General features: G+C 38.8%; 7 protein-coding genes across 18 annotated transcripts; 3 read left to right on the top strand and 4 right to left on the bottom strand.

Moving 5' to 3' along the window:
- Nucleotides 1–7843: 7843 nt before the first annotated feature.
- HERC1 (HECT and RLD domain containing E3 ubiquitin protein ligase family member 1) lies at nt 7844–107197 on the top strand. 5 transcript variants are annotated; one of them, XM_063345792.1, is made up of 78 exons: nt 7844–7983; nt 24538–25493; nt 26748–26843; nt 27149–27343; nt 28973–29284; nt 29990–30086; nt 30462–30605; nt 32053–32180; nt 33070–33214; nt 33309–33480; nt 34608–34742; nt 36458–36623; nt 37157–37282; nt 38519–38740; nt 39961–40113; nt 40294–40426; nt 40887–41078; nt 41915–42136; nt 43033–43206; nt 45580–45694; nt 45791–45911; nt 48023–48194; nt 49724–50030; nt 51391–51511; nt 51768–51819; nt 59541–59812; nt 60188–60403; nt 60489–60609; nt 61570–61807; nt 62792–62985; nt 64469–64624; nt 64859–64965; nt 65207–65317; nt 65399–65575; nt 66550–66789; nt 66993–67076; nt 68180–68700; nt 70189–70964; nt 72075–72273; nt 73234–73394; nt 74915–75031; nt 75212–75443; nt 76626–76750; nt 77014–77234; nt 78431–78699; nt 79234–79286; nt 79819–80019; nt 80616–80790; nt 81503–81773; nt 83090–83303; nt 84065–84321; nt 84873–85000; nt 86528–86655; nt 87871–88071; nt 88968–89098; nt 90162–90361; nt 90855–90969; nt 91515–91661; nt 92213–92314; nt 92780–92953; nt 93269–93562; nt 94323–94388; nt 94502–94627; nt 95253–95391; nt 95908–96089; nt 96862–97017; nt 97515–97637; nt 98236–98338; nt 98838–99007; nt 100388–100526; nt 100812–100981; nt 101366–101535; nt 101715–101880; nt 103217–103293; nt 103722–103974; nt 104213–104365; nt 105349–105654; nt 106541–107197. In XM_063345792.1, the coding sequence occupies exons 2-78, from the start codon at nt 24564–24566 to the stop codon at nt 106724–106726; spliced, it is 14643 nt and encodes a 4880-aa protein (XP_063201862.1). In that variant the 5' UTR covers nt 7844–7983; nt 24538–24563; the 3' UTR covers nt 106727–107197. The 5 variants fall into 5 exon arrangements, with proteins under 5 accessions (XP_063201862.1, XP_063201864.1, XP_063201866.1 ...); XM_063345794.1 differs by lacking the exon at nt 7844–7983 and having other exon boundaries at nt 24539–25493; nt 77014–77213; XM_063345796.1 differs by lacking the exon at nt 7844–7983 and having other exon boundaries at nt 24539–25493; nt 70213–70964.
- A 3221-nt stretch (nt 107198–110418) lies between these two features.
- Nucleotides 110419–122543, bottom strand: FBXL22 (F-box and leucine rich repeat protein 22). The gene is made up of 2 exons (XM_063345800.1): nt 117882–122543; nt 110419–115042 (listed from the first exon to the last, which is right to left on the bottom strand). The coding sequence occupies exons 1-2, from the start codon at nt 118214–118216 to the stop codon at nt 114697–114699; spliced, it is 681 nt and encodes a 226-aa protein (XP_063201870.1). The 5' UTR covers nt 118217–122543; the 3' UTR covers nt 110419–114696.
- A 139-nt stretch (nt 122544–122682) lies between these two features.
- USP3 (ubiquitin specific peptidase 3) lies at nt 122683–165558 on the bottom strand. Of its 2 annotated transcripts, none has more exons than XM_063345798.1 (15): nt 164684–165558; nt 147881–147941; nt 145578–145709; nt 139028–139111; nt 137205–137286; nt 134619–134701; nt 133621–133734; nt 132739–132852; nt 129621–129767; nt 127555–127661; nt 127323–127403; nt 126250–126368; nt 125968–126081; nt 125788–125855; nt 122683–124126 (listed from the first exon to the last, which is right to left on the bottom strand). In XM_063345798.1, the coding sequence occupies exons 1-15, from the start codon at nt 164772–164774 to the stop codon at nt 123961–123963; spliced, it is 1563 nt and encodes a 520-aa protein (XP_063201868.1). In that variant the 5' UTR covers nt 164775–165558; the 3' UTR covers nt 122683–123960. The 2 variants fall into 2 exon arrangements, with proteins under 2 accessions (XP_063201868.1, XP_063201869.1); XM_063345799.1 differs by lacking the exon at nt 164684–165558 and adding an exon at nt 161966–162113.
- Nucleotides 165559–186953: 21395 nt separating this feature from the next.
- CA12 (carbonic anhydrase 12) lies at nt 186954–213705 on the top strand. 2 transcript variants are annotated; one of them, XM_063346322.1, is made up of 10 exons: nt 186954–187176; nt 190379–190399; nt 196956–197135; nt 199659–199801; nt 200697–200792; nt 202510–202573; nt 203037–203194; nt 204260–204386; nt 210214–210298; nt 211306–213705. In XM_063346322.1, the coding sequence occupies exons 1-10, from the start codon at nt 187086–187088 to the stop codon at nt 211388–211390; spliced, it is 1050 nt and encodes a 349-aa protein (XP_063202392.1). In that variant the 5' UTR covers nt 186954–187085; the 3' UTR covers nt 211391–213705. The 2 variants fall into 2 exon arrangements, with proteins under 2 accessions (XP_063202392.1, XP_063202393.1); XM_063346323.1 differs by lacking the exon at nt 211306–213705 and adding an exon at nt 210913–211003.
- A 9739-nt stretch (nt 213706–223444) lies between these two features.
- Nucleotides 223445–254442, bottom strand: RAB8B (RAB8B, member RAS oncogene family). Of its 4 annotated transcripts, none has more exons than XR_010072465.1 (10): nt 254238–254442; nt 237542–237602; nt 236322–236382; nt 234862–234939; nt 233665–233754; nt 232818–232883; nt 230746–230796; nt 230224–230248; nt 227727–230094; nt 223445–223636 (listed from the first exon to the last, which is right to left on the bottom strand). XR_010072465.1 is itself a non-coding variant. In XM_063346075.1 (10 exons), the coding sequence occupies exons 1-9, from the start codon at nt 254359–254361 to the stop codon at nt 227750–227752; spliced, it is 606 nt and encodes a 201-aa protein (XP_063202145.1). In that variant the 5' UTR covers nt 254362–254442; the 3' UTR covers nt 223445–223636; nt 227727–227749. The 4 variants fall into 4 exon arrangements, 3 of the variants coding, with proteins under 3 accessions (XP_063202145.1, XP_063202144.1, XP_063202143.1); XM_063346075.1 differs by having other exon boundaries at nt 227727–227799; XM_063346074.1 differs by lacking the exon at nt 223445–223636 and having other exon boundaries at nt 226070–227799.
- A 7118-nt stretch (nt 254443–261560) lies between these two features.
- On the top strand, nt 261561–266269 carry RPS27L (ribosomal protein S27 like; the record flags this gene model as incomplete). Its single annotated transcript, XM_063346830.1, has 4 exons — nt 261561–261728; nt 262027–262135; nt 264499–264609; nt 265754–266269. Coding segments are annotated over 4 exons (417 nt in total), but the record flags the coding sequence as incomplete, so codon positions are not given.
- On the bottom strand, nt 265284–278627 carry LACTB (lactamase beta). Of its 3 annotated transcripts, none has more exons than XM_063345390.1 (6): nt 277863–278627; nt 276936–277002; nt 273713–273903; nt 273002–273351; nt 271220–271381; nt 265284–270137 (listed from the first exon to the last, which is right to left on the bottom strand). In XM_063345390.1, exons 1-6 carry the CDS (start codon nt 278190–278192, stop codon nt 269594–269596), a joined length of 1644 nt encoding a protein of 547 aa, XP_063201460.1. In that variant the 5' UTR covers nt 278193–278627; the 3' UTR covers nt 265284–269593. The 3 variants fall into 3 exon arrangements, with proteins under 3 accessions (XP_063201460.1, XP_063201462.1, XP_063201459.1); XM_063345392.1 differs by having other exon boundaries at nt 271220–271385; nt 273006–273351; nt 277878–278624; XM_063345389.1 differs by having other exon boundaries at nt 271220–271385; nt 273006–273351; nt 277863–278622.
- Between the last annotated feature and the right edge of the window lie 9731 nt (nt 278628–288358).

Raw genomic sequence — 288358 nt, forward strand, 5'->3', positions numbered from 1 at the left:
ACGAGATAATTATCCTATTTATACCTTGTGTTTTCCCCATCTAAGGGAAAGTCAATTTCTTTTGAAAAACATTTTGAGATCTCAAAGTGAAAGGTGCGGGAGGGTATTATTTGTGTTGTGGTGCTTGCTGGAAAAAATTGAATGCAAGAACAAATGGAATGAGAGGAAATGTGGAAACAATGGGAAGAGAAAAACTGCTTTTAGCCTTACAGAGTAGTCATTGATTCATGAAAGCAGGAGGATAATTCCTCATTGTACAGCTTTCAGACAACAGTTAGAATATTCACTTCCAGTTAAAGACTAGAAAAATATCAATGAACTGACAAGACAAAGAAAAGTCGCTACAAAAAAAAAAAGTTAGGGACGTGGGGGAATAACTAATAGTTAAAGAGGAAAAAAAATATAGATTAATGAAGTGGTGGAATGGAGCATGAGAAAGGAAGTGAGATAGCTGTAAGGGTTGGAAAGACAATAAACTTTAATTAATATGATAAAATTGATAAACTGATAATTAATGGCTTTTGTAGCTCAAGTTCAGAAAGAGGAATTCTGGGATGAAAATTGAGGTGGGTTGTTTCTTTCCCAAAAATATTTTTTTGGGAAAATAATTTTATCTGAGGAATGATCTCATAGAGAAAATGGAAGATGTCATCATTTTTAAGAATGCTAAACAATGCATTAGAACATGCTGTACAGACATGATGTTTTACAATATCTTTCAGGCCTTCAGGCTTCATGTGGTGCAGTTACCTGGGTATTGTGTGTAACGGTGGTGTTTCAATGTTGTTAGTTTTGAGGATAGCTTTAACATTTTTGTGCATCTGTGTTCTGCAAAGAAAAATAAACCAATCGCAACTATAAAGAAGTGCTTCTTTTCCTAGGCTTAATATTTATTAATGACTCTTATAAAATTAATGCTGTATTCTGGCTTACAAAACTAAATGCTGCTTGCTGAAAGAAATCATGCGTGGAATCTTGCATGGAACAATTTTGTTAAAATATAGTAATATTTTGCGTTTGTGCAAAAAGATTAGAGTAATTTGAAAGCAAGTTATACATCTAACTAGTGGCATTATGCCCATTTCAGAGAAGAATAAATAGGAAGGGGACTTACTCAAGGTCAGATGGCCTCAATGGAAGCTTTCTGCTTAACCAAAGCCCTCCGGATAAACTAATTGAAGTATTACTTTTTTTCTCCTAATGAAAACGGAGACTGGATCAGTGCTGCATAAACTTTAATTTTAATCTTTATCCCTTAAATTTTTCACGTCTCTGGAATTTCCTTGAAGCAAAACAGAATACTAGTGCTTGCTAGAAACAGCTTGAGCGTTATTTTGCTACTGAGTTCAGTTTCATATGATGCAACTCTTTGTAAATATTAACTCGTGGAATACTGTGGCTACTCATTTTTTGGAACAGCAGTGAGTTTACTGTGCATTAAGTTAATGTGTACAGGCACGCATCTCTTGCGTACTACATTTGGCAGTCCTCCAGTACATCCCCCTGTGTCCTGCCAAGACTAACCAGTCTGTTTGCTTCTGTTGCTCCAGGGCCATGGTAGCTGGATAACCTCTCCATTTTAAATGTAAAGGGACAACTAGTCTCAGTCTGTTTGCATCTGCGTGCTCCAGTAGTAAGCACAAAGGTGATGTTAGAGCTCCATGTTGTCTCTTTTCCATCTTTGCATCCAGTGGTCTTGGTTTGCCTTACTCACTGAGTAGGAAAGACTGTGGCGGTGGGGTGGGTGAAGTAATTGTGACAAGTACTTTTCTTTTCCTAACTGTATTGCTAAAAGAATATGAAGAGGGGACACAACTCCAGGATTGTACAACAGTAGTTCTTAAAAGAAAGCAGAGGATCAAAACTCACTTGTAAGGCCCTAAAGGTATTGTGAACAACTGGTAAGAATACAGCTGGGGAGTGGCAATCCTATGAATGGTACTTTGACCATTGGCCATTTATTGTTTAACTCTTTCTAGTATCTTTATGCATATAGTTATTATTATGACACAATATTTAAGCAGTGCACTTTTGCTGTGCACGGCATGCTGTCATGTTGAGCTAATGTGAATTACTAATCCTTTTGAAGTTCGGTTAACCTTCTTGCTACATATGCTCAAAACATTTTGTACCCATGCATAGATTAGTTCAGAATTAGTCTTGTGTATGAATTTTAATATTACTTAGTTCATGTATAATACTTTTATTCTCCCCTTTATAGTATCATTCATTGTCTTCCAGTACAACCCCTCCTGTTTTCCATGTGTTTTTCCCATTTGTTTTTCCCATTTGTTCTCTGGTGTGTTTCCTGTTTTGGTCTGGCCAAGGGCATTTCTGAGGTGCAGAACACTGTTTCACCCAGACTAGCTTTTAACAGTGTGACAAAGTTACCAGCTAGCTAAAGAGAGAGAGACAGGGTGGTGGACTGAATCAGATCTTAAATTTGAGGTTACTTCAGATTGGTTCCTACTCTGCATTTCACAGTGTGTTGGGATCCAACGGTAGGGAGGGGGAAGTGACAGAGCCACCTGCAATCCTGAGCTCTGAAAGTGCTGATTATGTAGCAGTGATGATTTGTACTGGGGTAAGAGCCAGCTGGCCGTGTGGATGTGGCTTTAGATTGCTTTCTAATAAATAACAGTTAGTATGGCTCAGCTTGGTATGGACGGGAAGTGCTGTGCAGAAAAACTGTCACTCCAGAACATGAGTCAGAAGATTAGTGACTGACACAGATGCATATATTTCAATGCCTCCACATTTGGCATCCCTGCATAGGCAAAATGTTCTAATAACAGCTCCCTTCATCTACCTTGGATCCACAGGAAAAGCGAAAGTGTTGTGATAAGTAACGTAAAGAAGACAAAGGTGAATAGTATTTTTAGCCTAGCAGTCAATTTTTCCATAGATTGGTGTAGGCTGGCTTTAGTCATTTTTCTTAGTGTTTGCAACTGTTTCTTCCACACCTGATCAGTGACTGACACAAGCTCCTTTCCTTATCGTTTAATTGGTGAACTTGCCATTCTAAAATATTTTTTTCTTCATTTTGCCTCATGTAAATTGTGAACTCATTGGCCAAGAGAAGTATCTTGGCTTTGAACGTGCCTTCGCAGAGAAACAATTGTTTCAAGACCTTTATTGGGATGAGTATGCAATAGAAGACTCTTCTCATGTATTTCTGAACATTAAGAGCAGCATTTATTTGGGCAAATCCAGGTCCTGGTCTAGTTAAGTAACTGCACAGGCAGATCATTGTGATTTTAATAATGCTTGAGAGTGGCAAAGCTTTAGCCACCTAATTACAATATAGGATCACAAGCAGCAATTTTGTGTCTTGTATCCAATCAAGGAGCTTAAGTTCAGTGTCTTTTGTTGCTGGTTTGGGCTCTTTCTTTTTTTCCTGTTGACCATTTATTAACTGGTGGCACAGAAACATCCAGTGTCCATTATTGTAATTGTTGTCTCATTTCTGCATAAAATGATTTCTGAGTCATATCCAAAAACATATAGACTCCTTTTATTGCCATGACAACAGTAAGGCATGCCAATGTTAGCAATGTCTGTTGGAAAAAAACGTCAGTAAAAGCAAACACAGTTAATTGAGGTATTTCATATATAAATCCGATTCTCTGTAGTGATCCAAAATTATCCTGCATTGTGGAGAGGCAGTTAAGAACATGCCCCAGATAAACAGCGTAGTCCAATGCTGATTGTTGGGTCCTGTCCTAGGCACTGCATTACAAAAAAAGATCTGACAAAAATAGTGAGAGTAGAATTGGTTATGGTCCTGGTATAATGTCTGGATCAGAAGAGAATAAAGAGTTAAATGGAGTTACTAAAAATAAAGGATAATTGCTAATAGTTTTAGAAAAAGTAAGACTTGATGTTAAAGCGCACATTGTTCTTTTATTATCATACCTTTCTCATCATTGCCTAAGATTAAAAGTACATTTGATGGGATTACATAAACAATACATTTAATACTAATAAATAATGCAGCAACTCATATAAAATAATACGAAATCATTGTTGTAAAACAGGTCTTGTAGACCTGAATGCTAGAAGAAATCTGCCCTAGTTCAACTGAAGGAGGAGAGCCGGGGGGTGGAATTTGAGAGATCTGCAGTCATCAGGAGGGATTATTGCTGTTTTAAAAAAAGAGGTGGGAGCACAGAGCTAATGGAGGTAGTATCTACAGCCTCCTGTCCCTTGAAACCTGCATGATCGTATGGGCTTTCTCCTGGCCATCCCTCGGAACCTAAGATGGAGACTGTCTTGGAAATAGAAATGGAGCACGAATATCTTGCAGTCAGGGCATTACCTGTTGAACTCCAGAGATTTTTAAGTTTTGAAGACTACTACTTATTCTTGCTGTGAAGGAGGGGGAGAGGATGAATGATGTTGCTCACTGGGGAGCTGTGGTTCAGGTTTTCCTGGCCTGTCCGGGGCTCTCCCATAAAACTCTTCTCAACTTTTTTTTGTTGTTGTTGTTGTTATTTTCACCCTGTTAGTACATAGCTGCAGATGGCTGGAGGGCTGATTTTTCCTCTGATGTGTCCTCAGGGTGCCCAAAAGAGTTTCAGGAACCTCTGCAATTTCCAGACGATAGAAGTGCTACGTTTTCATTTAATGATAGTTTGACTCTCAGATGAGGTGGCTGATTTCTAGTGACAGCCTTAGGCGATGCCAGAGCAAACATAGATCTTGTTCCCCTTATTTGTAGCCTTACTTTTAGACCTACTGGTACCACTGTAGACTAGGATGTGGTTGGCTTCATTTGGGTTCTCAGGAGTTTTTAGAATACTTGCCTGCTTAGTAAGAAGGAGATGGAATAGGCTTCCTCATCCTGCATCACTTGCCATCCGGGGTTTTCTTTGAGTGGGAGAGGTCCTGAGTGCCAGCTGGCTGTAAGTGCAGACAGAAGGTAGGCAGTGTAGCCCCCAGGGAGTGGGGGCTCCAGCTCTAAAAGATTCCACCTGGACTCCCAGAGAAACTGGGGAAGTCGCTTGACTTCTAGATGCTGTTTGAGACTCATCGAAGATTGCCATTAATATGAAATATGAACAGTTGCTGTCTAATAAACAAGCTTCCCTGCGAAAATTGAAAAAGATAAATTGCAGTGGTCCTTTGGGGGACGTTGGCAGCTCTCTATGGGCTGAAAACCTTATGAAGGCTGGATGTGCCAAGCTGGATTTTCCTTTTTTTTGGATGCCTGTCTTACCCCCAGCCTTTAGTTGGCAGCATGCTGTTTTGCAACAGTAATGATTGGAAATTACATGGCAAAGATTTTCAAGGCGTCTTAGAGAATTAGGTACTTTGATTACAGCAGTCTATATTATAGTCATCATGTAAGTTTAAAAAGATATATATTTGAAAGTGATAGGAAGATTTTTCATTTAGAACACTACTATTAATTTGCTTCCTTGATTCTTCTCATGTTCTTAGTCCCTTGGGTCCCAGTCTCGAGAATGGCTGCATAATGTCTCCAGTGTAACTTAAATTCTGAAATCAACGAGCCTTTGTGGAAATGGAGAGATACATCTGCATACAGCCAAATTGCAAGAAAAAAGTCCCAGACTCTCGGTATTGCAAGGCGATTCATAGGCTGTGTCAAGACTTGATGAACAAAACAAGAAAACCTTGCAGCTTTAGGAACTTAATATCTAAGCGTGCATAACTTAAAAACATTAAACATTTGCAAACCTAAGAAATTCCTTGAGAACTGTACAACACTTGGTTGCTGGTGGAGCCTGCAAGCCATAAAAACCTGCAGTTAATGATAAGGTTTGTCTTCATGCTGTGGTTAACATAAGTCTGTGGGTGTGGGACATGTTGAAGAGTGCGTAGTGTGTCTGTTTATTCTGCTTTCTGTTCTGTGGAATGGCAGATCTGCTGGACTTTTCTGAATTTAATGTATTTTGATGCATCTGTTAAAATTTTAAAGTTTATTTCTTACGCAGCATCCTTTAGCTGGCATGTTCTAAATACTTAGAGTGCTTTTAAAATGTTTTTGTAACTTACCCTATTTTCAGTGATTCTTGATCTGTGTGTTTTAGCTTGGGTGGGTCAAAGACTATTTTCAAAGCAAGGCATTTGGGTTTTATTCTGCTGCAAAGAATTATGAATCCATAAGTAGCCTTTTAGGGGGACAGAATTAAAAAGCTGTGGATATCTGGAATCTGCCTCCAAAGCTGCCAGTGTTATTTGATTTTTTGCTTGGAACTTGTGTCATGAAGTGCAACAGCCCCTCCGTGGAGCTGAGCCTCTACCCTTAGTAAATCCCCCAATGGCTTTATACCTCAGAATAAACTGTTAAGGATACGTGCTTTGGGCTGAGAGGGGGCTTATACTGAGGAGAGATGCAGTAAAGATGGGCTGTAGGACAAGGACGTAAGGATGGGAACACTGGTCCATTGATACCACGTGTCTGAGGAGAGCCATCAGCAGGTGCCTATGGAAGAAAAGGCAAGAGTGAGCGCATAATAATGTGTCCCCAAATACTCTATGTCCGTCAGCGGTCTGTGGGGCAGGGCGTTTTGGTAATCTGTGATGGATTTTTTTCTTTCTTGTTTTTCTCCAGTCCCTTTTTGATCCCAGGTAAACTTTGCTACTTGGTGTCCTGCAGCAAAGTGTTCTGCAGTGTAATTATGTGTGTATGAGGAAATAATCTCTCTTTCGCTTCCTCTGAATTTGACATCTACTAGTTCCACTCCTTAGCCTCTAGATCTTCTGTGGGAAGAGATGTAAACAATTGTTCCCTGTTCACCTGCTGCATGTCACCAATCTCTGTAAATTCCCATTATATTCCTACCTTAGGCTGATGGAACTAAACGTGTGCAAGTGCTCCTTGCACAGAAGTTTTTCCCTTGGTTCTCTTGTCAGTTTTTCCATTTATTTAATGGAAGTCATTAACAATGTATACTCATTCAGTCATGACGTCCCTACCATTGTATGGACCATAACCAGTTGGTGGTTATAGCGGGGTATAACTGAAATTTGTCATTGCTTTGTTTCTTGTCAGCGTGGCCTCACTGATCTGATTTGGTATGTTATTGTTGCTGCCACCATCTTAACCTCTAATTCAGTTTTGATGGTGTATTTTTCCTATTTTAGACCCAGAATTTCAATCCTCAGTGACACTTTTACTTCTCACCCTGTTCACTTTATTTGAGCCAAAGCTTTCTTTTTCAATATACTCCTGCTCACCCACCAATGTGGCCTGTTTTGCCTTTTCTGCACTTTCTATCCCTGCATACCTCATCCATTTCTCTTCCTTTCACTGACTTTCCAATACATCTATTCAGTCAGTATCCTCATCTAAATTCGATATTTCATTCCTCTAACCTGTTTGCAAAAGCAAACAACGTTTTTGGTGGTGTTTTCATTCCCGCTGCTAGCAGCCTGCTTCCATTTTGACTAAGGAAAAGCCCTCCCTGCTGCTCAAGCTGCCCCTGTGCCAGCCCTGCCCTGGGCCGGGGGTTCGGGCCCCTCTCCTGCCCACCCATGGCGGGTTTCCCGGCTCCTCCGTGGCTCTGGCCACAGAGTCCCTCATGGGGCCGGCGGGAGCAGACTCAGCACCAGCCCCGTGCCGCTCTGGCCGCGTGAGGTACTGGGTTCCCCGTCCCCTGCCCGGGGGTCGCTTTGCCACTCGTCCAGCGGGGGCAAGGCGCCCCTACCCGGCGGGCTGAGCCCCGAGCGCGCTCCCGCAGCCCCTCCAGGCCGCGGCGGCGCGGAGCGGGCGGCCGGCGGCGGCCGTGCACGGGGAGGCGGGGAGCGGCGGGCGTCTCGCGAGAGCCGCGCCGTAGCCCCGCGAGATCTGGACGCCTCCCTCCCCCTCCCCGCCCGCGTCATGTTTTCTCTTTGACAAGCCGCCGTCGCCGCTGGTGCCGCAGGAAAGGACGCGGCTCCCGGCGGGGACTCGCCGCTTGCCCCGGCCTCGCGGAAGACCCGGACTAAGGTCCGCCGCCTCCCCCCCCGCGCTGCCCGGTGAGCGCTCGGCTGCGGGGGGCTGGCGAGCCCGGGCCCCGGTGGGGAGAGGGGTGGGAGGCCTGGGCGAGCCCGAGGCGGGCGGGGGAGGGAGCTCTCCTCGGCGCCGCTCCCCGCCGAAACAAACCGACGCTCGCAGGGGGGCGGCAGCTGCAGCCCCGCTGCACCCCGGGACGGCGCCCCCCGCTTTGTCATGCGGGAGCGGGCTGCACCCCCTGTGCTGCCGAGGGGTGGCTAGGGGGCGCGCAGGGAGGCGAGGCCACAGCTGTGGCCACGGGCGGCTGGGAAGGGGGGAAGCTGCAGGCGGGGATGGAGAAAAGGGGGAGGCAGGTGGGGCCGGTCAGATGGCAGTGCCCTGTTGCTGCGGATGAGGGGTCGACAGGCGTCCAGCAGCTCTTCTTCCGTTGCAGGGAGGGGAGGAGGGGGCTTTTTGCGCCTTTTCAAAGCAATATGAACTATGCAAAATCTGCATTGAGCTTCGGCTGAGATCCTCGGAGCCTGTGCTTTTCCCCTTGAGCCTCATGAATGCCGTTGTAGTGTGGTTGTGCATTCTTCCCCTGTGTTAAATGCGTCTCTGGCGGTGTGCATCCTAGGTGGATCTGGCTGGTGTCACAAAATTCCATCTGAAATTTGTCATGTTGGCCTTTATCAGCTATGTATGACTGTAGGTGTTCCATGTATTTCCAGACCTGTCATCTGAATCACATTGTCTCTCCGTGGCTTATTTGCTGCCTCTTATTTGCAGTACTGGAAAATTATGTGTGTGCTTTTACTTAGAGATGATTTATTTTGTATTCTAAAGTGATATCCTAGCAGGTCGTTGTTCGTGTTTTGTGGTTTGGCTTTTTTTTTTTGTTTTAACTGTATACAGTTAATTTCTTTTAGAAGTTACTGTATACAAGCTGCTTTTCACGTTTTTTAGGGACAGAACCCTATTGTTGTGCTTTCTCTCTTAAACAGCGTACATAGGAGACGTTTATGTGCACCTGGTAAAAAATCTTTATCTTCTGATGTTTTAGACCAGTTCTTCATGTCACGTATCTAAGCTGACTGTTGCCTCATGGGCTGCTTAGTTTGCTGTAGCTGGGACCACATTCTCTCTGTATATACGTACATATGACATACATACATGTATTGTATATGTACATGCGTACATATTGTGTCAAGAACTTGATCAGGTTTGTACTTCAGCAAAGTGTTGCATGATGTTACTTTATAACAAAACCTCAAAGCTATAGATTCACACATACTGAATTTAATGATTCTTGTTAGAGGCCCCATATAAACCACATCTTCTCCATTGCATGGGGATGTGGGACTGCGGAGGACTTGGATCTCAGGATTGGGTCTCACATAATTATGGGGAAAATATAAGAGGCACTTAATCTGGAAAGGTAGTTTGTATACCTGGTCAGCCTGTTACTGCTTCCCAATATTCTAAGAGGAATCTATTAATTTTGTATGAAAGATTAAAAGCTGTACAATGTAGCACATTATGTGCTACAGGACAGAAGAAAGGGATTGACAGTCTTCTGTATCGTTGCACTTACAGGGAATTTGTTAGGTGGCTTTATACACAGTAGTTGTCTCTCAGAATGAAACATCTTAGGGCTCTGAGTATAAACAAACCTGTATATGTTTGAGGCTTTCCTCTCAGCACCTATATTCTTATTTAAATGTCTTGTGTATGCTTTGTTTATTGTCTTAAGGGTAACATGTTAACATGTTTTTGTAGCTGGAAGTATGTAAGTTGAAGGGGACATGGGGGTGTTGACATTTTTTCCTGCAAGCTGTGTAAAGGAGGTATTGATATCTAATTGTTAATTAACAATAATAGGGGTATAAAGTCTTTGACTTATTTTTGCTGAAAGACTGCTTGGCATAGTAAAAATATAACACAACATTTTTTTATTCATTTAATCCTCGAACTGAAGAGAGTTCTGAAAAGAACCAGAAAGTTTACCAGCGAAAGCTTTTTCTTCTGTTATTTGAGAACTGAATTAAATGGATATTAGTTGATTCAGAAAGGGTTTAAGGGGCCTGACTAAAAATCTAGGTTATTTTTGTCTTTAATTTACCAATTTCAGAGAGCCATGGTCTTCCTTTTTTGAAGAAAACAGTGCAGAAGTGCTCTGTGTGTTTAAAGGTATCAGTGATGACTGGAGTGGGACCATTTTACAGATGGGAAAAACTACAAGTGAAATTAGTCTTTGTATTTTGGTAGTAAAATTAAAAGTATATACATTTAAATACTTTTGTTTAAGACTCACTCCAAGTATTCCAATCTTTCTTTCCCTTTCTAATGTAATTATTCTTGTAATTATCATGGGGTAGAGAAGCACTTTTATCCCCATTTTAGAAATAAGTAATGGAGACAAAAAATCTATGTATTCCAGGAAGACTTGGTGGAGCAGGTATTTGAGTTCTGGTTAGAGGTTGGTACAAAGTCATTATCCTCTCAATACAACAGTCTTCATTTAGATACTGTACAGATACTCAATATTCCTCTATTTATATAACTTGAAAAATTTTTATCTTGCACAGTAAGTTTTAGTTAAAGGTAGGGTGCATTTGTCAATGGCTGATTTGACTTCCTGGTGTCAAAGTCATCTTAGTGAATTGTGAGTACTGTGTTGGTTATGTTTCTTTCTCATGATTGGTTCTCAGAAGTACTCAAACTCTGAAACTGCTGTCAGGTTTTCTTTTTTTTTCTGTCTCCCTGTCGTGGTTGACAGTCATATGGAACATTCAAAACTAGTACGTGTTTTCTCTTTGAAAACGTCTAAAGTAGCCCTCAGAAAATGAAGCTTTACTTTCCTAGGGCTGAAGTAACTGTCAGTGTCTTGCAGCTGCTTACTGTGCATCATAGCAATGTCATAGTAACCCTTGTAACTTCTCAAGATGAAAAAAAACCAACCCAAACCAGCCTGGAACCCAGTGGCTACGGAATTTGCCAATCAACGGCAAGAGTAATTGTGGCCTGGGAACTGGCCAGGTATATTCTCTGGCCTTGGTTGTTCGTTGTGATGGACCTGATGTCATCAAGCTACTTGGGAGTATGTTCAGGTGTCTCAAGCAATCATGTTCTCTGCTGGAAACTGGAATTAATTTACTGGTTAAAGAAGAGACTACAGTTTAAGTCCTTCTTACTAGTAATAATTTTTTTGGCTGTCAGCACTGCATAATACAGAAATTTCATCCTCAGATATTTCCCTAAAAATGCACGAATTTTACAACAAAAGTTTCTTTTTCAGTTAGTTATACTGGGAATACTCTGAGTCAAGAAATGGAAATGTTAACACAAAGTGTATACTTTGCCTATTTTGCGTTTAAGTTGCAGTCTAGCTCTTGAGTACTTTTTTTTACTCTCTGAAATAAGAAAATGCATATTAAAGCAAAAATGGGATCAATTATATTTTAAAGTAGAATTATCTATGCCTTATTCAGTTTATTCCAGAGAGAGAAGTGATGAAATAATCAAATCATCAAATAATTAGGTTGTAAGTCACCCCTGGAGGTCATAGAGTCATAGAATGATAGAATGGTTTGGGTTGGTAGGGTTCTTTAAAGATCATCTCGTCCAACCCCCTGCCATGGGCAGGGACATCATCTTTCACTAGATCAGGTCGCTCACAGCCGCATCCAACCTGATGTTGAATGCTTCCAATGATGGGGCATCTACCGCCTTTCTAGGCAACCTGTTCCAGTGTCTCACCACCCTCATAAGAAATTTCTTCTTAATATCCAATCTAAACCTACCCTTTTTCAGTTTAAAACCATTGTCCCTTGTCCCGTCACTATGGGCCTGGTCACTCTCCATCTTTCTTATATGTTCTCTTTATATATATATAGAGAGAGAGAGAGAGAGAGAATGGCTGCAGTCCACCTCTCTGCTTATATCAGAGCTAACTTGAAAGTTAAATGATGTGGTTGAATTTTGAATATCTAAACATATGCAGATTTTGCAGTCTCCTATCCTTTGCTGACTTTCTCAATTTAAAATCATGATTTTAAATAAATAAGTAAATACATCTTAATAATTCATCTTTTTTACAAGAAAATGCCTGTTCCTGTGTCTTGTGGTGGTTAGAAATATTACGACTATGTGATTATTAGAAGTACAAGTGATCATACCTTTGGGGGAGAGTGGTAGTAGTAAAACCTCACCAGAGTTTTCAGCCCTTTCCCAATGCAAGGTCAGGCACGTTTCTTCCCTCAAATTGTTGGAACGTATTTGATGCGTGGGGATGTCTGCTTCTCAGCTCTTCTTTTTACTGACTGCTTTTGATGATTATATATGTGGACTGTCTTCTACATTCTCAGCTTTTGTTTCACTGTGCTTTTATGCATCTGAAGAAGTAATGGATTAAATTGATGTCTTTTAAGTTTCCCTGAGGAATAGTAATAATAAACTTTTACCTCTCTTCTGCTTGGGTAGGTTTTCTGTAGCACTGGAGAGTGTAAGAGTTTACATTCACAAACCGTGGTTTGGTTTTTGTACCATTTTCTTTATAACAGTAAGGGCAAGAGAGCAAATACATTTAATTTATTATCAACTTAAAAATAACTTTGTCCTCCTTTTGTCTGTCTCCCAAAAGATTTTGGGAGTGACCAGTTATGACCAGCTGAAAGCATAGGGTTATATTGGTTTCAATAGTAGACGTGATAATGAATAAATAATCCTAAAGGAAACTAAAATCATATAGAATGGCTAAATTTGTAAGAATATCAGTAGAACCTCATCATGGCTTGCCTGGCAAATATTATGAAGCTACGTAGAATTTAATGTTTGGAAAGAAATGTTGATAGTTGGCCGCGGAATTAATCTGAATTAGGATATCAGTAATTTGGTTTCTGTAGGCTGAGCAGGAGGCTAATACAAGGAGGAAGGATAGTGGATGTTGTGACCAATAGAGACAGATGTTCACATAAATCAATTAATGTTAGTGTGTATTTCATTGGAACATTTTTCTTATGAGTGAAGAACAATCTGCTGTAGCTGCAGTTCTGGCTTGCTCTTTCTGGTTTAGTTCCTTTTGCTTGTTGTTTTACTGTTCCAGATTTGTAGGAGACCATGGCTTATTTTCACTCCATTGCTTTACTGTCCGTCTCCTGTTATCTAGCACCTCTCCCTTTTCCCCTTTTTTTTTTTCTACTTCTAATGTCTCTTTTTATCTCTTTAGTTTCAGTTCTCTGTTTGGAGTAATTTCTCTGCAGTGTCAGTATTTTCTAATTTATCATTTTCTTTTTTTCTTTCCTGTGGCTGTTTTGTTAGATTCCCATTTACCTCGCATCTGTCACGACACTGCGTATAGACTAAATGTCTTGGCCAAAAAGAACATTTGAGGAACGTTACCTTGCACAGTGATCTACAGCGCTTTTTGGCATGAGTAAAATATTGAACAAGTAACTACTTAGGCAACATTATGTCTTGTTACTGTTGGTTTCAACTGTTATAGTCTGCCCGGGCCATGAATAATATGGAATATTGTTCGGGTTTTGCATTGCTTGTAGGTTTTACAATGTTGGCCTATGACAAGGAAGGATTTTAATTAATTTTATATATTCCTGGTTTCTAAATTAACCTTTCAAGAAAACGGTTGCAAATGTTGTTTGGAGGCCTGATATCTGTTGCTAAGTCACATAGACAACCCTTTATTTATGTAAAAAGGAAAGCAAATCAAACAGTTTGCTTTTCTTTTAGTTGTACTTTCAGATTGTAAAATTTTAAGAAGGATTGCCCAAATTGTTGCACTCTAACAGTTGGTAGCATGTGAAGTGTGATTCTTACTGGGACTTTGCTCCTTCTTTTTACAAAGTATGAAAGACTGGAATAGTAAAAAGTTCAGGTAATAAGTCGTTTTGTGGAATGTTAGGGCTGGAATTTAGCACAATCAGAAAACAGTCGTTCTGTTGCACAAATTGAAGTTCCATGTCTATCTTGAATTCTGCATTCAGTTCTGGAGTCATACAGATGAAAATACAGATCTACATACTGATGCTACAGGTATGTCATTATATCAATACAGACAATCAGATAGCAGTAAAGGAACTAGGAAACAGGCAAAGGAATATATGGTAGGGTGGTTGGAGGTAGGCAATGCTTCTGTGGAAAGAGAGTCTGATTTCAGTTGATACTGCATAGGAGAAATAAAATAACATTTTTTTGTGTCATAGTTGTATTAGGAGTTGGACAGAATATTGAGATAATAATTTAGTAGAATTAGATACAGAATAAAGACTTTGGTTTACTGGTAAGAATGTTACATTTATGTGGATTAACAAAATAATTTATAAGGGCTCTAAGTGCTCATGCTGTAAAATGTTGAAGAGATTCAGCTTGTATAATGGAATTGTAGTATTATCGTCAAGGTGAGGCAGTGAATAGAAACATGTTGCATCAGGTTTTCAGTCATGTTTCAAATAAACCAGCTGTTCCAGAGCTGTGATCAGCTATGTGTACAGAACTTCTGCTTTCTTGAGAACCTGTTTAAGAAACATCCCAGGAAAAAGAAGTTTTTGAATAGTCAATTCCACCTGCAGTGAATGAGTTGAATTATATTCTTAATGAGCTGGGAGAATTACCTGATTATTCTGATTGTGAAGTCTTTCCTGAGTTTTGTGTAAGCCGCAAAAAGCTTGATTTTTCTGGCCCAGCTGCAGAAATGATTTCTTACTGTTGCAAGCAAAGATTTAACTACTCTTAGCAATATTGAAGAGCTGTAGTGCGCCCTGGCTGCCATCTGTTTAAATATTAAATTTTCTAATCCTTTTCAGAAACTGCCCAGGTGACATCATGCTTAAAGTATCTCCAGCACAGTTTACTCTAGGACCACTCATGTTGAAAATAGTAAACGAAACTGCTGTGAACTTGAGAAAGATCACTGTCAATGAACACACGTTGGCGAGCTCTGTCCTTTAGAAATACACAGATCTCCTTATTTGTCTTGCTTGTTTGTTAAAGTGTTGTTGGGGTTTTTGTGTTTTGTTTTTTTTTTCTTTTTTTTTTTCTTCTTGCTCTCTGTTGGGAAAATATCTTTACCCATCCATTGGGGAAAGGTGGTATAACATTACTGTGAGGCAGTAAATAGAACTTGAGCGTGCGAATTTCACAACCCGTTCTTTGCGTGTTCTTTAGTTTTGCTGTTTCCTGCCTTTGATTTGACTGTACAGACATCCAGCTGCTTGTGTTACAAGCTTTTGTAATTATGTTCCCATAAAATGAAGTTAAATGTAGTCAGCGTCTTACAAAGGTGCTGAAATTGCTAATTGTGGAGAGGAGAGAGTGACTGAGTGTGTGCTTGTGAGGTTTATTTTTCCTCTGAGAAAACTTCAGATTTTTAAGACATGTAATGTTTGCAGCTTTATAGGTGCAGTTTTTCAAGAGCTTTGCAGAAAATAAAACTTTCAGCTGCTTTCGTAGCAGTTCTAAGAGTCTGAGCACTTAGCTTCTGTCAGAATAATTGTTTTTGCCTGTGCTTGATTTCTGCTGTAGTCAAACTAAGTTTAAGAAAAAAATGTGGTAATATGTAGCTTCCTTAAATTCTGACCTTGTTAATATCGTCAGTGTGTGTGCTAGAGTCATGGATTTAAGAAAATGTATTTTCTTCATACTGATTGAAAATACTGTATCTCATTTTATGCATATTGATTCTCAGATTGTGGTTCATCAAGTGCTGCTTTCCTCATGTTTCCAGAATTCAGAAGCTTCTGGATCATACTTAAATGTTTTTTTCATTACCTTTCTAATATATATTTTCACTTTCCAGAAATTAATCCTGGTTTTGCTACAGGATATTATAACTTAACCCTTTATAAGTACTAAAGTAATTTTCTAGCTTTTCCCACATGTCTTCTAGCTTTTGGGGTAGACTGTTGAAGCTGTTTTTAGTTGCTTTATACCTAATACGTTATTTATATGGGGAATGAATAATCCTACGTTTTACACAGTTGACACTGTAAGAACAAATAAAATTAGCTAAAGTAGAATTTGGATAGAATGTTAAATTTCATTCTTTTACTATTCTAAGAGTTGCTCAAATCTTTTTATAATTACAAGTGATAATATCTATGTTTTTTCTGTCCAGAAACATTCTACTTAACCTACTGTTGAGTCATAATATTGCTTCCTACAACAAGTGTTTCTCTCCTCTTATTTCTCTGGCTGGCATGTGCTTTTTCTGAGCAAAAGAATATGACAGCATTTTCCAAATCTTCAAGTAAGAGGCTTTTGTGTTTTGTATACATTTATAATTGTAGGAGTTTGTGGCGATGACCTGATAGTCCAGCGTTCCCCAGTTGTACAACTCGTGATGAGATACTTGTGTTAAAGTGACGGACCTTGTACAAGATGCAATGTTTCTAGTATTTTTGATTGTCCTAAACAAATATTTGCAAGATCTCTTAATCTGGTTTTTATTTTGAAACAACGACAAAAGTAAAGGGAAGATTTGTGCTCTGCTTTCTGTTTGAGTGTCAGACTGCAAAAATGCAATCAGGTATGCTTACCAGGAAGTAGTAGTATTATTATTTAAGAGAAAAGTAGCAGAGAAATAGACTTTTCATGAGACATAGAAAACTTTGAAACTTATAATTGTGTTAGTTGAAGAATGATTTGTGTAAGTTTGAAAATCTCCATGGGCTGTGACAAGTAATACCTAGAGACTAGGTTAAAATACATTCCCCTTGTCTACTTTGTCCATTTGACAACACTTAGTGTAAGAGCAGTTTTGCTTTTTATTCCTGTATTACAGTGTGTACTTGTTTGGATCTTCTACACAGGCAGGAAAGCACAAAGTTGTAAAATAACAATTAAGCAGGAAGATTCAGGTATATACAGGCAATGGGAAATCCCTGTACTTTAAGGCTCAGCTACATTTCTGAGTTGATTGTTCAATTTTTCCTTCTAGCAGTGTGGGCAGCAGTTATATCTTCTTCCTTCTTATCTGTGAACTTTTATTATTACTGGAATTCTTGATGGAATACTGATAATTACCCGCATTTGGCAATGAGGTAGAACCGCTGTGTTTGGAGATCATGATACTTAAAAAAAGAAACCAAAAAAATCGCCCTAAAATCAGGTCCTTCCTTCCACACTTTTAGGTGGTTTCTGTCTGTTGATAAGCTGAATGTGTGTGCTAAGGACTGAAAAAACAAAACATGTTTTGTGGGGAAACGGTGTTGTTACATTCTGTACTTTTTGAAATAGTAAGATAATAGCCCTGTCTTGTAATTTTTAATGATCATTTGGAGTTATCTCTTTCGAGTTCCCTAGAGCTGTTCCTCCCTCAAAAAGACGTGACAGTGTGTGCTCTAATCACTTTATAGAGCTTCTGTCCCATCTCCACCTTTCTTTGATTTATCACAGCAATCTTTTTCTTAGATCTACACACCGTACCTTCTCAATATTTTTGTTTTTTTTATTTAAATCTAAACCCTAGAAGGGAGCTTCCTCTTTACTTATATTAGGATAATTTGTCATCTGGGTGGAGGCATCTCTTCAGTGACAAATTCAAATATCTCCCATAATTTCCAAGCTGACACGGAAAGGGAAGACTATGGAAATTCCTTCTGGGACGTTGTGTATACATTCTGTCCAGGGCCAATCTTTCCGGCTAAGCTCAGAAAATGGACTTTTATAACCTTATAAACTTTGACCCTCAGCCCCATGCTAAAGTCCTTTTAAAATGGTTGTTATTATTATTCCCACCCCCCTTGGAATATAGGAATATGTGCTTCGCTTTCCAAATTCCGAAGTCCTTTGACTGTACTGAAGTTGAGAACTTCTCTTATTAACCTGTTTTATAATGTTGTTTTCCCCTCTAGTGAGTCATTCTTATACTTGCATTTGAAGTTGATCAAAGCTGTCCCACTTACCTCAAAGTGAGAAGACCTAAATACTTCTTGGTTTCCAGAAGCTGTAGTAAAAATCTGAAAAAAATTAATTCTTGGAGATTTGACAGTCTTCACATCTGAGGCAACCAAATGGATTTATGAGAACTCTCTTAGTGTTTGCTTTACCTTCTAGAAAAATTTGCTTTTTCCATAGATAATTTAGGAGGTGGTGGTAAGTGGCTGGAAAACTTACTGTTACTTTCCAGTCCCATTTTACCTTTTGTATGGCACATTATATAAACAAAAAAATAACATTTTACATAATTTCCCCAGTATTTTTCCTTTGATGTTAACTGTGCCATTTTGAAAGCATTATTCCACTTTTGAAAATAAATAATTGTTATACAGAAGTTACTTGTGCTTTAGACATATATACATGAAATACTGAAGTATTTATAGTATATACTGCAAATACTGAAATATTTTTATATATATAAATAGTGAAACATTTATAGTGAAATGTCTATTTTGTTACATCTCCTAGTCAGTTTTGCATCAGGGTATATTGCTCATGCATCCACACAGTCAGTGTCTTGGTATTGTATATATAAAATAAACAAGATGGGATTAATTGCAAGATCAAGTTCCTCTTTCTGTTTCGGAGTGTTTAAATTGCTGTGGTGACAGAGAGAATAAAGGAGCAGTATTTGTAGTTTATCACTTCATAATTTATTTCTGTTTTATGGAAATAACTTGTAAGCTTAGTCATATGCATCTCCAGGCTCTTCTTTTATTCTTATTTAAGACCTAGGGGTAGTTTTTATTTCCTCAGAAAATATGCGTATTTCCTCAATAAAAGCATTTACTATTTGACCTGTTTTGTTAGTGATATACTCTTAATCTTAATTGAAAGTTTTTTTGTTCAGTATTCTGTTGTACTTAATGATTACTTGCAACAAGGCCTTCACATTTTAATACATGTGATTTATTAGTTATTTTAGGCAAGCTTACATCTCAAAAATGAATGCTTTAAGTGATCTGTAAGAAGTAGGTGGTGGTTTCGGGGTGAACTAATTCCTATTTAAGAAAACCAAACTGTTTAATAACAAGTGAATATTTTAAATTCTTCAGAAATACTTGCTAGGCCGCTGAAGACTGCATTCTCTTCCTGAAATATGACAACTTTCCTCTTTTTCTCTATATTTTAACTGAAAAGGGAAGGTCTTAAATGCATTAGTTATTGGTGTTTACTCTGTCTTGCTAACAAACACTTGTAGGGTCTTGGGTTTGTGTTTTTTTTTTTCCTAGATGCAGCAAACACTGTCTAAACCAAAACCTCTTTAAAATCATCACATAAGTAAATAGATGAACAGAAATATATGGAAAAAGGGGAAAATTGAATTTATTGTAAGCTTTCATTCTCTCTGAGTTCTTGGCCATGTGGAAATGTGTGCCAACCATTCAATTATTATAATTTCATAATGCTTAGAATTGCTTGCAAGTTGATTTATTTGAATTTGAAATGCAGCCTATTATCTTCTTTTTCTGCTTACTAATTATTGCAAGATGCGAAGACTTCATCCCAAGCTTTAGAATTTGAGTGATAATAGCATGAGGTAATTTGTATATTTGGTGTTAGTTTGTTTACATAATGGGGAAACCCATGAGCAGACCAGAAAGAGGTAGCTGCTTTGGACTCTTGTGCTTGAAAACACAGAAGCTGAAATGTAAGGAGATGATCATTCATTATGCAGTGAGATGTAGCTTTGGAAGATGTAGGTTCCTCTTTGGGCACATTTTAAATGGTGGTCTGATAAAAGGAAAAAAGAACCTTTGTCTATGCAGCAGGTAAATTCCATGTTTCTTATAATTTTAGGAGAGAGCTCTCTCAAGCGTGTTTTCTTCCATTATTTAAATGTCCTACTCTCCTCTTAGCTCAGGAAAAAAAGCCCTTGGTTACGTTCCTCTTGTTTCCACAGGTTTCATTTTAAAGTTCTTTTCTTCTTATTCCCTTTCATATGATGTAAGAGGAAAACCAGCAGTTAGTGTCCCAATTGAAGTGAAGGGTAACTAACAGCTTGCTTTGTTCTGCAGCTTGCAAATATTCCAGTAGAATATTTGATGGATCTGAGCCTTTTCTTCAGTTCAGTTGTAAAGTCTGCAGCACTGTCTGTGACTCACAGAGCTATTAAGCGTTATTTTTCCCCCAGCCTTAACAGTAGTTTCTAAGAGGGTGGTGGACAAATGCCTTTTCCTTCATCTCCTGTTCGGCAGCAATTCTTTCTTTTTCAAACTGTCAGTAGTATTGGTAGGTTTCTGAATCTTCCTTCTAGCATTTGTTAATAAAAACTACGTTCTTGGCAGGCATTAAGTTGGATAAGAAATACCCAAAGTCTTTTATCCAGATAATGTTTGTAAGGAATGCAGTTGACCTTTGACCTTGCCTGGGTTTTGCTGAAGGTAGTATCATGCTTGTATCTTTGCTTTACTTTTTTCATGCTTCTTGTTTGCTCCTGGTGTAACAATGTTTCATTGGTTACGCTTGATTAGTGTTTCCTCTTACTTAAATGTGTTCCTGAAATTTATATTTTTTTTTTTCCTCACAGAGTCAACTCTTAAGCGGAGATTTTCCAGATTGGTTTCTAACTTTATAACAAAGAACTTGGAATTCTGAGTTAGCAAAGAAACTCTGAAGGCAGTCTTAGTTAACTTCATGTTTATTCTACTGCAGCTCAAGTTGCTGACGCTTATTTTGAAAACAATTATAGATCTAGGATCCATAGAACTTGTTTTTTAGGGTTTGATATTTTTATTTTGTCCTAACTGTTCTTTAGAGTAAGTGTTTGAAATAGGTGTTAAATTTGGTAAGACTGTCTTGTAATCCTTGTTCAGCTAGGAGTTTTAAGTCCATTTTAGTTGACTTACTGATCAGCTACAGTAAAATATATGTGGGCGTTTACTGCCCCAAAATAGCTATTTGCCCACCAGGAACTGTGGTTCTGAAAGATATGACAAATGGGTTGTGTTGCAAATTCTCACTATTCACTTTTTTTTTTTTTCTGAGGAAGAAGAGAAAACAAGGCATAAGGGAAGGAGAGCTGGGCTTTTGTGGTTCATGTTTTGTTAGTGTGAATAGATTTTTCTTCACCTGGTGCTGGACAGATACATTTTTATATAAAGTAAAATATCAAAACTTTCTCAATTCTAATTTTAAAAGTTTGTTACGTATCTGGAAATTATGCAATAGATAATGTTCAAGGCATCATCTTGGCTAAATCCTAGCTTTTTTGAACCAGTGAGAGCTGTTCAGTTGGAAGATTTGGAGGTTTATTACACATAAAATGTTAGGTAGTGATTTGACAGTAGGAGAAGTTATTTTCAGATTGCTGAAAGGAATATTTTCTCTGACTGGAGTCCCAAAATATGAAAATATAAACACATAAAGATATGTGATAGGGCGGTTTTTAAGAAGGAGCAATTGTTGCCATTTCAAAGATTGGGGTTTTTTTTGTTACAGTAGAAATTGCAGAAAGTTTTGGGAACTTTGAAGTCAAAGTGTTTTAAGTGCTCCAGTCTTGAAATACTTTCATAAAGCTGTTGCTGTACATTTAGACCGTTTTAGGTTCGTGCTGTGCTGAAAGAAAAGTAATTCCTTTCTCCACTTTTTGTCACGTGTTTCTGCCCTCTCCCTTTGTGTTTGCTCTGGGGCTGGGCCACATGATCCGCCTGTTTGGAAGGCTGGTGGGGCTACAGCCTAGCCCACGCTGCAGAATTGGTACCTTCCACGTTCTAAGCTGACCTTGTAGGGTTTAGATGTAGTAAAACATCAGTGAGTATATTGTGTAGTCTTTCCAGGTCAAATGTATTTTCTTTTTGCCTGCACTTAAAAAGAAATGAGACGTCCTTGCCCATGCTCCAAAGCAATTATAAAGCTTGTATTTGTGGTCCTTGGGCAATGAGCTGGAGGAAATAAACCCTACCTATAAACTGTGCTAGCCATTGTTACCTAGTTTCCGGTTAACTACAGTGATACTCCACACAGAGACAGCGATAATTTACATTTGTATTCAGAGGGCGTTTCAGCTTGTTGCCATCAGTGTGCTGGTTAAAGACTGGTACCTGTCACATCAAACCGAGTGTTATTTTCAAGATGGACCAACATATCTCTTTTGTAAGTTGCAGTAGGAGAGTAGATCACTACTAAGAGCTCAGATTCAAGCTTCAGTCTCTATTTTTAGAGATGCATACAAGGAGAAGATAAAAAATCTGTCAGTTTTCAAGAAAAGGAGCAGTATTTGCATGTTTGAGGTACATGAACAACTTTTGAAATTTCTTAATGAAGAATAGCTGGTGTAAGTACAACATAAAGCAAGTGAATTGAGTCTGTATTCGGGGAACTTCTTAATGTAGTAGATCTCCATGTATTGCCTCTTGAGGAGGTGTTACCTTTGTCACTGAAGACCAGAGTTTGGAAGTTTGCATTAATTGGCCTTACAGTTGCAATTCACATCAAACATTAGTTAGCAAATCCTTTCTTCCTGACAAATGAGAAAATGTTGCCTTTTCTTTGCGAACAAGGATGTAATAATACCTATCTGGAGGCTGAGCTGCTGGTGTGTTGTGTACTATGAGTAAACAGAAGGTGTGTCTTCTATGAATTACAAAGAATGCTCACTGCCTCGGAATGGTATTTCGCAGTTGTGGCCCCAGTTTTTGTGTGATAGGCATGCGTAAGGATTTTGTTTGCTGTAATACAACTGAAGGTACGTGGGCTGAGTTGTGAGCCTCACTGAGGCTTGATGAAGGTGCTAGTCTATTTTAGAGAAAATCTGACCGGAATAAAAGCAGGTGTTTAATAGCACACAATGTGCTTTTTTGGTGGGTATATTGGAAGAAGAGCTGTAGTGTAGTTCTGATTTTTTTTTTTTCTTTTTTTCTAAGGGTGAAAAGAGGACAAAGTTGCGTTATGTTACCTGTTGCACTATGAGCATTGGAGCTGCAATAAGCACATCCTCTCACTAGGTGGCAGAGAGATTCCCTCCACCCCCTAGAGATTTAGTTTTAAATCAGATCAAAGGGGGCTCAGACGACCAAAGAACTCAAACTATCTTTCAGAATATTGTATTACTTCTTAGTGAAATTGTTCTGAAAGAAGGACTACATAGAGAAAATAATCTGTTTTTCCAACACTATACTTTCCCTTCTGAAAGTGATCGAAGATGACTTGCTGCCAAGTTCAGTTTGAAAGTTGATGTATTCAGATTAAATTTCAAAAAGGTCTGATATTCTGTAATTTAAGCATAACTTTTCCATCTGTTGATTTATTTTAGGTTTTGAATTTTAAAATGGTGAACAAAATTGCAGTCCCGACTAATTAATTGTAAACCTTGAAACTACTTTTCACTTAAGCCAAGTTATAAGTGGTTTAATATCAAAGCTTTCAAGTTTCACGCATGGATTTTGTAACTGAGATTTTAGACTGGCTGTGTAGAACTTGGACCCTGCTGTGTCTCTCAAGGAAGTAAAAACGGAAAAACAGATCTTTCTGCTCAGCTAAACAAGTTGACTTAAGTTCAGGCAATGCAAAAGTCAGGAGAGAGATGTATTCCAGGGGCTAGTGCTAGCCAAAAAAAGCTTTAAACATAGGATTCCCAGGAATTTTGTAGAAATGTTTCATTGCGTTTGAATCCATGTGAAAGTGTCATGGTTCCTAATGTGTTGGGGTTTTTTCCCTAAAATTATCAGCAAAAAACGATCTCTCAAACTAATTAATGTCTTTGATTTGAAAGAATGTTGTAAGCTGTCAAGTTGGTTTGGCAACCAATTCGAACTTTCCTGGTAATTATTAAATTTTCTCTTTACTTCCATATTGTTAGTGATCCTTCCTTAAAATTACATCCTCAAAGCTTTGAGTGTTTTCAAGGTCATACATTATGCAATACATTAATATAATGTAATACATAATTTTTGATACTGTAAATTTACTTGGAATAGTTGTAAGGTGTATTTGGCTCTGAAGAGCCTATTCACCAAATGAATAGGAGCTACATAATGTGCCACTCTCGCAGTCAAGCCATCTGTCCTGGTTTCCAGTTAACATTCTGACATAGATCACGAGGAAATCTCTGGCTTACCTTAGGAAGGGGAAAGAGTGGCTTGTGACAGCAGGACTTAAAAATATGTTTGACAGGTTGAACACTTAGTTATGGCCTGAAATTAGTAGTCTTGTTTATTGTAAAATGAAGGTTTACACTGGTTCTCCATTCACTTGTACACAGTAGTGTACGAGCTTGTGTATTTTTGAAGTCTTTGTCCTCAGTTTTGCGGTCTGTAAAGAGAATAATGTTTTTTCTAGAGAATATTAGAAGTGTGTTTTCATTTAAGCATAGCAGAATTAAATCTGCTTTGTGTGAATTTTTGTGCATTTGGGTTTAGAAAATGCACTTATACTAAAATCCTTACATCATGTTAAGGAAGTAGCACATACGCATGTACTTATTTATTTAAAATGAAGACAATGTCTTTTTTATACTCTGTTAGTATTTGGTCTGAATTCCAGATTGCAACACTTACATGTGTAAAATGGTGGAATTTGGTAATTCTTGGTGATTAATCTTTGCTACCTGCTTTCTTAAGGCGTTATTAGGGTTTGTCCTACTGTGAGTAATAAGTTCTGTAGATAATATTGCACACCTATTTACAGGTTTTTTTCATCTTTAGGACTAATGGCAAAGGAGTAAACCAACATGGCAGCTATGGTCCCACCTGTGAAGCTGAAATGGCTTGAACATCTAAACAGCTCCTGGATCACAGAAGACAGTGAATCTATTGCAACAAGGGAGGGAGTTTCTATCTTGTACGCTAAGTTAGTCAGCAATAAAGAAGTAGTGCCATTGCCCCAGCAGGTTCTGTGCCTCAAAGGACCTCAGTTACCAGATTTTGAGCGTGAATCTCTGTCTAGTGATGAACAGGACCACTACTTGGATGCCCTTCTTAGCAGCCAGCTGGCACTGGCGAAGATGGTATGCTCAGACTCTCCATTTGCTGGAGCACTTCGAAAACGTCTCCTTGTGTTGCAGCGTGTCTTCTATGCACTTTCTAATAAATATCATGATAAGGGTAAGGTGAAACAACAGCAGCATTCACCAGAAAGCAGTTCTGGATCAACAGATGTGCATTCTGTCAGTGAACGTCCTAGGTCAAGTACAGATGCACTCATAGAAATGGGGGTTCGGACTGGGTTAAGCTTGTTATTTGCACTGCTAAGGCAAAGTTGGATGATGCCCGCGTCAGGACCTGGCCTTAGTCTTTGCAATGATGTTATCCATACTGCTATAGAAGTTGTGAGCTCTTTACCACCTTTATCTTTAGCAAATGAAAGCAAGATTCCACCAATGGGGTTGGACTGTTTATCACAAGTAACAACATTTCTTAAAGGAGTAACAATTCCAAACTCTGGGGCAGACACTTTAGGTCGTAGATTAGCTTCTGAATTGCTTCTTGGTTTGGCTGCCCAACGAGGTTCCTTGCGATATCTTCTTGAATGGATAGAAATGGCTTTAGGTGCTTCAGCTGTAGTAAACACCATGGAGAAAACCAAGTTGCTGCAAAGTCCAGAAGGGATGATCAGCTTTGATTGCTTTATGAGTATATTAACACAGATGCGACGATCATTGGTAGGTATACCAGCTTTGATTTTTCTGCATTGCAAATGTAGTTTCATTCTTAACTTTAAATAGTTTCTCAACACCGAATGCCAGTTTGCTGAATAGTTTGCTTAATATGTTAAAAAGGGGATATTTTTGTGAAATATTTTTTTCAGTATTTCCTTTTTTACCCACCTTCAATTCCTTCCTGCCCACTGATTTCCTCATATGTAAAGGAGATAAACAGCAAAGCAATCCCTGTATTAAAACTTTTGGTGTTATGCTCTATCTTCAGGAAGAGAATCAAGGATGCACTTTACATTTAAGTTCATAGCAAACAAGTTAGAAAGTATGGAACTGTTTTTTAGGCTTGCTTTGCTTTGCTGAATTTGCTTAGAATTCAGAGCTTTCTGTCTTGTGTCCTGTTCAAAGTTATTTTTATTGGACATTCTTGCTCTCCAATTAACCTGGACCTCTGCTTATACATCTTTGGAAAATCAGGAAGATCTGAGACGTTTAGCTTTTTTACTATTGCTCAGAAGTTAATGCAATAAGAAAATGAGCTAAATTCTTTGGAAGTATGGCACACTGCTTTGTATATTGAGTGCTTACTTTTGGTCCTAGATGAATATTCTTTTTAAAGCTATGAAATCATTGTACAATATGCAATTGGAAGCTATGGCAAGCCTCTGCCTCATATGCCTAGACTGAAACAGGGAAGGACTTTTTCCCTGAAGTGGTAATTCTTTTCTCCCCTCTCAGGCTTGTAATGCTTACTAATAAACATAAATTTTAAAAACTTAAAAATTTAAAGAACGGGAACCGTGAGAAGAACAAGGCACTGGATTGAATGTCCTGATGGGCAACTTTATTTGTTGTTGGTTTTGGACTAGATATAAAATTAGAGACAAAAATGTGGAAGATAGTAAAGACAAAAAATAATCATGATTAGTCATTTTTAAATGAAATAATCATAACTTTAAACTAAACATAAGTGACATGCATTTCAGAACAAAACAGTATTAGCAGAAATTAACTCTAAACCTAGATATTTTCACAAAAATGAATAAATTTAAGAATGTTTAACTAGCACTCGTCACGTTTTTGTTGTCCTGAAGTGTATGCAGATATCAGCTCAGGGGAGAAAGGTAGTTTACTTATGCTTATACAAAGAGCTTTTAACTATACTTAACTATAAGAACAAATCCCTAATGTATTTTGTACAGGTGCACTGTTGCTGTATGGAAGTATTTTTCTCTTAATAACAACATTTAAAAATTGTAGGGATCATCTGCTGATCGAAGTCAATGGAGAGAGCCAACTAGAACGTCTGATGGCTTATGTTCTCTTTACGAGGCAGCTCTGTGTTTATTTGAAGAGGTATGTCTTGAAAGAAACCTTGACTTTAAGGTAATTGTAGTTTATTTCCCCCTCACACGTCTCATTGGTGTGTGGCTGTGGTCTAGTCTCTGCTGGACTCTGCTGGAGTAGAAGAGGAAGGCAAAAAGTGAAAAACTAAGATGTAGCGAAACAAAGTAATTTGGGCAAGCTAATGATATGGTGATAGATGATTTGTGTTTTAGGCAGAGAATTGTATTGAGGGGAAATTAAAGTTGCATTAAACGTTGTGACCATATGGAAATAAATGAAAATGCTGCTGTGTAATAAATCTCTCATTTTAATAGGTTTGTCGAATGGCATCAGACTATTCGAGGACATGTGCCAGCCCTGACAGCATTCAAACGGGTGATGCTCCCATTGTTTCTGAGACCTGTGAAGTGTATGTTTGGGGTAGCAACAGCAGTCATCAACTGGTAGAAGGAACACAGGAGAAAATACTTCAACCCAAGCTTGCTCCAAGTTTTTCTGATGCACAGACAGTGAGTGACATTTACAGTGGTACATTATGTAATATTTAACAGCTTGGTAGTTATAGAATGAAATTGGGAAATGGTACTTTATTTCTGAGTGTCAAGTTGTAATGGAGGTATGATGGTCAGAATTGATCATGCAAGTTATTTTACTGAAAGTATCTCACTACTTTTATTGATGCTTGGAAAAAACATTCTGGGTTGTTTTTTTTAATGACACACAGATCAATATGCATGTAACAAGAATGATTGAATTATCTAATTTCCTATGAAGTGCATTTGCAGAGATGAATTTGCTGGCCTGTAGTTATTTTTTTTTATTATTATTGTTTAAAAGGTATCTTAACTACTCAATCTTCTTTACATTGGCGGCTTTTACACCAAGGTTGTCTAGTTTAAAAGTCCAGACTGGACTAACTGCTGGCACAGCAACCTTAATTAGCTTTGTGAAAATCAATGTACTGTATGCTCTTTCTGCTCTCAGTCACAGATTCTGCAGTTGCAACTGAGCACTTCTATTGATGCGTGACACAGAAAAGAATAGTTTGCTTTTCTGTTACCATATTGGCTTTGCAGTGTTGACTTAAGTAAAAGCATTTTTTTTGTCACTAGACAATTTAAGTACATTTTCTGAACTTGTTTCTATTGACATCACTGATGTATTTCATATGTCAGTGGACTGCAGGACCAGGCATCATAAAGCAAGTTTATGCATTCGAAACACTTTGTTTAAACAAAACACTAATACACAAGAGTGGAATGAGGGATCTGAATGAATGAGTTACTCTTTAAATAGTACTGTATACTCCCACACAACATATTTATGTGATTTCCCGCTGGGGTAAAGAACTTTTTTTTTCGCCTTTATTGACAATCTTTGTGGGATTTGTCTATATGAACAAGATAATTCACAGTAAATAGGGCTGTCACCGTGCAGTTACCACCTGCTTTGTGCTGTTTTATGATGTGGACACACAGTGCCTTTATGCTTCAGATTTGAACCTGCTTTGCACTTACAATGTGTTAAGATTTCTAGGAGATTATTACAGGATTAGTTGGTTGGCCATTAGGTCATTCTTCAGCTGTGTGCTGACTTTCTGATAGAGACAAGTTCTTACTTAAAAACTTTTGGTCTTATTTCTTTGGTGTTTATGTAATTAAAATGCATAGTGTCGAATGGTAGTGGATTTTTAGGATTTCACGTATTTCTGTAATGTCACCACTTGGTACTGATTAAAATTAAGTCAAACTTACATTGCTTTATCAAGCTGTTACTTTGTCTTTTTAATCTTAAGAAATTAAGATACCTTCAAAGACTGTCCATGTCCATCCATGAGTCTTGGAGATCTGAAGGCACCCTGACTTCTGTAGCCTGTAGAAGAGATGCAAATAAAGAAAAACGATTAATCACTATTTACATCCTTTACCTCAAGAAAATAGATTTACTCAAACTATTTTTCAAGAATTTGAATTTTACTGCTTGCTGAAGTCCAAATTCTCCTTAATTTTTACATTATGTTATGTGAAAGGATTATGTAAAGAACAGAACATTCTGTTTAAAAATACAGACTTCTAGACCTATATGTGAGTTTTACATCTGTCTAATCTTTTTTATACTTTTAACCTTTTTGTTTACAGATTGAAGCTGGACAATATTGTACTTTTGTTATTTCTACGGATGGTTCTGTTAGAGCCTGTGGTAAAGGCAGCTATGGGAGACTAGGACTGGGTGACTCCAATAATCAGTCCACATTGAAAAAATTGACTTTTGAGCCTCATAGGTCTATTAAAAAAGTGTCATCTTCAAAAGGATCCGATGGTCACACTTTAGCATTTACAACAGAAGGGGAAGTCTTCAGCTGGGGTGACGGTGACTATGGAAAACTGGGACATGGAAATAGTTCAACTCAGAAATATCCCAAACTTATTCAGGGTCCTCTGCAAGGAAAGGTATGTTTTGTATAATAGAACAGCTATTTCTGTTCTGTTCAGTTGTGATGTTGCGTAAAACTTGAAATATATAAAATCTTAAGAAAAAGTTCTATGTTTTATCTAAGCTTTTCTTTTAAGCTGGGTCTGCTTTCAGCAAAGCGCTAAATCTTATGGTTGCCTTTAGGCGTGTGATTTAGACTGTCAGTATTGGATTGTCAGTAAACCTTCTCAAGTCTTGAGAGTGAAACTTGCTCACGTGCTTTTGCTGAACTGCAGTGACATTCCAGGAGATGGTTGCTTTTGTTACCTGTTACATGAGCGCTTTTCATATACAACTTTTTAGTGGCTTCATTTGAAAAGTGGCTTTTATTGTCCTTCAACACCTTCTCTTCCCTATCTGTCTATGTTTTGGCCAGTGTTTTAAACATCCTCTAATGCTTTTTTTGTTTGCTGCTCTAGGACTAGGATATCATTATGTTAAATTTGGTTGATAAAGAAATCATGACCAATTTTATATATAAACTTGTGTCTTTGTGCACTGGTTTCCACTTATCAAATACTAAATAGAAATGATTGCAGAGATTAATTTATGTGTGTACTTGCCTCACACAAGTGAACAAGTCACTTCACATAGACTGCTTCTGAAACTTGACTTTCATAAACTTTCAAACCTCCTACTCAATTTGTGTAAAAACCTGATTTTTATTTTTGCATGTAATATAGGTTGTTGTATGTGTATCGGCTGGATACAGACATAGCGCTGCTGTTACAGAAGATGGAGAACTATATACGTGGGGAGAAGGAGACTTTGGAAGATTAGGTAATTTTAAAATTTCATTACATGCTTTTGGAAGAATTCCTGTGTCTGGTAATGATACTATACGTCTATTTGCCTTGTTCTCTTATTGTCCTCTCTAAATACACATACACACACATGTGAAATAGTCCTATGATTTAGTGGCAGAAAGGTATGAACAAGTGTTCTGGAGTATGTCTTAAAAAAATTAAATTTTTGTTAACCTTACTACAGTTCTTTTCCAAACCTTACTGCAAATCTTTCCCAAAAGTAGGCAGAAATTATAATTTATGGTAATTACAATGTATATGTGTTTTGCAAAATCTTAGTGAAATTACAAACCGTGAATAGAACTTCAGTCTTCACAAGAAGAAAATATATTTTTTTTTTTTTCCTTAGGTCATGGTGACAGCAACAGCCGCAACATTCCAACTTTAGTAAAAGATATTAGCAATGTAGGAGAGGTTTCCTGTGGTAGTTCACACACAATAGCTCTGTCCAAAGATGGGAGAACTGTATGGTCATTTGGAGGAGGAGATAATGGTAGGTATAACTAACATTTTGGTAGTAATTTTCATTTTATTCCATCTACCTCATAGCCTCAGTATTCCTTGCAGTTTGGTTGGTTTTGGTTTTTTTTGTCATTTGGTAGCTGTTCAAGAAAATCTAAATACGTTATTTGAAGTTGAACTGCAAAATTGTAGATTTTTAAAACCGATTATCAGAAGGATGAGGGGTTTCACAGAGAAGAAAGCTCAATGAGTGCATAAGCAAATCTGGAAAAAATGCTTTTCTGATAACTTTCAAATAAACTCACTTGATATGGCAATAACTGTACTCATTCTAGAAACTTCCATTTAAACTGCCTCTTGAAGAAACATCTCCCATCTCGGAAATGAGGGGCTTCTAAGCTTCGTTGACAGTAGATGCTTCGTCAGATACAGAATCGTTCCTTTTCTACTATTACTGTATTTAGCTAAATTTAGTTATGGTGCTAGATAAAAATTAAAACTCAGATTAAAATTGCTGTATTATTGCTTCCTAGCAATAATACAAGCGTGAGAAGAGAGGAAAATGCAAACTACAGAAATCTCATAATCAAATTGGTGCTTTATAGAACTGGATAGGAATTTGAATGTCATCTGAATGCTAGCTCTGACGCGCATATAGAATTGTTCCCACTCCTCTGTCTCCCTCTTCCTGTAATTTCAATTGAAAAATTAGTTTGTAACAGGGCAGCTGTCTTAACCTTCACAAAGTATTGGCGTCTGCTCTTCTGTTTCAGTAAATTATAAACAGTATGGCTTTTGGATATTAATAATGTGGTACTAAAATATTGCTGTAGGAAAGGTAAAACAACATGAATCAAAGCATAAGCTTTGTAGAAATTATCAATCTTTGTAATATATTTCACATTTGATTTTGTTTTTTCCTTCCTTTTGAGGAATGTTTTTCTGTCAAGACACTAACGTGGTCTAGTGATAGTCCTTGTTTTGAGGTCACTGATTGAAAATGGTGACAACGGAGACATGTAGCTGTTTTCAAGAGAAACATATACAAGGAACAAGGGAATAAATATACTAATGTTTACACAAATGCACACGGCTGTTAGGAAAAAAAATGTAGAAAAGGTTTTTTTTCAAGTCACTTTATGAAGTTGGAGAGAGAAATTTTTTAATTTTTTTTTGCCAAATATGAAAAGGTTTAGTGCTTTGAAGGCTTTAGTAATTAATCAGCAGGCAATGAATAGTGTAGATATATGGAATTAATATTACAATTTTTAAATATACTATAATAAATATGCATTTCTTGAAGTCTGTAATAACTGCAATTGAAAAAGACGAGGTTTTATAAAAATTGTAATATGTTTTAATTTTAAAAATACGCTCTGACATTTTTGGAAATCCAAAAAGAATACTTTTTGGGTATTTCTAATTGTTGTAGTTTATGTATTGAAAATGCCTTCTGCCTGTTTTTCCTCCTTTTGTAGGCAAACTTGGTCATGGTGATACAAATAGAGTATATAAACCTAAAGTTATAGAAGCCTTGCAAGGAATGTTTATTCGAAAAGTTTGTGCTGGGAGCCAGTCTTCGCTTGCCTTGACATCAACAGGGCAGGTAGGCAAAAACAAGTTTTCACTCAAATGATGAAAGTTGATGAAGATGGTGTGGATTCGTTATTTCAGCATTTAGTATTTTGACCGTTGAAAAATATTCAACTAGTACTTAAATATTAGTGAAGTTTTGATGAGAGATTGACTAAAGTACTGAGATCCTAACGCATTAGTGTAATTCAAAGTGTGCTGAAGAGTCATGTAAAAGTACACTTTTTTCCAAGAGTCTTGCTTAGCTGCAGAAAATGAATTATTTTTAGGTTAATAAATGTAACTATGCAAAACCAAATTGGATTTGGGAAGCAAAGTGGGTTCTGGAAACAAAAAGCAGTGAAATGCTTGTAATTTTTAATGCATTAACGAACTCTGGTGGTGAAGTGATTTAGTGTTTTGGTTTTTTTAAATATGTATTTTAGAATATAGATGTTAACTGAAAGTTTTATTTCTAATCTGAAAAATTTTAGAGATTGGAGATAAACATTACAGATTGGAGATTAGAGAGTTTGGAGATAAACATCTAGATGGTAAATGGGGGCCCTTACCCGTATGATGTATATACGGGTAATATAATAAGCATTTCTACACATGCAAGCAAACTGACCCCCACCGTCACCTCACTGTGACTCAAAGGCAGTGGGTATTTAAAGGATGGATTAGGAGTGCTGAAGTTTACTGTAGCAGTTTCTTTTCTTGCAGCAGCCTCCCCATTGGTGTGCTCTGTGCCAGTGAGCTGAGTGGTTGCGGGGAATGAAATGTACATTAGAGTCATGGAAGTATTGTGTGTGTTTTTGAAAGTGTGATTGCGATTAATGTGCAAGTGGTTATCTGGTATTTAGTTTGTTTGTGATCACCAGTAATAAAAATTTGACACGCTGATATTTTGTTTGCTCTAGGTTTATGCATGGGGCTGCGGTGCGTGCCTTGGCTGTGGCTCTTCAGAGGCAACTGCTCTCAGGCCTAAGCTTATTGAAGAACTGGCTGCTACAAGAATAGTTGATATTTCAATTGGTGACAGTCACTGTTTGTCACTTTCTCATGGTAAAAAGAATAAGGTGTAAAAATACACAATCTTCCTCTTCATCAAAAGCAATTGTATCTCAGATTTTGTTTTCTACTTTATTTATGTTTATAGATAATGAAGTTTATGCTTGGGGTAACAATTCAATGGGACAGTGTGGTCAAGGGAATTCTACTGGTCCCATTACTAAACCGAAGAAAGTAAGTGGTTTAGATGGAGTGGCAATTCAACAGATTTCAGCAGGAACATCGCATAGCCTTGCCTGGACAGCTCTTCCAAGGGACAGGTAACAATGACGTTGGGGGACAAGTATAAATTTCTTTTTATACAAGTCCATGTTGGGATCCATGTAACTCTTCACTGAAGGTGTTAACCATGTCATGTGTTTCAAGTATTCTGCTTGTAATGTTTTGGAGAGTCTTTTCTTCTCTCTTCCCCTCTCTCCTTTGCTTTCTCTTCCTCTCTGTCCTCCTTTCTTCTTTTTAAACTGTTACAGATTACAAGTGAAAATATAACACCACCAAGGATTTGGATATTAGTTCTTTGTGTATGAGGATTTCTTACCTGCTGCTAGACAGAAATTGCCTCTGTTTACTAAAAATTGGCATGTTAGGCAGTGGGAGGAGAAACAACTCAGTATTTTGTGCTTCTGACAGGATTTTTTTAATGTCTTAGGCAGTTTCCTTTAGTGTAACAAGGAGTAAACTAAGCACAAGATTTTGGGAAATGGGGAAGTTCATACAAATTACTGACGTGGATATAAACATCTTAACAAATTTCTGCATGGTTACATGTTAACCTAACCTAAAAACAGGTACCTAAATAGTTTGGTTATTAACATACAATAACTGAAATAATACTTCGTTACACCAAAGACTTAAGCAAGTGATTGAAGAGAACCGGTAAACCTCAGGTTTGTATATGGACTACCACAAAGGAATAGAAAAACTTAATATTTGGAAGCTAATTCAGTAATGCCCTGTTTTAAATGGAGCTATATTAGAAAAATCAATTAAGAAAATAGTGAGACTCAAAAAGTACTAAGTGGTACTACCCCTTTTGAATTCTTCCATTGTATCAAAGTCTCTTTATAATACGGCTTTTGTACTAAAACCAGCTTTATGAGTACTGATCAAGTTTTGCATGAATCAGATTAAATACGTATGGCTTTATATTTATGGCATTGTAGGTGGTTTTGTTCATAAATGAAGAGTGTTTGATTTGTAAAGACCTTTACAGAAAAGAGAGCAGCAAATGCCTTCAGCGATCAGGGAGTTGATCTACCTCAGTCATATTAGTTTGTTCTAAGAAAAAAAATTGGTCTGGTCAAGAATCTACTGAACCTACTTAAACTGTTAATTTCTTAAAGCAGAATATTTTCAGTAGTTAACTTATTTTGTTGTTTGATTCCAGGCAAGTTGTGGCGTGGCACAGACCCTATTGTGTAGACCTTGAAGAAAGTACCTTTTCACATCTTCGTTCTTTTCTTGAGCACTACTGTGACAAAATTAACAGTGAAATTCCACCTCTTCCTTTTCCTTCGTCAAGGTATATACAGCATATACATTTTATAGATTTTTTAAAATTATTTTTCTTCAAAACAATGGTGTGTGACTTGATCCTGATTAGTCTTTTCTTTAACAAGTCTCGTTTATTTGCTTTTTCAGGTGCTGTTTGTTTGTTTGTATAACACAGAAGCTTTTCAGTGCCGCAAATGAAGCAGCATCTTTTGTCTGGAATTTATTTTAGTTGTGCACTGAATTGAGTATTTTCTTTCAGAGTTATCCCTTAAAACACATTTTTCTATGTAGTTGAAATGCATTCACTATTCCTATACATTATTTCTGCTTTGGAAGTTCTTCCTCCCATAACCAGTTTAGGTGGCTGCTTACTGACTCTAATCTACGGCTAAGCTTAGGCAAAAATGAATTCTTCAAGTGATAGTTCATCAACCCATACATTCAGTTATTGACTAACACATGTATAATGCTCAGACCAGCAGGTGTATATATGCTCTTGCATTTTGAGTTGGGATCAATGCTCTGATAAAACCCTGTTTTTCTCTAAGGAATTAGGATATTTTTCTACAAGCGTTTTTAGCTAGTGAGGGTGGGCTGTTTCCTTCTCGCAGCTCAAGGTCTCTGATCACATCTGGAGAAACAGAAATCTCTCAGAATGCATGAAAGACTTTTTTAAAGGTCATGGATGGCTCTGTTGCTCCGGTTATGTCAAGTAGAGTAACCGTTTTCCACCTGAATGAACAAAATAGAGAAAGGCAGTTCCCAATTTTTTCAGGAACTGATTTGTCTATGAAACTTTGTAATGAGGCGTAGTATTAAATTTGCAGCAGTTTGCTTCTTAGTAATGGACAATTAAGGATATTTTGTATGTTTCATGATCAGTTCCGTGTGGGTTTTACTTTTTAAATTTTTTTTAAAAAATAAGATATGTCGTTAGATTTGAAAATGCAAGCTGGTTCTCACAAATGTGAGATTCCTAGATGTGAAATGTCACTTAGGTTTGAAATATTTATGTAAGCAGCATTTTCCCTGCTTTGAATTTGGGAAGCCTTTATGCATTTCCACAAATTTGTCTTTTCTGGAAGGTGCTCCAGAAAAAGAAACGCAACAAAACTAAACCTGTCTTGATAGTGCCATGTTGACTAAAACAGCTTCTTGACAAATTGTCAGTAATTGTTATTACAGCTTCCAGATTTTAATCTTTTCACTGAAGGCGACATTTTAAATGTTTTGCTATAAAATATGAAAGTGTGAACGTTTCCTCACTGACGCTTGAAAAAAACACTGTAAATATCAAAGATCTTAAGAATCTTTTGTCCTTGCTACAAAGTTTTTCAAAAGTTTTCTTTTTTAAGATGACTAGAAATTAATATCTTGGCTTTTAATTTTTAATTTGATTGTTGTACGGTTTATTGCTTCCTTTATGTGATGAATATATTTGTCTGTTTGTGTATTTTGGGATGATTTTGCTTCCTAATTCATGGGACTACTTTGCTAAACTGAATGAATGCCTCTTGGAACCATTGTCCACAAAGATACTTTTCTCTATTCTGGCTTTGGTTTTTGTTCTTTTGAGCAGATTGACAAGAGGTTTTCAGAGGAGTTTCTTTAAAGTCCCAGTTGTAATTTACGTATCTTTCTGGTATGCAAAATCAAATGAGTTAAAAGCATAGTGCACAAATAAGTGAAAGGGAGTACGGCTAATAATTGGAGAGGTTAACGGGGATGTATTTCTTTTTACAGGGAACATCACAATTTTCTTAAATTGTGTTTGAAGCTGCTTTCTAATCATCTTGCACTTGCACTGGCCGGAGGTGTAGCTACAAGCATTCTTGGTCGACAAGCTGGTCCTCTTCGAAATTTGTTGTTTCGGCTGATGGACTCTTCTGTCCCTGATGAAATTCAGGAAGTAAGTAATGCTTTTTTGTTTCTATTTGAAAATTCTTTCTTTTCTTTCTTCCTTTGACTGTGTAATTAGAGATTTTTCTGACTTTCTGAACCTGGCACTGCAGAATATGATTCTGACTTACCAGTTTTATTCACTAAAGTTAAAAAATCAAATCAGCATCACTATTTTATGACCTGAAAGTAGATGAGAATGTTTGCGTGAGAATTTAAAAAAGCTGCTTTTATTTTGTAACATTTTAATTATTATTACTTGTAATAAAGAGACAAAAACGTTAATGTTGTGGACTGATTAACTAAGTTACTGTTTTGACAAGATGTTGGTCTTGTTTCACTCCTTCAGTGTACCATATATCTTTGCATTACAGAATAAAAGATTAATGTGCTATTGCGTGATGGAATTCTGGGGGTAAACAAAATTAAGTGGGTGTTCTGGACATATCCTGTGTGATGTACTGTATTTTTTTAAAGACACAGTTGAGTTGATGTTTCCCTCCCCACACCATTAAAAAATATTTTCTGCTACTCTAATTTTAGGTCGTAATTGAAACTCTGTCAGTAGGAGCAACTATGCTACTTCCTCCGTTGCGAGAGAGAATGGAATTGCTACATTCCCTTCTACCCCAAGGTCCTGATAGATGGGAAAGCTTATCAAAAGGACAGGTAAAGTCAAGTAAAACTATGCTGTGCTTTGAGAGCAGTTGTGTATTAATTATTTCTTTGCTAGAACATTTTGAAGAGTGAGGTGAGCCTTACTTGCAGAGTGCAGGCACATTATTGGTGAGATGCAGTGCAAAGCCCAGCTTAACAAAATCTGTAGCCTGCCTAAATCAAAATCTAGCGAGGTTAGGAGCAGTACATGTTCAAGTGAAGCCTGAATACAGAAAGGTTAGGAATTGCTGTGTTAGCGTATCTAGACAAGTTTAAAGATTAGACATTTTTGAATACTAGCCTGATTTAACAAGTCTTCTTAACAGAAGATTAGCTATTTTCGGGGAACTATAATTGTATAATGCTTTTCATACATCGATTTCACCCTGCTTTGCAAAGATGACTGGAATGTTCCTTTTTTTCTTTTTCTTTCTTGGATGTAAAGAACAGGAGTTAATGCAGGATGGGAAACTTGCCCAGTATCCTGGAAAATTATACAAATGGAAAGAAAGAAATTCAAGGAACATCTGTTCCTGCCCTCGAGGGCAATAGGAACTGAAGCTTCAGCAGTAGCGTCAGGTTAAAAAATGAGAGAAACTGTTGTTCAGTTCTGTACAGATGGAATTGTGGTCAAATCTTTTATTTTATAAACTGTGGAATAGACTGGTTTACACTGATACTGAAACTATGAAGAAGAATCTTCTGATTCTAATCTTCTGAAGATTTCTGAAGATTAGTACCTGTACAAACTAAAACCCCTGACAATTAGTAGGGTAGAGTAAGTTTAGGTTTTTCAGGAATCATTACCAGCAATACTGGAGAATAGTGCTGAAATTGAAGATCATTACCCTGCATCTGCCACCTCCCTTGGTCTAATGTATGCTTGCCCTGCTTTTTATCCTTTTCCTTTTTCCTGTGCACAGATTAGATTTATTCTCTCCCCCAGCAAATAATCAGTTAAGTAGAACAAACTGGAGAAAGCATTTGATCCAATGTCTAATCTCTCTGTCTTAATCTCAGATTTTTACTAGCTATGGTCATATAATATGGTATATTTATCTGTTCTCTAGTACTACAAATCTGCAGAAAAAACTGTTCGGATTTTTTTGGTAAAGTCCTCCAGCTTATTTTCACGTCTCATTAGAATATTTTTATTGCGTAACTATGACTGATGCTTTTTTCTTCCTAGCTCATTATTTTACCTTCGTTAACAAAGAGTGTTTCTCGTGTCTAAACCTTTTCCTTTAGAGAATGCAATTGGATATTATTCTGACAAGCTTACAGGATCACACCCATGTAGCTTCCCTGCTTGGGTATAGCTCACCATCTGATGCCACAGAAACTTCCGCATTATGTATCAGCTACGGAAATCTCTCTGATCAAACGTATGCTGTCCAGAGCAGTCATCCTGATACTCATCTAGCTGAAATCTTAATGAAGACTCTTCTAAGAAATTTGGGATTTTATACAGTATGTATAGGCCATATATTTATTTACTAAATGGTAATGAATTTTGAATACTTAGAAGGGTTGAAAGTTTTTCCTCACTTTCAGAAAATGGTGCTCTTTTTGTGTATCTAAAGTAGCATTGCCATATGTGTTTGTCCTGAAGTGGACTAAAATCAGTTAAATAATCTCTAACATTATGGTTCTAATGTTATTGTTTAACTTGGCTTATGTAAATTTAGATGGTTTCCTATCAGGCTGAAGTATTTTATTGCTTTTACTTTGGCTTCAAAATTTTTTGGAAGATAGAATGTAACACATCAAGTAGACTGTATGGAATCCTTTTTTGTCAGTATCATCTCAGCCACCAGGGAAAGATAGGCAGGCACCAGGAACATCAGTCTCTTTAATTAACTTCACTAGGGTACCTATCTTACAACAGTTCAGAAGGACAGGTCAGCCACCTTATTATACCTAGTGTGTCAAACAGATTGTTGTTCCTAGCTGTATAATGGTAGGGGCTGATGAAGAGTTTAGGGAAGCTTAAAATCAAGTAACTGACTTTTTCACCTTCTTATTTAACTAGCCAGTTAAAAACAAAAGCAAGAAAAAAAATGAGCAGTCTCGAATTCTGTGGTATAGTATCCCTGTCTCCTGAGGATGAGGGTTGGTAGGTTTTTGTTCTTTTCTCTAAACCTCCACTAGCCATCTAGATTGAGCTATCCGCTTTGAATTTTCTACTTGAAACTAACTCAGGTTTTTAAGTAGAATTCACAAAGAAGTCAAGCAGCCATCTACCTTCTGCTTTTCTTAGTGCTAGCCCAGATAACGCAAGGAAGGATTCTAATCTGAAACATTTTATATATCAGTCCACACCTAATAACCTAAATGGTTATTACTTGTTTTAACATATTGTGATGTGGGGGTGAGGGTGGGAAGTGAGTTCTTTCATCCAGTTGTCCTTGGCGAGTTGAACGAAAATATTTCTGCATGTGAAAATACCCTCTTTAGACTAGAAATGTTCACTTGACAGTTATCACCGTCACTACTGTGGCATTCTAAACGATTGTAGTTTCAAGTTTGGTTATCCCGTGATCCACTGGACATTTCCCGATTTCTTTGATAATCACAGGTGCACATGGTAAAGGTAAAAATGCTTCTTTTTAAGGTGATAGTAAAGTATTATAGCATTTGAAGACAGAGTTAATTGCTCTTCCCCCCCACCCCTCTTTTTGTCTTAATAGGACCAAGCCTTTGGAGAACTGGAAAAAAATAGTGATAAATTTTTACTGGGTACATCATCATCAGAAAACAGCCAACCTGCTCATCTTCATGAGCTTTTATGTTCCCTGCAGAAACAGTTGCTGGCTTATTGCCACATCAACAGTGTTAGTGAGGTGTGTGTTCTTATTTTTATAATTTGGTGGGGGGCATGGGGGGATAAATTCAATACACATGAGCACCAGAATGTAAGATTCCTGTTTCTGAGTATGTGAAAGCTAAAGTGATTTAAATAATGAACCCCTTAAATACATTTTTAGAATTATTCTTATATTTGGTTGTTTCTTTCCTTCTAGAATTCCAGCAGTGTGGCGCTGCTTCACAAACACCTTCAGCTTTTATTGCCTCATGCTACAGATATCTATTCCCGTTCTGCAACGCTGCTTAAGGAAAGCTCTTGGAATGGTAGTGTTGGGGAAAAACTGAGAGGTAAATGTTCATGGAAAAATCAGTAATGGTGGCTCTGTAAGCTTAGGGCAGTTCCTGTTTGTTTAGATTTGAATAACAAAATATTTTATTTTCCCTATGTCTGCATAAAGTAGCCATCCCAAGCCTCCCCCAAAGGAGGAGAAGTGTCCACCCAAGGATAGCATCTGGTTCATATTTTTGATTTAACTTGTTGCATACAGGAAAAATATAGAATAGAGAGGATATCGTTTCAGTTTCGTTCTAGATTTCTCTTTTTAAAAGTGCATAAAATGTACTTTGAGATTACTTGATGTATTTGAGATTACTGAAAAGCTCAGAAGTAAAATGTAGAGTGGATTAATAATTATTAAACAAATCCCCAATTCAACAAGTTCAGTTGAGACATGTTGAGACAGCTGATATATTTTTATGCGATTCTTTCTGACTTATTAAATTGTGCTTTTTTTTTTCCTCTCTGTAGATGTAATTTATGTATCGGCTGCTGGTAGTATGCTCTCTCAGATTGTCAACTCGTTATTGTTACTGCCAGTATCAGTAGCTCGACCTTTGTTGAGTTACCTGCTAGATCTCTTGCCACCTTTAGATCGTCTTAATAGGCTGTTACCTGCTGCAGCCCTTTTAGAAGATCAAGAATTACAGTGGCCACTTCATGGTAAGCGTAATAACTAACACAGATTTAATCTGAAAAATAAAGAATGATGTTACCTCTTTATAAGGGAAGTTTAACCTTCCGTTTAAAGATGGTGCTTTTTTTTAAGCAAAGTGTCTTGTTACATCTCCTTTCCAAATTCTTAAATGTATTAACATCCCTTGATGTAAAATATTTTGAGCTGCAGGCAAACTTCTTTATTCTGTCAAACCAGAATGTATATTGACTTGAGTGGGAATCCAAGAGCAATATGGCAACTATATAACTGAAAACACGAAGTCTGTAATACATGAAAATACCATTCTTTACTTGCAAAAGAAACACTGCTTTTAGAATCGTAGAATATCTCAAGTTGGAAGGAACCCATAAGGATGATTGATTCCAGCTCCCTGCCTTCTCACAGGACTGCCTGAAACTAAACTATATGACTTATTTGCCATTCATTGAATTTTTTATTAATGTTTTTGGCAAAGTTTTCTGCTTTTATTAAGTGCTGTTTCCAGTTGTATCATTTATCTATGCATGTTTATCAGAACACAAAGGAATATGTATTGGACCTATTTTGGTGCTTGGGCAGAGTTTGAAAGAGCCTTTACTGGTTTCTGAACAGTTGTACCATGAATGGTGATGGCCTCTGCTGCCACTGAAGGTATAATGTTAACTTATTTGTTTGTCCTAACTGCTGTTTCTTCAGTTTACAGGTTGTTGGCTGAGGGGTAAATCTGCTATTAACTGGGAAATACTAACAAGATCTGTCATTAATTTTACTAATTTTGGAATTGTTTTTAACATCTGGGCAGCAGTGACTAATTTGACAATTCATTGCTAATACTTGTTAGGTGGACCTGAATTAATTGATCCTGCTGGAGTGCCCTTACCACAGCCTGCTCAGTCTTGGGTATGGCTTGTTGATCTGGAGAGAACTGTAGCTTTGCTCATTGGGCGCTGTCTTGGTGGCATGCTTCAAGGACCTCCAGTGTCCCCTGAGGAACAAGATACAGCCTATTGGTTGAAAACTCCACTTTTCAGTGATGGAGTGGAAATGGATATTCCTCATTTAGGTAAGCTGTTAAATGCAAGTGTCTAATTGTCATGATAAATATTTGTGTTCAGTTTGGAAATTTCTGCTGATGTTTGAATAAATCTGTGTGCTTAGGGTTTGTCTTTCAGCATTCTTGTCTATTTATGTAGTAATACAAAAAGTTGTAAAAAGGATATTTAAGTATTTGCTGTAGTTTACAAAGGGTCTTGGAAATGCATGTGGAAGGAAAAAAATCTGCAATTTCTCAGTGAAAGAAGTAACACAGACTTTCCTGAGTTAATTTTACATATTTTACTCTTAGATGCTCGGCATTTAACAGACACGCCAGGGGTTCCATTGTTCATATTTATTATTGAAAAAGATTATCTTAAGTTGTATTCTACTTAAAAAGTGGAATTTTTGTTAATTAGAAATAATACTATTAACAAATTTAAATCCTTCTTATCAACCGGAAGTGTTAACAGGACTCAGCATTAGTATTTTCTAGTCATCCCTTCCTGTCTGAATAATGCACTTACACTTCTCTGTGGCCTGTTCACATCTCCTTCTCATTCTGAGTAGACTACTTCAAGACTTAATTTACTAGACATGGTATTTTGAAATGGGTCCATGTCTGAAGATACAATAATTGCAAGCGTATGGCTATATAGTTCAGGTAGAATTAATGATACAGATTTATGCTATTGAAACAGAGTTGGATAATGCTTCTAAATCTTCCTATGTTTTAGGTAAATTCTAACTCTAAGTCACTTTATTCCTTATTTAACATGGGTTTGTAGTTGAGCAATTGGATGTCTTGATTTTTTTTTTTTAAACAAAGTGGATAGTGAAAGCTGTGTTATACACTTTTAGATAGATGAATGTAATCCTCAAAATCTGCAGAGTTTAACTTCGTAAGTATTTCTCTTCTGTTAGACAAATGCATGAGCTCCTTATTAGAAGTGGCCCTGTCTGGAAATGAGGAACAGAAACCATTTGATTATAAGCTGAGACCTGAGATTTCTGTCTATGTTGATTTGGCCTTGGGTTGTACAAAAGAGCCAGCAAGAAGCCTCTGGATGAGTATGCAAGACTATGCTGTTAGTAAAGGTAAGATGCTAAAAATATATGCGTGTGCTAAAAGCGTATTGCATGCTTCAGTTACATGCCTAGCAGAATCCTATATTTTCTTTGGCAAGGATTTTAATTCTGTGACATGATAAACTTAATTTATTTTCATGTCCCCCTTCTTTTGCTTTTTCTGTTACTTATTTTAGATGTTGATTCCAGTGTTTGGCATACATACGAGTTCAATATTCTTTTCCCCTCCAAACTGGAAAAAAAGAGACTCTTGTTTGCTTCTTTGTTGGTGTTTCTGTTTTCCTGGTAGACCAGGGTGAAACTTGGAATTAAAAAGAAAAATTGATGGGAAATAGATGGGGGAAGGCAAAGTAACTTGCAAAATCTGTTAGGAATGGATGAAGGGGATAAGTCATCTTTTGTGTTTCAAGTCTCTGGGAGGCTGGCCTAGACAGTATTAATGGTTCTTTATGCTTATTGCCTAAAATCTGGGTTCCTGCTCAAGCTTCCCAGGTCTCCTTTTAATGAGATCCGCTAAGCATTGCTGTTGTACTGTGACTCTCTACTGGATCCAGAGATCATTTTTCTGTAGCTCTGGCCAAGCTACGCCAGATCAAGAAGACAACAAATAGTATTGTGTGCCTGTGGAGAGCAACACAGAGGAATCTGTTGCAGAATTCCACCGAAGTAGGAATTCCAGTAAAAAATGCTGGTTGTCTTTTTGCAAAATCGGAGATGAGTAATGTTTTATTATATGTATTATTTTGATTATGGAATTGGGTATTTTAGAAGCTGATGGATTCTGCTCTTTTCACAATGCAAACTGACTGAAAGTTGTATGGTGACAGTTAGCGTAGTATCAAATGCAAAGTAATGGAACTTGCTGAGGAGCAGGTGTTTTAGACTAAACTTTATGTGGCCAGGTAAATTTTTGTGATTTCTACAGCAGTTTACAAGGATTCATGGATAATATTTAATTGAAAAAAATATTATAAGATATTTGAAGGAAGTGGGACAGTAATATTGTTTCTTCCAGGAAAAATTATGGTACCTTGTGGAGGTTTGCTTGGCAGTTCAGTTATTCACAGAATCACAGAATCTTCAGAGTTGGAAGGGACCTCTAGAGATCATCTAGTCCAACTCCCCTGCTAAAGCAGGATTGCCCAGAGCACATTACTCAGGGCTGCATCCAGGCGAGTCTTGAAAGTCTCCAGAGAAGGGGACTCCACAACCTCCCTGGGCAGCCTGTTCCAGTGCTCTGTCACCCTCACTGTAAAGAAGTTTTTCCGTGTATTTGAACGGAACTTCCTATGTTCCAACTTGTGCCCATTGCCCCTCGTCCTGTCACTGGGAACCATTGAAGAGAGTCTGGCTCCATCCTCCTTCAGCCCACCCTTTAGATACTTGTATGCCATAATAAGGTCTCCCCTCAGCCTTCTCTTCTCCAGGCTAGAGAGTCCCAGCTCTCTCAGCCTTTCCTCATAAGGGAGATGCTCCAGTCCCTCAATCATCTTAGTTGCCCTTCGCTGGACTCTCTCCAGCAGTTCCCTGCCCCTCTTGAACTGGGGAGCCCAAAACTGGACGCAGTATTCCAGTTGTGGCCTCACCAGTGCAGAGTAGAAGGGGAGAATGACCTCCTTCGACCTACTGGCCACTCTCTTCCCTGTGCAGCCCAGGATTCCATTGGCCTTTTTGGCAACAAGGGCATGTTGTTGGCTCATGGATAATTTACTGTCTACAACAGTAGACAGTAATTCAAAACAACATTCAGAACAATGTTATTTTCATAGTGGTTTTTTTAAACTGGGGGAAAATTATTTTGACATGAAAAAGTCAGTCTCTGAAAATACTGGACAAACCTTAATTTTGAGACCTGAAAATATCTTTTGTTAATATTAGCAGTGAAGCTTTTGCTTAAGCTTGTGCTTGTGTTAATAGTTGGCTTTCCTGCTGGAGATAAGGCATTTTCCTCATAAGTGAGTCTGTGAAATAATTCTTGAATGTGGTTTCAACCATGGGTAAAAGAGCAGAAAATCTCAAATATGGCATGTTTCTGAACAAGTTCCATGTAAATGAATGTCTCTGTAAAGAGAAGAGCTCCAGTGCAGTATCCTCGCTTGAAGGAGAGGTTGCACCGTGAGTTCAGCTCTTGGAGTCTCTAGTGGCGGTTTGCGTGGAGACCCTTGGCTGGATGTTAAACTGGAGTACCTTGGGTAGACCGGAACACGTTTGTCTGAAGCAGTGTATTTAGGCGTTACTGATGCTAAACTTATTTCTTAAGCGTTGAACTACTTCTAGATTGAAAGTTTTAAATGGGTGGAGATTTTTTTTAATGATGTCATTGAAAATATATTTGTTTGTTGGAAACAGTCACCAGTTTTGATGAATCCTTTCTATTTTCAGATTGGGATACCGCAACATTAAGTAATGAATCACTCCTCGATACTGTGTCCAGATTTGTTCTTGCGGCTCTTCTGAAACATACAAGTTTACTTAGTCAAGCTTGTGGTGAGAGCAGGCAAGTAAATTAAAGCTGCTTTTAAAAATCCAACTTTAAATTTTAAAAGAAAATTTCTATGATTTTTTTTTTCTGGTTTGGGTCTCTCTTTTGTAGGTACCAGCCTGGCAAAGCCTTGGCAGAAGTATACCGTTGTGTATATAAAGTTCGGAGTCGCTTGCTTGCCTGCAAGAACATGGAACTTATTCAGACTAGGTCATCCTCAAGAGACAGATGGGTAAGCCTGGAAATCTCTTTTCGGTTCTTCAGGCTTTACCGTGTATTAAGAAAATATTACATAATTCATAATGCTGCTAGCATTTTTGTTCTCCCTTGTTGAAAAACTTTCAGGAGTTCGCAAATGAAAATGGGCAATGTATAATTAGGAGTCTATTGATCTGTGGTACATGTGGTATTAAATCAATGGAAACAAATGATTGATTGACAGTATTTAACTCAAGCACAGCCTGAAGCCTAGTTTTACCTGTAAACATAGCACTAGTATGCTGCACCATAGAAGCCTACAACTTAGATGTAGATTGCTTAGCTGTGTTGACCAGGCCACAGCTTGGCTGCCATTCCTGAACCCAACTGAGTTATCTGGCCCTCTGGTGTCTGTCCCTCTCTGCACCTCTGTGTTCCCCTTCCCTGCCTTACCTCACCCCTTTTTCCTTCCTCCCCGTCTAGATTCTCTTCTTAGTCCTAACATGAATGTTAGACATGCTAGGATGGGCCTGGAACTAGCACGGTGGTAACTTCTGAATTGTTTTATTAAGCCTGGTCAGAATTGATGATGTAAATGTTCATTGAATTACTCAAGGTTGGGGACTGGTTAGGCATTACAAGATAGTTCTTGAAGTAGGATTAGGGTTTCTCTGATAGGATTTTAAATTGCTGTTTACAATCTACAAGTGGGATTTTTTAATCGAGGAAATTCTTATTTGACATAAGGATTATGAGGCTTTTTGCTATATTATACAGAACAGATGCTTTTTAAAATTGTGTAGGTCTGTTTTCTCCTTTTAATTAATATTAAGGGCATATGTGTCTTTGTCCCTTCCTTTCTCATGGTAGGGGTCTAACATATCTGCAAGAGATTCAGCACTTCTGAAAGCATTGGATGTAGTATGTGTACACAGGACAGTATGCATACATTAAGCTTGGTGGTTCTCTGGCTTACCAAGCATACGCAGGGTGATTGTTTTCTAAACACATAATAAATCTGTTGCTTCATGTTGTAGCTGTTGTGTACGCTCACAGTTAGGTACCGAGTACTGTGTGTGTGCAATAAGGTCCATTACACACGGAAATCCTCAAGTTTATTGTGCAGATGCATCACAGCAAATCTAAATGTATGCAGTGGATCTGTTGCTTCAGGGAGATATCAGGTTTAATACTATTGAGGGAAAAAATAGCTGGTTTGCATTTTCATAGTATACATGGGCTTAACGATAGAATGACGAGAATAAATAAGAGGTGCTAGTGACTATGATCTGCTGCCACCAAGACCTTCTGTTTTTTTGGAGAGGAAAACTGCCAGGAGAGGGCAGATGAATTATGCTGGTGGGATGTGTATGTCCCAAGATTTATAGGATTAATTACCTTCTAAAGTATCTAAAATCTCTGGTGTAACTGTATGTTTTACATTTAAAGCTTTGCCTTCAGATTGTCTAAAGCTGTTTCCTGCGTTGGAAAATTGTCTGTTAGGTAGTAAGTATTATACTGGTCAGCACTTATATCTGCAACTTGAAGGAAAGCATCAACTCGAATATATCCACTCAGTCAAAAAGATTTTTACAATTCAAATTCTAAGACTATTACTCTTCTTGTGAACCTCTGTGAGGTGCTAATCTTTGATCCTTGGGGTGTGCATCTGTTTAATTTCATTGAAATAAAAGGGAGGAAAAGAACGGCAAGTTCATGACTGTTAAGACTAAAAATAGGAACATATTGTGTATCACTTGAAGTAACAAAATCCTGTCCATCAAAGTAAGTTTTATCATATTAATGTCCTTTTTAAAGGGATAAAATTTTAAGAGACAACAGCATGTGTTTGCTAAAGGCTTTGATGCTGAAGTGTCAAAGTTTGACAATCGAGTCTAAGTAAGCATTACATGGAGATGTTTTTCTGCAAATAATCTCCGTAACACTTATTAAAGGAAAATTAAATTCTCCAGTTTATGTATTTAAAGCCTTGAATGTAAACAGCTGTCTGTTGTTTGTATCACACAATATCAAAAGTATCTTTTTGATAGGAAAAAAACATACTAAGTACCTATGTCCTTTTATGTTCATCTTTCATTTTGGTGAGAATTAATTTTGCTGTATATATACATTTTTTTAATCAAGATGTTAGATAACCAAGAATCTGCTGATGTTGATAGTCAAGAACATTCTTTTACTCGGACAATTGATGAAGAAGCGGAAATGGAGGAGCAGGCAGAACGGGACAGAGAAGAAGGACACCCAGAACAAGAAGATGAGGAGGAGGAAAGAGAACATGAAGTTATGACAGCTGGTAGTAAGTACTCGTTATGTGTGTCAATAATGTCATGTGCTTTGGAAGGACAATATATTTTTGTCTCCGAGGTAAAATGGAGAAATTATTTAAAAGATTATGAAAGATTTGTCTGCATAAAGATTATAAGTTTATTTTTATAAAATGTTGTAGTGCCGTTATTGGCTCAGAAAAGTCTTTTGACAGAAGGCTATGTGAATACTTGGCAACTGGTCTGTCTTTGTGGGCCATTCTCAGGGCATCCGCCATATACCAGCACTTCTTATATGCACTATCTACAAGACTAACAGGCTTCATATTGTTTTCTCTAAACTTCTGTTCAGCAGATATCTGAGTTTTCATCAGTATTTATATGTAGAATTTTGGCTTTGTTTGTATGTATTAATCTTGTATGTAATAAGCTTTGAAAGGTAGTGTTATTCTGAAGTTTGGAAACAAAATTGCTGTTGATAACAGTGGGTTGACGGAGTTGGGGTTCACTTGGATCTTTGACTATCTCTTCTTGAATCTATTAAAAGCTTTGAGGTTTTAGTCCAAGTTTGGTATTTGTAAGCTTTCCTGAAAGTGTACGTTGAAGTGCTCATTCATGACGTGATTTATGGTTCTAGAAGGTGTTACACATATGTTACCTGTTCAGTAGCTGTAATATGCTTTGCTGCTTGATAATGCAGTTATCCTGGGCACATGCTCAGTGTTCTCAAATTCTGCCTGGACAGAGTTTCTGTGTACAATAAAGGAAATGTATCCAGAAATATCCAGACAGACAGTAATGTTACGGGCACAAATAAGTAGGAGGATGGTGACTTTTCTGCTGGAGATCCTCAGGGAAGCTGGTCCTGACATGCAGAGTTCAGTTTGTGTCCTTGATGCCTTACTGCTTCTCACTATTGATATCCATGAGGAAGCGTTTGGATTTTCCTTTGCCTTTCCAAATGGGAACTGAATCTTTAAAATGAAAATGATTAAGTCAAGAGAGCTTTAGGTCTTCAGACAGAGATGATGCAGTCTCACACACGGCTTCTTTAGAAGAATCTGACACATAAGACAATAGCAGAAGTAAGCAAAGTGAAGGCTAAGAATGTTAATGGGATCTTCATTGTACTGACCAAAGCTAATAAAACCCTGAAACGGTTTCAGTACTGAATTACAGATATGCTGGTGTCTGGAATACAGATTTACAGAAGCATTACTTTATGTACGTCTGCTAAAAGTCAAACATGAAATAATCTCTTTCTCTTTGATGCTATCCAAACAGGAGTTGGGTTGCAGTAAGACACTGAAAGAGTGTTTAGTGTTCTGTCAAATTGCATTTTCCTCTTCATTTTAAACTTAACATTGTGTAAATGCTTCATTTAACCTGTTTGCATGACTTCTTTTGTAGCTTTGTATTATTAATGTGTTCTTTTACTGTTGGAAAAATATTCATTGTTCTTTGTAGTGGGGCAGTTTTTAGCTTAAGATGTAGATGAATACTTCATTCTGTGTAGCTTTGTCTAGAAGTTAAGACCTTCTTTTTGTGTTGCATGTTACAGAAATATTTCAATGTTTCCTATCAGCCCGTGAAGTAGCTCGCAGTCGGGATCGAGATAGGATGAATACTGGGACTGGGACTAGACTTGATGATCCACCTCCTCAGTCTCAGCAGGAACGAAGAATCAGCACTGATCTGACAGAAGGTCAGGATGTGTATACTGCTGCGTGCAACTCTGTGATCCACAGGTGTGCCTTATTGATCTTAGGAGTAAGCCCTGTTATTGAGGAGCTCCAGAAACGAAGGGAGGATGGACAGTTACAGCAACCTCCCTCTGCTGCTCCTGAGGGGATTGGACTCATGACAAGGTGAGCTTTGCTGACTGCTTAGGATAGTTAACTATTCTCTGCTTCCTTTTTAACTGATTAAATAACCACAGTTTTCCTCTGAGGATTCTTAGAATTTTTTTTAAAAGGAGATTTTTGCCTAGAGCCATGTTATGTTTTTGTTAAGAACAGTGATTTTTCTCAATTTTCTTTGTCCACATTAACTAAACCTCAATAAAAGTATTATTCTGTGCGGACCATATTTACTTTTCAAAGTTGGGCTTAGTGATGAGTAGTAATGAACAATCAGGTGTATTTGAGATGCAGATCATTTGAGGTAATTGGAAAAATTCTTTATTTTTCCTAAAATTTGTTTGTGTCTGGATTTTTTTTTTTACCATATTTGTATTTTCTTGAACTTTACCAAAGTCCTATATAGTAGTGCCCCAAAAAAAATTATAGGATATGTTTGAAAGCAAAGTTTCAAAGCCTATTATGAAAAAAGTGTTGTTCATGATTGATTTTTATAAATATTCCTAGCATATTGGCATGTGTGAGACACTGTTATTAGATACAAGAGAATAACAAAATAAAGCCAGACAGCTCATTGAATTGGAGAAGTGTATAATTTAAATAGTGGAAGTACTACATAGTGCATTTTGATGTTGATAACCTGAGATATTCTTGGTAACACAGTTTTATTCTAAACTTGACCCATTTAAACTTTTATTCTAGATATCTGTGTGTGTATTAGAATATAACAAAGTAATTGTGTAGCGGGTGCTACAGGTGAACTCCTGAGTCTACTTAGGCTTCTAGTATGCAGAAACTCAGCTCTGGTATTTTAAATGAAGGTATTGATGGCAAGTTCAGAGGGAGATTATATATATCCAGTACGATTCATTCTTTTTGCCTCTTTTTGGAAATCTAGTCTCTAAAGTGTGGGTGGCTGCCGCTGTCGTCAAAGTGGCTTTCATCTCCAGCATATCGGCTTTAGGATGCATTTTATGGGTGGGTTTTTAATAAGTTCAGTGCTTTTTCACCCACTTACCCTGTCTCTGTTTTCTTGTCCTCTCAGCTCAGAAGCGTTTCTGTATACTGTGTGTAATACTTACCACGGCACTTGAATGATCAGTCTTTTGAGGTTGCTATTTGTTCAGTTGACCAATAAGGGTGTTATGAAGTAACAAAGTTTACTAATACCCATTATAAGCATAATAATCGAAGCCATCAGACCACTTTTTTCCTCTTTGGTGTGGTCTTGTGACGTTCTGTGGTAGTCTGCTCCCAGATAAAACGGTGGTACCTGCTAAATTTGACTATCAACTCTTACCTTTGCCTAATATCAGTATTTTCTTTCTGTGTGTGCGTGTGTGCACAAATGTGTGTGCACCTGAAGCAGAAGTGAAAGTCTTACTGCAGAAAGTCGCTCAATCCATGCAAACTCAAACTACAGACTGATTAAGTCAAGAAGTGAATCTGATTTATCTCAGCCAGAATCAGATGAGGAAGGTTATTCATTGGTAAGTAAACTAGCATTATGTATTTAGAGTTTGTCAGTAATTATTTAGGTGGGAAGTACATCTGAAACATTTGTTCTCTTCTAATAACCACCATTGTTAAGAGAAAGTAATGGTGCTAAAAGAACCAGTTGAAATTATTATAGTTCTGTTAACTTTCCCACTTTTATGGGTGAGGCATGCATTTTAAGTACTTAAATATTATACACCACATATGTTCACCTAAAGAAATGAGGCTTTTATTAATCTTTCAATCTAGAGCGGAAGGCGAAATGTTGATTTGGATTTGGCATCATCACACAGAAAGAGGGGTGAGTTTTATTTTTTACATAGTGAATATTGAACCTGATAAATATGTTAGTATTTCTTAAGTTAAAGTGTGTTTGCAATTAAATACAGTACATAATGACAGTCAGGATGTTAAAACTGAGTATTTAAAAGCAACATCTAAAATACTTATTACCTACTATTTGTTGTGCTAAGTTCTGTTGCTTTGTGGCATGGTTATAGTATTTCCTAGGTTATAACTATTTATTCTAGTTTCTAGAATTGCGATGTTCTTTTGAAGGAAGTGAAAATTTCTGTGAGGTCAAGTGAATGAGGAACTTTCTTTCTGTTTTCACTTGTGTGACTTCAGGAAGAAAAAATTGGCAGAGAAGTTCAATATCAAATGGAACAGTCTATTCTTGTACTAACAATGAACTTTTATCATAAAATGTGCTTGAACATGGAGAACTCGTATCCAGAAAATACAGATTCAGTTTTTGCATCCTCTCAACACCAGCACACCTATCGAACCAAGCAACCTCTTCTTCGGTTACTCCAATATAAATCCGATTTTTAGCTTTTGTACTGCTTTTTTGTTGCTGCTTCATTCTGAGGAATCTCAATGAGCTGCTTCATAGGAGGTAGTGGAGGGAGCAAAGGATGTTTCTTTACACAGAGACCAAAAAGTCCCACTTCACTTTGGATGATGCAGAATCTCTGCTAGAATCATGACTTATGTCTGTTGTATCTGTAAAAATCTTGGGAAGAGGTTAACAGAAATTAGATTGGGTTATGATATGCTTTAATTACAGAAGTGTTAATACTGTTAGGTAATGTAAAAGTTCTAGTTTAACAGCCTTCATCATTAAGCAGAGTACTGAGAGGTTGCTCACTCCAAAAGTCTTTTGGAATTGTAAAGCAAACTCTCCGTGGCAGCACTCATTACACTTCAATCTGTAAATAATGTGGAAAGGAATTCCTTGTACATGGATAATCAATTGAACCAGTTGAGCAAGTAAAGAGATTTACTAGAGCTGTTCATACTACGACAGCAGGATGTACGCTGGCATTCTCAGTGTTAGATCTGATAGCCTCTGTCAGCACTCTGATCTGCAGCGTAGCCGTTGAAGCCACCATTTTCAGCTTTGCCATTAATCTGACACACAACTCTTCACTCGCTTTCCTTTTAATCCTAAAAAATCATCTTGGGTTAGATCTGAGATACAGTATATCGTATGGATTATGGTTCCTGAACTGTTCTTTAGACTGATGAGGTTGTTTTGGTCACAGGCTCCAGAAAAGAAGCAATAATGCAAGAGTAGACTTTATCAACAAGCCAGTCTATAGAAGCTTTTTATTACAGAAGAAAGTTCTGTGCCAGCTGTGTAGCACTGAGGAGAAACAGGGGTGAATGCAGATGATCTATCTAGAACCTAAAGAAGCTCAGATAGCTCATTTGCAAACTGAACACAGTGACATGTACTGATACATGTTTTCTGGTACCAGAGGACTTACTTGCTGTCCCATGGTACTTACAGATTATTTTTTTTTTGTCTGGTTTTGGCAACTGGGAAGTTAGCATACAATAATGAAAACTTTTCTACTTGTGCTGGATGATGTATATGACAATTTTGGTTGATAACCCAATACCAGACTCATCCAATGAATGCAGGGTGCATTTACAGGGAAACGTTTCGGATACTTATATCAAGGTCAGGGAAAGGTCTACAAAGATGTGTGTGATCAAGTGGATGAGATGTTTAGCTTCATGCTATTTAAGGTCTTTCATTTCTTTTGAAATGTCTGGTTTTATGAATCCTAGTTGATCTTCTAGAACTGAAGCATGCCCCAGTGCTTAGTCAATATGTAACTTGCTGCCATTTTGGATTGTTGTCCACTCTTTGTAAAATAGCCAGCACACTGAAGTGCTAGAGATAGTACGGTGCCTATCGTGGATGTTTTGACTGGTAAAAACCCTTCAGTTTCGTCTTTATTCTTTGTGATATGCCATGACTAATAAAGGGGACATTTATGTTCACTGTTACCTCAGCTTGAAGAATAGGAGAAATATAAATTCTTACAGCTTATTCACACTGCGCTATGCTTCATCCTGAGTTGCTGGGAAAAGAGATTGAGAGTTCCATCAGAATGAGCTATCTGCATTTGAATTTGCTACATTTGTTAAGAGTTGAAGCATCAGAAAAAGCCAAGTTTCCTGTATATGGCAAGTAGACTGCTGTAGAAGAGATGGCCTACAGAAGACTACAGCATTGTTTCTCAAGATGTTCTCCAGCTGGATTTTTAAGTGCCATCAAAGTCAGATTCCCCTGAAGCAACCATTAGACATTTTAGTGAGAAACAAGCAGCATATTTTCATTTTTTAGGGTGTTTTTTTGAGATATTCTTTCCATACACGTGTTTGTACCTTGTGCTCCTAAGTCTTCCACATACCATCTGCTTTTGAGTGGAAGACATCAAAGGTTTTATGCCCCTCTAAAAGAGGAGGAAGGGAAGGAAACATGTATGCTATATAGGTGCTAGAGAAGATCTCTATTTTGAGCGCAGAGGATAGTTGTGCATTACAACAGAAGTACACATGGGAAACACTTCTCCAATTGCAAGTAACAAAGTAAAGCTGCCTGGTTTTTCTTGTCTCCATTTCTACAAAACAGCAGTAACCGTTGTTACTTTAAGGGACTTACAGCTGAATGTTTCAAATTTTTGTTGAGTTGAATGTAGAGTTGGCAGTGTTAGGTGGGAAAGAACAAGTGGAGTCTTAAAGAAGAACCGTAGGAACCACTTCTCATTTCTTTCCATTGAATTTTATTATTCAACAAATTCAATTATGTTTCCTTTTGCATTTGTTTTTTAGAATAATATCTTACTGCAGTTTGCAGCAGTCCCTTGGAAGTATTTGTTCTTGTGTCTCTAAACTGTGTGAAGGAAGTTGACAAGCAGAGCTAATTGGAAAGCAAGGGTTTTCCTGAAGAAATTTCCTTCTGTCACCATTGTTTTTTCCTGTATGCTGTGCTATTTTGGAGACTTAAGAGGGAATTTTCACTAAAAAAAATTTCCTTAATATATGGACATGAGGTTCCTCCCATCTCTTCTTAACAAGTTTACTAAAATTTAACCACACTACTTGTTACAGAACTGTGGCCACACATGATGTTTCCAGCTGAGGTTTTGTAGGGTTAATTTATCCTCAACTATTTTATACAGCGTATTTGATCCTTGTGGAGTTGTCCAAATAATGTAGTGTGTACAGGGTGTCAGGGGGTCGTTCTTTTGTAACAGGCAAGAGAGTAATTCCCTCTGGAGTGGACTGGCTTATTTTAGAACTTCTGTTTATTGAAGGCAGCAACTAATTATTCAAAATTCAGATCACGTTTCCTTAATAATTGAATCTCATTATTGGTTATAGTCTGATTTTTATGGTGTGAAAGCTGTTCTATTCATAAATGGCAATACAGAAAACTAGCAGTAGAAAAACTATTAATACTCTTAAGTTGTTTCTGTGGTCTTGCAGATGAGTATGGAAGGAAATGAGTATGGAATCATTCTCTTTTTACTCAATATCTTAGCCACAGTCCAATCTTTAAACTAATTGCTTTCTTCATTTATTGTATCTATTCAGAATATGACTGCCGTATTCCTACTTCAGCCTGAGGATCTTTTGAGTATCTCGTTCCTTGCTATCATTTAGTTATTTCTCAATTAGTAAACCTTTCCTTCCATTTGTGCAAAAAAAGTCTTTTTCAATACTTTTGTCAAAAGGGGTGATGAGCACGTTAATGTTTTCCCCTCATATCTAACCCCTTTGGGATTTTTTTGTTGCTTAGATTAATCTTATTCAATTTTGTAGATTCAGATTATGCCTCAAAATGTTGTACCTATCCTGTGTAGTATCTGCGGGATACTGTACGCTGCATTAGACACCTACTGTGACACCTAACAGCAAAGAATGCGTATTTAGCAGTGAAATCATTAGCACAGTTGCAGACAGATAAATGAGAGTCCTCCAGTCTTGGGTTTTCTTATTTCACATAAATCTTGGTTCAGTGAATTTCAGTGTGCTTGTGTGTACTGTAGCACTTTACTAACACAATTGGACAGCTCTGAAAAAAGCAGCAACTTAAATGAAATCCAAATTCAATGGGAATAATTTTGTGTACCTGTAATAATATGAGTTCTGCATTTTGAAATTGAAAGATCGTGTTTGAGTAAGGGATGTAAACTTGTCTTGGTGTGTGCATGTAACTGTGTTAAAGGGGATATATTTTTTTTTTCCCTGAAAAGAAGGTGGAGAATTTAGAAAGCCTGTTACCTAGGCTATACTAATTCAAAACAGGAGGAAATACTTTTTGACCAAAACTTTGCTGCTTCGTGTATTGTTGTATTGATTGAGATGAGACTGATCATTTAAGTCTTAAGTCAAAATAATATGAGGAAGAGATTTTATGAACATGTTACCTTCTGTTTCAAATGTCTGCTTTTGTCTTCTGATTCTTGTGTGGTGTAGTGTATTTACTCCTTTTTGGCCAGTTGAGCCCCAGAAAAAAGAAGAGCTTCAAGCAAGTAACTGATGGCATGTTTATTTTTTTTGTCTCTATAGCTTCCCTACATTTTTTATGTTTTATGAAGTGTGTATTGCAGCTGTGCCACATTCATTTAGAAAACTCATTATTACAAGCTGGCTTATAAGGACATGTAAACTTTTTTTTTTTAATTGTAAGCTTAAAGTTTATTCTTATGCGCAACTCTTCATGTGATTGTAGAGGCTGATGGAAGTGCTAAGCTGCAATCAATTCTGTGTAATTGATATTACACAGAATCAAGCTAAGTCCTAATATACAATTATACTTCTGATTCTTCTATTGATATTTAACGTCTTCAAGGAAAACAAAATTACTTTGGTTTAGATTTGTGTGCCTTAATTCTTAAATGTTTTTAATTTTGAAATATACTACTTTGACTTCTGACATCTTTGGTTTTAAAGCCTATACTTCTGTTTATAACTGTTCTTGCTTTACGTTTAGTCTGCATTTCATAATCGTTGTACTTTTCTCCTAATTTGAAACAATGTAAAATTGTTATTTCATTTAAACATTCTTGCATTTAATATTAAAACGATTAGCGAAGAACTCATCTTTTTTTCAAATATTAAATAATTTAGGTTTTTATTAGTATGCGGTGGGGTTTTTCTCTTACCAGATTTGTTGACTGGCAAAACTAGATTTTCTTCTGATGTTCTGTTAATCCTTGAAAGGTCTCCTAAAGCTTATGATTTAAGACAATGGAATTGCTCTTTGTTTCTGTACAAATCCTTTGATTCTGTGCTGTGCTTCATAGTTGGCATAGCGTGGGGTAGGATGGGTAGAGGACAGGGAGCTGATATCTCTTTGGGATGCTTTAAGCTCTCCTGCTGTTGAAAGACCATAGGGCTTAAGGAGGCTTTTGAAATAGTCGTTGCTATGTAGGCAGCGGTTTGTGGACTTCGTAATGATTTAGCTACTCTTCCTGTAGGAAAAATGAGGCTTCATTTATCCTCTCCCTTGGGCTCTGGTCACCATGCATATGCTAGGAAACTCCTTCCTGCATGAAATTGAGAATTTAGGACCCTTTTATTCTGCTCTGTCTTCTGTATCTTATGTTTCTCACCTGCCACTTTAGCGTATAACTTAGTTTTTAATAGAGAGCTTTAAAAGAAGTGTTATAAAGAATTAATATTAAAATTAGGCTAAGGTGGTATCTGTCTTTAGTTTTGTTTTAAATACTGCCACCAGGTATAAATTGTAAAATGGAGTAATAGAATTTCTTTAAATTCTTTCCTAGTAAACATGACAAAATAGATTGTTCTCTGTAAAGCAGCTAATATTGCTGTGTTATATAAACCAGCAGAAATTAGGAAATTAGATTACACTTTGAAAAGTCGTGTTTAAATTCAATCTTTGCATTATCCAAAATAAATTTGTGTGCATATGTTTTTGTCAAAGACATAATAAGACCTAAGTACTGTGATGGTTCTTTCTGAAGCCATTGCAATTTGTTTAGTGGGAACTGTAAGGAATACCATGCAAATGCACATGAACACTATTTACAGAAAAAGGAAATGGAACGTGAACAGGTTTTCATAATTCATAGCCCTGACAATTAAATTTTTTAGCAACTAAGTGGAGTTTAACTACCTTATTTACAACGGAAAAGCAAAATTTCCCAGTATTTTGAATTTGCAAGTTGCATGAAGGTGCCAGTTGTGACCCGCAGGTGCAGATTGCACTTTGCCTTCACCTCAGGAAAAGAATGGTGTAGAATGGTGGTAGGAAAGTCGTCCTAAGTTCAAAAACCCCAATGCGTCTGTCTTTCCTTGTTCTTGTGAACAGGTGCTTACTGAGCCGCTGCGGGTGGGCAGTGTTTAAAGGAGGTCCTGAAACTAGTATCCAGCTGTTACCATTAGAACTCAGCCTCACTGATGAAAGAAAGCTTTCAATAGATGAATTTCTATGAATTTGTGTGACTTTTTCCCGAAAATGGCTGTTTAATAATTGAGGCTGATACCCTGCAGACAGATTTTAAAAACTGAAGTGCTAATGTAAATTTGTATGAGTACTGTGAGTAGGCTTTGATTCTCCAAATTATAGCTGTAGCTCATTGTGCACAAGAGACATCAATATTTAAAAATTCTATGTAGATTATTTAAGATAATTCAAACTAGAATCACAGAATCTCAAAATGAATTTAAACATACGTTAAGTTTCCACATAGATCTCCAGACATTACCTATCTGTAGAGACGGAAAGCTCTTTCGCACAGGGTCTGCCCTCTTGTAATACCTTGCATAGCTCCAAATCAGCTAACAGCATTTACAAAAACTATAAAATGGCAAATTCTGTGTTGATACGTGTATTTGATGGATGATAAAGGTATGACTTCAGTGACATTGCATTTATTTGTGCCAGGGATAAAGTTCTAACAAAAGTCTTTCAGAAATGAGATAAAATACATGGTGATAAATAAGTTCCCGTGCTGCAGATTGATGACTGATGCTTGTTTGAAGAAGTACATTTATTATTGGTGGTAAAGTTTCAGGTAGCATAATGACATGTCAATGTAATAGGAAATACTTAAAAATACTCGTGAAATTGCCAGATGATGAAGGAATAGATCTCATATATGCCGTAGATAGTATTTAATATACATGTATCTATTTCTCTTGAATCATAACAAACTAAACGCTCTGTGTTAAGTCTAAAATAAAATTTTTCTCTTCCTTTCCGCAATCATGAATTCTGCAAATATTTCATTCAAAATAACATTGTGCTTTTTGAAAACTATAAAATATATAGTGGCTTGATTAAAAAAAAAACAAACCCATTCTTGTTTCGTGGTTAGCCCTTAAAAGAAATATCTAAAGTGCACAATTTGTGTTGTAGCAGATCTTTTCTTTACAATTTTGTCATTTAGCTGCACAGCATTTTTATTCAGTGTTGTAGCTTAAAGCTGAGCAGTTTGGCTTCTATCTTTTTGTTTTCTCACTTGGCAGCGTGTTGCAATACTGCTTAACATAATAAAAAGAAATCCAGCCTTTCCTCTAGGGCTGTAAATTTAAATCAAGTGTTTTGCTTGAAGTTGCTTAATGCATGGTATAATTAATGAATATCCATTTTCCACCTGTATGAATAGCAGCTGTTCAGTCTTTACGTACTTTCACAATGTGTTACTTGGTGAATTGGAATTTATGAGACTTCATTATGTATATCTTTAGGAGCAATACACAGTCAAGTGGAACCTTTAAGTGACTCATGGGCTCGATTAAAACACAGCAGAGATTGGTTATACACGTCCTCGTACTCATTTGTCGAGTCCGATTTTGATCTCTCAAGATCCCTTGGAGTTCATACCTTGATTGAAAACGTTGTCAGCTTTGTAAGCGGAGATGTGGGAAACTCGCCAGGATTTAAGGAGCCAGAGGAAAGTATGTCCACCAGCCCACAAGCATCAATAATTGCAATGGAGCAGCAGCAGCTGAGGGCTGAGGTAAGTTGCAGTTTAACACCTTTTCTTATTCTTTGTGCATTATGCTCATTTTATAGATTTTTTTTTTTTTTTAAAAAAAAAACCCAAAACAAAACATTGTCCGAATTCTGTCTGTTAAGGACATTTTTCCTCTCTTTTCTGTTAAAGTATCTTAACTGGAACTGCAAACTTTATGTAAATAAACTCCAGAGCAAAACTTAAAGAATTCCCCTTTTTTTTAAAAAAAAAAAGGCAACAACAAACAAACAAAAAAGCATCAACGAGAAAAACAACTACTTCATTTGTTCTCACTTATGACTGAAGATGATCTAATTCTAATTTCTAAGGATACTTGCAACTTAGTTAATATTGTCCTTTGCCTGCCTTTATTTTTAGCTTCGTCTGGAAGCACTTCATCAGATTTTAGTGCTTTTGTCAGGGATGGAGGAAAAAGGCAGTGTGCCATTAATGGGAAGTCGTCAAGTACCAGGATTTCAGTCGTCTTCATTGCTTACTTCTGTTCGACTGCAATTCCTTGCTGGCTGCTTTGGTTTGGGCACTGTAGGACATGCAGGCACCAAAGGAGAGAGTGTAAGACTGCATCACTACCAGGTAAGTACTTTCATCGTTTCTGCTGTTTCGATAATTGGGTGATAAAAGTATATCAGTCCTTTTAATATTTATTTGTTTGACCCAGGATGGTATCAGAGCAGCTAAGAGAAGTATTCAAATTGAAATCCAAGTGGCTGTGCACAAAATTTACCAGCAATTATCTGCTACGTTAGAAAGAGCTCTGCAAGCTAATAAGCATCACATAGGTAAGTGAAACCAAGATTTACAAAATATGTCCGCTAATATATAGTACAACAGCTTATATGTTTAACAAAACAGGCTTTGATGTTAGTGACCAGAATTCACTGAAGTATCCGTCTGACTTATTTTCCTAAAAGAGAGAAGCTTTTTAACCTTTTTCGGTCTTAATTGTCTTCAAGTGTTAGCCCTTTATATTTTAACACTTTTAAGTATTGTCAGCCTTTCTATTCCACATACCACAGTCTTCCACAGTCAGCCATGTCTTTGGCGCTTCAAAGTGATTTTTAACTTTTTCAGGGACAAGCGGTTTTCTGAAGAGATGAAAAGTCTCCAGTCTTTTTTTTTTTTTTCCTTTCATTCAAGTGAATTTTCTTTAAAGAACAGGGCATCTCACCTGTTTTGGAAGCCCTTTTTCCTGGTCCTTCTATACCCAGATACTGTTGTGTGCTTCTGTCCTTAAGGGATAGCTGGACCTCTGCACCCCCTTTGCCTTTGTACATGCACTGACTGAGAGCTTCAGTACAGAAGAGAGTTATATAATTTAATTTGTTGGTAGAGCCTAATGGGCACTCTTACCTGAATTGTGGTGGTGTTTCACTTAAAATGGAATTGAAAGAAATCTCTTGAGAGTCAACTTGAAGCACAAGTAGAAGATTAGATATTTCAGCAAGTTATCCATACCTTAGAGAGAAAATTCTGGTTTGAGGTTTAGCCTCAGAACATCTACATCATAAACTAGATCTACATGATATTCTTCCTTGGACAATCTTGACATAGAGGTTGCATTGAGTTAAAGGGGGCTATGATGGTAGACTAATTCAGAGAGTCTGACAAAGGCGGCTAACTCTTTACTTGATAATTTAACTCATTAAATTTTATTTAAAAAATAATTTGCTGTTCTTCTGCCTTAGTATTCCTACTCTAAACTGCTTATTAATTAAAAAAAACCTTTATTTTAATCTTAGAAGCACAACAGCGTCTTCTGTTGGTAACAGTCTTTGCTCTAAGTGTGCACTATCAGCCTGTTGATGTCTCCTTGGCCATTTCCACTGGTCTGCTAAATGTGCTATCACAGTTGTGTGGCACAGACACCATGTTAGGACAACCACTGCAGTTGCTGCCCAAAACTGGTATTTCTCAGCTCAGCACAGCTTTGAAAGTAGCCAGTACAAGACTACTTCAGATCCTCGCTATCACCACAGGGTAAGTATGGCATGCTCCCTTGCTCTCAGAAAACTTAGTCATTAAGCTTTTCAGCACCCTTTAAAAATAACTTTTCTTTTGTGTGAGCTTTGTTTAGGACAATAAATGCTGTTCAGAAGCATATAAGTGAAGGGGGGGGGGGGCGAAGAATAGTCACAATATTCATAAGAAAGATGCCCGTAAGGCTGATAAATATTTTTAAATTGTAAGTGAGGAGTTTGGACCCGAACAGTTAGAACTTTATGGTCCATGAACATTGCATTCTAGCATTCCCCATTTTTCTAGTTTGGCTTTGTATCTAGATCTGTTCAGTTGATATGATGAGGCTTTCTGTTGTTGTGTAAAAAGCAATACCAATAATGTGGTAGTAGGAGTTCTTCAGAGCAGTACGCTGTGCATTTTTTCAGAATATAGAGTAATTTTCTGAGGAATACTGGCTTCTGCTAGACCAGGGAACAGCATCCAAAATCCTATCAACACTTAAATATTTAGTTCAACTCAGTAAAGAAAAAAGCAGCGGAGAAGGCATTTTCTATTTGGAGCAAGAGTATTATTTAGTACGTGCATCTTTATTTCAGTGTTCATACAACACGTTGCACCAAATCCAAAAAACCCCAATAAGCCGACACCAAAAAAATCCCCAAACCAACCCACAAAAACAACATCCCATTTTTTGAAATTGCATTGGGATTATGTTTAATTGACTAAATTGTTCTTTTTCCCGTAGAAAGGACTGGAAACATATCCTTTGATTCCAAGATTGGACAGTTTTAAAGTGTCTTAAAAATAGGGTTCAAATAAGAATAATCTGCCAAGCGTATGGTGGAGGATGAGTTCCTGCTGCAATAAAATGAATTAGAATTAGTGCTGTGTTAGGCCAAATTGTTACTTGCACTGAGTTTGTAGTTGTGTCTTTTATGTTATTGTGTTCCTTGGATCAGCTCTCAAATAGACTTACATTTACTTTTTTTTGTGTGTGTATAGAACCTATGCTGACAAATTGAGCCCGAAGGTGGTCCAGTCTTTGCTGGATTTATTATGCAGTCAGCTGAAGAACTTGTTATCACAAGCTGGTGTGATGCTTATGGCCTCCTTTGGAGAAGGGGAAGGTGAGGAAGATGAAGTAGAATCAAAAAAGACAGATTCAGATGGGGATAATGAGAAGAGAGATTTCAGAGGTAATTATCTTGCATCATTTCTGTTACAATTTTGAAATACTGGAGAACTTAATAAAGAAACCACTGAATGCTGAGGCCCTCACCCACTCTACTGTATTGATTATTTTTTTGGGGTCATTCTTGTAAATTAGATTGTCACTCTGTCACTCTTGTCACTCTGTAAATTAGATTAAATAAAGTCATCAAATAATTCTGTGCTCAGTTCAGATTTATATAGGCTTGATACATAAATCAGTTAAAAGGTAGGAGCAGGCTGAGAATAAGAATTACTCCATCTGGTTTGGAATTAGGAGGAGAATACTGTTTTCCTCAAAAAATGAGTGATCGGTAGTAGTGGTTTTCATAAACCACAAGTAGTGGTCTTCTATGCAGTCGTAGAAATTTAATTATCTAAGTTTCAAACTGCAAGTAAGTATAGCTTAATTCAGAAAGTCATTGCATTTGCTTTGTATTGTGCAGTTTTGCAGTCTGGATGGTAAGAGGTTGACCCTACTCTGTCATACTAAAAAAATGTGCAACAAAAGATTTTTCCAAAACATCAATATCTTCATGTAATTTGCAGTCCCTTAATGAGGATTTTGAATAGCTGTGTAAATTGTGTGTCTGAAGAAATTTTTAATTGTAGCTTCATTTTAAGTGTACATATGTTTTTGGTTGTTCTTATAACTCTCTTCTCTTACAAGTAATGCAATGGCTGATGAACTAATAAGATAATTAATTCATTAGAAATTCAGATATGAGGTCTTCTCTTTCCACAAACATTTTCTTGGTAAAACTGCCTTGGAATACAAATACAAATGAGGAAGTATAGTGATTATGGGTGGATATGCCTTGAAGGAAGCTGCAACCCACGGAGAGCTCATGCGGGAACTGGCAGGAACTGTGGCTTGTGGGGGCCCACACTGGAGCAGTCTGTATGCCATGGAAAAGGATCTACAGTGGAGCAGTTCTTGAAGAACTGCTGCCCATGGGAAGGACCCATTATGAAGCAGGAGTAGTAGAGACAAAGTGTTATGAAGTGACCACAGCCCCCTCACATTCCTGATCTCCCTCCTCCCCTCGGGGGTGGGGAGGTAGAAGAGTTAGGAGTGAAGTCGAGCCTTGGAAGAAGGGGTGGGTGGGGGAAGGTGTTTCAATTTTGTCTTTGTTTCTCACTATCCTACTCTCTTTTTGATTGGCAATAAATTAATAAATTAATCTTCCCCAAGTTGAGTCTGTTTTGCCTGTGATGGTAAGTGATCTCACTACCCTTACCTTGACCCACAAACTTTTCATCTTATTTTCTCCCCATCTTGCTGAAGGGCAGAAGTGAGAGAGCAGCTTGGTGGGCATCCATCAACCAGCCAAGGATAACAGCCAGCCATTGTGTAATAACTGATGATTGTATTTTTACTTACAGAACAGTTTGTTGCCAGTAACAAGGACTACTAATAAAGTTGTAATAATAAGGTTGTAAATGAAAACTTTTAATTTAACTTCCTAGCCGCCCTCCGAAAGCAACATGCAGCAGAATTGCATTTGGGAGATTTTCTTGTTTTTCTACGTCGAGTTGTGTCTTCAAAAGCAATTCAGTCAAAAATGGCATCTCCAAAGTGGACAGAAGTACTTCTTAATATTGCTTCTCAGAAGTGTTGCTCAGGTATGATCTTTTCAAAATGTGCGCGGTGGTTACTTGCATTTCTGTAGTGCAGTTCCTAAAAATCGGTCCTGTTAGAACGTGTGTTACGTAGTGAACAACTGGAACTAAGTTCAGTAGAAGTACACAAGTTACACTTCGGAGAATTGTGCACTGGTGGCATGCAGCTGGCATCTTAGGTGCATGCCTGATGCAGAAGTCACTTTCAGATCATTAAACATACTGTTCCATCTTTAGGAGTTCCCTTGGTTGGCAATTTGAGGACTAGACTTCTTGCACTTCATGTACTGGAAGCTGTATTACCTGCTTGTGAATCTGGCGTTGAGGATGATCAAATGGCTCAGGTCTTTATATTTTGCTATAAGCTTTTACACCTGTTTCTTCAAAAAGTCTTATTAAACTTTTAAATGTTTGATAGGTTTGTTGAGAATCCGAATCAAGTGAGGCTCAGTGTAGATATTTGCTTATCTAAGAGCACTAAATATTTTGACATTTATACCTACAAAGCAAAGTAAAACAATACAATATTATTTGTTGTCCTCATCTTGGATTTAAAATGATCTGAATTATATTCTAATAAACCAGGTTGTTGAACGATTATTCTTGCTTCTGTCGGACTGCATGTGGGAGACTCCAATAGCTCAGGCTAAACATGCGATTCAAATAAAGGAGAAAGAACGAGAAATGAAGCTACAGGTAATGATGCTTTTGCTTTCTGTCTTGATTGAATGCATCCGAGTTACATTTACCACAAATATTTTGTCCTATTTCTGATAGAAGCAAGGAGAGTCTGAAGATGAAGATGAGAATCTTCCCATACAGGAAGTGTCCTTTGATCCTGAGAAAGCTCAATGCTGCATCGTGGAGAATGGGCAGATTCTGACTCATGGAAGTGGAGGTAAAGGATATGGTTTAGCATCCACTGGAGTTACTTCTGGGTGTTACCAGTGGAAGGTAGGTTGCATAAAAGTGTATTTCTTAACTTCTCTTACTCTGCTTTGGGAATATACTATGATTTATAAACAACAGCTACCTTATGTTTTTTCCCTGATGGCAACGTTCTTGAGTAAATGACATTTTGGCAGTGTTAGGTTTACAGTTGGACTTGATGATCGTAAGGGTCTTTTCCAACCTAAATGATTCTGTAATCCTCTGTTTTTCAATCCAAAGTGAAGAGTTTGTGGCTGCTTTTTGAGCACTGCCATTTGGGTATTTCAGTACACAGATTGGAGACTGTGAATGTGTTGCGTATTTGTAGAGGTGATGGTACTGATGGTACTTGTCCCTAAGATCCATAGTCAGCACAAATGTGCATTGTCTTGCAAAAGTTACCTACTGCAATGTGTAGATCTTGAATTTTTTCTTTAGAAAAACACTTCACAAAACACTTTTTTTTCTTGCAAAAATATACATCAGTATGTCTGACTGACAAGCTTTTAATACATCGTCTAGAGTGATTTTTCTGGGGAATATACATACACAGTTGTAATCCTTGTTAGTACCATCTTTGAGCGTAACGCTTTTACTTCTTTTTTTAATTTGAATCTGTGTAAGTCACTCACTGTGAACGTGAGGAGTCAAGCTTATTTATTTCTGTAATATCTTTAGCACTTGTAACCCAGCTTCTGGGTGCGTACGTTTTGAGTCCGGAAAAAGCATGACTCTGTGTATTTACATACAGTTTTCTTAATTACTAGTAGGTTAAGTTTAAATGACTTGTTATTGACTGGCCATATACACCAAGATGTCATTTTAGAGGTAGAGCATGATTTTAGCTTATTAGCGTATTATTCGTTATTTATCACAAGCGTCTGAGTGAAACAGTTAGAAGTATACATAAATACGAGTAAGGTAAATTTTCATCGCTTTATTGTGTTAAAATGTATATTCTTGACTTTTTTCCTTGTCTGTTTTGTTTTGCCTGCTAGTTCTACATTGTGAAGGAGAATCGAGGCAATGAAGGCACATGTGTGGGAGTTTCCCGCTGGCCAGTACACGATTTTAACCATCGCACTACCTCAGATATGTGGCTCTACAGAGCCTATAGTGGCAACCTTTATCACAATGGAGAACAAACTCTGACTTTGTCCAGCTTTACCCAAGGAGATTTCATCACGTGTGTATTAGATATGGAAGCAAGAACCATTTCCTTTGGTAAAAATGGAGAGGTAATTAACTTAATTGTTTTTTGGTGGTTTTTGCAACAGTAATTTGGCATAGATATTTTGTATAAAGCTAAGCATGGTAGTTAAGGCACATGACGGTTTCGGTACTTACAAGAATTATAATGCAGGTATAACTTTGTCACACTTCATATTTTTGCTTGTTAAGGTGTTCTAAGTTTGGGGGTTTTTGTTCTGTTTTTAACTAGGAACCAAAACTAGCTTTTGAAGATGTGGATGCAGCAGAGTTATACCCTTGTGTTATGTTCTATAGCAGTAATCCAGGAGAAAAGGTAACTTAAATGTTCATCTGCCTAGGTGTACTGGTTTTGGGTGGGATAAAGTCAGTATTCTTCATAGCAGCCCATATGGTGCTGTTGGATTTATGACCAAGCAGCCTTGTTAATGCACAGTGGTTTAGCTATTGCTGAACAGTATTTACACAGCATCAAGGCTTTCTGGGTTTCTCACTCCACCCCCCCAGCAAGTAGGTTGGGGTTGGACAAGAGGCTGGGAGGGAGTGCGGCCGGTCAGCTCACTTACTGTGACCAAAGGCATGTTCCATACCTTGTAACATCGTGTGCAGCAATGAAACTGCAGGGAAGTTTGACAGCAGGTTCTGGTGCTCGGGGACAGTCTGGGCATCAGTCAGATGGTGGTGAGCAACTGCATTTTGCATTGCTTGGTTTTCTTTGTTTTGTTTTATTTTGTCTTTTTTTTTCCTCTTATTTATGAAACTTGCTTTATCTCAACCCATGAGTATTCTCACTTTTGCCCTTCTGATTCTTTTCCCCATCCTGCTGGGGCGAGTGATCGACTGGCTGTGTGGGGCTTAGCTGCCTTCCTGGGGTTAACCCTCCACAATAGGTCATAAGTTTATCTTTTCCCTTCTCTTATCCTTTGTGTCTGTTAAGGATGTTGGGGTTTTTGAGGGGTGGGGGTGCTAGTTAACAAGTGCTGAGGATGTCACTGATTATTCGTTTTGGTTTATGACATACATAGCACTACATTACTTGCACACTAGCTAGACTTTTCATAAATTCCTATATTGTGCAATCTAGTGTAAATTTAAAATCCATTTTATTATTTAGAATTGATTTACAGACTTAATGTTCTACATACAAAATTGCATTCCCCAGAAACCAGGCAGAATGTAGTATTAAGAATTCCAGATAGTCTTATGTGAGAAACCATGAACTATTTTAATGTCAGCATCCTTGAGTTTGAAGTGATGCAGGTTTTGATCAGTCTTAAGGTAGATTTCCTAGGGATTCCAAGCAAAAATGACAATGCTAGTCATTTTTTCTATTCAGCAGGAGGCTCCTGTGTTTATAAAATGAACTTCTTCAGATACGTTGAGAAGATAACTTTTAAACTGTTCTCTTCAAACACTTAGGTGAAAATCTGTGATATGCAGATGCGTGGTACACCAAGAGATTTGCTACCCGGTGACCCCATCTGTAGTCCTGTTGCTGCAGTACTGGCAGAAGCCACTATCCAACTTATTCGTATCCTTCATCGCACAGACCGTTGGACACACTGCATCAATAAAAAAATGATGGAAAGACTCAATAAAATCAAAACATGTCTTAAAGAAGCAGGCCAAAAGCTGAAGAAAAGTCGCTCAATTCAAAGTCGAGAAGAGAACGAGGTGAGAGAGGAGAAAGAAAATAAAGAGGAGGAGAAAAGCAAACACAGTAGGCATGGTCTGGCTGACCTTTCAGAACTGCAGTTGAAGATGCTCTGTGTGGAAGTATGGCCTGTTCTAGCAGTAATCGGTGGAGTTGATGCTGGTCTTAGAGTTGGAGGTCGATGTGTACATAAGCAAACTGGACGTCATGCCACCTTGCTGGGAGTGGTGAAGGAAGGCAGTACATCTGCCAAGGTCCAGTGGGACGAAGCAGAGATTACTATCAGGTAGAGTATGCTCATTTCCTACATTTTTCACAATCTAGTGGGGTTTTGTGCTTGGAAGTCTTCAGAAGTAACATACGTTTTACATTAGTTAAGCTGATCAATTATTGTAAGCTTAGACTTCAAAATTTGGCTTTTTAAAACAAATAGATATTATCAGTTAAATTTTTATGCTATCTAGTAATAAAATGCCTTGTTTATCAAAAATATATTTGATAGTTTTGAATTGATGAGCATTACAAGAATTCTTAGATTTGGCCTCTAGGTTTCAGAGCTGGGATGTGACCAGCTTGCCTGCTTTTCTAGATTTGAAATGAGCGTTGCTTGTTTTAGAATTAATATGTATTGGCTAACTAAAACATTATTACTGTCTTAATTTACTACAGCTTCTTGGTTATATCTGTGCAGAACACAGATTTTTACTGGGGGTTGGTGTGCGCTTTTGTTGTAAGTGTTGAGCCTGGTTCTGAAGAGACACCTGATCGGGTTTGTCAGAATTGAGAGCAGGTGTCTCTGCTGCGTTGTCATTCGCTTCCTAGTGGACTGGAAATTGCTGTGTGGGGCTTGAGGAGCAGTTAAGGTCAGGAGATAGGATTCTTTGTTCTTAATGGTGGGGTGGATGATGGTATTCAGATTAACGCTCCATCAAGGTAGTGTTTGTTCATTCTCTGACCTGCCTTAGAGAGCTACAAGAATCCCCCTGGATTAGATGTTAACACTCTGGAGTCGTTGCTCTGCAGATGATGGTGAGAACTGGGGAGGAGGCTGGAAGGAGAGACTCCTTTTTCCACCTGTCTTGCAGAAGTACCTTCAAAGGGAAGGAAACTGAAATGAAGCTAGTGGCTTCTCTGGGCTCTCTGGTTCTCTCGCAGGATTTGCCTGTGGTTTTGTGTGGACAAGACCTGATTCACTGAATTTCTTAAACTCCTCTGCCTGTAATTTTTAAAAAGTCACTGTCCTCTCTAGGTAATCTGTCCTGACATAGCCAGAGACAGAATTACCACAAGCCATCAGTAGTGTGCTCCTTGAGATGAATAGTTAAACAGGAATGTGAGGTCAGTCAAAGATTTTCCCTAATGTGAAAAAATTTAGGAGTGTTTTCTTCCTAAGCTTTTTTACCTATTCACAAATTCAGCTCAGGTATGATGGTAAAATTTGGCTTAAGGTAGTTTTTCCTGGAAGTCTGTTACATATTTCTAAATAATATAGCAGAAACCTCTGTCAGCACAGAATTGATAGCTTCTTGATGCTTCTGGGTTTTAATGCTTGTTGTTAAAAACCTGTGCATGCTTTGTTGCCTTTGCTCTGATACCATATCTCCCCTTTTCTGATCATAACCTCATTTCCCCCTGTTTACATTTAATTTTTAGAATTGGTTTGTTTATTTTATTAAATATATTTCACATCTTATTTGCCTACATTATTTCCTGTACTTTCCTCCTGTCTCTCCCTCACTTGCTTTTTCCTGTGTCATTCTGATCTTTATTAAAGCTTCCCAACTTTTTGGTCGCCTAGTGATACTCCGTTGTATAATCTGGAGCCCTGCGAACCACTGCCTTTTGACGTTGCAAGATTTCGTGGGCTGACAGCTACTGTGTTGCTGGACCTTACCTATCTGACTGGTATTCATGAAGATATGGGAAAGCAAAGCACCAAGAGACATGAGAAAAAACACAGACGTGAATCTGAAGATAAAGGGGAAATGGACCAGAAAACGGAGGGTGATGCTGGATCAGACACACGATTAGGACAAAGTGCTGATGATAACAAAGGACATAGTGCTGCGAGCTCTAAGTCGGAAAATGAAATCGCTTCCTTTTCTTTAGAACCATCAACATTAGGTATGGAATCCCAACACCAACCTGCTGAAGGAAGAAAAAAGAATCATGAACACACCCCAAGAAATCATGATATAGTGCAGTCAGAAATCAGAGCAGTACAGCTATCTTACCTTTATCTTGGTGCTATGAAGTCACTTAGCGTTCTTCTTAGTTGTAGTAAATATGCTGAACTGCTGTTAATACCAAAAGTCCTGGCAGAAAATGGTCACAACTCTGATTGTGCCAGTTCTCCAGTTGTTCACGAAGATGTTGAAATGCGTGCTGCCTTGCAGTTCCTGATGCGACACATGGTGAAACGGGCAGTCATGCGTTCACCGATTAAAAGAGCTCTAGGACTGGCAGATTTGGAACGAGCACAAGCCATGATCTACAAATTAGTGGTTCATGGGCTGCTGGAGGATCAGTTTGGTGGCAGGCTTAAACAAGGTATGTTTTAAAATTTATGGAAATACAGTGCTAAATTGTTTTTTATTTCTGTTAAAATTAATAGTAACAATGATGATACAAATAATATAATATTGCAAGTTTGTAGTGGCTCTACTTCCGAGGAAACTTAATTGGACAGAAAAATTTTAGGATGTTTTACTGTTTTGTAGGTATAGTACTGATTTTTTTTTGTCTTTTCCACAATTCCCTATTTTAATAAAAAGTGAATGCATGTCAGTCAATCAGAAAAACAGAAGTTTCTAATTTGTCTTTAGTACATTTTAAAAACGAGCAGTTCTGTATATACTTGTCAGAAGGATTTGTATGTGATGTGAATATCATAAAGTTCACTGTTATTGAGTGTGATTGTATGTGCGTGTATGTTCAGGATGTAAGTTACCTGTGTTTCTATCTGTGAAAATCTCTACATCAGTTGTGAGGTTTTGGGGTTTAATTTTCTGGAGTTTTTTCTGAGATATTTGGCACTGAGCTTAACAGAAGCTGAAGACAAAATGTGCATCATTCCTTTTCTTCTTAAAAATAAGCGTACTACAGTCAGCATCTTCAGAGAAACTATTTAAATCAGCTTAAACATAGTAAAAAATATCTAAAATATTTAAGCTAATTACTGCGCTATCTGATTGAGTACTGTCCTAAGGACAACTTCTAAACCAACCAAAAAACATGCCAAAACTCTTGTTACTTACACAGCTGAGTTAAAAATAGCTTTATAGCTCATCAGCTCAATTTCCGTATCTGAGAATTCTTTCTTTTTTGCCTAAGAGAATAATCCTAGCAGTTACAATCATAAATCTAAATCTAAATGTCCTGAGATCTAACCAAGTAAATGGCTTCTGTTATCATCAGGAAAGACTTGTTTACTATTTACCATGTATCAGTATGACAACAGCAAGAGCTGATAGACTGATTTCTTTACGTAAGTCCATGAGTTATTGGCAGAAGTATTTGCATGGCGTGCATTTCTGCACACCGCTTTCTCTGGGGGAAATTTTAAATAATGATAGTTATTTTTGAAAGATTAGCCACAGCTACTATTTTGCTCTACGCAATTATATTAATGTTCCTGCAACATCCTTTTTTCTGTTGCAGAAGTGGATCAACAAGTAGAAGAAGGTGACCAGTCTCAGCAAGCCCAAACACCAGTTACAACCAGCCCTTCTGCTTCTAGCACGACTTCTTTCATGAGCAGCTCTCTGGAGGATACTACCACTGCTACTACTCCAGTAACTGATACTGAAACAGTTCCAGCTTCAGAATCACCCGGTGTTATGCCTCTCAGTCTTCTTCGGTAAAATATCTTTATTTTCAGCATATATGATTTTGTAGTTGCATGGTTTATATGCAATATATGTCTTTAGCTGTCTAAGCCTTTGAAAATGTTAATGCTTGCGTTTACTGTCAAGAACTGCCTCTGCAGAGGGCAGGGTTTAATTTGTTGCTTTGCCTTGCAGGACTTTGTTACTAGAAATAAAAAGCTGTTAAGCTGTTAATATACAGCGTACCTATATGTAACATCTGACTTCTTCACGACAGCAGAAAATGCCTTCCTTATTTTGTCCTCCAGTTCTCGTGTTTATTTGGTATAGTTTAAATTACAAGTCTCTGAAATTCTGTATTTTTAACGAATAGTTGTTGGTTCTCAAACTATAGTAGGTCTTGGTTTGTAGGTAACATCCTGCAAGCTAAGACCTCCTTTTATCCTACCCTCACATACTGAAATGGAAGTAAGATAAAGCTAGTTAGTCTGCAGAGGCTATTTGTGATGCAGAAGAAAGTCTGCTTTATATTGCATAGAGTCCTGTTCTAAATTTATTAATTCTGTTGATATATCTGACTTCTGCTCTTAGAGGTTTTGCAGATATAATTTGACAAAAGCCAGAACATTGTCCTGTTACCAGGACAGTGGAAGCATAATTGATGGTAGTAGTCAGGCTGAGTTCTGAACAAAGTGGGGGAAATGGGAAGAGTGTTTACTTCTCTTTTATCTCCTAGGACAGCTCTTGGTCTATGAAGGTTTTTTTTAGGTACATGCTTAAATTTTAAGTTTCCAGGCAAAGGTGGTAGGAACGAGCTGTTCCGACAGGGTTTTTCTGCCTGCCCCAATGTATGTATTGTGCCTTACCCTTACAAAACTCAATTGCTGTAAAGTATGACTTGCCAAGTGCACTCTTATTTCATGGGTTTTTTTGTGTCAAACCTTCTTCAGCATAGCTTTGTTAAATATAAATGTATATTGTGCTTTTTAAAGGCAAATGTTCTCCAGTTATCCTACTACAACTGTACTTCCGGCACGACGTGCTCAGACTCCTCCAATATCTTCTTTACCAACATCTCCTTCAGATGAAGTTGGAAGGAGACAAAGTTTGACTTCTCCTGATTCCCAGTCTGCGAGGCCTGCCAATCGTACAGGTAAACATGTAGTCAAAACAGATAGAAAAGTGGGCAAGTTAGTAAATTTGCAGAAGTTCAGCGTAGTTTTTAGGATACTGAAAACTGACAGGATTTCTTTTTAATTCAACCTAACGTGCAAAGCATTGTTGAAAACCTTTTAATGACTTCTGAGGACAAAACATGCTGTAGATTGTCTAGCTGTAGACTTTATCAAGCAAATGAAATCAGTTTTTAAAAGCTGTGTAATGGATTTCAAACTACATATATAAAATAGAAATGCAGTATAATGGGTAGTTACTTCAAAACATTTATACAATTTGGGCTTGTTTCCTTGGTTGTGTGCCACTGTTTACTGCACTAATTTTCTAGCTTTTGTTAGATCCTATACCATGCAGAAAACAAGAATTGGTGTATTTTATGATACATACACCAGTGTAGCTCCTTCCAATTAATCTTATTTAGTGAGACTGAAAGGGCTGTCCAGCCTTCATGGGCTTCCTCATGTCTGGAAACATGTGAAGGTAATCAGAGGCTTCTGTTCACAGAAGTTTTATTACTGCCTGCAATACTCAAAACAGAAACTTGCTCTATTCCAGAGTAGATGCAGAGTGGGATAGCTAGGAGGCTGAGCTTCTAAAGAGCACAAATGAATATGGTGATGCAAAGGAGATAATACTAAAAAGAAAAATACAAGTCCGTGTGTATGTGTTTTGTATTAAATGAATAGAAGAGACTGAGTTAAAGTATATTCTCCAGATTTCATACTCAGTGCTGAGAAAGAAATTCCATGCTTTAAAATTCCTGACTGATACAACTTTTTATTCTTGCTCTTATATCTATGCCATTGACTGGGTCTTTCAGCTGTTTCATTTGTTGCACAGCAACTTGTCTGCTCAGTTTCACTTTTTTTTTTGTTTTGTTTTTTACAAGATGACTTGCTTCTAGTCACCATACAGTCTTTAAAACAGTGTTTGTTAGTACATTGTGGATGCCTTTGATCTTACCTCACTTTTATGGCAATCAATAAGGAAACTGTGGGTTTCGGCAGTAACTAACGCTTTTATAGTCCCTTGAAAGACTTTGCACAGAAATATAGCCATCATCTGCGAAGAGATTTTTCTGATATGTCACCAGCTTAGTTGAGCTTTCTTTCTGTACCTTAAGAGAAATGTTTATTGGTGAGATCTTATAGCATTTGTGAATCTTGACGAATCAGACAGGAATAACTCTATCTAGTCTACAAATACATAATTGATACAGTCTTAAGTGGAAATAAACTTCTTAGAAGTATCTTAAAAGAAATAGGTCTTTGAATATCATGAGCATCCTACTTGATTACACAGAAGCTTACATAATATATATGTTACCAATAAGAATGAACACCCTCTGGTTTCATTACAGAAAGTATCTGACTTTGTGGAAAGTAGTAAAGGGCAATTATTCCCTTATTGAAGCTAATATATCAAAGTAAGTTCTAGTAAAGTTAACACTAAAGAAAGATTTATGCACTCTACATTTAACTTTTTCTGTCTTTTAAGCTTTGTCTGATCCAAGCAGCCGACTTTCAACATCTCCTCCTCCTCCTGCCATTGCTGTTCCGTTGTTAGAAATGGGGTTCTCCCTCAGGCAAATTGCAAAAGCTATGGAAGCTACAGGTAATCTATAATATCACTTTAAACTGAAAAATGAGATAAATATGGAACACTTTTTTCCAATTAAATACTTGACTTTTAAGTTCTATAACCATTTATGGAGGAAAAAAATTGATTTTTTTCACTGTCAGTGGTATAATCATAGAATCATAGAATGGTAAAGTGTGATTTTCCTGCTTTCAGGTGCCAGAGGAGAAGCAGATGCACAGAACATCACAGTGCTGGCCATGTGGATGATAGAGCACCCTGGAAACGAAGATGATGAAGAGCCCCAGTCAGAAGGGACTGCAGATTCACGACATGGCACGATAGTCTCTGGAAGCGGTGGAAAATCTGGTGATCATTGCTATTTGCAGTCACCAGGTGATATCCCTTCTGCTGATGCCACTGAAATGGAGGAAGGCTTTAGTGAAAGGTAAAATGTAGTTTTCTTCTAATTGCTTGTAATCTGTTGCTGAAACGGAAAATCTCACAAGTTTATCGTTGCTGACAGAACGTTACTTTGTACTGCCACTTTTGAATTCTGTTTACATGAGTAAAAACAAAGATGCAATTAAATTAGATGTACATGGTGCGTTTATTTTCCAGTATTGTTTATGCACAGAACTGGGGAATAATGTAACTGAGCATCCTTCCCTCAGAAAAAGAGGAAGGAGAAACAAAAAAAAAATGAGGGCACATGCCTTACATTTTTCCTAAAAGACCTAGTAATAAAGCAAAATTTCATTGGAATATTATTTTTTTTCCCAGCATATTCATGAAGAGGTATTTTTCTACATTCTTCTTTTTAAATGAATTCTTGGTTTATCCAGAGAGGATGAAACTGAGTTGAAGCTTCCATTCTCAGTCACCTTCACAACGTTACATCTAAACTGTGTGTTAAACAGGGATTTTAATGATTGATTTTCTTTTATTTTATTTTTGATCCTAGAAGTAGTGGCTATATTTTTAAGTGACACCTATTAGGAATCATACCAGGTATTTTGTTAATAGGGAGGATGACAACTGCAACGCTTTTGAGAACACTTTTGTTCAGATGCCTTGATCCTATTGAGATAAGTGTTTTTAAGTGTCCTTAGTTACTCTGTCCCTGGTAAACTGTCATTTCACGGAGAACTCACAGATTTCAACTGGGAGAAATAAACTAAGCAACAAGTGTTACTAAGTAACTTAAATTCATGTTTTGCAAAAGATTTTGGGCAAAAGAGGGAATGACTGAGGCAGCAACAAAAGAAACGTTGATTTTATTTCTTTTAAAAAGGAGAAGAAACCTAGTTTGAGCTGTAGTTAAATTTGACAGCATAAAAGGAGTGCTCTCCCAAAATTTCTACAATGCTTGGGCACTAAGAAAGCATCGAATGGGTGTTGACATTGCTGCATCTAATTTGTTTGAGGTAAATCTCACAGTCAAAAAGACAGTAAATATGTGCTGCAGTGGAACTGAAAATCCTTGAATTCCAAATTCCCTTTTTTTTCCCTTTCGTGAAAGGAGAAAAGAAAAGCACCAATAAATATGATCTTAGTGTTTTTTCTTACTTACTGTATGTGGCTGTTTAAAATTTGTTTTGATTTAACTGTAAATTACAAATTCTTGTAGCCCTGATAACATGGATCACGTGGATAATGCAGCTTCTGCAAGTGGACCTCCTTCTAGAAGTCGGTCAGCTGTAACGAGAAGACACAAATTTGATTTAGCTGCCCGAACATTGCTAGCACGTGCTGGTAAGTATACTGAAAGACTTCCAAGGTCTTTGCTTTCCCAGTAAAGGAAGAGGAGGGGATGGGTACTTAGCGTGAATGTTACAAAACTCTCCTTCACATACGTGTATCAGTGTATATTGAACGTAAGTGTTTTATGTGGTAATAAGTAGATTATGTTTAACAAAAGAGTTACAGACAAAGCAAAAGGCAGATGAAAGTACAATCATCTTTATTACAAGTAAAATAAAAGTACTACTTTCCTTTCCTTTCTTTCTTCACTTGAGCGGGATTATACCGCTCTGTACAGGCCCACAGGAATCAGAGTCGAAGAGAAGGGATATCTTTGCAGCAAGATCCTGGAGCGCTTTATGACTTCAACTTGGATGAGGAGTTGGAAATTGACCTTGACGATGAAGCAATGGAAGCTATGTTTGGGCAAGACCTGGCTAGTGATAATGATATTCTGGGAATGTGGATCCCAGAGGTATTGGATTGGCCTACCTGGGTGTGTGTGACTGCAGCGGGGGCTGCTTTAACTTACTGCTTTTTGCATGTTCGTATTTTTAAATTTAAAGTAACATGCATATGCTTATAGCCTGTTTGAAAATATATTCCTAAATGCCAGCAATGCTTAAAATCTTGTATTCTGTAGCTTCACTTTTAGATTAAGGATACTGCTTTCTTGTGGTTTGTGCTCTGCACTTCTACGTAGTTTTTCTTCTCCCTCCCCTGAAAGATGAGAATAGAACTAGTGTAGTTGTTGTTTTGATGATATCACTTAGAAATCAAGTAGGTGTTCCAGATTGCTTAGCTGTGTGGGGTAAGAAAGATGTGAGTGTTTGTTTTATTGAAAAAAAAAAAATCAAATCTTTAGCAACACAATTTTCACTTAAATCAGTTTTTCTTAATTTAGTCATGTCGTGTATTTCATTCTCTGGGGAGGATGTAGTGATAGTCCTCGCTCAGTTGTTGTATAGCCCACTAAAAATGCGCTTCAGGTGGAAAGGAAATATAATAACAGCAGCTTCTTAGTCTTTGGATTATCCATGTGAAATTAGACAAGCAACCCACAAGGCTAAGCTTCCGTCTCCTGATTATGATGTTACCTGACTCTGATATGGAAGCAAGTTTCAGAATACATATTGAATTTTTCAGAGAGCTTGCTTCACTGGAACATCACAATGAAATTACTGACTTAGGACAGAAATGTAATTATAGAAAAATGAACCTTATATTCAGACAAACATTGACACAAATGGTAAATATTGTTGCTCAGTGAATACAAAGTCCGATTGTCTGGAAAAAAAAAAAAGGATTCTTTTTTCTTTGTTGGATCTAGTGTAGTCAAGTTCTGAGGAGAATCAGATAACTTCAAGACAGCATTGAATGTGCGCTAGCAGAGATCTATGTGAAAAGTTACATTGTCAAGAATTTTGAGTCGCGTCTAAAATGAAATAGGAGGATCTCGTCCTCTGAAATTTTACTTACGAATGTTTTTCCTGTTCTGAAATGGTCTGCTCTTCATTATGTCATAAATTGTCTATTTCTGCTTTGCTTTTGGGCAAGTTAACCATATAAATATCATTCTGTGTATCTAACAGAAATGGGCAGGAACATACACCTACGAATATTTGCCTATTTCATATCTAATATGAAGATATTTATTCTATAAAAATAACACATGAAAATTTTACCATGCAGCATGTTTGTGAAACTGAAGACAGAGAAGAAGTAGTGGTTTGTGAACTGTGTGAATCCAGTGTTGTCAGCTTCAATCAACACATGAAGAGAAACCACCCTGGCTGTGGTCGCAGTGCAAATCGCCAGGGCTATCGTAGCAATGGTTCTTACGTAGATGGATGGTTTGGTGGTGAATGTGGAAGCGGAAATCCTTACTACTTATTGTGCGGCGTCTGCAGAGAGAAATATTTAGCCCTGAAGAGTAAATCTAAAACGTCAACTTCTGAAAGGTATAGAAGTAGAAGATGGTGGAATACTCTATGTAAAGAAAGGAAACAATTTAAAAGTGTTTACTAGCATCAGCATTTTAAGAATTTGACTGAAGAAATTAAAATTCCTAGTAGACTTTTTCTTTATTTATTTTAACTGAGGCTTAAAATTATTCTCTGTATTCAACAAATGCATATTTAGAAAAAAGTTTGTCTTGATATTTCTGTTTTTTTAAATTAAAAGAAAGGAATTATTTCTTGAGAGGTTGCCTACTCTTGTTGACTTTTGAAAACTTCCTTTTTCAGTTTTGTCTGACAATTCCACTATTTTTTATGGGTCTTTCTCACATCAGTACTGCAAAATGCTTCCCCCCTCCATAGACACTTTAAGAAGCCCGTTTTATTTATCTCTCTGTTACTAGCCATTTCCAGAAATCATATGTATATTGACATAACACTAAAGTAACTTAATAGTAAACCAAGTTTAAAATTAGTATGCATATATGTAAATTACTAGATCCATTCCGTTATTTTCTTTGTTATTTTTTCATACAGGTACAAAGGCCAGGCTCCTGATTTAATAGGTAAACAAGACAGTGTCTATGAAGGTATGTTTTTAAGTTGCTGAAGATATTAAGTACTTTGCACCTGCATAGTGTTTTATTTTTCCGTATAAATACTTGCATGCAAATAAACCTGTCATGAAACTATATTTGCAGGTATACTTTAAAAGTATTCTTCAGACTAGGTGTAGTATTTCAAATTCTTTTTTTAGTTCAAATGAGAAAAAAATCAGTGACATTTTTTCCCGTCTTTCATCTAAGTAGCTGAAATGTCAAATACTTAACTTTGAGTGATAAGGTATTGTTAAAAAAACCAGCTAGTTTGGTTCTTCAGAGAATCTTCCATGCAACTTCTTTGCAGTAGAAATAAAAGTCAAATGTAGTGGAGGGGGGCAAGAGTGATTTTGTTTCTCTGATTTACTATGTTGTGTCTATGGTCAACATCAAAAGTTTTTAAGACTACTATGTTGCAGATTACAATCCATGTTTTGTGCCCTGTATTGTTTTTTTTATTAGCTGAAATTATTTAATGTTTTAGCTTTTGTAACCAGGTGTAATTATATTTCTCCAATTCTAGAAGACTGGGATATGTTAGACGTAGACGAAGACGAAAAGCTGACAGGAGAAGAGGAGTTCGAATTACTGGCTGGACCTCTTGGGTTAAATGATCGCCGTATTGTACCTGAACCTGTACAGTTCCCCGACAGTGACCCTCTGGGTGCTTCAGTTGCAATGGTGACAGCCACCAACAGTATGGAAGAAACACTGATGCAAATAGGTAAATACCTCCACTTTGGTGTGATTTTATAGGGGCAACGCAGAAATATTTTGACAGTCTTTCCTGCCCCCCACCATGAGGAAGTGAAGACAGGGTTCTAAATTGTCCTTTTATTATAGGGGAGTTAGAGAGAGGAGGGTGAGGCACTCATATTGGCAGAAGGCTTGAGGCTTTGATTTACTAATACAGCTGTGACCGTAGTCCTGCAGTGGATGCCAGTAGCAAGTTTTGCAGAACTCAAAGATGGATTCATGGATTTAAATTGGGACTTACTGATCAGCCTGTTGAAATGCAGGATCAATATGTAAGTTCGTAGGCCCCTCTAATGGAAAAAAGAAACAGAGGAATTAAGGTTAATTTGAGTATTGTGTTAAGTTGTGCTCATCTATCTTTGAAAATAAAGAATAATTAAATTATGGAATGTATTTCAGGAGTGTGTTTTCTCTTGATCATTATCACTATAGTTCTGTATGTATGAAATGTTGAAAAATTATGAGTAATTTGCAAACTTACCCCAACTTGCATCTGCGCTTGTTACTATGTGATAATGGTTTGTTTTTCTTTAAACACTAACGCAAATCATCATTATTTTCAAGGCTGTCATGGCTCTATAGAAAAAAGTTCTTCTGGCAGGATAACCTTAGGAGAGCAAGCAGCTGCCCTAGTAAACCCGCATGACCGTGTTATGGCTCTAAGAAGAGTGACAGCTGCCGCCCAAGTCCTTCTGGCAAGAACTATGGTTATGAGAGCGCTCTCACTTCTGTCTGTCAGGTTTGTGGCATCCTTGGCAACGCTTCTATTTGGAACCAGTTTTCGAGTCATGTTTGATAGGGATGCAGTTTTAAACTACTTGGAAAAGGGATTCTCATTTTATGTACTTACATCGTAGTATTAAGAGAAAAAGCTGTTGATTTTGTTCTTTTGAATCCTATTTTCAAACTTTATGAAAGAAACATCTACCTTTTATATGGAAAGTGGACTCCAGTGGCAGCAGCCATTCAGAAATACAGATGCTGTGTTTGTTAGTGAGTTTTTGTTCAAGGCAAGTATTAGAGATGAATATTAGAGGAAAGAAGATGAAGTGAAGGAGTTGATGGAATATGAGGATTTAAAAACTGACTTTGCACAAGATACCTGGGCAACTATGAAGACATCACAGGTATCTGACATGTGCATGCACATATTGTCATAGCATAACTCTAAACATGAGTTATCCATACAACTTTGTGAGTGATTCCAGATAAACTCAGGGATTTTTTGCTAGGGCAAGTCTAGGATGTGTTTTTATCTTCAGCTTAAAAGAAAAGGAGTGAAGGGGCTGCAGCTTCATTTCTCTTTCTTCGCCTTCCACCTGCATGGTAACAATGTCCAGCTAATCAAAAAGGCAGTATTCACCAATGGGTTGGGAATAGTTAAATCCAAACATAACTTTCTTTTAAAATGTCCTGACAAAACCAAGAGCATTTATATTCTTTTTTGACAGTGGTTCCAGTTGTAGCCTGGCAGCTGGTCTTGAATCGTTGGGATTAACAGATATCAGAACTTTGGTTCGTTTAATGTGCCTCGCTGCGGCTGGCAGAGCAGGCCTCTCCACAAGTCCATCCACTGTGTCAAGTTCCACAGAGCGATCTCGAGGAATACACAGCAAAACAAGCAAACCTATCTCTTGTCTTGCCTACCTGAGTACGGCAGTAGGCTGCTTGGCATCGAACACTCCTAGTGCTGCAAAACTGCTGGTACAGTTATGTACACAGGTAGGACTGTTATTTCAACACGAATATTTATATTAAACTGCTTATACCTGAGATGAAGCAATCCATTTGGTACATATTGATAATTTGTGCTTTTATCTTATGAACTCTGATGAGACTGCCCTCAGTTTGAGGATCTCCTTAGAGTTCTTGTTTATGGCTTTACACAAGGGTAGGTTTTATTGTTGATAAAAATCAAGTAACTATATTTTTTTGCTGAGTACACTTTTTTGAGTGGAGAAAAATGGATGTGCATTTTGTCTTGATAGGGTTTTTCTGTTAAAATTGTGGGTTTTTTTTTAATTGAGACAACTAAGGAGCACAGATTGTTTATATTTAGAAAGAGATGATCTCGTGGACATGCAGCAGGATTTCATATGTATCAGGAAACTTCTAAGCAATCAGAGTAATTGTTTTGTTCTTCTGACTTTGAAATGTAATTGTTGAGAAATACGAGTGTTGGAAGGAATAATGGATTTTATTCTGTGTTACTGCTTTTTATCCTACCACCACATGCATAACTTTGTAAAAAAAGTTATGTAAAAGCTCCCTAGGTCTTGCTGATATTTTTGGTTATTTGATACTTCTTTCTTTCTTTTCCCCAATCCTTGGATCTCTGGATTTGGTTCCATTAAGACCAGGTATTCCCCAGGGCAGAAGACTCATTGAATCATAGAATGGTTTGGGTTGGAAGGGACCTTAAAAGGCCATCTACTCCAACCCCCCTGCAGCGAGCAGGGACATCTTCAACTAGATCAGGTTGCTCAGAGCCCTGTCTGACCTGACTTGAATGTTTCCACAGATGGGGCATCTACCACCTCTCTGGGCAACTGTCTCCAGTGTCTCACCACCCTCAACATAAAAAATGTCTTCCTTATACCTAGTCTAAATCTTTCCTCTCTTTCCTCTTTTAATTTAAAGCCATTACCCCCTGTCCTATCGCAACAGGCCCTACTAAAAAGTTGTCCCCATCTTTCCTGTAGGCCCCTTTAGGTGCTGGAAGAGGCTCTAAAGTCCCCCTGGAGCCTTCTCTTCTTCAGGCTGAACACACCCAACTCTCCCATCCTGTCCTCATAGCAGAGGTGCTCCAGCCCTCTGATCATCTTCGTGGCCTCCTCTGGCCTGCTCCAACAGGTCCATGTCTTTCCTGTGCTAAGGGAAATTCCAGTTGTACATGATCTTAAAGTAAAAGTGGTTGGGAGCTGAGAATTTCTGAAAAAAGTTGAAAATCTGTAAAATTGTGCATGATGACGACAAATGCTTTACAAAAAGGATATTTTTGTTTGTTCCGGGTATTTATTGTCTGTCTTTATTTTTAGAATTTGATTTCTGCAGCAACTGGTGTAAACTTGACAACAGTTGATGATCCGATTCAGCGAAAATTTTTGCCAAGTTTTTTAAGAGGAATTGCAGAAGAAAACAAACTTGTCACATCTCCGAATTTTGTGGTTACTCAAGCACTTGTAGCACTGTTGGCAGACAAAGGGGCCAAACTGAGGCCAAATTACGATAAAGCCGAAATTGAAAAGAAAGGTACGATACAGCTTTGTTTTTAAATGTTAATTATTAAGTCTTTAATTCCTCATTTATATTTAAGGAGATGCTTTCTAGAGTAATGTATACATACATACAAAAGCATACTCTCAAAAATGTACAAAACTTGTTTTAATCAAAGTAATCTTATAGTTTAGTACACAAATTTTACTTAGAAATATGATCTTATGAGTTGCATCTTTTGCCACTTTAAAAAAAAAATGAATGTGTGTGTATTCAAAGCCCCATAGAGCTAAAACTTTCAGCCTTGGTTGTGCCACCTAATATGAAATGAAGGGGAATAATGGTTGAGTGTGGCCACCTAACTACTGTCCTGTCTCTTGAGACAGAAAGTTGTGCTGAGAGAGGGCAGGGAGCCAAAAAGCAGCTGCTGTGCCTCAACGCCAGGGTGTTGCTGTGTTAAAGGGAGGGAGGGGCATAGCAGCCACAGCAGCTTCTCTCTGTCAGAGGAGGCATTTTCCTCTTCCCTGCTCCATGAACAACCATTGTCCATATGGTGGGAATAAGACTATTCATAATTCTGTTCTTTAGGTTTTTTTGTGAAATTTTCAAGGTGGTTGTTTTTCTCTCAGTCTCAACAGAGTTGTTTTTTCCTAGTAGTTAACATGATTGCAACATCCTTGTAAGATGTTTGTTAATCCCTTTCCCTTTTTTCTGGAAATTATGGCTATTGCTGTGTTCATTTGTGTAATTCTGTTTGGTACTCATCTAGGCATCGTCTCATTGTTTTGTTTAAGCAGGTTTAATTGCCCATTTGTATGCCCATCCTTCCTATGATCCTTCTGCTGTAGGCCCTCTGGAGCTGGCTAACGCACTAGCAGCTTGCTGCCTCTCTTCAAGGTTATCTTCCCAACATAGGCAGTGGGCTGCTCAGCAGCTGGTGCGAACTCTTGCAGCACACGATCGAGATAATCAAACTATTCCTCAGACCCTCGCTGATATGGGGGGAGACTTAAGAAAATGTTCCTTCATAAAACTAGAGGCTCATCAGAACAGGGTAAGGATGATTTCTCCCAAAAAGGCATGAATTTTAATACTCTCTTTTGTAGAATACAGCAAAAGTAAAATACTATTATTTTACAAATATACTGGCTGAAATGATTTCCCACAAGAAGTAATTTTTTTGGTGATAAATTAAATTACTGCTTGACGGTAGCTCTGATGCATAAAAATGCTTAGCTGCTTTGAAGCTTCAATTAAAGGGGACATGACAGTACACGTAGTCAGCAGAATCACCCTAAATCTTTTCTGACACTAGATCTTAATTTGCGTTAATTTTTCTGTCTTAGTAGTTAACGTCTTTTTCCAGTATTCTGTGCAATAGTGGCCTGTGGAGTATGGGTCTGAACGAAGCGTAGCAACCTTATAAAGCACGCTTAATTACTGTAAAAGTAGAAAAATGTATCTTGTTTCATTATTACAGTGTATTTCAATAATGTAGACAATACTCTGTCTCATTGGTCAATATTTGCTTAATACCAGTGCACAAACATACGTAAGCTTTAGATTTGAATTTCAGTTTTGCCATGATTATGTTGGTACTTGCAGGTCATGACATGTGTTTGGTGCAATAAAAAGGGACTTTTGGCGACCAGTGGAAATGATGGCACCATAAGGGTGTGGAATGTTACAAAGAAGCAGTATTCATTGCAACAAACCTGTGTGCTCAACAAGCTGTAAGATGATTCTTTATAATAGTCAAGTATTTAATTTAAGCTGTGATTGTGCAGGGTAACGAAAAGAGACAACCCTGCAGTATCTCCTGCGCAGACGTTCTCTCATTTTTTTCTCTGGGATTGTTGCCGTGTTTATGGCATGAAATAGCTTAAAACTGAAAATTGAACTTAAATGTCAAGCTGATAAGAGTAGGTATAAAGGGACTGTCTGTAAGGGACTGTCACACGAAAAAAATGCAAAAATCCCTTCAGTGGGTTGCAGTGGACAGGTACAACATATAACATGATAATTTCGAGTGTGGTGGTTTGAGTCACGTGTGAAAAAAGAATTTGTGACTTCTGGGGTTCAGTAACTGAGTGTGATTCTTCTTCGTGAGGCTGTCGGGGAAGTACTTTTGTAGCATTTGGATGTGTCCCAAAAAGAAAGAAAAATAAAAGATTAAAATCTAATTCTTTAGTACAGCTTAGGTCAGTTTATCTCAGGAGAATGAAGAAACAATAGCGGACTTGAGGGTTGTTTCGTGATGATTTCTTAGTGGTCGTTTTAGTTCTTGTTTGCTTGCTATTCTTTGCTGCTGCCTTAAAAGGAATAAATGGAATGGTGTAATAACTTGACTTCAGAAGAAGGTTTTTGTAGCCCTTAGAGACAAGTAGATGAAAAGGCATTATCCCTTCTTTCTGATAGAATTATGTCCTCCTTCTGTGAGAATACTTTTTGTTTTTCTGAGTTTGGAGGAACATTATTTAAATGCTACTAGATTTCCCTGATACAGTATACTACCTGTTATGTTAACTTTTTTATGTTAATATTGTTACATGTGTTATTAAGTTAATGTTGTCAATAACAGTTACAAGGCCCAATTACCTGCTCTATTCCCAAATTCACTGTCTGCTGCTTAAGCAAGAACACGCCAAAGGCATGCCTTCTGTATCTTCAAAAATACAGGGGTGACACACTACGTGGCCTGCAACATGCGTCCTGGCAGTATTAGAGCCTTCATTTTCCTGTTACTAAAATTGATAAACATTGTGCCTGTCATGTATGACCCTAAGGGGCAATAAAACACACCAGTGGTCCTGGTAAAGGCAAAAAGCAAACTTAAACTAGAATTTTAGAACAGTGTAATAGGAGGAAGAGTTTAAGCTAAAATTGAGAGTAAGATGTACCCTTCAATTTCTTTTGCCTAAGGTATTCTGTTTCATTTCATGACTTCCCAGAAAGTTTTGCCCTCACCAAAGATGTTAAATTTGAGCTATAAATAGGTAAAGTTAAACATAATTAAACTTATTCTTCTAATTGAAACCTAACTTCAAATTTCTTACTGTAGAAATAACGGGTATCTTGTTCTGTAATTTGAAGTGGGTTTAAATAGAAGATAGAACTATGAGCAGAAAAATCTATTACGTAAATCTGCAGTGATGATGGGGGACTCCAGATTTTAACTTGTATGTTCAATTAATTTTATGTTTTCCTGTCTGCTTAAAGGAGATGCCCTTTTTTAACTGCACTATTTTATTCTCTTGTAGAGAAGGTGATTCTGAAGAAAGTCTGGGATCACCCAGTGACCTTAGTTTGTCTCTTGTCTGTTGGAGCATCAGTGGCAAGTACCTGGCTGGAGCTACGGAAAAGATGGTGAACATATGGCAAGTCAATGGTATGCTCTTAGTGACACTTCATGGTACAACGAATTTCTAGGGAAGCTGCTAAGTTACTGAGTATTTGTTTACCCAAGTATTTAACTGTGTAAGCTCTCCAGTTTAAATGCCTACCATCTTCCATAATATCTTGTAAACCTATTTAATAAGAGGAAGAAACTAACCGCAAATGAATGCGTGATGTACAATTCAGTAGAAAACTGAGCAGCCAATGAGTCCTTGTGGGATCAAAAGTATTTAGGTGTGAGGCTTGATTACTTTTAGCAATTTTTGTCTGTAAATACTATCTTCTTGTAGTCCGCAAGTATTACCTTTCTGCATGCAACGGGGAGAATGTGAAAATTGACTGAAGCAGATGGAGGGAATGACTTCTAGAGTGTTCAGCTAGATGGAATGTCTTCTAATGAGAGTAGAATGAGTGAGCTTGGTTTATTTATTTGAACAGAAGAGTCTTGGAGAAGGAAGCTTATAAATAAGTACATTAGGAAGATAAACTGTAGAAGTCCAGGGAGAAAAAGCAGCCATGTAAGCAAATGGATAGTGTGGACACAAGAAGAAATGTAAATAAATTGGCCATGAATAACTTAAAAAAAGTTTCTAATGTTTAAAAGACTGTCATCTCATTTTTTATAATGAGAAATGAAACCTTAGAAGAAACACTATAAAATTAATGAATTTATGATATTGCATTGTGATAGAGAGGACTGAGCCTGCTCCAGGAAAAGCCCTTTCCAATTCCTTGGTTCAGCTTGCGAGCATCTTTAAGTGGATTCTCTTACATTTTTACTGTCATTTGTGCTGCAATTGACTAATCCAGCATTAATACCTTTAGAACTCCTGTGGGAAGACTACTAATCACTTTGTCATTTGTAATCTCTGAAACTTCATTCTGTTGTTTTGTGCTTATGAAAATCACCAGCTACACTGCCCATGTTAATAGACAGTCCACAGAAAAAGTCTAAATTTACTGAGTACTGAAGAATTTAGCTTCCCTAAGAAAACCATGTAACTTGGCTGATAATTGAGATTTATTAGCTAGATTTTGTCTGCATAGATTAGTGGACCACTGCTTCATAGGCTTGTAACTTACATGAATTTGTAGTATGTGCTACATCTAAATAGGATCTCTTGATATTTTCCTATGGAAAGTACTTTTGTTGTTTTCTTTTCTTTATGAAGATGAAGTAGTTTTAAAAGACTTTTTGCGCTCCTAGGAGGAAAGGGATTATTAGATCTTCAGCCTCACTGGGTATCTGCTCTAGCTTGGCCAGAAGAAGGGCCCGCTGCAGCATGGACAGGAGATGCTCCAGAATTATTATTAATTGGGCGTATGGATGGATCTCTTGGTCTTATTGAAGTTGTGGATATTTCAACCATGCACCGGCTAGAACTGGAGCACTGCTACAGAAAGGATGGTAGGTGACCGTATCAGTATTTAAGTAGAAATTAAAATTATGAATTCCCCCCCCCCCCCCCCCCCATTTTTTTTTTAATTAAGCAAGTATATAATCTCAATTTTTTTATTATCGTTCATGGGATCTGACTTCTGGTATCTTACCTGCAAGCATCATTCACTTGTGTTCATGGGAGGAGAAAAGTCTGTGGGATCTCCATCTGCACCCTGATTCCTCTACAGCAGAGGCAAACAGTTGGTAGCAACCTACTCAGATCCTGACATTTCTTGCTGTTGTATAAAATTAATATAGATTCCCTGCAGTGTCTGTTCTGTCTACAGATAGCATGTAGTCAGTGTCATTTGAATTACTTCATTACTGCCATTTTTCCTTTATAGTTCCAGTCTCAGGGAACATCAAGTAGCACGTTTTTGGTAGCACTGTGTGATTTTGCTTATTGCTCCTTCAGGAAATTTGCAGAAATTTTTGGCAGAATCAAGTGAGGCAATATTTGTGTGCAAAGAAAGGCTCAAATTGTTTTCAGCGCTTTTCTTAAAAGCTTCCCGGTCTCAGATACACGTATAGGATTCAGTCTGCTTTTTTTCTCTTCCCTAGCATAGTTCTTTTTACCATGTCAGGAATATAAATTAAATTATTTTAATTAAAAGAAGAAGAATGAAAAAACTATTACAAAGTAATCTCAACAGCTGTCATTATAGTAGCGCTCAGTCTGATCTTTACCATACAAATCCAAGAAAATTTTCAGACCAATAGTATGTTAAATAACCTAGGGCCAGGGTGGTGGTGGTGGGGGGCACAGCACTTCATATTTTAGATAATTGCACTGCAAAAACCTCTTTGGCAGGAGTGAAGTTCGATTTAGTTTAATGAATATTTTGTGTTGTCTGTTTACATAGTGTCTGTCACATGCCTTGCCTGGTTCAGTGAAGACAGACCATTTGCAGTTGGCTATTCAGATGGAAAATTGCTAATAGGAACAAAGGAACCACTTGAAAAAGGAGGAATCGTTCTAGTTGATGCACATAAGGTAGAGTTAGTCTTTTTAAAACTAATGCGTAATTTTTGTGGGCAAAGATCTTTTAACGCTGATTTCTATATTTGAAAGCTATTTATGAAGTCAACAAATAGCTTTTCTGATACACATGTTAAACACAATATTTTTTAAAGGAACAGTCTACCAAATTAGAAAAAAAAAAAAAAAGGAAAAATAAATTTTATAGCCTTTTTTGTTATTAGAGATTGTAAAGTGTATGTACATACAGTGACAGAAGTGTATTAAGGACACAGCTATGCATGTCTGGATTTAAAAGACCATCGTTATTTTATTTGTAAAAGTGCTCATAAGAAATTTTAATTTTGGTTATGTCACATGTTTTTGTAAAGCTTAAGTTCCTGTGCAAAGCAAAAGATGTGTTTCCAATTATGCAGCCGCAAATGTTTAGAACAATGTTTAGAACAATGTTTAGAACCCTTTGCTTGGCTGGTATGTAATAATAAGTGATTAATAGTCCATAAATTATTTGTTAGGTGAAGAGAATTCCCCAAGCTTAGGTGTAGTAAAAGCATCTTGGATGCTTCCATGAACTGGTCTCGGTATTTGAAGCACGGCAGTCACAGAAGTGAGCATGCTGTGACAATAAAGCTATACTTGCCTTTTCCACTGTGGGCTGTTCTCCTTTCATACCTCCGTTAGACTCAAAACTACGTCTGGCCCACTGCCCAATATGTTTATGAACCATGTACCATTAAGGTAATTCATACTACAATTTCATTATATAAAAAAGAAGGAAAAATTGTCTGCTTCTTTTGGGGAAAGAAAAAATCAAGAAAGGTGTGCAATGAAAAGAGAACATTTTTTTCTACGCTTTCCCTGTACCTTCTCTCAGGAAGCTTGGATTTTATTTCAATTTGACAGCTCTGAAAAGTATTTTTATGGTTTTGTAATTGCAACTCACTATCTCTGAAACTATTTAACAATAAAATCTTCTTTGTTATTAATAATTAAACATTACATTATCTCTGAGAGTTAAATTTTCTATGTCCTTACTGTGTTACTTCATACTTATTTTTAATTTTTTTAAATCCAATAGGATATGATTGTTAGTATGAAGTGGGATCCAACTGGGAAGATTCTCCTGACATGTGCCAAGGAAGAAACAGTGAAACTCTGGGGCCATATGGGAGGATGTTGGAGGCGTCTGCATTCACTGTCCCACCCAGCTTTTGTGAATGGCATCGCCTGGTGTGCTCTTCCAGGGAGAGGACCCAAGTTGCAGCTTTTACTGGCTACGTATGTAATTGTTTTTATTGTTTCTATAGCTCTTTTGCAGGACTTGTCTACCAGTCTTTAGTGTCCAGAGCAAAGAAAAGTTTTCTCTTTTTTTTTAAATAACAGTCATTCAGTAAGCCAGTTGCCATGAGGTCCACGAGGCTTCAGAATTCATATGGAAAGAGCAGCTCTGGTCATGTTACCGACTGTTTTCTCCATGCTATGAGACCTCTGTGTGGATGTCCTGCTTGAAATTTTGATGAAGCAAAAAAATTTCATTTCTGAGAGTATGTTGTTAGTAAAACTTGAAAAGCTGCGGGGTTGGAGAGGAACAGGAAAAGATGCATTTATCCATTGGGAATGTTCTTTTCCACTTTAGATTCACTGATTACAATATGGTTTTATAGGAAGGTGGTGAAGACCACTGATATTTTAAGTTAATTACAATACCACTGAATATTTCATTAGTTAATACCTTTACTTTGTTTTTCTGATTTATCCTGACTTCCTTTAGAGGATGCCACAATGGTTTGGTGTGTGTCTGGACTGTTCCCCAGGACATAGTAATGGCGCTGCAGTCCAGCTCAACTTGCTCAGAAGGGTGGTGGGACCAAGAAGCGAGTGCCAAGGTAAAAGGACTAAACTTGGTGTTTAAGAAATTCTCTTTGCTTGTTCCAAAACGGGGGGAGGAGAAGAATGTGAGCGAGTTGCTCAAATCTCAACATTTCCTGAGAGAAGACATTTGCTAAAAAAAAGTTTATATTGCATTTGTATATATGTAGGCATTTTCAGAACAGGAAATGAAAAATCACAGGTGTAAATGATTTTTTTTTTTTTTTTGCTAAAGGTTGTATTATTATCTGTTTTCTTTTTTTTAAAAGCTGATAAATTTATACTAAACTTTTTTCTATATAAAATTAAGTCAAGATTAATTTCACTTTTGTAAATTGTAATGTGGTCTTTAATGTTGATGTCATTTTGTATGGGCAGAAAAGACGATCATGTGGCAAAGATATTTATAAAATGTTATCATAGTATTTATCTTTTTTATTATCTTATGGAAACTACACCATCTTTGTGGATGATCAGTATTTATTGCAGAATACAGAAGCTGTTACGCTATTCTGTTTTCTGTAAATAGTTCAGTGTTTTGTAACTCTGAAATAATTTTCAGGATGGCTTCCGAAAAGCAGTAGAAGTCAAGTGTGTATTTCAACTGAGAGGACATATTACTCCTGTTCGGACTGTTGCATTCAGTCCTGATGGACTGGCATTAGTATCCGGTGGACTTGGTGGTCTCATGAATATTTGGTCTTTACGGGTAAGATCATCTTTGACGTGTCATGATTCTTTTTCACTATGAGTATCTAAAAAGATCAAGGCATCAGACTAGCTAGCTTCTTTTTTTTTCACCAGCATGTTAGAAACATTGTTAGAAACATCAGAGAAAGCATAGTATAAAATAATAGTACGAAATGATAAATAATAAAATATAAGTTGAAATTGTACTTACCATTGAGGTATTTTATATTTTCTCGTTCTCCTATTGCTTCATTCTGTAGGCTTGGTCATGTTAGTTACACTTTGCAGAACCAGCCACTCTATAGTTGGGAACAATAGTCTCTTACTTGGAGAACTTTTCCAACAGTCAGATAATGTTAATAATTAAACACTTCTAAATCCTTAGTTGTGTTATCTCCTTAATGCTATGAAAGTGCTAGATATTTTTTCACTTTTAGTATAAACATTTGAGTTTTAAAATAAATATTGAACAGTTTAGGACAATATTATCCCTTAGGAATGTGGTTGTATGCATTTAAACAGAAAAGTAGCTCAGACACTGACACTGACTCAAAACACTTCTTTCCTTAGGATGGTTCGGTATTGCAGAGTGTTGTGATAGGTTCTGGAGCTATTCAGACTGCAGTATGGATACCTGAAGTGGGAGTAGCTGCTTGCTCTAACAGATCAAAGGTGACACTATGTGTTGATATTCTTTCATATTTTTTACTAAAAGAAAATGCTGTTTGTCTGTCTTTATTTTTCCTTTCTTTTTTTTCACCCTTTTTTTTTTTTTTAAAATATGCAAGGAGAAATACCTGTCTAGTTCTGGTATATTTTCAAAACACATTGTTTTATCTTTCAACTATCACCAGACACTAAAAACACTGGGTTTTTTTAATAGAATCCTATGTTAATTTAGGGGTCAGGGTGGAATCCTTCTGAGCCGGTGGTTATAAAGGATGCTGCATGCTGGTTACATCAGCTTATCTGTTTAATGGAAGCAGATTATTCACCAACAGAGATAAAAATGTCCAAGTTTGTGTGGTTTCTGGACCCTGTGGAAACTAAGATGATTGATGATAAGTCAGTGGAGCTGAATAATCCTGCTTTATGAGTTTTTAATTTCTAATGTGTGTTGTGACTGCTGTTAAACAGGATGTGTTGGTAGTGAACTGTACTTCAGAGTGGATATCTTCCAATCACGTCCTTGCAACATGTAGGACGGCACTGAAGCAGCAAGGAGTTCTAGGATTAAATATGGCTCCTTGCATGCGAGCTTTCTTGGAACGTTTGCCAATAATGCTTCAGGAACAGTACGCTTATGAAAAGGTAAGAAGAGCTAATACAAACATTTAGAATTCCCGTCTGACATAAGGCCACTGTTTGACTCTCAGCTGGTTTCAGTCTTTTGCCACAGAAAACCCAGAAGATTTTCCTACCTCCTATTTGCAAATGTCTTTCAGTATTCCTAAAGCTGGTAGTCTTCTAATTTGAGAATATTTAAAATATTATAAAATCTTTAATTAAACATGTAGAAAAGTATTTTTCTACAGGACTAGACTTGAAGGACACCTATTTCTAAATTGATTAATATATATTTCTAACTTTGCCTGTTCAATATCTCTCCCCCCGCCTCCCCTTTAGCCGCATGTTGTTTGTGGAGACCAGCTTGTTCACAGTCCTTACATGCAGTGCTTGGCATCCCTCGCTGTGGGCCTTCACCTGGACCAGCTCTTGTGCAATCCCCCGGTGCCCCCTCATCACCAGAACTGCCTCCCTGATCCCGCAGCCTGGAATCCTACAGAATGGGCCTGGCTAGAGTGTTTCTCTACTACCATAAAAGCTGCTGAAGCCCTAGCTAAGGGAGCACAATTCCCAGAATCCTTTACTGTTCCGGACCTGGAGCCTGTTCCAGAGGATGAGCTTACTCTCCTAATGGTAAGATGTGCTGTATTGTCTCAGCAGCAAAGCATGTTGTTATTGAGCGTGTGGTGTGATGCACTTACCATATCTGAACTGTAAAGATCTATATTCATTAACATAGCACCAGCATTTAGTGTAAGTTTATTTTTTAATTAACCGATTAGAATATGCTGTAAAGGTTGTGCTCTCTGAGCAACCTCAGAGAGAGATTGCAGCTGCATATTAAAAAACTCAGCTGCGTATTAAAAAATAAAACAAAACAACCCAAAACTGTGACAATAATTTTCATATGTGGTAGAAGCAAGAAACATAGAGCTTTACTGTGCTATTTTTAGAGTAACATTGTGGCACGTTTCTACACCAAATTATTTTCCTAGTGTCAGTTGTCTTTGTGACTTGTTATGGTATATAAACCAAAATAGAAATTTTGGATTAGGAATTTTTTATCAGCAAGCTTATAGCATTTTAAGCCAGTGTTTGCAACTAAAACATCAAAAAGCCCTAAGCATCAGCAAATAGGAAAAGACTACTTTGTCATGAATTTTATTTGTTTTTTTTTTTATTTGGATTGCAAGTCATGGATAACGGTGTCATCACTAGAGAGGTGTAGTAAGGAAATAAACTTGGCCTGTGGATGAAAATAAAGTATTTGAGTCTGCACACATTCATTCTTAGTGCTATACTGTTTAGAACAATTTGAATGTCAACATCGTTCTTAGTTCAAAAGGAAAATATGTATTGCATAACAGACAAATAATGTGCTTTTGTTGTGTAGGATAACAGTAAATGGATCAATGGTATGGATGAACAGATAATGTCTTGGGCAACGTCAAGGCCAGAGGTGAGTAAACTTGATGGATTGGGGATTTTTTTATTTTTTTTTAATTCTTTTTAAACATTGTAAGCTATTGAAAGTACTCATGTTCTAAAGCATTTTTTCCTGCTGTTCTGTAGGATTGGCACTTGGGAGGCAAATGTGACGTGTATCTGTGGGGAGCAGGAAGACACGGACAGTTAGCAGAAGCTGGTAGAAATGTCATGATACCAGTAGCAGCACCGTCATTCTCTCAGGCGCAGCAGGTGGGCACTTGAAAACAGTCCTGATTTAATGGTTTACTATGTATTGTTTGTACTGGTTGTCAAAATCTCTCTCTGAATGTCTTTCCAATTTGTTGTTTGAATTGAGTATAAAGTACTCCCGAAACGTGTGTTTTCACTAAAGAGGAAATCTTTAATTATTTGACAAATTCAAACCAAGAAGCCACTGAAATCTGACACAACAAAATTGTTTGATACGAACATGACTTGAAGATAACATGCACAGCTTTAACATAATGCATGTGCCAATTTTGTTTTCTGAAATAACATTGTCATTCAGGGTGTAAACATCAAAACTAAATCTCAGGTAATGGAATATTGTGATTTTGCTCAGTCGAAGAAGGTTTGCCAAAACTAGTAGCAAGTGTCAGTGAAGTAATTTTTATTATGATGTGATTGGGTAACAAAACTCCATTAAACATGGGGTGAGTGAAGTCTTATGTTAATCGGGTTGTCACAAAGGTATTTGCAGTGTGACAAAAGTCTGCTGTCTTGATATAATTACAAAGAAAAAAAATTAAAAAGAATGCACATTTTAATGCAGGTATGGCAATGTTGCTGCATCTAACTCAAAAACCATTGAAACTCCCTTGTCTTTCTAAACTAGGTTGTTTGTGGCCAGAATTGTACTTTCGTCATTCAAGCCAATGGCACAGTTTTGGCTTGTGGAGAAGGGAGCTATGGACGACTGGGACAAGGAAATTCGGATGATCTTCATGTCTTAACAGTCATTTCAGCGCTGCAAGGTAAAATTGTTGGGTTTGAAACGAGTCAATTGTCAGAGCACAACTAAGGATTAGTTAATATTATATATCTAGTTAATATAATTATTTGTGTGTAATTATTTGATGCTATTATTTGATAGCCATCTGCTATTTTTGCAGATTTACGCATTAAAGTATTGTAGTCTTTAATTAAAAAATCGAACAAATAAACTATATGTTCATTTTTCCTTAAGATTTAAGTAGTAATTTCTTAAAATTTCTTAATTTTAAGGCAACTTCAGGGAAAAGTCTTTGCCCAAGGTAGGATCATTTCACTTCAAAACTAATGGCAGTCTAGAAGCATGGGTTGTGCAGAAGACGACGAAGGTTTTGTCCAAAATAAAAAGTAAATAAGTTGCTGTAACAGGGAGATTGTTGTCATGGTTGGTTCCTTTCCCTAGCCTTAATTGGCTACCACTAGGGGCACTTGGATAAATGTATGTTTAAAATTTTATTATAATTTATTCTAAATTTTATTTTCTCAATTTTCTTTAACAGGCTTTGTTGTAACACAGCTGGTCACTTCTTGTGGATCTGATGGACATTCCATGGCTTTAACAGAAAGTGGGGAAGTCTTTAGCTGGGGAGATGGAGATTATGGCAAACTCGGCCACGGGAACAGTGACAGACAGCGCCGGCCGAGGCAAATAGAGGCTCTGCAAGGAGAAGAAGTTGTGCAGGTTCCAAAATACTTTTTGTCTCCTACAAGCTACAGGCGTGGTAACCTCTAGTGCTAGGAATGTGCCAGAACCATCGGGGGTCTTGACAGTTTGAATTCATATACTGAATGAAAACAGGCAACTTCCTACTTCTCTGAGCATTATGAACCAAGTTGATAATTCCCGATGGAAGGATGTTAATATCGCAGAGCTCATTGTTGATGTGTGATGTTAATTGACAGTTGTTGCTGGAGAAGCCTAAAAATTAGAAAGAGCGTGGAAGAAAGGAATGATCAAAAGATTGTCAAAATACAGACATGATGTAGAAGTTTCCTTTGGTCCTTGTCGGGTGACTTTGACATACAAAATTGGCCCCCAAGACCTCCTCCAAAGTGCCAAGTGTGCATTGTAAAAATGCACAAAACCGTATTTGGTTTTGGTTGGAGGTTTCTTTATAAAAATATATATATTTATGTAGTTATATTTATAAAATATTTGTACAGCAAAAGCAATCTGTTGTGCAGAAAACAGTACTTGGTGAAAATAAATAAACACCTGAGGCCTTTCTTCATGCAAAACCCCACCTGTCCTACCCCTAAATGTTACCATTGCGAAGAATAAGAGATACGTTGTTGGAGAAATCTGTAATACTAAAATATCTGTATTTTAGCTCTTTATAAAGTGATTATAGTTTAGGGGAGAAAAAGGTATTACATATTTATATGGAATAGCTAATATTACTTCCCCTCCAAATTTAAAATGTATGTTAAAATTATGTTTATTTTGCTTCCAGATGTCATGTGGCTTCAAACACTCAGCTGTGGTGACGGCAGATGGCAAACTTTTTACATTTGGAAACGGTGATTATGGTCGGTTAGGACTTGGAAACACTTCCAATAAGAAACTTCCAGAAAGAGTGACGGCGCTGGAAGGTTACCAGATTGGACAGGCATGGTTTATCTAAAACTAGCAATGTATCTTTGTTTAAAGTGGATGTTTTCAACATATTTAAGCATTCTGTTTTTTAACCTTGGCTTTTATTTTGATTATGATGGCAGAATTTGACTATGCATAATTTCTTAAATAATTACTTTCCTGACTCCTTTGATCTTCTTTCTGCAAAACTGCCCTTTTTTTTAAACGTTCCAAGATGTAGGTATTTTGAAGTGTGAATTCATGAGTTATTTTGTATTCTCAAACAATGAGCATGTGTAGCATAATACTGTCCTTTGGTTCCAGGAGCTGAGGGGAAGCAAATACATGAAAAATACTACTGTGGTCCTAAAAGGTCTTTAAAACACTCTAATAAGGAATGGAGTTTTTAATGGTTTCAGAAGGATAATTATTTTTTAATACAGACGTTTTCTTTTTTTAAAGGTAGTTGGGGTGTTTGAGTTAGTAGTAAGGTAGCAAGAACTGTGGTAGTAACGTATTTCTGTCACCCAGGTGGCCTGTGGGCTCAATCATACTGTGGCTGTGTCAGCAGATGGCTCCATGGTTTGGGCTTTCGGAGATGGAGATTATGGTAAACTTGGTCTGGGAAATTCCACTGCAAAATCCTCACCGCAGGTTAGAATTCATAGGGAAATTGTTCTTTGCGTAAATTTTCAGTGTTGTTAAACATGTTACACAGTGTTCAGAGAGAGTGGAATTTGCAGAAGTTAAATTATTCATTCCATCCGCTATGCTGTTTTAATACAATCTAGTATAAATAATTCTGATGGTACATTATGCTGACCCTGATACTTGAAAGGATTTCACATAAATAATAGTCACCTTATCTCTGTGTCAATACAAATAATGAAAATTTTAGGATTAGCTTAAAGATAAGAGCTTTCTTATTTTGGAATTTGGGGGGGAGGTTGTTTACACATTTATCTACTTCCTCCCCTGCCACTCCCTGCTCACTCCTAGTAAATAAAAGGTATTTTGAATCATTGTACGTAGAAAAAAAGTGTTAGTTCCATTAAAGAAAAAGAGAAAAACTGTCTCAGTTTCCTGTATTATTTTACAAGTACTAATTAGCGTAATTCTACAATGTATGCATTGCACAGTGGGAATTATAAAAATTTTTTTTGGAAGCAGGATTTGCAGATTAAATTTATGTTTGCTTTCTGTTTATATCCTCATAATACCATAGCTCTCTTTCCTTTTACTTACCCCTTAGAAAGTGGATATTCTTTGTGGAATTGGAATAAAAAAAGTTGCCTGTGGAACCCAGTTCTCTGTTGCACTGACAAAAGATGGTCACGTGTATACTTTTGGACAAGGTAGGCATTTGGACCTTTCCACCTATAGGTTTGTGTGTATTGCAAGTGAAAAGGAAGACTATTAAGACATATTTATAAGACTGACCTAATGCTACTACTTAGATTTGTGCTGACCTAATCTGAATTTTGGAACTTCAACAATGCAATTTTAACATTGGCCTAAAATCCAGATTTGTAGCTCTATCTAGGCTGATCTCAGGGTAGCCTTTCAATTTACTAATTTACTTTTTGAAGAGTATTTTCGTAAAACTTCATTGAATTACACATGTCCAAAAACTTTGGGTTACTTAAAAGTTTATTTCGTCTGATAAAGCCTGTGCCTATGCAAGTTGTTTAAAAATCTGGACAGGAGAATTTCCACGTGCACTGAATTAAACATGTTTAAACTTCTAAGTCACTTAATTCATATGTGGTTTTTGTCACTCTGTGACTTCTGCCTGCAAGTAAAATTAACTTTTTAATGTTCCTTACATACATAGACATGTGCTTGCAATTTCAGATCGCCTGATAGGTTTGCCAGAAGGTCGAGCTCGAAATCACAACAGACCCCAACAAGTTCCAGTCCTGTCGGGAATCTTCATTGAAGACATAGCGGTGGGAGCAGAGCATACGCTGGCTTTGTCATCGACAGGGGATGTCTATGCCTGGGGTAGCAACTCTGAAGGGCAGGTACGTACTAGTTCCTTTTTATTTCTAACCTTTATAAGGCTGTCATTGTACTTCACAGTTGTGGCTGGAATATCTTTGTTTTGGTGGGAAATAAACCTTTTATTTTTGTTCTCCTCCTTCCTCCCTCAGCCATAATAATGTTTAGGCATTTCCATTATTCTCTTTTATTTCCTATTTTCTTACATGGTAGTAGTTTAGGAAAGCATTGAAAACATTCTACCCAAATTATTGTAATCAATGTTTTTTTTTTAAAATTACAATTTTTTACCTAATTCTTGAGCTGTCACCAATTTTTTCAACATCATAACATTTATGGTTGGTATCAGTCAGATTTTTGAACTCTTTAGGTGGTTTTAATAACGAAAATATAAATTAACTTTTTCAGTGAGTAATTTTTTAAAGTCAGAAAAAAACCCCTAAATAATAAATTGTCTCTTTTCTTTGGAACCCTAAATTTATCCCTATCCTTTAAAGTCCATTTTCCCCCCTTACCCCGTGTATAACTCAAATTTTTGAAAAGACTTCAGCTTTTTGACAGTTCTGCATTCTACAAATATAAGAAAGAGACTCTTGATTTATTGGCTGGTGGTGTTTCAGGAAGCTTGGGCAAAGTTCTCCTCTGGTATTTCAGGATTGAGTTTTTGAGAAGGATTGTTGAGCAAGTTGTCTAGAATAATTTCTGAGAGGAACCTCTTCAGTGTGGTGTTTTGGATTTGGTTTTTTTTTTAATTAGGGTGCTTTGTGTTTCTGGAAGAGAAAAAATTGTTAGGGCAAAAAATTCAGAGAGATGTCATTCTGCCATCCTGTTTTATATGATTTCCCTTGCAGTGCAAAAACTTTATTTTATATGAAGTGGTAAAAAAAAAAAATTATACTCTTATATATGAAATTAGAATATGATATGAGACTATCAGTAAAAAGTCAGAACAGCTTCAGTAAACTTTCTCTTTACACAAATGGTGTTTTCATAAACTGTTGTAGGAATTTCTGTGCCAGAACAAACGTGGTATTTAAATGGCAAAAAGAGACATAGGAGCTCTGTTGACTATGCATGAGACTGCAACAGAGGTGACTTGGCAGCATAGATCAGTTCCTCAGTCTGCAAAAGAGCTTGCAAAAAATCTCTGGCTGTTCTAAGGTCTCTTTGACACTTAGATCTGCTGCTGCCACTGAGTATGGACGCAATATTGTATCAAGAATAAAAGGTAAATGCTAGCATAATAAGACGTGTGCAGTAAATATTTTTTTTATCGCAGTGTAAACTGTAGATTAATACCATTTTTTACCATTTGCTCTGAATTCTTGCTTAGAGAGTTTGAGAAGTATCATCACAGTTGTTGATTCTTCTTTGTCCCTTTTACATCTGTTCTAAATTGGTAGCTTGGACTGGGCCATACCAACCATGTCAGAGAACCAACCCTAGTAACAGTCCTGCAAGGAAAGAATGTTCGACAGATTTCAGCAGGGCGTTGCCACAGCGCTGCCTGGACGGCTCCTCCTGTTCCACCGAGAGCTCCAGGTAAAGAACCGAGACTGTTTGTGTGTGGTCATTGGATCGAGTCAGGCTTTGTGTTTCCTGGGGGATGAGTGCAACAAGAACTTCTGAGCATTTGGGACAGAATTTGTTTTGTTTCGTATGCGTGTAGGTTTTCAAATGATCTTAGTCTCTTAATTTTGCTACTGTCGTGATTTAACTCCAGTGGGCACTGCATGAGCTACTGCAAAGAAAATGAACTCCATCCCATCCAAAAGCAGTACAGCTACCCTGTATGAAATCACACTTTTGTTTCTTTTTCTGCGGTAGGCGTTTCAGTGCCTTTACAGCTTGGTTTACCTGATGCCATTCCACCACAGTATGGGGCACTGAAAGAAGTGAGCATTCATACAGTGAGAGCAAGGCTCAGACTGCTGTACCATTTTTCTGACCTCATGTACTCTTCATGGCGATTGCTTAACCTCAGTCCCAATAACCAGGTAAAATTCCATTTGAAAAACAAACAAAACCAAACAGTTTAGCTGTGTTGTGTTATGCCATGTCGATAGAGAGTTTCTGACCAGATCAAAATCGATCTTAGTAATAGATTCTATAGGTTTTTTTGATAATAAATAAAAGAAAAACACATCTGGATTAAACCAAGCTTTGTCAAAGTATTGTTATATATTTTTGCTTATGCTAACATTGATAAGTCAGTATTTCGGTTCCCAAATGCTTACTAGCCTCAAAGCGAAAACCAAAAAGTGCTAACCTGTTTCCTGAAACACTGAAGTGCTCGTGATTATTATGAAAGTTTCTAGTCTGTAAAGACTGGAATTAATATCCTTTATTAATATGTTTATCCTCATATGGCTTTATTGCAGAACAGTACATCTCATTACAATGCTGGAACATGGGGAATAGTCCAAGGGCAGCTGAGGCCCTTGCTCGCGCCACGAGTGTACACACTTCCCATGGTGCGCTCCATAGGAAAAACTATGGTGCAGGGGAAAAACTATGGGCCACAGATTACTGTGAAAAGGATATCAACCAGGTCAGTATTGTTGTTACAGGCATCAGACCTCAAACAAATACTGATACTCATACGTTTTACATAACTTTTGGCATACTGAGCGCTCTCTGTGCAACTTCGTTAATCAAGTGACTTCAGTAGCCTTTACGTGGTCGTGAGTTACATTGTATGGCTGTCTCTTCTCTTGTTGTTTTTGAAAGAGGTCGGAAATGCAAGCCCATTTTTGTGCAGATAGCAAGACAAGTGGTAAAGCTGAACGCATCAGACCTTCGCCTGCCTTCCCGTGCCTGGAAAGTGAAACTGGTTGGAGAAGGAGCTGATGATGCAGGAGGAGTGTTTGATGACACCATTACAGAAATGTGTCAGGTAGGAAAAATCTATTAGTTCAAAATGCCTCAGTAGAGTTTTTGTTCCCTCTGGTGTCTTTTACTATTTTTCAGATTTCCTTTTTGCAGTTTAGCAAATAGCTTGTTCTTCAGTCCTGAGCCACAACACTAGAGCTGCCTACTTGGGGATGTCTCTGAGGATAAAGAAAGCTTCCTAGATCGTGGCAAGGAGCTGCCATAAGGCCACACTCTAACTAGCATTACAGTAGGCCCCTTGGAATTCTGAGATGGTCCCTAACACCTTGTAGGAGCATTTTCCAGCCATCCATTCTGTCCAGCCAGTACCTGTTAGAAGAGAAGTTGTACTGTATTCCGTGATTACAGTACATTCCGTGCATACAATGCAGAAACAGCGCCAGTAGGTGTTTCTCATACGTGTCACCTCTCAGTTCAGTGCTGGAAAGGAGACCAGTAGCAGAACGTGTACATTTTTGCCTGTCTGCAACCAGAGTGCTGTCTCTATCGTCAACACAGCTGCCTTTTCAGATTCACTTGGAAACTGAAGGCTTCATGTTACCAGGACTAAGATAAAGCTGGTCAATGCTGATACTACTGCTTATAGTTTTAAAGGTGTGTCTCAGCCCGGTGACACAGCTGTGGTTGAAGCCAGCAGGATTCAAGACAATGCTGGCTGGAGAAGTTTGGTTGTTTCTTAAGCTTCTAGGAGCCTCAAAACCCAAAGAATGAGGGTTAGTGGGAATAAAATAGTGTTTCTGCTTAATCTGAGACAAGGCAACAGCTATGGATAGTGCGGGAGCTGGCATTGGAGTTAGACTTAGGATACAGGATGGACGAAACCGAAGAACTCCATTTATTATAACTCCAAATGTTTAGTATAACTCTGAATTTCTGAAGCCTGTAAGACTGGGGTTGATTCAGGTAAGGACCCGAGGCGTAACTTTGGGGTTCTTTACTAGAAGGTTTACATTAGATATGAGGTGTGATGAGGGTTTAGAAGAGAACTCATTGAAAAAATTGCTTCATTTTTGGTTTTAGAAAAAGCTGCACCAAGTAGGGTGTAGAATTTGTGGCTTCTGATTGTTTCTGAAACACAAACAAGAACGTATCACAGAGCAGTCACAGTAAAATAACCATTACAGTCTGATGTAAGAGCAGGTCTTGAAATAAACATGTTTTTATTACTAAAAATCATCCCTTCTGTGTTTACTTTCTCTTCAGTGTTTCACATTAATTTATAAGAAGTAACATCACTATAATAGAATATTCTGTCTTGTAGTGCTATAATGCCATAGTATTTCTGTAATAGGTTTGTTAGCCCTGTGTCTAAGAAGGCTTTTTTGCCGTTGATTTTTAAGGAGCTGGAAACTGGAATAGTAGACCTGCTTATTCCTTCCCCAAATGCTACAGCTGAAGTAGGCTACAATAGGGATAGGTAAGTTGTCTAGGATTTGCTTTTATTGCAGATGTTAATGTGTGAAAATTAAAATCTTCGATTAACTGTGCTATACCAAATGATGAGACTTTATGATTGTCTCTGGTACATTTTTTCCTTCAGGTTGTGAGATTACTTTATTGGGGAGGAGGGGGCGTGGTTTTAATGTGAACTTCCTGGATTGCTGGTGGCAGAATTCAGAGTAACATCAAGAATGCCAGCCTTTTGTGGTCAGGATTAGTTCTGCCCATCTCGGCCTCCATTATTGTAACAGCTAAAGATAACAATAATCTTCTTATTTGGACACCCCTACTGATAATTGTGTTGACAGTTACTATGCTATACTTAGTAGTGTTTTGTCTTTTACGTCTAATGAACTAGCATAGAAATGATCCTAGAGTATTATCACTGATTCCTTGTTCTTTCAGGTTTCTCTTTAACCCTTCAGCATGTTTAGATGAACATCTGATGCAGTTTAAGTTCTTGGGCATTCTCATGGGTGTAGCTATTCGTACAAAAAAGCCATTAGATCTTCATTTGGCTCCAATGGTCTGGAAGCAACTCTGTTGTATCCCACTCATCTTGGAGGATTTGGAGGAGGTAGATCTGCTCTATGTGCAGACCCTCAACAGCATTCTTCACATTGAAGACAGTGGGATTACTGAAGAAAATTTCCATGAGGTAAGAGATGAAAGTTGCAGCTTTCAGGTTTATTTGGAAAGCACTTACTTTATCAGATTGAACTTACCTTCAGTATTTATATCATTCAATGTCTCCATTATTGGGATAACAAGCGCTTCACATGAATTTGGAATAGTTTGTGATTTGTTATAGTTCTGGGTGACTGATAGTAAAATATGAAACTTGGATCGCTAGAGTGACTTAACACTGAACATACTTTTCCTGTTTCACATCACAGATGATTCCTTTAGATTCTTTTGTTGGCCAAAGTGCTGATGGTAAAATGGTTCCCATAATCCCTGGAGGGAACAGTATCCCACTTACCTTTTCAAACAGGAAAGAATATGTGGAGAGGGCAATTGAGTACAGACTCCATGAAATGGACCGCCAGGTAAGAATTTCATTGTGACGCTATCCCCATTGTTAGTGCCAACGGTGGGTTTGATTTATGCAAGTTTCTGTTACAGTTTGCTAGGGAATAAGAAAAGCTTGGCTTTCTGCATCTCACCTGGGCCCCCGGGGCTTTCTTCCCCTCACAGACTGTTTGGGGGATTTGTTTTAAATTAGTCCTGTTTTTCTTAGTAATTGTTTAGTTGACAAAAGAGCATTAGAAATCAGAACTTGTCTTTCATTATAGTAGCCCCACTGCAACTCTCAGCCCCATGTGAGAAAATAACCTCCTCTGCACTGTGGACATTATAGCAACATAAAGACTAGCTAAAGTAAATACTATTGACAAATGTATGTTTAGCTTAAAACTATTTCTCTTCTGCTTTAGCACAGAAACTACAAATATGTCATGATGTCTTTTGAGGGGTGTTAATTACCTGTTTGCATACGTCTATGTATTTTGTCATTTGTATAGTGAAGCTTGTGAAAACTACTAATTACATGCTAGGAAAATTCTTTTCCTTTTTCTCAAGGTGTAGATGCATCGTGATATTATCTGTATTAGGAAAATAACTTCCTTATCAGAGGTGCCAAATCTTAAGTCTTCTGGAACAAGTACAGACTTCTTACAAATACGACTTTGTTTCAGCTCAGATGTATGATATATACACAGGTTTTTGGTTTAGCCATCAGCATTTGTGCTGCTAACTTGCAGTTTTTTAAGTTCTTCTGTTTTGTCTCAAAACATGTTATTTTATGTGCAACTACAATTAAAAATACCTGTAATATTCTCCAGGATTTTGAGAGGGGATACAGCCCTTAGAGGGGAGGCAGGTGTGGGAGGTTGGATTTGGCAAATGTTCTGTAATTGTTTCTCTTTATCCCATTGCTCAGCTGATACGTTGGTTTTGCATTTGGATGGCAGAGTAGGTGGCAGAGGTAAGACAATTGCACTTCAGATGTCTCTTCTTTTTTGGGCAATAGGTGGCTGCTGTAAGAGAAGGAATGTCTTGGATTGTTCCAGTTCCTTTGCTGTCTCTTCTGACTGCCAAGCAGTTGGAGCAAATGGTCTGTGGAATGCCAGAAATATCAGTTGAAGTTCTGAAGAAAGTTGTGCGATACAGAGAAGTTGATGAGCAGCATCAGCTGGTGCAGTGGTTCTGGCACACCCTTGAAGAATTTTCAAATGAGGAGAGAGTCCTTTTCATGAGGTTTGTGTCGGGAAGATCTCGATTGCCAGCCAACACAGCTGATATCTCTCAGCGATTCCAAATAATGAAGGTTGATAGGGTAAGAGGCTGTTTTCATTTCTGTTTGGTTTTTTTTTTTAATTATTCCTGCCTAGTATAATATGTCATTTGGCAATAGGGGACAGGTTTCCGTAATTATAAATTTGCAGAGAAAGTATGGGATGGGATATGCTCTGAGCTATTAAACCCAAACATTTTAATTGCATAGAAGTACATTTACAATAGTTATGTGATTGGAGATCAAGACAAGTTCTTGCACAAGAAACAAACCTCCTTGGATTGTAACTTGTCCAGTCATTTTCTGTTCCAGTTCCTTTTTTCATTTGATAATTTTCACTTTTTTTAAAGTTTTAAATCTGTGTAAATGGCAATATGTGACCACCAGTGGACTCTAATGTCTTAAAACCACTGTAATGAGTTTACAGTGTATTACTTTACATACAGGATGAACTCATTTGGCATTCCTTTTGGGGTTTGTGCAGTGCAAGCACATTCTCCGTGAACTACCTAAATCAAAAACTTGGCAAAATCTAAGATAACAGTGGTTTGACTGTCATCTTTGGTTAGGTGTCTCTCAGATTGCCTCATGTTAAGGCACACTATGGTGTGTAATTTGAGAGGTGCTTGGCATCTTCCAATGGGCTGCTAAAGTGTGATCAACTTTTCAAATAGCTGAATTTCGTTAGTGGGTTGAATTATTTACAGAGCAGCTGATACAGCGGTGGTTTTGCACATACTTAATGATGGAAGAAGTGATGTTAAAACAAGGGAGGCTAGTCTGCTTCTCGAAAGGAATTTTGAGACAGAATGTGAAAATGCTGAATGACAGAGGCAAGGAAGGGAGGGAGCAATGAAATATGGGTATGTTGCATTTTTTTGCTTCATTCACGACTTAACACTGTCCCACCTTTTATCCATTTCCACAGCCTTACGACAGCTTGCCTACCTCACAGACTTGTTTCTTTCAACTGAGGCTCCCACCTTACTCCAGTCAACTAATCATGGCAGAGCGTTTGCGCTATGCAATCAATAATTGCAGGTCTATAGATATGGACAATTATATGCTCTCACGGAATGTGGACAATGCAGAGGGCTCAGACACAGATTATTAACATTCTGTGAACAAAATCATCTTCCTTTTACTACAAATAGTGCCCTAAGTCCAAGTCATTGTTGACATAATTTTACAGTAACCATAGATGTTTTAGGAGCATAAAAACAGACGTTAATAGACAGTGGCCACATTTTAGTTACTATAAATGTAACAAAAAATTAGATGTTTTTATTTTTTTGTGATTGTAAAAAAGAAAACAAGGAAAAAGAAAACAAAAAAGTATGATCAGTAAGTTTTTTCTCCTTTTTTTGGTCACTTTTGGTAAGTTTGCATGGAGACATTTTGGTGCATTTTTGTTGGGAATAGTACATTTGTAAGCCCTCCCAGTGAACATGAAGAGTTGTACATTGTGTATAATTGTTCATTAGCAAGGACAGTTTTACATGAATATTCACATATTTATTTTGTTTTAATTTGAATTGCCTGTGCAGGGTTCTTTATGCAGAGAAAAATAAAGCAAATTGAAGAATTGGTTGCTTGTATGCATTTGTGAACTGTGGTTGGTTTACTCAGTCTTCATACTTTTCTATTTTGTCTCAGGAAATTATAGTTTTACAGTGTTTAGACAGGATGTGACATTTGAAGCATCTTAAAATGTTTCTCTTCAGTGAACCTGATGTGTAGTACTGTGCTCTGCGTTCTTAATGTCTTTGAGGTACTGGCTTTTTCGGGTATACCACTATTTATTCCTCGTACTTCAATACAAGTTAACGTGGTACTTTCTTTCTTCTTGATTTTCATTTAAAGATTTTTCTCCTCCAGAGTAGTTGTTGTTGACAGTAGTAACACATTGCCACCTTGACTCAGAAACCTTTAAATCTTTTGTCAAAAAAAAAAAAAAATCCTTTTAATATACAGGTTGATGTAGTTGATTCCTGATCAGAGTACAAAAAAATGGAAGTGACAGGGCAGTAGGCGAGGCTATGGATTTTGTATACAGTCTTAGTTTATGCCTTTGATTTTAGAAAATGTCATGTGTTTGGTCTCATTTGGTTGCAGCTGTAATTGTATGATGTTCCGCAGGGTGTGGCTTACACTGCCATGGGTGTATTTACTTAGGACAGCAACGGACTGCACAAAGCCGTTTGTGTTCTGTGTCTTAGGCAAGTGCTGAAGAATAGATAATTCCCCAGGGTCTCTGTCAAAAACACGATTTGTGTCAAACTGCAAGGGCTGCTGGGTGTGGAGGAGCAGGATTTAACTGGGCTGAGGCGAAGGGTAGAGTCTGTCCCCAGGTGAGTCACTGCTGCTCTGCCCTGACCCCCCTCACTTGCACCGACGCTGCGGGGCCTGAGGGCTGCCCACAGCATTTGTTAGCTTCATCAAGCCTGGGACAAGGCTGGTCCAGCTACTTCTGGAGAAGAGAGCAGAAATTCCTGTTGTTTTCCCGCATGTGATTGTTGTACGTTAGCAGGTATTGATAGGAAATGTCCTGGTTGTCGGAGACTGAAGTGGTGCATTGCTGCCAGCTCAGAGTGGCCAAAGGGCTGACTTGATAAGCTGGATAAAATTTGCAGATCTGTGAAGTTATTTTGGTTAGGACTAGTTATTGGCTCATGAAAAGGGCAAAAGGTTCTTGAGCTGTGACCAAGAAGCAGACTGCAACGTGAGACACCTGGAGGAGGGCTTTCGGCAGTTTTGGGAGGAGGTGGGACTCGGCTCTGAAATCACACAGACTTAGTTTCCTGCCTCATTATGTATTATGGTTCCAAATTGGACTGAGACTTTGGTGTCCCATCATTATGTTGTGGGGGAGTATGTTCACATCTTGGTCTAAATTTATAGGTGTAATACATAAAAAGTATAAGGTTACAAATAAAAGGGGAAACTGCTATATAAAGTCCTGTGTTATTGCCTACTAGACTTCATTTATGTGTCTGAATTAGTGCTACTAATTTGTCAGTCTGTTGCAATCAGGCACGGAAAACAATAGAACTGTGCCTAAAAATTACAGTTTTGTATGGTATATGCAGTTGGCTTCTTGGGTAATGAGGGTGGTTTTGGAGGCAGTTTACAGTAAAGTGAAAGAGGATGTTGATATTGGTAAATATTGATGTTGATTAAAGGATTGTGCTTGATTGCTTTAATTGAGACTTTTTTATTGATTGTGCTTGTATTTTGAATATTCTGTCTTAGCGTCATTAAAACTATCATGCGCTTAGTCATTTTTATTTTATCCTACTGTTTGCTTTCACCATAATTATATTGTGCATACATTCCCTTTAACCTGCTGATTGACATTTTTGTGTTGCTTGGGCATCTGAGTGAGGCTGGAATCACATTCGAGTTTCTTGCACAAGGCTTCTTATACATAATTGCATACAAAGATAAAGAATGTACAGCGCTGGTTATGTCCTGCTGTTGGAGACCATCTGAGAAATTTCTAACTTTATGTCAGTTTAAGGGTATTTTATGTATGCAAACATCTCCCAATATAGAAAGGGGAATAAATATTACCAGTCTGTGTCTGCATTCTGTAGTATAAGTAGGTCATACGTGCAGTTACTTAAAGAAAAAAATATGTAACTCGATCTTGTAAGAAACCTTCTAGTGGCAGCGTTGTTGCGTGAGGCAGGGTTGGCTGTAGCAAGGTGGGCTGCAAGTGAATCCCAGACGTCCTACCTCGTTTCCCGTCCACCTTTCAGCATTGGGTGGGACGTACGCGTATGACTGAAGCAGGAAGTGTCAGTGGTAACAGATGGGTATCAGAGGCAGGAACAGGCGTGTGACAATGTGTTTATCTAGACCCACTTCAAATTAATATGAGATATGGAGGCACAGTAAGCTTAAAGTGTTAAATTCTAAACATAACTAGAGAAAAACAGCTTGAAAAGCTTTAGCCACGGCAGTAATGTGCTGTAGATGGCATGTAGATGCCAAAAGCCTGTGTCCCTTGTTTAACATGACTACTTGCTGCTGCTTATTTTTTGTTATACGCGAGTAGTACCTAATCTTTTCCTTACACCTCAAATAACTCTCAAGAAGCACTTACTCTCTGGTTTATAAAGCTGTTGTTTCTTGAAGCCCATAATTTACGTTTCTTATCCTGTTTGTACCCTGGGATTAGGTAGTTTCTTCCCTACCACTTCTGGCATTTCCCATCGCTTTTCCCTATTTCTTTTTTTTTTTTTTTCCTTTCCCACCTAGGAAGTACCTCCCTAACCTTTGGGGCTGTCGGGCTGTCAGACAGCGGGTAGCCCTTTGAAGCAGGTAGGCACGCTACAGCAGAGAGAAGACGAACAGCCAGTCCCCAGACTAGAGGTAGACAAGTTACTTTACCTGGTTGAGGCCTCACCCTTTCTGGAGCTTGCGGTTGTAGCGTTGGTTCATCTGGCAGAACTGGAATGTAGCGGTAGGTGGAATTAGAGGGGACTGGTTAGAGCAGAATGCGTTCGTGAAGAGTGTATTCTCCAGAGAAGGGGTGAACAAGTGATCAGGTCAGGAAGTTTGATTTAAATGTGTCGTTGAGCTGTTTTGACTGGGTGATGAAGTTTAACGGCAAAAAAATGCCACTGCATGTAAGCAAGCAATGGTACTGTGCTGTGGGACTTTGTTTAACTGCCTTTTACCTTATTGCCAAGCTGAGCTACAGTATCACAATGGAAATCTGAAGGGCCTTCTGGATGTTGCTGTTCCCTTACTGTGTAGGAAAAGTCTGGTAATCAAGTCTTGTTTGCTACTTGCATCTGATAACTTGATTCATCTTACAAGTAGGCAGCTTGGTTTGTCCCCTTTTTTGAGTACTATCCTAAAGCGATAGATAACAAGCTTTCCTCCCTTCATGCCTGGTAAGTTAGAGTTAGGGTCTGTGAAGAGTAAACAACGTTTCAGTAACGTTAAGAGAACTTTGATGGAACTCAAATGGCGTGGAACTAAAGAAAACTGTTAACATGCTTCCATCCTCACATAATACCTTAAGTAAAATGTAATGGTTATATAGTCAATTTTCAAATTGGATTGCTAAGCAAGAAAATTTATTATTGATGCTGAAAAAATTTATAGACACATCTGTGTTCAAATTTTACCATGTCATGAACAACTGTCCCCATTCAAGGAGGGGGAAGAGCAAAGTAACATTACTTGGAGCCATTTGTACACAAATAGGAAAAGAAACCAAGTGGGAGAGTGTTCCAAGGCCCTTTTTAGCTCTGTAAAGTAAAAAAAAAAAACAGAACCAAAAAAAAGGTAACACCACCGTGTGTGTCCGTGTCTGTTGTCTGTGTGTCCCCCCCACCAAACCAGTCCTGATAGAAAACTGGCAAAAAGGCATAAAAAATATGTAGACATATGCAAACCTGCTTTCATATCTTGTAGTTACTTGAAAATCTGTTAGGTGTTACATCTACAGACGCATCTACAGACGTGCACCTGTCATCACAGCGCTTAGAGAGCTGGCAGCAAGAGAAGGTCTTGAGAAGAGAAGGTTACTAACGTGACTATATAGAATTCCTACCTTGTTTTGGCTTGTCAGCAATATGTGAAACTAGTGTTTTTTCCATGCAAGAATTGTGTATCCAAGGTAAGAATTGTGTCAACATCCCAGTTTCCACATCACAGTAAGTCTGTTCAGTCTAGCAATCTCCTTTCCAAGGTGCAAATGCTGGTTTAGGATTGCTCTTTGTCCTTCCCGTCCGTGCTTCCAGTTTTGTTCCTTCCTTTGCAATGCATAAGGGTCCTACTTACATTTTAGGAATGAGTGCCATTAAATATCTTCAAGTTGTGAAGATGCAATAATTAAATTTTCTTTATTTGTCCTTCTGGGTGAGTGTTTCTTACAGATACTCAGTATGATCAAGTATTTCTCCAGCATTTCAGCTCTGTTTGGCTAAGTTTGTGTAATGCTGCGATTAATTTCTTAGCTCAGCCAAATTAGAGAGTACCAAAGGATATCTCTGGATCAATTAACCAGGATGGAAAGGAGGAGTAAGTATATTCACTTACGTTGAGAGCTGTAAATTCCTCTTTCCATTTTTGATGCACCACATGAAGAATATTTTCAGGAGTTGATAGCTAGCTCATCAGTTCTTGCAGAGGAAAGAATAAGCCATAGGAATGTAGTCTAATATTTCTGCTGAGATTGTTTGAAACTTACCTTCTTAGAGAAACTGATTGGAAATACAATTTTCCAGTACTACTCATGCAGTAAAAATTGGCCTCAAGTGGAATTTTGATAACCTGTTTCCTTTCCTTCTGTTCAAGGACGAACAACAGACAATATATCAGTTGAAATAAATCTTTCTTTCAAGACTACCTGAGGCGTCAGAGCTGAGTTCTCTGTTACGACACCCCAAGCATTTTCTCCATGTAGTTTTGATAACAGGAGCAACAGTATTGTAAAAAGCATACAGGGAGAAATTGGAAAACGAAACCAGTTATTCCTAAGTAATTGAGGCCTAACTTCAGAAGTTGTTTCTACAGTTTAGATGCCAATGAGGGGGGGGAAGGTCTGCTTTACTTCAGCAGTAGCTGTTCATACAGTCTTTTTGGTTTAGAGGTACTACAGTCCCACTGTTCTCTAAATTAAAATAAAAACATGTATCATGTTAGATATTTGTGACAACCTTTAATAATTTGTTAAATAGCAATTTAAGAAGTCACAAGTTCTGTTCCTTAGAGGAAAAGTTAGCTCTTGTAGTCTTCCAGTTATAGAAAAGATTAAAATGCAGACAAGTAGTAAGTCTGTGAAGCTAAAGCTGTAGATACAGCTGTTAAAATGCAAAAAAGCTATCAGATTATTTTAAACCATGATGGTCTGGATGTACTTGAATTCCAGCAATGCAAACTACAGTTCATGTGTGTTTAACCAGATTTCATCAGTGTTGTGTTATCAGTGCAGGAAGATTACTTATCCACAATTGCAGAGCCCCCCATGTAAATGAGGAGCAGGCTTGCGATGGTATTTGCACAGAGACTGCCGTAGTGACGAGGTCTTGAATAATTGCTGTGTAATGGAACAGAAATGTTGACTCTCTTTATTTTTCCCCAAAGCTAGTATTTCTAAATTTGCTTTAATTTTAAGGTCACACACACTCGGTGTTCCTGCTCTGTGTAAGGTTTTAATTTAAACTGCTGTAGGCTTTATTATGATTGAAGCTGGAACTGTTCATGATCCATAGTTTGTCAAACTGCTCTGTATACAGCCTTCTGTTTGACGTCTAAGCTGGGCTGACGTCCGGCCCTCTAGGGGAAACTAAGTTATCGATCGCCAGATTGAACCATCTGCCATTTTTTGTAAGTGTGAAGTTCTTCAGTGGATGGTATTGACTGTGAGGGAGATTAAAGGTAAATACAAGTTCAGCTGCAGAGTCGGCAAGAATGGGCAGGATTATGTATTATGGTGCGCTCTCTAGGAGTCAGAATTCTGAATTCATGTCAGAATTGCTGAACAAAATGGAAAATAAGGGAGACCACAATTTGAGGACACATGCTCCTACATAGAGTAACACAGAGGGTTTGAGACAGGGTGCTTTTTAAAAGAACCTGAATTCAAACTAAATGATCACAGTGATTTTTCTGGGTTGTTATACTGAGACAGACCCAACAAGTAAAACTCGGGACAGGTAACTGCAGTACGGTTGACACAGTAAGGTGGCACTTGGAAACGTTTGCCTTTCCTCAGGCAAAAATCTGTTAAGTGCATAAAGAGTCTGGGAATGTGATGTTACCAGTCCTGAGTACTCAATACCATGACCAAATCCCACTGTGTTGGATCAAGGCAAATTTTATCCAGCAGAATAAAACCGTGGCAACCTTTGGTGTCAAATTTTGTAGACGATGCCATTGCAACCCTTCATTGGAAAAAAAAAAAAGTTTCACTTCCCTGTAGCAGAGTAGCATACAGGAAAGTGACAGCACTGTGGCTTGGGCTGAAAATAGCTATTTGTTTTGTACTTTGCAGTGAGAAACTGGTGCTTATAAAGATCTCTAATGTAGCATGTTCCTAATTTAGCATGTAATGCTCCAGGCTGTAAGTCACTGTTTTTTCCTGTAGAATAGTTCTATAAACTAGCAGTTGTTTATACTGCATTTCCTTTAATGTCAACTTTAAAAAATAACTAGGTATATCTTGTCAAAGTACATTATGTAAAGGGTCAAACTGTGTTTTGTGCAGGTTGCCATGCATCCCTCATTATAAGCCTGACAAATGAGCTACAAATGTTAATCACTGAGGAAGTGACGGTGCTCAGGCACTCTGCTTTTGCTAGGAAGGTTTTACATGGCTTGGGTATCACCTGTAGCGGATGGAATGACAGTATGGATATATCCTTTAACAGAAATGTGTTAATCACTCTTTCCCTGAAATTCGTGTAAATCATACAGTTACTCAGGCTGTATCTACTGCAGGTTTATGCCCTTTCCCATTACACAAGGAGTTCAGAAAGCCAAGGGGTCCACTCCGAACCTCGTGATGCAGCGGGAGGGTCCTCCTTACTCTTTCCATCTCGGGTCTCTGTGTGAATCATTCTAACTCCTTTCTAACTCAGTTTTCCTTCGTATGTTTCTTCCATGCAGTAATTAATAAGGTGAACCTTGCCGTTAATCCACTGTTATACTTTGTTAAATTCCATCAAATTTATTGAACTCTGTCAAATTACTATTCTACCTCAATAAAACACACCGCTGCTTCTCTCTCCTGAGTGAGGTACGTTCCCCTCATCCACGACAACACGGTATCAAAATTGCAATTTTCAGCCTTAATAAGGTCTAGCATTATGTGACGGCAATGCAGGGTTTTCCAGTTTCAAGGAACAACAGAAAGCTAACAGGTTTTTTTCCTTAAGACTGTCCTGGTGGCAACACATGCCTTTTCCCAGTGCAGCCTTCGCAAAACATACCAGCCATCTCTTTGGACTTTTGGACTCTTCCCAGAACGTGGGAAAGTAGCCCCGGTTCACTGAAGCAATGGCACCCAAGAGGAGAGTGGAAGTGAAGCACCCGCACTGCCTGAGTTTATACAGTTTGTTGCACTTAAAGCTGAACCAATTTCCTTGATGCTTTTTCAAACATGAATTTTTTTTCTGGCTTATTGTCTGGAATCATGTTAGCACTTCTCTCTGCTCTCAGCATTATCGAAGGACGCTTTTCCCTAACTCTCTCTAGACCAGTTTGTGTTATGTTCCGGCAGAAATCCACGTGGAGCGTTCGCAGTGATCCCCCATAGAAGGTCACTGCTTCCAGTGTCTGGTCAGTGATCCGCACACAGTTCTCCAGTTTGAGTGTCTCGAGGTTTGGGCAGTTCTTGAGCAGCAGCAAGATGCAATCATCTGTAACATGGCCGCATCCAGAGAGGGTCAGGGAGAGCAGGTTTGGACATCTGAAAACATGATCGTTACAGGTGAGATGAGGGGAAAAATATATAATAGAGCTCAGGAGAAGCTTGTATCATCAAGAATAAATATCAAAGTTAGAAAAATACCTCCTGTTCCATCAGGAGGGATAAGAATGCATGAGTAGGTGGGGGCATATGTAGATTTTAATGCTCAGCTTTGCTAACCGCAAAACTTACCTACTTGCCGTCTTCTGTTGGTAGCAAAATCTATAGCTCAGCTGGCTTAGTGGAGAAGGGGAGGCAGATGCCTATTGAAGCTGCAGCTGCGTTGTTTTTTCTTAAGGAGTTGCATGGTGCTGCGCTTCCCCAAGCGCAGCGAATGAAGACCCAGTAGAGATGGGACTCAAGTCAGGATGAATTTGAGGACAATTGAGTGAAGAGACTGTTGTGTAGACATGCCGAGCATGGGCAAGTAAGACGCTCCCACTCTTGATTTTACAGGGATTAACGGGTGTATTTCAGCTCCTTGGATTTACTGAACAGGTGCCAGCACCTAAGAGTGTTGATGCTTGAACCCCACCCAACTCTTAAACCTTCCTTCAAATCACTGAAACGGGTAGGAACACCACTGTTAAGCAATGATGCAGCAAATGAAAAAAGCTTGCTTTTTTGTTGCTTGGGTAGACTTGGGAAGGTACAGAAAAGGACTATTCCAGGACAGTGTGTTGATGACTGACTGACACTGTGTGCAGAAAACTGGAGCAGACCGGTTAGCAGTAGCTGTTGTGCTGACCAGGCATGTTTGCAAGGACCCTTACGCATGAACCCGCAAAGCCTTTTGTGCAGTGTCTGGCTTACACCTCCCTCCAGGGAGCAGCAGCTCAGCTCCCCATCTCTTCAGCTAACTGCAGCTGAATGCTCCTCTGTTAGCACAGGACTCGTTAGGCTTTGTTATTGCCGGGAAATGATCACAGCAATGCTAACGATCTTGTCAGACCTTTGGCCAGAACTATTAGCCTGCCTCCGTCCCCCAAGAACGGTAAGGTGTCCCTAAGCACTTCCACGTAAAGATCTGTGCGTACAGCCTGTGTCAGGGTTTTAGGTGTGCAGCAGCCGTGGGGGCAAACAAGGGACTCTGCCATCCCTGCAGCATGTTCTTCTGTCCTTACAACCTGGTACGTAGTACATTCTTCTTTTTCTACACCCCCACTCCACCCCCCCGGCTGCTCGACTTCACCTTTTGCGGAGGCAGTAAAGTGAGGTCATCTCAGCTCCATGATCTTCCCCCCCCCCCCTTTTCCTTTATACTTATGAACAGTAAGAAAACCAAATGTTTTAAAGCAGGTAAGGTCAAGAAAGGCTCCCACCTGCCATCTCTTGTGGCTTCATCAACAGAATAAAAGTACTCAGAGGGAAAAGCTGGATATTTGTTTAATTTGCATTTTTCTTTGCACAGAATGCTAGGAATTTTGGATGGAAATGCACTCAAATGGGCTGCTCCAAAAAAAATGCAGGAACTTCTCTTAGGAAGGCTAAAATGGATGAGGTGGGAGGAGGAGCAAGTGGCAACATAAACTCATTTTTAAGAGTTCAGTTTAATTTGTGGAAAAGAATTGGCTGAATTTTCATGGACTTTGAGATTGCTCGCTGCCCAGGCTTTGCTTTGAATTTTGTGCAGCAACCAGTTTGGGGTTACGGATTCTGCAGAGGAAAAAGGCACTTACACTGTTTGTGCAGAGCTGTGGTCTTACGTCCTCTTTCTGAATCCTAATTTGTGATGGCAAAAAAATGGAAATAGTTAAATGTGGCCTCAGGGTAGATACTCCACTGCCAAAAAATCAGAGATTCCTCCTACGCCCTCCTTTGTAGGCACAGATATGGTTCCTCATGATACTTGGCCAATTAATCCATTTTTTTTAACAGTTGTTCTAGAACTGTTACTTCTGAAATTTTGTACTTACAACTTAATGTTCTGGTTTGATCCTACATTCCACTCCTTGGTTTGGGACTGCACTGTTGCTGTTTGGAGACTGTACTGCTGCAGTCAGTACTGTATCCAGTCAGACACTCTGTCCTGTCGGTATCCTGTCATTTGTTGGGGTTTTTTTAATTGTTACTTCCAAATAGAACTTTTTCCCGTGCCCGGTGTGGCACAAAGCCGAAGGCTGGCTGCGGCACAAAGGTGTGCCGTTTCAGGACAGGCACTGGCCTGCCCCTTTCAGCTCCCGTCTGGGACCACAGCCATCCTGCGTGTTAGTAAAACACCAGCATTGGCTCTACCCAGTTTGCTCCCCCTAACGTCATTTAACTTTTTGTGAATTAGAGCTGCTTTGTAGCAGTAAAGCTGTTCTAAGAAAGGGTGTGCACCCAGCGCTGCTTTTCCATAGTGGTATTTCTTTTCCTTTACTGTAGTTTATAAAAAGCTTAGGTAGAGTTGAATTTCAGTATCAAAGCAATACTTAATTCTAGTAACATGTTTAATGAACTTGGTTCTGTTGTGACATATGGTCACTATACGAAATCATGTCTTCCCCCTAGGCTCCCCCCACCCCCCCGGCCAGGACAATGTTTTGTACTGCCAGAATGGCACATTTCAGTTAAGCAGCAGTTTAGTAGGCAGCATGGCACTTTTCCTGTATTAATTATTCATTCTTCAAAAAAAAAAAAAAAAGAAAAAAATAAGCTTAAGGAAAGTCAGTCTGAGTTATACACTATCGCCGCTATAAAACCAACTTAACACTATATTAAGCCTGCAAAGTCAAAGCACTCACGTCCACAGTGCTCCACTTCACATAGGATGTATGGCGTAAATAGCTCTCAATTCTCTCATTGCAAGGCAGTTAAACCTTTACAGTAGATGCAGTTTCACACCCAAAAAACGTACCTGTTGCAAACTTCTAGTAAAAAGTCACTGACTGTGTTCTCATGCCTGTTACAGAAGTCTTTCTGGAAATTGTTTTTCATCCAGTCCTCAACGTTACACACCTTGACTCTCTCTGAATACCAGCAGATGGATAAGTATTTTAAAGCAGGTCCCAGGAGAAAATTATCCTTCTTTAGTTCCGCTGGAGAATGAAAGTTCAACAAAGACCACAGTAAAGGATCCTGAAACACTTCTAGCAACTTGTGACATGTTTTTGCTAAACTTTTCCTGCTATTTTTGTCCAGAAAAGAAAACAGATGTAAAAGGCATTCCCGATTCAGCTGGGTTATATGCATAGCCGTTCAGAGCGTGTTAGAAGGAAGAGAGTCTCCTGGCCTTATGGGATACCAGCAGTGGTGGAGGGGGCTCACAATCACCAGAAAGCTCTTGCACATATATGGTTGTGGAATGGTGTTTATTTTTGGCGAACAACTGGTGCAGAAGCTAAGAACAGGGGAAGGAAAAGAAACGTGTTCATGAAACTCTTGTTCTGTTTCTACAAGGGAATGGAATGGGCATGCAGCACTTGACTGTCATGAAATGCTTCCTTAAAAGGTATTTCTTTCCTTTTAGGCACTCCTGGAGTTTAGCAAAGTTCTTGTGCCGAGTTACTGAACTGGGGGCTGAAGCAGGGGGTGTAGCCACAGCTGCACGGAGTAGCTTTGCCAGCCCCTCAAGTTTGGAGCATTTACCTTTCCAAGCGGAAGTTTGTTTTTTGCAGCGTACAGCAGTCATTTTTCTAAGGTTGCACTTTTGCTTCATGTTCAAGGACTCACAGTAGATGAGGAACTCCCACAAACAGCTTGCAAAATGAGATTAAAAATTCCCTGGGTGCTTTAAAGCGCACACACAAAACCTGCAGCTTCCACTTCCAAGCCTCAGACTAAGGGGCAGTTTCCTGCACACTGTTATTTGAATCAACACCACACGCTGTCTCCCCACCTTTGCGTGAGGAAGGTGATGGTACGCAGGAAGGCGTGCGTGGGAACAGCAAGTCTATCTTTAGCTGCTTGTAGGCTTGTGCTTTTAATAGATGTTTTCTATTAGGCTGAGTTTTACAAGTTTTCTTTTACTGTTTATGTTTTTATAGGTTTAGTTCTGGTTTTGGTGGGAAAGGGATATATAGAATTGGTTTCTAGGAGTAAAAGCATTTGTTTTCCAGTAAAGGCAAAAACAGAAAGTCTCTCCTCAGAAAAAATAAAGCTTGAGCAAATGGCAGGTTAGAATCAAAAGCAACAGCGAGCAGCCCTCTAACTTCCATGTTTGTGAAATAAAAATGCTCAAGATTAAGGTAGTTTATGCCCATCTTCTGTCTTGTGTTAATACAGAAAAATTATACATTCAGCTAATTAGTAGATCTTAACAGAAAAACAGCCCTGCAGGAATTTTTGAAGTGGCTTGCACAGTTTTAGTAGCTTGGAGATTTTATGTACCTATGCATTTTAATTGGGTTTGTTTCAATGTGACAGGGCTGAGTGGGACCAAAGTTCATCTTTTGCTTCTGAAATTCAACTCTGAAAAACAAGATTTGAAATTCTTTGCTACCTGCAACAATTATTTTAGCTTCTAATCTGTGCTTGAGTAACATGTATGCTTATACATAGTGACTCAAAAAAATGGCAATTGTGGATCTATTTAATTCCTTAGAGTTAGTAATTTTCTATTATACACAGTAAACTGTGCTTACCCATTGCCAGTCTTTTTCGTTTCATATCCTTTGTCATTTAATATTTTCCTTGAACTGAGAAGGAGATTCCTGCTCCCCACGAGTATTTTATGAAGCCACAAAAGGGACAAGAAGGGTAGATGATTTCACATACCCAGGAAGCCTCTCCCTGGACAACAGCAGTTTAAATGGGGTGCCAGCAGTTGTTCTTCATTCTCATACTAGCATTTTTCTACTCTCACTCTGTCTCCTTCATCCTTTTCAGAACTTACCTTCGTTTTCAGCCAGGTTTAAGTACTTAATACTGCTCAAAGTTGTAATAAACGCAAGAATATTATTTATAAAAAAAACCACCATCACACGAGCAAACTCAATGACAAGGTTACCGTTGCTAGGAGGATCTCTTTAAACACACAGAGGACACACACCACAATCTGACATAAAAATGAACAGCTGTTGGGTGACGAGGCCCTTGAAAACTGAAGGGCAGGTCTTCTTTGGGTTTAGATGCTAAGTTGTGGTAGAGGTGTTAAACAGTGGGAACACTTCCATTTGCTTTATTTTGTTTTACCCAGAACAAGTTAAAATACTCTGCCATACGCTAGTGATATTCTGCAAGCCTGTAGAAGGACAAGAGGAGTTTCATTTTCTAAGGAAAGGAGACACTTTAATGGCACATTTTCCATAAACACACTGTGTGAATGAGATATAATTCACATTCAACCTGGAAATGCTCCAGAAACACACAAGATGAGCACAGCCAGTAATCCTCACTGAAAATTACACACTAGATTTTAATGGTAAACAATTACAACTATGGCACTACAGTACTTGAGGATATCCTAAAGCACATTGGAATCAATTTTCAAGGTGCTGATTACCTCATCAGTAAGACACAGACACATCAGTAATGAAACATTGTCGGGGAAACTTTTGAACACCACGTGTTATACTTTCCATTCATTTAGCAAAATCCTTGTAAATGGCCTCCTGCTTTCGACACAAGTCCACTGTCCTGGCCTGTCTGAAAGTTTTAACCTCTCCTCAGGCTGACATCTGTTACCACCTGGAAAGCACCTTCGGAGCGTACAAAGAGACAGAGCTCTGCCTGCAAGCACCTTAGAGTTTTGCATAATGCTGCGCTTAACAGCTCACTATACAACACCCTAAAGCAGAAGTATACTGAGAGCAGGACATTTTGCAGTTTTGTTTGACGTAAATCTTGTCTCCAGTTGTATATACGTGGCTAAACAATTACTAACAAAAAGGACAACCTTTGATCAGACAAGTTTTGGTGAAAAAAATGCAAATCTTTGAACTGTAGAGCAGTTGTTGCTTGCAGAACAGTCACACGCAAGAAAAAAATTCTTGCCAGTTAGCATGTACTATCATCAGCAGTAAGTAGAAAAGAAACATTTGGCTTAAATGAAATGAGATATCCCCCCCCCGCCCCACAAGCTAGTAGATAAATATAGGATATACAAGTAAGGTTAAAAATGTAATACTAGGCCAGGTGCAGTATATGTTACTGGTTCAGTGCTCAGTTACTTTTTTTTTTTTTTTTTGACACCACACTGAATAGAATACAGTGGATAAGCAAAGTTCTCCACCAGGAAGAGAAATACTTGTGTTGCCACAACAAACTGTTCATACTGTCCATCTGGGTTTGCAGTGGGAGAAAGTTAAATTAGGAAAGAATTTACAGTGTACTTGTTCCAGCAAAGCATATGGCTGAGTCCTTATCACCACCTGCTGCAAGAACAAGACTGACCTGATTGCATTGTGTTCCCATGGCCGTGTCTCAAATGGACCGTGCTGGATAGATAATATTGCCCAAGACCTTAATGTTACAGAGCGAATGTTACCGAAAGGAAATACTGAAGTGAGAACATAATTCTGACCCAAAAAAAATTAACTGGAGAATTAGAAGCTGCTTAAAATAAGTGAATGTTGCTAAAGATTATAAATTTAAGTTTCTAAAAATACAGAAAGGCACATTTACATCACTGGTTTGCGAGAACGCTGCATACACCTGACTACTGTAAGTTAAACTGCTTCTGGCCCATAGCTAGTTGTGTATTTTAAGCCTTGTATTCTCAAAACTGAAATTCTAAAGCAATCCAATCCAAGTAGCATGCAGACAAAACGCAGCTATAGATGGCATCTACTGAACTGCCCAGCTAACTGTAAGCAGTAAGCATTACCCTGCCCTTCAGGGTAGTAATGTGGTAAGATGCTTCACTTGCCCCACACACCACTCAAGTCTGTCAAATACCTTTTTCTGCCTGTAGAAATGGCAACAGCTACCTATTCCAATTAGGAGAAAGGCTCTGGCTGCAAGAAACAGAGAAATGGTGGGTGACAAACTATCTACAATTTAAAGCAAGGAATAGTTCTATTTATTGTTCAACTTAAGTAAAAGAAGACATTGTCATATAGGTCACAATGTATGAAATAATAACCACAACAGGTTTTAACTAGTGGACAGTTTACATATTCATACACCATTAGCAATGCTGAATGCTTTCTGCAGTTCTATATTAAGCCAATTTCTCTCTTTCCTGGTTTAAGATGCTGTGGAAAAGCTATGAAGAATGACATTTTAAAAAAACATCTGATTGTGATTTCTCTTTATACTTGTCAGTGTACAGCTAGCAGGTAACCCACAGCAGGGAAACTGATGCCTACTCCATGTGCAGCAGCTTGAGCTACGGTACGAGCTGTAGGGAAACTTTTACTGTGTACTACGATGTCTTTCAGAAGCATTAACTAAAAAGGGTAATCACATTTTACTTGAATTCTTGTGTGTTTTCAGACTACTATATTTTACTGTTATCACAAGTAAAGGCGCTATTTGATTGTGCGACTTTACATAAGTAAATTCTACTCTTACTACCACACTTTTGAGATTTTAGGAGTGTCCAGTTCCTCGCTGGGCACACAGGGGCTAGCTATTGGGGGGGGCAGGGAGGGGGCAGACTTTGTCAAATTTCAGGGGACTCCTGTATTGTGCAATGTTGCACAATGTTGCACCTTTTAAAAAAATCTTATTAGCTCACTTCCACTCTCCAGAACAGCAGTACAGCTAAAATTCAGTTTATTTTTTTTTAACAGAAGTCTTTCCCCATTAGATAGCCAAGTTTTAGAAATTGTATCATGCCTCCAGTGTTCACCTAGAGACTGTAAATAAAGATCCCACACTGGGCCAATGCGCAGGTACCACAGCTAGACAACAAGCCGCCTTGGCTTGTCATCTCCCGTCGGGCAGGTAGGTGGACAGGAGACGCTGTGAAACCGAGCATCTTCCCTTTAGTCTGCATTTGAACTGGTAAAACAATCGTCATGTAAAGCATCTGGACCACCATCCGCTTCCTTTCACTTTTAAGGGAAGGGCAGGCATTTAGTGGACAGGTGCTATATTTAGACCTAAGACTGTTCTCACACACTCCAAACTTTGGGGCTGTAGTCACAGTTCCCATCAGGAAGGAGGGTTGGGGTCCTACTCCCAGGAATTCTCCAGGTTTTCAAGCAAGTAAGTGTTCATGATCAAATTTCAGGATGACAGTCTAAACCAAGAGATGTCTAAGGCAGTTCAGGTTCGGATAAAAAAACATAAATCTCAGCACAATTTAGACACGTATATATTTTAAGATTATTTTTTTAAATTTGAAGGGGTCGAGGGGGCAGAGCATATGTGAGGAATAGTTGAATTAAACTGCAGTATAGATACAATTGAACCAACTGTTTATTTACAATGATTCCTGAAAGTCAGCAGCCTGAATACACACCAATATAGCAGCAATTACCTGGTCTATTTAATGATGCCACATCTCCTCTCTTCTGCAGACAAAGAATGATTGTTCAGAGGTCACTGTTTAGTTTCTTGCACGAGGGAAAATAGCACGTGCAAACAACTCTGATTTAAAGAGGGTAAATCATATCTACGCAACAGCTGTGAGAACGGCATGAAGTTGTATTGCTCTTCATAATCAGAAGCACATTTATCTTGCTTGTAAGGAGGACAGAAAGCTTCTCTGATGTAAATGTGCCTTTAGGAAGTGAGAACTGAAAACATTAATATAAAAAAAGTCAAATAACTAAGTATTTCATGAAACTATATATATAAAAATTGAGTTATCACAACTAAAGCAGCAAATCAAAATCTGCTGAGGTTTTCTGGTATAACTAAAAAAAAAAAGTTAGTTTGTGTCCAAATTCAGTAAGTCAAATGCTACCATCGACACAACAAAACTAAAACCCACAAGAGGAAATTGAAAAGTGCACAATGAAATTAATAGTCTTGGATCAAGTATTTATGGAAAAATGGAAATGTTTTGTCCGGTGGACTTGATAAGTGAGAATTAGAAGGAGGTATTAAAGTTTATCTGATCCAGATTTGGCTTGTCGTTCCACGTAGAAGAGGATGTAGGCCTTGGCCTTTACCACAGTCTCCTCGTCGGTCAAAGTTACAGTACTGTCGTTGAAATGGAACCAACGGCCTTCGTGCGCTGCGTATGCGGTGTAATGTCCAGAGCCAACGCTGTCAGCAGGGGGGAGGCGGGGAAAGAAAGCACAATCAGGAGACAGACCACCTCATTCTCTGCTGCATTTGCTGTTAGTGCTAAGAGACTTCCAGGAACCAGAGGAAGAAAGGAACTGACAGCCCTCCACAGCAGCTGGTAAGATGCATCCCTTCTTAATCTGCGGGGCTCAAAAGTTCTCCAAATTCAAGTTTTAAGTAAAATAACCACTTACTGGGATGAGCTGAAAAGGGTTGGTTTTTTTTTTTTATATGAGCTTACTAGCATCCTGTAGTTTTTGTGCAAGCAAGGCTTCCTGCAACACTGAACTTCCATGTTTGCGTACATAAAAATCAAGCCCATTATCTATTATTCAGGCATTAGCTATAAAACTTTCACTATGCTCTATTTTCAGAAATCTTCCCCATTTATGTCTTAAGACTCATATAGCCTAAATGTAATCAAAAGCACTCACAGCTAAACTAATCCCAGAACACCAAGAAGAAAATTGTTCAAGTTGGTCTTAAACAGATCCACGTCTTGGAGCCGTATTTCTTGAATCTAACACACCAGAATGACAAACCCATCAATTTTCATTACCCTGCCACCCCAAGAAAGGCTTCTTGCACTTGCTTATGTGTTGTAACACACACTCAGTGTTTCCAACCATCTAATTCCATTCTAATCACAACCAACTTTCCTTTGCTGTCCATATAGTTTTTCCTACAACTGTGAACTGCCTTTAGTAGTCAAATCTTTAAGAGAGTCCAGACCGCTCCTCTAGAGAAAGCGGGGGGGGAAAAAAAAAAAAAAAAAAAAAAAAAAAAAAGAGACAGGCCTTTCTGGATAGAACTTGTGTTTCATATCTTGGAATTCAATTCAGGTATTGGCAGGGTTTTGATTAATAGGGTTTAGTTTCTTTTCTAAGAAAACTCCTTTCACAACTCACACCTATAGAGTGATCACCTAAATGACAAGAATACATTTCTCTCAGCATAAACAGTTATTTTGTACCTACTACTGTTACTCTCAACAGATCCCTCCAGGGCTGGGAAAAGAAAAACACACAAAAACCAAACAAAACACCCAAACAACCAATAACCCTACCGACACCCAGCAACTTTACTGCAGAATATGAGCACTAGCCAGCCTTGTGGCATGCCTGTTAGCATTCACTTTGAGGTTCACTCCTGTAGGAGAGCCGGTAAATACAGGATAATTGCTCTCACTGTGCCAATCTACAGTCTACAGTTGTTCCAAACATGCTCATGCACTCTTTCGGCATAAGTGCACATGTGCCTTCCAAAGTGAATAAAAGAGTAAAAAGACGCTTCTGCTTCATACTAAGAATTGCAAAATGAGGCCTTAACTTCTGGGAGGCCCCTGGATTCACTCTGTTGGTTCAGGGCTTTCTATTCCTAGAGGAACTAGACTGTTTTCATTCTGTCTTGTGCTTCCTGTCATTACCCCCAAAGACCGCCAGTGGGCATTCACAGAAATAACTGTATAGATCTAGCTGAAGTTAATTCAGCTTAGTTCCACCTAAGTTTATAAATTACTGCTTATTTCCACCAGTCAAAGTACAGATGTTCACTAGGGACAGAAAAACCTTAATTAATTCTGCATGTACTTCAGTAGGAAGGTCTCTGCCAAGAAGCAGAGGCTTACTCCATGTACTCACCCTGAACCATGGTGCACAACAACAGCCGCAAGGTCATAGAGGCAACTTTCTGGGCCGCTGTTCTCGGGCTGTGGTTAAAAAGAAAACTTTTCAGATCTCAATAGCACCTACTATAATTCGTAATAAAGATATATATTGTGGAACAAATTACTACAGAAAGTATTCAGTGAGTCTTCATACCTCTAACAAGTAGCATTTCATGTCTAGGCCTCGTAAGGGAAATTCAACATATGTATCAACCTTGTTTCTCAGATATGCTGTCCAGTGAAATCGTTTCAAGTGTAAGCATAGCACCTACAGGATTTAAAAAGGAAAAAAAAGGATGAATTAGAGGAAGAGGTTGAACTTAGTGCTAGATATCTGCAGTAGCCTGTGGGAGGGTTAGGTGTTGGTCTACTAATGGTTGAGTCCTTATTTCCTTTGATGTACTGTCTTGCTGTTACTTTTCATGCTTATACGAACCTTTGGTAGTTTCTGAATCCAGAATTTTTTGGTGGACTTCTGTTTCTTTTTGCATTTGTGACACATATACAGCTCCGTCTCATCAAGTTCTTCCAGGTCTGTAAAACTGCGAAGACAATCTAAAAACAGAACAAGATACAAAAAACCAAAACACCCACGTAAAGATACCCGATTCAAGATGCCATCAAGTGATGTATGTAACATGAAATACAACAAATACAGCACTATAGAGAAGGTGTGCATAGCCACAGCACTTATTCTAGTTACTACATACATCTGTGCAGCAAAAAGCTGGTAATAACGCGTTTTAATACAGTAACGTGTTGTAACATGCAGCATTCCCTGTTCCTTAAAACATAAAGCAGTTCAAGGGAAAAAAAGGCATTCACAAAATCTCCCATCTTTCAAACAAGATTCCGTCTAACATACAGCACAACTACTCAAAAGTAACTAAATGACTTTCTAACAAAGAACATTCAACTTTTAAAAGGTGATTTGGTTTCAAGGTACCAAGTGAACGGAGAAAATAATGGGGGTTTTATTCTTATTTCACAATCTGCAGCAAGTATATTCAAAAATCTGTAAAAATGATCATCCATTAAAACAAGGTCAATAACAGCACTAGTGCCCAAGTTTGCAGGATTGTATTTCTGTTGTTTAAAAAGCAGAACGCCCCAGAGCCATCCTTGCTGTGCACAAGGGGCACACGCATCTGAGCACAGCACCTTAGCAAATGCCAGCAGGACACAATGCAGATGACTCTAGCTTGGAAAGACTGGAATACATTAGAAATACTCTGATCACAAAGAAAAATCTCTGCTGGAGTCGTCTTTGATATTCAGCTGACCTCCTGAAGCACTTCTGAGCTCCAGTTTATCACAGTAGTGTGTCAATACATGGTGACTGGCGTAAAACCTGTATGGAAGACTATTTTGGCACCATCTTCTACCACAGAATCTCATAAAATAAGACGCCATGTGGCACCCAGTCACACCCTCGGTGAAAGCCTGGCTTCTCTCAAATAGATACTCTGAACAGTATATACTCTTAGTTCATTATCCAAGCACTCTTACCTCGTAGTGTGCACATTGGTCCGTTTTCTTGATTTTTAGTACGTTTATTTCTGAACTGACTTGGAATATCTAGCGAAAGGTCTAGAAAAACAAAGATTTAAAAAAATAAATTAGAGAATAAAACAATGCCTAATCTTTTCAGGCTAAACCAGTCATGTGACATCTTTCAAGCTTCAGATTTATTTTTTCTGCCTTAAGTCACCTAATATTATGAAAGCAAGAGGCACCTTACCTAGGAATGGGTCAAACTTTCTGGATTCAGTCCCACATATTAGGCAGTTGACTTCGTTTTGAAGAATGCCTCCAAAAATTGCTGTGACAACAGTAGACGCTCCATTTCTAGACAAACCACACCATAGAGGTAAAGTCAGTCAGAATGTCTCAGTTTAATTTTCAATACTTGTTACATGTTTGCTGCTCACAGCTCACCACTACTAGGCAGAGTGGTTTTGTCCATGTGTGACAAACAGTGACCAAGTTCATCCACCGGGCATTTCATTCACCCCAGAATTTACAGTGCAAGTATTTACCTGCTATAATACTTTCAGCTTTATCTTGTACCTGAAGGAAGTGTGAACTGCATATGCTCTAAGCAGATGCTCAAAATTTCAGTGTTGAAGGTATTGTGGTTGATTGCATTTCTATAGTGAAGAGCTGATGCTCACAGGGGTACAGTGTTTTAAGCCTGTAACTAAGGCTGTTTCTGAAACAAAAGTTGTTCCCTTTTAGAGAGGTCGAGCATATTTTCGTTTTAATTCTGTACCCTTTGTTACAAGTAATTTTGACTTAAAGCATATTTCTGCATTTCACTGCCAAAACCAGCTTAAATTGCGTTACGATAGAATAAACGTATCTCTCTGCTTCCATATTCTCTGCGCTTTCATTACTCTCAATCTTTTCAGCAGATTACATAATGGACTTACATAGTCACAATTAAAAAAAATCAAAACAAAACATTTTAAAGTTATATTATTATACAACTTCTAAACTTGCTAGTTTGCTTGCAAATCTGACACCACAGCCTGCAGAAACCTGTGTTCCTTATCTGCACTCCACCTACAGCTTTAAAGTTAATTTGAACACTTCTTGTTGAGCAGAAGGAAATGGCTACCCAAATAAACCAGCGCTCAAGAAGAGAGCGTTCGCAGCATATTTATTACTTTACTGTAGGCACTTAAGTGTACGTGACCTTAATTTGCCCTTGACAGAAGGCAGCTTACTCCACCTCACCATGCATTTCAACAGCCATTCTCAAGACAAGTTTACAGTAGATATGTGAACAAAGTTTAAATTCTCCTTGGGTTTTGACACTCGAAACACTGACAAACCAAAGCTGGTTTAGTTTTTAAATACACTTTAATTCTAAGAACATTTTAGGATATTTTTGTGCGATTTCTAAGCATCAGCAAAGCAATACAAATGTGGTAAAAAAGGCACAGTCCAAACTCTAGGCTTTCCCTTATGAAGTATCTATAAAATCCTGCCTCTCTCAGACCTGCTTACCCTGCCCTAGTCTGTATAGGAAGGGAAAACTCACTCAACTCTTACACAGGGAATCCAAGGACTAAGGGATCAAATGCGCAGGTTGAACTGACTTAACATTCCTTTCTGAAGCCAATTAAAGTGTTTTCTCTCTGTGACAGTTTCAATCTGCGAGAAAACACAGCTGGGACAGAGTTCAGAAACAACAGTATTTTGAGAAGTACAGAAAGAGGAGTGAAACACACGGATTACCTCTGTTTCAAGACAGACAGCAACATGAAAATCAAAATTACCAGGAAAAAAACCAAGAGCTTTAACTGTGTGAAGTGACACGCAAATACAGCCAGATCATCTGCAGGGTAGCTGACTTCAAAGTGTAACTGCACTGCTCGCTCCATGATCCAGGAGGTCTGCTGACAATTCAAACCTACAAATACCTGGCCATCTTTTTTTGCTCCTGTATCATTCAGGCCACCTGTCACCCTAAGACAATGAGACTGTCTGAACAAAGAATTCTATATGGGTATATGTATAAAAAGTTCGTTCTTTCTATTTCTGAAAGACTAATAAATTTTAAGTGTTTACAAATCAGGCTGTATGCTCCCTCACACCTATGAAAACTGCTGATCCTTTTCAAAAGCAGCACATCCTATAGTATGCTAATCCTTTATAACCTGCAGCATTGTAATCTGTGACATTATAGAGGCACTAAAGAGAATTTAAACAAGGAACCATGAATTTGAAGTTTCAGATCCACCACACACAGACCCATACAAAGACATTAAGGTTTTGAAGAAATTAAAAACCACTTCTTACATGCAACATTTGTTGCTTGCAGACAGACTAGAATTTTCTTGCAAAATTACTGAACGCGAAACACCATTGAAGCCACCCTGGAGTTCCAGGTGTAGATGGTCCAAAAGGTAACGCATGAACTCGTGGGCATCCTGTTGCTGGTACCCCCTTAAGAGAAAAGGAAACAACAGCGACACAATCACCAAATATACAGGTTGCTTCAGTGCCGACACACAGAGAGCACCAGGGTCACATGAAAGAACCTTTGTTTAATAACATGGAGCAGACTTCACTGAGACATTCATATTTTTTGCAAAAAAAAGCTTTCCAAGTAACCTTTGGAAACATACAGGTATAGCTAGACAAACTAAGCGATTTTGGTCCTTCACAGCTCGCTCGCACTCTGTGTATCTCTTTGAAGATGGAGAAACATTTAAGAATACACATTTTTAGACAGGAAGAGAACTTTTTGAAAACAGGGAGCAGCAAAGACATAACATTTGCTCACATATTTGGTTAACATTAACGCCACCACCCCCCCAAAAGCCAGGAATTTAATCTTTGGGTTTGTTTTCCACAAGCATCATTCAGCAACAATACAAAGTCTGAAATAATTAGCATGGAAGAGAGATTTTTTTTCTTCTTCTAGGGCGAACTCTATAGCCATGCTCAGAATTGCACACCTGCCCTGCATAACCCACACACCGCTTGCTGGGAGAGGGGAGTAATGGTGGGGTATCCAGAGCACCTCTTGAGCATTTGGATTTGGTGGGACAGCGCTCCAGTCTCAGCTGTGTCATGCCATCAGCAGCAATGCTGCTCAAAGAGACACCGTTATTAGTTCACCACTAACAAACATAATCAAAGGGAACAGAGAAGCTATCACAGTAAAATATGCCTTATTCTCCCAAAGTTGCGAAATAATTATACACTACTGTGAAACAAGGTAGTAAACCAGAACTCGGCTTCAAAGCTGCATGTTAACTGAGCACACCATAGGATAATTTTGAAATTGCTGAGATAACACAGGATTTGCTTCATTTACTGAATTCAGATGTCTTCGATTAAACAAACATATAGGTAATCATAATAAACAGCTGAAGATGAAATTTATGCAAAGTCTTTGCTTCAGACACCTTTTCAATATTAAATTCCTCACAGAAGAGCTCTGAAGTACATGGCACCCTTGCTCTGCAACAAATTTGATGAAATAACCTTTGGAATCATTCCACATTGTTGGTTGTGCTCCTGGTGCATGTGTTTATACTTGCATACAAATATGTTAATTATAGATGAAAGATTTTTTGGATTTGTTAAAAAGCATAAGTATAGATACAGATCTTTAAGAACATAATGATATGGACGACGCACTGTTTAAAATAAACTATGACCTAAAAGCCCGTCAGCAAAAAGCATAGTTTCTCTGATAGTCAGCTTGTGTGATAAAGCTGATCTCCATCTACTTGAAGCAACTCAATTCAAGCCCACCTCTGACATTCCTTTTCCTACCAGCAACGAGAAAGGATACAACCAGGAACAGTTACGAGGAGAATAGAAGCATACTATTTATACACCAGTAAATCAGCAAAATACACATCCTGCAACTCAGCCATGGAATGCATCAGTGGCAGTTTTTTCTATAAGCTTCTGTAAGAAGAACAGCACTTGCAGTCCTTGGAAGCAGGCACAACGTGCCTTTAACAATGAAATCTCTTTGGGCTAAAACAATTAAACCAGGTTTCCAACCAGGTTTCCTCCCTCTGCCCCACCACCTCAGGCTTCCTAAGCACAAGCCGAAGTGGCTGGTTTGCTGTTGGCTTTCCTTCATGTGTACGTCCATCCACCTTCTCCCAGTCTCACAAGAAGCACACAAGGTAAAACTAGAATTGCAGCATCGTCAGCTTTTACAAGGCACAATTAACCACTGAACAAATTCAAATTTTCTCCCTGGATCATGTGGGAGTGGGGATCTACTGAGCAGATGACGCTATTCTCCATTTGATTTCATGAGTTCTCTTATCAATGTATCATAGACATGTTCCCCACTAACTGGGAATAAAAAGGGGAGGGGGAGAACCCCAACAAACAGCACCTTTTCTTTTAAAAGCTGTGATAGAACCCACAGTGCTGAAAATTTGCTTGAGGAACTTTAATGAACTGGTTTCTCAGTCTAACAAGAATTATAGCAAAGACTGTAATAGGGGAACTGGTCAAGAACATTATGGATGATGTTCACTTGCCTATAACATTTTGGTCACTGCTTGCAACTACTGGTATTAAACTTCCTTGATTCTCATAAGCCAAATGAAACATATTTGGCAATGTGAAGGACAGAATAAATAGATTTGTGTTATTCGGGTTACTTGTTAAGCAGATATGTTCACAGCATCTTTTCAGCACTGCTGGAGATGTAACAGATAACCGAACATCTTTACTACCTGAGAACACGGAGCAACTTACCTTCATCACAATATATCCTAACAGGTTTCAGTGCTCCTTTGAAAGAGGTTCAGGGGCCAGGACAGGGAGACCTTGGAGAGGAACGATACTTTGATTTACTTGGGTAACCTTCTTTTTCCCTTTCTTTTTCTTGTCTTTTTTGTCAGTATGGGCACAGAATGCCTATTATGCACAAGACTTTTTTCTTATAGCCCTTACTTCATGTTCAGCTGGTGACTACAGTGTTTTGAGAGAATCAAGGAAGTTTCAGCCAGTATGTTTGCATTTAGGCCTGTAGGTGCTGTACCTTTTTTATCTGACTACATCACTTTCTTATCGCAGCCAAGCTTGGGTTCTGTCAACACCATGCACTTGGCACTTACCTACCAGTCATTATCTTGATTGTTCTGCCCTTCGGAGCACTGGCTCAAAGGTGCAACTACTACTATTTTAGTATTTGAGATGTTCGTCGTCTCTGACACTACTACAGGTAGCATGTGGTAGAAAGGTGGCGGGAAAATAAAAAAAGCACTACCAATGAACACAAAACTGTCAAAGTGAAGATCCTTTTCAAAGCATATTTGTGGGCATATAGGAAAGCTGCATAGAGTGCATCCCATGGATTCAGCAAATTTTAGAGTAGGGCACCAGCAATACAAGGTTGCAATCAAGAATATTGTTCTTATTCTACAAAACTTACCTGAAGTTTGGCATGATTTTCCAAACAACGTAAAATAAAGACTCTGGACTAAATGCAGTTTGGCTTCCCTGCCATAAAGCACAGAGCGTCTTTCTGAATTCTTCCACCAATGAACTGGAAAGAAAGTAAAAGCTGGTGATTAATATGGATTTGTGTTATAAAAGTTATAGGTTTACTAGCTCAATGGTACAAATATCAGACATTACTTTGGTTAAGATTATAACAACTGGGTAAATATCCTTTGCAGTACTTCAAAGATTTTATGTCCAAAATCCTACCCATAACTGTGAAGAGAGATGCAGGTTTGGAAAGTTACATTTCAGATGTTGAGGACTCACCTGGAAATCTATCCACCTTTTGCCATTTTACTGTAGGCTCTGCTAACATCATCCCTTTAATACTTGCTCAAACAAGCTACAGATTGTGAATCATTTACACTGGGATTTTTCTGGTTGGGATTTTCATGGTTTTTATGATTTTGGGTTTGGTTTTTATTTATTTATTTTTATTTTGGCTTTTTGTGTACTATGTTCCCTTGCAGACACATCCCCATGACCGTATTAAAGCTGTAATTAAGTAGCGTAATGTCTGGAGTACATATAACTATAACTAGCACTTCTTAACCTTACTTTAAATGCAGTTACACTCCAGTGCTTTCTGATGTATCTGACTGCTTCCCTCTGCAGCACCAGACCTATATAAGCAAACTGAAAGCGATACAAGGTGGGTTTTTTCATATAGTCATCTATTTTTCTATGAATCTGTCCCCCCATGAATCATTTTTCTATGATTCTGCAACACTGAAAGCATATAGCAGCTCTACTACCCAAGCATTTGCTGTTTTCCATAAAGTTCAGTGCTATCAAGGAACATGGAGCTTACACGTTGTTATCCCCCTGGCTCCTGGTATGGTAAGTTCGCCTGCCTGCCGTCTTCCCATTCCTCAGCTCCACAGCAGGCAACTCTTTGAAGTAACAGCAAAACTGTTGAATGTTACTACAGAAAAAGGAAAAATTAATGAAATCCTTAAGGGGCAGAGAACAGATTCTGGAGCCTGTTCTTTGAAATGCACTGTTCTTCATGCAGTGATAGAGGATGGCGATCATGAACAGTTCAAATACAAGAAAGACTGTAGCAAATACTCATCTTCTGTAAATGACTAGGCAGTTCTGTAAATATCATCATCATCCCAACTACCTCAAATAATTACACTTTGTCTCTGTTTGACTAAGAGATACTATGACAGATGGAGGTATCGGAAGGCATTTCCTAACAAACCAGACTGCATCTGCTAGGAGGTTAACTCCGTGTCTACCACTACCTATCAATTCTAACCTCTGCTAACACAGTCCCAGTAATGGAATGTAAGAATCATGTGCCTCAACTCCTGCCAGTGAACCCTGAATAATGGAAAAGAAAATGGAGACCGATTAGTCCTGCTATAGCCTGACTCAGTAGTCTCCCAGTGAAGCAGGCAAATTCAGAAATGCAAAAGGACAATTACAGAGCAGCAGTGGTCTTGGCAGCAACTAAATGAGGTCTAACATCTCAGCACTGCAGAAAACTGTTCTCCTACCCGCTGCCATGAGACCACATCCCTCAAAGCGCTGTCTCTGCTTTTAGAGCTACCATAAGCATCAATATGTTTCAACAGCCTCAGCAATGAAAGGACAGTCTTCTTTTCCGCTGAGGATATGGCAGGCTTCCTCTGCAACACTGCATCACAGGAAGACCCTCACACTGCAAAACACAACTTTATGGTACCTGCACACACCCATTCCTGCAAATCCAAGTACACTTTTGTACACTGGTAATTCCCTTGCCTAATGCTACAGCACACAACCACTCCCACAGAGGTGTGGGGAAAGCTTCAGAGGTACCTGAGTGACTGAAGGATTGCGTTCATGAAACATGTATTCCCCAGGTTCCGAAGGCCTGTGGCACAAAGGGCAGTGGTGCTTCCCTGGAAATGAGAACAGTTAAGTTAAAGAAAGACGTAGCATTGCTCCACCACTTTCTCCCCACAGAGCTGTAACCTTTATATCAGCATATATTTAAACAGTAACTGTTTGAAAAGTGCAGTTTCAAAGCCAAAGTGATCACCTCACCAGCTCAAAATGCCCTGAAGCTCCATCTTGACATGTAACCTGTTTCCTGCCAACAGAAAACTATGCTACGTTTTTCCTGTGCAAATAAATCTAGAATAGGACAACACATAGTTAAGCATGGGCTTTTACTGCAAAGTATTTGTGTGTGTGTATATGTTAAATATTCACACTCCAACAAGGTTCAGTGAGAACTGGACAGCAATTTCCTTGAAGTGCCTTTAAAAATGAAAATAACAATCCTTATCCATTCAGTCTCATGTCTGATATGCACAGTGTAGCAGCCTGCAGGTTGTTTTTACGTCACCAGCGCCAGCCTGCTGTCTTGGTGGGGTTTTGTGGTAGCCAGGAGGGGTTTTGAAAGACAGGCAACAGCACTTATTTAAGTTAGACTGTGGAAAGAAAAAGCAATGTGTTGAATGAAGAGAAGCAAAACCTACACCATTTACAGTCTAGGAGTTTCAACAGGTTAGAGCAATGTTTCCCAGAGATGAGCTCGCTTTTTGCCACATAATCTTCATGGTAGGCTGGGAGGAGAAGGAAGAAAAATGTGGACAGTGTTGCATTTATGATTTCTAGAATCTGCAACACTTGGACACACTGCATTGTCTACAAAATATCACATTGAAAGTTCATCAAATTTTTAGGCATTCTTCATTGTTCTAACAGAATTTAAAAGCTAGACTGTCTTTTAGTAGTAGTATCTCAAAATGAACATATTACTTGACACCAAAGACTGCATGCAAATCCAGGCTACCAAATATGTATTCAAAGTGTTCCAGTAAAACTTTTTGTCCTCCCCAAAATCTACCACAAATACCAGCTCTGGTGAAGAACTAATGACAGCAGGATATTTGTGTATATGTTGTTAAAAAAGAAAAGATAAAATATTATTTACATAAGCAATTTACCAATTCAGTAAGAGTTGTTTCAACAGAGATTCTTTTCTCACTATTGCCCAGGGCAAGACAGCAGGGTATCAATGCAAACAGCAGCGCCCTGTCTTTTCTAGATTAGGATCCAATGTGCCAACAATAAAAAGATCATCTGTTGCCACGGGCAATATTCAAGTATTAATAAATTAATAAAACTGAAAAAACAGCACAGATTAAGAAGAATAAAAGCAGCATTAAGTTAATTCTTTCTAATTCTGTCTTCTCCATACCTAAATGTTGCCTAGAATTTTCCTTCTGGCTTTGAGTTTTCCAGACAACGATGCTGTGTGTTCCCATAGCAAAAAAAAAAAAAACAACAACACACCACTATTTCTCTCAGGCTTCCTCAATCACCCCAAGATTGCGACAGTACAGGAAGCACATACACCACATTCAGAGGATCCTAAATTGACTGCAGGTAGTTCATTTTTAAAGTAACTAAACCCCTACAGGCTTTGCAAAACAACAACACACTGCTTTGCTCCCACTCCACCCTCTTATTTCCCTTCATACTCCCCTCGAGAACAACTTCTCTTTGTAATCAGGTAATTGTTCCTCATAGCTGAAGACAGCTGTTACTTCAGCTCCCTTTGATTACATTGCTATCCTGCAGTCCCAGGGGCCAAGGAGGAATAGCTCTGCTCTGCCACTCCTTCCGGCCAAGGGTGAAAATTAAGCAGTTGCATACAACTGGATCAGCATCTCCCTTCTCCCTCCCTAAAATCTGGGAGAAATGATGAAGATTAGAAACTCCCTCAACCCAAACTGTGGAAAACGGAGACATTAGCTTTGGGTCATTCTTTGACTGGAAGAAACTATGAAGCCCTTCAGCTATCTAGCAAGGGCTGGATCGTCCTCTCCTGGGTGCTATTCTGCAGTTGTGAAGTTAAAATAGCAGGAAGATGACCGATGAGTGAGAAAAGCTTTCAGAATAGTCCACAGTTTCTTCTGAAAGCAAGTTTTACTAAGGTCTTTTAAAAACTTGTTAATTTTTTTTACTTTTTGCTAAGAATTACTCTCTTATTACCCTAGAAAAAGACAGCGCACCTGAGAGACAAAACCCCCATGTCTGCTTGGAATAGAAAAGTCTTACATCTAGCCTTGTTTTTATCCCAATAGGTACTAGCTCCCTCCGAAGTCACTGACCCCACCAAGCTCAAACTGCCCTGAAGCTCCATCTTGATATGAAACCCTTCTTAAGCACAGGGAAGCTCAAAGTCTAGGTCAACAGAAATGCAGCAAAATATCAAACATTGTTTTGTGAGAAAGGCTCTTCTAGGTGTGTGGTCACCAGATGAGAAAGACAAAGTGCACCAAGCAGAATTTGGGTAACCAATTCTAAGTACTGCAAGAGTAGGCCAACTATGAGCCTCAACAGGTTGAAAAAACACCCTTAAACTCACCATGCCGGATCTGTCATACTTACATTTACTTTTAATAACTTGCTGTTCAGAGATGAGTTTTCCAATAGTTTTCTTTTCCTATGTCTGTCTGATGTAAAGGCTGAACTGTTGGAAAGTAATTAAAAGGGGCTGCTTACTATACATCCAAAATATTGTGTGAAATGGACAACAGATAATCATCCTAATGTTTAACACGGTGATTACATCTGCCATCAGTTGCCATTAAGACAGCAAAGAGCTTCCTGATTGCAACACATGCTTTTCGTAGTCTTAAAATAGGCTGCATCTCCCTCAGAGTACAGACGCACATCCTATTTTCAACGCTGATGTCCAAGTTAATTGCATTCAGTTATGCATACTACAGTACGCACCCTGAAAAGTGGACTTATTAGTATGCTACTTTTCATCTAAAAATATTGATCTTTTTCATTAATCAAAGGAATATTTAATACAGAATTTTCCGTAAAATACTTCTATCAGAAAAATTATTTAAGCCTTTAGAAAGAAAACTTCAAAAAAATCAGAACAAAGTAAAGTTATCAAAAATCAAAAATATCTCCAGTGCTAGCACTTATGTATTATAGCTGACTTCTTCCTTAAATAAAAATACACGAGGTTATAACATTTGTGTAATACTAATAAAGTTACAAGAACAATTAGTTATTCTTTTCCACACCACTGGAAATTACTGGCCCCTCAATTCTACCAGTTTATGACTACTCTCTAATCAAATAGCAAAATCATAACTTGTTCCAGATTTTAGGTTTGGGTGTTGGTTTTTTTCATTCTTTTAATTAAAAAGCCCTCCAAACATTCAAAAATTGTCATTACAGACAATGGAAACCTCCACGTATCATTTACCTCCCAAAGAGCTAGAACTTCTGGACACTGTGAAATACTAACGTGCACTTACTGTGCTTAAACATCTTTACATCCCATTACATACCTGAGAAGCCCATCAAAAAGAGAATTGAAAATAATGAAAATGTTAATATTACCAACAGAGTAAGTGACACACTTAACTTGGGGAGGATCCAGAGACTTCCCAAAATTGTAGCAGTTTCTCAGCGGGAGTTCTACTTGAACTCTGGGGCATTCGAATGCATTTGTAAGCACTGTGTGCACAGGTACTTAGTATTATATAAGATTTCTAAGCAAACTGTGAAAAGACTACTTGCTATCTAGCACCGACCACTGCATCTGCATCACAACGATCACAACATCAACTTCTCAGTGGAAAAAACTTTTCAGTTTTGTTTTTGTTTGTTTGTTTTTTGTGTGTGTATGGTTGGACTAGATGATCTCAAAGGTCCTTTCCAAACATGAAGATTCTATGATCATATGAACAGTGCAGGTAAAGGCAGAGGAAAAATGTGTCTCTCCTGTACAATTCCAAGTTCATAAGCCTTCTTAATCTTTTTGTTGGGAAACTAAACTATGCAATTAATATGAAAACTGCTCCCACTTGCATTTTCCCTTCAATTTCTCTGCTCTAGAAACTTATTCTGGTTTTTACAAAACTATGATTCTGTTCTGGAAATTCTCTACTTTTCATATGGAAAAAAACAAGAATTACTGGCTAGGTAGCAAGAAGGTTAATTGATATCCAAATTCCCATATCACCATATACTGCTTCTATGAGATTCACCTTATAAAAAAGAAAACATCAGCCAAATCCATTCATTCTGCACCTCTGCTTCTCAGTGATGAAAAGGATAAACATATACAGTATCACATACACAGAAAGACCAAAATATAGATATTAAATACATATAAAACAGAAATACCACTTAAATGATGCAATATTACAAGTCCATCCAAAGCAGTCTGGATGTAAACTACTTACTTTTCCAAGTTCTGTAGGTGCTCTCTGACCTTCTGTACCAGGCCCAGTTTGGTATCATTCACGACAAAATCATCACAGCGATAACTGCAAGAAAAACATTTATCAGAATGTGCAAAGGATTTCAATGAAGTACTTCAAAACAGTCAGGCAAGCCTACATGTGGGAAGCACTAAAGTGACTCAGTGGAAGATTACGAAGGGAACAGGGGAGCACAACACCTACATGCAGAGCTTGGATCCCTCTGAAAAATACCCTACAGCAAGAGAACGTCCAGGCAGTATCTTATTACACGTTTTTCCTTCTAGACCAGTGAAATCTGACCTCTCATATAGTTTTTATATATACAGAAACTTTATATTATAAAACTTAAGGTAGGATTTTGAGCTTTTTCAGGGTAAGTGCCAAAAGTAATGAGCTGAAAAAGAGATGGCATTACTTCTGCTGCTCTGCTGTATTTTAAATCCCTTGCATTTCTTGCCCTCACAAAAAGGGGGAACAGAGGTCCCAGAGTGATGCAGACCCTCTTATCCATGCTCTTTCTTCCATTTGTGAAGGACAGACAACGCCTGTAAATAGGGGTGGGGCAGCAGAAAGGGGAGGGGAAGGAAGGACAAAAATTCCTTAAAACCAAGAAACAGAAATGCTGCAGTCAGTAAGGAAGGCCAGCCCTGCAGAACGCACACCTGCAGGTCAGTAAACCAAGAATTCTGTGCAGCCTCCTCGAGTCTCTCTCAAAGGAGGCAGTCAGTGGAGCGGCAGCCTTACTGCTGTGCACAGGAGCTGCAGGTGACACGTCACAATACTCTTGCAGGGTTAGCCAGGAGCTAGCTCAAGAACTAGATGACCCATATTCTGGCATGAGAAACAGGAAGGTAAGACTTAACACCACTCGCACCAGCTATTTTGAGAAAAAGGGAGCAGAGACTTGTCACAACTTCCCTTCCCCCACATCCCACAAAGGTAACTCAGCTCTGAGAGCGTTTGTCAGACCTGTGCTTACTGTGAAGCGTCACGTTGCGGCTTCAAATTCTGGCAGGCAACTGAACACTTCCTGTGAAGAAAACTAACTTACTTTGCATATGTTTAATATCAGAACTGCAACTATTTCTCTCCTTTCCATTTGACACAGGACTAACTCAATAGCGAAATATGTCCTCATCTCAGGTCACTCCTCTGCTGGAGCAGATCCGTGCTTCCTAAATTAATGAAGCTATTGTCTTCAGGCCCAACTGGAATTTACAACGTTCTTTGTTGCATAAACATACAATGTAATTTAGAGGCAACATTATTGCCCGTGTTACTTCAAACACTGAATTCTTGAAGAGACTACAGAATTGAGAAAGTAAAGCCCTTACTACCAAAAGGAGCCTGTAATACCAGTCTGTCCAGCATCTCTGTTGATTTTTGCCTGTGAGAAGATAAATTAATACAACTCTCAAGATTTCCAAACGCAGCAGATAAGGATACTTACACAAGATCTAGAAATTATTAAGGTAGCTATTGCCAAGCATTTTTTTTTTAAAAGATTGCCACAGACCTAGTTAGTTTGGGAGGGGGAAGAAATCTGTAAATGTGCTTATTTTTCAGCCACATTTTAATTAGTCCTATTCAGCTTTATCAGGCACCTACAATTACCTAATGAAATGTTCCTGCATTTGCCACTCTCGCAGAACACCACACCTCAAGGACAACCATCAGAGCAAACCGCCCAGGCCAGCTTTGGTGAGAGGTAAATATGGTGCAGGTTGATACAGCACTTAATACCAAGTGTGCCCACAGCCCCAGGTCAGCCAGCATGATTACATTGCTACACTGGTTGTGTAGCTACTTGTGTTTACAAACAGGGAATGAAAGCAGATGCAAGCTCACCAAAGGCCTCTAAGCCAAACTTATTGCAGAGAGACAATTTAATGCTTACTCCCCTGCCCTAAAGATTGTGTTAACCTTATTTTCAGTCTGATCTCACATACCAGTTACATCTTCACATAAAATTGCAAGTTAGCGCTTTCTCCAAGATAAGCGAGGAATACATCATTAAATGTCAGGGTTCTTGCAACAGCAGAAAAGTAATTTTATGATTCACTTAAAATCAAGACAAGCTTCTTGTATTTCTTTTTTTAATGGGCAGGTTTTTTTAAACCACCTCCCTTGCAACACTGAGGACTCACCACTAGTACCAATCTATTTGGAATAAATGAAGTAAACAGCATAGGAAGTGGTTTATGCTTTAATAGTTTAAAATTTGCTAAGCCCACACACCTTAAAGGTAAACTGCCATGAGATCCCTTCCTGTAAGTGAAGCTGACATTCAAAACAGATGTTTAATTTGTGATCTTTAGGATTATCAAAAGTTAACAATATACCTTTTTGCATACAGCAGTTCTACAATATGCTTTTAACAGCAATTGTACAGAACAAATTCAATACTTCGGGGAGGGTCCCTTATATGGATTAGCACAATATTTTCCTCTCTACACACTTTCTATTTTTAGCACCTCTGCTACTGCCAAGGCCTGGTCTTTTCTGGCCTCCTTTGCTGCTAAAATGGCAGCAAGCCAGTGAACGTATGCATGCCCTGGGGAATGCTTATGCTTAGCACTGGCCGTTTCACTAGGTTACAGAACTTCATGCTATGAAGCCCTGATTGGATTTGAAGAATTACAGGAGAAGAAAAATTAAGAAAATCCAAGTTTCCTTAGTTGTGCTAACACCTTGTAGGAGTAAACTAAGAACTCAAGTTTTACTGTCTTGATAAAAGGCTTTTTCACCTTCTTTAATTTCCACTGACTGCAGAATGCAAAATAATGGTCCTGAGCAATCTAATTTTCAGATGCTCATGCGCTAGCACAGGAAGTCCGTTTTTTAAATAAAACTACCATCACAAAAAGAAAGACTAAAACAGAATTTTTTAAAGCCCTTGGTGCTTAGTTATTGTTACATCGGCCCTGGGGAAAGGCAGGAACACATTAGCACGACCATGTCCCTTTAAGAGATAACAAGGAGGCTAATGGGTCAGAAATCTGACCTGCAAATTGTGTCTGGGATTAAATGAACACAGGAAACGTATTATGCAAATACATAAACAGGGCAGCCTTTCTTCTTCTGTGCTAACCAACTCTCTGTGCACTAGCACAGAGAAAACAAGTTTACAAGAGTCCTCTTTCAGGAAACCTATTCCTGAAAACAGCTTCTTACACATATCATTTACTTCTAGTGCACAGAGAAACAACCACTAACACAGCAGGAAAAAGCATCGTATATGGCTCAAAGAACAAAAAAGATCTGTACTTCTTTTAAACTCTTTGTGCTTAGTATTGTAGAACTAACTGAAAGGCTGATTACCTCCAAAAAGTGGAATTTGGGAAATCTGTTTTTCTCAGTGCTTAGGATCTCAAACGTAATTCACTCTGAAGATTTAGTATTACATCTACTGTCTCAAAAGTGACCAAAGAATCAAGAAGAGAGTAACTCTCTCATAATAAATAAAAGATTAACATTCTCTCAAATTTTCCCCTATGAAGACTAAACCAGCAAATAGGACATAGAAGAAAGATCAAAACCCTCTGGAAAACAAATCCCTACTTGCCCAGTACTTAATGATACCCCAAGCACGCCTGTATTTTAACATTTTAAATTCAAAAAATTCATAAATACAACAAAAAACTCATCTCAGATTAAAAAAAACAAAAATTAACCACCAACCCTCCAGAACGGAAACATTTTCCATTTAAAGCTATGTTGAAAGCTTGTGATCATGTAAAAGAAAACATACGCACCTAGACTTCCATGCTGAAATGCAGTTACAGGAGACTGTTTGCTCTAGTTTTGGTTTACAGCAAGATTGCATGTGAACTACAAACAAAATTCAATAAGCCATGGTAGCTTCAACACAACAGTCACACAGAATTTCTTCCCTTTGGATTGACAAGAAAAGCTAAGGCAAACCCTGGACTGTGCTCCTGTGACTGCATGGATGTTAATGACATGGCCAAACACAGTAAATTGGGATAGGATAAAAATGGAACAGGAGTATTCAACACTCCTGCAGTAAACAAAATTGCAAACAAAAGCATGAAAGCCAGCACTGCATCAAAATGTATCCATTATTTTTACAGTAGAAGTAAAATTCTGTTAAGTCTTAGGATGGTATTTTTGTGACTTTCAAATCAGTGAGGTTGCCCACATTGAAATAAATATTAATCTTTAAATATAATATTAATCTTTAAATAAAAGTTCACTTAAAAGAAACATCACTGCATAAACGTAGCACTGTCTATTGGACTCACGTCTACACTGAAGAAGCTAATAAATAACAGTTCAAAATTCAATCTCCAGAGTAGCTAGTTATGACTTAAATTCACTCCAACTATTTGCTTTAACTGGCAGCACTATTTGATAGCAGCCCCTACAGTACTGTCTGAAATAAAGTGTCAGAACTTACTCTGAATGCTTTCTGCTTCATCTTTACACATCTAAGCCCATTTCCACTGCAAAAACTGGGTGCACTAACAAATCCAGGTATCTTTTTCTGATTATCAGGTGGTAAAAACACAAAATATCCTAAATGGAAGCAAATATACACTGCTTTTGAAACTTGTTCAGCTTCACATTAGCACAGGAGTTATAATTTGCTGCTGAATTATACACAACAGGAACTCCCCAAGGCAAAGCTCTCTACAATTAGTTCCAGTTCATCCATAGATGACTCAGCCTTCTACTTCGATTACAGCACAAAAGACATCACATGCTAAACTGCTTCTCATCTGTCCTACCACAAATATGCTGTGAAACACCAGTGAGCTTCCTAAGTACGTGCCTACCCGCTCCACACAAGCATATTTTGTTTCAGTTACAGATCCCATAGTCCTCATAGACACAGTCAGTGTCCTCATAGACACAGCCATGTTGCCATTTTGCAGTGCCCATACTGGGTTTGGGATAAGGTCAGCAGAGTGCTCTGACTTGCTCTTGTAACTCATCAAGCCTCAGCAAGTTGGGCATACTATTTGTCATAGTAAATGTAGATATAATCAAGACTTCAAATACCCCGCTAAAATTCCTCCGCACATTACCACCTTCAGAGTGACTAGAAGACAAGTCATACTTCCAACAAAACAAAAAGCCACAACGTAGACCTCAGCTGTTAACAGCATTAATCAGGCAAGTGGAATTAGCTTCCCACAGCTGTTCCAATGCTGGTAACTTGAGCACTTAGAAAAAATTTATGTTTTCTAATGTTTTCACATAGAAGCAGATACAAATGCTGTCACTTGGATATAATGCAAATAGGAGCAAAATCCCTATACATGACAAAGCTACTCAAACCTTTCTTTTATGCATAACATTCATACAGTTTTTGTCATTGCTGCACGCATCATCTGAATAATTTTTGAGTTGCTCCAAACAAAAATCTCTCCAGGTGAGACCACCTAACAGTTACTTTACTTGCAGGGGATAAAAATATTTGTTACAGAAGTATTCCTCATAAAACTGGATACCCAAACTTCAGCAAAGAGATTGTTCCCTGAAGAAGCACACAAAAGATACCCAATTATTTGAACAAAATACCCATCAGTGGAGCTACGTACTCAGTAATTTTACAAGACCATAACACAGATTTTCCTGAGAAATCCTGTTCAAATCCTGCACTGCCACACCACCCAAGTAATGACATATGTAGAAAACTATGAAGCTAACAGGAAATGGGGAAGCAGATGGCAACAGTTTTACTTAGGGGTGAAGAGGATAAAAGATGCTGAACTCACAAAAGCATTGCTTTCAGTAGCCTTCCAGTCTATGCTCTCTAAGGAACAAGGAAGACAGGGAACCTGACATTACCAGCATAACTATTAAATCTCCCTAACCAGTTCTTGTACCTTACGCTAAGACACTGACAGAATAAATCAGTGCAGGCCATTTTTCTGTTAGAAGAATCACTTCTGTGATTCTGCTACTTAATCTTGCCAGAGGGTTGATGCTGCTTCCCAACCGGATCCACCACTTTCCCAAACTCCTACAGGTTGCACCAAATCTCGAAAAGAAAGAACCCTTTCTTTTGGAGTGAAGAAATAATTTAATATTGGGAAAAAAAACACAAACAAAACACAAACATACACATCTCAAGTTCGTATCTCTTGGGCAGGAACTATAGTGTATTACTTTACTTTCTGACACTCTGACAAATAAATGATATGAAAGACTCACCAATTTTATGGAAGGAGTAACTACAACCAAAAAGCAGCTTTTACAATTAAAAGGTTAAGGTCTCAACATACCCCAAAGCAAAAAGCAACTCCAAACCACAAAAAAAGCATTTATTTGAAAAAAGTTTCTGCTAAGTCATTTGAAATGCAGGAGTTCAGCCACAACCAGTGCTACAATACACAAGCAAAACCAAAAGGTTATTTCATAACTGGTTTTGAACAGCCAGGTCTGGAAATCAAGAGATGAAGTGCTCAAAAATGTGTGTAATATAAAGCTTCACAAGAGTTGAAAGTTTTCACCTTCTAATATGTAAAAAGTTGCCAAATTTCAGTGTTTAAACCCTTACCAGTATGTACTGTAACTACTGCAATCCATACACACAGTATGCTGAACTTTCTCTTGTTTTTCTGTTTTCTTATGATTGGTCAGAGGAATCTGTGCATCTTCATAATGCTTTTTTGCATGGCCATTCACGTATCTAAAAAAATGGAAAACAAAAAAAAAAGTCTTATATTTTTAAACAGCTACTTAACCAACATTCACTGAAAAGAAGAAAAAAGCAGCCTAATGAGCATCCAATATTTATAAAGGCATTAAAATAGGCAATTCACCTGTGTGAAAACATTGGTTAATTTTTTATTTTTTTTTATTTTTTTTTTTTTTATACTTTTTATGCATTTACTCTCCCACGTTGTCCAAATTAATCTCTCCATCTCCTTCATAGCAACCACAAACTGACATCCTTGTACCAAACCCCAGGATCTGGGCCCGGAACAGACTGATGCACCTTCACAACTGAGAAAATCATTAGCTCCCTCTTCCCATACTTCTAATGTGGTTAGTTCTGCATATTGCTTTCCCATATACTTTTCTTACAGCTCTACGTTTTTCTCCACCCAGCACTAATCATGTTTGTGATTACTTTAACAGTGTGCTGACCTCCATATGAAAGCACATCCATTTTACGCTTTCCCATTCTGCAGCATGATTTAATATCAGAGCATACTGCATTTTATAAAGTTCATGAATATAAAAGGCTCTAGATCTTGGGGTCACATAACTGAAAAAGAAATCTAAAATCCTACAGCTCTTTTGCTGATACAATGAGCATTTTCATGCTAAAGTTTATTATCTAGAAAAATAAGCATCTTTAATTAAAATAAGTGCAAGAGCCCTAAGTATCATCTGAAAATCATTAGCACTTAGAAGTGCATGGCCAGACCCCAGGTGAATTCCCTCCTCCCCCACTTCTTGCTTTTTGAACTCAGTAATGCTAACCGATAGGAACTGGACATGCTCTACAGGAAGGTCTTGTATTCTACACTTGTTCTCACATCCAGGTGTAAACAATTCTGCTAACACAGCTGTGCTAATTAAGGCAATGAAGCCACGGAGTGACCAATATTGCTGTGCTGGCTGAATCCTGCAGCAATTATGTCATAACCAGAATGAGACAGTTATGCTTGCAGGAGTTTGTTTGCTGCCTAACAGGGCAAATGACATTTTATAAAGAGATATATACACATTTTATTTTTATATATATATATATATGTATGTATGATTATAAAGCTATGCTCCCACCAGAAATGCTCTGCTGCTCCATCATGGTCAGTAATGTTCCCAATGACTCTAACCTGGAGGATGTACTTCAAGTGAAGATGTGAAAAGTTCTACTTCTCTTCCTTAGATTTCAAGCATTATCTGAACAGAAGAATATGCTGTGTGCTTTCATGATCAAAAGTGCTGACAAGTCTGAATAAGAGACATTGTTAAAATTGTGGCACTTACTGCTACCCAGATCAAAAAAACAATACCTGGAGTTTTTTCAATCCATTTTAAAAGACAAAGACAAGAAGTTTAATGATGCTTTTCCAGAATGAAAGCACACCAGCACCGATGCTACCCTGCAGATGAAAACATTTTCTCATCTTGGATACTGTCTAAATATCAATACTAACTGTGTTCTCATTAATATGTGCATCTCAAACATCTATGTAGCAGCAAATTTGCTACAATTATTCTGACATATAAATAACAGCATTGACTGTATCATTCCCTCTACAAATTATTTTTATGTACTTCAACTACTACAGACAAAAAACAGGTGTGCTCTGACAGAATTCTGATGGTAGCTAGTCCTTACATGTTATGGCAATAACTGTTCCAAAACTACACTACAGTACATTTAAGGTATTTTCTGTCTAAGCTGGACAGTTGCTCTTTTCCTCAAAATAAGCTGTGCCAACTTTCGATTTGCGTTTCCAAGAATTCATATTCGTTTAGTCTTATTGCAATAGAAACACCTTTTACAGAATAGAACGTTACAATAATCAACCGAATTAGCAGTTCTCCAGGCACTTTTTGAGTTGAGCCATCATATTCTCTGTACACCTTCCTTTTGGGGAAAAAAAAAAAAAAAAAAGAAAGAAAAAAAGAAAAGATGTTGAGTATAATCTCTGGACTCTCATAAGGTAGGAAAGAAACATGTTCATTATAAACATACAATGTTAAATGAGACCATGAAGAGTTTATTTCAGGGGATTATAAGGTATTCAGGAAAATTTTGAATGAACTGCCTCAGAGTCAAGCAACAAAGGAAGAAGATAAAGGTCTGATTAAAAGATCTGCACACTAACATTTTATACCCACCTTCCACAATGGACACTTGAGCACGTCAGACAGACCCACGGACTTTTATTTGACCGGCACACTATAAAAAGATTTAAAATAAAAAAAAGAAGTGTCAAATGAAATATCTCTGTTATTACAGTTGTATAACACATCTTGAGCGCTAGCAGTAGCTCTGCTGACTCCATCTTAGCAGCACAGTTATATAAAATAGCCAGTCATGTTCACTAACCTGTATTAGGGACTAAACTAACAGACTGAAGAGCTATTGACGCTAAAGCACAACAGCCTCCTTCTGGCTTGGGTTTTAGTCACAGGCTACACATTTACCTGTCACTTCCCATGGAAAATTTAAACTTTTTTGTTTGTATTACATCTACATGAGATCTACTTGATTTTGAAATACAATAGAGAAATAACAGAAGTACCAGTAGCAAAAACACTGGTAAAGTTTAAAAAAATCTTTCTTTTGGCTTTTAATAGGGCAGCACACAGAACACGGGAAAAAAGCCACAGCACCGCACTTCCGTTTCATAAAGCTAGTTATACAAGAAGCCACTGTAAAGAAAATATTGCAAGAAAGCTGGTCAATCTGATAAGAAGCAACACAGGATAAATTATAGTGCAATGCATGATAATACACACCATTTATACAATATATATTCCTGTGCTGTCATACTAGTAAGGGCTTTATCCATAAAAATTTTACCCTTTCGGTCACACACAAGAAGCTGAAAGGTTAAAACGTAAAACCAGTCCTGTGCTTCACAATCCATCCAAGATACCAGAAGATGCTATCTAATTTTTTAGATGCCTTCTAAGTATAGAAAACTTAAATGAACATGGATGTTTTTAAGCTAAAGGGCTTAAATGGAAAAAAAAGGCAGATGCTAAAAAATGATGAAACACCATCCCAGGGTACAGTCACAGAAATTGATTATTCCAACTCCTACCCCAAGCCAGTAGTAAAGTCTGAACATTCAGATTAGAAACAAAATCTCAACAAATAACCCATGTAGTCAGAACACAGTAAAACAAGCAAGCAGAGCAAAACTTCTGTGACTCAAGTCAAGAAAAATTATGCATCTTTATAAACAATAGCAATTTTGGAACTACAACTAAATTGATATTGAACCCTCAAATTTTGAGCAGAATTACCATTTGGAAGGAGGGATGCTATGATATACAACGCTTAGACTTGAATGAAGTAAACCTGTTAACAACTACCCACTACCACAAAATTTACAGAAATAGCATTATACTTTCAAACTTCCAACTAATATGATGAGAAAAGAAAAATGAAATGCGAAGTGCACTTCAGCAAGGGCAGAAAACAATAAAAACATTACATCAGTTATCCCAAAAATTCAAAAAGGTATGATGCCACCTCATTTTTCTACACGCTATAAGTAACTGCTTCATGGAGCAAGCCAGTCAAAAGAGTCACAGAGGAAAAATAAGACATCAGAAACAAAAGAGTCTGTGAGTGCCGGGGGAAGAAAGGACAAAAAGAGGATGATTAGATCCTAGCACATGCATGTAAATTATTTATATTATTATTTATTGTAGAAAAGCTTGAGAACAGCCTTCCCTGTCTGGAGTCACACCTTAGAGAAAGGAACTGGGGAAACTCAAGCGTGCACAGAAGCTGCTCCAGGGCAGGATCACCTGAGCAGGATAATTCACAACTTCTAGCAAAACCCAAAAATAAGTTCACCAAGCCACAAACCGTGGCACATATCAAACGGTTAAAATCAAAGACTATCAGAGAAAACTAAGCTAACAAAAGTGAAAGAAGTTTCTTTATCAAATTAAATGCTAATTAAAAAGAAAAAGCAAGGAGGGGATCAATTTTTGATCGGGAGAAGCGATTAGCTTAGCTGTTCAAAAGAGCTAATACACTTTTCTACCATTAGATTTCACCTTTTTACTTAAATCAGATGGAAAAATAAACTAGCTAACACTGCTTCTTAAAGAATTGTTTTCTGGATTTGAATTCATTATTACAAATAGTTGTTGTATTTCAACTCACAGGCCCAATCCAAGGAATGTTTAAAACTAAGAATTTTTACTATGTTCACTGGAAAAAAGTACATTCGATAGAAATATTATTTGAAGTAACTTTAAACACTGTAGTAAAGACTCCAGAATTCTTTTCTTCAACTGCTGCACTTTTTACTTTGCTTGAGAAACACATTTTTTCACACATCTCAGTTTTCTGGTTTTGGTTTTCCAGAAACAAATTTTCCTATTTCTAAAGTTGATGGGTTCCCCCAACTGTGATGGTAATCTTGCAACAGATGGAGGACAGCCAGGTAGACCTGTTTTGGCGCACATTTCAAGTCAGAAAAGTAGAACAAGTTTGTCCAATTTGACCAGAACGTTATTGAGAAAACCAACATTTGGCACTAGCAAACAGAAGAGAAATGGGAGGCCTTAAATAGCCATCATGAGTTAAAAAGGGGATAAATGGACCACCAGTCTAACCTGATACTATCTTATTTTCCTGAATTACACAAACTGAAAGGTAAAAAATTAGCCAGAAGGGAACAGAAGCCAAAACTATTCATGCACTTAAACACAGATTAAGTGCTGCATGAACAAACCACTACCCTACATTTTCCTTGCCAGGAACATGAAACAGTCTCCCTAGCATTAAAATCTCAGAAGAAATCTCCCACTTTTAAAATAACATTTTTGCTTTTACCATGTTACCATCTGTGGACAGAACTGGTCCTCAAACAGTAGGTCAAAGGATTACGATGCAAGCTATTATTCTTACTTTCCACCATGTACCAGACAAGTACAATTTCACATTCAGGTATTTTAAATACCAGCACTGCTTGCTTGTCAAGTGTTAAATTATCCTGACGTAGTGCTCACTCTGCAGAGTTCACACCAGGTTTAAGTGTTCTGCTCAAAGCCAGCAAGCAAGTCCACCAACTCTGCACAGTGCCAAAAAATTAGCGTCCACTAAAGTGTTCCATTTTTCATATCAGCAAATAGGAAAAGATAGCTCATTTGTTTGCTTTAACTTTTAGGAAGAACTTTGCTCCAATTGCATCACATTATAAATGTGTAGTTTATCTTCTGCATAAACATCTCCTCCCACAAAGAACTCAAACAACATGGAAGTGACTCCCACAAAGATTAAATGCAGAAGCCAGTATCAAATTTGTGACCTACAGTTGCTCCGTCCTGAGAGGATTACACAACTGATTTTTTTTAAAGGTTGCTGAAGATTGCATTGCGTATTTCTCTGATGTTGGCTCAGTAGATACCAGCATTAAGTTTGTCTCTCTAGGTATTCCTCAATTCAGATCTTGAAGCAGTTACTGTCTGATACTTACTATTAAGAAATTAGATAAGGCTGGGAGCTTCAGGCATCATTAGTCAGGACTCTACCAAGACAGACACCATAGAACAGTGCAGTCACTGCCCTGAACTGCTTATAATCTAAATTAAAGGTAGACAGTTTGGCTTCATCTGTAAAGAAAGTGCACATATTCCTTTCAGACGGGTACTGACATGAAGGCACTAGGCTTAAAAGTAGACCAGAAACAAGAGAGACAGATCCATAGCAGATCCTTTCTCAATTCAAAGCACATTACATCGCCCTGGAACTTTGCCCTTAAAACAGAGTTGGGTGTTCAGGACTTTCAGATCAGACTGTTACACACAGAATGGTGAGGAAAGACTCTCAAACACATTTGTACAGGTACATATGTCTTCCTTCAATAATCAGTATTCCAATAGGGATTTGGGGTTTGTTTGGTTTTTTTAGTGCTATTTGAAAAAAGAGGAGGAGGGGTACACTATGTTAGCATGCCCTACTTTAGAATAAAGTTATGTTCAACAAACATGTTAACCACATTAAAAAAAGCCTTAATTATCTCTGTTTGTTACACCTTATTTAGTGGTACAAAGGTGCTTTCTCAGCTTGAACTAAAGTGGCTACTGCAACAGTTATCAACTGCCTCACTTTGCTATGTTTTTAGAATAGCTTCAAGTGGTTAGGCAAAGGTGATGCTAACATGCCAAAAGAAAAGGGAAAGTAAACCTCCAATGCCACGATGTTGTCTGAAGCAGTAAGTCATTTGCCATTTTACATCAATATCAGCTTCCTCAGAAGCTTAGAAAAATAATTTTTTATCATGCAATCGGAAGGGGAAATACTATCTTTTTCAGAACGATTTCTTTAAGTGAAATCTGAATACTCATTTGTTATACAGTCTACAAAGCCCTCTGTAAATGAAGACAAGTATCAAACCACCCCCAAGATAGTAAACAATCAAACACCACTACAGACAGACTCATACATAACTACAGGAACATTCAGAGATGTCCATCCCCCTCCAGCTTCCACTTTCTGTAACTCATCCTGATAACACTCATCAAGTTATGCCAAGTAGAATGAGTAAGATATGGCTAATCAGTTTGGCATCATCATCGCAGGGCCCCCACCCCATCTTACCCTTAAGATCACTCAAATATGTACTTCTAAATCTTGACCTTTTATTTTTTTTCCTTTTTTGAAAACTGACTCTAAAGTGCAGTCTTGTGAAACATGAACGCTCCTGGCAAACACTGTATTCCTTACAGAACAAAGCTGCAGGTTTCCACTGCAGGAAAGTTACAACTATGTAGAAGTATACAAACAACCTGTGAAACTAATAGTTTTGTTTAAATAGCACACTGCATAATTTAGAAACTGGCACAAGAAAAAAGAAGCAGGAAGAGGAGGAGACAAACAGGAAGCAGTTTCTGTAAAGCAGCCAAGTTAAGAAACCTGCAAGATACCGTGTCCACTGGAGCTCTGTAGTAGTGCAGCCCTGTGATCAGTGCAAATGGGCGACTTCGCCACTCACAGGAGCACAAGTGATCTGAGGCCGTAGCTACTACAGAACTGTGCTTACATCCAAGTTTTAAAATAGTCTTTTGTTACATCACTAAAGAAAAGGCCACAAAATATCAGCACAATAACAGCAATATTTTGGTCCTTCTTTTAAGAGCACATTGAATGGAAACAAGATTAGGGTCATTAAACTACTTCCAATAGTCTCCACAGCCTTTACAAAACGGCCTGGACTTTGTTCTCAAAAGGAGCTGTACCAACATTACTATCTTACTTGTATAATTATAAGGTTAAACTACAATAACATAATGACCTGCATAGACACATCTTTGGACTAAGTGACCTTTTTTCAGTTCAGTTTATGTTGACATAATAGGTCAGCTATACTGATATAAGCTAAACTGAAAAAGGCCACTGTTACTCCCCTCAGTGTCTGCACAAGCAACAATATTTACACAGCTGTGGCTGCACTGGTAGACTCATCCACAAACAGAAGCACCTGGTGACAAACACATATATAAACTACATATGTATAGTATGCTGTATGTGGCTACATGCATGCATGTGTGAATACACACATACATATGTGCATATCTCAAAAAAAACCCAAACCAAGAATACTGTTTAAAGTGTTCTAGAGATAGAGACTTACTTTTCCTTTCCCATACCTTTAAATTGATTTTGCCTAAGATTCCCTCAGTTCCCTGTTTAATTAAGATTTGTTAGCAGGACAATGTAACTCCACGTTTTGCTCCTAAAAGAACCTGACAAATGCAGCAAAAGAGAGCTGGGCAATCTCCATTAACAACATGTGAAGAAAAAAGAAGCAACAATCTGCAAACCAAAATGTGAAACCCCTGCTTTGTGAAACACAATCCTTCTATCTGTGGCACATCAGACCTAAGGAATCAGACTAAAAGCTGCCTCCTACAAAGATCTGGGAGTAAAAGTGAGAGAAACTTACAAGCAAAAAACCCTGGGAAATAATCACAAGTGGTGGGAATACAAAACTCTGCACAAACACTTAAAACAAAATTATGCAAACCCCTTTAGTAATAACATCTCAAATGCAAAGTTTTTCAGTCACAGGATTCCGAGCATTTCTCAGAGAGCCCACTTACTATTTACAGACTGAAAAACAGAGTTAGAGGTTGACTAATTTACCAAAAGAATTTTATCAGCATAGATCAGAACTGAGCCTACTAGCCCTAACACCTAAGTATTTTATGTCATTTTACTTTTAGGCAAGGATAAGACATCTCTAAACTCAGCACTCTATGCAATCCTTTTAAGGTGACTTGCCAAAACAGCTCTGAATTAAACACCTAAAACTACCCACATGCAATACACAAGAAGTATCAGGCATCTGAGAGAGACATCTATGAAAACCAGTATTCTAAGTAGGGAATTGCTGAAGTTATTAGCTTATGAGAAATACCAAGAAGACAAGTGTGTTGAATGTTGTCCCTCATCCGGGCTTACGTGCTGGGGTTGCAAAAAGGCTCTGGAACTGCCTCTGGATGCAGTCTTTTCAAAAACTGAATGAATCAGCTGAGGAGTTTTCTCCAAGCAATACCCCTTCATTCAAGATGAGAATGCCTCAGGTTTAATGCACACACCTCCTGCCCTTGGAAGGCCTTCCTTCCAGACTACTCCTAAGTGCTGAGGGAGGAACTTCTGTTAAAGATGGCACTGCCCATGAGTAAGTAGTTTTTCAGGGGAACAGTGAGACAAAGCAAGAGAGAAAGTGTGACTTCCACCAAGCCTAGCATCTATGGCTTTTACCTAGGTTGCAGTCTCTGCAGCAACGAATATATTCACGCATTCTACATTCAAAATCCACCAGATGAAACATTTGAGTCATTAGAATTGAGACTGGAGCCAAAGATTTTTCCACTTACAATGAACTGCCCAAATCACATTATAGAGCCACATGCACTCTTTCCTTCTCACCCATGAACTCGGTTATAAACCAGCATATACAATAAAACAGCTTCTCGGGGCAAAAATTAGAAGTCTTACTCATCACAGAACATCAGTCAAGACTGCAGGACATCTGGGTATGTACAGAATCGGACACTCTGGCACTGAAAAAATACTTTATTAGCAGAATCAAAGAAGTCTAAAAAACTATAGGTGTCCTCCAAGGTACGTCAGTATTTTTACAGGCAGCATGTAAAAATTCGTAACAGGCAATATAAGTTACTTAGTACTAAGTACGTGTGTATTAACACAACTGATCATGTTCCCAAGTTTTTGACTTTGCACTCTTTTGTGCATTTAAAAAGGCAGTTGCTACAAGCATGCATGCAAGCTTTATTATCTGACTCTATTGTCTGTTTACATTTGGGAGGAATCAAAAATACCGAAATGAGTATCTCAACTAAACATGTTGGTAAAATCATAAAACAGGACAGACATTAACATACATAGAAGCACACTAAGTCCAAGCAGAATGCTAACGTTATTTTATGATCTAAGATAAGTTACAGAACTTAAATACTGAATTAAACATCTATGGCTGTTGACTGGTGGGGTTTTTTTTGTTTGGGGTTGGGGTTTTTTTTTGTTTTGGGGTGTGGGGGTTTTTTTGGGGGGGGGAAGGTGGGGGATGGTGGGTGTGTTTAAACTGTATATACATCTGGTAAAAGTATCTGCTCTACATTTTAAGAACTTAAAGCTAGTCAAATCCAGATGAGTAACTGTAATGAAAACCAGGTGACTGAAAAAGGAAGTAAATGTTACAAGAGAATTTTTTAAACCTTTGAGTAGGCTAAAGGCCCTTTCGAGAAGGAGAATGCAGAAAAAAGGAATGTTATAGGCTTTGAAAACTAGAGACATGTTCTATACCTTATTACAAGCCAGCTGTTTTACTGTTAAGGTTAAAGATTATTCCCATTTGTTTTTAAACTACGTTTCACAAAAAGCCTTCTTTCTATCCTACCTTCAGCCCCATTACAAGAAGTTCATAAATGGACTGAACCTGTTCTAAACTGTGTAATATTAGAAAAATAAATACTCTATTTAACAGTATTTTAAATGTTTCATTTGTTAGACATCTTTATTGCCTATTTTAGAAAAAAAGCATTCTTGTCAAAATGAAAGCAGCCAGAAGGGAGAACATTTTTAAATTATACTATTTAAAATGTTTTGTTTTAAAAATCGGCTAACACCCACATTCTAGAGAAAACGATAAGAAAAAATAAATTACATTTAAATCAAAGCAAGAGAATTTCCAAGGAAGCAAGTTTCCTGGTAAACATTACTAACATACAAAGATGTCAGCCAGTCTCCTTCAGTGTTATCACACCATCATAACAGAGATGCACGATGAATAGAAGTCTCATCAGTATCAAGTCTTAGCCTGACTCAAATCCCATTCAAATGTAAGAGAATTCAAATAGACCCTGAAGAACATTTAAAAGAAAGAAAGAAACAAACTACCCTCACCTTACAGCTATGGAAAAAAATCCAGTTATTTCTTCTGCTATTATCTTTCAGCCAAAACCAGAAAGATTAAGTTTTTAGTGAGAAAACAAATAATAAGCCATTTTGCGATAGTAAGCGAACTTATGAAATTAACTAATATTTTTGCTTATGCATAACAGTACACCTGGTTTCCTCCTCTGTCACTAAATAAAAGCATTGCTCAGTCTCATGTAAGAAATTTCACAGATGGTTACAGTGAACCACTCTATTACAATGGAAAATCAGACATAATTCAGACATACTAAACAACAACTAAGTAAGAATACAAACACAGGCAGGTGAACAACTTCTTCTAGAATAAATAGGTCACTGAAGTCCCCAACACATTCCTACCATTGAAAATCACTTGTCAGAGAACAATGTGATTAGCTTCATCTGCATGTAATTCACCTCCCTGGTTAGGCTCAACCACATTGGCTTACAGTTTGGTATTTTGATTATGCGATCAGAATTCCACATTGAAAAACTTGGAAGTTAAAAAATACATTCTTTTTTATCTGCCTATATTGCTTTTCCACTGCTGGATTAAGAGACAGGTAGGTAAGGAAAACTTCTTTCAACCAGTGCCAGTGTAAACAGACATGTCAGTTCCTGAGGAAGTGGTTAAACAAACTGGCGGTTGAGGGAGGCGGGAAAAAGGAAAGAAAAAAAAAAAAAGGTGCAAACCCAAAGTCAGATCATCTATAGCAGCAATTTAAACACTATACAAAAAGATATAGAGCAGCTATGCTGCTTCTTTTGTTATGGTAAAGAAGTAAGGTCGCTTAGCACTACCAGTTCCAAGAGTAGACACTCAGCTCTCAGGCTACAGTAGTGCCATATTTTTTGGTAATTTAGTCTTTCTACAAGTCAAGTCAAACTTTAGGTCAAGAAATGCCAGCAGCTGATCTTCCTGAAAGCAACAGTGAGAAGACACACATTATTTAAAAAAGAAAAAATAAGAGAAACGAAGAAGTAACACATCGGCAGCGGGCTTATTTTACTGAACAATCATGGCCAAAAGCAGTTTTTTAAGAAGTTATTGCCTCTATTTCTCCTTTATATTCTAAAAAACAATTTCTAGTGGTTTGAGTACTTTGTTAACTAACTAGTATCCACACTTAAATACATACACACATCTATACTTATCTATTTTAAAATTAAATGCTTTCTAGCCTTCACAGATATTGTTCCTCAGTATAGCAGTAGCATGCTAACAACAACAAAAAAAAGTTACTCAACCTTTATGTTAGAGCAAGACATAGAAATACTCATTTTTAGACAGCAGCCAGAAAAAGCACAGCAAAGCCAACAATGTAACATAATTTTTAAATGCTTAAGGAAAGAAATCTTCTTGACTCAGTTAGCAATCCATCATGTCAGGTCAAAACATTCAAGCTGGAAACAGAAGGGAAAAGAGGGGAAAGACAGCAAGAAGGCTTCTTGCTTTCTTTATGTAACCTAGTAATTAATTTACTTATTTGTAGTCCTGACTACTTCATTCCTACTTTCCCAATACTAAGCAAAAGACACATTACTAACCATCCCTGTGAACAAAAAAGAAAGAAATCAAATGCTCAGCAGACAAAAACATCACCAAATTAAAAACTTATGAACCAAAGGTTAAAAAAAAAAAGTTTTAGGGCAGCTCATGGCTATCTTGAGAAAACATACCTATATTTTAGACATGGACAAGTAGATGTTCACATTCACAAAGAATCCTAAATGATGTACCTATGAATTACCTGATTTTTCAATCAGTATCTGCCTGTTTGGTATTGATAAGGACCTCTCACCCCCAAGCCTGATAGTACCATGTCACTTTAAAGTTAAAAAGCTGTCTGCTTGCAATGTGGGGGACGAAGGGGATAACTTCCAGAAGAATTACCTTATTTGCCAGGCTGCCTTTGGGTATTGTGATTAGATTCAAATGGATAATAAAATCTGTCAAAGAAATTTCATAACTGTGTTTACAAGATCCAAAGTTATGCAAGATATTCCAAAGGGGGGAAAAAAACCCCCAAACATCACAGGCTTGCTTTGACATATCAGTTAAGATTGCTGAATGATCAGTGTCATGTAAAGTTTAAAACACTCTCTTATAATCAAGGAAATTAATCATTAAGGGCACAAAATCTTACATTGCTCCCATAACAAGGACACCATAAAGCAATGAATATTTTATCAGATATCATTATAATTCACTCTAGAATAAAAACTGTTTCCTCCAATAATCTCAAAACAAAAACTGGAAAAGCCTTACCTAGTTTTCAGATCTAAACTTCTGATTAAATTGCACTTTCTAACCTCCACGGATTATTTTAATTAATGGCCTTTAACGACTTTTTACCTAGGTAATGAATGTTTGTTAAAACAGAAAGCAAAGCATGAACAAGTCACTAAATGAAGCGAGCAGCAGTGATCAAACGAGAAATGGCTCAAAGCTTAATTTCATTCCAAAAATTGTGTCTGAAACTCTCACTCTGTGAATTCTCAGACATACACATGACAAAAAAAAATTAACTAGTCTAGCTCTATCGGCCTTAGCACCTTGCAATGATCAGAAAAACAGCGTAGGGATAACGCATTGATCCTGTTTAACACCTGCGCGTCTTGAAGGGCTTGAGAAAGGCAGGTGAAAATTATTATCCTGCTTACATTTAAACCAGCTGTAATGAGATCTGCACTAATCTGTGGATAAATCAAAGAGTCTGCCATGCACAGGAGTCTCTTTCCTACACGCTTGTGTGTGCCTCGTATATCCCACTTCCACAATGCCTCAGACTATCCTGTCTCCTTACCACATGGTACACTTCAAAAAGTCATTTCAAAACACTGATTTTTAGTTAGATCATTAAATACTTCAGAACAGTCAGTAGTAAAATTTGTCCTTCAAAATTCATCTTCAAAATCATCATGAAGATTAGATCTAGTTTCTAAACAAAGGCAATGTATTAAATGTCTTACTACTTTCTCCTGAAGCAGTCTCTTTCCTCAGCTGACCTTCAAGTTTTGTGATGGATTGTGATTTTGTTGAGTAGCGAGTATAAACAAATTTTCAAAAAGAAAATGTAGGAAATATTAATCACCATCAATTTCAGTGTATTGACTTCTAAAACATCCCAAGTATTTGAAATCAAAGACTCCCCTTTTTCATAATTAAAAGAAAAATTAAGTCTAGCTTATGAGACTGAAATTGAGACCCTTACCCCACCTCAACAAACACGCATCTTCTAATAAAATCAGTTCCAAAGCACTATGCTCTATCACACAAAGATAACTACTGCCCCCATGGTTAGCTCAAACATCACTAACTGATTCAAATGGCAAAAAAAAAAACAACAACAGTTTTAAGGAAAACAAGACTGAGTCTAAAAAAAACCCCAAATCTAACAAGCTTTACTTAAAAAAACAGCCTGGGAATGAATTTAAGGAGATATAACAACCTATGAAGTCTGCAGAGTTACTAACAAGCATTCCTGCATTGCAGTGACCCAGAGAAACAGATGAAAGATTACCCAACTTTGAAAATAAATTAAAGTGACTGAATAAAAAAAAGGTAAGTTTTTTTACCTACTTATTTTGGCACTTAAATTTCAGAATAAATCTGGTCATTTTCAGGTCAAATTTATTTTCTAGAGGTAAGGTGACAAACAACCCTCACACATACAGACCACTAGGTTCACGCACTGTCCATAAGCTTACCCTCAGTCTACATGCACCTGGCCGAACACAATTTTTCACAGGAAGGTCCCACCTACCCCTCTCCAGTTTCAGTGAGTTCTCTCTCCTCCTCCTGTATTGTAGTAAGAATGGAAGGAAAGAGGAGGCGAGGACCTCTAGTAATAAAAAGCAAAAGGAGAGACAAATACAGAGATGGAGAAGAAACACTAACGAGGAGCTGAGATGAAAAGGAAAGCCAAGACTGTTAAAGTCTGTGTACCTGAGCTTTTACAGTGTATTTTTTTTGGCATTGACTGCAACAGTCCAATGCCAAAAAACACAGCATGGCAGAACGCTGTTACCTACCCCAATGAAAAGAGAACAGTGTAACTGATTTAACTGAGGAGAAAAAAACAAAAACAAACAAAAAACCCTACTGATTTGGGGGGGGAGGGGCGCAAACAACAACAACATAATCAAAATCAGCCTGACCCAGTAGTCATGTTCTTGAAAGTTCAGCTACTCGGCCCAAAACATTTGCTCTCACTTATAAAATAAAAGCATTCAGTGATATTCGAGGTTATTCTGAACTAAATGAATTTATTAAGTAATTTAGTAAATTACTTCAAACACAGAAAAAACGTCATTAATTCAGCATGTGATTTCCACCATAATCATCATTCACTAGGCCTCACCCAACTTCCTTGTGATAGCTCTCCTCTGTACTTCATATGGTCCCAGCATCGTTTTCAAATGCCACAACGTATGTTTCTGACCAACTGCGAAATTACAGCTCTTATTCAACAGAAATTAGAATGCAAGAAACAGATGGCAGGCAAATATATTTAGCTTTTGCAGGAAATAACAGTTTACAGCCAGAATTGCTCTTCAATATCTAACAAAATTATCTTAAGAAAAAAATCTATTAAACTGGCAGCAATCTGAAAACCAACAGTTTTAAGCATATTTCAGAAGCACAATTCCCCTTTAAAATAAAAAAAAAAAAATCACTGAATCTCTGTTTTAGCAGACACAATCCTATCTGTCTGCAGTTGTTCTTCTAAAGAAAGAACTTCAAATTCTACATTGAATGACCGATGAGGCCAGTGAGAACTAATGAATCCTTAACTACGCAGGAAAAAAAAAAAAAAGAAGTTGGAAAAACTCTTCAGACTTGCACAGGTGTGCTTAGAAGATTGCAATCTCTCTTAGGTGAGGCATGGCTCCCTGTGGTTTCATGAGTCTATGAAAAGATGTTGAGAAATACCACATCTGAGCTGTTCCAGAGTACTTTGCATAATTACATGATTTGCACAACAGTGGTGAAGGTGTGGCACATCATACAAATTCAACTGATTCAGTCTGTGACACTCTGCAGTCTTGCCAACGCCTCCAGCTACTCTGCTTCCAACTTCAGCAGAAGTTTCACTGCACTCTAATTGGAATTAGCAGACATCTGAATGCAGTATTTCACATGACAGCACCGATTAAAAGCCATTTTCAGTTTCTGTACAATTTCTACTTTATATATTCATCTCCTCCCCTGTTAAATGCCCAATTACAACAACAAACTGCCTCTGGATCCGCAAAAAGGCATTCTGTGCTCTCTTCTGACCGTCTTAAAGTTCCTCAAAGAAAATGTGTGCTGCTTTCTGCATCGCTTACTGTACAGAGCATGCTTGACCGGATTAAATACTCAGGGGAAAGCATGCCATTTTCTAAACAGGAGTGCTTAAACTCTCAGACTTCCAAACTACACAACAGTAACATAACAGACATTCTAGAGACACGTAAAAATGAACATACACCATTAATCTTTAATTTGGAGCAAAAGCATTCATATTTGGATCAACACACTTGTTGTCAATACTTCCTCTTGCTGCTTTTTTAAGAGTCTTCCCTCATCACAAGACCTCCGTAAAAACTCTTATGAGGTAGCTTCAAGGGGAACTGATTTAGGCCAGAAGATTAATTGACTGATGCATATGCTCCTCTAATCTATCCCCTAACTTCAGTAAAGCCAGCTTCCAAATAACAATCTCAAATGCAACACCCCTCCATTATACGATGACACAATAATCAGTATCAAATAACAATATTCAGAAGTGCCTCCATATTACCTTGTGAAGTTGTTGTTGCAATCAGGAAAGTTTTTGTTGAGAGGTGAGGAAAAAGTAGTTAATCACTACATATCACTCGGTCAGCATGACAATTCCTGCTCTTCAAATCGCAGAAACACAAGATAATAATAGCCACTGGCAGTCAGAACTAAGAACTCACTCTCCAACCTATTCTGCAATGTTTTGCTATCACTAGCAGGTCACGTGGCTGCCAGAAAGCTTCCTGTATCAGTATCTTCACTTACTCTCCTTTTCTGGAAAGGTCAGCCGCAACTCAGAACAGGACTGACGACAAGTTCTGAGTCATTTTGAGACAACGTGCTTGATGAGAGATGCCTTATTATTACAAACTGCAGAAAATTACCTCCTAAGTATTTTTCTCCAACTGAGGCAACACCACCAACAAAAAGAACTAAGCCCAAACCACCTTAGAAAACAGCACCAAAAGCAGATGATGTCGTAAATTTTGACAAGCTATTAATTTATACGTGGCATTTTCTCTATTGGATTTTTATATTGCCAAGTTGCAGCAAAACCAGCAAATAAAAAATGGTATTTAATGTGAATTGACAGAAACCAGTACTACATAACTCTAAACAATTAATCTCACTAAAACAAGCACAAACATGAAAGAGACCATACTCTATATACCATCAGGGAGTTAACGTAACAATAATCACATATTAGTAGCTGGAAATGAAAAGGGAAGCACTACATTTTCTTATACTAGTAAAAATGCAAAATACAGTTTGTAAAAAGAACAATTTTCATTTGCTCACCTATTCAATAGTCACCTATGCAAGTACTGTGTGACTTATCATGTTAATTTTCTTAAAAAGCATAGCAAACAGAGACACTCCCCTAGACATGGTATCGTCATCAATGTATTCCGTTCCCCAAAGTGTCTGGCACCTTCTTCCTGAACCACAGCTGCAATAAATTTGTTGATTGCCCAGCAACTGGTTCTCCCTGTAAGTGCTGGTTTGGGAGAAACACCTTTGAACAACAAAAGAAAAATTTGTTCTAACCGCTGAACTTCTTTGTTGAGAAGCAGCATGCCTAACAGGGTCCTGCAGCTGTAAACTGGTTCATTTTTTAAGTTCGGAAGTTATATTAAAACCTGAGCTTGTATTTTTAGTTTTGGCAATTTTATCATTTTAAAGCTCTCTGAAGGGTGGTTCCCTACTGCCATATGCTTCTGGTTGACAACTTTGCTTATGCTTGATACTCTGAAGATAACAGATGGACCTACAGAGTTAGACTTCTCGTCATTAATATTTTTTTTTCAGTAAAGAAACATTAGGGACAACAGATTTTCCTATACTCCTCCTTTCCTTCTAATCATTCTCCACATTATTGCACTGTAAAGTGTACTCCCTCTAAAAACAAAAGTAAAATAACTGGTTTTGCCAAAGGAAGCAGCAGCACTACCACACCTTGGCTCCAGGAAACTGCAATCAGGGAAGAACTCAAGTAAGCAGCAGCCTTCCCACACGAAAGCACCGATACTGTGAGACAAAGGACAACTACCCCTCCTTTAAAAAAAAGGAACACTTCAAAATATATCTAGCATTTCAGTGCTCCCTGATCGGCCGTTCCCGAGTGAGGCTTTCTCTCTGGTGCCCACAGGCACAACGAGTCACGCTGCTGATCTAAGTGGGGCCTATTCCCTACCTTAGACGTACTTGGTGGCATCTATTTCATACCGAGCAGAAGTAAACACACTGCAGTTACAGTAAACAAGTACCAAAAATGACTGCACTCATCGAGGGTTATCTGTGTAGAAGCGTGCGATGATCTATTATTAAGTTAAATTTAAAACACCTTGGGCAAGGCACCTTTAAAGGGAAAGCCCCTGAACAAACAAGATCACGCGAGGGACAGTACTGAAGACAGGATACATTTCAAAGACGGTAATTTGCATTATTAAATCAGCGAGCAAAGTACTAAAAAAAGATGACCTCCACACTCCTGCCGCCCCACACAGCCGAGCGGGGGAGCGTGACTCCTGGACCCTCCCAGACCACCTTCACCGGGCTGCTCCTCGGGTTGAAGCGGGGGGCCGAGCGTCCCCTTCAGCCTCGGCAGGCCAATTAAAACTACTCTCCAAAGTCCTTTCAAAAATGTATATTTAAAAAAAAAAGTAATCTTAGACTGATTTAAAGAACACGCTGCCCCTGTGGCAGCCACCGGCTCCTCTCCTCGCCCCCCGGCCAGGCTTCCCCCGGGCAGCGCTGAGCACGCAGCTCCTCCGGCAGACAAAAGGAGCCGCGATCTCGCATGCCTCCGCGCCCGGCGGGGCGGGGGGCGCCAGCCCCCGGCGGAGACAAAGTCTGCTGCCCGCCCCGGGCGGGCCGGCCGGCCGGCCGCCAGGCAAGGCCGGGGCAGAGCGGGGACTGCCCCCCCACCCCGCCCCGTCGAGACATGTGGCGGCGGCTCCGGGGCTCCTCCGCGGGCCGCGGAAGCGGTGGAAGAAGCGGCGCCACGGCACCCCCCCGCCACCCCCCAAACATGCCGCGGGGCGGCCCCGGCGGGGTGGGCGGCCGTGCCCCCAGGCCCTCCCGCCGAGGGGCGCCGAGGCTCGCGCCGGCCGCGGGGAACAAAGGAGCGGCCGGCGACGGCGAGAAGCTCCCGCCCGCCTCGCCAGGGCCGCGGGGCGGCCGGGCCACCTCAGGCCGTGAGGGCCGGCGCAGCCTAGGCCGCGGCGGGCGCACTCACCGCTACAGCACCAGGAGGAGGGCGAGCCCTGCGGGAACTTGGCCGAGTCGGGTGCGATGCAGACGCTGGAGCCGAGATGCGGGCACTCCATGGCGGGCGAGGCGGCGGGGCGGGCGGCTCCTCACGGCGCTACAGCAACGGCGCCCCGCGCACAACAGCCATCTTAGGGCCAGCCTCGCGGATCCGCACGCCGGGCTTTGCGGGCAGCCGCCCTCCCGTCCGCGCCCCAGCGGCTCCCTCACCCCGCCTCCCCGCCGGGCTTTCCGAGGAGCCGGCCTCCCGTCCGGCGCTCCGCCCGCCGGGCTTTCCGTGCTGCCGCCGCTTCCCGTTGCGGGGTGCAGGGTGGCCCCGCTCCGGCAGGGGCGGCGCGCGGCTGAGGGGAGCGAGGGGGCGCGCAGGCGGGAAGCGGCCGACGGGCTGTGCGGGGGCTCCCCCCGGCGTCTCTCCTCCTCCCCCCGCGCCCGACTCTCCGCCGCAGGTTTCCGCACCCGAGCGCGGTGCGAGGCCCAAGCTCTGCGAATCACCGCCGGCCGCCTGCACTCCGCTGACAGAAACGCGATAGAATTGTGCATCTGAGGGGAGGCCCTATTAAATTCGTATGTGGTGAGGCAGGCGCTGCATTCAAGGCCTCCATTCAGCGAGATGCACAGCCCCAGTGAGCTCTTGTCTTCAAAAACACCCTGGTTTAACCTCTCCCCACAGACAAGAAGTCATTTTGCATCTCTGCTGATTATTTGCAAATATCTTCCCCTCACACCTTTTTTAAAAGAGTTACCTGGCCTCAGATTTAGCTTGTTACTGAGTTTATCACTCTACGACTGCAGCGTTTAAGTTAAATGTTACAGCTTTTCCAGACAATGCAGAATAACAATTTTATGGCTTAGCAATTTGCATGTTTACACTGGATCAATACAAACGTTCTAATGAAAATACTCACTTCCTTTTTCAAATGTAGCAAATAAAGTCCACCACTGTAATACCTGACGAAGGGGGGGATTTTTTTTAATCTAAGGAACTGGGACTGCTCTTGCATATTATGAGGTTTATACCTTTTCTCTTACCATAACTAATGTGAGAAATAGAATTTTGCTGCTGGTTTTGCCTGTTGTGTGACCTGCATATAGACGCGAATAAAAGCATCTATCTCATTGTATTTCACATGAAACAGCACTATTTCATAGAAGATTATTTCAGAAACTGACAGTTCTGTATGGATTTTCAGATGAGATACTTTAAATACTTGTATCGAAATGTCTTGGTGGTCACAAATCTCCTTGGCAGAACGCTTCTTTACACCCTTTGTTCTCTTTCACCCTGTTTACACGGGGGGAAATTCAGAGCATGAAAGATCCAGTTTTCCACAGCATTAGAAACTACTTTGACTACGCTCAGTGGAGTTAGTATGTATTTCTAGCTGTGTAGTTAGAAGCAGAATTAGTTCATAGATACCAAACTGTGAATTAAATGGCTGCAAATGTTATCTTGACACAAAACCATGGAGCTTCCTCACATATCCACCATCCTTCAAAACTGTCACATTTGATCAATCAGCTAAGTAACATTCCCAACATATATTTTACAGGTTCTGCAGAAAGCGTGTATTTGTATAGTTTTCCAACAAATATTGTATAAATAGAGCAAAAATGAATTGAGAGGACAGAATCGTAAAGATCATTTCATATAATACAACTTTGATATACAGCTAAGAATTACTTGTACAAGTTTAACGAGCAAAAAGGTGGTGATGTTAGCATGTTTATAGATTAGCCAAGGGGTCCTTTTGTTTCTTCTCCACCCTCTGCCACAGTGTATAATGAAGACATACATTAAATTAAAGCAGCAGTTTGACTGCAGTTGCTTTCTGTCTGTTCTAACCAATGCACATGTTGAATTCTCTTGTCATGCCCCACCCATCCTTACACACAAACAATGAGAAAGAAACCTCAATTGGATCTGCCCTTCTCATTTATCCCTCCACAGCAGCTCACTCAGCCTTCTCTCAGTAGTATTTTGCAACCGGAGTTTAACCAAAACAGTCAGTTCTTATCTCACTGTGTAGATTATATTAGCAGTATACTTAGTTTTCCTGAAGAATTGGCTAACAGTGATTAAATATGGTAAAATAAACATGTTTAAATACTTCTAATTATCTACTTTCATTTTAGCACTCCAGTTCATGACTTTACAGTTGGTATAATATACCTGGAGAGGAGAACCAATACATTTCCTAAGTAAACGAAACCTGGGTCTATCTCAAAAGACCAGTATGGCCTTGCACAGTCACTGGAGCTGAGCCCCTGCCAGTATGAACTATTACATCTCCACTACAGTGAGTTACGACACCTTATATTAGATGCAGTTTTATAAGCGTAGCCATGTTAGAAGAATATCTTCTGGCAAGATACTCAGAGATCCAATCCGGCAAGATACTCATAGATCCAAGTATGAGGTAAGAGTCAATAGGAGGTGGTCATCTTGTTTCCCCAAGCCCCTCAGGGACTTACCAGAGTAAGAGTCTGAGGGGTAGCAGATAGGAGTGTTACTGTTTTGAGGGGGATGGTGGTGGTGAGGGGCTGGTAGTATTTTTAAGAGAAGATGAAAAGGCATGATCCATTGCAGCAAAACTGTAATGAACATAGCAGACTATGGAAGAAAGGCATCCTCAAAAGTGTCTAGAGCTATAAGGCCTATGGACTGCTTTCTCTTAGATCTCCTCTTTTCAGTCCAGAAGGCTGCAAACTTAAAGGCTTCTCAAAGAAAAAAGCACATGACTTTGGTTTAATTTAAGAGGCCTTTGACCATCGTCTATTCACTTTATTTTAAGATGCAACTATTCAACTTGCAATATTTCCCACAAATAAAAATGCCCTTTCTCCGCTGCTGTGGAGTTATTAAGATCCCCATAACAAAAGAACAAAAGGTGCCTGGAATTGCAAGGAGTTTGGGAGGGACCACATAATTCTGCCAAGCACAGCACTTCCTAGAACGACAGGCACCAGTTGTAACTCCTCTGGCAGCATTCAGCTGTGAAAAACTACTAAGTAAAATGGCGTCATCTTACCAAGATAGGCCCTTCTTCTTCCATCCCTGACGTTTCCCGTTTAGGAGCCAAAGCCATGCACACTGTGACACCTTGTTTCTTTGCAAGACAATAATGGAGTTTTATTCCTTCTTTCATTTGTGAATTGACAGCCATTCAGTGAAACTCTTTAAACAGTGTAATCTTGCCCAAATATTTGCATGTTTCTTCATTTTAGTTGCCATGCCCACAGCAAATGTGGTAGCCTTTAAATTTTTTATCTCCGGTTGCCAAGATAAATACATACGTAAAGATGATTCAATCTGTTCGGGAGTCATGATGCATAGCAGTTATCACATATGTGGAGATGCATAAGGACAATTTAGAAGAGCAATAGGTATATTTGTAATGCGACTTCTTTGCCTACTGAAAAGTAATAGATCAATAATGCAACTCTATGAGCACTCGGATCTCAGAAGCACTACTACAGTAAGGGTAGTTTTAAGTGGCTTGCAGTGAGACATAGATGTTGAATGCAGAGCAGAACTGGAGTAGAAGCTCTGGGTATAATTTTCCTTTTCAGTTTGCATTTTCAGTAAGATTTCTTGAGTACAAATCACTTCACTTGGAACTGGAGTCCCGTCTCTTGCTCCCATTCTTCCTCAGATCAGAGTAATTTAGATGATAGCTAAGATAAATCCTACAGGCATGCTCATAATGGGTGCAATCAATGCAGAATAGCAGCCTGCGAATTAGCATTATAAATTAGGAATTTTATTTAATATAGCACATCATCATCTCTGCTGCAACAGAGATACTCCACACAACATCCTCTTGTGGGATATATGTAGTATTCATCTATGCTATAGGCTCCATCTGAGAGCCCCAAATTGGTATCTTTCATAGATACTAACAATTTACAGTGGGGAAGTTTGCCTGGAGGGTTCTTTAGTTATGCTGTATCTCTCAGAAATAAAATCTGTGGTCTTAAATATTTGAAAACATTAACTTGCCTCCCCTGTGTATCTATTATGATATGGCCTAATGATGCAGTAGCATAATTTTCCATGTGATCTTGGCTTCCTTCAAAATCCCTAGCTGAACATCACTCAGTGGATCAAGTGAAGCAGATTGTTGCCTTAGATGACTTCCTCATTTGCTGTAGAAATTGGAGAGCGTGGAATGAAGAAGGGATGATGCGAGAGGAGTGGAATGAATGCAAACCTGAAGAACTATAATCTAATTCAGTCTTCGCTGACAATTCTTGCATGCCACCTGGCAAGTTATTTAAATCAATTATTTTACTAAGTAGACCTGTTTACTTAAGTTAGAAGTCTAACCTCCTTCACAACTACAGCTGAGGAAAAGAGGCCAGCTCTGTTCACAGCACACGTGTTGGAATCTTCCTATCTCTATGGCTAAACATCCACCCTCAATTTCTAAATTAAATGCATAAAGATAGAAAGACTATTATCTCCCATGGGATGTTTCTTCTTTTCTAAGTGGTAAACTCAGGATGTGTGGAATAAGACTAGCAGATGCCCTGAACACTCAACTGAAAAGGATATTAGCAAGCCTTTTGCTCTGAACACATAAAGCAGTAAACACTCTGAAAAACTACATGCCAATCCAGAGCTAGTAGAAACTTGAAAGATGAGGCTTTCACCTCTTATTCCCCAAGGGTGTAAAAGCAAAATATTCAGATATGACAGCAATAGCAATGGAGACTATACAGAAACCCACCAGAAGGAAATTAATTCTTTACTCAGCGTGGATGCAACTCTGAGGCAGACAACTGGTGTTGAAAATATCAACAGAAAGCATCAGAATATAGGTAAGTTCTAATATGGGGTCTCAGCTTAATAAAACCTTTGCTAGAGGCTGGCCTAGGAGCTCTGTGAGCTATATGCCATCTCTGCAGCAGACAGAAGCTTAGCTGCACGCATCTGCGTATGAAGGTAAGCTACAGCACATTAAATACCACAAGCACATTTCCGGCAGCATGTTGTCTCATTAACAAATCTATTTCCATTTCCTGCATGTCCTCTGAAAATAAAGGTCACATACTTTTTCCGTGTTTGATCATAACATCACAAGCAACTCCCTTTACAAGTTCAAGATTCTTCCCTTTTTAGATGGGCAAGATGCCCAAGATGAAGGACAAAAATTTAAAACTAGGCAAATGCCGAGAGCAAGCATCTGTGACAGTATTTAGAACACCGAATTAAAGCATGGGTGAGTGGGCGTGACTCCCTTCAAAGCATGTCCGTGACACTTCTGTACACATACCTTGAGGGGGCGGTGTGACACAAAATATTGTGCAAAGGTACTAAGGGCCAGAAGTGATCTTCATTCCCCCTTGCTCACGCCGTCACTGTAAGAAATTACCTGAACTTCTGCTTCCATGGGATTAATGGTTCTCTCCAGCGCTAAGGAGGGATCCCTCATTTCTTAATGAGTTGCTTCTTGGGGGGAATAACGTTGACTATAGCAGTACAACTGTATTCAGCTGATAGAGATTCCATCAGAACAGAAGACTGCCTTTTTTTGTTGTTGTTTTAAGTTTAATTCAAGTATGTATCTAAGGTCTACAGAGCAGCTGTGTTCCCTAAAACACACAGAAAAGAAGGAAACTGGCCAAAAAAATTGCATGCTATGGATAGGCTCCATGTGGGCTGGACTGTTTACAAACACGCACACACAGAGATTTATTTTTTCTTGTATATTTCCCTCTTTGTGTGAGTGTATATATATATACCTTTTTCTGGAAGGATGTTCCTTCACACCATCAGAACTATGGGTCAGATTCCCCAGGTGGTATACACTGGAGTTGTTCTGTTAACTTGAGTTCAGACAAGCTGAGAAGCTGCCTTTGTGTGTGTCTTCCAAATGAAATCAACAGGTTGTTTCACTCTAAGCCCATGAGTCAGAGTGGGCCAAAGGCACAATTTGTTAATGTGCTACTGTCAGAAAAAAACATGCCCTTTTCCAGGGTTTATGTTTGTCCAAAGAGGTGGAGCATTTTTAGGGCCTTGACAGCCACTCAGTATTCCATGAAGTCTGCTGTAACAGATTTATTTTCCCATTGCTAAGCATGCCTGCAAAAACCAGTTCCTAGGAACGGATATTTTGGAAAGGGTACTTTGAGGTGTTGCAGTCCTCTAGACTGGATACTCCTCCACAGAAACAAAACAGTACCTTAGTATTAAAAGGTCTCCAAAATAATTTGTTGATTGCAACACAGTGTTAAGAATGCTAAGCAGGAATGTGAAAAGTGGGAAATCTGCTGCAGCCCAATCTCCCAGATGAGTGGGTTGAAAACCTGAGGACATGGCTCTAGTTCACTGTATTCCAAGAGCTGTAGCTGGGGAAAAGACCACAGTAGTAGAAGGAAGAGAGTAGTGCAACAGAGAAGCAAAGAGCTGTAGTCTTTTAACCAGAATTCCCATTTTCAACAAAAATAACAGGTATGTATATGATCTCCTAGTGCTTTGGTTTCTGAGAGCCTATGCTAATTTTATGTTACTTTTCCAAGGATTCCAGAAGCATCTTATTGAACCAAGGCAACGCTTTATCTCTGATCCAACATTTGCTTTGTCTGCACTATCACAGCTTGGTCACAATGCAAGGTATATATAAGGTGAATGTGACTGTTCTGTGCGGTGGTTTTTTTGAACAAACCAAGACAGATGTGAAAAATAAATGATAGAAATAAACTCAGTGGTTTTAAAATTCTCCACATTGTTTTTTTTAAGTGTTATTTGTACAGATGAAGGGTTATTTTTAATTCATGCTTTAAACAAATGCCTGAAAGTTCTCATATGTCGGCAGCTTTCAACACCAGCTTCATCAATTCTTATGCTTTCCTCCAGATTCTGTTCAATAATGCAAGTGCATCAGGGTGACATCCAGCAGTATTATTTCATGTCACCGGCATTTACCTTTTACTGTAATCACTTATGCAAATCTTATATTATTTCCAAATGCAGTCTTAAAAATATAATAATGATTCTGTACTTGTGCTTAAGCTACTTTTAAGATCAGCAGGCTTTAGTTCATCCTATCTTAATCAAAATAGAACATTTTATAGCCAACATAACTAATTTCCCTTTATCCCAATTGAACAAGGCTTATTCACAAATTTTTGGCAAACAAGGGAACTACAGGCATATTTAAAAAAAAAACAAAGGCAGTTTAGTTTACATACTGTGTCAGATCTCACAAGCACCCTTCTTGAAAGAAAATCCAGTACTACCTATTTGCCTGGAAAATGGGATAGCTGGGACCAGCCTATTCACCTATCTGCTTGATCAAGGAAGGAGAAACTGTTCAAAAGCACTTGAGTAATTTCTGAACCTAAAACTCACTAGTACTATTTCTTATGTCACATGGGGGAAAACCATAGACGTTTCTAAGCCCCAAACCCTGCATGTGTAAATGACAAGCAGGTTTCCAATTTCACTGCTATGATTAGCTGGTTAACAAATCTAAGGAAAATAGACAATATTCCAGTCACAAAAATTAGAAGAATCATAGAATGTGTTGGGTTGGAAGGGACCTTTAAAAGTCATCTAGTCCAACCCCCCTGCAGTAAGCAGGGACATCTTTAACAAAAAAGAAGAATTACTCTGATGATAATCTGGGAGGACTGCATAGACAATGAAATGGTACAGAATTATGCTACTTCAGATAAAACTCAGGAATCAGAATGTGAAATCTATTTGCCTCTGAAAAGAAAGTGTAAAGAAAATATTGTAAAAGAAGTGTCACAGTTAATTTCTAAAGTCCCATTCCAAGCACATAAAAATGGTATGATGAGAAAGCCCCAGGATAACGTGGGTGAACTAACGTGCCTTTTTTCACCTCTAACATCTGTTATTTCCATATTACTACAGTAAAAGTATCATATGTATCTGTGAACTGTAACTGTACACAAACGATATCACTTTTCCCTCTACATTAAACAAGACTGTTGACAGCCAAAATACTCTACAAGATATTTTTGCTTCTGTGTTTGCTGTAAGCTACAAAGGCATCCCACCTCTTTCTCTGCTGCACGTACTTGCTTCTAGTTTTGTACAAAGAATTTTGTACTGTAGTGCACACATATTACACTTGGTTCTACTTTACTGACCACAAAAGATACCAATGTCTCAGAGCATTTTGAATCTGAAGCATTTTGACTCCAAAGCAAAGTATCCCCGGGGAAAAATCTTGCCATTGTACACGGACAGTACATGTACTTCACTGGTAACTGGGTTGAATGAGACTTGCGTTAGCCGACAAATGGCAACATTTCATCCTGTTGGGAGAACAGCTCATTAGACCAGGGTAATAGGGATTCTCTTGCCACATCCCAAGGAATATGTTATTTGTTACTGTGTTATTCTTCAGGCTCAGTTATTCACAATGCTGAGTAGCTATCTGAATTGTGAAAAGGAGACCACTGGTTCAGATTTCTTTTCCTTGCTCCCGTTGCTTGACATCTGCTAATTCAGGCTAATTCAAGGACTGAACAAGGCCTTCTGGATTTTTTTTTTTCTCTAGCTGGAACTTGAAACTGAAATGGTAAAATACAGTAAAAGGGAGAGATTCAGCTTCTTATGAAATAAGAAGCCACTGGGACACCCTATGAGCAGTACTCGACGTTTCAAAGCAGTCCTGCTAAGCTCCAAACACCAAACGGATTTACTCATAGCAAAAGGTGAATGTGCCAATGGCTATCCAGTGCCATAATCAAAGAGCTTCTATGAATTGCTGACACAGATAGCCCTGAACTTTGAAGAACAGAGATGTAGCTGAGTTTTCTGGGATTTTGACTTGCTTCACATTAAAGGTCAACACTCAAATCTATTTTAATCATTTAAATGCCTGGCATTTTGTTGATGGCGAGGATCAGGGAGTTAGTGTGTAGCGTGATACAATTCACATTGAAGAAAACTATCTGAAGACCTTTTATAGAATTTTAAATCTTCAATGCCTATTATTTCCTTCACTCAGCCTTGTACAATCAGACTCAATATAACTATTTAAAAATATCTACCAGTCTACATTACTACTTCCCTACCTGCTAAACTCTAGAATTTACCTATGCTGATTTCTGCAATGTCTGTGTGGCCAGGAATTTATGATGCACCATGAAAAAAGCCACCTCAGGAAGTGCTTAGTAACTCAGCCATGCTCACGTAATGCAACCATCCCCAATTCACTGTGAGACTGTACCACATTAACATGCATTTCTGTCTGCTCTGAGAGCTGGGTCTCTAAAAGAATCACACATAACTGCAGTAGTGTAAAACCTTTCATTACTATGATTCCCTTTTGTTAAAAGTGTGCTTTAATAGCAGGGACCAGAATAGATGTTCCAGTCAGTAAATTAGTAAGCTTGGTAAGAGCTGCTGCATTTTGTGGTCCCTCCTTGCCTCATCACCAGTCACTTAAAGATGGTTAAGCAGCAGCTGCATAACTACATGGTGATGTCTTCACTGATTCACATATCCCTATCAACATCATTCCGTATTTCATCGAACCACTTCCCATGGTTCAAACATAAAAGCAATGTGACAGAGGCTAAAAACAGATGACTCATCACCATCTAGCCCCACTGCATACTAGCACAGTTTTGTGAAGTAGTAAACAGCTGGAAAAATGGTGTTGGGATCTTATCATAGTAATCCTTTCATTAAATTATTATTGTTTCAATGGAAGATAATTTTGAATGTTCCATCATGTCCTAAAAATTACTGAAACCTACGCAATATGAGACTTCATTGCTGTACTGGCTCTATCACAAGCATGGTACTTCAAGTAGAGACTGCCAGCGCTGCATTTAGAGCATACTGAGATTTTACTCTTGTAAACATGACTGACTATCCAAGCCCAAGAAATTATTAAACTTGTGTGGCGTGTAGTGTGGTTTAAAAAAGGGCTTTTAATTCAGGAAATCCAGTTCTCCTTTGTCTTACTTAATACCGCTTCATGCGAGCCCAAGGGAAAATGGCAGGCTCAACATCTTTCAGGTACAAGAGGGCCAAAACTTTGAAGTACAGGTTAACAAAGACATGTTTCCTGAACATAGGATGTTTTTCTTTTGACAGGTAAATGTAACAGCTCTAGTAGGTCGAAAGGCATATCTAAATAGCTAGAGCATTTTGGTCCCTATAAGCATGGCATGTAATCATGAATCTTGCTCCCACATTCAGGGCTTAAGCTATCAGTATTTCTGCATGAAGGTAAAGCTTCTCAGCACAGTCTTTCCCTAAAGACACAGAGGTTAACAAGCCTGACTTCTCATTACAGCTTCTCATCCACACAGATGTTTTGCCATTCCTAAGATAAAAGTCTGGGATGGAGCCACTCCAGCCATGAGGACAGGAAGAAAAAAAAAAACAACCTGAAAACAGCAACTTCAGTTGCTGGGCTGCTGATCATTCTGATTCCAAACTCTGCCATAGTCAGCCTGTCTCCTGCCTGAATACCAGCCACAGCTACAACCAGATTAGTTGTCTGGGGCTGTGGCACAGGCATTTCTGCTGCCAGCAGGCTGCTGTTGCAGGCAGCTATTTTGCTAATGTCTAGAGCCAACCTCAGCTCTTAACTACAGGAAGAGAACTGGTATGTCACCTTGTCATGCGGAAAAATGAGCAGATATTGTTGATAGTGCTGTAAAACCACTAGAAATATGAAACCACAATGTATTTGTGTACAAGGAAGGTAAGACTCAGGACTACCTGCAGACTTTACTTCTACTGCAAGTGTGTGCACTGTGTACTTTTTGTATGTGTTGTTGGGACAAAGTGCTTATATTGTTTGCAAATTATTCTGTTCTGAGAGAGACCTATAAACATTTCAGAATTATAGCAGTTTGAGATTATATTTACTTGGCTGGCTGCAAATTGTCTGGGATTGTGAAGATGCATCACTAAGGGCTGAAATTAAAAGTGAAATTAGAAATCAATCTGACTTACCGTCACCAGATGGACAGATTTGTGCAGCTAATGTGGAAAAACTTCATGTGTGGCCTGTCAGTGAAGAAGTCATTCCCATTCCCAGCGGCACCTCTGCAAGCAAATGGTTTGCAGCAGTCCGTAGCCCTGCAATAAGAGAGGCTATTCAGGAATGCTTACAATCTACAGCACTGGGTTATGCTGGTCCCCTTTTACCCTATTTGCTATGATAATGTGTTTATTGCTATGTATGAAATATCACATGCAGCTCTGGACACAAGACCACTGCAGTAAACAAGCTGGTGGGAGAACTCCAACAGCCCCATGGTCCAGGGGATGCATGAAAAATCCCTTTGTGGGGAGGTTTCAAACCAGCAGCTGCACCACTGGTGCACTGCATTCCCCAAGGGAGTAAGGGCCAGAAGATGTGGACTCCTAACATTCCTGGAGGACAGTTAATATTTTTAAAGATTTTTGGAATGTATTATTAAAATATAAGCAGAATAAATTTAATTTAAAACACACTCATTTTTTGTGCCTTCATGCAAAGATCTGGCCCTCATTTCCCTCTCCCTCTTCCTCCACCTCTAACTCCCTGGCTTTTGCAGTCACTATTAAGAGATTTACATTTCTGGAAAACTACAACACTGACTTCTTTCACGTTGGCTTTTAAAGCCAACATATGACTGGCAAAGTGTTTACCAGCAAGACAAACCAAGCAGGCTTTTTATGTCTCCAAAGCTAATAAAATACTGCTTGGAGCACAGCTTGCCTTGAGTTTCTGCATGAGCAGAGCTCATTCTGCTAGCCCAACATGAAGAGACAGCTATTTTAATCATCCTGTAGTTGCTTAAGCATAGGTTCTCCTGTTGATTTAGAACAGTCTCAACCCAGAACACTAAGCCATAAATACATCTGGAGCTGAGGTTGAAGAAGAGTTAATATTCATCTCCCTAGTTTTATTTTAAAATATACCTTTAGATCTTTTGACGTGTAGCAGACATCAGTGAGTCACTCCAGACAGCTTAAAGATATTTTGGAAAAAGCTGTAAAGTGACTTTTTGGGTTTGTTTTTCTTTTTCTTTTTTTTTTTTTTCCAGTCACAAGCAGACTTGGCTTAGTTACTTGTTTTTGTTTTGTAGTAGAAGGAAAACTAGAGTTGCATAGAAGTTAATGAGCACATAACATGCCTCAGCCACGCAGACACTCCCAGAGAAACGAAAGGACTTCTGGTCTAACTCTAGACAGCCATCCTGTGTTGATGAAGCTAGTGGAGTGGTGACAAGGGGCCTTTGCATTCATCCTCTGTGCAGCAGCATCAACTGCCAATGCTCTATACTCAGAGCAAAGAGCAGAATTGCACCAGTGGAAGGAGGAACCAGAGCAGCAAGGCCATTTTTCCAAACTTCCCCAGTTCACACTGCTTTATAGGTCTGGCTGGCTGCAACGTGGAAAAGTACGCAGCATCTACAGGTATTTACACAGGAGTAGAATCAGAAATTAAGCAGAAGAAAGTCAGTCACACAGTGAGAAACCGAAATCCAGCATGGAGACTCCTGGTACCCTGTCCAGATCACTCCCTTCTACCCTGCCATCTTAGAACCTAGACAAGGCCAGAACCGATGATGTATCTGAATGCCTCTGTCTTCCGTATAGCAAGACTTTTGTCTGGCTCCTCCTTCAGTGTCTCACGTTTAAGCTGTTGAGACAACACCATGACCATGTGTGGTAAACGAAGCAGACAGAGCAGAGACACTGATGGTGAGGCCAGCAACAAAAAATGATCCTGTTATTCTGAGGAGCATTTCTGGCAGGATCCAGGGGTGCTAAGCAATGAGGAGAAAGCTGTGTTCCATCTTTAGCAGAATGCCTCACTCTGCTCTACTCTTCTTCTTGACTTGTTTGCTTGAGCCTTTTTTAACCATACTTTTGGGCTTTCCAGCGTGTGTAGACAGGACAAATATAGTGACTCACAAGTGTATACCTATTATTTAGTTGTTATATAAAGCCCACCTGAGAGCACCATGAATTCACTTTTTAGGTTTGCTGGAAACTTTTGCTGGAAAATTGTTCTGGTCTGTTGCCACCTTGCAGGGATCCTTTCTCAACACCACCCCCCCGCTCCCCAAGTAAAGCCTCAACATTTTTAAATGAGTACAGAGAAACCCTGTTAGTCACAGCAGTGACCACAGAAAAGGTTTTGCCTTTGAGATTATTTTATTATTTCATACAGCTTTACTAGGTAACCTTTCATAACATAGGATACTATTTGTGCTTTTCATGTGGTGGCAGAGGTCACCATCCTGGCAGGTGACAAGGAAATTTCTTGGAGCCTATTTTAGATACCAATTATTCTGGCACATCATTTAGTCATCACCTCACCTCTCCTCCATTCCCCCATTCAATGACTTGGGTCCTCAGCTTCACTCTAATGATGGGGAAAGAGCTGATTCCCTGACAAAGCAGAACCTAGGACAGGCTGATAAATCAAGGATTGTAATGAAAAAAAAAAAAAAAAAAAAAAAGAGGTATCTTTCTCTAGAGGGGTAATGCCATTATTCGGATAACTGCAACAGATAGAGAGAGCTAACATTTAACGCTTCTCCTCTATTTGCCTTACAAACCTCATTTTGATATGCTTCAGAAGACAATCACAGTGAAATATTCTCAACTTTATGCCCCATCACTATCGCTCAGTCAGTACCACAATACAGCATCTCAGAAGAGATAGTGCTCTGAGCCAAAGACCAGAACAAGATGCCTGTGCTTTATGGAGGGCTCTGCAAATTCATGCGTCTCCACGCATCTGTCTGGAAAAGCAGAGGAGAGGTACAGTGGAGTGAGCTCCCCTCCCTTCTGCCCCCAGTGACGAGGTCAAGATGAGTTGCATAATGAAAAAAAGAACATCTCTGCTTTTTTTCCAAAAAGGAAACTAAATGGTCCAGCACAGCCTCTCACTCCTCCCAAAATTTTAATATTATTTTCTGGAAATTCTGCAGAGAATCTGGTATCCTACTGAGGCATGCTGGAGAGGGGGAAAGGGCAGCCTAGAGAACACACTGATGCAGGAAATGGGAAGCAGGAAGGTGGGCACATGGAACCCCAGCCCTTCAGTTACCAACAGTCGGCATTGTAATCCCTGGCTGAAGCTCATTAAAGGAGCTTCTTGTTGAATTAGCAGAGAAGCAGAGAAGGACTCTGCTGTGCAGAGCGCTGATTCCCTGGCCATCTCTTCACAGCCCAGGATCCACACCAGGCTGGCTGCCCTATTAGGGATGGGCTGCATTTGGTTTAAGCTGACCAGTTCTGTCCTCAGTGTTCACACCTACATCTAGGCCTTCAGCAAATCTTGCATCTTCCTGTTACCTTTGCCCAACCCTAAAAAGGCAAACATTGCAACATTGCAGGGATGTAGCACAATATTAAAACACAGATTTCAATAGTAATGACTCAAGTTTAATGGCCTGTCTGCAGAACTCATTTTCCTCCTGCCAGCTCCCTCTACCCCTGTCGTTCACAGTTCCTAGAAGTTGAATGCGTTTAGGAACCAATCAATAGTGTAATTCAAAAAGGAATACTTTCACTACAATTGGCTATTAGAATTATTTCCTATTTTCAAGAAAAAAACATTCCCAAATATTGTTTACTGAAAACAACCAGCCAGCAGTTTTCCACAGTCTTTGTGAAACTTTCCACAGCCACACTGCAGAACACTGCTGTCCTAGGGAACGACACTCCCAGCATCCGTCACTCTCCTGAATGGGCTCTGGGAATCTCCTCGCACAGGAGGTGATCCTCACATCCTAAAACTTACATAGAATAAGGCATGTCCTTGCAGAGCACACAGAAACCGTGGCCAGTCCCTACATCTACAGTTCATTAAAAAGCAGTGTATCTACCTCATTCCTGTGACTGAGAACGTCTATTAATTAATATTATCTATTAGCACCAAAAAGGTTAGTATTTAGCTTTGCATATACTCAGTTTCTTATTTATTGCATATATTTCCTACATGCAACTAAGTAGGTACTTGACAGGTTTTTTTCTCAGAAACCGAATGTAATGCCTTGAAATTAACTGGCAATATATTTGGACTTTTGACTCATGTGTGCCAAGATTAGAAATATTTCTAACTGGTTATAGTTACAGCCACTGTAAATACAGCACTCAGTCTGCTTCTTTTATGGGTGCTGCTTAACCTATTCTGAGCATCCCAGTTTAGTCTACTGTTCAAACACAGGTTGAGTTTTCCCAACAGCTGGGACCTGAGGCCAAGCTGCTTTGCAGTGATGTTTTACTATAATAGGTCAAATTCAACCAAGCAATTCAAGAGAAATGAATCCTTCTGAAAACATACTCTGAACAAACCAACATATACACTCGGAGGGAGTTTTACTTCTGTACCTGATGTGATCTTACATGCTCCTGTGAGCTCCAGTTTGAGAGCTGACTTCAGGGAAGACAGGCTCAAAATCTCACTACTATTTTGAACAGAAAAAATGTCTGGGGAAACTGATTTGAATTTGTGCAAGCGGCCACACACAGTAGTGCCTGGGCTTCTCATACAGGAAATCCTGGAGTGCTGTTCAGCTCCTTCTGCCAGTTCCCAACCCATTTAACTTATACTTCAGAACATGTAAGAACCCTCGACTTTTACTTCACTGGGCTGTTCTACCATAGCAAAAATGTATTCCGTAAGGGCATAATATTTTGGGAGGGCAAAGGGAAAAATCACTAAGATACAGGGAATTTCAGAAAGGTAGAATATAATTTAGAGGGCAGGGCATTAGATTTATGAATTCCTGCTCTAACTCTGTGGCTTTTAATAACCAGTGATCAGTATCTTGGTTTTCTGCATCATTCCCAATATGAATGATTTTTTAAAAAGTATTTCTTACCTTGCAAACTTGCTGATGTAATGAAAATGAGGCAAGAACAAAATGAAAATGCAGCAGAAAAAAAATATCTACCATTATGCATGGTGCCTCAGGATGCATATTCAGTGCCTTTGCCAAGAAAGAGAAGGTTATCTACTGTCCCCACAGTTTATCTGATAATGCAAGGTTCACTTCAAAGCCTAATCTCTGCCAATAAGGAGTTAATATGCACTTATCTTTAATAGCTACCTACTTGATGTAACCCTTAAAAAAAAATTGATGGATATGTCCATCTTCTTCTAGTTGTTTTATTACATATCTATTATGTATTCTTATTCTGAAACACCCAAAATATTATTAACAAGTTGGTTTTTTGAGGGCTTCCTCTCATATAAAAGTTTTCTGCGATCTCTTTGTCCTCATCTAGTGATTCCTAAGGTGCATTTCCTACTTCTGTGGCCAAGAAGACTAAATACTAATTTCCAGACATGAAATTACTGCTATCCCTAGTTCCCAGTTTCCAAATGCCTTATGAAGAGTAACCTGATGCCAGCAAGACCTAAGTTTTGGAACAGAGCAAAACATCTGCTGTTTCTGCAGGCTAATGGTTTGTCACTGGAAAACAAATGCAAGACTCAAAATGAATTTCTGGGACTTCCACTAAAATTCCTTTTTGTTCCCACTGTAGTGCTTCTGGGTTTCATTTTTAAGTAAGAGTCACACTGAATTGCACCCATAGACCTGCCTGTGTAACACTGAGCCATAGGATTCAAGCCACAAAAGCACAAGAGTATCCTGCAACTGACGCAGGACAGTCCTATGGTTTTCACCTTGCCTGTCCACAGCATTGCAAGAAGGCATTCCTAGCACTAAGGTTTGGCTGTGAAAAGCAGAGAGGCAATACCCAGTAGGATTAACTGTTCTCAGCTTCATCTGCTTGTCAAATAACTAACTGAAAGTGTGCGATCTTTCAGTAGGGTAGGTATGATACAAGCAAAGATAAGGAACAACTTCCTGCATTGCATAGTAATTTACAAATGTCATTTTAAGAGAGAAAGGCCTGAAGGAATATCATGTCAAGGAAACAATGAAGTTACCTGAGATAAAATTACCACTCATAAAATCCCATAACCTGGAAACAGACACTTTAACAATAGAGTGACCTTTCTAGGGCCATCAAAATGAAGGCAACAATATTCAATCTCTGAACAACCTGTTTTATCTGCACAACTAGAGCCTCCAAGAGGATGGACTTAATGACAGTGTGCACTAACATTTCAAACATAGACATCAAGGTTTATATTCCAGCATAGCTCAAACATGAAAACAGGACTCAATTTAATGGCTTCTATCTTGGATGACTGATGCAAACCGCCCAACACCCAAGAATCCTCAAGCACTGTTAGGGTTTCTGAGACAACCAGACTACATCTATCTGTCAGTGCTGTGCCTCTGGTCTCCAAAATTCCTCAGACAGTCCTGGGGTTAGACATTTTGCTTGCACACAGCAGATTACCAGTAAACCAGCATGGGTTTGTACCATTTGAGCCTTGCACCTGCCCACTCTCACCCAGCAGTCACCCCAACACACGCCAGCCTCACAAAGCTGGGGGGTGGACGGGCAAGACCCCACTAGATGGCACTACGACCCAGACTGGTTTTAGTCGTTGCAGACTTTGAGTTAATTTCTTATTTTGGATCCAACTGAACTAATAGGCACTAAAAGTTAACTCTTGTATACTTGCTCATCAACTCATGTGTTGAAACTCCTTGAAGAACGTCTGAAAGCCCACATTCCCAATCGGATTTCCTGCTAGAATAGATGACTCTTCATTTGGTTCCTGCATAACTGGGATGATTATGACCCTTTCCCATGCTCTAGCATGGGAGGCACTTTAGGAATTAATTTGCAAAAAAAATCCACAAGATACAAAAAGGTATATACAGTAATGGCTGTACAACATTTATTCCATGGGAAAACCAAAATAGAGCAAAGCATAGTGAAGACAGGAGAAAAAACAAAATAAATTTTGTCTGAGCATATGTTGGATGATGCTGTCAAAACTGTGCAAGCAAGGCCAAAGCAATCATAAAAATACAGGGAATATTTCTAATTTCTTGCAATCTGGAATTGCTGGAAGTGTATTGGCTTCATTTCTTTTTTTGAAAATTCTCGAGTCCACCATTGTGAAATATGTCTGTTTGACAATGGCAGAGTTTGATTTAGCAAATAAATTTGGCAATTTGCATGTCAGAAATACGGCTATTCCTGACAGCCTTGAATCTCAACTGAAGAGCTAATTTAACTTTTTCCATATAGTTTGGAAAAATGGCTACTCTGTCTCATTTATAATATGAACAGCTATCACAAAAAGACCAACACAACCTATTTTGTATATAGTGTAGTCATTAGAGGTCTGTTGACTTACTGAAAGTGGTGACAGCATCACTTGTTATCTACATTTTTCATTTATTTTTCCTGTGTCACGTTCTCATGCCTACTGTGATCACAGTAAAGGGCATTGCCACAATGAAATAATTATTGGAATAACAAATACAAACAGAGTATTTATTAATCCAGAAATGAAGGACGAATTAGAAAACATGAGCTACTAGGAAGTAATTTCCCAATATGAGAGCCTAGTGTCATTGTTGTGTCTGTCAATCCATACTTGGAGTTTGATCTGCGTGTGGTGTGTTATGGGCTGGACAAAATGAATAAATGGGGACGGGCTGATTTTGAGGAGAGAAGCAGTGGGAACTCGAGAAGTCTTTGCTTTTGTAATCAGATTAGCAGAACCCAAAGGTAAGTGAGATAGAGCAGAATTTCCTTTGTTGATGAACCACAGAACATGTGCTGGCCAACTAAATGTGCGTAGCCATTTTCAAAACAAGGCTATTTACACATGAAGCTGTTTACCCATGTCCATCTACTTGCAATACTCAACCTGTGTGTCCACAGCAACTGCTACCATACCGAAAACACAAACATGAGCAAGGAGCTGCTCTTTTTAGCATACTTAAGCCTGAACACTGCAGAAAGCAGCAGTAATAATCTTGGCTGGTGGTCATAGCAGTCTCAGTGTACGACATTCAATAGAGGTCACGTACATATCTCCTGAAGGACAGCACATGTTCAGATGTATGATGGAAACCAACAAAAGAGTAAATTTTCAAACTAAATTAGTATTTTGCTAATCTAAGTTACTCAGGAAGATGGTCTGCAGTGAGATCACTTCGTATGCTCTGAGGCATAGAAGAGACACATAGCTCTTGAACAGACGTAAAAGAGGGCTGACTTGGTTATGGCACTGCCCAGGTCTAATCATAAATGTCTCCATGACAAGCATGTTCTTCTCTAATTTTCCTTACCTAATGTCATTTACCCTATCATTGTCTAATTTCTACAGCACTATGCCCTGGGAAGCAACGTCTCGCCTTTTTTTCTGTTCCCAATTCTACATGCAGATATTGGGAGAAAAAATTGGTACAGAAGAATTTGACTGAAAATAACTGTGCTGATAACAAATGCATCTTCTGCGCTTTGAAATATACTATATAATGAAATAGATAATTCCCTCACCAGAAGGAATTATCTGTTTTTAAAGAAGTTCTGTTCATACACTGTGAGACTGAGGTTGTGTTTAATACTTCATTGTGTCGTGTCTGTCACGTTAAGGTGCCATAGAAGCCAAAATTTCAATGTAATTTCAAGAAAATCAGCTTGTACTGCAAACTCCTGGTTAGCTAGATCACAGTTAGATGGTGATCATATTTTGGTACCATTGCTATAGGGAACTCATGTAGCATAACGCAGCCAAGCTCCACCACCTTCTCAGCTGAGAATGGTCAAGCTGAGAGTTCTGCAATTAACTGCTCTAGAGAAAAACAAGGTAGAAAAACTGAGGATCAGAACTAATGGAGCTACTAAGCAAATCTATATTCAGGTCAGATAGCACCCTGCACTGGATCCTGCTTTTAAAAAGGATTCATGATCTTTAATTGCATGAGGTGGGGAGTGCTGCCTGCTAACTGGGGTGGGGCCTCGAACTCGGGGGACTGTAAGCTCAATTTTTTTTCAACATTGGGACATTAGGCAACCTATCATTCATCCCTTGCACTCCTTTACCCCAGATTTAAAATGGGAAATCACAACTAGGAAGAAACAGGATACGGAATCATCTTATATTACAGTATAATTGCACTTCGGCAGTTCCATTCAACAGGGAATCTCAAAGCAATACTGAGTCTCCTCTGAAGCCCATGGTCCTGTGTTTTGGTTTTTTTGTCCATTATCTACATCATCTTTCCTCCTCCCTGTTCTTAGCTCTACTTATTGCATACTGCATTGTAAACGTATATTTTAATATGGCAAACACCCAAATTCAGGGAAGACATTTTTCAGTATAATGAGTTGCCTTAAAATTGTCCTATGCATTTTCCAGGATGACTATCACATTAGTCTTTATGTTACTAATGCCTTCACAAACACCACTAAAGTTAGGAGATGGTGCAAGTTAAAGATTGATAAACTCACACCACAAAATTTCAACCTGACCTTTCACACTGGAGATCCAAATCTACTGCTCCTCACGAGCCCCACCAATCTATGAAAACCCTGCTCTGTCTTTGCTTGGACTGATGCTAAGATGAAAACCAACTGCCAGCAACCTAAAATTCCTTAAAGATAGAATAAAATGGCAAGCCCTGTGTGGTTTGTGCAGGGAGCTTTTTGGTTGTTTTTCTTTTTTCTTTTTCTGTGGCTTGTATTTTGCAAGCAAAGAGCTTTCTATCCAGCTAGCCTTGAAAGCACAAGCACCGCCTGGAATTCCTCCCGAGGATGTCAAGCCAAACAAGCATACCTCAGCATGGTGAACTCTTGAAGAACAGAAAAGAGGAAGGAAGGAGATATGAAAACACAGTTTCACAGATAGCTCAGTCCACACCCTCCTACACAACAGAGTCTTTTTGTAAAGGAGGTAATTTTCAACTGTAATTGATACCAGCCTTAGCAGCTCGTCAGACAGGTTGCCGGTTATGTGAAGGCTGATGACAAAACAATTTCTTCTACACAAACCTAGAAAATTATATTTCCAAACTTCCAGCAGATTAGGGAAGGTCCTGCATGCAACAACAACTGCATACCAATAGCCCACATGCTTCAACACACTCAGCATGCCCCTCCGTACAAACATGGTAGACAGTGTCCCTCTTTTTTGGACAATGGCACTTAAAAAGCCTCGTTAAAAACATTATCACTATAGCTCACACCCTCTCCCTCTAGATTATATCTGGCTGAACCAAAACAAGCAGAATTACAATCTAGGTTTACAAAATACTGAGGAGAAGTATGAGAGAGAAACTGTACTAATGACAGCTGCTTTCTAACAGTCTACAAGACATTAATTAGTGGCTGCTGTTCTCTGCAGCCTGCCTCTGCCTAGCTGGGGAGAGGGCTAGAGGTGAACAGCAGCAATAGGCCAGAATCATGCTCTACAGCAGGTCCCCACCTGGGATCTAGACAGAAGTGAGCCATCCTCAATCAATTTTTCTTTATCAGCCTCACAAATGGCACTAGGAAAAAACAAGCAACTCTAATAACATTGAGCAACTAAACAGCAGTTGATAAATAGAGATGCTGAAAATAAAGTTTGACCAATCAAAACTAATACATGCTACAAAGCTGTTACTGTGATGTAGTAAGCACTTAATAACAATTATAAATAATAATGCACTCAACTAAAACCAATAGCCTCCCCAATCCCACCTTCCGCTCCTCAGCTATTCATGGTGCACTCAGTTTAAGAGGTTATTCCTCAATCACCTTCAGAGGAGGACACAGAGGGACTCTGTGCCCCTCTTCATACGTGTCCTGAACATAACATCAGACTCTGGGGCTGTTTCTTCAGGCATTTTCACTCCTCTCTGCTTTGTGTCTTCTCCTAGTTTCAAAAGCTTTCCGCTTAAAAAAAGTCCTTTCCTGACAAGTTGGACAGTTTTCGTGGGAAGTGTCCACGGCCCCTCTGAGCTATTAACAGCCCCACACACAGCCTCACTTCTCTTCCCCTCATTCCAGTCCTCACAGTGGCCCATTATACTAAATCACACTGATCCAAAAATGGGAGTTGAGGGAGACACTCTGAAATAGGCTAGAAAACCTCTACTGTGGTAGGGCCCATAAGAGGATAGCTTTTTTAAGCATTTGTGTCTCTGCTGAATAATTTCTAAGTTCCACATTTAAATTCCCTCTCTAAGTGCTACAGCCTGCCCTGTGAGGAGCTCACTAAAACTGTGGCAATGAAGGATATGATCAGTTTTCTGAAGGTGCTGTGACCTAGAGGCAGGTCTGATTACATCATTTGTTTTGGGTTGAGTCTCAGGAGCTTTATAAAAAGCAGTCCTAAAAGGAAGGAGAGAGACAAGGGGAGAGAAGGGCAATAACTCATTAGCAGAAGCTCTGTACATGTGCATTCTGCTATTTGCCACATATCTACAAAAGAGTTTCTTCAGAGCGCAGAGAAACCTGTGAACTGTTGGAATATTATAAGTCTTCCCTTGAGATGTCAGTCAAGAGCTTCAGTACAGTCACAGTCGCTACTGTGCTTATTTTCTTCCTAAAGATACAACTCTCAGTGCAAGCGCCGTTGAATGGTAAAGTCTTTCAGCTTTCTATTTTATTGTCACTTGTAACTTATGGCAGCTAATGTATGAAGAAAACTGGCATCTTTTAATTATTACTATTTCAATAGCATGCTCAAAGTTGTATATTGTTGCAGTCTACAGCTGTTTGTATCCTTAGTATCCTTCAATTTCTCAGAATAAGTATTCTAATATATACAGAAATTTGTCCTCTGATTTAGTTTGTGTTACAGACTTCTTGCATGCTAAGTATGCCTTGCTTTGTGATCTTTTTTGTTTCTCATAGAATGAAGGTGAGACTGGCCCTTCTCAGTTAGTGGAAGCATCACACTTTTCCCTCTGCCCTGTTTATTTTTAAACCAGAGAAAAAGAATGCAATCCCTGTGAAGCACCCCATGTACTAGATAGACCTCACTCTCTTATATTTAAACAGGACCAGTTGTAGGAGGTCAGCACTCCTCACTCTCTTTGTAGGAGTTAATGTTTATCTACTCAAGTTGATTATAATAAATTTTCATCCATTTAAGCTAATTACAATCCACCTGGTGTGATTATAGGATACGAGGGAGAATAATCGTAAAGGGTTGTGTGAGAGGACTTACTCAGCACATATATTCATGGGACACAAATCCTGAAGGCTGAAGCGTAATCCAGAGCAGTCAGCTTCAGACAGAGCTCTGCCAAGACAAGCATTTTACTGGGTTTTTTGCCTGAGCTACATAAGGGATGGAATTCAAACTTTTAAGGTCACCTTCTTATTCTGGGCATATATCCTCCGAAAAATGGCTATATTCTCTAGCAGAATCTCCCACCTGAAGGGCAGAGGCTCCTAGAGCTTGATGTTTCCCAGAATAACAGAATAAAGCTTGGTGCTTTCCAGGTGCTTTCTCTGACAGCACAGAAGGTTTGGAAGTGAAAGGATGTGTGGAAAAGGTATGTCTTACAATACATCCTGAAGGGAATGCTGGAGAATTCCTATCTTAGAATTAGACACCCAGTGCCAAGAAATGGCAAGAGCTACAACATCTGCCTGTCTCTGACATCTTCCCAAGTCGGAGACACAACTGATGTTGATTATCACAACTAAAAGCATTCCCACTTCCCAAGTGACATTGGAAACATATTCATTCCCTGGATATTGATCAGTGCAACACAGATACACTGGCTCTAGGAACCTCCTCTGCTGTACATGGGCATGTAACTGTGCTACTCATCAGCCCTCACCCCAGCAGGACGCGAGGCAGGAGAGTGCTCACAATAAAAAGCTGTTGATAGTTCCCTTCTTAATGTGAATCAGACTCCTATTTTGGGAGGCTGTGTGAGAGTCTGCCTCATCCTCATTTCATTGTCAATCAGAATAAAGGTAATAGCAACCTTGCTCACAGTGAGAGGGGTGGCAGCAAATCACTTTTGCAGCTCTACGTGCTCATTCAGACGAAATCAAGAAGATTCTGCCATTTGGTCATCTATTCATCTCCTGATCTAAGTTAGATGAACCAAGCATTACATATGCCTCAGCCCTACCTGCACTGGCTGCTATTATTGCACTCATCAGTAAAGTCATAATGGTAGTGAATTGCAGATCATCAAAATGCTCACAGGCTAATGAAAATTTCACTTGGCAAAAGACTTTAAGCTTTCATTTATTTTTGTTTCTGTTGGCATAAAGGCCCAAAATACTGAAAATCTTGACTGTTTTAAGGTTGTTCTAGATTATAAAAATACTAGTTTTGACACTTCTTATGAATTTTAATAGGCAGTAAGAGCATGAGGGGAGAGTAGTTATTGTAGTTAAGCCAGTATTTCTTCAAACCCTGCTCAGATGAGGATGTGGCGATTTCTAAAACCTGTTGACAGTTATTGCCTTCAGGCAAGTTTTACCTACAGAAAGTGCTGACCAGAGGACACAAGCACCCCCAAAAAACCTCAGTAAGAAATAATCCCCAGCAGAGAGAAGGGGAGAGGAGAATGAGGTTTCTCATCTTGAAATCTAAGACAGTGCGTGAATTCTTCTACAAAAGGAACCAGGGGACTTCAGCCAGGATGATTACACAGACCTCGTTTTGAAAATTCCAGTAAAAAAGAACAAGACACACTGATCCCAACAAACTGGAAGCAGAGAGCTTAGTGTTCCCAGCACATATCAATACAAAAGGCATAAGTGCAGCTGTTTTGCACATCCTTACAAATTAATCCCAAACATTTCATACAACATTCTTTGGAGAAGAGCTATATCTGTGATCACGCTTTAGAGTGCAAGAAATGTAGCCAAAAATCATGTACTGAGCAGACATGTGCATGTAAGGATAAATATTTGCCTGCACGCACGCACGCACACACAGGCACATGGGGAGCTTGCAAGACTCGTAATTCAGGACTGTTTTCTAAGCAGAAATAAAATTAAATTTGTGGAGAGTAAAGATCTTCATTAGCCTGATATCCAAAACTGTTCAGGTCTGTCAGGACAAGCACCTGTAATTACACAGCTAGCTGAATGACTGTAAGTAGGTTTCGGGACACAAAAAACCATAATTTTAAAAGAACATGCAGTAAGTCAAGAGATTTCCAAAGGCATGCAGAGACACTGTCCCAAGTTCAGTTCCTTAAGCAATGGATGAATATTGATCACTTTAACAATTTAGTACTCACTCAACCCCCCAGGATTCTCTGAGTTACATGGGTTCATGTATCCTACTCCCTTTTTTCAAAGTCCGTCTATTCCTATCTGTTTCAATTGGCAAATCCCAGAGCCGCTGTACAGAAATGACTGTCCATCATTTTCCAGTGCAGCGACTGACAATCCACTGATGTTTTTCAAACTCCTCAACTAGGCATGAGGGGGTTCATTATAACTACACCCTATTTATACATCTTAGTTTCCTAACCAGAAAAAAAGTCAGGGATGTACCTATAAACAGAGTCTGTGGCTATTCCAAAAAAAAACCAAAACCAAAACATGACAAAAGTTTCGCTCCAGGATTTAAGTGACCACAAGAAAGTCAAGCTCTAAGGGCAGGATCACAGGGATAATTATAATTTGGGTGAGAAGGGTTCGTAATCTTTGAAAGTGTCTGTTTTGCTCAACATTTGGGGATAGAAAGACAGATAAAAGTATTGCAAAATTCAGTACATGGGTTTAAGTGGCAATTTGGTTTTTTACAGAGTATGATCAATTCCAAATATTCACAGTAATATTTTCTTTGTCTTTAAACAGGGTCAAAATGGTCTTATATTGGTAAGTACTAACTAATTTGTACATACTAAGTTGTGGCTTTGTTCTGTATTTTAAGGACAACATGCCAAATGTATCCTGGTGACAACCTACTGGGTTCACTATCTTTACCCAGGTTTGCATCTGGCTTATTGTCTTGAAGTGTTATTCATCCATCACGTTTCGTATCTGGCTGAGTAAGAGTCAGTTATTTGGTTCTGAATTGCCTTGCAGAATGACAGGAACTTTAGCAGACTAAGACTGGCCCTACAACTGCAGAGGTTCTCCAAAGCCCTCTGTTTCCTCACCAGTCACAGACCAGCAGCACGTTTCAGCCTAGTTCTGCAAAGGGCATATCTCTCCCTACCCACGTGGGTCTTCATTTTTAAGTAAAGTCAGAGTTCAGCAAGTCACCTGTATCATGTTACTGGAGACTCAGCTCCCTGAAAATCCCAGCACTGACAAGGTAGAATAAATTCTATTCAGGAAAGCAGTGTTATTTTGTACACTAGTCCTTTAAATCAGCTACTAACCAAGAAGGATCTGATGGCTGCTCAGGAAGAATTACCTAGAGATATTTTTTTAATTGATCAAATCCTCTGGCCAGTTTTTTCCTCATTCAGAGTAGTGTTTTATATGCCACGTGCCCACAGAGAGGTAGGCAGTTCTTAAGCCTTTGGTGCGGCTCCAAGACAACACAAAGAACCTCTGAGATTGAATTTACTGCTAATAACTACTCCCTTTGGCTGTGCTCCAGTTTACCTCACTCGCTTCACATAAGCCAAAGGAAAACTGTCAGCTGCATGTCTATAGGTATTAATCTAGCTGCCAGTATGCATACATATACTTCACATTCTCATTAGGAAAAAACCAGCTTGACACAGTTTGAATAACAAAAGCCTGGGTTTCCCACCTTGACAGCAGCCGTCAGATGAACATAACCCTGCGGGGTAGTAAGGAAAGCAAGACTTCTACCATCAAATAGAAGTTTTGCTCACCTTCCCAGGGTAATGCTTGTTTAAATTAGCTACTTCTCCCTTTCTGGGAATTCAGGTACTAGTTTTTATTTCAGAGTATGCTATTCTCAGTGCCCAACTTCATCAGTTCCTGTTAAGCACTTCCATCCTGCAGGCTGATTTCTAACATGTACTGGAGGATAGAGGGAAGGTGCACAAAATAGATTCTTATTTTTTTCCTTCAACCACTGATTTTCAAATATATCTAGAAAAACATATAAAAGCAACTTCAAATAATTAAAGTGGCAACTGAACTTGTACATAATAGTTCTTTTCATATGCCTGGAAAAAAGCAGAGGTAGAACGTTGATCTGCACAGAGAAAAACAGTGATTAGAGAGACTGCAGTCAGCCAGAAAAGAGCCTCTCCATACTCTCCTACTGAACCTGGTTCCTTACGGCAGCCTACACCTTCCACCATTTACCTTTATCCCTGCAGCACTTCGCAATGCCTCCCACTAAAATTAAGTCAACAGGAAGGGAAAGGAAGTCAAGCCATTATAATTACAGTGCAGACTGATGTCAAGATGAGGGTCAAGGTACAAGATTAAGGCTGGAGGACAAACCCGGGTGCTGACTGTCACTGAGAATTCTATTTGATCAGTATGACAATATGTAAAATTGAATGCTGATATAGCATTAGCAGCTCAGGGCATGGTGGCAAAGCAAGATGACACTGAATGTGATCAGGCACTACTTTTCAGCACAAGCTTTACAAAGAAATGACCATTTGCCTTGGTTATAATGGAAACTACTGCATTAGATACAATAAATATGGAAGCTAAACCTCTCCTCTATTTGCTTCTTCCTTAGCCAAACTGCAGCGATGCTATTCGTTCTTCCTAATTTCACTACTTTTGTATAGATCCCAAGAAAAAGTGCCTGGAAGAAACAGCACAGGCCAGTGAGCTAGGGCATGAGCCCTCAGCCCCCTCTGACACAGGCTTACTTTGTGTCTTCTGATGGGATGCTTCACCTTCTGTAAAATGAACAAAGTAGATGAAGTGTATAATGAGAAAAGTGTTCTCAGTTAAAGCACTAAAAAAATTGTTCCGATGCATCATAGCTCAGGACAGCACGTGCATGCAGTTTTTGGCAATGTTGTTGTGTGGATGGAAGGTACAGGACAGAAGTCCTCCACCCCAGAAGAGAGTTGGAGAGCTGGGCTTCAATCCTTTGGATTCTGGCTTCCTGCTTCTGTAATGTAAGAGGGCTGGAAAGAAATCAAAGAACAAGAATCACTCCTCGAGAGGGGACAAGCTACAGTGGAGAAAACTAGCTTTACAGCCAAGTTTAAAGTAATAGTGCCAACAAAATCATTAACGTGTTTCAGCATGTGAGGAAACACAAGAACTGTTGTTAGCAGACATCAGGCTAATTGAACTTGCAAACTCTTTAGTTTTACTGTTGCCAAATACTGTACTTCGATTCAGTGAGGTGCTGAGAACCTGTGCTAAGACCCCTCTGCTTCCCCTTAGGAAATGCCAGCTTTAGTGAACACACTAGAACATGCCCAAAATTTCTCATACAGCACTTGAATGGAGTAGCAGAGACAGCTACAGCCCTTGGCAATTCCTGTCTCACAGTCTTCCCTCTGGACACAATTGTGGAAGATTGGATACGTGTACACAGAACAGTATAACTAAGCTCCACCTGTGCTCTGAGCGAAATGGAAACCGTGTGGTCATGTTACTGTGGCAGGGAGCCTGCAGTCTCAGTCTTCACTACTAACTCAGCCCTGGGCTAACGGCAGCCGTACAGCTTCCAGCTGGCTGAAAACAGGGCAGAGTGCTCTGCCTGGCTGCAAAAATACCACAGACATTCCCTGTGTTACTGGCCTAATGCATCCTACTACATTAGTTTACTTCAGATCAAGAGAACCTGGATACCCTGTGAGAAGCTCGAGCAACATGAATATTAATTCACCATCAGAGCAAAAGTCTGTTGGTAACACTGGTGTCTCATAGGCCTGTTTTCTTCTTTTTTTAAGTCAGCCAATGTACACATCCTGGGAGCAGACACCACTGCTGTTCCTAAAGGAACATCCGTCCTGCATCACCCAGAAACACTAGGGCTGCGGGGCTGGCTGAAGGCTTAGGCGTGGAAAGCTAAAAGCTGTCACTGGAGATGATACAATGGATGCATGCAGCCACGGTGCTGAGGGTATTTTGCTCAGCTCATTGTGCAGCTGGGCAGCAAGACTATCCAAAGAATTATTAGTACTTTATTTACAGACATCTGTTATAAAATAGCCATGAGGGCACAGCCAGGCTCAGGTTTATTTACAGCATGGTAGGGCAACACAGTCCTGGAAATTCAAGTAAAAGAAGGCAGCCCCCAAGCTGGATTTGAGCAACCCGAGTTTCCACTCCCTACAGCAGGGAATGTTCATGGCTGCACTGGGAGCAGTGGTAGCAGGAGAGGTCTCACTTCCACCCATATCAACAGCTCCATACCTTAATTTGCTCACTCCAACAGCTGAATATTAGTGTTGGGTGGGTAGGACAGGCCCATGGCACAATTATTGCTCTGCTGGCACAGTCCTGACAGAATCTTCATAGCAGCAAATGTCATCTGAGATGCCTGGGTCTTTCCCTTTGTCACAGATGTTGTCACAAAAGAAGGAAATTAACAACTAGGATATTTTTGCAATACTTGTTTTGCTAATACCTTTTGGGACTTGTAGTGTAGGCCAATCTTAATACATCTACATGCTATTCTTTATTCAGCAATGATCGGACAGAACCTTTGTAAACACAATGTGATCTCTGCTGAATTTATCTGAATGTGCTGGCACAGAAAAAGGAAAATCTGGTTCACAATCAATCATTCATTTTCAACAGAGCTAGCTGAGAAATGCCTTCCAGCTGTGCAGTTTATCTACCATGGAAATCTTAATTTCACATATGCAAACCCAAGCTGCAGTGAGCTCAGGTCTTTGAGACAGAAGTTTTGAGGCACTGAAATTAGGAAGACTACGTGGCAGAATTTCCAGAAAACCTGGTTTTGTATCAATAAAGGATTTTTGTTTGGTTTGGTTGTTTTTTTTTAATTGAGCAGGAGTGAAAAACAAGCAAAAACTGCTGTAGCTTAGGGGCCTGTGAGTGGAGTTGCAGATTTATATGAAGGAAAGGATAATCTTTAGTAAAGATCAAGGCAAATAAAGAATACAATAACTACAATATTTTATAGAAAAGACAAAAGTTTCCACTCTGAACTGCTGACATAGGTGTGGAAGTTCCCATACTCTGTTGCCAACTCTTAAGGGCCTTCAATTCATCCCAACAGAGTACTGAAAAAGTGAGTGGTACTTCATGATATGGTTTCCACTGGCTGGACTAGACTTCTATTTTATACATCAATTAAAAATTGCCTATTTAATTATCAAGTTTCCAAACCTATCACATGTAATATATTAAAGTCTTTTTGCAAACTCACTATCTTATCAGTACACAGAAACCCCAAACTGTTTAAAATTACTGAATTCTCTTTACAATAAAGGCTTCTCACCATTTTTTTTACACTGCTGTAGTCTTAGCTCCCTGGAAAGTGTTAAATTTCAGTGTTGCCTTGCACATCAAGTTTTGTCCTCAAGAAACTATCATTTCCCGGTATATCCTGATACATATTTTCCTGTGAAATATTACTGAGTGTGTATATCCCAGAGAGTTTATGCTCTTCTGGATGGATCTGTTACTTGCTAAAAAATATGTGGAGGATAGTACAACAGTCTTCTATTATGTCAGCATAACATTTATTAGCTTTTAACAAGAATTTCAATAACTTTAAGATGAAGACCTAAGAGGAGAGCAATTAATGTGATTGGCAGTGGAGTCAAAGATGTAAGTTACAGCAACATCAAGGCCTATCTATACTGAAAAGCACTGATTGAGTCTGAGTATCCACACTGCAAACAATGTCATGTCCTAACCTACGTCTCAAATAATCTTCAAGAGCTTTAACAAGGAAGTAAGTCTGTCTTTGAGCACCAGAACTGAGCTTGCCAATTCTGTCGCATGCAGTATGTTTAAGTCAGATTCACCTCTACTATCCATATCCTTGGAAACTGTCTTTCCCATAAAAAAACGAGCCCCTAATAATATTCTCCTGACTGTTAATTTTCCTTCAGAAAAGATCTGAACTTGCTTTGCCACTGATGACCCAATCTAACATTAGATTCTGGCATTCACAATTCATGGAAGATGTTAACATACTGGAGAGACTTCAAAGAAGCCCCAAGGAATATTATAGGTTTGGAAAAGAAGCCTTCTAACCAAAGACTCAAGGAACTCAATCTATTTAGCTTAAGAGAAGTGAGAAACTATGTCCTCTGTGTTATAAGTACTTCAATGGGGAACAAAAGTATGCTAACAGGAGGCTCTTCCATTTCTAAGCAAAGGATTAAAAGCCATTACTATCCAAACGAAGTCAAAGCTAGACAAACTCACAGTGTTTGATAATTACTTGGCAAGCTGCCAAGGAACGTAATTATCCGTTGGGCACTAATGAAGTATCTTTTACCTGCAATGCTTAAAGGAAGAGTAGACCTTTTTTCCTTTCTGAAAGATAAGGCCTCCTTGAAGTAGAAATTAATCCAGGGAGGCCCCATAGCCTGTGTTATACGGATCAGACTGGGTCATCCTAAAAGACCTTCCTGCCTTAGAAGAATCACGATGAATCTTCAAAGTCAAGGAGAAACACAAGTTGCAAGTACTGCTTTTGGTATTTAAATCCAAGTGGTCTCAGCTTACAGCTTGTGAACAGCTGCTAGCTATTAATGTGTAATTAAATCAAAGACACAATTAAAAATCTCTTGATATTATCTATTCTTTGTAGATCCTGCCTAAGGTAAAAGGCTGGGATGAAGAAAAGTTTCACCAGAGTTTGAGCAAGTTATTGCAGGTCAAATTATCATAACACCTTCCATTTTTGCAAGTTAGCTTTTCACTGTGGGTTATGCAATACTGCTAGATATAGCCAGACAGTTTGTACAATAAGGAAAAGTTTATAAGGGTCTAGCTTTCCATGTACTGAAAAGTATGGAAACTTTCCTCTGCCAACATGAAGTCACTTCTTTCAGCAATTCTCTTCAGAAGGCTGAATAGCTGCGTTACTGTGCATATGCCTGTTACTTCTATAGGGAAAAGTAATTCATGCCAGTAAATAATCCACACGCTGTCACAGATCCAAACTCTACTTGTCACGCTTGTGGGCTCTGCAGAGAGACAATACCATGACGAGAGGGTGAGAGGCACTGAGGTGGGCTGTGGCGCTGCTGCCTGCAAGCCTCACCTGGTGAGCTGCCAGACCTGCAGTTCCCCAAGAGTGTAACAGCAGTTGAGATTGTCAAAAAATCGAGGGGCAGCAAAGTGAGATTTTTGTTGGCATTTGTCCCTTTTCTTTCTAACGGCACACTGGAAAGATGAAATTAAGTTAAAAAAAAAATCTTAAAAATTCAGAAAAGGTTCCTTTTCCAAATTTTGGGTGAAGGTTGAAACAGGGGAGTTTTTATATTAATTGCATATTTAAGGCTTAACAAATGTATCTCTCTTTTAATTTACACAGGTCCCAATGGAGAGAAGGCCTGGCCAAAGAAATACCCATTTTGTGGAGGAGTATTCCAATCGCCAATAGATTTCCACAAAGATATTCTCCAGTATGATTCTAATCTCTTGCCTTTAGAATTCATAGGCTATAATGTGCCCTCCACTGACCAGTTTACATTGACCAATAATGGTCATTCAGGTAAGGGAGCTCAAGGACAGCAAGGTATTGTGAAGGAAAGAGTTGCTGGAGCTCATGATTTTTTTATTTAATGGGTAAACTACTTTGATTATCAGATGAAGCTTTCACATCAGCATACCTACATCTAGAGAACAGGCTTGGGAAACTTGGGAATGTACTAAGTACAAATGGATTCACAGTAAGCCAAATTGACTGTGGTTTTTAAGTAAACTCTAGGCATGTCAAAATTAATTCCTGCGCTTTTCTTATTAGTTTGGTTGGAGTGCTCCGAAACAGAAACAGACTTTGTGATTCTGTTAAAAGAGATAAACTGATAAAATATGGGTCTTTGACATGCCAGACTAATCAAAGCAGCTCAGCTGAATTACATGAGGGAGGGGGAAAAAAAAAAAAAAAGGCTAGGAGCACCATTCTGTTCTTATGGTTTGAGATAGAAACCTCTTTACTGTAAGGTAAGAAAGGCAGATAAAAAGGCAGAAAAATAATTAGAAATAGTATACAAACATGCCCTCCACTATAGAACCAAATCAAAGTGTCACTACAGTAGGTAAAAGCAGAGAAGCCGCAGTCTCATAAAGGTCTAACTATATTGACACAATATACAATACCAGTAAGCTAATCCCACCATTTTTTATTCCTTCCTGAAACATTTGAAGACATAGAAATAAGCACACTTATAAGGCCCTCCTTCTTTGTATCCTCCTGTATTGCATAAGCATCAAAAGAACCTGTGTCATAAAATGGCCTCTGCTTCTGCTCTTCTCTGGCATGCTTGGTTAAAAGATGCCCATCATGCATACATCTTTTTTTCCTCACTCTTTCAGTGGGGTAAAACTGCTCTGTAGAACATCATAGTCCCATTCTTCAGTAAGGGCCAGCCTCTTAGGGCATGGTTCCTGGTTTTCCTCTTCATCAATTTCTCCATCAAGGTTGCTTTAGACTAGGAATGGCTGTAACGCCCTTTCCTTGTGAACCTTCTTTTCCTAAGAGCCCTTCTTGGTCCTGAGTGAAAGATTGTACTGTCACAGTTGAATGTATTAGGCTGATGTAAGTGACAGGCAACAGGCAGAGAAGGAAACATTGTCATTGTGGACTTCAACAGTGCCAGAGAGCAGGTGGAGACAAAAGAACAACACTGAGAGGCTGTCCCTCAATAACAATCATACAGGTAAAAGCAAATTCCTTGTAGACTCTACGTGACTAACATTGCCAGATCTTGCCCCTAAAACAAGAAGTTCAACTACTTTCTAATGAAAGCCAAGATAAAATGTATAGGTCCCTTGGTAAAAACAGGAATTCACTTCTAAGGTCAGAGCCCTCCTAGAAAGCAAGGGACATGTGACCCACTCTAGAAACCTCACTCAGATACAAACCTTAATTGCTCTGAGTAACAAAAAATTAGCCTCTGTTAGAGTGATCATTATACCATCTGCTGCTATCTTCTCTTATGACTAGAGAGGAAATCAGTAGGATGGTTAGTATTACAGTATAAGTCATTCCAACATATAATTAATGTGCTTCACCGGCCATAATTAATGTGCTTCACCGGCCAGCTGATCCAGACACAATTACCTACTTCAGCTAGACTGAAAACAGTAGAGCTCAAAAAAAAGCTTTTCTAGCACTAGCTTAAAAATACATAGGTTTGTAGCTATTATTTCATTAAGGTTTTGAGCTTTGTTTCCCCTGTTTCATGTCTGGGACACTCCAGAAATAAATTGTATTCACACTGGAAAATAATAAAGATAAATTTCAAAGAAATTGATCTATTCTTTACATAAACCGTTGCTTTATGAAGTACCAAACTTCTCAAGTGAACAACTCAGATTCTGCTGTGTTGAGAATTACTACTGTAATTTCTACACAAAAAAAATAACCCAGCCCATCTTCCACGCTGGAGAGCATTAGCGAGCAGAAGGGAGGGTAATGCATACTAAGGTCTCCCTCCGGCACGTCAAGAGAGGAAATGCTAGTTCTTAAGGCCTGTGATTATCATGCTGCCTGACATCAATGCTCTGGGTTTCGGGGGGAGTGAGAAGTTTATTTGGTTTTGCCGTATGCTCCTAAAAGAAGATTAAGAGGCAGAGAAGTTCAACATGAGTTTAAAAATACCATGAAGAATATTAATTTATTAAGCCAGCTTCAACCATTATAAGAGGATGGAAAGAAGGCAAGTGAAACAAAGTTTTGCTTCGACACGTCAATAACTCTCTTCAATAAGACTGAGATAATTTTGCATTCTTCATGGAGAAAAAAGATTTCCATTAGCAACAATTCTCACATTCAATTCCTTTAGATTAAGAAAATAGAAAAAGGGTACATTCTAAATTCTCCTGAATTGCTTACAAAGGGTTAAAGACAACTAAAGTGTTTATCTCCTACCACAGACTAAGATGGATTTGAGTTAAGAATCTGCTTTGCTCATGCTCGATATGTAATATACTTAGACACAGTGTTCTTATTTGCCCTGTGCTTGAGAGCTGTGGTATCATTTGCTCCTATCTGGTTTTGGTCTGCTTACAGTGAAAATGTATCTGTCGCCTACTATGTACATCAGAAACCTCCCGTTTGAATACACGGCATCTCAACTTCACCTACACTGGGGAAACAGAAATAAGTCAGAAGGCTCAGAGCACACAGTCAGTGGGAAGCATTTTGCAGCAGAGGTAAGACAAGCTCAGACCAGGGACAGAAACAAAGAAGGCTGGGCAGGTCCCACTGTTTCAAAGTGGGATCTTTATCTTGGGTATATGACCATAAAAGGCTGCAAGGTTTTAATCCAAGTATTTATGATCTGAGTATATCCTAAAAAAAAATGCATCGTGCACCCCAGAAAGGATGGACTCTGATGTACTGTCATGAATATGCCACAAGTCAGGGAGTTAGAATTTAGGTTCTAAACTCAGGGCTGGCACTGGGTCACTTCAGTAATTTCAAGCAAATTGATAGATATTTGACACCTGGGTTCTCCTCTGTAAACCAGGTATATCTTTTAGCTGCATGGCATCGCTTCTCTGTCCACCCTTGCTCACCTCCTTCTATCCAGTGAAGAACCATTTGCTATCTTTTCTAATCCTAAATTATGGATTTGGGAATAGATTTTGAAAAGCAGTACCAATTGGATATTTACCCCAAAATGTTTAAAAGATAAATCAGTCGGAATAATTTGCTTGCATAGCAGCACTTTAGGAATCTATTTCTTCTCTAGTTACATTTAACACCAATTTTGCATTCTAAAGATCAGAGAGCCCCAAGAGTGCTAAGGTGTTACTTTTTCATAAAAATTTATGAGTACTACAGTCAAGATGCCTTGAAGCTGAAGTGATCGATCCTCTTTCCCCCCTTTATGTAGAGAAGGGGGTAACTCAGCTACAGCAGGGCTGGGAGTGGGAGTTCCAAGGACCTTTCGCTTTTCTCTAAAAAGATCTTACCACTACACCCAGAAAGGATCCCATTTTATTGTCATAGCCTGAGGTGGCTGCACTGGTCTTTTTTAGCTGTGAAGCAGAAATGTCAGCATGCCCCAGACGTTACCATAACATAGTATCTCCTTCTTTGTAGCTGCATATTGTACATTATAACTCTGAGAAATATCCAGATATAACAGCAGCAATGGACAAAGCAGATGGACTGGCGGTTTTGGCTATTCTTCTTGAGGTAGGATGCTGGACCTTTTTTTTTTGTTTAGAATACGCTTTCAATCACTAAGTCATCAGAGACATTTAACGTACAAAATTACCTAGATTATTTAAAGATGGTGTGGCTGAATAAAGGTTCTTCCTTATCTCTTACACAAAAAAGGGCCAGATTCCAGCAGCACATACACAAACAGGAACAAATTTTAAGAAAAGAGGAATTCTGAATATATCCTTACTTTTTTCAGTAAATTAACATCCGCTATGTTAAATCCATTTTTGCATTCATTTTCAAACTAAGTATTAGTAGAGTTTATCAAACAATAGACAACAGTGAATTTCAAGCTCACTTACTCAAAGCTGCCAGTTGTATCATGAAGCAGTTTAAACACAGCAGAGAGGCACAGGCAGACACAACCCTGGCTTTGGCCACTATATGTAATTAGGATTTGACCACAGGCTTCAGGTTGCAAACTTCCCAGATTCTTTGAATCACAGATTACAGTAAACAAGTAAATTCAGTGCCTTTTTAAGATGACAGAAGGACAGCTTTCCAATTTTCCCTCTAAAGCCCCACATACAAGCAATTAAAGATAATGATGATCTGAAAGAAAAATTTTTAGAAGCTTGTACATGTGTAATTCTCCTTTTTCTCAAGGATTAAAACTCCTCAATAAAAATACCTATAAAGATAACTTTTAAATGTGAGGATTTTCTGCAGGATAAAAAACCCCTGAAAACACAGTTTTTCACATTTCCATCACAAAAGTGAAAATGTTCTAGTTAGCAGACAAAGGTTTAATTCTCATTCATATTATCCAAGCTCACTTCCTAGTAGCTCTAAGACTTTGACAATAATTTTGTGTTAAATTTCAGTTCATTTGGAAGTTGCAGCTGTTGAAAATGGACAGAGTATTTTATAGTATGTTAAGTAATAATACTGGGATTCTGGTTACTTTCATGCAATGGTGTTTAAAAATCAAATAAGGGAACAATGAAGATCAGGTCTTTGAAAAACTTTCAGACAGATGGTGGCTATTACAGCTGAGCTAAGGACACCAGTTTACTATGTCTGGTTGTCAAAGGAGTTGCTAAGCACCAACTCTAAAGAATTCATAAAAAAGTCATTGATTATTACACTGAAAGGCTGCTGGTAGCAGTTGAAAAATGTGGTCTTGTTTGATAGTTGAGTTATAGCCCTTGCCAGATAGTTGAGTTATAGCCCTTGCCAGCAGCCCTGCGGTACCCAATAGTGTCATTCTTTATCTTCCTGTACTGTAAGGAGCAGCAGACTAAAAAATGTTTGTGGGTGGAAAAATGTGGCTTTGAGTAGAAACAAGTAGATGATCTGAGAAGCCTGTCAGTTGGGAACTTATGCCTGCAATGTTCTTGGAAGGAATGGTTTCTCTTCATTTGCACAGCATGCTGAACAGGCAAGGGCAATAGGGCCTTTCAAGAGCACACAAGAGGTCTACACTGCAGCTGTTAAGACAGCATTATGACAAAGCAGCTCTAATAGCTCTGGGGCAAGTAAGAATATTATTGGGGTTCTGAGGATAGCATTAATATTTTGCATAAAAAGAGTACTTACACCATTCTAGTATATGAATATCTGGACAGTGGAGACACTTGCCTTATGACAGAGGCCATCAGATACTGCTGTCTGCTGTGCACAGAAGCAAAGACTCATATTCAGACTGCGGTGATTTGCACAGCTGTTAATAATCTGCTCATTACAGATTGGACCCTTCAACCCGTCCTATGAAAAAATCTTCAAGCACTTCCGGAATGTGAAATACAAGGGTGAGTGTCTGTAAGCCTGCAACTGGATTGAGAATGGTTAAGAGTATCAAATGTCACCCTGAGAGGGATTGAACCAGCTGAAGAAACAGTCCAGAAAACCCAGGCAAATCTGTCACAAGCTGCAAAAGACTTAAAAACGCAGTGCCTTTATGTGAAGAGTGTATGGCTAGCATGCACCAAATGTTTCTGACAGAGCCTTATTTCTTGCATAAGATGTTTTTTGGTTAACAGGGCCACAGTTTATCTTACAGAATTCTGATTTAGCAGCTAAGACAAGATTTGTACATAGGAAACCTAAAAAGCTGTATCCCTTCTTAAACTAAGATCATGTCTGTTAAAATTTATTTTTCTTTTCCTAGTGATATGACTAAAAGCATCCTACTTAATGAAAAGCAAATTCATATCACTGGTACACTACCTGTGTAGTAATGACGCAGCATTTAACACGAATCCCCTATTTTAGATCAGACGGTCCAAGTCCCTGGTTTCAATGTTCGAGCACTGCTTCCTGACAGACTGGATGAGTATTACCGCTATGAAGGATCACTGACAACTCCTCCTTGCTACCCTAGTGTTCTCTGGACAGTTTTCCGACACCCCGTTAAAATTTCACAAGAGCAGGCAAGTTTAAATACGGCACGTGTTTTCCTGCTTTGTGTCTGCTAAAGAACAGTAAACACATATTCTCATTTCCTGGATTTCTTTTATGTTCCTGTACGATTGAAAGATGACCATTGCTAAAATCCTTTAAGTGGGAAGAATAGCAAAGAACTGACATAAATCAATACCCTATTCGGTTTGTGGTTAGCACATTTTCAGTTGATCAGAATAAATAAAGGACAGACAACTGCATAGCAATTGGTATAGTATCATCTTAAAAACTCACAGTCAGGTGAGATTAATTTCTGTTTTCACTATGTACTTACTCCCTGCTTTGAGTCTTTCCATGAGTCACTTCATGGTCATTTTTGTTCAGGATTCATGTCTGAACCCTATTAACTAAGTTTTTTAGTGCCACTTTGATCCTATGATAGGTTGGGTAGATTTTAAGTTTCCATAAAGCATGTGATGTGTTATTTGTCAGTCTTGAATCCCCTGGCTTTTCTCTAACTTAATGGTTTTTATGCTCATCTAATTAACTTTTTTTGTTCTTAAGTGGCCACTTACATAGACTATAAACTCTCAATCACTATCTTCTGATTCACCTAATTATAAACACAGGAGAAAAATGTTATTATCAAAATCTCTGATCAAATTACTGCATGCTCCTTGTTATGAAAGTCCATTCTTAACTTCGTCCTCTCTGCCAGATCATGTCTTTACGAAAGTAGAGAGTTCTTTCATAAAATAGCTTTTAGTACTGCTTAGGAGTTAGACTGTGCTAGGGAGAACATGCTGCAAAGGGCCACCATCTTTTCTCCCATCCAGTTTTCCTGGTAGATAGTTACTAAGCAGGATTAATTTTATCAGGATGTAAACAAAATACAGGTATGGGTTTGGCGATGTCACACTGTTTACATATTATGCTGTGTTTGGCTCACAGCAATGTAATACTTAAGTATTACGTAATTACTTAACTCTTCCCTTTGACTGTCCCTTTGATTTCAAAGACACACACTCAGTGATCATACGTTGGCATTGCTTTTTCTGTATTCTGGGAGCTGAACTGGGTGGTTCCCTTTATAGTTACTGGCACTGGAAACAGCCATGTACTGCACAGAGAGTGACGACCCAGAACCGCTGGAAATGGTCGACAACTTCCGAAATGTTCAGGAATTCCATGAAAGACTGGTTTTTACCTCCTTCCGTGAAGGTAAGCTGTATGAATGCTTCTATGCAAAGAAACAGTGTTTTGCGTAAACTTGAAAGTCCTGTTGCACTGTACCACTACAAAAATATAGAAGTCTCACTTTCCCACAGATCACTTTGTTCTGTTTTCTCCTCTTACTGCATTGTTGCATGGGCAACTGTATGAGAATAAGGTATTCAAAGAGTATATAAGAAGGCTTTTTTCCACAATGAGTATCAGGCAAGCCCTGCAACCCTTCTGATCAAGGGCAAGGAGATAAAAGAAGGTAGACATGTTTGGCCTTGTCATGCTTAGCAGAAATATTTGCTGTCACTCCAAACACTAAGCATTTTTCTACAGCTGAGCTGTATCAGTCAGCATAAGCGCTTGAGCTGGCCAGTGACTTTTGCTGGTTCTCAGCAATATCAGGACTGGCTTTATGCAGATCACATATTTAAACGGAATCACAACTTTGCCTTTTAGGGAGACGGTTTTGGGGAAATTACATAGAATCAGAAGAGGTCCTTGAGGAACTCAAACTTGACAAATAAAAATAATTCATAACACTGGATTGTATGATCCAGTGTTACAAATGAAAAAATGTGCCATCTTATGAGGAAGAACTGATTTGAAAGCTTAATTATGCAATCTTACACAACAACAATGCATAGGTTTTGGGAGAGGAGGGAGGTTGCACAAAATCTGCATATGTGGTGAGAAGCTTAGCTGTGCCCCACAGTAGGGCATTTGAGTATATTGTTTATGCAAAATGTATTGTTCCAATTTCTGTGTTGTCTTGCAAATAAATACTTTTAAGCAGTTGTGAAGCTGGCACATGCACTGAAGGCAGATGAATCTAGGCAAGTCACTATACTGTTTGAAATTGAGAGTAAAAGATTTTTGAAAGAAAAAGCAACTTCACAAACAACTTCACAAAAAAGACTGGCCAAGCAGTAAACTTTTAAAATAATAAAACATGTTAGCACATGATTTCAACTTTGCCTGCTAGTTTCTTCACTGGATAGATGAAAGAATGGAAAACACAGGAGTTGTCTATATTGGGAAATTTCACACAATAGCCACTGCGGGGAACAGTTCTCCCTGCAGGCATACTGCAGTAGCTGTTCTTGCCATTTCCCTCTGTAGACAGTCGCTTTCATAGCATATCTTTTCTAAAGCTATAAAGAAGAAAAGTGAAAATCAGAGATCATCCAAAACAAATCCCAGACAAAACATTCCTCTGAAATCAGAGATGATTTAGATTTGTCATCAAAAGTTGGCTGGTCTCTTTGTCAGATTAGCTGCATCAAAACTCCTAACCAGAGCAGTGTGGAGCATTGGCAGCATTTGGCCCTTATTTGAAGCAAATCTCCATCTTTGAGATAAAACCCAGAGACAATTTCAGAAGTTATTCTGTGGCTGGGGAGCATTTCGTTACTCATGGAAAAATTTTAAAATCTTTCTAAAGCTTCCCATAAGAAGAACATAATTCTACCACAAAGTTTCTTTTGAGTGCCTTCTCTGGAATTATTGCACATAACTTAGTAATTATTTAAATAAGTATGTCGATGCTATTGTCCTTGCTACTTAAGCACATTTCTTTCATTGAGTTCTAATGACTTAGACCTTCATTTCCCTGTATTTTTACTGGAGTAAAAAATTTTTAACAGTTCTGAGCTGACTGACTATATGGCTTGAACCACATGCCATGACTTCCTATTCTCCAGCTCTGCATTAAATCTCTACATTTCATAATCTCCAGAGCTCCAATGACAAATGTTACATCTCTTCTAATTTTGAGGTGCATAGAAAAAGCATAATATACAATTTTGTTTAATGTACGATTAAGGAGATGAAGACGTTACATCCAATGAGTAAAGTCATCACTATATGACTTTGTACTTTTTACTGAGCATCTTGAAAGGTGCTCAGGTTCTCAAGGGCCCTCACGTCTGTTAACAGCTTCCAGTTTGTAAATAAAGACCTAGAAAATTGACTTTCCTCAAAATAACTGAGTAGTTTTCATCTCCAATCCTCATTCTGGAAGCTTGGAATGCAGTCATCCCAGATACCTCAAAAAAAAAGTTCCCAAGCCCCTTGAGCCTACAGTGCAAAGGACTGTAAGCATTCACACTAGTCTTTTCCAGTAAACAGCTGGAGCATTTTTCTGGTTTCATTGTCATTTCTCCATTTGCCTCCTCGCTTATTTGCTGCAAATGTATCTTACCATTTTTCCCATTACTAGCAGCATATAGCTAAATATTTAAGTATAAACAAACTACTGAACACCATTGGCTACCAACATTTTACATCAGTCTGCATCAGCCCATGTGTTAACAAAAACCAGGATTTTTCCCCTTCTCAAACATCACAAATATCTTTCTGCTATGCATGATGAAGAGTCTCTGCAATCCCTGCTCATGTGTAGTTCTCTGCAGTAAGCAATAACCTTAATCTTACTGCTTCAGAGCAAAGAATAACTAACAGAACAACCCCCCTATCAATTTATCAGTTAAGAAAACTGATCTGTTTGTATTATGTTGGTAACAAGTGGAAATCTTTTTTCTTGACTGTAATATGAGCCTGCATTAGACAAAAGTTATTTCTGTGACTATATACAACTCACATACAGGGCATACACAAATCACACTTGGGATTTCACTGGTTCTGTTCCTTGATTTCTCATTGTATACTATATAAAGCTATAATCATAATATTCTATTCTATCTTCATGACTCTTATCAACTCCCTATGCCACCGTTTGCAGAGTATAATGGTTGTAGAACAATGCCTCAATTTAATCTCATTTTAAAATGAGAATTACACTAGTTCTCTTGTTGCTAGATTCTAACCAAAATATGTAAGAAAATTACAAGTTTACTAAATCATCAACAATCCTTAATGGCCCCATGATGAATATACAAACTGGTATTAGTTGCACAAATGATATTTTTGAGTAAACTAAAAGATGGCTAAATAGTGAAAAAGGGAAAGAACTAGAGTATGTCAGTCCTTTCTCTGCTTTTGTGGATCAGCCAACTAGAAATATCCCCGTCCTCCATGGCATTCTTATGACCATAAAGAGGGTTAAAACTTTCTTCCCAAACTTCCAATCTTGAACACCGGGTACCAACTAGAGAACTAGTTGAATTACTATTTTAGTAATCCCCTTCAAATCTCTGCTCAAGTCAGATTAAACAGCAGAATCAGGATTTGCAATACGGCTGCCAAGTTTCTGAGACTGTAAGGATTCCTCTGCAGGGTCTTTCTTAAAGCAATCTACTATAGCAATGCCACTGCAGAAACACTTCCTGAAGTAATAGAAGTTCTGGAGTGAGCAGCTACCTTATGTTTAAGACCGGTTCACCGTGGAATCCTAGAGATCCAACTTTTACTTTTTCTACCCTCTCAATTTGTCAGGATTCGATACCTGGTGGAATTGGCAAGGGTATGTTGCTGATTGCAAACCGCATCTATGCTTTTCTGAGTCAGACTGGTCAGTCAGAAATGAGAAACGCAGTTTTCCATCTGTTTCTTAAGCTGACCTTTCAGCACCTGACTACCTTCTCTCTGTAAATCACACTCAATACTCTAAAAGGTAGAGAATTACAATCCATGATCCCAGTAACTGAAAACCAGATACTATGCTTTTCATCCAGGAATCTCTAAACATTTCACAGAAATATTGTAAGCATTATTGTTTCCATCTATGGGGGAAAATTTGACCCAGATGTGACTTTCTCAAAATTGTTGCTGTGAAACAGTGCCAAACCCAAGAATAACATTTGGCTCTCCCTCTGCTAAGCCACATTATTTGGCTCCCATGCAGAGGTGACACCAACTATAAAAGCATTTTCAATGTATCTTTAAAGTTGGCATGATTTACCAGAGTTGAATTGTATGGGTTATTGCCCATACTGCTGTTCTCACCCAAGAACTGGTCACTATGGCTACAAAAGGCATTGCTCAGTGCTACTTTAACAGAAACCCCATTCAGTCTAAGTACATTTACTTACAAAAGCTCATTGACTCCATCAGTGAACCATAGAAAATTGTGCTACCCATTTCAAAAAAGGTATTAATCAATCACCCCTGTAATCTCACATTCCACCTACTGTGGTCACAAAGGCTCCCTCACAGGTGCAGCCCCTCACCTCAAGGAAAAAAAAAAAGAAAAAAAAAAAAGAAAAGGTTCCTGTCAAAGCACAATTAAAGTGCACCTGGTTGCTGGCTGCAAGTGCCCAGCCTGATGCAGCCAGCTGTACCACACGTAGGAACAGGGCACACTTATTAAGAAGGGAAGGAAAAGCCATACACAGAATCATGGCTTAGGCCAGGCAACCACAGAAATTTGTGAAAGAAATCCTGTTGTGCACACCCTAGGCCCCTACTAAAGCAGGTTTTCAGATTAACTTTTCTGCCTTTTCAATGACAAGACTGAGGGCTGCCACCTTCACCTGAGCACAGACGCCACAAGATGGGGCCGTTGAGCTGTGTTTTGTATCAAAAATACAAACTGTTCCGTCATCCGCATTTTGATGCCAATAATTGAAATGTAAATTCATGCTCACTATTAACAGATCCTACATTTCAAAATGTTTCTAATCTTAAAGATTATTCAGCAAAACTCAAACATGTTTATAATGTATTTTGCCTGTTATCAATCTATTTCAATAAAATCAGCTTCACATACATGCAGCTGAAATTTATTGCAATGTTCAAACCTTCCACTGCCCACAAGTTAAATGGGAACCGGTGCCTAGTTTTTATTATTAGGACCATGCTGAAATACTATCTAACTAAATTTTGCAAGAAGGTCTTTTCATCAAAACAGAAACATCCCATGCCCTTCCTCTTCAAACTACAATCTCTTTTTCTACAATTCTCTATTTGGTGTTATATTTTGTTGTCCATTTTACACACCTTTACTATAACAAAACTCCCCTTTTAAAGTACAGCTTTTCTTCAACTCCATAGATTGCAAGTTTCTTCTATTCAGTTGGACTTAAAATTAATAAAGCATCTAATGGGTTAAATGGAATAAGGTTAAACTCCACCTTTTACATTTCTGTTTTCTCAACAGCTGATTTAATAAGAGAAAATATCGAGATGGAATACATGAAACCTGTCAGCTTCACTCTGAAAGGGTTCTGATCTGGCTTAGAGAGTCATTTGATAAAATATAAAAAAACAATGTGCAAATGAATTATGAAAATGCAGTTAAGAGTGCTCACCTTTGGGATCTTTGGGAAGGCCAAAATAAATAAAAATACTTTCATTGCCAAAAATGCATACGAAGGTCATTATCAAAGATGGCATTAAAATGATAATGCTTAACATCTCAATGCAAACATGACATCACTTCATACTAATATTCTGAATTCATTCTTACCTTCTTGGATGCCTTTATGCAATGTTCTCAACAACAAAGCACATCACTCTTCAGCTGTCCACATTCAACAGTGTTCTGCCTTGAAAAAAAAAAAGGCATCAAATTTTAACATCCTTAGTTGCCTGGCTTTAGTTCTTCAATTTTGCTTATGCTCTCATACATTATAGCATTGAAATCCAAAGAGTTTCTGATCTGCTGTGCCTGTGCCTGCATGTTGGCTTTGTGACTTCAGCAGGTGCCTGAATTCACATCATTCTGAACTGTTGATACAGTTGTGGGATTAGGACCTTCCAGTATACATCTACACAAAGTCATCCATTCCATAACTGCAAAGTGGTATGAGGAGGCTGCAGGGAAGTTGCAGATGTAGAATGCAAATATTATGACAAATTAGAGACTAACCTTCTCCTCTCAAGTAATTTTAATTCACTGATTTGTATGCTTTCCCTCTTTTCCTAGGTTTTCTTGTTTCTGTTGTAATAGCCTGCGTTCTGGGAGTTCTCATCATTCTTGCAGTAGCCTTCTGGCTACTAAAGAGGAAAAGGTAAGATGTCCGACTGTCACATCACAGAAAAAGAAATCAAACCACATTTTTCTTCTCACACAAAGAACTTGTATGTCTGAAACCTTGTACATTTTTTATAGTGGTAATGTTTGATCCTCTGTAAGATATGATCTCTTCCTACAAGCTTTGATTTGTTTTTATCACTGTAGATGTTATTTCTCCTGTACCATATACTCTAACGTAACTCTATTTTATTGTCAGCAAAATATGATATATGGCTAAAAGGTCTCTACTATCTGTGGCCTTGTGCCACAGTGGCCACCATTCTGCCATGTGGGAATGGTTGTTTTTTTGCAAAAAGCAACTATATAAGATTGTTTTTCCACAAAATAATGATTACTGGAACAGTGCTCAGGTAAACACTGAAAAGATAGAAGGACAGGAAATAGGGAATTGTACATGAGTACTGGGGAGAACACAAAAACACTTTCCACTGTAGGTACTGACTGCTCCCACAAGCAGCTAGGAAATGCAACTCCCTTTCCAGACTAAGCAGGACAAGCAGGCTGGGCTGGTAACAGACTTACCCAGTTTTTCTGTTTCTCCTCTCTGCTGCTCCAAATTGCTTTTTGAATCCTTTCATTTTTTCCTAGAATTGCAAGTAAAACAAGAGAGGAACGGAGTTTTAGAAAAAACCTCTCCCAAAGGTCACATCATTTAAGAAGAAATCTGTACTGACAAGAGATCATTTAAGAAGAAATCTGTACTGACAAGAGATCATTTAGCCAGACTGTTTGCCACCAAAGCCAAATTCTGGAAAAAAGACTAAGATAACAAACTTTCCTACAGCCTGAGCCCTTTGCAATCAGCATTGACTCTGCCACCCAGAATGTGTTCTGAAATACTTGAAACAATAAGCTACTGTGACATTTGCACTGGTACCGAGAAAAATAATCTCATGAATGCATAATGAACCATTTTAAGAAACCAATGGTGCTTTTCCTTCATTGGAATTACAATTATTTAATACATTTGTTTTATTTTAGCTGCAAAAAGGGAGGCAAAGACAACAGAGGAGTCATCTACAAGCCAGGCACGTACAAGGAGGATGAAGACATCTCCAAACTTTGATACCCTGCTCTGTCACAAAAGCCTCTTTTCATTCATTGCACTGATTTATTCTGCATTGGTGGAACACATCTCTTGTTCTTGGCTAATGATAAGCCTCAAGAGCGTTTTAAAAACATACCAGCCAAAAGTTTTCTGTAGCCCTTGTTCCCTTGTTTTCCAGGGAGATATGATCAGTGAATACTCCTGAGCTAAATTCCTCACCACGTTCTTATCATGTTTGCTGCTTACTGAGTCTGGGTCTTTTAATTGATTTTACAGTTAATCCTAAACTCCAATTTTATGGTTTGTTTAGCACAGATTTTCCCACAGGTATTCAAATCTGAAGACACTCATCAGGCTACAAGCACTCTTCCCTGCTAAATCAAGGTATTTGGTTTAACACCACGAATATAAACAAGGTAAAGAGCAAGGTGTATTTGAGATCAGAATTTGAACTAGATTGTCCAGTGGATAGTTTTTAAAATCACAGCAAATGATGCTAATAGATTCAGCAGTGGCTTTGTAACAGAAATATTAGAGGAAAAGACAAGTGTAAATGCAATGAGAGCCATGTGGATTATTAATAGGGTTCAGGCCCAGGAACTCAGTGCTGAAAAAATACTACTGCTAGAGGAACAGCTCACTTTCCAGTTATTACACAGACTCACAAATCTGTTATGGAGGTCAGCCTCTGTCTCTCATTGGAATGAGAGAAGCATCTTGTCTTATTATCCTGCTCTTACTTATAGTGTGTGTATGAATGTTGTAGAGATAATGCAGTTTCTTCAGCTTTTAAGTAGACTTGCTATTTATTCATGAAATCTTGATTGATTTTACAGTATATATTACAACTGCAGTTATACAGTAGATGATTTCGCTGATTTAGTTCTCTGAATTTAGCTGTTCAATTATTAGAAAATAACTAAAATTATTTTTTCAAATCCATAAACTAGATACTTTTGAGTATTATTATGCATTTTTGAAAGTGAGCAGCATAAACCTAACTGTTTCCACTGAAGACAATGTGAAATGTCATCGACTTTAGAAGAACAGTGTTTAGGCAGCCTAGCCCCAGATGTATACAGAACTGCTCTTGAATCTGACATCTTAAGTGAGGGTCTGAAATGCTTCTACTTCAGTATACAGGCAGGAAGTGACTGAGCACAGGTCTATACCTAAAATAATTCCAATCTGAACTTTACACTTAGATTTGTTTTACATTCAGTAGCACCACCACCACATTTGTGATTTTAAATAAATAAATTCTTACTGTATGTGTTTTCCCCTTTAAAGATGGCAGATGCATATTTATATTTTAGATTCTTCCCTTTCCACTCCTAAGAATGTTGTCTGATATGAAAAGCAAGCTTTTGAGTGAAAGGAGAAATAATCTTATTAATACTTACTGTACATGAAATTTAGGAGCGTAATCTTGCAATTAAGTACATTGCATTTGCCAGAATTTTTCTCTCGCATAAAGCAGCACATAAAGATCATCTTGTCAAAATGCTTTAAATTACTTAAAAAGCAGCATTTGTGTGCTATGGGGAACATTACTTACTCTTTGAATACAGGTGTTTAAAGACAAGAACTGATAATAGATTTTTATGATGTTTCTTTTGTTTCTTTTATTTCTTCTAGAAGAATAACATTTTAATTAGTATTTTAATCTTCAGCTGAGCTGATCAGAAACATCAATCAATCAGTCATTCTCTTTTGCACACAACATCCTTGGCATCTGTAAAAAGAAACAGAAAAACCTCAGTCAAGTACTATACACTTACTGTGAGGAAAAGTCTTGCATTACCAGCAAAGAAAACATATTAGACATTAGGCAAAAAATGTCTCCTCCAGAACTATTTCTTAAGCAAAAGAACAAACTGAAGAGGAATTCACACAAATCATATTCCTGCTGCTCCCACTTGTAACACCCTCTAATTGCATGGAGTCCTCCTGCCTTTGAAAACACAAGCACATGGCAATTTTTGTTTTTCCTTAACGTTGTATTATTAGTTTGCACTGCCAGTGGTCCCTAAGCTGAAAGAATCTAAACCTATATGTTTTCTGGGCTCTTTAGCCACTATCTTTTAATAAATCTATTGAAGTATCACATTTTTTTAATACTTTCCAGGACATTTCTTTTGTCATTCTTACATGCACATTTCAGATGCCTGGAAAAATCAAGCATAATCAGAAAGACAGATGTTGTCAACACGCTACCATATTAAATTAAATCAAGTTACGAACATCACCATTCACTCCTTTTTAAATGGAATGACCTATTTTTGAGGCTCCAATAGCAGAAATGAAGCCGAAATAACTCTAGCCAGAAAAGAAGTGAAAGATGCCACAAGGGGTGTAGAGCTCTCCTTCTATTTCCTCATGACATAAGGAAACCTATTCCTTTGTGTTACAATGCACCTACAGCGTCGCTATATAATCTCAAGTCCAAACTCAAGAGTATTCACTTCCTGTAAGCAAATACAAACATCCTCAGAGAGGTGCTTTACTGACTGCCTTACTTCCTGGTTTGGTCAAGAATTTCTCCTGTCAGGAAGAGATTATCAAAATAGCAGCTATCAGGTTTTCTTTTCTTCTTCAGAAAGGAGAACTTACCTCAGGGCATCCTATCATCGTTTATATAACAAAGTTTGAAATCAACTTGGTACAACATTGTCCAAACTGGTTGACCAGTCACAAGACTATTCTGCTAAAAGGTGTGTACAGTGGGATCACAATAAGTAACTTATTTTTACATCTTACACAACTAAATGTATTTCAAAATTTGCTCAGGAAGCGTTGAGTCACAAAAAGTTCTGCATGTATCTTATCTGATGTACAAAAACAACCCCCAAAGGATTACTTTTAATATATACACCTAAAAGCAACAACAGCCCAATTTGCCCAACAAAAGCAAATTTTAAATTCTGAAAAAGTGTATTAAATATAGGAGCTTAAAAAAAAAGGCTTCTTGACTTCAGCTACAACAGTGGAAGAAAATGGAGTTGGTTTGCTATTGCCAGGCTTACTATGTCCAAGTAAAATATTACTTTCATTAATTCTGTAGCAATATCAATACATTAATTCTCATCTAAGTTTAAGACATAGTCCTCAGCTTTAAATCTGTTACCCATAGTCAAACCTATAAATTTAATATTGAATCATTTGCCTGACTATTGCAGAAAGCTACAACTGAACTATTAAGTCCTCAGATGTGGAGGTTTGAATTCCACATTTCAAACAGTTGCCTGACAAAAAAAAAATTATGAAGTAAAGAAATATTGATTTTTTTCCCTCCCCCGAAATTCAAGAAGGCATTGGTTGCTCTAAATATGTAGAGAGAATATAGAGGATATTAGACTCTCTCTGGGATGCTGATGAGCTAAAAGGAAGTCACTGTCCCGCATAACAAGCAGCATTTCAGATTTGGAAGGGAGCCACCTGCAGTGAAGAAAGTCTAAGTCCCCATGAGGACCAGGGTAATAAAGGATGTCACTATGCTACCTTCATAGTGAGGATGCAGGGAAGTCTGCAAATACAAAAATAAAGATAGTTCAAGCAAGTAGCAGGAACATCCAGAGTTCTTCACGGAAGAGATGGTTGGTGTCAAACAGCTGAGGAGGTGAAGTGAAAAGGTGTCATTTTAAAGAAATTAGAGCTTTTGAAAAACAGAGTCCTGCAATATGCAGAGTTTAGCTGCAGCTGTCTGTCACAGAGTTTCATCCATTTCAGGGCTCAGCATCAGCAGACCCAGTAACCCCAAACTGAAGGAACACAGCAAACTGCAAAGACACATGGGAAAATACATGGTATCCCATGGCTGGGTAGCAGGATACCCAGAACTGGACAACCGCTGGGTGGAATATTCCCCTCAACTTTCACACTACAAATAAATCATCAGTTTGTACCTCTGCTCATTTTATACTGGCCTGATAATGTGCCCCACTCTTCACTTCTCCTACTGCCAAGAACATAAGGAAATGAAACTGATTAGTGAGGTCACGAGACCCAATGCCACCAAGTGTCTCAGAACTACCAGCACCACTGCCAACCATTGCTTTATTATTATTTCCAAGTAATCAAATTCTCTGAAATTCTAAAAGGAAACTGTAAATAGTTATTCTTAACGCATTGAGCGTATTTTGAAAAATCAGTTTATGACTTAATTGTGGTGCAGGATTTATTTAACCACAAATACAGCTTGGAACATAAAAAAATCAAAAAGACACTGGGGGGGTTCTATTATTACCTTGCGAGGAATATTTAAATCTTATTCACATTTTAACTTTATTTTATTTCCCTTGGTTTCCTTCTATTTAAAAAAAACCAAACATTTTTCTTCATCATTAGAAAATGTAAACTGGAGCTTAACCTACCCCACAGACCTCTTTAAGAGAAGGCAATATTTATATGTTCTACATTTCAAAAATGCCAGATAACCAGGAACATTACAGAAAAGTAAACTCTGACACCTTGTTTCAGTTTTGGCTGCCTATTCAGTAAGTAAATGTTTACAGACAGAGTTCAAATTCACTGTACTTTAATTAAGCCCAACAAAAACAAACAGAAGACTTTGTAACACACACACGAAATTTCCCACCATGTTCATCTTTCAGAGTCGATGAAAAAACACCAGTGGCTGCTGGATGGCGTTACGTGCCTGTACAACACCTGGAGCGGGTGTATCCAACTGCCAAAAGCACGGGCTGACACAACAAGAGTATCCAGCATCAGCATATGCTGAAGTATCCAATTCTCTACCAAGAACATTTAGTACATGCTTGTCTCTTCACAAAGTAAGAAGTAACAAAGAGATGGTGGCTTGGAAACCTTGAGGAACCAAGCAGCTCACACAACCAGTTAAATGTTTTGGTGGTACCAGTTTTAGATCATTTGATTACAGTAAAAGCCTTTCTTGAGTGTCCTGGAGGCTCTGCAACGCTCTAACCTAGAACCGTACCCCACTTACTGCAGAGCTTTAGACAACTTAAGTATTCACTACTTCTTCTGAACCTTATTAAGTTGTTCTATAACTAACCTAACTCGTTGCACCTTGTCCACTCGTAAGAAGCCTTGTTACCACTGTATGGCAGCTACAGTTTTAGAACATCGTTCCTCACCAAGAAAAGACTGCTGGCCAGCAAATCAAAACCTGATACTAGGATCGTTCAAAATAAGTAATTTTATTAATAAAAAGCATTCCTGGGAATGTTTAGTTCTACTTTGCCATTCTCTTAATTTCAGCTATTACAAAAAAGTGTCAAAGCCACTTTGCACAAATGGTTTTGCAAGCCTTCCTATTTCTGACCAGCTAAACAGAAAAGTAAGCAGTTAAACTTGGAAATAATACCCATCACTTGTACCTAACTCTCAATCAGTGCACAAGTTGTGACAATACACTAAATTACCATGTAGCTTTTCAATGTAAAATTATGAAACAAAAGTTCCCCAGACAACTTTTAGCCTATTACATGAAACCGCACAAAGGTGTTTCTGTGGTACCCAAGGACTACAGTAGGATACTTAATTCTCTTATTTTCAATTCTTAGTACAGTCATAGAGAAATATAGAGCAACTGTCTGTGGATGAAAACAGCTATATCTCAATTGAAGTAATCCCTATCATAATTCACATTAGCTGCAATTACTTACCTGGACCTCAAGAAGAAAAGGAGACCCTCAAACAATTCTACATTTTAAAATGTGCATTTTTATCAAATCAGGTCTCATTATCAAAGTCAGTAAAATATATGTAAACAAATGTAAAACTAAAAGTTTATGGCAATTTAAAAGAACAGAACTTGGAAATTTTGCACATTTTCATTAATACATTAGTTTTATTCCAGCAAAATATATATATATATATATATATTGCATAGTCTCAGAAAAAAGCAATAGTTCCAAAAAAGAACTCAAAAGTCCAATTATTTTGTTTTCTTTTAAAAAAATTAACAACTGTTACTAAAAATAGTATGCAAGACAGTTTCTGATTCCAAAGAAGTGAAACGGCACCATCTAGTGACTTACGGATGAGAATATCAAGTCAGCAAAGGTCACTTCTTTTACTTCCTCACAACACCACACATTCAAGTTTGGAAACAATAGCAAAAGGAAATGTAAAAATAAACATGAATGCTGGAACACTTACTATGGAACAAGGAATTGAAAGTCAAGTGTTATTACTCAAGGATTATTTTTCTACCAAACTAAGTACCTATATAGTCTTTAGTATATTAAAATATTTTTGGAGGCACATACAATATAAAAGTCACATACTAGTGACCCAAGTATCTTCCCAGGAAAGCCAAATGCTTTTTAAGCAATGGCAACAACAGCTTATTAAGGAGTTTTCTATTAATTAATGATAACACACATAGCTGTCAGAATTTATGAATAAAAATCTTGTAACTTTGGATGCATCTAATGCTTCATTGATAAAATCAAGTAAGGCAGTGGCCCCCTCTCATCAATCAATAACAACACATCGTATTTGCACAGGCACCATGATCCTGCATGTACACGTTCACTGATTCACATTTTCAGCAGATTGCCTAAAAGCTGCCAGCATAGAACATTTCTAAGTAATTTTTACAGAACTAAACTTTAACTGCTTCTGTACAGATTGCATACATTTTATAAAATCTTTTAGGAATTCATCCACTAGAAAAATATAAACAAAAGCAGAATGTTTGCTACTTTTATTATTTTTTTCCTCTGTGCTTTTTTTAAAGGAATATATTGGAAAAAAACCCTTTTGTCGCATTTTTCTCAACAAGAAGTCATATGACCTCTGGAGGACTATGAAGGAGGGCTTTTCCTTTAGGAATTGCTATACAAAAAGTTAAAGAGTGAAGAAGGTGGCGCAGTGGAGAGTCTATACTCTTCAGACATTTTTCACCAGTGTTTCCTCTTTTGTTCTTTGCTTTCTGTGCACATTTAATAAATACAAAGAACAGTTTCTTGCCTTGCTAGAACATTGAAGTCTCTAGCAACTCAAAAAGAACCTCACCAAAACCCTCCACTCTAAACTTTTAGGGTGTCCCACCCTAAAAAGTGGGACAGGTTGAAATTATAGCATCAGAGAATTATCTTTTTTTTTTTTACACACTGAGAAACTGAAAATACTTTGTGAAGAACGTTACAGTGATCTGCAGGCTTCTCGCTTATCTATAGCTCAATGGCAGGGCAAAGAATACTACCTATTCCTAATAAAAACAAGATAAATAAGGTTAACTGTTTACTGTAACAGGGTCAAAAGCCGTTAAGAAAAGCAAAAGACAGGAGAGCTGGCATTGCTCCATACTGCTGCAATCTTCAGCAAGAACAAGTTAAAAAAAAACATCATCAGGGAAATCATGGAAGAGCAAGCTACGACAAGCTACTACAGACAGGTATGGACCATATTCCAAGAACACACGGACAAAATCCTTTCTGGGTAGAACAAGCACTGGATCAAACAATTTTATCCCCTAACCTCAATGTCTGCAGCTAGCCCAGATCAAATTATTTCTCTATTTCTATGAACCACTTCACCGCAGATACCTATTTTAGCTTTAGGAGAGCACAGAAACATATATTTGAACAGACTGCCCTTCCTCTTTCAAAACTGAAATGCATTTAAGCTGAAATTTCTGCCTGCAAGAATGATTTTCAGCTGACACACAGCCAATGGGACTCTCGTAATCAGTCTTTTGAGAGCCCCTGCAGAGCTCACTTGAACTTTTACAAAAACCTGTATGATTTTCAAAATGTTATTTTTAAAAAACTTCATTTGCAAATATGTGGGGATATTATATATTTTTACATATTATGTAATATAAAATATGTTACATAATATATAAATATTTTGTATTATATTTTATATATTATATTTGTTATATAATATATAATATATTATATATTTTTATATAATTCATATTATGTATTATATGTAATATATATAGTTTATAATAATTGACACTTGTTTTAACCAACATGGAGACAAACATAATGGAAGTCCACAGAGTCCCATTTGAAATGATGACTTTTCCTACCTCAGCTACAGATACAGTCATGGGACTCGAACAGCTTCCGATCATAAAAAAAAGCAGCAAAATAAGGAAAAAAACATGTTAGAGTATCTTCTGATTCTAAAATTTTGAATGAATACCCTGAAGGAAAATGTATGCAAATAAAGAGAATATATGAACAAATATGCCTTTTTAGGACTAGCTGTTACTGTATTTTGTCTTTAAGTTGGTTGTAATAAACTTTTGATAAAAAAAGAGATACATTAAACAGCTCCCTAAAATTAAAAGGAAAAAAAGATAATTTCTACTGCTTAAAGCCTAATAATAAGGGAATTCACTAACATTTTAGGACGCTGCATATCTCGAAATAAAAGTAGCAGAAAATTTCATAGGAAAACTTGCTTACGCTCTAAACCTTGCTCTTGATGTAGGTGAACCTCTGCAGGGGAGGCTGAACTCACTTGTTGGAAACCACTGCTCTACATCAAGAATGACACTTGCCGTGGAGTTTTTCAAGAAGCACTTAGGCATCTGACGTCTCCTTTAAAAATAGAAGGAGCGTGAACCTTTAGGTCTTGAATTAGTGAAACTAGTGAGTGTGGTAGTATGTAATCAGGGTATGGGGGGTCTTTGGTGACCAACTGAAAATCAGAAGCACAGAGCAATTTTATTAATAGATGGTATCACTTAAAATATTCTAACTATAGTAAAAACACCCAAAGTTGGTCAACATACGGAGGTGTTGACCATCTCAGTCACCTCTATAGCTGAATCTTTGAGTATTAATATAATCTAATAATTGACATAGTTATTATAACACAGTCTTCATCTTAGTCGCAGAGGAAATGCTTAGTGCACTCTGTCTGACTTCATACTTCTTTGCATTCTCTAGACACAATCATGTCTCCACAAGACATGCACATATGTCTGTCAAAAAGCATTCAAAAGTCCAGTGGAATTAGGTATCTAATTCATTGGTATGCAGAAACATACACTAATCAAAATCAGCATTAGTCACCTTTTCCCCAAAGCAAGAAGATTTTTGAAAGATTTTTGGAACACACATCAAAGTTTTTACTTGTTATTTGGAAACTGAAAATAAAAATGAAATCTTCTTCTCTTTTTGGTTTTTTGAAATTTTTGGGTTAACATTGGAAATCAATCTATTGAAAGATAACTGGCAAAACCAACCTCATTATCATTTTGTACATAGTACCTGATTATAAGAAGCTACCCATAAAGGACATTTACTCTTTGAGATATTAAAGATTACATTTCTGTCATAAAATGGTAATTACAGGTAAGTATCGCAGAATGCTATGCATGCAATTCCAGGTCAGTGAAGCAAGCTGTTGCTTTTGCACTCAACTGCAGCCACTCATCTAACATTTTGTATAGCAATCACAAGACAACACCTCATGATATCAAAGGCTACCATATGACACTGTAACCCACTTCTCAGAAAACTTACCTGACTCTATCAACTTTCTGTTCTCATTTAGATGGAATTTAAATAAAGGGGAAAACCACTTTTCAAGGTCAAATTAAGTATTTCATTCTGTATCCTTAAGCAGTTTGGAAAGTTTATTACTGTTTAATCACTTTGGTCTTTACAGAAAGAGCTACAGTGTCATAAGTCATAAGTCATAAGTTGAAGAAAACTGGCAGGCAGTAATAACAATAACTAATGAAAACTTCCAAATATATGGTTGAAAGGGAGATTGCTCTAATATTAACTTTTAATGGAGAGCCATGATAAATGAAATATAAACTACTTTGGTTTAAATTCTCTTTCTTTCCAACAGGTGGCCCTTACTATGGAAGAAAGTCTAAGGGTTAATTAATAGGGTTAACCCTATTAGCTGTGTTTGATCTCCAATTTGCATCCTAGACTCAAGTTTTAAAATTAAAGTTCCTAAGTTTTATTATTTGCTTTAAGGCTGCAATTATTTTATTTTCTACTATTAAACCTAACTTTTGAGAAAGTATGTTGCCACAAGAGAACTGTCAATATTGAATACTGTTAGCTATTTGTCCAATATGCATCCACACTTAAGGAATCTCCAGTAAATGGGAAATATCACATGATTTACTTCAAAAGTCCATTGTCGGTAAATCGGAATAGCTCCTGGAGCAGAACAAGACTCCAAAGATGAGCACATTTTTCCATACTGATGCTTAATGGCTACCACCAATTTGCACAGCAACAAACCATGCAAGGGAAGAAAGCAGCAGGGAGATCAGCCAGACAAAAGCCCTTGAATCAAAGAGAGGGGGGAAAAACCCAAAGAACTGTTATTCATATTGCATTTCCCACTAGCATCTGAAATTTCTAATAAGGATCTCCATGAGGCAAATAAATTGGTTAGAGAGTTGCAGAGTAAATACCACAAAAGAAATACATTCTAAAGAAGAGTGCATTTCCCATGACAATAAACTATTTTTTTATTTTAAGAAAATTTAAACTAGCAATTTCATCTCTGATGTGGAGAGGGTGGTTAGAAAACAGTTAAATAACTCTACCCATTTATGCAAACTACATTACTACTGAAAGAGGAAGGACTAGCGTAATTACACTGTGTGAGAAAATACAGAACAGCAAGGCCGCCATCTAAAAACACTTTTGGTACAGTCTGTTTCCTACCGTAGCTGTGGTTCTTGGGAATACCTGCTAGGCACTGAAAATGGAACAATGACTTGAAATGACTTTAAACGTGCACATGGAAATGGAGGGCCTGTCTAAAAGTGGAAGCTGGAAGGGGCCCCAGCTGGCGAGGATGGGGCTCGGGGCCAGGCCTTCCCCGGGTGGGCCACCCTGGGCTCCTCCGCAGGCCACACCAGCCCTGCGGGGCAGGACGGGGCTGTGCACCCCTGCACCCAGGGCCCTCACTGGCCGTGCCCGCTTACTGGAACGCGGCCTTGAGACCTTCCGCAGGAATGTCCCAGGAGGAACCGAACTCAGTCACCACCACGTAGAGATCCCTTTTTTTACCCCCAAGCACAGCAGTGAAATGTCCCGACGGCACCGCCTGTGCCTAGCATCCCCAGCGCTTGGCCCCAGGAGGGTGGCTGAGGGCCCGGGACGGCCCTGGGGACGTTTATCGCCAAGGGGCGCAGCTGCCGAGGGCCCCTGTGGGGAGTCGGGGCCGCGCTCCAGGACCACTCCAGGGCTGGTTTTCTGAGGGAGGTGGCCCCGTGGGCGCGGGGTACCCCGATTGGGCGGCCTGAAAGAAAGCTCTGAAGAGAGACCGGGGAGGGACGGAGCCGCTGTCGCCATCTCAAAAAAGCGCCCTACTCGAGAGAGGGCCCGGCTGAGCCTGACCGACACCGCGGCTCGGCGGAGCTGAGCTCCCGGGCTGAGGGGAGCGGAGCTCAGACCTAGGCACCTCCTCCCGGCAGGGCGGGCCGGCCCAGCGCCGTCCCCTCCTCCAGCAGTCCCCCTGAGGCGGCCGGTACCCGCCGCCCGGCCCCGCCGGCCTCCCCCCCGCCACCCCGCTTTGCAGGAAGCAGCGCTCGGATCCCGACATTCCGCGTATGCGCGGAAACCACCGGGGTTTGTGCCAGAAAGACGGATGCGCGGTAACAGCCCCCCCTGCGCTGCCCAGCGCTCTCCCCTCAGCCCCTGAAGGCGGGGCCGCCGCTTCCCACCGCCTCCCCCGCTATCCTCACAGCCCGGGACGTTCCCCTCACCCGGGTGTGCGGCCGCCTCTGGCCTGCGAGGAGGAGGAGGGCCGCGGGTCGCCTCAGGCGGCGCTAGGCGGGAAGGGGGTTCTCCCTGAGCGGAGGAGAAACGCCTTCAGTTCGCCTTTGTGCTCCGCTGGCTTTTTTTTTTTCTCCCCTCCCTGGAAACAGCTAAAATATCTGCAGAGTAATGGAGAGGCGCGTGCTTAAATAGGACATGGCGCTCAAAGAACAGTTAATTAATTGAACACTATTTTTAAAGGATTGCCCATCCCCGCACTTGGCACAGGGAGTTCCTTAGCCATTTCCTAATTTCAAGTACACTTACCAGTGCTGTTCTGGAAAATTACTTACAAACAGTATTTAAGAGACACGTGGTTGCCTTTTCCCTGTATTTTATTGGTTCAGAGCATAAACGTGAGTTTTTACAAAGTCATTGCATTTCAGGTGAGGAAGCTCAGAAGCAGTATTTGGCAGTATTAGAGATTAATCTCATGGACAGAACTTGCTCAGGCTTCTTGGAAAAATTCCATCCTTCATCTAGAATACATACCAGAGCTAGTTAGTTGCTATGTTGCCTGGAAAAGAAAAAAAAGAAAAAGTAAAGTAACACTAAGGATTTACAAACAGCCTTGAAAATAAATGAAACATTTGACTTTTTTTTTTTTTTTAAAAAAAGCATTATCGACATAATAATTTGCACCTCAGTTGTAGTTAATTTGGTAAAGACTGCATTTTTCTTTAAGGATAAGCAAATTGCCAGTGGTCCAACAGAAAGTATGTATGCGGATGAAACAGCATTGAAAGTGTCTTGAGAAAGGTGACAGATGGGCAGTTCTGGAGCCTGCCCTTTTCTGTCCCAAGTACTTTCACAGCAGAGTCATGTCTTTATGCTGTTCCACAAAGGTGTTAAACCGAGTCAAAAAGGTTAGCGAGCACAACACTAATGCTCCCCCAAGAAATCAAAACCCATTTTGAAACAAGTCCCTCAGTCTGAGAGCACTGCCCAACACCAGGCCTTGGGAGCACCAGTGGGAGCTGTGAGTCATGGACACTCCTTTGGAGTGGTGGCATCAGCAGAAAAAGTCACAACTGCAATAAGTCATCTCAATCATCTAACTCAAGGAAAGTATCTAAGATAGATAGGGTGATATTCTCAACACTCAGTAAATGTTAACTGACATTTTGTTCAGTTTGAAATCAGCACAATGTATTCAGTAATTGCGTTCAAGTTATACACACTTCGCACAAATCATTAAACATGTTAATTCCTCAGATGAAGAAAATGCTCCTATCCTGCTCAAAACTTGTAACTTTAATTTCACAAATTGAAGGAACAGTATGTACTGAATATGTGCTCAGAGGAATTTATGTAACATTTGTTCACAGCAGAAGCTTAGTGCTGATGTGCTCTGCTGAAGACAGTAAAAAATTTTTGAAGCAACTACAAAACATCCTAGAGCACTAAAAATTCTCTCCGGTATGTTTTGCATTCCATTCCATGCCCTCTCTTTAAATCTCTAGATGGCAAGAGTAACATTATGCAACATAAGATTCATTTGTGTATTTCTTGAAAATTAGAATCTTTTTAAAGAAAAATTATTTTGAAATCTCACATTATACTGATGACTTCATTATAGTTCAAGAATTCTAAAGAGTCATTATTTAATGAAGTTGGAAAAAGACTCATTTAGGAAAACGTCGATTTACCAGATTATAAAAGCTGGATACATTGTACATGTGCACCAACAACTTGCCTCTGGTCTACAAGTGTGCACTACTTGTATAGTAATTGCTAGTCTGCAACTAAAAATAGATACAGGAACTGTAATAAATCACAATATTAAAGCAGTGTATGTATGACTGCTATTTCCTTTTAACAAATGGAGAATGCAAATGTATTTAAAATGTTATTGGGATGCAGATGCATGCCACCAACTTCTGTGACACCTGAAGGACTTGCAGAAGTGATTTTAGGACTGCTGAGCAGCTAGAACTAGTTCAGATCAAGGGGATCTGCAAGGTAATGTTTAAACAGCTGGTCCTAAAGCAGCAAGCTGGTCTGATAGAAGCAGTCTGAAAAAAAAAAAAACCAACCCCAAACTAATCCACAAAAAAACCCACAACAAAACAAACCAAAACCAACAAATAATAAGGTGTAACAAGAATGTAACTCTAGCTTTCTGTTAGTTAAGGTAAAAAGAAAATGCATCCTTCCAGATAAATACAGTTTTAGATGAACACGTAAAAAACATGAACTTTAGAAGCTACTTGTCATCCATTCGTTTCCCATTTATTCCTTAGGATGCCCACTTGGGTGTCTCAACCATTAACCTGCTTTTGTCTTGGGCAGACACAATCATTCTCTCCTTAGGTTCTCTGATTTTCATACCCACTGAGGGTTACTGCCAAACTCCAATAATTTGAAAGTTCAAGGACTATTGCTAATATAATAGCCAACAAATATTTCTGTCAAATTCCTCAATATTCAGTGTTGAAGGCAGCTGGACAAACAATATTTGCTATATTAAGTCATGAGTGCCTAAGTGCCTCAGGTTACTTAGAGTCATACCTTTCACATAACGCTGATTTAAAACAAAAAAGAAAATGTTAACAGCTTGAGTGAGTAGATAATTCTTAATCAATCTGGAGATTGTGTCTCATGTTATCTGTGCCGGCATTGCTCAGAAGTTGCTTTGGAAGGGTACTTCATGTCACTAAATGTCTGAAAAAAAATGGCTCCTTATGAAGCTGAAGGTCACTGAAATAATATACTTTGATTTAAACACTCACTACAGGATAGAGAATATTTCAGGAGAATGCTAAAGAACAGTCAAATTTAGGAACAAGCAGAGGCCTACAAGATCCCTTGTGGTTTGCCACTGAAGTTAAGCAAAACTTTACAGATGCAACTCAGCCAGACACCTTTCCACAGCAGCTGTATCGAAAATAGAGTGGAAATGCCAACTATATAAAAACTACATGGAATATTTCATACAAAATACTCCAAATACTTTTCATTACGTAACTTTTATTTGAGACACACGTTGTTGTAAAAAAGTTCACATGGAATAATAAAACCATTGGAGTGTGAAGGCTTTTTAAGGGATTGGGTTTGGGTTTTTGTCTATACACATCAATACACAGTTATTGATTAGGTTTACAAGTTAACCACGTGACAAGTTCACTTTTATCGGCAGGAGCTTTTCACATTACACCTTTATACCAGAGATAAAATGTGCTTAAACACACACAGTAGAACACTTCTATTTCAAAATTAAGCATTTTCTCAAGGACTATATTTTTTATTCTGAATTTAGTAGCTATATAGCATTAAAATAACTGTAATTGAAGTTTTATTTGCAAAAATGTTCGTAAGGCCATAGGAATGCACTAAAATACTTAAATTCAGCAGAAATAAGAAAAATCAATGGAAATCCTGCTTTTGTGGAAGGAAGGAATACAAGTTTTATTTATAAGAATGAGAATGGCATAAGCAGTTCAGTGAATGGAGGAGAAGAGAGACTGATTATCACCTACAGACCAATCCTTAAGCAAGTTTAACATTACAAAATTTCAGTTACATTAATAGATAACCAAATAACAGATGCATTTTCACAAAAAATACATTTATGCATTTTACATCTTATTCATGTCCTTTCAAATCATTACCCATTCACAATATTTTAATGCAATACGTATATTCAAGACTCCTTTATTCACTTGTGAAAATGATCCACTTGATTCACTTGACTTCAGCAGACTAGTATGGGAAAGGTACTTAAAATGGGAAATACTTTCTGTAAAAAGAACCACAGGTCTGAAAAGTCAATTAGCATTCTTGAGACTGTCCCCCAAGTAGAAAAGTGAGCTGCGTTACGTTTCATGAGTGGTTTAAGCTTTAGCAATAATAGAACTTCCAGTCAGTAAGTAAATCAAATATTCTATATGCACTCAACAAAAATATCTTGTGCATGTTTTGCTGAGCACAGACTGAAAGCTAAAACTGCAAAGCACTGAGACCAGTTTGGTTTTTTAAACCATTTAGAAAAATATTGGTCAAAATACAGTGCACAGACATGGGGCCAAGGGAAAGATTTCATAAAACTTGATAGCATAAATAGCATTTTTGTTTTATCGAAATCGACCAAAAAATGTCTGCCTATCCCAAAAGGTTAATGGCAATTTCTGGAACAAAACAGAAAACACATTTGCTACTTAGTGAGTAATAATTATATGACTTTCACTCTAATGGACATTAGAATACTAACTAGTTGACTGAGGTATAGTTAAGAGTCCTTCAAAACGTAGATTATATAGTCTTGAGCAAAGTAGCAACAGAGACTGCACAAAACAATCATAGTGATATTAGAAAAGCCTGTAGTACCCAGCATCTGAGGCGTAGGCAGAACATACCATTTATCATCACCCGCTCGTCTGAAGGAAATATATAGCTAAAAAAACTCCCAGTAAAACACACAGCTGATTTGCACGCTAAGATACAGCACATTTTTCAATGTCTGAGAAGGCAGACTGTACACAGAAAGAGGTCTACACTGACCACAAGTTAGCACACCCATAAAGTGCAGCCACTCAGCCATTTAATACTGCTGGAGAAGAGGGGTGGGGGCAAAACAACAAAGAAAGAGAGAGAAATCTGCATTTTACCTTATCCATAAGACCACATGAAATTAGAATTCTTCAGTTTCAGCAGGGGACAACAAAATTGCATTAAATTCTTCTACAAATAGAAAAAGATGAACTTTACATGAACATTAAGCAAAGTGAAATATTTACTGCATTATTTTATCATGCATAAAGTGAATTTCCTATGGTCTTACCTCACATTTATGTACAGTTTAGCACAGCTAAATGTAAGAAAATAGCAAGTTTTTCTTCTCCCCGCCCCCCCCACCCCCCACAGAGCAGATACCCCAAATTCGCTGCTGCTTCAAGAAGCACTTCATAGACTCTACTACTTACAGGCTCTTTCAAAGGGAAGTTCATGGAGACTAATATTGAATGAACATTTAACCACACAGCGAAGACAGGAAAAACAATACAAAGCATTCTGTAAACGGTGCCAAACACAGAACATGTCAGTTTTGGTTTGCAGACAACCCCTGAGATAAAAATCAAAGTATTACGACACCAAATAAGTCAGAGGTAAATTACTGAAAATAAACAACATTCATAATTGGTGTCACAACACTTTCTGTATAGAAGCACTTTTTTAAACCATACAGAAAACGTAACTGCTTTAGCCTGTCCGAGAAAAACATCAAGGGTAGACAACAGAGCAGTTAGGGTTGCTTTGTTTTTTCACTAAACCTTGTTGCCATGAAGATTTTTCTGTTTTAGTGCAGCAACAACAGCTTATGAGATTCACCATCTAGTTACAATAACTATTTCTATTCAACTACACGTGGGGACAGGTTGATAACCACATAAAACTTTATGGAACCAGCTACTAACCTCAAACCTTTAAGTCTAACGCTATTGGCCCGTTCACTTTCAAAATATTTACAACAGCCCCAGAGATGACAAATCCAGTACCTGACACCACGAAATGAAGTGGTTATCTGTGGTAACGACCAACTCGCTGTTTACAACTCTAGACAGTGTAGTGAAGCAAACGCAAGGACACCAGACGTTAGCTTTTGACAATGACAGAACGCACCTATCCCCTAACAGCAAACATGCTAGACACAAACTTGTAGTTAAAGCTTACAATGGTCCAAATTTGGCACATCAACAGAACTAAAGCACCTGTTTTAATTGCTCATCGAGGAAATTTTTCAGAAGACAATAAAAAAGTAGTAGAACAAAGACTAGGTTATACAATGCTCAGTTGAGTAAAAAAGGCAACTACGTTTCAACTCTGCTTCTAACAGTCTAGGTCACTGTACCAGTTTTTGATGAAAAAATAACTTAACTGCTTGAGCAGACCAAAGAGGGCTTCACACATTCCGCATTAACTGCTTAACTAATAGTACATTAGAGCCCTAATGTGACTGGTTCCTTAGTGCCGAACTTGACAAACTTTAGCAACTGCACAGGAAGCGCTAGTTTTTGGATACCTCTGTTGTCCAGGGTCGATGCTTGCAGACATGAACAAGCTATACTTAGAATTACAGTGGAAATGGAAGTCACCTTTAGAAGCAGTCATTTCTGAACAAATGAATCCACAAAGAAGTTACTCAAAGCTCATGCATTCAGCTTCCACAAGCCACTTAAGTGATAGTGACGAGGCCAATTTGTAACGATGATTTCAACTCCAGAGTGTAATTCCTCATCAGAAACAAAAAAGGTGCAGACAGTCTGAGCTATCAAAGGGAAGTTAAGTGAGGAAAGACACTGTGTTTATTCAAATAACTGAAAGGTGCATCTGTGAATCAGTGACTGGCAATTCAGAACACAACCTTGCTAAGTCTGGTAAAGAAAGAAAAGCAACACACTACATTCAGAATAGAAGCCATAGCTTCTGCGTGAACAGATTTGTGCATCTAAGAAACAAAAAAACATACAAATTTTTAAATGCCAATTGTTACAGTAATTCTCATCACTAGAGTGTCAACATCCATACTGCAGTCATGGCCACAGGTATACAGCATAGCAAATAATGGAAGCAAGACTTAATTTTTCCCCTGGCTCTTCTGCTTGAAAATAAATTTGCTTAAACAGAGAAAGAAAAACCTGCACAAATCTGTTAAGTATCTTTTTTACAAGTCAAACTGTGCAAATACAAATGTAAGATTGTGCTGTAACAGGCAGTAAGAGGCCAATATGGATGTGCAAAGTTAAAAGAAACATAGCAGCTTTTGCAACAGGCAATAAAACAGAAAGTAAAAAAGGAAAACAAGTTAACTCTTGCATTTGTGTCTCCACTTCATAGCTTCCATATCTGAGAAAGAAGAGCCTGACAGGTCAATAGGCTTAGTGAGCAAAATCCACTTGGTATTTTGTGTATCGCAGTCTACGTTCAATGGAGCTCTCAGCAGCAGCTTGGTGGTATTATTTCTGAGGCTTTGTGACCCTGTGCTTTCAAAGAAGCAGAAAAGGTTCTAAGTGTGCTGCAGTCTATCATTAGAAGTTCATCAAAGTAGCGTGCATCGAAAAAAGCTGCTCTTCTTAGATCGGTTTTCTGTTATTTTTACTGGCCCACCTGCCCCTGATGAACTGTTGTCATTCTGAAAGAGAAAAGAGTATCAACATCACAAAATACAGAAAAAAAATAAGTCTGGCTTTCCTAGTTTCCTTCCCCACTTCCCACCCTTGCAAAGCAATAACCAGAGCAGAGGTCTGTTGCAACCCGAGCTCCTCAATTATCCAGACTCTGTTAATCACTCAATAAAACTGCCTATTTTAAAAAGAAACATTTATCCAACAATCCAGATCTCAAGTATTAGCTGATGACTACGTAATTTGATGTTTAATAAAGCAAGGATCACACTGTTGTATTTCAAAAGAACACATCAGTTTCATGCTGCCCAATGTTAACGTTCGTGCAAAACAAAGAACAGTTACACACTGATGTGTAATGAAGTGTGATAAAGCACTGTTTGCTCAAATTTGATCTAGCATCGACTATAATCCCCAGGAGTTTTCTGGTAGGGCTATTACTCAGCCAATTATTGTAGCAGTCATTTCAATATATCTAGTTTGTATGTCAATTGGAAATACAAACCATTTTTCTGTTGAGCTTTGTCATAATGTCCCGTGCAAGTGTGAAAAATGCCTGGTGAGGAGTGGAAATAAAAAAAAAAGTGTTAGTCACAAGACACATTAAAGACAAGATAGATTTGTAGTAGCCAGACACATTAACACCACAGTATTCTGAAGGCCACTGCTAGCACTTTTAGTTGCAAGGCACTCTATATACAATAGCTCTTTACTTAAAACTGCAATAAGCATGCTTTATAAGAAAAAACTATTTTTAGTCTCCATCTCTCCCATCTTTGAACCAAGTGAACAGACTTTCCCATCACATACCTCTTGGGAAAAAAAAATAAATAAAACAATCTGCTGAAGAGAAGGCTACATACACTAATAGTTGGGTATTTCATTTTCTATTAAAAAAATTATAATAATAAAACCATTTTGGCAAATCTCAGCATCTCAGACTCTAATGAATGAAGGAGCAAAGAAACTTTGGTAGCAGAAAAATTCTGCAATTCTCCAGGAGGGAAAAGCAATATTTTAGTCCATCTGGAGATATCAACAATCCAAGGACAGTTTCATAATGTAAAAAACTGTAAACATTCCCCCTCTCATTGTGTTTGGAATATATCCAAAGACAGACGCTCATTTAATGCAAATAAATCACAACCAATAAAATAAATTAATTCAATTCTGATCACAAGAATATCACAATTGTGTCATTTCCCACAAGTTATGCATTTGGTGGAAAGAAGACTAAACCGTTACTTGCTGAATGCCTATCACAGTTGCATTTTTTTAATGCTTTATTTTTTTCTGAATTATAAAAAAAAATAATTCAGATCGCCTAGTCATTTAGAGTAAACACAAACTAATGTACATTTAATGACCTACAGGAGTTAAAATGAAACTGGCGGGCATGGCATGAAAGAGCAAGTCAACTGTCTGGAGGAACTAATGAAGAAGTTTTTCATCAGGAGACTATTGCTATCCACCATTGGTATCAGCTGCTAATGTTCACACTTCCATTGTCTGCTGTAAGAATCATAGTGACACTGTGAAAATCAGGTCAAGCACTATTCCAGATGTGGCACAATGCAAACAAGTCCATTCTAACTATACTGTATAACAATCATCCTGCGATCAGAAAAAAACGCTTGGCTGACACAGCATCAGCGTTGTTATTTTAAAGTAACAATCTCTCTAGTTTCTAGTTAATTTTTTAGCTGCATGATATGAATTAAGTACGTGTTTGGAGGACTTTTTAAAAGGTAACCCATTGATACACATGGAAAGACTTTTAAATGATTATGTACAGGAACAACATTTAAGAATAAGTCTACCTTATCTGAATGAGTGAATCTTAATATAACTGCCTTTTGATATCATATTATTTTCTTGTCCATGCTTTTCACAGAATTAATATCCTCCCCCCACCCTCCCCGAGATGACAAGAGTGATTCATGGTAAGACAGACTGGAGTTCAGCCATTCTTCCTTCCGACTCTATTTCCTTATGCTCTCATAAATAGGGATCGTGTGTTTTTCTGCAAAAAAATTATTTGTGGGAAAACAGATTGCAAGTCTATACATAGAGTATTATAAACCTTCTTCCTCTTCTAACATCAGGCTTATGACAGTCTATGCTGATGTTTCAGGTTAACATACAAATCTTCAGTCTCATCCGCATAGTACTTATTTAGTAGTAACCTAAAGGCTCCTTGACACAGTAGCATGTTATTCTGAAAGTAAAGAATCTTCAATCCAATTTCCCGCACAAAGCATTGTTCTAAGATTACACCTATTCCCTGTCCAAAAGCACTTGCAATTTAAGTAGAAAGGCACAGAAGTCTAAAGCAACTGTTTGCTACAATAGTAGTGAACCAGTCTGTTAACATCTGTTTAATAAACAATTCCAGACATTACCAGAAAACAAGAAATGCTGGATTTTACAGCAGTTCTCTAAATATAACAAGATTGGTGACCCAGGAGCACAGTGGGGACTTCAGGTCCCGGATCAGGTCAGCAAGCCCAGCGGATCATGAAACATGCTCCCTTAGTAGTTCAAGAAACACACCTAAGCAGAACACCCGTCTCTTACCTCTTCCACATTTATGCTGGATTTTGCACTTGTCTCCAAAAATTTGATTCCATAATCAATCGCTAACTGGAAGAGAGGTTAAAGTTTAGTGTTTTGAAGTTCCTTTGCAAAAGCAATGTTTCACATAGGTTCGCTATAGAACAGATGTTGTATGCTGCAGCAAGCTTTAAATACAAAACCAAACAAGCTTCATTTCTGTTTTTCTCTTGCAAAAACATTAAAGTCTCTGGACAATTAGACAAAAATATTAGAAGGTCATACCCTTATGTAAATTCAAAACCAAAAAGAGATTAATTGCTCACCAAAAGACTTCTTTAGAACCTAAAAGAACACTAAGATAGGATCTTCACTGATATGGATTTATGGACCAGATAACTACACACAATCATCCCGTAAATTCTGGCACTAGCAACTACACTACTGCATCATAGATTATACAGTATTCTTACTTGCTTGTTTGTTCTGCGGAACAACTAATTACCTAAGCTTTAATAACAGTACTTATGACAGAAGTAAGTAAACACCATGGTGGAGTGAGTACAACATGATCAAACTACAACAAAGCTTTATATTAAGATTTAGAATACTTCATGCTACAGCAAAGGTAAACATTCTTTACAGGGTCTTCCCCTCAAGACAACAGTACCATTAAGTTTATTCAAACTTGAAGACAGTCAAGTGCTATTTAAAAACCAAAAAACCCCCCAAACCTGGCATCCTATAAAAGTTTCTGAAACAAGAGGTTTAAGGCCCATTATCTTTCATACGCCTAAACTATACCAAATATCCAGCATCCAAAATCCTAAGAAAAGCAGGCTTTTAAATAAGGTAAGTCACCAAAACTTACCTTCTCCCCTTTTTCTTTTGAGACTTGTCTTTTTTCATTCATATCACACTTGTTACCCAGGATCATTCTTTCTACATCCGAAGAGGCATGCTGAATGAAGAAAAAGTAATTTCTCAGAAACAAAGTGCAACACTATTTAAAAGAAACTTCTGTGACAAACTCATCCACAAATTAATATTTTATTTTTTAAAAGTTATCTAATGTGAAGGCATTACTGAGAGAGAGACTGACGTTTGAAACAGGCAATTTAACATTTAAATATTAAAATAGGCTGGAATACATACTCCTAGATTAAATTTGCCTGAGTATTATTACAGATCAGACACAGTACTATGAGCTCTGTACCAGGTTGCGCACACGCAGAGGCATTTGGCTATTCTGGAAAAGTAATGGCACACGCTTTACTTCGAAGTGGTGCATGGACATCTGGGGTATTTGGTTGGAGCCTCATTATGTGATATATTTGCATTTTAAAAATAGATTATTAATAATAAAAGACTTTTTAAGTAATAACAACTTCAGCAAGAGAACTTTTCCAGCCTCATCGCTATTGGATCAAATTGGTCACTAATACAGGAATTTTGCTGTATTAAAAGAGCCAAAAAGCAATACTGAAGAAAAGCCCATAGAATTTATGTTTAAGGAAAAAAACAGGAAGATTCTGTTACCTAACTACAGCCTCACTAAACTTAAGGTTTCTCCTCTAACTTCACAATGACCTATCCCTACTTGACAGCACGACCCATCAAATAATTTACAATAAGTTAGCAGGAAGGACGCTTATCCAAGATCAAGTGAAAAGGTCAAAATTCTCAAACTCGACAAACACACAACACAATAACAATTGCAATTAGATAGATCTGTCATCATCTCAGTTAAAAGGTAGACACCCTAAGATTTTGCTCCTTCCCATTCTTTAGACACACCCAAAAGCAAAAAAGAACAATAAAAATCATAGAGTAAGAGCAGTTTTGAAACACTTTATGCTTACTTTTTAAACTTAATTTTTCTACCTTCTATCCCCAGATGAACGAGGTACTATTTTCCCCATTAATAACCACTGTCGCATTCACTGCACAGTCTAACTTGGCCATATGTGTTGACTGCTATAAGGAAAGTGAGTAATTACTTGATTATTATTTGTCCCAGGGAAATCATAAGACGGAACAAGTAAGAAGTACTTTCCAAAGCACCTACCTCCTCTATGTTTCTTATCCAGTTTTTTATGTTGTCAAAAGACTTTTCATTTGTGATGTCATACACCAGCATAATTCCCTAAATAAAAATAAGGAAATCTAGTTAGATGAGCTACCGTTATTGGCTGACTTATGATATATCATGTGGGTTTGATTATACTTGCAATAAATTCAACATATGACTTATGCACCTATAATCCTTTCTCAAAGCATTATCCCATTGCTGAGAATTTACACAAAATATTACTATTTAACATCTTTTGTCACTGTTAGAGGTCAGACACACCACCTATATGAAGTTTTAAGTTATTAGCCCATAGTCAGGAGAAGTTTAGAAATTCTACTACAACAGCAACCAGGACTCCACGGTTAAAGGCAAGTTCAGAAGCAGCAGCTTTAAGGAGTCAGAGATGACAAACCTGTGAGATCCAGCCTGCTGGGGCCAGCAGATACTTACAGCAAAGCTGGAACTAGGTACTCTCCCAGAAGCTTTAGCTCTTTCAGACAGTTATGTGTGTATACTAGCGTGGGCTCCCAACAATTAGCCAAGCATGGGAAACCACACAACAGCTGCATTAAAGACACACTGCCAGGTTCACCTCCATTCCTTACTGCCTTTCCTCGCAGGACAAAGGAAAGTCCTTGGCCATGGACTGGGAGGTGGGGAGAAGACCATATCACTGCCAAAAGCTTTTTAAGTACTAGAGAGCTCTAAGAGAGCCACAACCATCACTATTTCTCCCCATCTGTACTCCCTAACAGTGGAGTTATCTGGACCCACAGCCAGCCTATGACTGGAATGATCTGTTCATACAAAGCGATAAGAACGTGTGGTAGCAGCATAGCTCGTAACCAGCAAGTTGAAATTAACAGTGTCCCAACATAAAGTATCTCAAATCATAGCATTAGGAACCATTACAGTACAAGCAGTTGTACCACAAAGAGTGCTGGTTCTATGTCAGTTATTTGACTTTAAGTCATTCTTAATGGAGGAAAAAGCAACGGTAGCTATTGTAGGTGATAGTATTTATAACCCAGCTTTTGCATTCTCCACTGGCTGAAGAAAGAGCAATTCAGTGAAACACACTTTTAATATTAAAATAATTCATTATCTTTTTTTCAAAGATTTCAATTGTTTAAAGTGGTTGATTGCATTAAAAAAGACTTGTCTGATTAAAGCTTGGCAACTTAGCTTCTTATTATAATCTGCAGAAATTTTAATTATATTAAAAAAGACAATAGGGCATGAAGTTTCATCACAAAAACAGGACTAGACAAAGTACCAGCAGGTTCAAAAAACAAAAAACAAAAAAACCCCAATCAAACCACAAAATTTATTCCCCACATCTCAAGCCACAATTATCCAACCCTCCAGTTGAAGACTTACACGATATAACCCTAGGAACAGCAAACCAGTTACACTAGTTATGCCTAATGTTTTTTTGAAGTGAGAGCACTCACCATGGCTCCTCTGTAGTAAGCTGTTGTGATTGTGCGGAATCTCTCCTGGCCTGCTGTATCCCTAAAATTCAGTGAAAACAAGTATTTGTTGGAGGTCACCTTTACACCTTTCTGTACTTAAAGATGTCTTTTTAAACAGAGTAACAATGCACTGATACTTACTCATTAAGAAAGAATACCATTTAGAAGCTGTTTGCACAAGTTTCTTCAGTCCTGAACACCTTTCTTGCGCCCAAGCCACCCTACTTACCTCAGTGGTTATAGCAGCACCATAAATATGGCTAAAAAACATTTAAATTTCGCACAAGCAACAATACTCAGCACTACACAGCCCTCCCTAGAATAATTAAGAAGCAGCTCTGATGCATCCGAGTCCTGCATTAAACAAAAATTAAAACATGCAGCAGTAAAATATTTTAGGATAGTGCATTTTCACCTACTATTTCATGTATTAAAATCAGCCACTATACCTTAGTGTGCTGATATTTTATTCCAGATAACTTCAAAGCAGTATCTGTCTGCGAGTGAACAAGAGGACCAAAGTCTTTGGCTACTAGTCACACCAAGGGGGAGCCGAACCCCAAAGGCCTGACAAACACCAGCTTTTTGACTTAATTACAGACAGAAAGTCTGTACCAACCATTTCTGGCACTTCACTTTCTTAGTCACAAGAATTCTGACTCGCATGCAAGTATCACAACTATCTTTTCTAGACCTTGAGAAATCAGCAAGAGCCAATAGCAGTTACTGGCACGTATAATAATTCTACTCCAAAAATATTCATCTGCTGCTATCAGGAGGCTCAGTCTCTACTAACCCACTGTGCAAGGAATGGGAGCGTTATCACTTACCTCTGCCTCTGTGAGTACAACTCTGTACCAAAGTATCAGAGAAGATTACATTTTATTAGGTTGCATATTTTAGTTTACAGCTATGGAGTTAATCTTTCTCTTCCACACGGAACAGCTAAAAGTGCATTTAAGCTTTTGACAAAATGGGAAGTTGCTGTAACATTCATACATGAACGGGCTATTTCCTGTGCTACTGAAGGAGAATCACTCCAAGAAAACAAGCTAGAAGAAAGCATAAACCTTATGGACAGTCAATGAATAAAAGGTATGAAACTTCTGGTACAGCCAGGCTCAAAAGCTATGAAGCAATCCTGCTCAAAGATTAATTCAACACTCACTGAAAACTTAAAATTACTCTGGAATACTCACCATATTTGTAGCTTGATTTTCTTTCCATCTAATTCTATTGTTCTGATCTTAAAGTCGATTCCTGCCAGAGAAAGAGACAGGCTTAAGCTTTGCAATAAATGAAAAAGAAGTGTTTGCTTCCCTTTTGACTACTTGGTAAGACCAAATGTAGGTAAAAGAATTATTCTGAATCACAGAATGGTTCAGGTTAGAAGGAAGCTGTCATTCGTTCCGAACACTAGGAAGTGCTGAGGATGCACAAAGGTTTTCAGCTGCATACAACACGCCAAGGATAAATTATTCTGTGCAATTTAAGAAGGCCCAGCTCACTCACTACTACAGTTCGTCAAGATTATGAGAGGCAGATTTAATCTCAAAGGTCTTTCATTTCACACTGATAAGGTCACTAGTTCGAATGTGTATTTTTCTCAACTTCTGACGAGCCCCTGCAGTTCATGTCAATTCCCTAGAACCTCTGCTGGCTCTGAGGAAAAAAATACATACTATGTCCCCTTAGTTCCTTTTCACAACTGGCATTTACTTTTGAAAACTAATGTTTAATGCAACTTAACCAGACATTATAGTAAATGGTAAAGCATCACAGGAGATAAAAGCTGTACAGATAGTTACTGAAGGTGGCTGAAGTAGATCACGCATGGGACTTTTTCAACAGCGCTGGTTTAAGAGTAACTTAGATTTTCTAGGAAGCTGCAAAAGACAGCAAGGAAACACTTCTCTCCTTTCCCCCCCTTACACTTCCACACGGGGTACATCAGTTCTGAGACTGATTTTGAAGACATATTTTAAGCCATGGGTAAAAAAAAAAAAAAAATTCATTCAGAAAGGCTTAATAATGTCTTTTAAGGTTTAGAGGGATCAAACAGATCTATGAATCAAAGCCAAGATTTCCAAACAAACCGGCCTTTACCCTGGACTATTTTAACTTCTGTGTATCTAAACCTACACTATAACATAGCTCAAAGTGAGACTGCTCAAGTCGCACTACGTGACAGCCAGATTTTTGAATCCCAGGACAGCCCCCGCCACATACCCCCCCAATTAGTCTGTTTTGAAACTAATGGCCCATTGTTTCTTCACTGCATCTTAAATAGTTACTTGATATTTAGTCATAGTTTGTAAAAGGTGAGGGGAAGGGGTGTAGGTTATTTTATTTATTTAATTTCTTCTTTCCTCAGGTGTAATTTAAGTAACAATTATCAAGAGTATCTTAATTGGAAAAATGCTGTTTCTAGCTTTAAGAATTCATTCATCACTTAAACAGGAAGCTATGGGATTTTTTAATATACTACAGTAGCATCTGAATATGAAATATGGACATTCATTAACTGCTTGACTTTCATTCTTCTTGCATGTGATATTAATATTTTAATATACCGAAAATACCAAGTTTCAGCCACTTAATCTTGATGTGCTATGGATATGTAGTTTAGCCCATTAGTTAGAATACAAATTATGAGCAGAAATATCACATCAGCACTTTTAACAGCATATGAAATTAATTGTGTTAATTTAAAATGCTATGACTACTGCTACAATTGCAGTTTCCCAAGATTCACTAGTAGATTTACAGGGAAAAAGATACTTTCATTAATTCGCATTGTTCTAAAAATGACATAAGAATGACGTGTACTTTAAAAAAGGCTTATTATATGTAACAGAAATTTGGCAAGTGTTTCCATTTTATATTTGATAGGATTTTTGTGTCTCCCTTGTTGTAAAGATTTTTCTCCTAACTAGGTGCAATACCTGCTGAAGTCACAGGTAATTGTATTCAGGTCTGACAACTGACCTTTGCTCTGAATAGATTTTCTGTTGGCCTCGAAGGTTACAAAGCACAAATACAGATCTTCCTGGAAAGGGTATTGTATCATGGACAAAAACGAAATTGGTTTTAAAAAATCCTTTGTGTCTAGGCCTCGAGTCTTAAAATTAAGTATGACAATCATCGGGAAAACTAGGTTCAGAGACTACTGTGGTTAAAAATAATTCTGTATTTACTGTCAACTACATATGCAAAGACACATCAGCATAAACACTGAAAGACTCCTGTAGGGATGGTCTTCTGAGAAAGCAAGCTTATGCTGCAGTTAGGTATCTATGTGCGCTAATCCATGCCTTGCACAGACTGGTTTCGTGTGGTTAGTCATTTCCCTCGCAGCACCAAGAAGATTTATACAACCATTGCTTCAATCATTTTTAGAACTCAGGATTGGCACAAAAAAGATCTTCTTGGAACTTAGTAGGAACTTCACCAAAATAAAGATGAATTTCAAAGCTAAAAGAAGAATACAAAGGGGACGGCCATACATACCTCTGTTATGACACTAAGAAGTTTAACAAATGCAACTGCAACTTTTTAGGGGCTAAAATGAACTAGGAACTGGTGCTTCTTTTGTTCTTTCCCTTCGGTAGCAGGAAGTGGTGAGCTGCAAGCGTTCGCAGAGCGAGCCTGGCGACATGTACTACCACTTCCTGCCAAGTACACTTGCATGGCCAAGTACAAGCAACGCTTTGGTTACAGTTAAATTTAAATTACGCCCTGTAAAACACCCTAATGACTATAGCATTTCAAAAGTAATTCTTGACAGAAAGTTTCCTTTATCCATGAAGATACTCGGATACCAAAGTTAGAAAAGATACTCAGGTCTAATAGAGAAGAGTTACTCATGAAACAGAAAGTTTGATGGCAAAGGATAACACAGCTTTCACAGTTTTAAAATGCAACATGCAGTGCTGGTCTCTCCAGTAGGGAGAAAAAGCCCAGAAACATTTGGATGTCCACCTGAAGTCAAGTTTTAGATGCTTTTAGAAAACACAGACCCAGATTAATTCTTAGAATGCAAAGGCTAACAGGATAATTATTTTTAACTGCTGAAGAGGAGCTGTCACACAAAAGTCTGACACACTGATGTCCACCTAACCACTCAGTACATATTAAATATGGATATGAGAGCATCTGTTGCAGGAATCACAAGCTTGCAGTCTGCAAGGATGACACCCAAATTGAGACCCAAACTGCGCACTGGTTAGGTCTGTAATTGCTTGCATTTCCCTCACAGCATGGGGTAAAAGTAGCAGAGGGCTTATTGTTCTTCAAAATCCTTTTCAGATCCTTAGTAACTATCAGCCAGGGATGCATCCTCTCTCCTCACTTTACTGAGGGTATTTTCTCCCATAGCTTCCAACAAAGCTCTGTCAAAGAATACACTGCGCAGAGAAGTCTGCGCACTAAGAAAAAGTCAGTGTCATTAGTGCCACACAACGACTTACATAAAAAAGAAACAAAAAAAAACCACAAAAAAAACCCCTAAACATGAGAGCTGCACCTTACTGTGTTTAGCTTGTATCACTACACAAAGCTAATAAAATTCAACAGCCAGGATTCAACAGCCGTTGTCCATCACCATGCAGCCATATACTAGGCCAGGGAGAGCAGCCTCACCAAGGCCACCAAGCCAAAAAGTCACGTCCATCCCATACACCCATGCTGCCAACACTCCTCTTCCACCATTCCGTTCCTAGTTACACTGTCAAATGAGGCACATCTCACCCATAATTAAGCTGTAATGCAATCATTTTAAAGAGACATTGGGAAACGTTCCAAAGAGCTGCACTACAATGCTAAATATACAGGACTACCCAGCGGCACATATTGAGGTTCCTTTTACAGCTTCAGTACCAATGGTTTTCTACTATGAACCTTCACAAAACCAGTCTGACACAATTCTTACAAAATTGTAAGGACAAACTGAGCAGAAATGCTGAAACAGCTCATTTTGCTACTTTAGTTTTTAGAACAGTAGCTTACTCTCAAGGCATCACTGTTACTCTTTTGTTCTCCTCTCATCCGTGATTTTAACCCTGTATCACCAGAGCTCGTACTTCAGGTTTTGCAGTGCCACAGAATCCATTTCAGTTAAATAAAATTTCGGTTGCAGAAAACGCTACAGCACAAAGAAACCAAACCAAAGTATTCTGTCTGGAGCAGGCAAACTGTTACAACAGTACCAGCAAATACTTCATGAAGGTAAAGGTTTCTCTGGTCTTCAGTCTGCTTAGAAAGAATGGACTGGAAGGGCCATGTTCTTGAATAATAAAACTAGTGAAAGACAGACAGAAAAGAAACTTACAAATTAATGTAAAAAATAAAATAAATCACTTAATACCCACCAGCAAGCAAGTATTAGAATTATTATTTACCTGTATTACACCATTAACCAGTATTTTAACTTTATTTCTCAGGTGGCTCAACATTAATTTGCAGCAGGTGGACCTTACATGGCAGAGAGCTACATGATCAGATGACAATTCCTGTTGATTTTAACTCAAGTTGATTTAATAGGTTTCCCATTTCACTAAATTCATAGAGTCCGTATATTTAGCAACATTGTTCTGGTGCAGCTGTAGCAAGAAGTCAGACAGGAAATGAACCTCTTTCAGGATGCAAATAAATGTCAATCTCTGATAGCATACACTAGCCTGTATATTTACCATAGCAGAGGTTTTCTCCATCTATGGCAAAGCAATACTTTAAAAAAATGAATTAGTACTCAATGTACTAGCATTTTAAATGGTTTAGTTGGTTTTTGTTTGTTTGGGTTTTTTTGTTTTTTAAATATATAAGCCAAGGGAATTTTAAAGGTGATTAAACACCAAAAACTGGCAAAGGAGCTGTGAAAAAATTAATATCCGATTTGCTTGCTATAAAGAGTCTAATTTTAGACCCACCTATCAACAATGAACCACAGTATCAGATCTTGTTTATTAAACTAAAAATTAAAAGATCTATTTTGCATGACTTGCACATAATAAAAACCCCACCCTCTTAAAGAAGTTATCTTCCTACTTATCTAAATCTTACCTTACTCTTTTGAAGTAAGAACGGAATAAATAAAATTAAATGGAAATAAAACTTTTTCCAGTGGGATTCCCTGATAAACAGAAACTTTGTGGCACTTATCTCTATTGGACATAGATCACAATAAAAAGGAATTCATTACAAGATGGGGAGAGGAGTCAAGGTACAAAGTCTCATTACCCTTTTGAGCAATACAACATCAGAACAACTGGAATTTATGCTTCAGCTTTCAAGCTGGGCTTGCTCCAACTTCACAGCATGGTCCTTCTTATTCTACTGTGTTTATATGTAGAGTTGTGGGAGGGTTGATTTTTTTCAATGCGCAGAGCTGAAGAGGGAGAAAGTTTTGCAACTTTTCTACTGCAGGACACAACACACAACGGTCTTCAAGATATACAAAAGGAAAGGAAAATATTTTCCTGCAGTCACTCAGAGTTAAGGCTGAATTAAAAGCAACTCAGAAATAGGCAGGCAGATTTGTAAGTTACCTTCAAAAAAAGGAAGTGAGAAGAGGCACATGACTGAAAATCAATATGCTTCACCTTCAGGTTGTTGAATTCTGGGAGAGAACTACTTAGAAAACACTTCTCCCTATAGGCTTTGTTCTGGTGAACAGCAAGCGACTAAGTTGCACAGATGAACATCAGGACTATCAAGCAGTATAGTTCTGTAGCATAGCTGTAACAGCTGGTATTGTTCTGATGATTCTCCAAAGCATGGGTTTGAATTTGAGTGCCCCATCCCAAGCCTGTGATCTTCAAGACACCGCCACAGGACATGTTTCAGAATCAACTGCTGCCGGCACATTTGCTTTTCACCGTGCTTTGAAGAGCTGTCAGCAATCGGTGCTGAAGGACACTGAAGCGCTCACGTACACACCTTGTTCACCACGAGATGACAGACACGCAGGTACCAGCACTGATCACACACACGAGCTTTGGGTGGACACACGTGAACAGAGCTAAAGAGTCTCAACATCTTCCATGCAGATTCCAAGCACAGACAGACCAACAGAACAACACTCTTCCAGAAACTTGTTCTTTTCCATGTGCATCCAACAGCTGAGGGACATCAATCTGTTCCCACAGATTTTCCCCACAAGCTTACCCAGGGATTACTTTTTTTTTTTGTTCTCAGCAGTAGGTATTGCATGTTTTGGATTAAATAACACAATTATTTTTTTTAATGGTGTTTTTAAGGGATTATTTTATTGCGCTACATCGGTATACTGTCTCAATCTATAAAGGCAGATAAATGAAGCCTCAGAAATTTGCTTTTATATTAGATCCTTTCTTGAAGGCTTTCAGTAAACATAAGAAATGACCAAATAGGAAACAAGAGCAATGTAAAAGACCGGGTGGGGAACACTTGCAACACGCCAGTGTGTCATACAGCCTCATGCAAAGGAACAAAGTCTAATCATTTTGAACTTGAACATTTGGCTTTAATCCCTAGTAACATCTGCAAGGCATTTTCAGATGATCTCAGCAACGTCTTGTATCACTATGTAGATTAAAGATGCAGTAGTCTTTTATTGCAACCATTCAAAAATACAGCAGATTAACATGAAGCAACACACCAGGGTGAAGGTCAACATTTTTTAAAAGTTCTAAGATAAATTTGTTTTAGAATTATACACAAGTGCAACCAGTTTTATTCATCCTTTCGCAACTTAAAGGGACAAAGCTGTATTCTATTCCTTCTGGACAGCCCTTTAAGAACCCACAAAACACTACTAAATTCAGAGTGGTACGAATAGGCTCCTTCAGGTTAACTGGCCTTTATTTGTCTTACTATTCACCCATACAAAGAATCTAATACCAGTGTCCTACACAGTGATACACAGAGCAGTCTCTTGCTCCTTGGAAGATATTAATACAGGAAGGTTCTTAAAATTTAAACACGTTACGCTGGCAAAATAAATACATACAAATGGCTGAAGTAGGTAAGGCAATAAAGAATGCAGGTGCCATGTGTATATATAACATAAGGCAGTTTCCTGCTCATAAGATCTTGAAACTTGCTACCGAGCTCAGACCAAAGTTCATAATACAGAGCAAACTGCTGCTTCCTTCAGCATGTCTCCTCAGCTACAGTGCAGCAACCACTCTAAGCTTCCTTTCTTAAGCTACTTTCTACTTAAAAGAAAACAAGGGATTCAGAATACAACTTGTAATCATCAGAATTAGACCAACCTATACTTTGAAGCATTCATGGTTTTGACAGCTCGATAACAGTTGGTGTAACCTGATTATCGTACTAAGATTTGAATCCAGTGCTCTTCAGCCACTTGTTCATAATGGTGCTCCTATGAGTTCTGCCACCACAACCATGCATTGCAACCGTGCATTGCAGTGCTTCAATGCAAACACCAGGAGATCCTGCAAAGTGAAAGTCTCTTTCCAGCATTTTGAATTCAGAATTTACAGATTGCTTTGAGCAGCCTTTGACTTGCATGATTCTAAACACCAAAACCACTCGATCTAAATTTAAATACTATAAAACAACACAACAGTAGAAACTTATTACTGCTTGACATGAGTAAAATTACCAACTGCCACAACAGACCAACTTTAAAGGGGCTGGGTTCCTGCAGAATATCTTTTAGAGTTTACAACCGAGGTATTACAGTCATATGAAAGTGCACACAAATTCACCTATGTCTACCTCTCGTTCTATTTTGAATGTAAAATAAGCTACACTTGGTGGTAACTTAGTTTCATCTAAAATAATTTTGAAATAGATTAAAATTGCACTACTGATACAGACAGCAAAGTTTGTTTATTTTAAGGATTATTTATAGACTGAATGTCTCTACGAGGAATGCACTAACTTAGCTGCTCTGAGAACATACTCCTTTCAAGCCAATGTGCAAATGGAGAGCAGCAAACGTTAAAATCGGCCAAGAGGCTTGAGGCTGCAGTTTCACAGCCTCCTGAAACTACGGGAGGTGCTGCCACTAAAGAGTTACAACTGAATCCTCTTCTCTTTCAATCAGGCTAGTTTTCATCTGGGTGAGTTCCATAATTCAGCTTACCATCATATGCAATGACTACTGACGGCGTAACTTTGAGCACAGAGTCACAGCTCTCCTCTGATGAGTAGCAGACCACAGACTCCATTGAACCAATCATTAAAGCCCTAGTTAATATAGGCCAAAAGGTGGCCCACGAGCAGCTTGCAAGCAGCTCCAGCATAGATCCTACACCAGAATATGACCTGACCAGCTGCAGCTCCATGCTAGTAGAGGAATCGCTGTTTATTTCATACTCCAACTATGGCTAGATATGGAACAGAAATGGCTGCAGCGATCTCCCAAGGACCCAGCCCCATACTCACTTAACGTGTGAGCAATGGGACACCTGTGCATCTGTCACCTACTTTGAAGGTCTTCTTTCCCTCAGGTCTCTGGGACATGCAGCACATGGCTTTCTACTGCACACACACAAAAAAAACCCCAACTTTGTCACATGTTTTAATGGGTAAGAACACCAGATCTTCCCATTTAGAAGGTGGCTTAGGAATACAAATATTTGATTATTCTTTCAGAAGCCCAGTGCTTAATATGAGATGACATATGATTAGTCCATATCAAAGGCATCATTTTCCCAGAACAGGAAAAGATGATCCTCAATCTCCTGCTTGTAAATCAGATATGTTTGTAGATGTGGAAAACATAGAAAATGTTGTCTTTAACCAAGACAGCTCCAACTGAATATTGCTGTAAAATAAAAAAAAAGCTTGCTTCATCCAAAAGTTAGCACCTTAAGCACCCAAAGGGTAAAAAAAAATGCCTGATTAAAAAAAAAATCCTACGTAACCAATACTACCTTGCCACCATGACTTCAAGTTCATTGGTCGCTATTCATATACTACACTTCAGTTGTAACGATAAGAACAGGCCCAAAAGGTTAGATTTGGTTCTGTTCAGTAATTTTTGGTCCGGATGAACCTATATGACTGTCCAATAAGAAATGGAGATGCCACTTATTTTTTAAAAAGCCTCTTAAAGATTTAGGGCTCCCAATTGATCTGGATGTCTACACTGAACTGGTTATTCAGAATGAAGAAATAAAAACTTTTTTGGGCCATACTATTGTCTGTTTACAACTGAAGAGCTGCTACATGAAAAGCAAGCATACAGAATGCCCCAGAATGCACAAAACAAAGGAAGAACTGGTAAGTCATGGATCACTTAGACATTAAAACATCCTTGCACGGTACAAACAATGCACTTTGTAGCTTCTGTTCCAGCAGTACCTAAGACAGGTGCTGCATACATACCCCATCAGCTGCAGATTTAAGACAGGTATGGAAGACTTGATTGGAGCAGTCAGAATGTACAGTTAAACACTGCTATAGCCCAACAACTTGCACTGCCAACCACCTCCTTTAGAGATAAACCCTATAAAGATAGGGTCAGAGGCAGAGGGGGAAAAAACCAAAAGTTGAATTGGATTATGTTAGACAGAGGACGTATAAATTATGCATGACCACTACAAAGACATAAGTGATTAAAAAAGATGAGCAGTGATGAAATTTTTGAAAGTTTTATAGGAATGCAGGAACACCCCACTCATGAAACAGATGAGACTTCAGAATGCACAGACCTGCTAAAACTGGAAGGAAATGCACAGAAAATTACCAGCACAGGTATTACCAGCAACGTAAACAAGATAAAAATGGAAAAAAAAAAGCTCACGTCAACAATGGCAGTAAAACAGTTCTTTGCTTTGTAACTGGCCGAAAGGATCTGGGTTATCTGTGAAGATCAAACTGTCTCATCCAGTAAGAATTATCTTTGTTAAGATAAGTCATCTAACCTAGGAATTTCAGTTAGAGTCTGAAATATGGTTGTGTTTTAGAAGCAAGTCTGTGAAGTACCTAGTGAGGGAGCAAAATCAGGCCACAAGTCAAAGCAGAAGGTTTAAAGTTACTGAAGTTATTTTTAAAGATAATACTCTCAACAGACTTCGGGAACATCATTTTTATTGGAGGCTTTTCTAAACCCATGTTTTTATACGGGGATGAAGTATGTGGGGAGATCTTTGGTTGGGAAGCAAAGGACATGCGGGAAGAAGGGCTGCTGTATTTAACTTCTTATATGAATGATGAAATAAGCCTTTATTGAAAGATTTTTACTACATAAATTAAGAGGCAAAACCACATAACTTATTAGCAAAGGCTATACTTGTCTTTCTGGCACATAACGGTTTTGGGGTTTTTTCCTACGTTATGCAAGATGCTTTTAATGGCCACTTATCCCCTTGTCCTGCATTGCATATTCCAGGTTCTCCTCTCTAGTCACTTCTGCTAAACCAGAGAAGTTCTCACAGCCAGCAGTTACTCTGATTTACTGCATCTTCCTCCTTCCTTCCATGCTTGGATTGACACAGATACCTTACTTCATCTTTAACCCCATCAGAAGTCACACCATACAGACAGGATATTTTGTTTCAGTAAAAGAAAGCTATTTCTCTCCAGCAGATGAAAGACAGGAAGATTTTGTTGCAGGGGGAGGCGGGGAGCAGTGTATGTGTTCCCTGGCTGGCAGCCACTTTAGATTTGCCCAATTTCTTAAATTCAAACTGTTCTTCCCAAGTTCCAGATTTGGTGACAGACTTCTGTTAGTAACCTGTCTGGTTTACACGTTCTTAGATGTTGCCATACATATGAAAGAATGCCACTGACATTCAGCATCAGGTTTTTCTCTGGTGCCCAAAGCAATACATTCTGCACAGCAGCAGCAAAATTAACACACATGATCTTAAACTTGGCCAACTGTTTGTTGTCCCTAGCAGAAAAGAATCTTCTGAAACATGCAGTACTTTAGTTGCCTTTAAAACTGCATACAATCTAATCAAAAGTGTCATAGCTTACATTTAAGAGGAAAGCTTACTGTAAACCACAAGATTAAACTGATATTACATGCAATTATTGGCCAAAACCCCCTTAAGAGGCACTAAACTACATCCCACTGCAACCCTGTTGGGACAGCAAGTTGCTGACTTAAGTTCTGAGTTGGAAGTCCAACAACTAAAAGCCTCTCGATCAACTCTGCTTGTGCAAGAGCCTTACGCAGTGCCACTCCATTGAAGTAACTATTATTCATAGTTCATTCACATTGGAAAAAGATCAGATCTATTTTATATATCTACAGTCAGCTTGATATACTGGGCACTTTAGCTATCATAACATCCGATTAAAGATAAAAAGCAACATAATATCCTTTGAATTACAAACACACACCTATTTTCTATCACAAAAAAAAAGAAAGAAAGCATCACTATAAATACTGTTTATGTATTCATCTATTATGAATTTCAGTTAAATTTTGAAATAAGTCAGTTCAAAATCTATTTCTACTAAAAGACGCCCTATTGCACAAGGAGTAGAAAAGCCTTCCAAAAATGTAAATAAAAATTCCCAAACAAAAGCTATGTGTCTTCAATACCTCTCTCAAAGCCTGTATCCATCAATCAATACATTTGTTCCTATATTCGATATTAGTCTATGCTCTTAGCTTTGCATTCAAACCAAGCCACAAAAACAGCTCCAAGCTGCCATCCTGTCACTCAAATAACCAGATAACACCCAACCAAGATAGACCTCCATCTGCCAATTAGGAATAGGCAAAAAACAGTCAGACATCTGTCACACTGTTTCACAGTAACACGCAGCAAGAAAGCTGCAACAGCATTTTTAATAAAAGCCGTTTTTATTTACATTGTTGGCCTGTTGCAGAATACAGTAGGAAAACACAATCTCATCAGCAGATGAAAATCAAAGTCCAAGATGCCTTTTGTTACCAGCTAGGTGTTAGTATCAAATTTAAGGTCAGAAGAGACACAACTTTAATGCTTTTGACCTACAATGTCTCCAACCACAACACTTGCTGATCAACATCAGGATACATCATCAGGATCAACATCACCAACATCTTGCTGGCCACCCATCACACATCATGAAAACAGAATCATTCTTCCAGTTTCACATTTACCTCCATAATGCTGTCTGCCCCTGTTCCCATGTAAACTCTTGACCTCCTTCTCACACTGTACTGAAGAGATACTCAAGTCCCAGATCCTACAAACCCTGAACATGCGCTTCCATTCTGTAGATACGAATAACGGTGCCACCTGAGACACTTAAACCAGACTCAGTCACTTCAAAGTCTAACTTACAGTTTATTTATTATAATGACCATTAATAAAATACTACTGACAATGCCTTCCTGACTGTTCCCTCCCTTTGCTCATCTATCATTGAGGGGTGTTTTCTTCTACAGCTCCTGCCATCTGGAGAAGCCTAAAAGGAATTGATTGAATGAGGATAGGGAATGCTGAAGCTCAATGGGAGGGTGGAAAAAAACCAACAACCAACCAACAACAAATCTTTTATCCATCATACAAGTAAGTGTGGGGAAGAAGAGTAGAAATATTCAGTGAGGCATAATTTGACTTGAGTACACTAAAACAATTTCCATTACACAGTACAGACATGGAAATTTCACTGCAAAAGGGAAGTTGATAATTTTGCTTGTCAAAGGATTTTCATCAAAGTGTTCAGAGGTCAGCATACACGTGCTCGACTGCCAGAGTAGTGCCCTATTTTGCAAGATGTAGGCTAAGGAAAAGTTACTTCTCTAAAACCAACAAATTGTTTCATGTCTCAGATACAGTCCTATCTCGTGTGGGCAACTTCCTGACAAATGCTGATATCATCTTGGATTAAAAAAAATAAATACCATAAATTTTGTTTCAGAGTCAGCATGCCCCTGTACCAAGTCAGAAATGCTATCAGCTAAAAGACGTAACTTTTCTCTTGTAGAAACCAGTATAAACAAAAAGTTGAAAGGAATGCAAAGAATAAGTTTTATTATTTGGAACGATAAACCCAATCCAGTTTTACCAGGCAGCACTACTCGAACAGCAAGTTAAGATACTTAGAGACTGATAAATTAATGATTCTTATTCCTGTACACCGCACTGAAACTACTAGCAAAATGCATATGAGATACTCCAAGATAAGTTTTGCTTTAGGAGCTGTTTAAGTATGAAAATGAGCTGACTCAACTGCATTTTACTTTCCATGTAGAACTGTGCAAAAGCAGAAGTTTCCATTCAGGAAGCAAACCAAACAACATAACCTTACATAACACATTCCCGTCGTAAATAGAATTATCCCATGTTAACAGTGAAAAGTTGATCCTCACTAGGCAGCACAGCACTATTATGACTTCTCAACCCTTTTAGAAATTTTCCAAAAAGAGCTACAAAGTCTGACATAAAAAAAAAATTAAAGTTGCTGAAGGCCAAGGACCTGCCTTGCCTGAAGTTGCTAAAGGCCAATGGGTGTTTTCACAGATTGAAAACACGTCCTAGAATAACCAAAAGGATCATCTGAAAGAAAAATCACTTGTTCCCTTCTCATAATGGGTAGCAGTTTCCCAAAAGTCTTAGTTATGCCAGGTAGCCAAAACAAAGACAGAAAGACCAACAAGTCACCCAAAAAAGAATAAAAAGCCTGATAAATTATAAATACAGGTACACCGCACTTTTATCCTACTTCTTATGCAACTGTTGGCCACAGGACACCAGGCTGGAAGACCTTCTTGTCTGAATCAGTACAGCCATTGTTATAGCATGACCAAAGTCTTGAGGAGAAAAGGGACCATTCGCAAACCTCCAAGCACTCTCCAAGGATGTAGCCTTACAGGCACGTTTTGCATGACAGCAGAAGAGAAGGGAAAGTGCAAAGTAGGACACAAGTATATCATGCAAGATGACAAAGTAACTACAATTCATTATTGACTCATTTGTGTAATATGAACATTGAAGCTAAGTGAAACAAATATTCTACAATACCCCCTCCTACTTTTTTTTTTTCCTCTTGGAAAGTGTTTCCATTGCTCTGGTAACTGAAGTGTTATTGTTTAAACTACTAAAGAACAACAGGAGTGGGGAAATTATAAGAAAGATATTTGGTGCTTAGACATGACATGGGCCCTTTCATCATGGCAACAAAGTTTTGCTTTCATTTTTGGATGCAAAATATAAGAAAAAAAGGTGAAACAGTTAAAAGTTTAACTCCATGTAGTTAAGAAAAAAACGTCTAAATGACTTACCTCACTCACAAACAGCATTTACATACGTAAGATTAAACAATAAAATTTGATGTCAACACATCTCAAGCATATGCCTTCTCAGATTTCTACAGTTAAACCAACTCTGATCTTGTTAGCAGGGAGACAGACTGGAGGAGAACTAGGGCACCATTAAGGGCACATAATATGGTGCGTGCTAATTAAAATCATTCTGAATTGAACACACAGCTAACAGCAGGTACCATCATATTGCAGAATCCACTTTTTGGAGAATATATAACCAAAACAGCCTGGCAGCTTATACTTATGGAAGACTCAGTGCACTACTCTATTTGGAATGCTAATCTGGAGACCTTAAAACTTCAACTGGCAGGGGGACCTGTTTGTGAAAAGCATTGCATCCCCATGTCTCCCTCCATACCATGGTTGGCTATGCTTTACCGGTCAAGGAAAAAAAAATAAAGTCAGAATTGTTAAAAGTGGAATGCCCTGAAGCTCATCAGATGTATTAGTTATGGTTGTAAAACCGACTAGTATTGAGCAGCCAGCATGCATTCACAGAGAAGGAGAGAGCGTGCACACGAGTGTGTCCTCAAGAACAAACAGATTAGATCTACGTGATTGACCTAAAACTAATTAAAGCAATACATGAGGAAAACTGAAAAAAAAACCCAAGTATTTTTATTTAAGCATACGTCAGCACTTTATGAACAGTTTCACTCTTTCCTGCATTGTCAACTTTCCTGTTTGTAGGTCCTCCGCTACAAAATAAAAGGGACTGGAAGAAACAAAATATAAGAAGGAAAACGTAACTGTGAAATCACAAATACTACCTACGGAACCAGAAGTATGCCTCAATTATTAGTAAAATTCTTCAAGTTGAATAGTGTTGAAAATAAGATCCTTGTGAAAGCAAATATAAAGGAAAGAAAAGAGAGCAAATCCTATATTCACTGAATAAAGTAAGAAAAAACAGCATCCCACTCACAATCCTCAAGACTTCAAAGTGGATCACTGAGAAATATCAAGGGGCTAAGCAGTTCAAGAAACACCAAGAAAGTAGTTGGAAGACAGACACACACGTTTATGTTAGCTATCTCTTTACAAATATAAAGAGGTATTTTATATTTATCACAGTACCAATGTAGGGCGTTGGTTTTTTTTAGCTAAGCTATAGCATTTATTAATGTTTATTAAGCCTTTTATTCCAGCACAGATACAGCAAAATAACATTTCAGGTAAAATGCTACTCAGGCCTTGATTAGCTGCTGTTACTAATACACCAATTTGAAAATGGTTGCAGAGAGAAGAGGAATGTGCCATTTTAATTCTTCAGAAATATTTGTTTGAAATGCAGAAAATATGTTCTTACAGCGTTAGAAATACCAGCCGTACCTTGTTTAATCAACTCTATCTGCCTAAATAAAAATTTGTTTCTTCCCTGCACACCGAGTTCAACACATGTCTGAAAAGGATACAGCATTTGGGTAACACAAACCAAGTCACACATTATTCCACCTCATCTTTAAATCAATTTCCTTCCAATAAAGAGTCTACTCATTCTCTCAGTGTTATTCTTCAAAGTCAGCATTCGTTTTGCCCTCCTAAATACTATCAACCTCCACTGCAGTTTACCCCTTCATCCTGAAAACAGTGTACCTAATTTTATTTTAAAAGCAACCTCAATTACAAGTAGCTAACCATAAATCTCAAGTCTTGTCAGACTGATATTCAGCAATACCTCAGTGAAGAACTTGAAAACTTTATGTTATACAGGAAGTATTTTAGGAATTACAAATCTTACAGAAATATAAGCCACAGCAGTCTGTTTTCATATATCGCATCTCATTGTCATTAAGAGAGGTTAGTCAAGCTTTAGAAATACCTTTTCACCACCAAATTTATAACTGAACTCAACTTTTGCCAAGGAGGTTCCTCTGTCTAGTCACTAAGGAGCTTCTAACTCCAGTCACTAAAGAGCTTGAACAGAATTACTCCGAGTCTCAAAATCGTGAGCCACGTCTACAGGAACACACACAGGGATGTAGGGGAGCTGAGGAAAGAGAAGGGTGGATAAGTCCCTGAGGGGAGCGGCTCGGTCCCTGTCACCAGGCAGGCCGGCGACACCCACCGCCGGCTGAAGCGGTCCAAGCCCTCCTCCACTGTCTGAGGCGTACATCCCGGCGTGAAGCCACCAACCGCCAATGCGCAGGAAAACCCGACGGGGAGGTCACCCCGCAGCCCAGCCGGTTCGCGCAGGGCTGGTTCCTGCTGCGGCCCCGCGCCCGCCATCGCCGGGGCCGCCCCGCCGAGCAGCCCCCCAACCCCCCCTCCCGCCAGCCCGGGGGCCGCGCACAGCCCAGGCCCGGCCAACTGTTGCTGCCGCCGGCGGACGGGCTGGCATCCCGCGGGCCCCGGGCAGGCCCCGCACCGGAGGAAAGCCCCCGCCCAGCCCGGCCGCCCCGCGGCCCCCGACGGCCCCCACATCGCCTCAACGGGAGCAGCCGGGGCCCGGCGGCGGCGCCCCGGCGCTTCCTCCCGCGCGGGGCCCGTAACGGCCGCTTAACGGCCGCCGGGCTCCCGCGCAACAGCCCCGCACAGGCCGCCCAGCGCGGCCGCGGCCCCGGGCGGCGCCCCCCATCCCTCCCGCCCGCCCCACGGCCGCCCTGCCAGCGGGAGGGCCGCGGCCAGGACCCCTCCCGCCCCCGGGGATGGCGGCGGCGGCCCCTCACCGATGGTGGAGATGAAGGTGGTGTTGAAGGCGTCCTCGCTGAAGCGGAAGAGCAGGCAGGTCTTGCCCACGCCCGAGTCCCCGATCAGCAGCAGCTTGAACAGATAGTCATAGGTCTTCGCCATCTTCCCTCGGCCTCGGGCTCGCCGCAGCAGCAGCAGCAGCAGCAAGAGGAGGAGAAGGAGGAGCAGGAGGAGGGGGCGGCGGAGGAGGGAGGGCGGGCGGAGGGAGGGAGCCGAGCCCCGCCCCGCCCGGCGCCACTCACAGGAGGCAGCGCCTCTGCGTCACGGCACGCCGGAAGCGCACAGCCCGACGGGAGATGTAGTCTGGGGTGGCGGCTCGCCCCTCCCGTCCCCTTCCCCTGGACACAGCCCGCGTCCCCGCCGAGCCGAGCCGCTGGCTGGACATCGCTCCGTGTGTTTCCATGTGAACACAGACCACGGAACCATAGCACCGTCCAGGTGGGAAGGGATCTCTCAGATGATCGTGTCCAGCCATCCACTGCCAGCTCCACCACTAAACCATGTCCCTCAGCACCGCTCTGCCCGGCTTTTAAATACCCCCAGGGATGGCGACACCACCACTTCCCTGGGCAGCCTGTTCCAATGCTCAACCACCCTTTCGGTGAAGAAATTTTTCCTAATACCCACCCTAAACTTCCCCTCGCGCAACTTGAGGCCGTTTCCTCTTGTCTATCGCCTGTTACTTGGGAGAAAAGACCAACCCCCACCTCTCTCCAACCTCCGTTCAGGTTGAGTTTTAAAACCCGGTAGGCACCAACACTAAGTAAATTAACACTCAGAGGGCTGGATCTGAGGCCTTGCATTCTTGGTGCTCAAATGGCAGCAGTCACCTGAGTTTTCCACACAGAAACACACTCACCCTGAATTTAACGACACTTGGAGCATCTCATCTCTCCGGTGGCCTCATTTTACAAGGCACTGGGATAAATTCTCTTTGGAAACTAGGTAGATGTGTAAATAGAGCCATGTGCTTATCTGCTCAAGTGACACAATAAATAATGGCGTAATACTGCAGATCACCAATAAGCAGAGGTGACGTGAGTGTGCATGCGGCCTCAAATATTTACGTGTTGCTTTGGGAATGCCAAGGAAGGAAGAAACAGTTGTTCACACAACAGAAAAATTATTTTCACAGTCTCAAGTAGCACTAAAAATGTGGGTATTCTAGAGCAACATGTGGCTATTCTAGAGCACTTCAATAAACACTTTTCCCCATCTTTTCCCACTGATAATTATCTCTTCGTGTGAGGCAGCCTCATTATGTATTTATTATGCCGTGTGCCTCAGAGGATGCCACAAGGCACTATAAAAATAAATAGCATTACTGAAACACTTTAAAATGACAGCAAAGACCTATTGCTTTAATTTAATTTAAAAACTGTAGCCTTTAGACAAGCGATAAACAGAAATCTCTAACGCTATAAATCACTACAACAGTTCTCCCGTCCTTCTTGGGAAAACAAAGGAAAAAGAGCTGTTTTCCCCAAATCATTCCTGAAGGGATGGTCATCCTGCAAGGCCTGAGCCACCAGCTTCCTTTTCAGCACTCCCACCTCAAAGGCTTCCCCTCCCCTGGGTGTAGACCGGCCCTTTGGCACCCACTGGCCAGGGCACCGCTCCTGCTGGTCACCCCGGGGCTGGGGGGAGTCCTGCCTAGCGCTGCCCGGAGGAAGGCAGGAGCAAGGAGCAGCGTTGGGGGGCCCTGGGGGCCCCTGTAGCTGCACGTCTTTCAAGTAGCCTCTGGATGGGATTGGGGGGTGCAAATGCGCCTCAAGCGCCTAACAGCAGTCCAGAGATACCTGCTCATAAGGGCCTCCCATCTGCAGCCACATCTATTAGTTATAACCCAGCCCACAACTGTAAAAAGTCCTTTCTCACAGTTTTTTGTGTTAATTTGGCAAATATATATGCTGAGTTCCATACAGAATAAAAAAAAAAAATCATTTTGAATATTAAAGCTCTGTCATACATGGTTAGCCTCCATATTCCCAAGCACACCAAAAAATCACTCCCTGGCATTAACCTACAATTTGATGGGGTGAAACAGGGCTAAACTAGTCTAACGCCTGGCTACTGCTGTATTTGTGCAAAGTACTCTGAGGAATCACTCCAAACAAATACTTTCAGCCATTATAATCCTTGAAAAAACTAAAGCTATTCTGCCTCTAGTTATTAATTATTCCGAATCTTCCTTGTTGAGGGTCTCCATTTGGTGGTGTTCCTGGCCAATATATGTTTGTGATAACAAACTGTCAAAAATCCAGTGACAGATCTGATGTAAATCTCTGTACAAGGTGAATTCAGTAAGAGCTTGTCATGATTGCAGTTAATTGTATCAAAATCTAATTTTATATCATAGATGCTGTGTTGTGATTCAAGTAAAAATTTCATTGTTTGTTTGACTGAGACCTCTGGGAGACCAGGACACCATCCGTGAGAGCGGAATCAAGGCAGCAAAACACAGATGGGGGGAACTGACGGTTCTTTTCTTTTTTGTTTTACACACTTGGAGACATCAGCCCATTGCAGGGTGGAATTTGGAAACACGGCTGCTTGGTTCATTTTTGTACTGTTTAATTAACTGTTGGGCTGTTTAGATGTTAAGATGGGTTGTTATAATACTTATTACAAGTTTAAGTTTATAAATGATAATGGCAGCCTGGCACTGAAGCAGTAAAACCAAATTGGTTAATTATTTCAGATTAGCATTAATAATCGGATTATAGGAAACTGCAAATGAAAAACTAATCTCTGAAACATTTCCCTGTATCTGTATTTTCAGAGACATGAGTTGCTATGCACTGTAATTATAGCCATACTGGAGAGTACTACGCAATCGTATTTCAGCACTGAAGAGAGTAATTTGGGGGTTAATATTCACTCTTGAGTTTTATGGAACAAATAGGCTTCCATATGTCTCTGGAGCAATATGTTTCAATCGCCATCTGTTACTCAAGAGTAGTTTTATAGAAAAATAATGCAAATTGCTTCCCTCTTTAATTACACTGGTGCTTTGCAACATTGTGTTCTGTTCTGATTTGGAAAAGTGCCAGTTTGCCAGATTCAAGGGACAGATGTTTACTTAACCATGAACTTTAAAAACAAGATATAAAAAATGAGTTACATTTTTTTATTTTCTAGAACGTGGAAAAACTGTAATTGTACAATTGTATACCTTGCAATATGTTAGTAAACCTTTTGAGGAGTACTATCAAAGCTGTTGAGGCTCCATAACCAAGCCGCTACAATACCTGTTCCATGAAAATACTTTGAAGCCCAGTCTTTGTTATCGCACAAAATTGGAAAAGGCACCATTTGTTTTATACCACATTACAGTCAAATAGATCAACTACAATTAAACATTTGGAGTTTTTTTCTGACATGGGAGAATGACTGAGGGGAACACTGAACATGGGCGAAATAGAAAATGTTTGACACTGTGGTTTACCTTTTGTCACTATATAAAAGTGGACAGGACCATAACAGTGTGATGCTGATTTGTATGTTTCAAAAAAGCAGAATTTTAAAACCCTTTACCACCCCTAAATGACTGCCCTAACAGTTTTGCGTGAACACCACAGTTGAAGCTCATCCAATAAGCAGATGTTGAGTCACAACCAAGATACGGCAGAATTCCATTAGTCACTGAGGTATATGTAAAGTGCATCTGTTAAAGCACTCAGCTTAAGAAAGGCACTAATATCAATAGCAAAATGCAATTACTCTTTCTGTTCGTATGCAATAAATTTAGTAATCTTTACATACATATTGACTAACCAGAAAATACTTGTGACTTTACCAACTCCTACATTTTTAAGAATAAAACCAGATTACATTGCTACTTCATTCCCACTCTCATTTTTACTTTCTCAAATGATAGACATCATTACTTCTAGCTTTCAAAAATCCTTTTTTCCCCTCAGTTCAAAGGTGAGACGGGTTAAGTAAAAAGAGAACTGTGCGAAAATGGTCTTTAATCAAGGTCTTCCATTCAATGCACTAATTGGAATCTCCAGGTCCAAGTCCTACAAAAGATAATCTTATGAACCAGTCTTGCCCCGAATCACCTAACCACAAATCATTAACATGAGCTTTGCTCCTTAGCTTTTGGACTCTGCTAGCTAATATGGTAATATTTTTGATGTGTATCTTTAACAACTCTTGTTTTGGCAGATGCTTCTGCAATTTATTACTGTTTGATGACCATCATGTGACACTCCTTTAAAAAAAAAGTCACTTATCCCCCAGTTCCAGTAAATATGTCTTTCACTGCAGGTAGATACTTCTATGTTCATTCTACACTTTGTCTTACCGCATTTGATATGTCCATATGTCCTGCTTTTGATTCCTCTTTTTAAGAAGGTTAATGCATAGGTTTTTTTTTTTTGGTCTTTACAAAGAACAGTACTCTTCTTTACTCTAGTGATCTAAATGTATAAATTTTCCACATGTATATGCTGCAGAAATTTATCTAGAAGAGGTTAAATCAAGCAATTATTGGGGAAAAAAATACTTAAAGTATGTGCAGTTCAATTCAAGAAAAAGCACCGTAATACTTTTATCAGTCAATTCCATTAATTTCAAGGTTTGCTATTATGGCAGTGCTAAAAGTGTACCTTCTTCAAGATTCTAATACTAATCTAAACTATCTCAGCATAAGCATATTTAAACCAAATGACTACATGCCATGGTTTACACCATTAACTTATAATCAATTAAAATGATAATACTTAATTCTGGAGTACAGGCAAAACCACAGGCAGAGTGCATTCCAGATCAAACATACCACTTGAAGTGAACCTACTTAGTCTGAGTGCAGCTTAGAGCTGGTTAGTGTACGGAAACCTAAATGGTCTTAATGATAGCACTACAGAGACACCCATCCACCTCTTAGGATTCTAGACAAACCACTATAAGCATTATTAGGGTGAATTTGTTTTTTTTAAAATCAGTCAATATTCACTTCCTCAGTGATCACACTCAAAAAAGCCTGTATTCTTGCAACATCAGATAGCAGATCCTAAGTACCCACCCAAGCTCAGCTGCAGGAGATCACAAATGGAGCAGGACAGAGCAGCACCGGCTGTCAGCGGGTGCTCTCCCAGCCACCACCTCCCTCCTCACAGGGAGGGCTTGCTGGCTGAACCAGCCCAGCTGCAGACCACCACGACATCGGAGACACACATTCAGCTTTTAAACAGCGAGAGACTGTGCTCACAATGCAGAAAAAAACCCCACCCAACTTGTTGTTTTTAAATATCTCTGGATCAGCTTTTGGAAATTTTCTGTTGTCATTCTAGCAGATAATGTTTCTTGTTCTTTTCTCTAAAATGACATCAAAGCCTTTGTTTGCTGGGAGAAGGCTGGAAAGGGGAAGTCATTCTCCACCTCTGTCTCTGTAGGCCACACCACTGTTGTACGGACTGTGTTTCTCTCCTAGTTAACTCACAACTTAAACTCAGTGCTGCGTTTCTGCTTTCTAAAGAGTATACATCAAAAAAAGCTTCCATCATAAGATTGAAGGTAATGCGTTAGAACTGACTCATTCAGCAGGTCACTGAGCTACAAGCAGTTATGAAAAGGAAATGAATCTCCAAGTAAAACCAAAATAGAGAACCAAACAGAGGAATGTGTCCGAAACACATCCTGTTTTCAGATCATCCTGTGTGCCCCTCCTTCCACAGAAACCAATTTTTAATGTAAACGGTGACTCTAAAGTCTTCCTCAAGCACCAAAGGCTCCTTGCAGGAAAGACACTTAAGAAAGGAAAACCAGGAGGAAGAGGCGAAGGAGGGTGGCACTTCAGAAGTTCTGGGTTTTTTTGTTGGTAGTGCTTTATACATTGGGAAGGTATTTTCTTAAACAAAGAAGAACATAATTCTCCTTCAGATTCTGAATCAAGATTAATAGAGTCTCCCCCTTCCCTTCTGCTTGCAGATAAATAACATACATTTGAAAAAGACTGAAAGGTAGTAGGAACAGCTAAGACTCGCGAACTGAGTCTGCGCTGGTAACTGGTTTATGTTCCTAGCTTCACAGGACAGCATGTAGAGGAAAGTATGAGTCAGAGCCTTTCATATTAAATTCCCCGTGATATAACAAGAAATACTTCCAAAATACCTCTATCTGTCTGTCATCACCACTCCAGTGCATAAGGAAAAATGCTAACATGGCATCACAACATTACAAGACAATGGGTGTGATGGCAAGAGGAGGAAAACCAATAAATTGGCACGAAGCGCTACAACGCATCGGTCTATTCTTGCAGAATGGTATAGGGTTTTGGGGTGCGAAGAAAGTATTTTGAAAGTTGTGTACCGTGTCAGCGTGGGAGAGGCCAGCCCGGCTCTGAGAATATTGTTGCCTCTGTAAAACTTACATCTTCACTCGTGCTCATGGCAAGCTTTTAAAATAAATTTAGCTAAACGCATCAGTTCTCTCTTCAAAAAGGATGTGGCTCAACACGCTGCCTGTTGCATGTTTCAGAAGACTTTTCATAATAAGCAATTTTCATAAGGTCTATTTGTGCCACTTACTGGGCTTCTAGTGAATTACACCTTTAAGTCTTCTGGGCTTGATTTAATTAAATCCAAGGGTCTTTACAGATTACATTTGTGATTATTTTTGTCAATTTATGTAAAAAAACCACTCAATCTCTTACGAAAAAATTAATGAAAAATGTTTTTTTCATTCCCACTATCTGCAATATTTTTATTTCTCACAGATTCTCTAAATTGGATTAAACACGTAAGTGGTAACTAACAGAAATTCTTCTGCATTTTTCTTTTCGACTGGGGTGGGGAACTGCAGAAGAATATGCACGTAGGTACAACTTCGTGTGATGTGTATGAAACGACATGTAAGCGACAATTTAGTAAGCATTTCATATTAGGGGGTTGGAACGTGATGATCTTTACGATCCCTTCTAACCCAAACCGTTCCATGGTTCTATGACAAGTAGACGGGACTCCTCGATTCCACTTATTACCTGACAATGCCTGTGTCGCATGAATCTGTTAGAGAGACAAATGAGCAGAATTTTTGAAAAGAGAACTGCGCTCACGTTAAGCCTCTGTCTCTCCCTGCGCTAACCAGCCGTCCGGCGCCGGTGCGAGGAGCGCCGCGGCGCTGCCCCGCCGTCAACTCTCACGGCCGTTGCTGAAGCTCTCAGGCTGCTTCTTCCTCCAAGTGCCATTTTGTCCATCACAAACCGCCAGGCGCATTACTGCGACCTCCTGCAAAAAGTCCTCGGAAGGCGGGCGCGCTCTCTGCGCTGATTTCCTATCCAATTAAGCAGATGACGTGACGTGCAGGGCAGTGAGGCCCTGCCGTTGTGGCCACCGGCCTCCCGCCCCCCCAACCACCATAGAGCCGAGTCCGCCGCGTGCCCAGAGCGGCTGCGCGCCGGCCGGAAGCGGGCGGGGCGGGGCGGGGCGGGGGGCGGCCTGGCGGCGGCAGCAGCCATGCCGGTGGGTTGTTTACCAGCGCCGCACGGGCCTTTCCGCGGGGCACGGACTGCGCCGGGCACTGGCATTGGGCCTCCGGATGATAGGAGCCATCCCGCTACTGCGGCCTTCGGGGCGGGGGTGGGGGGATGGAGTGGCCGCTCCCGCCTCACCGGCCGGGAAGCCCCGAGGGGGCCTGGCCGCCCCCGGCGCTGCGGGGAGGGTGGCTCCAGGGCCGCGGCCGCGCTGGGTTAGAGTCGCCTGGCCGGGTGTTCCCAGCGTCACTTAACGCGCTGTGCCTTCTCCCTCTTGTCCCTCCCAGCTGGCGAAAGATCTGGTGCATCCCTCCTTGGAGGATGAGAAGAGAAAGCACAAGAAGAAACGTCTTGTGCAGAGCCCAAACTCCTACTTCATGGATGTAAAATGCCCAGGTAAAGATTGTAAATGCTTATATCTTACAGAAGGAACAAAACTAATTTTGTATGTCGTTCGTTTTCATTAAAGGTCTGATTTTTTTAAATTTTTTTTTTTAAGTAAAAGTGGTTTATTTGTTCTGCAGAGAAAAAAAAAAAAGCATGTCTGCGTTCTTCTAACAATAAAAGTGTTTTCAACCTTTTCCAAAAGTTAATTTGGACAATTAGATTTTTATTTTATTTTCTGGAGGTCTGTCATGTGATGATTTTTTTTTTTCCTGTTACGAAATCTTGGCAAGTCGGGAATAAACCTAACCTCCAGATTTGCCTGTGTAAGAAGTGAAATGAAATGGATGCCTTAAAGCATCAATGGCACAAGTTTCAAATAGAAGACAAGATTGGTTTCCCCCTTTTCTAAGTTGGTTGATTCTGGAAGAGCAACCAGAAAAACTTTGCACAAGGATATACGCAGGCATAGTGGGACTTGTACATTGAGGTAAAACATACGCAACTGCCTTTTTCACATCTTGCTGTTAAGAAGTGAGCTCACATCTAGCACACGCATACAGGGGTTATATTTAAGATGTTGCCTGTGTCCGCTTTTCACAGATTTTCATTACTTTGGCTCAGAAACATCTGTATAACCAACAACTTTTTTATAAACTGAACCAGAGGATCTTCTAGCACAATTACAGGAGTGTGCTCTACCAGTGAACAGCTTTGATCAGCACAGCTACTTCCATATCCAGGCACAGAAATTGTTGTGTGGTAACTTATCACCTAGAAACTACTGCAGTGTAAGAAGGTTATAGCAGTAAGCAAATGCATAGACTGACTTACAGTAGCGATCATCCTGACTAGAAGCAGGGAATTGTTGCTGTATTCACGTTTCTTATTGTCTTACTCTTTCTTAGTAGCTTAGATTCCTAAGAAGCTTTGAGATGTTGTTTTCCATCTAAAAGTGAGGTAAATTCATTAAAACTTTGTAAATAAAGTGTGGTTACTTTTAAAATATACATGGTTGAAGGCTAAGCCACTGATTTTTTTTTTTTTTAAACTGTCTTCAAACCAGTGTACAGGTACGCATATAGTAAGATACAGTTAATGTCAACATACGCCCACGAGTCTCTGGTTATCTTCATTATTGTTGAATTAATTGGTTACTGAGTTTCAGAGATATATAGAGCAAAGCAGGAGAGCTTCAATAATGAGGGAGTCTTAAACACGAGGCAGTGAAAATACCAGACGGCCTTATGCATCGTTCAGTGGTGTTGGAAGTTACTGAAATGGATTGGGCTCATTTCCCAGCAAAATCCACAAAGTTAAAAACTCAGCAACATGGAAGTACGTATTCATGGGGGGAAAAACAACACTTTCTAGGGTTAAATTTTAGCTGCTAGAAGTTTGTGCAAAGAAAGATTTGTGCAGTTACTATTTGTGATTTAAACAAAGCAGAAATTTGTAATTCTGTCTAATAGGAGTTCTCTCTACCAACCAGAACTCGTTAAGAGCGCTTTCTGAGGACCTTCCTCACAACATATATTCTATCTTGTCTTTCTGGTCCACACATACTGAAAATGGAATCTATTCTCACCTTAATTTATTTGTCTGTTTCTATATCCACATCTAGATTAAATCCTTTACAAGTCTTAAATTATTAGATTAATTAATTAGATTAATTATTAAATTAAAAATACTTTGCAGGGAGAAGAATGAACGCAGTGAAAATCTCTTTGCCTAAGCCGTGTATGGGAGCGACTTCATTCTTTCTTAAGTCACAGAATTTACAAATTGTAGACAAAGTGTTGCTGGTGCCTCTTCTTGCACCTGAAATTAGTGAAGTTATTCTGTGCAAGTCTCCCCCTTTAAATATGATGCTAGCTTTGTAGAATGTAACCAAGCACATGCCTTATGTGTACTAATTATTAAACAGAAAGCAAACACAGATTTGAACAGCAGTGTTTATATTCACAGCTGCCAGACCTTTGTCAACAGCAATGTTTAGTATTACAAGTTAAGTATTTCTTTAGCCAGATGGGTTCTTCTCTTCAGCAGAGAATGCTACCCTAGAATGCCTTGACTTTTTTTTGCAGGAGACAAATGACAGGCAAATTAGGGCTTGTGAGCCATCAGGCTGTGCTGTTCATATGGGGAATCATAACAGTTTCAGTTAACTAACTTGCTTTCATGTGCACATTTACTAAAAGCAAGTACTTCAGACCACAATAACAATGTTTTGCTTTGTTTTACTTGATACGCTCTGTAATAAAATACAGATCAATTTTTGGACAAGTGTATTTAGAGTATCTGATTCAATTACACATACAATAAAAAAAAACCATGCTGGAAATAATGGAAAGTTTAATAATGCTGTTTTCCAGGATGCTACAAGATCACGACTGTATTCAGCCATGCTCAGACAGTAGTTCTGTGTGTAGGGTGTTCAACTGTCTTGTGTCAGCCTACTGGGGGCAAAGCCAGGCTCACAGAAGGTAAGGGGCAATGTTTAGCAGCCTAAATGTACCACTTACATAAATGCATTTATGTATTTATAGCCTGCAAATATTCTAGCTTCGATTTTGAAAACTGATACTGGAATGCTTATTTTGCAAATTGCTTAGAGTTGGCTAGTAAAAACATTGTTAATGGGCCCTGAATTGCTGATTATTTTTTTTTTTTCAGATTCTTGTTTTTAAGTGGCTATACAGATGCATCAGGCAGTTAAGCAGCTACATTGTGATCAAACACACATGATTTTAGGTGGTTTGTGATGTCGTTTCCTTTAGCCTATCTGTAATAAATACTGTCTATTTAATTCTGAGCTAAGTTTACAGCGTTAAAAAGCAGCATTAAAGGAGTAGGGTACTTTTGCCAGGCTGAACCAGCCCTGTGCCACTGCTAGTCAGTTATGGCTTGCCTGTTTGTTTTTAAACGATCGTGCTCTAAGGCAGTTCCCTGGCTCAGGTTGCTTAATCAAAATTTGTTTTGTATAAATTGTAAGGAAACAAATAACCACTGATACTTACATACAGGTAACTGGTATAGCACCAGTATATCTTGAAATGCAACCCAATGCCTGGGGTATATGAAAAGCACTGGAAACACTTGAGGGTTTAAAAAAAATTAAAGAACAATTCAAGAAATTAAAGAACAATTAAAAGAACAATTAAAGAACAAATCCAGATTTTATTCACGTTTTGTTTGAAGGTCAAAAGGTAAATATATATGCAAACTGCATATCTTAGTGCATATACCATATATGAATGTAGTTTATATGAGGACAGAGTACCTGATATAAGGCTGTTGAGCAGTTGAAAAGGTATCAACACTCCTAGCAGCTGTTTCAGTTTGGGGTTTGTATCACTAAAGGGATGGAACAGTAGACTGAAATTTTAAAAGGCATCTGGAAGAAAAGAAATAGTACACCTTAGCCTTATTTTAAGATTAATTGTACGACAGCCATATTGTTCCGGTTGAGTTAGAGCAAACTCAGAGTGACAAATCTTCACCTCTTGTGGTACATGAAATTTAAATTTATTGCACGAATTTTCCTACTTAAGTTGGGCGGGCAAATTTCCAAGGCAGTCTAACAATTTAGGGTCTATTCGTATCTATACTCATATGATTTCTTTACAGGCTGTTCATTTAGAAGAAAGCAACACTGAACACTTCAGCATGTGGTTTCGGATCTGCGTTCCTGAAAGCCTTACTGGTTTAAAAATGCCTGTTAATATACCAATGTAATTACAGTTGATTTTGTAAAAATTACATGCTATTGGTGACTAATGAGCTGGAATCTCTTTTTCAATAAATGATTTAAAGTGCAAGTTTTTCCTGCAAGTTTGCAGACAACTGAGCTCTATTTTTGTAATTTTACTTTTAAACAGTGTATTGTTAATTGAGTGGCATCATGTAATATAAAAACCTTGGAATTGCTGCATCCTTCCCCTCGTTAATCATCAACTACAGCAGTGTAATGCTTTTGGTGACAGAAACTGCTCTAAGAGTGCATTTTGTATACTTTATTACTGCAACTACCCTAGATTAGATAGATTTAAAATGGCTCATTTGCTTTCAACGTTGCTTTAGTCCCTTTACTATGTTGAGTAACGTGGCGATAAATAAAAATATAAAGTTACTCACTCATGTTCACCTGTTTTTGTGGAATGCATGTTTTTTCCCTCCCTCTAATCTGATCTCGAAACTCCATTTGGTATTCTATACTGAGACTTCCATAAAGAAAAAAAAGTCTTTTGCAAAACACTGAGAGCACTTGGTATAGAGAAGGCATATGGTGTATATAAACAACAGTAAGTCAGCAAACTACACTAACAGCCATGAATGGTATCCAGGCAATAAAAAAACTAGTACAGCAAAACCATGCATGTTTTCAGTATTAAATACTGATATTAAATAATTACCTTTTGGCAACAAGGAAACAGGGTTTTAGTTAGTTTTTTAAAGCCATCCCTTTCTAAATGGCTGTTAAAAAGTGGATTTTTTTTAAGCCATGAGAAAACATTCAAAGTCTTACATGTATCTTATTTTACTAAATAATATCTTAAGTTAAGTATCAACATCTTTTTCAAAGTATCGGTTATCTTGCCGAGCTAATTATTGTTGGGAATTTCTATTTAACCTGTATTATTTTTTACGACTTTTAAAATACGTATGTTTCTTAGTGAATAAAAAACCCCAAAACCCAGTATTACAACTTGTTGCATTTGCTAGATAAGTTTTATTTCAGTTAATTCAAACAGTGAACACCTATAATTATCAGATGCAAAAAGCAGATGTTTTGATACAGAAATAGATGCGCCAATTTAGCATATGTGCCTTTTAAGAAAAGTACAGCTTTATGTCAGTACCATACTGTGTTTTCACAATAAAGGTTAATTTAAGAGCAAGTTAATCGTAACAGCTGCTCTTAATTGGCCAGTTTCCCATACTTAATGCTGGTCCATCAAATAACTGGTTTCAGGACAAAGATCAAAGTAGCAATATTAATTCACTTGTATCCTGAATACATGTGCTGCGGCCAGATTGATTCCTAGTCTTCCATATCTTTGCCTTCTCTTCTTCTACCCTAAAATATAAGACTCATGATAAGTAAATACCGAATCAGAGAAAGTCAGTGACCCATTTTGTTACAGGTACTGGAAGATGAAATTCAGACATCATAGCATCTCCAAGACTGTACATGTGACAACTGAGGTTTTTTTTAAAAGCCCTAAGTTACAGGAGATACAGCATAAAAAACGTGGTATACATATAAAAAGTTGTTGGCTAAACGTAACTTATGAGGGGAGTGAGACACTGTCATTAAGATCTTGGTGTTAGAAATTCCTTAGGACACTTCTTACCATTATTTGCTTTCATACATCAAATATTTACATTTATTAGTGTTTGGTCATATGCAGACAACCGTAACAGTAAACCTATGCCTTCTACATTCTTCATCGTTCTCTAAATGCAAACACAACGGTCAGTGCGTAAACCTTGTTTTCTCTCAAGTATGCAAAATGGTTTTAAAGAGTAAATACCACTTGCAAAAAGGTATGTTATAAATCCTAAAATAACAGCATTACTTTTCAGGTTTTCTACATTTAAAACATTGTATTTGGTCTATTTCTATTCATGTATTCTTCAACATGAAAACAACGTAGAACTACTTACTCTCGTTCCCTGTGTAAAACGGGCAATGACTTCTGCTGCTGCACATTTACCCAGCTAGCAGGTGCTCAAGACTGGAAAAAAAAAAATGTTGCTGTTGTGGAAGACGCTCACCTCCAGTACTTCTGTATTGGAACTCCCAAACAATACCAAAGACCTCAGTGGAAGGGTATGTAATGTACTGCCTGACCAAATGACAGTTTGTTCAGAAGGGTTCTCTCTGTTGTCTCTACTGATTTGATATTCTTGAGGTGAAGACAACCCATCGTTAATGAATGAAAAAAGTGAATTTTTGGTGAGTGGGCCAGAAAACCCAAGCAAATAGTTTAGGTGTAAGCTTTTACTGTTTTAAGGCACAAGAATGATTACAATTATGAAGAGTACTAAACCAGTCCTACTAGCTTCAATTCAAAATGTAGGTATAACACTGACACCTCAAAATATTAAATTTCCCAGTTTGTCAGTCTTAGGTAATAAATGTCATCATAGACATATGGGGAACAGAGACGACAGCATGTTGTTTTACCACCGGGCAGGTAACAACTATGAAGCTAGAAGCATTAGAAGCTAGAATACTAGAAGCACTAACTTCAAACCCTTCCTGAAGCATATTTTGGTTTGTCTCAGCCTGGAAATACTGTCTGCTGTAACGGCAGGGGAAGTGGGGTGGGGGTAGATCTTGGAGATCATGGAGATCTTCCATGCCATTACGGAATATATAAAATTAACACATTCAGATGTTACTGTATTCCTATAGTAAAATTGAAGATTAGAAAATGCTTCTTTGGAACTCTGTCACAATTTGTTGTTTCAACCTTGTGCTAAAGTAACACGTCTCCAAATGGAAAAAAAGGATGGTTTTCAAAAAAACCTCTCAAAGTCTGTAAGACTTCTACTACTGGCTTCAAGTTATTGAGTTCCTAATTCCTATATCTAAAGGAATACCTACTTGACAGAATATAGTGCCATTTCTGGCTACCGAAGTTAGCATGTGTATCCTTCAAAGACAATGAGACAGTTTGACAGCTCACCATGTGCTGTCAGCTATTCGGGCATATTTGACTGTGGAAATTATACCTTTATTTCACAGTAAACTAGTTTCACACATTCTCTGTGTCCAATAAAAATGGAGAGGACATCTAAATAACAAAAAGATTTTTACTTACATTACTCTAGCTTCATTCTTTTCTAATTCTTAACAATCCACAGCTCTGACAAAAGAGTACTTCTGGTATAAATCTGCATCCTGGATGTAGCTTCAGGATTTGGGTTTTGTTGGCGTTTTTTTTGCTTTTTAAGCAAGTAAGAAAAGTGCTATGTGAAAATGTAAAAATCAACAGTAAAACCATTGTTCTTTAAAAAGTAATACTGAACAGTTTTGGCAGACTGGAACTGTGAGAATAACGAATTATTTTGTGCTCAAATAGAGATGTGAATTTTTTCAAAAATTTAACATTTAAGGTAGATGATTTATTGTTGTACTTCTCAGCATAAGAAACCAATGCTAGTTGCTCAAATGCTTGACTGGATGAGAAAAAAACTTGTTAATACAACGGTAATTTACACAGGGACTACAGGAAGTCAAGTTTGACTGTTACATTCTCCTGTTCTGTAAGTTAGGAACTTCCCTGAGAGATGAATTCCAGTTAGACATAAGTTTAGCACCACTATCAGAAGTTAATTAAGTGAATTTTTGATGCTTTTTCTTCACGTATTCTTAGTGATCTCAAAGTCCAATTACACCCTTCTCCATTTGTTTCTCATGTTTCAGTACAGTGAGAGCAGTTACGCGTCCCTCTTTTTTTAATCCATGTATTGTGCCCATTTTTCTTTGTCAAATTCCCTCGCAATCTTTAAGGCAGTGCCGTTGAGTGAAACTGATTGCATATTACAGATAATACTAACAATTACTCCTCTAGGTGGTGCCACTAGCCCAGTATCTACAGCTTCAGAGTCCAGCTCTTCAGGAAGAATGAGGAGGACACTACTTGCGCCCACTGCACCACCCGTATGAGATGCGTAGTGTCTCTGCTGTCTGCAACAGCCACATTGTTGTTTTTTCTCTACTACAGCCCAAGCCATTGCGTATTTACCATCCCTGTCCCACGATACTTCTGTTTTTGGCACTGGGGTCCACATCATTGCGACTGTGTCTGGTTTGAGGTACCCAGGAAGAAGTTTGTCATTAGTGTTTTTAAATTGTCCGGCTTGGTAACTGTATAACAAGGCATTTCCAAATTTCAGAAGGTCACCCACTGATGACAGGAAGCCACCACCAGCCCACTTGTAAGAATTGTCCACATACGGTGCGTTTACCAGCCGTCCCTTTTTGTTGTAAACATAACACCTAGAAGTCAAGAAAAATCAACTTGTCATTCTCAGATACTATACACAACTATTTTAAGCTGCCTTACCTTAAAAGAGCAATCTGAGCATGCATTAGCTTGTTCTCATGAAACTTCAGAACGGTTTTAAATATATATTTTTAAAAATATATTTCTTGCAGAAAAATCAACAAGAAATTCAGACAGGAAAACAGAAATTAAGGTGATTTCTTAGGTTAGAAGCTTAGTTTCAACAAAAGTACTAATCCTTCTTCTTACTCTTAGGATATACTAAGAGTAAAGGCAATATACAAATAAGACATGTGACAGAAATCTATAGATCAGCCAGCACAGGATTTTTCTTAAATCTCTGTACTAGATTTAACGTGTTTTAAGGAAGAGGAATCCTACAAACTACCGCATGATTATCAGACACTGAGCTGAAATTTCACTGAAGTCTTAGGTGACTGCTCCTAGACAGTAGTTACCATTTATGATTGATTTCCCCCCACTGCTCCATTACAGTTACCATATTCTACAACAACTGAATATTCTGGAACTACTAAGAAGTAGTTTTCAAAAGTTAATAAAAAGAAATCAATTGGTGAAGCATGTTCCGTGTTAAACAGAATTTTAATTCTGGTTAAAATTGATACTATAATTACATTTATGAAAACCTTGTGTTGCTGTGAGACTATTACAATTCCACGGAACTCTTAAGAAGTCAGTATATTAAGCAAACCAAGGTAACTATATATTCTAACATAATCTCCTAGTTACTCCTTTATTTTACTCTATTTACACTTGCCTGCTTATTTGTACCCAAAATAAATGCAAACTTCAAAGTCACCCCTGCCACTCCCCCCTATATATACTTTCATAACAGGAAATACTTACTTCCTATTCTGTAATTTTACATGGTAATTACAGAAACAATACCATAATGCTGACATAACATCAGTTACATGACTAACTTTGAAATAACATAAGCCACTTTGTTTAAAAGTAAAAAAACAGTAATTCACATGTTCTTAATTCAGTTGGCTTAATAAAGACAAAAAGAGCAAAAATTGTTGTGGAAAAAAAATATTTCATCCTTGTTTACCTTGCTCTGTTATATATCATTGCTTCATTGTCATCCAGTACAGTTGACAGCATATCCAAATCGCGAAACATTTTTAGCATATAATCTGTAAATTTTTGTCCTGAAGCTCTCTCCACAACAGCACTTAAGAGAGTAAAGCCGTATGTTGAATACAAGAACTGACTACCTTGAAGGAACACAATGAGAAAGGGGGGGGGGAAGTTAGCTGCATGACGCTTAAATAGAATCTGAAGAATAAAATTTAAGTAATCACATGTGCAAATAAAACCATATATAGCAATGAATTAAAAAACGCTCCTTCCATCCCCATTTTAATATGATGCGAATCACAAGCTTATGATACTGGGCCCTGGGACTTTTCTGTACTGCAGCAGGCACAGGTGCTTGCCAAGTGCAGGTTGCTCTGAGAACAGCGCTAAAAAATTTTCAGGGATTGGCATGTACGGCCAGGTTTCACACCCAGATGCGAAGACTGACATTTAACATCCTTTCCACAAGATTTACCCTACCAGTTCTAACAAGGATATCTGGATTTGGAAAGCTGAAGCAAACCATAAAATCACTTACTGTGACTTGCTTGTGAATCTATACCCTAGAGGTGGAAAGACAAGGGTAGTACTCATTCAAGGTTTTCAAAGGTCTTGATCACCTCTACCATAGTGTTTCTAGTTCTAGAATATCCCGGAAGATAATGTGAATGCTAACATGCATACTATTTAAGACAATGTAATTTATTTACAAAACAATGTTTCATTTTTAAAAATCTCATTCTTGTGAATGAGACGCCCTTTATGAAACATCTACATATCAAGCAACTGCTGAATTGCCTACAGTTGAGACAGATCTCCTACTTGAAGTGGTTCCTAGAACTCTCCAAGATGGTAAGTGGTTAACTTCTCCCCCTTCTTATCCTTCTCCCCTTAAATGCGCTTTATTTACTGTTTATCTGCAATGCATATCATTTGCCTGTTAACCTAATTCATTTAGAAATTACACCCAGAGTTCCTCAAAGTCCTCTCTATAATTAACTTAAATAATTCCAACAGTAAATAACCTTCTGTGATTCTGTGGCCTTTCTGTAAAATCTTTTAGCTCTGGTTTAGTACCCCACTAAAATTTTTTGCTTTTGGTTTGTATCTAGAAGGCCCAGAGCAGGAATACAGCAAGTTGGTATCTGCTTACAAAATACTTTGTAGATACAAATTTGTTACCAAAATTATAATCTGCTTTAGCATTTATAAATTCAGTAACTGGTACATTTCACAGCACTTACTGCATTACTTAGAGCTCCTGGAAGAAGTGAGAAGAGTCTTATTTCTACCCGAGGTCCCTCTTTCTCTTCTCTCCTGCATTATCTGGGACTCTTTGTATTACCTTTTAAGTCTTTGCTACATCATATTTTGAACCTGCTGGATTATGGTGCAGATACACCATTAGAAGGTATCCCTATGAGCATAATTCTTTAAGTCAGTAGATTGGTAAAGATATCTATACAAGACTGTTATCTAAAACTGAACTGATAAAATCCTGATCAGTTCAGTCTTCAAAAGTTATGTCAGTTTTAAGGCAATTACATGACCGGATGGTTTGTGCAGAACAGCCCAAGTACTCCTCTGTTGAGCTCTTAATGGGGCACAAGACGAAAAAAAAAAAGGGGTGAGGGGAAAAAAGCAGAAGAAAACAACCCCCCCCCACAAACACTCTTTACTGGATTCTACTATCTTCCAATTTGAAACAAAAATTTCACCAGAAGAGCACATTTTGGTCTAACTGAATAGAAACTCACCTGGTTTAAAGAATAAGGGATCATTTTTAAATATCTTCAGTGATTCAATCACACTTCCAAATTTTTCCTTCAAATAATACTCTTCTTGCTCAAATTCCTTGTCTCTCTTGCCAGGTTTTGAATTTCGGCTTTTTACCTCACCTTCGTGTTCTTTCCTCGGTTTGACAGAATCAGTCTTTTCAATCCCTTTGCCGCCTTCTTCTTTTTGTTCTTTATCCTGATAGGGCTTTGTTAGTTTAAATGCTCTGTTTGCCTTTTCCTTCTCTTCCTTTACTTTTGCAATATCTTTTTCATAGTGACGAATCCCACTCAAGTGGGAAACTAACAGCCTTGTAGTAATAGCGACCTAGGTAGAAAGGACAATATTTAAACATGAGCTCTCTTTATTAAAGAATTTGCACACTAAATCACCAGAAAAGTAAAATCCAACATGACTAGGAACAGAGAAAGAAGATCTTTTAAGTATCATGTCTTAAAACCAGTCAAAATATATACATATTTACATGCACACCACACACTTGATAGAAAACTGAAGATCCAAATTTCCAGCGTTGCTTTTTTGAGCAGCAAACATCAGTACTTGTCTAAATGATTTTTGTTTTTTACAGAAATAGGTCCAGATACAGGCACCTGCACACATACAGCTGTGAAATGCCAGGAACAAAAATCCAAAAAAGTGTTACCAATAAACAATTACAATTACATACCTTTTCACCCTCGTAGACTTTTTCTGGAAATTCAGGGACGTATTTCTGCACCGGAGCATCTAAATCCAGTTTCCCCTCTTCCCACAACTTAGCAACAGCCATCATCGTAAGACACTTGCTAATACTAGCAATTCGCATGATTGTCTCTGGCTTACATACTACACGATTCTCTACATCAGCATAACCCAAACCTTTAAGAAAATAAAAACACTGTGGTAAATATTTTGCATAGAGGCATGCTGAGTTAATTATTTGCAATGAATTAGATTTACTGGCTCCTTAAAATGTTTTTCCTTTAGCTAAACTGGGATCTGAAGCGTTGGACTATCCCTGCTCCTGCTTCAATTAAGTTAATAACATTTTAAATGCAGTAGGAACAGTTAATCAAAGTCCATTGTATTGGCCAATGGCACCCCAAGTTATTGATTGTCCTGGTTTGAGACTACAAAACAAACCTAACGATAAACGAGATTGAAGATTAAGCCAAAATTTACACTCCTGAGGTCAAATATTCAATGTAGAAAAACTAGAGAGACCAAAATCTAGACTGTAAAATAACTGACCAACAGTCACAAATACTCCATTTATTGTTCTGAATTAATGGTTGAAAGAGTAAAGGGTCTTTTTTTTTATCAACACAGAAATTGAGAAAGGAATTAATACACAAACTCAGCAATTACCTAAACTGTAAAGCTTCACAAAACAGTGGTGTTATACGCTATGTTTCAACATCACTCAGCCCAACTTCAATTAAAAGACAGCTTAATGGTCTCTGTACCAGTGTTTTCCTATGTAATCTGTTGAGGGATATTACTTGCTTAGCGTAAATAAGTAAGTTTTAACTAGAATAAATTATTTAGGATTATAATAAGGTGTGATCTGTGCCGTTTGCCTAGCTTTACTTAGGATGAGTAGCTAGATTTGCTGAAGCTTTAGGCCATGATAGGGTTATTTTTCGTAGTAATTTTCCCAGCAGCTGGTACTGTGCTGTGGTTTATTCTTTTAGTATGGGAAAATGTTTCGGTATCACACTGATGTGTTGGTTTTTTTCCCCAAGTCTGGGACACTTCAGTTCCCCATGTTCTGACAGCGAGTGCAGGTGCACAAGGAGGCTAAACCAGAAAATAAGGAGGCTCCAACCCTCAGCTAAAACTGCAAATCAACTGCCTGCCTACCTGGACACAAAAAAAGAATCCAATAAGACGTTAGAAGATCCCAGACTAAAAATCACCATTGGACTAAAAGATGCATGGACAGTGCATGAAGGGCACGTGAAGAGTGGGTGTATGGATCACAAGAGTGTAACTGCCCAGGGATTTCTTTCTTTGGGGTCCCTCTCTTTGGAGGCACCCAGCCCAGGCTGTCCTGGCTGCTGTACCTTTCAATTACATCAATTATTTTATAAAATCCAATCCCTGAGACTCTGCTGCAGGAAATCTAGGGTCAAGCCTCAAAAAGGAGGAAGTGTGCCCAAGAGTAGGTGTGTGTTTGTGTGCCACCATGAATGGTGTGTGAATGCTCAGGCAGCGGCTCCTCTGTTAACATAACCAACCCACAAGTCTGGTAGCAAGAACTGGAATTAATTAGGCATTATCAGGCTTCCATACTAATCTCTAGTTTGAGCTAGGTTTGAAGAAACTGTGCAAACGATGTTGCTGCATAAAAAGCAATGAAATGCAGTAGCGACATATTTGTAGTTTTGAGTACAAGCAAGGCCTGCAAGCAATGCATGTCTGCCTATATAAAACTGCAGTCTAATAATGAACTACTCACGGAAAAAATCTCTTGCCAAAATACAAGAAATAAACCAGATGACATGTCAGTTGCCCAAGACCCTTCCTTTTACGTGAAGTTGCTACTCAAGTGCTTGCATGATGCTTGTGAACGCAGATGCTGTACCCCTCAGTGAAAATACCTGCCAAGTCTCAAATCACTCCTATCAGTTCAGCAAGAAAGCAGATTTAGTACTATGGTTACAGAATATGTGCAACTTACGCCTGTTCTCCCCATGAAGAAGGAAGGAGGACAACAAAACAAGCCAGAAGTCTGCTAGAGCAATGCTTCCCACCTCCCAGCTGCCTTACTAAAGGCACGTTGTTCTCTTTGTCAATACACAGCAGGGTACGGGAAGCTCTGCCATGGCTCACACTCCCACGTGAAGTTCTCTCACTACTGGATCTGGCAGTGCTGGTGATAAATCACAACCCCGGCACTAGCTCCCTCAGGCACTTCCCTGATATCAAGGGAAGGATTCTGCAAAATCTTATAAAAACAACTGCTTTAATTGCTAGGTAATGTGAGACCAGAAAAAGCTATCTGGTTTGAGAAAGTTTGCGATTAAGTTTCCAGTACAATTTTCTTATTAGGCCATGTGACAAAAGGTACCAGAGGCTCTCCAACTCACCGCTGTCATGATGAAAGAGAAATTAAAACTTACAATCAGCTTTATACATATATAAAAGTCAATGCAACAACAGAATGTCAGAAGAAAGTTAGTCACAATCTCACTTACAAAGATTTTTTTTTTCCAAATTCTGTAACACATTAATAAAATATGTTGCCACTTACATTTAAGCTGTCCAAAAAACCCAAAACACATTATGAAAATGTTTCCAAAAATACACACACAGTTTGGTGGTTTTTTTTAAATAAACATCAAATGTCTACGTGATATGAGCAGTACTAACAGACTCTATTTAAAACTAAACTGTGTAACCAGAAAAATCACTTGCAATTTCTGGACGGATGACAACTGTTAAATCCCAGTATCTTCCCAGCAAAAATCTACACTTCAGCCCCCAAATGTGAGCCAGATCACCAAATGTGAGCCATTACTACTTTGACTATTAATTAAGTTCCTGTGCGGAGAACAGTTCACCTCCTATACAGAGTTCTACCAGACCACTCCACAGCTGTATACCTGGAGTGTAAGTATACTCAAAGACCAATCTGACAAATTAATGGAAGAAATGTTCTTAAACATAACTGTTGAGATATACTAGCACATTCAGGAAGTTAATAAATTATCAGTTCCTGGAAATCATTGAGGTTTACCAAGGAAAGTATCACTTCATACTCCCTAGGCACCTGTTTCTGGCCACTGCCTGGAGATGTGACATCAAGTGGATGAAATCTCAGCCTGATCAGTGTGTCTAACTTGTTCATTTTTAAAACGTTCATTACTTCCCAACAGCATACACAACTACTACTCCCATATACTAACCTTCCGACCAGACTTCCTTTCCATCTACAGAAACTCCAACTAGTATACCTGGGATTCCTGCTTCATCCTGTGAAAAAAAACCAGACAGAAAACATTAAGAAAGATCTTTACAGTTAAAAAAAAGCCTTTTCCCAAACCCTAAAAATGCAAACGCAATCCTACAAATACACCTGCATATTGTTGTCACATTACAGTTGAAACTTTGTCAAGTATGATTTGGGCTGAACTGGTATAAACTGCTTTCGAAAAGCAGTCATTTTAACCCAGCAGCTGGGAAAAATACATATAACAACAATAATAATGTAAATAAAATAACTTTAATGATTTAACTAAATTGGCGATCAGGACGTGCATTAACAGAAACAAAACACTACAGAGTCAGTATGCAACATGCAAACTGCATCACCTATAAGCAAGCAGAACTTCAAAGGAGTTTGAGTCAGGTTTTCAAAGTAACTACAACGCGCTTTTTAAGGTCCTCTTCTCTCTCCTTCCAACAGCCCCCCAGGCCCTCCCTTGTTCTCAGACACTGCCACCAGCACCCGCATCAACCTCGGCCCGGCCGACGCCTCCCAAGTACTGCCGGTCTTCACCGGCGTTGCATTAAGAAGAAAAATCATGAAATATCCCTGAGGGCAGCTCCCGCGACGCCCGTCTGCGGCGGCCGAGCACCCGCAGGAGCGGCGGGCGGGGCGGGGCGGGGCGGGGCGGGCGCGGCCCCTCACCGGAGAGCTCGGGACGAGCCCGGCAGCTCGGCGGGGTTCGCCCTCCTCCCCCAGGCCCCCCAGAAACGATCCCCTCCCTCCCCCGCGGCTTGACCCAAGTCTCTTGCAGCGATCGCGACGTCCACGGTAACGAGACAGCCGGCCGCCTTCCCCCTCACGGCGGCGAGGCCCTGGCTGCCCTCCGGCCCCGCTCGCTCAGCACCTTAATCCTGCGCACCAGGTCCCGGCTCCTCTCGATGGCCGCGCCGAAGCCCCGAGGGGGCGGCAGCGGCTTCACCTCCGCCTCCTGCCCGCCGTCGGCCTCGCAGCCCGCCGGCGTCGGCACCTTCACCCCCATGGCCAGCCCCAGCGCCAGCCCCCAGCCCCAGGACCGCGCCCCGGCACCGCCGCCCCTTCGCCGGGCCGCCGCCGCCCTCCACAGGGCCCGCGCCAGGCCCCGCATGGCCGCGCCGCGCCGCCGCCGCCTCACCGGGCGGCCGCCAGGCAGCTCCAGCCGCGCCCGAGCGCTCGCCCGGCCGAGCTCCGAGCGCATCGAGCGAGGGCGGCCGCCCCTCTCGGCGCAGCGACGGCTGTGGCGGCGGGACCGGGAGCGGGGGAAGTGGAGCCTGCCCGGCCCTGCCGGGGCTCCCCCGGCCCCACAGCGCCTCTCCTGAGCAGGGGCCGGTCCCCCTTCGCCTGGCGGGAGTCGGATCAGCGGGGTTTAACCAACGCTTCCATCGCAGCCACGTCGAGCAGAGGAGAACGGAGAGAAGACGAGGGTGGAGAGAAGACGGGGGACGCTCCAAGCCACCACGTAACTTCTCGCCCTAACTCTGCACTCCACAGCAAACGAGGGCAGGATGCCGTGTAGCCTGCTGCTGAACGCCAAGCAGGGCAAGCGAGGCTAACACCAAGATAAACCCAACTGCAAGATGAGCATATTTAATTAGATTAGTGAGGAATTACTAGCAAATACTGAATTTTCCAAGCCTGGGTTTGGAATCAAGTTTCAGCCTACAGCAGCGCCAATGACACTCACAGAAATAATTTTTCCACGTAGCTGCTCTCTTTAGACAGAGGCTACAGAGAGGACAATGCCCTTCAGTTGATGCTTTTGAACTGTCTCAAAACCTTCCACATGTTTGGTTTCCCATAAAATTTTAGTAGCTCTCTAATGATTTGAATGTTGACTGAGCAGCAAGCTGAAGAGACTGAAGAGTGACCAAATAGTGATGGTACTACTCAAGAAGGCAGAAGGAAAGAACAATTTTCAGTGCATCAGCAGATTCAGCTGGGCAGGTAGATCCAAGTCCCATCCAAACATACATCCAAAAACCAGGACTGTTGTGAGCTTTGCCAAGCAGACAAGGCTGCAGATTTGGGATCCTCGCAGCAGCCTTTTATGACAATTAAAGAGGTTGTATGTGTCTAATGCAAAAGCAAATCCAGAGCCACACAAGGCTGTCATTGGAATTTTTAGTCCACATGTCTAACTGGAACATCAAAATATCTTCATTAGTATGAAGATACTCAGTCATCCCCTTCCTGTATGTCATTGCTGTGAAATCACTAATTGCAATGATGCTTGAGCAGATGACATTAGGTCCAAAAAGATAGTTAAAAAACCCTCGTGTTAGCAGTTCATTTCAGTCTTTTTTTTAGCACTCTTAGTGCTCTTCTTTTGGATTTCAGAAGACCTAGTCCAATAGTCCAAGTGCAAGAGGGGAGGACAGGGAGGGACTAGTTTATGTGAACTAAGCATGCCATGGTCCACAACGAGTAGCAAATTTTAGAGGCGATACCAAAAGCAGCAGAGCCCTTGGCATACTGTGGAGAAAGCACCGGCATCCAAACAGTTGAGAAATGTTCATAGTAGCCTTGAACTCTTCAAAGTCAGTCCTCTCAAGGGAACACCCTAGACCAGACTGTTCTAAGGAGCTTAGACCCTGCAAATCACAAATAGATGGGATAGGGTTGTATCATTATTTGGCAATGCAGAAAGCTCCTTGTGCAGAAAGCTCCTTGTGCAGAAAGCCCACAGCATCCCGTCTGATGGATTGCGCGGGGGTTTGCCGTTTACTTCTTGGAGATTTTCTGGGGTATTTAGACAATGATTTAAAACCCTATGTATAGATGTTGAAGGATTCTTGAACAACAGCTAACAACCTTTAATAACGGCTGCTCCATAAATGTTAGAAATGTTGACAGAGAATACAATAGCTTAAAAAATGCATAAAAATATGGGCCATACTTGTAAGCAGAAGTGAGGAGTCTGTCCTTTCAGAACTCCGCATATGCTCTGCTAGGAGAAAATCCTGAGACGCTAATCTAGGGAGTTCAATCTCCTTCATGTCCGATGATCTCAAAAACTGCAGGATTTGGCAGGAAGTCAGTCCAAACAGCTTTCATGCGTGAAGTCAAATGCAGACCAGATGCTACACTTTTCACTGCCGGCATTTATTTCTCATTACTATTTTCACAATAAAACTCTGTTGCTTATCACAGTACAACGTCATACCCAACTGGTAAAAGATGCTGTATTTACTTTCTCATAACTCATTTTCACTGGGTCACGCTGTCTCTGGAAGCGTTTTGCAGCAGGATTCTCTGCATTCTTACATTAACCTGCTCAGTAGGAACACTCTTTGGCACCACACTTTTGAATGGGCCTAAGCCAGAAACTGATCTTGCCATTTTTCTCTGATTGCCGTAATGAAGAGCTTTGTGTGAAATCCAGTAGCACAACATGGCCTGCTGTTATCTGTTGTGTCTTCCACAAAGCTGCTGGTTTTGTTAACTTTGAGTTGAGATATCAGGCTTAGAAGGTTTTGAGAATTTTCTGCTCCCACTGATAGCAATAGAAAATAAGGACAGCAAGCACCAGTCTAATCCAATTCTAATTTTAACAAAAATGTTTAACAAAGATGTTTTTCTTCTATCCTCATCCATCAGCCACTTAGAAGTATAGGCCCAGACTCAGCTGTAATCCATCTTCCTTATGTAACACAGCCAGAAAAGTCCACCTGGAGACCCCTCTGGCACGGTGGAAAACCTCCACGTGGTTTAGCACTAAACCAGCTGACTTTTCCTCTGCTCTGCCTCCTCCCCAAGTTGTACATACCCGGTTTGAAAAGCCTGCGTGAAGAGATATGCCTTATTCAGATGATAAAGAATGGCACGACACAACTCACCTCAGCAGGGGCCAGCTTTAGAGTCTCACCATCAAGAATCTTTTAAGGCTTTATAGCCTTTGAGCAAGACAAACACCAAAGGCGCAATAATGTGAGACCTTAAAGTGCTTATGTATCTTCCTAGTCATCCTGCCCTTGTAGTTGTACGCTACTTTGTTCACTAGCTTTTTCATAACACTGTTACTGTGTGAGGTGGGGAACACCAAGGTGGGCAGTAGCTTTTATACTGTTTTGTGGTGGCTAGCCCACCATCAAAACATGTAAAATGCTCATTCTGCTGCTGGTGCTCAGCAGTATGTGGAAACATCAGGTGTTTGCAAATTGTGAGGCTTCATCAGTGTTTCCTAAAACATGACTCTTAAAAAAATAGATCTACAGGTATTTCAAAAACAATTTCATCACTTCTGTCAGTCCTCCATTTCTGCAAGTGCTTTTGGGGATCCTGATGTCTCAGCAACGTTTAACAGATGTTGTTGTGGCTGTCCCTGCTTGTAGGCCTGGACTTTGATCTCATTTTTTTTTGCTATGACGATCTCAGTTACTTTTCTAACTCACCGACATGGCAAAATTCTACAGCAACGTGCCCCTCAGTTTACCATTTCCATCAAAATTGAAAAGATGGATAATGTTTTTAACAAACAACATTCAAGGTTTGAATGATAAGAAACAAGGGAGGCGTATTAGTATTCCCCTGATAAAGGGCTGGTCAGTTCTGAAATCATGAGCCCAGCTCCGCTCTTTCATCCTATTAAATACCATTTATAACTGCCACAGACCCAAACTGAAGCTTGTAGGTTGAGTTTGTAGGAAGGGGCTTTTAAAAATTTAGGAAGTAGCAGTGTAAGAAAAGTGTTTTCTTTGTTTGTATTTATTGTGAAACAATGAAATGTTCCATTAATCCAATGGATTTCAATTATTCCAACTGGATTCCAGTTGGATTAATTAAAGATGTAATTTGTGAAGACTTCTGGATCTAAAAATGTTGAATCTAATGGAAAATAATTAACAGACAAAAGCTAAAATTGTCAAAAAGGACTGTAATTTGTATTTATTTGTGCTAGAGAAAATGAAGAAAAATAAGAAAGCAGCAATTAAAAAATACTGTTTGTATGCACAGATATAGGGGAAGCTGATGTTGCTGGAAAATGCAAAGAGTAAAGGGATAATGATTCCCTTGATCATACCTGATGTTTCTACTCTCAGTATAGGAAAGATTTAAAAAAAACCAACCCAAATTCTTTCTGAATCTGAAAAGATGACAAATAAAGGTGAAGTTAGATGTGGAGTGAAATCAAACTCTGCTTTCTCTCTCTCTTTTCAGAAGCAATTTCATTTATTTGAGAACCAAGGATGGAAATTTTTTTCCTCTCTGGCTTGAAGCATTCGTACAGTAGATGGCAGTAAGAAACCTCATCAGTTTAACCAGTTGTTAGCAGCAAAAAGGGTGGTTGCACCGCAGTGGGATCTCTCTTGGTTGTCACAGACTTACTGAACTGAGTTGTTATTCCTCACCCACATACATTTTTTGTTTGGTCTTGCTCAGGATAGCAGTTCTCAGAGTATTATTATTTGTTTATCAAATAAGGTAACACCTGCATGATTATGGTGTATGTACAATTTCAGTAATTTCAGTGCTAAATTTACCAATGTGCACCAATAATGTTCTATGCTAGGACAGTTACACCCAGCCAAAAACCAGGCATCCGTTCCCCAAAAGGTACATAAATAGGTGCACACTCACAGTTTTATTTTAAGATTAAAATATTCCCTGAGTTGTTTTTTGTTTTCCCTAAACTAGGATCACAGGTGGGTGAACTCTCCAACAACTTAGCTGAGAAACATTAATCAGGAACAAATCTTTAAACATGTAAGGTGTCTGGACCAGGAGAAAAAGTAGCATTAAAAACAGTGGGTCTTTAGACACTGAGATCAACATATTTATCATCAGCTCTGCTTGCACTATGATTCAGATATTCATCAATCTTAACTTCTTGAGTTTAGTTAAACCTGATGTACTTATTCTACACTGCACAGGAACACCGATCCCGTTGTGGTCACACCAGCAGCACAGTCACGCCATGTCCATGTCCCCATCACAAGGTAACAGATGGGGCAGCAGTGGTGGTCCTCAAGCTGAACTAGGAGCCCAGCAGGGCTGGCCCTGCCCTCCAAGCAGCAGCTCATACCTGGAGTATCGTGCAGCACCACAGGTTGGTGACTTTGTATTTTCTTTTCCCTCCCCAACACAACCACCATAAAAGGAACATAACTCACCTTAATTTACTCCATTTTCCTGTGTACTCAGGATGTGCCACCTGGTGATTGTTTACTTTCAATACAATAGAAAATGAAAGAGTTTTATAGTGCCACGTTATTACTGCCTTAGTTTTACAAGTTGCATGCAGTTTGACACAGTTCCTAGAAACAACAGGATGGGAGTTTGGGAAATGTTTCGCGTGTCAGGGAAAGGAATGCTGAAAAGACCACGCTGTGGTTACAGACCAGACAAATGCCGCACACAAGTCTTTTTCTTCTTTGCAAAAACATTAGTTTTGAAACTCCAGTTTCTCAGTGGTGATTTCCTCATACTTTTAATTCAGGGTCTACTTTAAACATCTTGAGACTCAGAGGAAAAATAATTGTCACCAGCTGAAAGTAAGTAATGAAGGAACATTTGTGAAATACATCAGTGTAAAAAAAGAAAACCACCACCACCACAAAAAAAACAACCCAAAAAACCAAAAAAAAACCCATACAGAATTATTTCCTGTTTTTTTTTTCTGAAGTTATTCTCCAGGCAACAATCTCTCCTGGTAGAAAACTGAGTACAGAAAGGACTGAACAATTTTGTCCTTGAGAATGTCTTCACATTTATCATTAGAATTCAGTTGCTGTGTATAATCTTTTTACCCTCTCCAGTTTTTCTCCCCGCTCAGTGGACAGAAGTACAATATACCATGGAAAATGATGGCTTGCGTAACCACTACTCACACAATGCAGTAGGTACCAGACAGCTCTTTGACTTTCCAAGAATAGCTTTTCAGACTGAAGTGTGCTGCTTTAAAACAAAGTAAATCACACGAGGTGTAAAACACCTAAAAGATCAAATATATTAACCATAAGGTAGCATTCTGAAGCTATGAAGTGCGATTATGAAGTGCAGGCACATAGGAAAGTTTTCCAGCTTGCTCTAGGAAGAGCTCCTCACAATTGGGTAATACGTACCTCTCTTTCCACTCTTTCTCCCCAAAAAATAAAGCTCAAGAAAATGAACAAGTCCCAGACAACTATGCGTCGCGAAATGTGGCAGTGAGAACTCTGCCTGCCTCACACCGGCTGACTTACTCAGGAGAGAAGCAGACCAGGCGGAGGCATTCAGTCCTCCATAGCAGGTGTCTACAAGTCAGGAAGAAAAACAGCAGGCATGTTTACTTTGAGAGATACAGCAGCAGGAGGAAAAATGCATCTCTGGATTTTGTATATGAATCTTCAGGCATATCCCTGTGTGAAGAATGCAGTCCTGATTTGCATCTACTGTCTTCATTTGTTCTTCTAGATAGGTGACTCTAGAGCCTTCTCAGTACCTATTCTTCCAGCAATTTTTTCCAAACCATTCAACATTAATTTAAAGCTCCAGCATGTGTTTTTACTGATAACTACTGTCATAAGCAAATGTTCCTCTGCAGTTCACACCAAATACTCATCCAGCTACATGTGCATGCTGGTTGCCAGCCCATTTTCCACACATTCACTGCAATGACTATCTGGTCTAGCGTGGTTTGACCTACCTGTGCTGCAATTACACCTTCATTTCGCTCTGCAGACGTGGTTCTGTGCCACTAAAAATGCTCGTCGTGAGAACTGAGCACAGATAGCTTGAGAAACTGCACAAGCTAGTGAAAAACAGGAAAAGGCCTCTTATCAAATTAGTAACATCTCGGATATTTGGGTGGAGGCATTTGGCACTGGGCTTGCGTATTCTTACAGGAGTGAGTCCATGCATACTACGAACTCCATTTTTTTGCTTCGTGTTATTGTTCACAAGATGAGGCATGTTTCAAAAAAACCTCTCTAAAGATGTGTAAGTGCACAATTACTGTATGCTACACAGATCAGTAAGAAAGGATTTTACTATATCCCCTTTCCATACATGTAAAATAAGAGTAAATCAAGTTAATGGCATTTACACAGGTTTGTGCTGCAATAGGAACATTACAAAAACTAAAGTAGGTACCTTTGCATGCAGAGCTATGGGAAACTACTAAGAAAATTTGAAAAACTTCACTACTGAGGGAAGACAACTGCCTGGGATGACTAACTTCTGCAGTAAGCACTAAGTGTGGGACAGTTTGTCCCTCCTGACACTTGGAATAACCTACCAACTGCTTGAGTTGGAAATACTATCATTTATTTCTCTGACCTTGAAGCAAACCCAAACCATTTGCATGTTTCAGATGCTATATATACTTTCTGGTGTATAGCAGCATATGCCAGGTACACATACACACAATTAAGTTACAATTATACTTTAGTGTGATTAACATTACTCAGTAGAACAGTTTTACTACCTGCACACTCATCTATGTTTGTCACTCAGCTTGGATTCTTTCCCTTCACCTCCAATAAAAACAATCTTGTAGCGTGAAGGTACGCAAGATACTGATGCATGCATCAGGAGAGAATTAAGCTCAAGGTGTACTGATGCTGGAGGGGAAGCTCTGCTCTACTTAACGGATGACGACATTTTTTCCAAGTGGTGTAAAGAAATCTAACAAGTTCCTACTCGAGTTGGTGCCTGTCAAATTTAAACAACAGGTGTGAGTGAAAAGCATTTCTTACACAGGCAGCTGGTGTTCTTGTAAATTCTCAAACAGGAAAACAAAATAGAAACTAAGAGAAATCCCCATGTTGACATTTAGTTTTGTTGTTCACACTGCAAGAGAGAGAGTAACTTCTTCATTATTGCTTCAGAGGCAAAACAGCCATGGGGAAAACAGGAACTGGGAAAACAGATTTCAGAGCTTTCTGATTTTATCGTAGTTTAAATAGGGATTCTGCAATCTCCCACCCTTAATACAGTATGCAGGTGTCCTACTCAGATCAAATAGAGCTGCTCAGCGCCTTTGAATATCAGTCTTTTTCTTTGGAAACTGAAATACTGCATTGCAATCCTCACTGGGGATGACCGTTTGCTTTTTAAACCTACATACCAAATGCCGCAGCAGCTACAGACCCAGCAGCTTTGATGCAAGAGAGGACTTCTAATTGTGCAATGACTCTATAAAGCTTGGTCCTACAGCCCTGAGACTGCTCTAATGGCACTGCTTGTTTGACTAAGGCTTAGTCAAATAGGCAGGCCTTAGCTGTATATGCTCTATATACACCTGCATGGCCAAAGTTGTATATGCACATACGTGGTTTGGTAAAATGACCTTATTTAAAACAACTTAGCTAAAATGACACAAACCCCTATAGATCCTGCCCTCAATTTAAACTTGGATTTTATCGATGTTCCTTAATTAAATCCCAACTGCTAATAGCAAGTGATTCACAAAAATAATGGATGCAGGGTAAACCCTTCCTATCAGTTCTTTTGTTAGCTGTAGTGTTCCTAATGCTAGCAGCACATACACTGATGGGGAAGCAGAGGGAGGAGTCAATAATTTAATTGCTCAAAATGGCAATAACCTCTGCTTCTCCTCCACAGACAGAGACATATAGGCCCGTGTGCTTTTTATTTCAATTTACCACAGTAAGTCTCAGCACAGAATGCCTCCCATGGATTAACGACCAGTTTGGGTCCCTTGGGCTGTCTCTTGTATCCACAATCCTTCCCACCCAGTTGTTAATCTCCAGGAAATGCCTTGCACTCAGACATGGCTGCACGTGCATGTAATAAAAGCACACACACATTTGCTACATGTTTGCTAATGCTGAAAAGCTGCAAAAACCGGTGGGTTTGTCTTTTTCTTCCTTTTTTTTTTTTTTTAAAGTGTCATGATTTCCTGGATAAGGTTTGATAATGCAGTCCTCGCATAGAGAAATTTAACCCAGATTCTGCTGGTGTGGCAAGAACCACTCAGAGAAAGCATTTTTATTATTGATTTTACAGGGAAAAGGTCCTGAATGTTGTACTTTAAACCTAGATGAGGGGTGACAAAGAATTCGCTGCTACCTGGACTTTGCCAGCCACCTTCCTCTGTGTCAGAGGAATGTGGTAGCTGCAGGAACACAAGCGGAGGCTACAGGAGCAGGACAAGGAACAACTGCATTTAGAGGGGGAGGATTCATTCTTCTGTAGATTACCTTCATGCTATCTATACCCTCCTGAATGCCCTTTAGCCCCCTCCGCAATTCTATCTTATCCTTTCCCTTTTAGCCGCTTTCTCACCTACCTAATCTCCTGGATTCAGGGTTTTTTTCTGGACAGCCTCGACAAATTACATCATCCTTTTAGCCTATTTTATAGTCTACGTGTGGATAATGAACAAACAAGGAAGCAGTACAGCAATACAGATTAAGTGGAAAGAAGTCTGGCAGGCTCCTCCTTGCTGGCTACAGAAAAACCATAATCCAGGAAAGATTTTGAAGCATTTTCCCAGGCTATTTCTCCAACTAGTATTCTTGTCAAGAGAAACATGCAAACTATTGGTGGACCTGCAAAGAAGTGCTCTAATTTTAAACTGGAAACTCAAACAGATCTCCATGTTAATATCAATAGCAATGTGTCCTAAGCATATTAAAGCAATTTACCAGAGCTTTGCAGTTTTACCTTTTTGATTATTCTTTCACAAATTCTACTGTAGGGACACCAGACCTGCATCATTTTCCTCAGTGGCATGGACAACTATCACTAGGTGTTAGCCTTTGCAGGTTTTATCCAAAGAAACATGCCTTGCCATGAGCTTTGGCTGAGACAGATCACACGGACACCTCCCTGACATTTCTGTTTGAATCTCAGGGCAAAAAATGAAAACAGCAGCAATGAATGGAATAATCCCCAAGGAGCAGATCACGGTCAGGCCCTGGAATAGAAGGCATTCAAAATACTCTGCGCTATCATGGCCCCCTCCCCCCCCCCCCATTTCATGATCCATATATGCTTTATGCTTGCTGTACACAAACGAGAGAAATGTTCTCACAGCCATGCATGGGTACGGCATGTGGTACTGTAAGTTGCAGCTAGGTCTGCAGGATTTTGGTTTTTTGTGTGTGTTGTCTCTATTTTTTTCATGAAAAAGACACTGTTTAATCTTTATCCAGCCATTCCTCAAACCAGCAAAGAGATAGGAAGAAACCAGTGCCCTTAAAGGCAATAACATTCAAAACCAAAACACTATGTAATGTCCTCTCATTTCAGTGCATTATGAGTCAAGAAACAACAAATGGGAAGGAGTAGTTTTTTATGTGTCTGTAAGACTTCTATTTGCTTCTGTTTCCCATTGGTTTTGCTCTCATATAAATTAATTAACTGGGATATCTAGATTGCTCACTAAGCTGCTGTCATTGTGCGGGATATCCTGCATTT

The sequence above is a fragment of the Chroicocephalus ridibundus genome, chromosome 9, assembly GCF_963924245.1.
Source record: "Chroicocephalus ridibundus chromosome 9, bChrRid1.1, whole genome shotgun sequence".
Lineage (NCBI taxonomy): Eukaryota > Metazoa > Chordata > Aves > Charadriiformes > Laridae > Chroicocephalus > Chroicocephalus ridibundus.

What these genes read in the sequence shown, in the direction of transcription:
- FBXL22 (XM_063345800.1), bottom strand. Translation starts at nt 118,216, where the DNA reads ATGCATATAACCCAGCTGAATCGGGAATGCCTTTTACATCTGTTTTCT. An exon ending in TTACTAGAAGTTTGCAACAG is followed by an intron (nt 115,043 to 117,881) that starts GTACGTTTTTTG and finishes TCATGTTTTCAG; the next exon opens with ATGTCCAAACCTGCTCTCCC.
- HERC1 (XM_063345792.1), top strand. Translation starts at nt 24,564, where the DNA reads ATGGCAGCTATGGTCCCACCTGTGAAGCTGAAATGGCTTGAACATCTA. An exon ending in GGGATTGGACTCATGACAAG is followed by an intron (nt 50,031 to 51,390) that starts GTGAGCTTTGCT and finishes CACCTGAAGCAG; the next exon opens with AAGTGAAAGTCTTACTGCAG. An exon ending in TGGTACAGTTATGTACACAG is followed by an intron (nt 81,774 to 83,089) that starts GTAGGACTGTTA and finishes CTTTATTTTTAG; the next exon opens with AATTTGATTTCTGCAGCAAC.
- LACTB (XM_063345390.1), bottom strand. Translation starts at nt 278,192, where the DNA reads ATGCGCTCGGAGCTCGGCCGGGCGAGCGCTCGGGCGCGGCTGGAGCTG. An exon ending in AAAGGAAGTCTGGTCGGAAG is followed by an intron (nt 273,904 to 276,935) that starts GTTAGTATATGG and finishes ATTTTCTTAAAG; the next exon opens with GTTTGGGTTATGCTGATGTA. An exon ending in ATGATATATAACAGAGCAAG is followed by an intron (nt 270,138 to 271,219) that starts GTAAACAAGGAT and finishes CTTGACTTCTAG; the next exon opens with GTGTTATGTTTACAACAAAA.
- USP3 (XM_063345798.1), bottom strand. Translation starts at nt 164,774, where the DNA reads ATGGAGTGCCCGCATCTCGGCTCCAGCGTCTGCATCGCACCCGACTCG. An exon ending in AGTAGTTACAGTACATACTG is followed by an intron (nt 139,112 to 145,577) that starts GTAAGGGTTTAA and finishes TTTTTCTTGCAG; the next exon opens with TTATCGCTGTGATGATTTTG. An exon ending in GCAATCCTTCAGTCACTCAG is followed by an intron (nt 133,735 to 134,618) that starts GTACCTCTGAAG and finishes CTTTTTCTGTAG; the next exon opens with TAACATTCAACAGTTTTGCT.
- CA12 (XM_063346322.1), top strand. Translation starts at nt 187,086, where the DNA reads ATGTCAGTCAAGAGCTTCAGTACAGTCACAGTCGCTACTGTGCTTATT. An exon ending in GGAAGCATTTTGCAGCAGAG is followed by an intron (nt 199,802 to 200,696) that starts GTAAGACAAGCT and finishes CCTTCTTTGTAG; the next exon opens with CTGCATATTGTACATTATAA. An exon ending in CCGGAATGTGAAATACAAGG is followed by an intron (nt 202,574 to 203,036) that starts GTGAGTGTCTGT and finishes CCCCTATTTTAG; the next exon opens with ATCAGACGGTCCAAGTCCCT.
- RAB8B (XM_063346073.1), bottom strand. Translation starts at nt 254,361, where the DNA reads ATGGCGAAGACCTATGACTATCTGTTCAAGCTGCTGCTGATCGGGGAC. An exon ending in CAAAAGAAAAAGGGGAGAAG is followed by an intron (nt 232,884 to 233,664) that starts GTAAGTTTTGGT and finishes CCTCTCTTCCAG; the next exon opens with TTAGCGATTGATTATGGAAT. An exon ending in CAACAGTTCATCAGGGGCAG is followed by an intron (nt 230,095 to 230,223) that starts GTGGGCCAGTAA and finishes TTGAAAGCACAG; the next exon opens with GGTCACAAAGCCTCAGAAAT.